Below are 288,358 nucleotides of genomic sequence, written 5' to 3'. Positions count from 1 at the left end.
CTTGACTCACAAGAACCTTGTGAGTTTCATTTTATGAATATCTTCATTTTCTAGACAAAGAAACTGAAGCTCAGGAAGATGCCAAGACATGCCCCTGGTCACACAGTAAATGACAGAGACAAGTCTTCATCCTAAATCCAGTATTTATTCCACAAATCAAAGTATTGAACAGTTCCCAGTGAGCTTCTGCATCCACCAATATGCATTCTTCACCAAAAGCCTTCCTGTCATGGGGCTTCATGAACTTGAACATCATTTGCCTGCAGGCTCCTGTTGGGGCCTTTCTCTTCTGGACTTTAAGATCCCAGGATGACTTCCAGCACACAGCAAGGCAACAGAGTTGGGGCTTCATGGAGAAATCTGATCCCATTTCAACGAAACATAATGTGTTCCTGCTATGGAATTATACTAAGCATTGGTGGTAGCAAGGTGACTCAGCCCTTATGGAGTTTACTGTTTAATAACAGAGCTATCAAAAAATGTCATGGGTGCTTGGTGAGGTAATGAGTTCCTCATAAGTCAAAATATCCAATGAGAGGTTTAATGATGATCTTTCTGGAATTCTGTAGAGGGAATTTCTGCATTGATCAGCCTAGAAAACATCTTTCCAAGTTTAAGATTCTTTCATTCCATAAGCCCATTTCTACGGCTCTATTTTTACAGGACTTAGTCACAAGATGATGCTCTGGATTGTGGTTTGCCCTTCCTTTTTGAACAGGACCAATGACATCACAGCGCTACGTCTTAACTCATATGTGAATTGGAATTAGGTGAGGCAGAGCTGCACAAAGCCTTTAAACTCACTCTCTCTTCCAGAGTCAATGAATTTCAATGGCAAGACAAGTCAGGATGACAGGCCATGGCCCGGGATACGGTGGATTGCCTTGGCATCTTTGGTGTCTGACCACGCTCCAGAGAGCTTTATCATTGGAACATTTGTTCTCATCCACCTATTCCACTGGGCGATGTCTTCGGATGCCTGGAGTAGACACCCTACTAACTCATCGATGGGTCTGTGACCCATCGGTTACCCTCCATCTGGTTTAATCTTTCTGCCCAAATGGCTTGCCAGGGTGTGACTACTACGTATTCTACAGTTTCCTGGAGCCACAGGTGAGAGTTAAGTGCCAGGTGGACACCAAAGGTGGATGAGCAGCCCTGAAAAGGACTTGGCAAGCCCTCACAGCAGAGGAGCTAGTCCTCCTTGAACACAAGAACATGCACTGGATAAGGAATCTTCTGAGATGTTCTGTCCAGCTGAATCAATCAATGAGTCGGTAAATTCGTTAAGTAAGTATTTAATAAACAATAGCTATGAGCCAAACACTCTGCTAAGCCCTGTAGACATAAAGAAAGACAAAAGCAGCTCAAATTTTAATGAAGACAACATGCAAATAATTATGTATATGCAAGATACATACAATACAAATGGAAGGTAACTTCAGAGAGAGGGACTAGCCGGGGGAAAAATGAGGTAAGGCCTCCTGTAGAAAGTAGGGTTTGAGCTGAAAGAAACCAGGAAATCTAGGAGGTGGTGGGAAGGAGGGAGAACATTCTAGGCAAGAGGGAGAGCCAGCACAGAGGTACCCTCAGGGGAAGATGGAGCATCGCATGTGAGGAATGACAAGAGGGCCGGTGTTGCTAGATGTAGACCATGTGGAAATGGCTATGAGGCGTAAAAACCTGGAAAAGTAGACAGCTCTCGCAAAGGGCCTTAACACCAAACAGAAGACAGTAGCAGAATACTAAGAGAGGAAAAAATGCAGATTTTGGATCACTGTATATCATTGTGCATGACGCATGCCCTAGTAATCAGGACCTAATGAGGTCTTGTTGGGGAACTGCCAGTTTTTCCTTCCTCTGCAGTTTTTATCAATAGCAATGGTCCAATGTTATGGCAGAAAAAGTCTTATTTTCCCCAAATCCAATTATCCCTTTTTTCTAAAGCGCGTCTTCCAATCTAAGGCATATATGACAGGACCTAAAAGATTGCTACTATTATGTTCAAAGTCAAGTCTTGTACCAGGGACAGGTATTTTCTAAACTATAGGAGATATTTCAAGCCAAACCTCCATGAAAATTTATGCTCAGTTCTCCTAGGAATGATGACTAGCTTGTGTTGAAGAGGAACACTATGGGTGCAGATCAGTGCTGGCATCTAATGCCTCAGAATACATTTTATTGTTCCAAGTCACATATACTGAAAAGAGAGAAGTGTAAGGAAGGAGTCTAGAGTTCCCAGAAAATGTGGCCTGACAGAAACTCTTCTACTGACATGAGCAGGTCCACCATGTTCCTCTAACAGGTGTATCTGGGCCACTCTCTCATAGTCACATGATTCACTACAATATTTTCCTGGCAGCCGTAAGAGAAGGAACAAAAGAAACCTCTTCTTCCATCCCCAGAGTCCCTTTGGGAAAAGGATCCCGGTGATTTTTTAAAATATTATAACTACATCTAATAGTAAAGGTAAATTAAGGAGAAGTGCAAGTTAGGCATCTCAGCTGGATTTCTCTCTAGCTACTCTCTTTACAGATGTAAACATAGGATTAGTGGTATGAATCCTTCCTAAAGATTAGCTATTATTCTGACATAGCAGTTAGACAAGAAGTTCTTAACCTTTTTTGAGTCATGGACACTGCTGGCAATCCGGTAAAGCCCACAGATCCCTTCTCAGGGTAATATTTGTTAAATAATTGAAGGAAATTATAAATTCATGTTAAAGGCTAGCAAAAATCGAGATGTAATTTTTCAAGTTCATGGATCCAACTGAAATCCATCCATGGACTCCTGTGATAAAGCATCTTATTAGAGGATTATAGGACCCTTCCTTCAGCAGGATAATAGTAGAAAGGAAATACAGTAGGTACCCAGCAAGTTTACTTTGAAATGAAGTAACTGACTGCCTGATTTCCAGAGCTCAAATAAAGTGCAAATATTTATGGGGTAAGATGTTTACATGGCAATAAACAACTGATCATTTTCAGCAGAGCTATACTGGAGCAACCCAGAGAGATGCTACAAGGAGTGGTTGAATTGCATCATGGGATAATGCAGTCATTCTAGTGTGAGGAGGTGGTATATGGTTGACTAAAGGAAGAACAGGGCTGTCACAGATTTAGAGCTATAAGGGACTTCAGAAACTAGCCAGTCCAACTTCCTAAAACTGAGGCCCAGGTAGGTTAAGTGATTTGCCCAAGGCTGTATATAGAATAAATGCAAAAGCAGGATTGACATCCAGGTCAGCTGACTTCAGAGCCTGTATTATTTCCCTTGTACTGTGATGCCTCCCAGCCTCATCCTCATGGGCCTCCCCAATTGACTGTCTCTGCAGCAACAGAAAGACACAATTTTAAGGGCTATTGTAAAACTAAATCATTATAATAACTCATATTGATATACCACTTTATGTTTTACAAAGCATTTGCCTCACAATAACCCTGCAACTAAGCAGTTCAAGAATTATTCAGCACATTACACAGATGAGGGAACTGAGGTTCAGAGAAATTAAATGGTTTTCCCAAGGTCACAGGTCTTGGACAAAGCCAAAACTCAAGTCTACATCTTCTGGTTCCATGTCCAGTAACATGTATTTTTCATACATGTTCAATTAATTGATTAATTAATTAATAAATATTTAGCCAGGCATTATGCTTAGTGCTAGGGATATAAATATAAAAGCAAGATAGTCCCTGCCCTCAGGAAGCTTATATTCTATTAGGAAAGAAAATCTGTATACATGTAATTATGTAAAATGTAAATACAAAATTAAAAAAAGAGATTGGAGGGAGGGTCAAAGTACCAGCTTACAGAAGAATCAAGGAAGACTTCATGTAGGAGGTGATGCCTGCGCTTAACTCTGAAGGAAAGCAGAGATTCTAGGAGGTAGACTTGAGGAAGCATTCAAACTTGACTGCAAAGAGCACAAGTCTGGTGAGCTAGCCGCATAGGCCAAACATCAAATGCACATCTACCTGAAAGACTATTTTACAAAGAACTACACAACCCAAATGCTCACACGGTGGTCAGAAGAAGCAGTACAAAGACATTGTCAAGGTCTCTCTGAAGAACTTTGGTATTGCTTGTGAGACATGAGAGACACAGGCGCAGGACCGTCCAGTGTGATATGTTCACTTTAAAGGAGCTGTATTACATGAGCAAAACAAAATCGCAGTAGCACAAAGAAAACACAAGTCATGCAAATTCAGTCATCTCTGTCCCAAATGATTCATTGAATTACTTGTGTCCAACTTGTAATAGAGTCTTCCAAACTCATATTGAACTGATCAACCACAGCCAGACACACTGTCCCCTGACCCCAACATTGAGATGTCATTGGTTATCTTTGAAAATGAAGGACAAACAACATTCCAGATATGGGTGCGTAGAGACCCAAAGATGGGAGATGGAGTATGAAGAAAAGCATGGAAAAAATGTTTACAGATGAGGAAACTGGCAAAATATCAAAAACCACTCAGACTACAAAAAGAAAGAGGATTTAAGAGATATTAGGAAACATTTTCTGATCACAAATAAGGCCTATCAGACACTGGTTGTTGTGTTCATCCATTTTCGAAGACGGCCATGACATCAGAGACATGATGACATGACTGGCCTTTGACTTTGTTTTGAGTGAGGGAGGGCCGTGCAGGTCACCAGCCTCACTTCTCCTCCTGAGCCATCTGGGTCTATTGACCAGCTATTCATCAGGATGACTGGAGATGGCCGAGGATGCAGTGGAAGATCCCGGCTTTTTTCTGCTAAGGCCTATTCAGGTACTCACTTAGAGTGAGGTAATGCCCATTCAGTGAAGAGGCCTTTTTAAAAAGTAGTCAGGGAATGTCCCCTTTAATGAGCAAAAGAAAAAAATATATAAGTAAATCAACGTGGAAGGCAAAGAGCAACAGTTACTATTGATAATCACTGTTAAGGCCAGAGGGTTCAGAGAACAGTCATTAAGTGGAGTTTGGGCAGGGACCTATTAAGAAACAGAAACAAAAAAAGAAACAAAGATCTAGCCAGTAAACCCCAAGTTAACTGGGCATCCTCTGGTCATCCAAATTTACCTTCCTTTGGAGAGGAGAAGGAAGGGGCCAGACACTGGAATGGGCACCTGAAAAGAGCTGATATTTATTTAATGTTGTGGCAAGAACCATAGACAATGTTCAAAAACCTGGCTTTTCATACCAGCTTCTTTTATGACCTTGGGAAAACCTCTCCTTCCTCCGTGGATCTTAGTTTTCTCACTTGTAAAGTATGAATTAGGAAGGGGGATAGGGAAACAAGATCATTTCTAAAATCCCTACCAGCTCTAAAATTCTAAGATCCCCCACCTAAAAGTACAATCACCCCTTGATAATTCATGGTTTTTAATTCCAAAACAGCCAATTCATTCATCCACTCAAAAAACATCTATAAAGAGCTTACTGTGTACAGAGCAATATCTTAGGTACCATGGGAAATATAAAGTTTGGATGATATGAAAGTCATTTTGCTTCGGTTTTGGAATGTGTTCTACGATAAGTAACTTTTTTCAACAAATTTTTCTTCCAAATTTTGCTTTATCTACAGTAAGTTTTATCTAGCCATATACGCAATGTTAATATCACCTGTGCCTTCCCTTGAGCACACCTCTCAAGAGAAAGAAGTCTTTGGTGATAGGCTGGGGGATAGAAATTATACTGACAAACATTTTCTCCCCAAAAGTTATATTTCTAATCCATACATGGGAAATGAAGAATTGACAGGATAACAGAAAATGGTCAAAACAGATGACCCTCTGGAAGGGCTTAATGACAGACCTTCCAGAAGGCAAGGAATGGATGACTTGATGATCTCTGGAGTTACCTCCAACCTTAAACTTCTATGACCCACCTAGCCAGGCAGTCAGAGGGGTTAGCTGCTTCAAGTCCACATGACCACATCAAGCTTATCTTTGACAGTTACACCTGGAGAAATCTGCCTTGAATACAACTGCCACTGGAAACCCTTTGATGTCACCAGAGTTTGGTTTAGAAACCACTATTTGGGGGCTATGGGGGACTATGGGGAGGTTTTTGTAAAGCTCTGTAGCACTGTGATTGGGGGGATACCCACAGTGTTACATCCTTCATAGAGACCTGTACAAAAAATCAATTCAGGGGAAATGGCGTTTTCATGGAAAATATTCAACCCAACCACAATATCCCAGGAAGCAGTCATACCAGTGAACTTGCTCCCAACTCCATGTGCCAAGGAAGCAACTTCAGGAGAAATTGGAGAGAAAAGGATTCACCATTGCCCTGCTTCTCTGCCTACCACACTGTACTCTGTTCCAATGGGGTTATGTTTCTTCCAAACTGAGGAATAATCTTCCTAAACCCAGAGATTCTTTGTCACATTTGTTGGCTGATGGATCCATGAAAATATCTGTGTCTTTTCTTGTGCCTGCACCTGAGAGAAAACAAGGAGATGTGTCTTTGGAAAGATACCTACAGTTCTTAAGGAAGTAAAACAAAACTACTGAATATTCATTCCATTTCAGGATAGAACCTAATGGACATCTGCTTCTGGGAAACCCCAGAGAAATCCTCTCAGTTTTCACCCTGGAAAGGAGGGGTTGGAGAGAGTTGTTAATCCTACTGGCTTGTTCTAAAATTGGACTTACAACAAAACCTGAGCCATTTTCTGGCCTGGTTGTTCATGGTGTACAGTTATGTGACATTCCTAATGCTTTGGAATCTCAGTGCTGGATAAAAGCAAGTCCCTCTTTCTAAAGCTCTTACTGACTCTTCAAGTTTCCCTGGACAACACTGACTAATCATGACAGGCTTTGGGAGTCAGAGAAAGCAGAGAGAGCAGAATAGAACATTAATATTTTAGAAAGGTTAAAGGAAATGTTGACCTTCTCCTGAGCTAATTCTTAAACCAGCTCTACTATTGGAACTCAGGAGAAACAACTAGGACACAGTGCATGACAAAGACTGACTTCTGCTAAGCCTGGAAGTGTAAGTTTGCCGGGATCTAGGTCCAATAAATGATGGAAAATAGACATTTTTGGAACCCCTTCTACCATAGTGTATGCTGCAGTGAAGCTAACATTTGGAAAGGGAACCCAAGTGACTGTGGAGCCACGTAAGTACTCATTCTTTCTGCTCTCTGCTACCAGTAAGAGGCTTTTCTAAAGCTTTCATTCTACGTATGGTGGGGAAAATGTTGGGGAATTTAAAATAGGACAGGGTAACATGAATATGGAAAGTAGGGAACAGAGTCTGGGAGGGTGGGAAGGGAAGGGGACTTCTTGGCGACAGAACTCTACATCACTAGAAATTTTCAAATTAAGATTGTACAACCATATGTTTGGCATGCTGGGGGAAGAAAGGTTCCTATCCAGGCAGGTGTTGAATTAAGTGATTTCCAAAGTCTTTCCAACTACAAAACTCTGATTCTATTAAGGACCTGATGATCCACAGTTCCAGGTGAGGAGGACTGACCTAAGATCACACCCAGTATATGGGGCTCTGGGAAGACCAGAACAGTTTCAAAAGCAATCTAAAAGGTCAAAAAGAAGCTTGATTCGGTTTTGGAACCTCCTGCTCTAGTCAGTGTACTATACTTTCCAAACCTTGCCTCCCAAAGCAGACAAATTCCAAAACAAAAGACAATGTAATGCAGTGGGTAGGCCACTGGAGTTGTAGTCAGGATGAGTATAAATCCCACCTTAGATACAAGTTCTATGACCCTTACCAGTCATAATCTCTCTAAGACAATATCTGTAAAAAGAAAGAATTTGAATTGATGGTCTCTAAAGTCCCTTCTTCCTCTGAAATCTTTGGTCCATGAATATCCCTCACACCAGAATGACTCAAGGCCAGTCTCTTTCTCCTAAAGATTATTGAGCCCTGAGAGAATCCCAGAATCTATCCTGAGATAGATCTACCCCTCCGGTCAGTCTAGAACTGGATCAGCCTCTAAGGAGACTAGGGCTAATGCTGACTTGCATCCTTTAAAATACTGAACAAGTAATATCTGTCCCACTTCCTAATATCCATATTTGTTTCTAATCAAACTAATGATTCATTGGAGGAAAATGACAGCTCTAGAAAAAAAATGGAATACAGATAGGTATTTCTTCTTTTTCAAGGTGTTAGAAAAAGTATGGTCAAAATTTGAATTGACCTTTCATTTTTCAAAATGGGAGACTAAGTTCCAAGCAGAAGGAATCTAACACTTTTTAATTTAAAGCCTCTATTCTATTCAAGGGCAGTCATTTTATTTTGTTTATCTCTGTCTCCAGTAAGAGATAGTGCAGGCTCTTTAATTAATGGTTGCAAAGCAGAGAATGTTAAAGATCCCATGGTAATTAGGAGGTCATCTTGAGAAGTCATTTGAAAGACATTTAAATAAAAAGTCTTGCTGTTTCAAAAATAATAAGGGGAAGAATCCTTCCCCATTTGGCATAAGCTCACAATTTTTATGGTAGATTTGATCAAACACTAGAGACTAAAGTATCTCCAGTTTTAGAGGCTGGCCATGAGCTCAATGAACTGGGAAAGATACTCTCCTTACTCAGCTTGGCTACCTGTCTGCTCGAAGAATCACTGATAAAATCATGAAACTAAATAAGAAACATGATATATGGATTCTGATGGAGTTAATAATGGCCCTTACCTGCCATGGTTATCATGAGGATGAAATGAAATAATATTGGTAAGGTACTTCACAAACTTTAGAATTTTATATAAATGTTTTCATTGCTGTTACTGCTGTTACAACCATTGGTGAATCTTCCTTAAAGCACCAACTAAAATCCCCCTGTCTAAAGGAAACCTTTCTGATCCCCACTTAGTTCTCGTATCTTTCCTCCGTTAATTACCGCCTATTCATTCTGCATTTATAGCTTGCCTGTATATATTTGTTTGCATGTCGTCTGCCCCAAAAGACTGTGAGCTCATTGAGGGCAGGGACGATCTTTTGCCTCTTTGTGTATGTATCCCCAGTTCTTAGCACAGTCCTGGCACAGAGTAGGTGCTTAATAAATGTTTATTGATTGACTATTGACTAGAGAAGGGCAACCAAGATGATAAAGGGAATCTATACTGTGCTTTACGTGACAGAGTGAAGGAACTTGAAGGAATTATGGATATTTAACCTGGGGAAAACATGGCAGCTGTCTTTACCTGATTGAAGGGTTGTTAAAAAGGAAAGTTATGAGAAGCACTGAGAAGACCTAGGTTCAAATCACACCTCAAATTATTATTACATATGTGAACTTGGGCAAGTCACTTAACCTTCTTAGGCCTCAGTTTCTTCCTCTGTAAAATGTGCCAGATAACTTCTGAGGTCCTTTCCAGACCTAGAGCTATGATCCCATGACCTAGTAAACCTAATGGGTGGACCTAGGGCCCACAGACAAAGGTTACAGAAAGGAAAATTGGGGTGTAATCATAGGAAAAGCTTCCTAAAAATTAGAGTTGTCCAAATATGACATGATTGCCTTGGTGGTAAAAGGAAAGTCCAAAGAGTAAGTTCCCTGTCAATAGAGAACTTCAGACAGAGGCTGAATGACCACTTATCAGCAAAAGGTTGAAGGAATTTCTTTCCCTTTGCCACTGGCCTGCCCCAAATTTGGAGGTGAAAAGGCAGCCGCACCTGAGGAAATTAGCACAGGCTTCATAGAGAATAAGGGTTTTTAATTCAGGATCCACAGGTCTATGGATTGATGTCAGAAAGTCCATGAATTTGGAAAGGAAAAAGTAACATCTTTTGATATAATCTTTCAGAAAGTCATATAATATCCTACAGAAATCCCATATATTAAATTATTTATTCTGTACTATTTCCAGTGTTGATTCTTCCCTGTCCCTTAAATAGCCAAGCAGCTATCATAAAACATACTCAAAATGGAGCAGTAGAAAGAACAGTGGCCTGGGTTCAGGATACCAACCTTGGTTCTAGTCTATACCCTGTAATTAAAGAACTTTTTGTCTTAATCATAAGAAAGCCCCATTGCTTATCTGGGTCTCAGTTTACACATAAATAAAATGAAGATGTTGGACTAAATGATTTCAGAATTCTGTGATTCTAGATGCCTGTTTGAGGGGTCTTCCAACTCCTAGTATTCTATGATCCTGAGAATAGGGTCATTTGGAATAAATTCTTGTTAATTTAAAAGGGACCACATAAATTGAACTTTGAATCAACCAAGCTTTGCTAATATTCTATTTTAATTAAGAAATAGTTTACCAGTTGAAGAAGATGGCAGTCTCCCAGAATTATATAATCTGAATTATATAATAATTATAATATGAACCCAATATCCATGCATTAATTAGCCAATAAATTAATGCACTCATTCATAAAACAATGTTAATTGCATTAGTGATATTATAATCCCAGATCCTTTATCTTTTCCTCTGTAGACCCCTCGCCCAACCCTTTCATCCATCCTCTGAAGCAATTTCCAAGTTCTCATTCATGGAGTTATAAAAACAAATCCCACATATCAAGGTCTTCTCAAGTCATTTCCTATAAGGAGTGAGTGCTCACCATGAGGAGACCCTTTCAGAAAGTTACAATCCCACTTCTGGAGTACCACTAGTACCACACACACACACTCGTATCACCTAGACTCAATTATACAATGGAAAGATCACTGGTCAAGAAGTCAAGTAGTTGGTTTTTAATGCAAGCAAGTGACTTAACCTCTATGAGCCTGAGCTTTCTCACCTACAAAATGGAGATAAAACGGTCATACTCTTATTCATAATGACCTGCAAGACAGGGTATAGTGCTGGACTTGAAGTCAAAGAACTTTGGAGTTCAAATCCCAACTCTGCTACTTAGTATTTGTATTATGTTAAACAAGTCACATAACTTCTCTGGATCTCAGTTTCCTCTTCTGTAAAATAAGAGGTTTGGACTAGATGACTCCCAAAGTCCTTTTCTAAGATTCCATGGATCCCTAGGACACCTTCAACTCCAAACAGATGGACTTATAGCAAGAACAAGAATAAATGTTTTCTGAAAGTCCCTTCCATAAGCAAATTTGTTTTTTTTATAATCCTAAGCATTCATGAAGTTATTGTTGAGAGAATAATAGGGCAAAATAGATTTGATGATCTTCATCAATCTCAAGGACAATGATCAAAATAATTTTCTTTTCTCTGCTTCAAATTCTCTTGGACAAACACATTACAAAGCACAGGATCCAGGCTTATTGAAAAGGGGGCAAATTTTATCTACCATAGGCCCTTTAATCAGGAAAAAGTGTGGAAGACTGAAATGGCAAGCATGACAAAAATCACAAAAGAATGACACGAGTCAGAAATCTGAGATTGTGTTTCTTGGCTGTTCAAAGACTCTTCATGATGGTAAAGGCACCCCCCCAGGGGACATCTAGTCTCAACTCTCATTCCCAGGAGGAAGTGTATCTCAATCATCCCAGAGCAGCAGGTGTCTATTCTTTATTCTTAAAGACCTTCAAAGAGGATTCTTCCACAGCCTCACTCAACAACCTATTTCACTGCCTAAAGCCCCTCACTATTGGAAGCAGTGTGGCTTCTAGTCCCAGCTCTTCCATTCACAAGCTAGATGACCTTGGTCAAGTCAATCCCTCTCTCAGAGCCTCAGTTTCCTCATCTGTAAAATGAGGAGTTTAGACTAAGTGGCATCTAAAGTTGTTCCCAGCTTTATCGATCTATGTGTTCTACTTTTACTCAACTTAAATCTCTCCTACTGCAATTTAAGATCTTTTCCTCTTCAACTTTATTGCACCATATATTACAAAATATCCTTCTATCCTTTTTTTTTTTAATTAAAGGGGCCATCCCTTGATTCACTTCTTAAAGAGGCCTATTCACTGGATGTTACCTCACTGGAAGTGAGAACCAGAAAAGGCCTTAGCTTAAAGAGGCCAAGGTCTCCCAGTGCATCCTGGACCCTCTTCAGCCATACTGATGAATTTCTGGAAACTGGACCCAGATGGCTCAGGAGGAGAAAGTGAGGCTGGTGGCCTTGCACAGTCCTCCCCCACTCAAATCAAAGCCAATTGAAAGTCATGATATCATCTCCCCAGTGTCATGGTCCTCTTCCAAAATGAAGGACAAACACAACAATCCTTCCATGTACTTTGTCATCAATCTTCCCTTAAAACACAACAATCCTTCCATGTACTTTGTCATCAATCTTCCCTTTCAGCCTACTGAACTAACTAGCCCAACTCCAACTCCTTTAACTATTCCACACAGGTCCTATCTCCATAAGGATAGGAGTGTGATGGAATATGAAATGTAGTCCTCCCAGATCTTTGGACTGAATTTGAATGCAAAACAGGGGGAGCCTCCTCAAAGACTGAGGTGAGGTGTCATTACAGGTCAAACTAAGAGGAGGCAGGGCAATGAGCAGGTCAGTGTTGAAGATGAGATAGCCATCTGCCTGGAAGCTCATACCAGGGCAACCTTGCTGACAAAAGGAGAGAGGTTTTTGTGTTAGGAACACCAGTTAGGTGCTCTTCCAGTGGTCTTTGGGAAAGAAACTCATCTGGAGACTGAACCAAGTAAGTCATTGTGGCTTTGTTTTGGTTTGTTTCAAATGCAGGATGGCTGCATTCAAAACTTGGTTTAGTTACTTCTAAATCTTTTTAGAATAACTTTGAAATAAATAGAGAAAAACCTCCCTTCCCTAACCAACCAGATTGATGGCAGAGAAACAAATGAAGGACCAGGTAATGACAGACAAGGACAGAATCTCCTACACTATCCACTACGGATGATATGTTGACTACTGGCCCTCATGATCACCCTTCCTCCCTGAATAGTCTCCATTCACCTCCCTCTCCCATATGTTTAACTTTGACCAACCCATTAGGTTGCAGGTGAGAGGCAGCATGGCCTCGTCATCATCATCATGTCACATACGTAGGTATTTAAGTTTTGCAAAGTGCTTTACAAAAATTATCTTACTTTATCCTCACAACAACCCTGAGAGCGGTGAGCTATCATTTTCCCCATTTTGTAGATGAGAAACTGAGGCAGCAGAGGCTCAATGACTTGCCCAGGGTCATAATCCTAGCTCTCCCAGTAAGTGTCTGAGCCAGGAATTGACCCAGGGTTTTCTGACTCTGGGTCCAGCATTTTGTCTCTTCCACTCAACCACCTAGCTCCCAGTGGAACATAATGCAAAATGTTCTCTACTTAGAGTCAGGGAGCCCTGGGTTCAAACCCTGCCTTTGGTGTTTACTGGTTGTGTGACTATGGGCCAGTCACTTAAACTCACTAAGCCTCAATCTCCTCATATCTAAAATGAGAAGTTGGCCCTCCCAGCTCCAAATCTATTGCATGAATCCTATTACCAAACTGACACCATAATGTAGGTGCGATGAGACGACAGAATGTAGAACAGAGCTGTCCAGCACCTGAGTCACAGGCCACATTTCAGCCACCATTCCACAGTGCAGCAGGAACCAGAATAAAAACGTAATTGGGAAATATTTCACAAAATAAATAAAAATGCAATAGAATGTAGAGAATGTTCATATGTGGATTTCCAAGTCAATGTGCAGCCCACAGGGATCCTTCTGTACTACTGAGAGGACTCTGCTACTTGAATGTGACAGCATTGGTGTAGAGGGGCCCTAAACTGGGAATCGAGATCCCTGAACTCTATTTCCAATTCTACGTCCAGTTCTTACACTAACTAGCTATAGGACTTTGGTCAAATAAGTAGATCACAGATTGTTCCTAACTAGGCCTTCTTTGAGAATGAGGAGTTAAAAATCAGACCAGACAGGACTGAAAAGTTGGGGATGGAAAGCTAAGGACGAGAGAGACTTTCAGCCTAGGTGTTGACGCTAGATCAGAAAAGAAAAAAAGAGCTTTGTGCTGGGAGCATAGGCAATGTTAACATATGCAGCACTGATCTTTGGGAAAGGAATCTAGCTGAAGGTCATGCCAAGTAAGTAACTATGAGTAGGTTCTTTCTGAGACTAAAGATTGGCTTGATCTCTTCTAGGTACATTTCTTGAATTACTTTTGAGAAACTAAAAGATTTCCCCTGTAACACTCACATGTTCACCCCATCTTATCCTGACTGTTCTCTGTCCCTCTCCCTCTGTTTGTCAAACTTTGAAGGTCCAACCCAATTGGCAGTGAATGTGCATGTTCAAGTGTACCTGTAAGCAGCGATATATAAAGGAAAGATCACTGGACTGGGAAACAAGAGGTCTAAGTTCTAATTCTAGTTCTGCCACTAACTACCCAGATGACCTTAAAAAAGGAATTTCTCATCTGTAAAATTAGAAGATTTGTACACTAAGGTTTTCTCCACTTCTGTTGGATTTTTTTTTAGTTAAAAAATTCCCTTTTGCTGCAATTTAAGCCTACTTCTTCTTTAGGAAGATGATAATAATCTTCATCATCATCATCTCCTTTGGAAAATAATAAGAGGTCATATTAACATAAGGCTTTCCTCTAACAACCCTGTGAAGTAAATGGGATAAATACCATTTTCTCTATTTTATAGATGAGGAAACTGAAACTCAGAGAGGCTAAGGGATTTGTCTAGAGTCACATAACCAATGTGATGGAACAAGACTCAAACCCAGGTTTTCTGACCCTAGGAACAGTACTTTTCCACAAAGCTCCTGTGTGCTGAACATGTTGGCATCATCAGTATTGGCAGTGGGAGCTCTTCTCTATATGACAAAATCTTTGGATTCACCTTAGTGCTGTCATTAACCTTCCTTTCAGGCTTCCCTGCTCCAAACCTAACTAAATTCAATTCTTTTAAACATGACTGAAAGCAGAAAAATAGGGGTGGGGATAACGATGAGTGAGTCCAGCTGTCTGGATATGGATGCCAGGACAGTTATGACAAGACAGGTTTTTGTACTGGGAGAGCAGGCAGTGTGATCCACTGATCTTTGGGAGTGGAACGCACCTGGAGGTCGTGCCGGGTAAGTGATGGTGACATTATGTTCTTCTTTGCAACACAACAAGCTGAATTTGTTTCTCCTAAGTATGTCTCCCAATGCATTCCCCTCTAGCATACTCCCTCATGATCATCTATCTTTTCCTTCTCCCCATCTGTTAAACTTTGGGGGTTCAACCCAGCTGGCAGAAAATGTCTATGAGGAGGCAGTGCTTTAGAGGGGAAAAGGCACTAGAAGGGGGAGTCCTGGATTCTAATTCCAATTCTGCCCCTAACTAGCTGTGGGGCTATAGGCTGATCTAGCCTCAACACTTTCATCTCCATGTCTCAGTTTTCTCATCTATAAAATATGAAGTTTGCTAAAGTTATCCCTAATTTCAAGGGTTCTAATTTAATTGCATCAAGTTAAGCCCCCTTTCTCTTACCCTATCCTTTGGAAAACATGAATGGATGAGTGAAGCATTTACTAAGTGTTTACCATGTGCAAAGCTACTATGCTAAGTGCTGTGTATACAAATATGATAATAATTGATAGAAAATAATAGCTCATATCCATATGGGACTTTCCTCACAATAGCCTTGTGAGGTAGTTTACATAAATATTATTATCCCCACTTTACATGTGAGGAAATTAAATGACTTGCCCAGGGTCATACAGCTAATAAATGTTAGATCTTGGACTCAAACCTAGTGTTTCTGACTCCAAGATTAGTAAATCCTCTTCTGCTCTTCCATATCTTCTCTTGTTTCTGAATATGTAGGCACCATCCCAAATATAATATTATATTATTATAATAATAATAACTGTGTATGTCATTCTGATATTGATATAGGGAACTTCTGATTACATCATTATAATAACAATAACTATGTATACCATTCTAATCTTCTATTTCATTGATATAGGGAACTTCTGGTGAGGAAATTCCCTTTGTCAATGCAGATTAACAAATGCTCTGAAATTTACGGTCATAAACTTGTCTGGGGCACTAGGTCATGTCGAGTCAATAAGCACTAGAATTTACTCCCACAGGGAGTATTGATAGTAAGAGTACCCTTCTATATAATAAAGTCTCGAGATTCACCTAAGTGCTGTCATTAACCTTCTTTTGAAGTATTTCCTCTTCCAAGCCTAACTTAATCTATCTCCTTTAAACACATTCAAGAGGCAATATGGCCTTATACAGAAAATACTGAGTTTAGAATTAGGAAGGTGTGGATTCAGATCCTATCTCTAGCCCTTACTAGCTACGTGACTATTTAACCTCTCTGAACCTCAATTTCCCCATCTGTAAAATGGAACAAATAATGCCTGTAGGACCTACGCCTCAAGGTTCTCACAAGGCTCAAATATTATCGTGTATATAAGGTTTTTTACAAAATTTAATGTGTTCTATGTTAAAGAGGCAGTATGGTATATAGTTAGTGGAGGCAGCCTCAGTTGGGAAGAACTAATTTGACATTGGCATCTTATGGATATTAACTATATAACCTTGTTTGATTTCCCCACTCCAATTCATTCTCCACAATTGATCCTCCTAAAGAACGTATCCACATGACACACCTCCCATTCCATAAACTCCAGTGGTACCCTATCACTTCCAGGATTAAAAATAAAATCCCTTCTTTAAAGTGTTTTAAAGCCTGACCCCTTTCTACCTTCCCAGTCTTCTTACTCTGCTCTACATAGTCTACCACACAGTGACACTTGTCTTCCTACAGTTGACTGTGGGCATTTTCAGTGGCTGTCCCCCATGTCTGGAATGCTCTCCTTCCCTATAACTCCATTTCTTGGCTTTGCTGGCTTCCTTCAAGTCCCAGCTAAAATCAAACTTTCTACAAAAAAGCCTTTCCCTATCCCCCTTTATGTTAGTGCCATTGTGGTAATGCTCTGTTTATTATCCTCAATTTCATACATACATACATACATATATATATATATATATATATATATATATACATTGTGCATCGTTGTTTTCCTGTTGTCTTCCAATAAGACTGTGAGCTCTTTGAGAGACTGTTGCTTGCCTTTCTCTATATTCCTAGTACTTTGTAAAGTGTCTGACATACTGGTTGTTGTTGTTCAGTTGTTTTCAGTCATGTCCAACTCTCCATGATCCCACTTGGAGTTTTCTTGGCAAAGATACTAGAGTGGTTTGCCATTTCCTTCTCCAGCTTATTTTACAGATAAGGAAACTGAGGCAAACAGGATAAGGTGACTTGCCTTGTGTCACACAGCTACACCAAGTATCTGAGGTCAGATTTGAACTCATAATGATGAGTCTTCCTGATTCCAAGCTCTGTGCTCTATCTACTGTTCCACTTTGGCTGCCTGTCTGACATATAGTAGATACATAATAAGCGTTTATTGATTGCACATGACTTAGATCCCCAAACAAGTTTATGACTATAAGTTGTAGAGCATTTGGCAATCTGCATTGTGAAAGGAATTTCCTCATTAGAAGTTCCCTATATCAATGAAGTTAAAGATTAGAATGATACACATGGTTAGAACTATTATTATTATTATCATTTTCATTAACCTTTCCACACATATCCTATTCCCTCTAGCATAGAAGAGCTAGAAAATATGGATAAAAATCTTTTCAGATTATATTTGAAATCAAAATAGATTTCCATTTTCTAAGGCTTACTCTTTAAAAGCCCTTCCTTAAGGCTAAGTGTCGAGGTCAAATCAGATAGGACTAAAAACCTGGGGCTAGGAGCTGATAATCCACCTACCTGGTTGTTGATGCCAAGAGCAAAGTTACGTTAATAAGAAAAGAAGAGTTTTCTTCTTGGGACCACAGGCAGTGCTACATATTTAACTGACCCTTAGGTCTTTGGGAAAGGAATCCACTGGAGGGCATTCCAAGTAAGTAATGGTGACTCAGTGTCTAAAAGTTGGCTTTGATTCTGCTAGGCCTCTTTCTCAAGTTAATTTGGGGGGACTGAAAACTTCTCCCTACAACACTCTCCTTATGATCACCCATCTTGCCCTGAATATTCTTTGTTTCTCTTTCTTTTCCTTCCGACAAACTTTGGTTCTTACCCAGTTGGCACCAAATAAATGGATCTTGAATGTATCAGGAATGAGATAGTACTCTATTGTAGAAAGAACAATGGTCAGGGAGACAAGAGGTGTGGACTGAATCTTTCACCACCCCAATAGGCAATGACCACTGGGAAATTCTCCCACAAAGTCAAAAAGATTCTACTTTCCTCTAGTATAATGTTATTGTCTGATCTTAGAAAAGTCACTTCATCACTGTAGGATTTTTTTCCTCATTTTTAAAATAGAGAGATTGGTTTAGATAAGGTAAAATGTCCCTTCTAGCTCTAACAGTCAATGAGAGTATAAGGGCAAAGGCCAGGAAGAAAATTAGGGTTGGCAAGGGACAATCCTCCTTTCATAATATGGTAAAAAATGTCAGGGTAGAGGGGAAACCCTAGGGATTTTATAAAAGTCTTAGCACCCAGATACCAGACTTCAAACAAGATACCAACATATGTGCTTAGATCTCAGAAAGATCCATAGATCTGCAGGTTTCCAGTTAGGCCCCCTAAACAACCAAATTAATGGAGGACAGAGATGGAGCAAGGGTGTTTTTGTACGGCTGGTTTCAGCAGTGACTATGCTGCACAACTCATCTTTGGAACAGGAACTCAGCTTATCGTGGAGCCAAGTAAGTGTCACACTTTTCTATTATTCTAATAGTAAAGATGAGACACTAGTCCCTACACAAGAAAGAGCTTCTTGCAGCCCTGACAACTGAAATTCCTTGGGGAGGATGAAAAACTCTAAAAGGAAAGTCCTTTCCTACAGAGAGAGTTGATTAAATTCTATAGATTGACCTGCTGGGTTTACTTTAAGGAAATGTCATTATATTTGGCAGGCCTATTCCAGAGTTCAGTGTTGGCAGACAGGCCCTATACATCTGTTTAAATAAAACCCATTTCTAGTTAGGGCTTCTGGCTGGGGACATTGTATTCAACATCCAGGGGAAAGGCAGTGCCAGAAGTGATAAGGCTTTCCTTCCTGCTTAGAAAAAGAAGAGCCAAGAACTGAATTAGGAAGCAAAGACAGAAGAAGGCAAGAAAAGAAGTAAGGAAGAAAAAAGGAAAGAGAAAAAGAAAAAGATAGATAGATAGATAGATAGATAGATAGATAGATAGATAGATAGATAGATAGATAGATAGATAGATAGATGGATGGATGGATGGATGGATGGATGGATGGATGGATGGATGGATGGATGGATGGATGGATGGATGGATGGATGGATGGATGGATGATAGATAGATAGACAGATAGATGGATAGATAGATGAATGGATAGATAGATAGCAGAGGGGATGTTTGCTCTTTCAAGTGAGAGGAAGAACATCTTGCTACTATCTCTGTGTTTAGTCACAATCCATATAACTATAGAATGTGAGAACTATAAGAAAAATTTGGAAATATGGAGGGAGTCCAGCTCCCTCATTGTATAGATAAGGAAACAGATCCAAAAAAGAAAGTGACTTGTCCTAAATTATAACAGCAGAACTGATTCTAAAACCCAGGTTTCCGTAAGTCTAGGCCTGTGCTCATTTCTGAGCATTACATAATGCTTCCCTTATGCCAAGGCACCCAGGCTCAGACTCAAAGACCCCACAAAACTGGGAGACCAGACCACCCACCTGCAAAGGGCCCTTTCACCCTAATTAATCTCTGTTCAGATTTTTAGAAAGCAACACAAGAGCACCATGTGCCACAATCAATACTTCAGAGGATTTCTCACCTAGTCCATTACCTCTATGAGTCTAGGGGAGTTAGTCTTACAGTTTGGCAGCAGGCACCCAGTTATTAAACTTATCTTTAGAATGGACCCCAATTTGACTATGCAGGTTAATAGGCACTGATGGTTCCTGGAGGCTCTTGAACCAGAGGGGAAGTATTTGGAGACCTGGGGGAGAGGGAAGGGATGATATTCATTGTGCTAGACAATCCTTGGCAGGAGATTATCCATTACAGTAACCTAACTGTTGGTTCATCTATTGCCTGAGGACCTGTGATTGTACTTTAATGCTAAGTCATTTTCGGAGCATGAAGAGTTCATTGAAGTGGGTCTCCTCACTGATCCATAGGTGGCATATCCCAGGAGGAAATGAAGGCTCATAATGAGGCGCGTTTCTGTGGGCAGACTCACATGGACAGCATTAGATAGATACTTACTTCTTTGCAAAGAGAGTTGATTAAACTTCAGAGATAAACCCATTAGATTTATCTCAAGAAAGTGTCACTGGACTTGTCAGGTTTGTCTCAGAGCATAGTGTTGGCAGACAAATTCTCTTCAGCTGTTAAAAAAAGATCATTCCTGAAATGGAAAGGATTTCTGGCCCAGGACGTTGTAACCAGGAAAACAGAGCCAAAGGGGCTAGGTGCCAAAGGGGTTTGCATAGCCTATCCCCTGAGCTCAGCAAGTTCGTCTTAGTTACCTTCTGTATTGCTGGGTTTCTCAGCCGATACTATGGACTGGGAAGGATGAGGCAACTATTCAGGAAGGTGTCCAATAGCATCTCTACTTTCCCAGTCAATAGTAACTTTTAAGATCAGAGGGTTCTTTCACTGCCTTTGCCTCTATTAACTGAATTTGGTGATCCTCTCTGAAGGAACAGGAGGAAATGCAATACAAAGAAGAAAGGAGAGAGACAGAAAAGAGGTATAGTTAATCGCTATATGAATATCTCAGGCTGGAAAATTGCAGCTGAGAAAAAAGCAAATATTTAGCTATTTTGTTTAATTCATTTCCACTTGGAAATGAGAGTTACTTGCAACAAACATTTAAATCTATTTCTTCAGGGGGTTGGAGAGAGAGGGAAATGATGAAGGCTTCAAGCCCTGCCCGATGGAGCTGATCCACATTACCCAGAGGCACCATCTTCTCCACTTGGTTTTCCACTAGTGGAGACTTATACTTTCTGAAGGAATGGGGTATGAAGTGACAAATGTGAATCTGAAGGAGTGTGAAGGCTGTGCTTCTAACCAAATCTCTCGCCCCAGAGAGATTTGTACAACATATCAACCCCTCATTTAACCACGAACCTCCGCTGTCCAAACACAAATTTTTCAGTAATGAAACGAAATGTGACCTGAGTGGCCTTTGAAGTTCCATTTCCCATATTCACTGAAACCTCACAAGACTTGCATCCAAGTCCAGATGCCATGGAAATTATAAAACAAAATTATTTTTTAAATGCTTTCTAAAAAAAAAGAGTTTTGTCCACAAGGCATCCGTGACACAGAGGCATGGAAAGTACTCCCCAACAGAGCCAGTTTCCTGATTACCTTTCTCAGCTCTGAGTTTTGTGGAAAATACTTTTCTTGACCCAATAAATCATAAAGCAAATTCAAACCCATGGTAAGGCTCTGTCTGAGCAATTGGAAGCAGAAGAGGTGATTTGCAAGGAAAAGGGGATAGAGAACTTGTATCTAATGGAAAAGTCATCTCTATAACCCAAGAGAGAGTCCTACTCACCATGGTAAAAGATAGGGCAGATTTCTAAATCATTCCATCCCTGGTTTTTCAACCATTAAAAAAACCTTCTCTCTTTGTCTGCCTTCCAGCTATATCATCTCTTCTCTAGTATCCATCTCACTGAACTGGCAGAAAAATTTCCTGTCCTGAGAGCCACTCCAGGGCACAATGTCACCCTCATCTTGCCCCTTTTCTCAGCCATGCCTTTGTGATCCTCTCAGTGTGAACTCCATGTTTAGCATCTCTAATGACCTCTGGCACTTAAAGTGGTGATGATTTCAAAGGTAAAAGACAATTCACACAACCAGCCCCTGGCCTCAGTGAGAGTGTTTTGTAGTTCCCTAGCTCGTCTAGTTTCTTGGCTGAGGCTCAAGGCTAGCTGGGGAACCAGCACAGATGGTCTTACCCAGGACCCCAAGTTAGTGGTGAGCTAGTTATGTGCATGGCTGCATAGCAGCGTGCTCGTGGCACAGCAGAGCAGTGTATTTTGGAAGTGGTACGGAGCTATCGGTAGAGCCAGGTGAGTTACAGTTTTTTGTCTATTTCTTAGGTTAAGTTCATCTCTCTCAGTGGTACCATTGTCTTTACTTTGATGGTCACATTCCTTAGAGAATGTCACAAGAAATGATGAGCTGCAGATTTAAAATAGGATAGAGTATGGGACACTAGGTTAGGGGATTAAAGAACCTCCTTCTGTTTTAGAAATCGTCAGAGCAGCCCAAATAGCACATAGACAAAAAGAAGTGAAAGAAGTAAGACACCATTGTTCAGAGGTCAGAACAAAATACGCATGTGCAAACACACACACACACACACTCCTTAGTTCCAGTTCTCCAGAGATTTGCCTCACATGTCCACATCCCTTTGGCCATGCTGATCTAGCCTAAAAATATGTCCTGTGCTTTAAAGATCCTTGGGAAAATGTTAACAAATGTGGTGCATCATATGGAATATATTCAGGATTTGAAGTTGAAGCTACATCCTATACTTTTTGGTAACCTTGAGATCTTCAGGCACAGGGTTATATAAAACACCCTATGTACACTTACTACCATCAGAAATGTTGAGATCTATATAAGCCGTCAGGCAAATAAAGCAAGTTCAAGGTGAAGCGTATGCTTATTTGAGTGTTCTGTCTGAGAGTTTAATCTCAGTCCTTGATTGATTTAAGGAAAAATGGGAAAGATCAAAAGTAGGATTGTAAATTCAAAACAAATTACATTTTCAAATTAGCAAATGTGATTCCATTTGGGGAGAGGGAGGGTGTGGAAGATCAGAAAATTCAAAAGAACTAAATTCGGAGCACGTTTCAATTCAATTTAATTCAATTCAACAAACATTTATTACGTGCCTACTGTATGCAAGGCATTGTAAAGAGCCAGCAATAGTATCAGTGAAAAATAACACAAGTTCTTACCTTTAAAGAATTTATTATTTAAAAGAGGAGAAAAAAGATACAAAAATAAGTGTGTTATAGAGATAAAAGCCCAAAAATTACTTTTATACAACTTCAAATTTCAATTTTTTTTGAGCATTGGACATGAAGGCAACTGAGATATGTGTTCAAATCCAAACTACTGTGACTACCAGCTATTTGACCCTGAGCAAGTCACTGAGTTTCAGTTTTCCCATCTATAAAATGGGATAAATAACATTTGCACTACATAATGGTAAGAAGAAAGTGCTTTGTAAGCTTTAGAACACTATGAAGTGTCGCTACTGTTATTGAAGCCAAGTGTAACATCTTAAGCAGAGGTTCTTAAACTGAGATTAATGAACTTTTTCTTTAATGTAATTTGATAACAGTCTTTAAATGTCATCGGTTTCTTTGGTAATCCTATGCATTTTATTTTATGCATCTAAAACCATTATTCTGAACAGAGTTGATGTCTCCACAAACTGCCAAAAGGGTCCCTATTACCCAAAAAAAGGTGAAAAACATCTATATTGTGTTTACATATTTGTACATGTGAATGATATTTGACCATATTCAAGGTTTTTTGGTTTGGTTTGGTTTTATTTTTATCTAATTAAGCAACCTTTGCTTGATCATGAGGATGTCGTATAACTGATAATAAAGATTTTTTTAACTTTTCAACTAATTATTGGTTAGTTGAAAATTATTGATTAGTCTCAACTATTGACTTGATTAATTCCATATTGATTAGTCCTGACACTAATCAAGACAGGCATCATAACAAAATATTCTAGCAAACCAGTATATTATGATCAAATTCAGCACATCAGCAGTATTCAATAGTAGACTATCATTTCCAGAGTTTATGGTTAAAAATATAAGCCTCTTTTTATATATATTTTAGGGCTGCCATGAAGAAGAGCAATTCCATTTTTTTTGCTTGGCCCCCAAAAGGCAGAATTCAAAACATTGGGTGGAAACTGCAGAGAGGCAGATTTAAACCTGACATTTAAAACCATATCCTAGCCATTACATCAATCTAAAGGTGGAGTGGGCTATGTTGGGAGGTGATGAGTTCCTTCTTACTAGAAATCTTCAAGCAAAGGTTGGGTTTGATGTTAAGAGAATTCTTGTTCAGGTACAGGGTGGACTAGATGACCTAGAGGTCCTTTCCAACTTTGTGATTCTGTGGCTTCTCTCCTGAACTAGGATCAAGAATTTCAGGACAGAATTCCATAGCTCACATCAATAGAATGACCTTTGATTTCCTACCACTATAGAATGTTCAAACTTATGTTGCAACTACTTCATTTTTATAGATGAGGGAAATGAGTCCCCCAGAAATTTGCTGAGGTCACAAAGGTAGTTAGTAGCAGAGACCAGACTAGAACCAGGGTCACCATATGTCCAGTTAGGTCTTTTTCCCTTGGGCCCAGGGAGGTCTCTACTTGGTAGTTCTAGCCCAAAAGAAATCCAGGCATATTCTCACCAGCTTATTTACGACACTGTAGAAAACCTGAGTTCCTTCAGTTTTCCAGCAACCTTTGACAAAAACAAATACAGGAACCTGTATTATTGCAGTGGTGTGGACCTAAGTCTATGATGGTAAAGGATTTTTTTCTTTATTAACTCAATCACCTTCCACACCTCATGAGATCCTTGCTCTGGATCTGAAAAAAAAACCCAGAAATCATCTAATCTAATCCCCCTCAGTCAGGATTGAACTTCTCCGATATGGAATGACAGTAGTCAAGACAGATTATTAAGGACAAGTCAAGAAGCTGCTAGATTTAAAGGAAAATTCATTATAGATTAGGAAACTGAGTGCCCAAAAAACCAACAAAAATACATTTTAGTCCAAGATCAAACTTGGGAGACCAAATTGAAGTATCTCTGCTGAGAATGGGAGAAGGGAGGAGAGGATATGAAAGGGAGAGGGTGGTGAGGGAGGAAGGAAAATGAAAGCCATTCATCATGTGTAGTTTCTAGCCGTTAATACTGGGTTGTCAGTTGGTCTCAACTAAAGCAGGGGAAAGTAAGGGATTTCTCATGTAGTACTGGGGTGTTTGAAAGCAGGTGTTGAGAGAGCACAAAGGGAGGGGTCCTTGCCCTTTAATGATGAGGAACTGATAATAGCAAGAGAGCCTTTTAGGAACCTTCCTACTGTGCTCAGTAAAAATGCACAGCATCGTATCTTTACACAAACATTTTCAGTGGAGAAATCTCAGGACCCATCTAACAGGAGAGATAAGGAGCCTATAGTCAAGACCAGAATACAAGAGTCACCCAGCAGGAACTCCTTCTCTAACTCACTGCTCTGAATAGCTTGTTCTCTAGGAAGAAATTCTATACTCAGCATTTAAATGCATTAAAAATGCTGCCAGCTATATTGGTTCTTTTCTGGTATCCATTACACTGAACTGTCAGATAAATTTCCTATCTTAAGAGTCACTGCAGGGCAAAATGTCATCCTCATTTTGTCCCATTTCTCAGCTGTGCCTTTGTGATCCTCTCAATGTGAACTCTGTGTTCAGCATCCCTAATGGCCCCCCAGCACTTGAAGTGATGGTAGCTTCAAAGGTAAAAGAAAATTTTCCCCCTGATCTTGGGAGGGGGTTGTAGTTCTCTAGCCTGCCTGGTTTCTTGACTGGAACTCTGGACTAGCAGAGGAATAAGCACAGATATTCTTGTCCAGAGCCCTAATTCAGTCAGGGACTGACTTTAACAAAGTCTACTCACTCAGCAGCCCAATGAATCTGAGCCAACCTGACCATAACTTTCCGTCAAACTTATCAGCCATGGTCCAGGCTCAAAATGACACCATCAGCAGAGAGCTTTTATCCATACTATCCAGTATCCTATGGCTAATTGGCTGCTCCCACAGAGAGCACAACTAAAGACTCAGAAGATAATTAGGTATCATCCTGCAAAAGGCAGGATGATGGATGACTTCTGTATCCTGTGTTCTGTGGCAATAAGAATGACAATGCTAAATCAGGATACTGTGAATAACATAATCATTCCTTCATTAGCCATATAAACATGACATTGCTAATGATAATAGCTAATGTTCACGTATCACATCTCTTTCTGCTTCTCCTGCCCATCGTCTCAAGTGCTCAGGAATCAGGAAGCAGACAGCAGAGTAAAAAAAACAAAAAACAGATCATTGGTAAAAAGTTGATCTTTAGAGCTAAAATGACCATTTCTATCATAATGCCTTGCGTGGTCATCTCACAGAGAATGTTGATTATATTTTTCAGAAAACCAAAACCCTTCTACGCCTTCAGTCTTTGTCATGAAAAATGGAACCAACGTTGCATGTCTGGTGAAAGACTTCTACCCCAAGTCTGTGGATATACATCTCCCCCCAGAAGGCAAAGTGATAGAAGGAGTGGTCACCACTGCCAATGGGAAGTTCAGCGCTGTCAAGCTTGGTCAATACAAGCAAGATTTAGAGCAAGTTAAATGTACAGTTAAGCACAACAATAACACCGTGGAGGCTTTTTACAAAATGTCCCATGAGAATTCCACTGAAAAGAGTTCAGGTATGATCTTAGGCAAACTGGGGGTGGGAAGAAAATAAGGGAAGTTGTGGAAGGGAATATTGAACTTATCTCCATCCTCAAAATGGTGCCATACTAGAAATGAGTCATAGCTAGACTAGGACTCTTGGTTCAAACATCTTATGACTGAGTGAAACAGGTAAGTAGCAAAAGGGAAAGTTCAAGTAAGTGGCCCCAGAAAACTCACATCCCATGCATTTCCATATCACTAGTTGGAACATTGGAAGGAAACCTTTGTAAAATATGAAAAAATAGTAGACATGAAGATTCTAGGTTTGAGTCCTAGTTCTGACACTTACTTTGTTAATGTGACTATAAACAATGCACTTAACCTTAATCTTCTCATCTGTAAAAATGGTGGAAATAATACACAGTGTACAGTGGAATATAACCACTGTACAATAATGTACAGTGGAAAGAACCACTGTATGGAAAGTGCTTTTTAAACCATGAATTGTTTTATAAATGTGAGTTATTATTCACATCTCCCCCATGGACCTCCACCAGCCAAGCAGCCCTGTCCACATAGCTTTCTTTTTGTTGTTGAGCAAGACTAATGGTTTACCAGACGCTGTCCAGTCCAGACCGGTGCTGGCCCCAAAAAGGAAGCAGCTTGGCCTATACTAGCTATCAGAGATCCAAAGGAAATTCCTTCCGATGTTATGCATTTAGAGACTCAGCCAAACAACTTCAGATGTTGAAATCATCATGTAATACAAAGCATTGGACTAGAAGTCAGAATAATTAATAACTCACATTTTTAGATTTATAAAGCACTTTCCTCAGAACAATACTGGGAGGTAGATAACAAAATTATTAGGCGCAGAGAGGTAAAGTGACATACCACCTGGCATTCAAACCTAGGTCTTCTTGACTCCAAATCCAATACTATTGTCACTACACCATAGTATACTACGTGACTGTGAGTGAGTTACTTCAAGGTAATTCAGTTCAATAAACATTTATTAAGCACCTGTTGTATACAAGGCACTAAAGGCATAATGTTGAAAAAATGACAATCCATCACCTCAGGGAGCTTACTATGGGGTTAAGCTATGACGATGAATGAATATAATTCAAATAGAATGTGATAGAGTCCAAGAGAACTCCAAAGTACTCTGGAAATTTTAATAAATGAGATCACTTTAAGATGGAGAGAGAGGAAAGCTTCATAGAAAAGATAACACCTGAGTTGTGTCTTGAAAGCAAAAAAAAAAAATGGTATTTCAGAAGACCAAAGGTGAGAAGGCAGTACATTCCAGGCATAGAGAATGCCCTGTGTACATGTAAGAAGAGGGAGATGTGAGAATGATACTGCAAAACAACTAATAATCTATTTTGACTGGAATGTGGAGTACATTAATGGGAGTAATATGAAATAAGTTTGGACAACTAAATTGGAGTTAAAATATATAGGGCCTTAAATGTCAGAGAGAGTTTGTATTTTTATTATAGGTAATAGGGAGCCATTGATGATTCAGAGTCAGAACTTTGCATTAGGAAGATAATATTTAAAGTTGTGGGAAAGATGAACTGGAGGAGATGGAGACTAGGATAAGGAGTTAGTGGGCTAAAATGAATCAAACAAAATGGACCTGAACCAGGATAGTGGCAGTGAGTTGAGAGGAAGGGATAGATATGAAAATCATTGTGGAGGAAAATAAGTAGGACTTCATCACTAATTGAATTTGGCAGGGGCAGAGGGGAAGGAGAGGAAAGAATCAAAGGAGAAATCAGTTTTTGAGCTTAGATTTCTGGAAGGATGACAGTGCTATAAAGAGAAAGGCACAAGTTAAAGGAGGGGTGGATTTATGAAAAGAAGAGAGCAAATTCAGTTTGGGATTTGTTTAATTTTAAGTGTTTGTACAACATCCTATCCATCAAGCAGTTAGAGATGGTGGGACTGGTACTCATCACATAGAAGTAATAATTAAAGCCATGGGAATGGAAGAAATCCCAAAGACAGAAGACAGAGCCTTGCCAGGTACATTGACTTTGGGATCAGTAAGACCATGACCCAACAAATCAGGCTGAGAAAAAGCAATCAGAAAAGTAGAAGAAGCGAGAATGAGAAATATAACAGAAGTCAAAAATGGGTAGGATTTCCAGGAGGAGGAAGAAATCAATGGTAGTCAATTATGCAGAAGAAGGATGAGGAATGGGGGGAAGGATGTTGGTGTTTCACAATTTAAAAGTCACTTTGAAAATCTGAAATACGAAAAAATGATTTCCCAACCTTTCTGTGAGGTTGGAAGCCAATGTACATGGTTCTTCACGCCTTTGTACTGGCTCACCTTCATATCCAGAACACTCTCCCTCCTTACCACCACTTCCTAGAATCCCTGGATTCCTTCAAGACAACTCAAAGAACCTCAGCATGAGGTTCTTTCTGGCGCTCCTTACAAGCTCCTCTAAGATTACCTTCTATCTACTCTCTACATATCTTTTTATGTACCTAGTTCTCTACGTATTGTCCCTCATTGTATGCTTCTCAAGTGCTGTAACTAGGCTTTTTGCTTCTTTTGTAGCCTCAGTGTTTTGCACAATGACTGACACATAGTATCAGATGGCATATGTAAAACTCTTTGCAACTTCAAAGTGATCTATAAATGTTGTTGCTGCTGCCTCTGCTACTATTGCTAAGCAATTAATAAATGCTTTGTTATTGTTTCAGTAGTATCCAACTCTTTATGATCCAATTTGGGGTTTTCTTGGCAAAGATGCAGGAGTGATTTGCCCATTTCCCTCTCCAGCTTATTTTACAGATTAGGAACTGCAGCAAACAGTGCTAAGTGAATTGCCCAAGGTTACACAGCTAGTAAGTGTCTAAGGCCAGATTTGAAGTCAGGTCCCCCTCTATCCATCCATTCTGTCACCCAGCTGCCCCATCTAGCACCAAATGCTTGTCAACTGATAAATGGAAGGTGAGGAAGTGAAGGCAAGGAGCATAAACTTTTTCTAGAAGTTTAGGAGTGTAGGAGAGAAAATAGAAAGGTAACATGGTCAGGGAAAAAACGTAATGGGCTAGGACAGAACTGAGCATATACACAGGATGTGATGAAAGGGCCAGCAGAGAGGGAGCAACTAAAGATGGACGAGAGAATGATTAATAGGACAATCTCCCAGAGGAGATCGAAGTTTCAAGGGTATTCAGCCTCATTAGGTCTTGTTTACCTTGTCTATAAATTTAAGGGGTTGGGTTAGGTGATGCCTGTGTGCTTTGAAATCCTACGATTGCCTTGGCTAGAAGTAGAATACTGAGCCTCTTATTTTTTTTTATTTCATTCTTTCCAGACCTAGAGGCATCCATTGACCAGCAATCATCTTCCCAAAAGTGCCACAAATCCACAGGTAAGTTTAAATAAAGGTTCCAAATGGGGGCAAAGAGAAATTTAAAACCAAATTCTATAACTCCTGCAGGAAGAGAGAGGGGGACCAAAATTAGCCCAAACTGGAAATCAACAAAGAAACTTTACCTAAGAAATACAGGAGCCTATAGAGATCAATCCCCCCACACACTTTGTAATACTTTCTGAAATTACTTTGTGTGTATATTTGTATGAATGTGTGTATATGGATGTATGTATATATATAAAATTATTGACAGCATTTATAGAATGCTTTACAAATATGATTTCATTTGATCCTCACAACAACCCTGAAAAGTAGGTGCTGTTATTAGCCCCATTTAACAGACAAGGAAACTGAGGCAGACACCAGTTAAGTGACTTACCCAGGGCCACATAGCCAGTAAGTGTCTGAGACCAGATTTGAATTCAGATCTTTCTGACTCCAAGTCCAGTGTTTTAATAACTATTCTACCTAACTGCCTCAAGATAAATAGATAGACAGACAGACAGACAGACAGACAGATAGATAGATAGATAGATAGATAGATAGATAGATAGATAGAATTTAATTTTCTGTGTGCATGCTATTTTCCAACATCAGCTCCTTGAGAGAAAGGTCTGTTTATTTTTCTTTATATCCCCAGAACCTGCAATATAGCACTTGGCACTTAGCAGGTACTTAATAAAGGCTTGTTGAAAAAGTAGACAACAATGAAAAGAACACTAGATTTAGAGTCAGATGACCTGGGTTCAAATCCTGACTCATCCTCTTATTGTCTGTATGACTTTAGACTATTCACTTGACCTTTCTGTGCCTCAGTTTCCTCATCTGAAAAACAAGAGGATTGTACTAGACAACCTTTGAAGTCCCTTCTAAACTTACATCCTCTGGCACCCCTTTGCAGAGCTCCTTGGACTTTCTGTGAGTGTAGATCCCAGAGAAGCTCTTGACTGAGGTCACCTCATCAGAGACTTGGATGTCTAGGACATTGCCTAAGACTAAGTTTGACTCCAAGGAGAGAACAAAAGAATGTTTCAGAGTAGAGTAAGGTCACAGTCGCCATTAAGTGCCTTTCTCTGAGCTGGAATCGTCTCTACCACTCTATGCAACTCCACTAATTTTCCTCTCCCATAGTGCAAATTGAGAAAGTGAACTTGCTGTCCATCACGCTGCTGGGGCTCCGTGTGCTGCTCGCCAAGAGCATTGCTGTCAACTTTTTCTTGACTATCAAGTGTTTTTTACTCTAAGGTGAGGATAAAAATCAACCACACTCACTACTCCGTTTCCACCCAAAATGAGGGACCCTCACAGAGGAAGCGACAAGAGAGTCAAGCCATTTCAATTGCTCACTACACATGACACTGGCTAGGGCCATTGGGCTATTGGCTAGTGAACATCTTTAAACTCTATTTCTTTGCCTCCAAGGCTCCCATTCCTTTCTCCTCCACCTTCCTCCTGCCATACAAACACTTGACCAAGTATTCCTTAATCCTAGGGATTAGCTTCTGACAGGGGAGGCTGGGTTAACCCAATACTTTTAAATTTTCCATCAAGCTACAAAGGACAATTTATTGACTGAACCTCCTCCTTTACTTGCAGGCTTGTCTATACCACAAGAAATAAAGAAACCAAGAACCCACTGGGATGTTTTCCCTTGACTTCCCCTTGCTGTGATGTAAATGGCTTTGTGACTATTTTGACTGGCAGATTTTTTTTTGTAATTGTTTTAGCTTTGGAAAAATTAGACCCAATTAGCCAGGTGGAAAAATACCCCTGGGGGAGGAGGTTGACTTCTGATTCTATGAACTGATGTGGGACATGGAATTATTTCATCACTTTGGCCATCAGACTTAAACACTTGAAAAGTGTTCCCCCACCTTTCTGATTTCTGCTGCCTCCAGGATTTGGATCCAGAGGAGAGAGGAGAAGGTTCAGGTTTGGCCCAAACCCCACACCCACTCTTCCCAATCTGCTTATCTTCTCTATGCTCATCTTGATAGCCACAAAAGAGAGAGTGTCAGAAACTCCCTTTGTCTAGAACCTTGGACCTAGAAAAGAAACCAGAGCTCAACTTAACCAATCCCACTTGCAGCATGAATTTAACATCCCTAGGAAATGTCTGTTAACCTCCACTTAAAGAAATCTAGTGATGAGAATCCATACCTCATGAGGCAGTCCATTAGAAGCAACATGGAACAGTATTAGAGCACTGGAGCTAGAATCAGGAAGAGTTGGGTTTGAATTCTGGCTCAGATACTTAACTAGCTTTGTGACTCTGGGTAAAGGTCGTATTTAACTTATCTAGGCTTCAATTTCTTCCAAACATGGCAGTGTTCGACTCAATGACCTCCAAGATCCCTTTCTGCTCTAAATCTATTATTTTCTCAATTATTATTATTTAACATTTATGTAACTACAATTGTTAGCAAGAGTTTCTTTATAATAAACTAAAATCTGCTTCACTTAACCCTTTACTCACTGCTCCCCACAGCTCTTCCTAAAGGAGCTGAAAAAGATTAATCTCTTTTCCACATAACAGCCCTTCAAATATTTTCATATACTTATCGTTCCCCTTGCCTCCAGGTCTTTTCTTCTCCATGCCAAATGTCCCCAATTCCTTCACCTCCTCTTTGTATGGCCTGTTTTACAGACCACTTGTATTTTTTTTGTCTTTATTCTTAGACTTTAGTACAGTGCCTGGTATACAGTAGTCACTTAATAAGTGGCTGTTGACTTGATTCTCATTCTACTGATCACCCTCCTCTGGGAATGTTCCACTTTCTCTATGTCCCTCCAGCGTAGAGTGTAGTGGAATCTTTCATTCTGTACACTGTGTATCTATTAGTATAACCAAGGTCATGTCACACTATTGAATAACATGGAGCCCACAGCCCACCAAAACTCTTCTCTCTCTCCTTGGACCTTTCCATTTACTTAGCTCTTCACAGACAAAATGACATCAAGCCTCCTCCTTGCCACTCTCTGAACATATTACAGATTCATCGAAAAGCTCTGACAGACATTTATCTTGGTGTTTTCAAAGAGAGACTGATACTTAGAGGAGAGAGGACAGTGTCTTACTTCCCAAAGACTAGTTAATTCAGATTAGAAATGAGAACTGAAGGTCAAGGCATGCAGTCCTGGGTTTCTCTCACTAGAAGCACGTTTACTGATACTCTCCCTGACAATATCTGCTCTGGTGACAACAAGACCTAGCGGCTGTTACACAAGCTAGATCTTCAACCAACAAAAGACTCCAAGTACAAGGATGATTTGGGAGAAACTAAGTCCTGATTCCTTTGCCTATGGTGTTAATATCTCTTGTGCTGTTTCTCTAAGATGGTGTCTCTACACAACATACTAACTGGTGTTTTGTGCTTCCTGTCTCCTGAGGTTCTAGTCATTTGCAGACCACAGCAAAAGGTCTGGGTGGGCCTTAAAGCTTGCTCAGCTCCTGCTACTCAGGTTAAATAGGAGTTGAGTGCCCCAAGGTCACACCACAGCTTCCTGAGACCCAGACCCCAGGTTTCCTTCTGGTAGCCGCACAAACAAGATCACTTGATATGACTCACAAGTTTCTGCTTCCCTTGCCTCAGCAAGTTTGCAGATCTTTCCGGGCTTAACCGCTCTGACATCAGAATCTCAGAGATTGGGGACTATGGTAGAGGCTAGTGGGAAAGAAAACTTCTTTTGGCTGTCGATAAGAGAGCAGGTAGGTACCTAGAGGTAGCCATGAAAGCTCATTTTCTCACTGAGGGGCTAGACTCTGGACCAGGTACATACAGCCAAAACAAATTAACCAGGGAAATTCAAAACTGTCTAAAAATAAGGATTCTTAACCTGGGATCCACAAGGGCCAGGTCTGTGAATGTGAGTGGGGGAAAAAAACTACCTTATTTCACTAACCTTTGGGCTGTTTTTTTATCTTGTGTATTTTGTTTTCTTTTATTTATTAAAATCACTAGTCTAAGAAGGACTTCACAGGCTTTGTCAGACTGCTAGAGGAGTCCCTAACACAAGAAAGGTCAAGAACTAGTCTCTGATAGAAATCATCCAGGTCCAGGCAACTCAATGCCCCTGTTACTGTTATGCCTTGCCTGCCTCTTCTAAGGTATCTTTACTTCTGTAACAATTGTTGTGGATAGTTTGGGGTGTGGTCTATAGAGTGCTGGCCCTGGAGTCGGGAAGACTCCTCTTCAGTTCAAATTCAACCTCAGACACGTACTAACCGTGTGACCCTGGGCAAGTCATTTAACCTTATTTGCTTCATCTGTAAAATGAGCTGGAGGAGAAAATGAAAAACCCTCCAGTATTTTTGCCAAGTAAACCCCAAATGGGGTCACAAAGAGTCAGAGGTGACTGAAAATGATTGAACATATAATTGTTGTAGCAGCAACAGCAAGAATCAGCATTTAGATAGCACCTAAAGGTTGATAAACACTTTTCTCACCTTATCTCATTAAATCCTTAACAATAACTATGTGAGGTAGATCTTAGAAGTATCATTATCCCCACTTTCCAGATAAGGACAGCAAGGCTCAGAAAGGAGAAGTGCCAAGCTAACAGTCACTTTCCCAATAGGGCTAGGAGGTAGTCAGAGTATACAGCACCATCTTCCTTTTCATTTGATTGTGGTGAGGGAAAAGCTACGCAATGATGTGAAGAAGGGCTGTATAACTTGCATGAAGTCACAGTAAGGTAAGGGTATTCAAACCCAGATATCGAAAGTCCCAACCTGGAGTTCTTTCCACTAGATCCCTGAAATAAGAATAGAGCCTGACCATCTCAACTGTCCTAAATGGAATAATGAGTTAATTTAATTTAATTTAATTACTATTAATTCATTTAATTGATGCTGATAATTAATATTAATTAATAACAATCAATTTTATCACCCTGAGGTTCATCTCAACTATAAGACCTGGTTTTGAGTTTTCAGAGAAAAGCTCCCTCCTATTTGATGGGCTTATAAATTCTTATAACTTACGAGTATCTTACAAAGTTACAGTAGGGCCCTTCCCAGGTCCAATAGGTAATCCCTCACCCCAAAATCAGTCATTCAACTAGCATTTATTAAGTATTTACAATGTGCCAGGCCCTACACCAAACACTGGAAATGGAAAGAAAGACAACAGATAGTCCTGAGCTTATCATCAAAGGCAATGGTTCTCAGACATTTTGGCCTCAGGACTCCTTTACATTCTTTAACATTATTGATGACCCCAAAGAGCTTTTATTTAGATGGGTTATAGCTACTGATTGTTGCTATGTTAGAAATTAAAACTGATACCATTTTTAAATGTTTATTCATTTTTAAATAACAATACAAACCTATTGCACATTAACATAAATAACATTATTTGTAAAAAGTAATCATATTTCTAAAAAATTTAGTGAGATGAGAGGGCACCGTTTTATATATCTTGACAATCTCCTTAATATCTTGCTTCATGGACGACACCTGAATTTCCATATATGCTTCTGCATTCAACTACTATGATATGCTGTTGTTTGGGTTGAAATACGTATAGAAAATCAGGGCCCACACCTATGTAAATGGGAAAGGATAGGAGTATTTAAAAACTAAATAACACCTTTGTATTATTATGAAAATAGAAAGTCTCAGGGACTCCCAAAGGTCCACGGACCACAATTTGAGGCAATGTGTCATTTCTACACATAAGAACCTATCCTGTGTTAAATGCCCCAAGCAAAAAGAAGTCTTATAATATCTGTCAATAATCCATTCTGGAATCTAGCAAGTTCTTCCAGTAAGCCTTCATGAAATTTTGTTGTCTAGAGCTAAGAAAAATAATAAACAGGTATTTATATAGCACTATAAAATTTACAAAGCACTTTACATGTATTATCTCATTAAAACCTCACAACAATCTTGCAAACTAGGAAGTAGCTACCGGAAGCATGATTATCCCCATTTTACAGATGAGGACATTGAGACTCAGAGACATTAATTAAGGGGCTTAGCTATGGTCATGTTGCTAGTAAGTATCAGGGGCAGAATTAGAATTCAGGTCTTCCTGAAACCAAATTCAGTCTTCTATTACTATATTATCTAGTCTCCTTTAAAAAAAAAAAACCAAAAACTTCTGATTGGAGAGGGTAAGAGGTGGACATGTTATAGTTCCTCACATATCCTCCATTTAAGGAAAGGACCCAGTGCAGTCACTTGATCATTATCCACCCAGCTGCTGGTCAACAGGTCTGCCCTCCACCCCTTACTCCCATTTTTCTGTTTCTTTCTATGTGTTATCTTTCCCTTTAGATTATAAGTTGTTTGAAGGCAGGGGCTTTTTTTTTGCCTTTTTTCTATCCTCAGTGCTTAACATCATCCCTGTCATATACCGAGTACTTAATAAATATTGATCGATTGATTGATCCCCTTTCTAGAAGACAACCTTTAAGGAATTTGAAGGCAGCTACAATGCTCACCTCATTTTCATTTCTCCATACTAAACATTCCCAATTCCTTTGACCAGCTCTCACATGACACTGGTTCAAGTTTCCTTGCCAAATTAACCCGGATACATCAACCTCCCTTGGCTGTACTCCAGTTTTTCAATGTCTATCCTAAAATGGAATGCATAAAGGCTTCTAAATCACCTTGGATGTCAAGAGAAAAGAGAGTGCAGAGAAGCCTGGTGGCCTCCTCACTACCCTCCTTGATCTAGGAGAGGCTTCAGCAGAGAGAGGAAGCATGAACAACTACTATACCACTGGAACATCTAGTCTCCCTAGAGGGTTCCTTTGGTCTGAGCTCCTGTTCTATCCTCAGGCTGTAAGTGATAGATAAAGTTCAGGAAGCATGTCAGTTCTGACATCAGATCATAGAAATGCTGACTCCTTCAAGGTGCACAATTGGCTGTCACCTTAGACCAGAGAACACCAAGGAGACAGCAACTGATCGACGGATATGTTCTACTTTTAGACCCCTTATTTCCAATGCTCCCAAAATCCTTAATAACACTTAAGCAAAAGTCAGGCTGCCAGATAAACCAGCATCAACAGCAAAGAGATCCAAATCTCAAAGTCTGGATATGTCAGGGGGGAAAGTTCTATTTTTATTACAAGACATGACTTGAAAAAGTTGGATGAGCAACAGCATTCCTCTGCTGTCCAAGTAAGCTATCCTAGCAAATTATGATTAACCAGAATATAGAGCCTGTCAGTGAAAAATGAGAAGCTGTAGTCTGTATTACAAACTGTTTGAACTGGCCTTGGGAATTGTAATTTGTTGTGTTTAAGTAGGGAGAACAGGTACTTACATCTGTGCTGGCCTTGGGAACTGGTAGCAGAGCAAGTCTGTTCTTTTGTCTGTGAGCCAAGCTTGCAAAAGAAGGGTGAAGGGAGAAAAATCTAAACCTAAGAAGGAAGATCTGTTTGCTCATTTACACTAAAGTGGAGGCTGGTTTAAAGATGGGGTCACTCAAGTTAAGAGGGAAGATGTAGAGCCACTGCCACTTTGCCTCCCTACCTGCATACATGGAGATTCCCCTGTATTTCAAAGCTTTAGTCTATATTTATCAGCGCTGGTGACACTGACAATAGACACCATGCCTCTCTCCTCTTCTGTCAGTGGTCAGAAGTTTTTCAGTTTCTCCAAACTACTGTTTGGTAGCCACGAGCCAAGAATTCATTAATTTTTTTTAAGCCTGTCTGCACCTCAAGTTGCCTCAGCTGCAAAATGAAAGCGCTGCACTCGATAATCTTTAAGGTCCTTTCTATTTCTGTCATTCAAGGTTAATGAGTATGGGATAGAAGGACCCAAGGTCAAGCCCTATGTCTGCCACTTTCTACCTCTGTGACTTTGCACAAACCTTTTAAACTCTCTGCGTTCGTTTTCTTCTATGCCGAATGGCCAATTGGACTAGATGATCTCCAGGGTTCATTCCAGATCTAACATTCTATAATTCTACTTCTCAATTGTCCCACCAGATCTTCAGGGCAAAGAATGAAAGGATGGTGTCCCCTAGAGGTAGAACATAACTACAAAGGATCGTACCTTTTTCTTCTCTTTTGGGCCATACATTTCATTTTGCAGATAAGGAAACTGAGGACCAAAGAGAAGCCAAAAAAAAGGAATTAATCATGGTAGAATCAAAATCTGAGAGTATTTCTCTGACTCCAAATTCAAAACTCTTGAATCACTGACATTGACTCAATCCCCTCATGGGGAGAGAATGGGAGAGGGCAAAAACTGAGATTTAAAAACTGAGGAAGAATTATGTCAACAAGTAAGTTCAAAAAAAAACTGACTACTTTGTAAGTACAATACCAAAGTTGACCTCAGAGCGCAATTGAGAAAATGTGCCTCCCTTCTTTTACTGCATAGGTAAGGGACCAGGAGTGTGGAATATTTCATACATCCTCATGGTGTATGCTCAATAGGCTAATTTTGCTGAACTGCTTTTTTTTCCTCTTGCTTTTATAAACTCTGTTTCAAGGAATGGCTCATTGGATAAGGGAGGAGAGAGGAATATGTTGGGAAATGACTATGCTGTTAAAACAAAAGATCAATAAAAGTAAGTTTAAGTAAGTTTTAAAGAAATAATTCTAAAAGTTTATCTTGTAACTCAAGGGTCACCTCAGATCAAAAGAATTCAGTCAAGTTTTCTGGTGCTGAGTGTCTCCATGCTTGGCTAGGCTGGTCCTCAGCTATGCAATAAAGTCCACCATCAGGACCAAACTTTCCATTTTGGTAAAATTTCCCAGTATTCCCATCCACTGCTATAGCCTTCAAGAATCCCAGCGCAACTGTTACATTTGTATTTCCAAGATATTAAAATATCCACAGGAAAGCCTCCAGCATTTTAGGTAGAGGATTAACTGAAACACCAGAAAAATCACATGGAATTAAAAGGCATAAAGGGATTGTGCTCTACAGCGGAGAAAGTGTACCCGCTCTAATGAGATTATAGATCTATCAACCTAGGCATGCCCATTTCATTTTTTCTTAAAAAAAAATCCTAATTCCCAATATAGCAAAGTATGGAAAATGTCAATGAGACTGAAATGAAGAGACCAAAGGACTTCAAAAGACTGTTTCTGGGTAATATGGAGCCAACTAGGTGGCACAGTGAATAGGGCGTTGGGTATGGAATAAGAAAGATTCATCTTCCTCAGCTCAAACCTGGCCCCAGGCACTTAAGAGTTGTGTGACCTGGGCAAGTCATTTCACCCTGTTTGCCTCAGTTTCCTCATCTGTAAAATGGTCAGAAGAAGGAACTGGCAAACCACTCCAGTATCTCTCCAAGAAAACCCCAAATGGGGTCATGAAAAGTCAGACATGACTAAACAACAATATGTTGTAGGAGATAATGGTGCATCGGGGAAAACATTGGGCTAGGAATCAGAAGACCTGTCTCTGACACTTCCTATTTGTGTGACCTTGCATAAGCGGCTTGACTTTTCTGAACCTCAGTTGCCTCATCTATACACTTAAGGGTTATGATTCAAGGGGCTTAGTGCCACTTCCTTTGAGGTACTGAGTTCTCCTCATTCACTGTAGGCATGAGTTCCCCACTGAGTGACAGGGAATTCCCCATATGGTTCTGATCATGGTCAACGGGGGTTTTTGTAAAGCTCCCCAGGGCACCTGCAACTCTGTGCCCAAGGCACAGTAATAAGAGGCACTGTCTTCAGGCCCCACCTCAGAGATCACCAAGTTGAAGATTTTCTGAGCACTATTGCGCTGAACAGAAAACTTTCCTGTAGTAAAGGATCTATCTGAAGAGCCATGGCCATTCAGAATAGATTTGATAGAAGAGTCAGATCGCGTTCGAAACCAGTGCAAGTATGGGTTTGTATACTGAGTTTCATATCTGCAGGACAAAGTCACTTTGCTGCCCGATACCACCTCCTGATATGGAGAACTTTGGATCACCTGGTTACACCTGATGATTTTGTCTGTGAATTGACAGAAAAGTTGGGAGAAAAAGATGAATTCTCTGAAGTCTCCAGATACCAGAAAACTTTCTGCTCCAGGTAAAAAAGAAGTCAGTTCAATGAACCGTAAGCCAAATCTAGCCTCAAGAAGGATTCAGGGAAGAAGAGTAAAAAGAGAATTAGGAAAGATAACAATCCATTGATGGAAATTGAGCTGGAAAAGAAGGAGACACATGAGCCAAGCGAGGCTGAGGCAGAGCTGGATAGAAGGGAGGAGGAGGAAGAAGAGGAGGAAGAGAAGGAGAAAGAGGAGAAGGAGGAGAACAAGGAGGAGGAGGACAAGGAGGAGGAGGACAAGGAGAAGGAGAAGGAGGAGGAGGAGAAGGAGAAGAAAACAGCAAGTCAGAGAGAGGCAGGCAGCAGAGAAGAAGAAAAAAAGGCAGAGTTAAGGCTAAGAGGTAAAAGAAATGTGTACAAATAAATTCACTCACAAAATAAAACAAAACTTAAGGCCAGGATCAGAGACATTTCCTTTCCCTGTGTCAGCATTAAAGACGAAGAACAAGAAAGAACTCCTGAAAACCACCACGAGCCCAAATCAGCCTCAGACAGGAAGAGGGAGGGACCTCAGGGGCCCTGACAAGCACTTGGCAGCATCAATAGGTAACTCTGTGAACAAGATGCCCCAAACCAGTAAAAGCTGCTTTCTTCAGAAAAGGAAATAACCATCTGACCTCAGTACAAAGATTCAGAGATCACTTTTCCCCCTAGAGGTACAGAAAAGCAGCAGATTTATCCTGTGATATTGTCTGGTACAGTAAAAAATATATAAATAGATATACAGGTTAAAGTCAGAAGACCTGAACTCAAACTTCAGCTCACTGCCCTTTACTACCTGCATGACTTTGAACATGTCACAAGTTCTACGGACATCAGTTTCCTCAGCAATCAAAACTTTGAGAAACCTGGATGACATGGCCTCTAAAGTCCCTTGCAGCTCTAGGTCTAGGATTCTTATTGTGGTAGATTAAGAAGATATATGTAACAGGCAGAGTAAAGAGTTGGTCTTGGGGTGAAGACCTGAGTTCAAGTCCAGTTCTGATGCAAACTAGTTGAGGATTCCTGGGCAAAGTTACTTAGGCCCTCAGTGCCTCCAGGCAACTCTCTAGAAGACTATGAGATGCAGCGCAGGTAACAGATCTAAATTGGTAGAGAGAATTTCCTCTCTGGGAGCTCTCAGCCACAAAGAAATCACAAGTCTGGCTCCCCAAAATTAAAAAAAAAATAGTAAATGCAGATGGTCATATTAAAAGAAAGGATAGAGATGAAGAATAAAAAGTTAAAAAGCAGAGATAGTAGAAGGAAATGGTAATGGAAGCATGGTGAATGAAAGGAAGAATAGGAAAGAGAGGTCAAGGAAATGGAAGAAAGGAAGAGTACAATGGAAGAAGGCTGAAAGAGTTGGAAGGATGTGGAGAGAGAATCCAGTCCATTTCACTTATGAGGCCAGCTGCAGAAGTTCACCTCTCTGGGCCTCAGTTTCCTCACTTGTAAAATGTTTGGACTAGATGACTCCTGAGGTCCCTTCTACCTCTACATCTACAAACCCAGATTCTTCCCACAGGTTACCCCACCCTGATGAAAGTAATATCCTATGGAAAAGCTGGAATCCAGCCAGAGCTTAGCAGTAGATCCACACCCTTGTTATATAGCTCAGAGGCTTTTAACATTTTGGGGTGTCATGGACTCCACTAGCCATCCGGTGAAGAAAAGTGATGGCAGCACCTCTTCACCTGAAGGAGCACATGAAGAACAGGACCAGCCACACACAAAGAAACACAAAACACAGGCCCATGCTGAACCGAGTATAGCAAATGGAGATTGCTTCTTGTCTACCTTGACCTCCAGTCACTCATCTATTTGCAAACCCTTGTAGCTTAAACTCCAGACCTCATCTCCAAATGGTCTTGATCAGGTTACTCTTCCCAATGTTGACTCCTAATGTGGTCTTTTCAATGGAATTTTTGACTTGTCCCAACCTAGATTCTGACCCCTATCTGCAAAGAAATTCTCGACTGCCACCAGTTTCCCGTTCTTCATCCAGTCCCAATTCCCCAAATCAGAGATAGCGCAGTGTATGCAGTGCTGTGCCTGGAACCAGAAAGACCTGAGTTCAAATGTGGCCTCAAACACATCCTAGATGTATGACTGTGAATGTCATTTAACCTTTGCCTGCCCTAGTTACCTCCTCTGTAAAAGGGGATAGCAACAACACCTACCTTCCAGGGTTGTCCTGAGGATCAAATGAGATAATACTTGTAAAACACGTACCATAACGCCTACACGGCTGCTGTTCAATCATTTGGGCATGGCCAATTCTTTGTGACATTGTTAGGTTTTCTTGGCAAAGATACTGGCGCGGTTTGCCATTTCCCTCTCCAGCTCATTTTACAAATGAGGAAACTGAGGCAAACAGGGCTAAGTGACTTGCCCAAGGTCACATAGCAGCAAGTATCTAAGGTTGGATTTGAACTCAGGTCTTCCTGACTTGCCTATTAGTAAACCCTTGCAGCTTAAAACACAGACCTCATTTCCTAATGGCCCTTTATGGACCTTGCTGTGAATTCTGGTCTTGATCTGGTTTCTCTTTCAGGTCCAGAACTCTATCCACTGAGCCCTCTAGCTACCTCTTTCAAGAACAAATTAAGTGTTTAAAGAATGCTTGATCCTTTTTCTTCCCAAACCAGGATAAGTTGGTAGGCCCACCCACCACCACCACCACTATCTGTGTCCCCCTACACACACACCTCTGACCTGGGCTAATAAAAGACAAGTGTAGGGCAGCTAGAAACTACTCCTTTCTCCTAGTCAGCAGCACTCAGCATTGCTACCACCGCCCAGATCTAACCAACCATTTTCACTGGAGATTGGCACCAAAAGCCCAGATATCTGTTTCTCAGATTCTGTTAGTAGAAGCACACATTTGCCACCCCAGCAACTATGGTTATAGATCAGAAATAAAGAATTTCTTTTCCTATCGGAGGCCACAGGTTCAGAGAAACAAATCAATTAAAGTTAAATGCAATTTCATTTATTGGGTTTTTTTCCCCTCAGACAGCAACATAAAGCGAGTAACTCAACTGCTTTTTAAATGAATAATATAGGGCATAAAATGTTACTCAGTACACAAATACAGGTTGCTTTCTTTGGTGTGGCTTTAAATGAGAGGTAGTGTGGCACAGTGGAAAAAATGTCGTGCATTTGGAGTCAAGACCTAGCTTCAGATCCTGACTCTGACCCTTAATAGCTGTGTGACTGAGGGCAAGACTTCTCTACAGATCATCTGTGAAATGGGGCTAATCACGTTTCCACTACCTACCTTACAGGGTTATTGTGAGGAAAAATGCATCATAAAATTTAAGGCACCGTATAAATGTGAGTTATTACCTGCCTCCCAGGGATTTGGGAGGAAATTGCTTGGTAGGCCTGAAAGCAGTAAATAAATGGGAATCATTATCTAAAACTAAGCTTCATTTTCCTATTGTGACCAGTTAAAGGAGAAAGCGGGGAAAAGGGTTAGTATACACAGAGAAAGAGGGGAAAACTAAGAGAGAGACACACTGTCAGTCAATGATCATCTATTAAGCACCTACTGTCTGCCAGCACTGTGCTAAGCCCTGGTGAGATGCTTAGGAAAGGAAGCTCAATAGGCTTAGACAGGAGTAGGCAAAGTGTTCTTGTCATATCATGGGAAAATGACCAGCTATTGCTCATTCCTTGATTCAGACATATGGTGAACACCCCACAATACTCAAGGTTTTTAAATCGTTCTTATCTTGAATTCTTGAGTGGGGCTGGTGCTGTGGGAACAGTACTGAATTTAGAGTCAGTGGTCCTGGGTTCAAATCCTGGCTCTGGCACTTACTTTGGTATATACCTTGGATAACTTTGAATAAATCACTTCATTTCTCTGGGTCTCAGTTTCTTCGTCTATAAAATAGTTGCATGAAGTGTTTTCTGAGGTCTTTTTTACCTCTAAATTTATGAACCTATGAATTTTTCCCTAGGTTGCCCACCCACATCCAAGTGATGTCATAAGGACAGGATGAACTCCAGCCAGAGTAACACCATTGTTAAGTATAAACTGTGAGACTACTCTAGGAAATTATAGTAGCTAGATTCAGGAAAGACTGTGGAGGCACAAGAATGGAAAAGGAGAATAGGAGACATCCTCCAACCCCACAGAATCTATTCACAAGCATTAGCAGTGATGGTGGTAGTAGTAGTAGTAGTAGTAGTAGTAGTAGTAGTAGTAGTAGTAGTAGTAGTAGTAGTGGTAGTAGTAGTGACAACTCATACTTACATTGTGCTTTAAGTCTATAGGACATCACCCTCACAACAATCCTTTGAGGTAAACAGAACATATGTTTTTAATATTTGTGTATATTCCCCATTTTATCATTAAGGAAACTGAGGCTCAGAGAGGTCAATCATTGTCTCATAGGCCAGACCAGAACCCAGGTTTTCTGATCCTAAGATTTTCACCTTTTCTTATTTATTTATTTTATTCATTACTCACTTTATTTTCCTGAACACAAGGGCTCTCCCTGGACTAGCACTGACGTCTCTCTCCCTTGAATTCCCTTTGTCAAGAAAAAGCCCTCATTTCCATATATAGGTTATGCTAAATTACTGTATTATATATACATATGCACACACATATCTATATGTGCATATACATATATATGTATATATACTCCACAGCTAATTCTTAAAAGTTACCTGATAATGGGTAAGCAAGCATAGTCAGATAGGACTAAATGGCTCCTCATGAGTTAATCCTCAACTTCAACAATGAATAAAAGGTGGAAACCAAGCATCAGCATGAGGAGCAGAAATTAAAGGAAGGCTTTCCTCAGAGTTCCACAAAAACACACCAAGAAAGACCCATTACTGATACATTAGCAACAAGAGGAGGCAGTGTGGTACAGTGGCTGTAGCACTAAACCTAGAATCAGAAGGTGCTGGGTTCTAAGCCTGCTTCAGATACTTATTAGCTGTGTGACCTTGGGCAAGTCACTTAATCTCTGCCTGCCTCTGTTTCTTTATTTGCAAAATGTAGGTAATGATAACCTCAAATGAGATAATAAACATGAAACGCTCTGCGAAACTTAAAGAGTGCTCTACTGGGTTAGCTATTATGACTATCATGGGATTTAGAATTAGACCTTGGAAGTAACATAGTTCAAACTTCCCCATTTCACAAATGAGAAAACTGAGGCCCAGAGAGAGGCAGTGACTCACGCAGCAGCAAGCTCTCCACTGTCAATTTGCCCCGTGTTATGGCAGCTTTCCCATTAGGAGACAAAAGGCAGAGCTCACTCACAACCTTAGCTACTTTCTTCCCCCTACTTGCCTGCATTATAAGATAGCTAGCAAACACAGAAGGCCAATATCTTCTTCCACTGTTAGAATCCTTATGTTCCAGACTCTGCTCAGGTGCCACCACCTGTGGGAAGCCGTTCTTGATTCCTTTCCCCTCCCCCTGCCTCTCTCGTTCCCCCAGTGGCTAATTGCTGTCTAAAATTACTTCAATTATATTTATCTGTGTATGAAAGGCATCTCTTCCATTTGTGCTGTAAATGTTTAGCAGCTGGCCCTGTGGGGTGGAGGAATGTATGGAGGATACAGTTTTAAGCTTAATATATATTATTAACATGTTCTCCATTACTTTTTGAAGTCTAGATAATCAACAGAACAATAGATCAAGTCCTGATATGCAGCATTTGCTGATGGCCAAAGTGCACTCACTGCGCTCGTGCTGAAAATTTGACAATTAGTTCTCATGAGCTCAGACAAGCTGGCTCCAGCATATCCCTATCTCTCCCAGATGCCCACACACCTCATAGCAGATGGAAGCCCCCAGAGGGCAAAGACGATTTCATTTCTCTTTGTATTCTCAGAAGAAAGCACAGAGCCTTCCTCATGGTAGCTGCTTAATCAAAATTGGTTGAATGGAATATAGATTGTGGAGTCACATTTGAACCTATGTTTTCTGACCTCAAATGCAAATGATGCTTCCCACTCAATGAAAGAGGCCAAGAGATGCAACTCAAGCTGTACCAGGAGTAGCAATTGGCACATGAGAGCCAGTTGTTAAATTTTCACAGAAAGCATATACACCTGGGAAATTAACAAATGCTGCAAATGAGAGCCAGTGTTTCCTACAATGACCAGGGAAGTTTAGTGTGGACCAACAGCAAGGAACTAGGAAAAGAAGATGGACTTCTTGGGGAACCAGGAAGAGAAGGCCTTGAACTTTCCAAGAAAGAAGTCCCCACAGACTCATAAGGGCCCTGCTGGACAACTCCCTTTAGATTTTCATTGTTTGGTTTGGTTTTTTCAGGACTACAGCCTGTTTCTGTCATCACTCAAAAGAGACAGACTTGTGAGTGATTTGTTAAATGCAGACCATTGAAATACCCAACTAGAGAATATGGGTTGTCCAGAACCTGAGGAATCCGATCACCCTCTGACCTTACTTATTTTAAATTGTGGGGGCCTATTATGGACTGCATAATGAATTGTCTGGGTCCTTTCCAAACATTATAATCTTTAAAACTTAACTGAGTGAGCTAGATCTTAAATCTTAAGATTGAACTCCTCTCCCCTTTGTCTCTCGTATGAGCTACCATCTGATCTAGGACCTCTGCCACCGTGGCCTCATCAACCCAAGTTAACATTACATCATCAATATAGTCATGGATATCGGTACCATTGGAAAGTGGGGACATTTCAAGTCTCTACTCATTGAATTGCATCAATATGAAGGATAATTCAAGTAACTCTGAAGAGCGATGGTGAAAGTATACTGAACTCCCAGATAAAAGTTGACTGCTCCAACTGGTCCCAGACACAGTAATAGAGAAAAAGGCATCAGCAAAATCAATACTCCCATATTGCTTAGTTACACCCTGAGCTGCCTGGTATAATTCATTAGCAAAGTCAGGAATGGCCATGGCAAAGGGGATAACAGATTAATTCAGCTTCTGGTAATCTACTATTAGTCACCAGGCACCATCCACTATCTTTGTTGGCCACATAGGGTTATTATAAGGGGAGTTTGTAAAGCAAAACTCTCCAGTCTCCTTTATCTCAATTACAAGGGAGGAAAGAGCTTTAATAAGCCATCCCTCCAGGACCCTATATTATTTAATATTAACTACATGAGATTGTTTTAGTAACTCCAAGAGCTTCCATTTAATTCTACCCACAATAACTGGCATAGAAGCTACCATACCTACCCATATAGGTACCAACTTCCAAAGAATTCATAATATCTATGTTGTAATATAACCAATATCTACCAAGATGCCCTCTCTCCCTGTCCTTACATTGATCAGACCAGATCTTCCCTAAAATCCAACAAAACCAAAAGCTGATTAGCCTATGGGATGGAGCAAAGCTCAAACTCTGCCTCTAACAGACCTCTCATGGATTCTGTCTGATTTGATATAGCTTTCTAGTCACTTAAGGGGTGAAAAAGGTGCGGTTGGGGCCCTTCATATTTGATGAATGCCAGGAGACCACTGAGTCACGATAAATAGATGCATTTCCATATGGAAATTGGCTGGGGGTTGCATATCTATAGAAGCTAAGCTAAGCTGGTTGCGTTATTCTTGCTGTGACTGAGCTACATAAGCCTCCATGAGTTAATGTAAAGGTAATTTAAATGGGAAGATCTTTCCCCTTCATTAATAGACCCATGTGACCTGCCTGGGTCACATGGAAGCTGGAATCACATGAAACAAGTCACATAGAACAGGAAGGGGTGGAGCTAGAGCAGAGCTGAGGGGAAATTTGGTCAGAGCAGTCAGAATTGAGGGAGAAACAGGAAGCAGATAGCTAGGCTCTTGAGTGTCTGTGGGAGCGCCCTAGCATGGGGAAGATTGGGGAATGGTGTTGTCTGCTACGCTGTTATTATATATAGTTTTTTGTTAGTATGATGGATTTAGCTTTCTGGTGTTGGGATTTGGCTTTCAGGCATCTGAATAAATGTTTTGGTTCTTCTGTCTTCCATGTGGAGAGTCTGTTGCATTTCACAATTCAGAATTGCCCAGGGATATTCATGGCCACCATAGATGCTGTGAATATCATGCTGGCACTACAGTTAACTGTTCAATGACCAAGAGTGCCTCATTTCATCCCAACTTGGGATCTGAACTAGCAAGGTGTCATGCCTATTCTTAATATATGCCTATCATATACTTCTCCTAATTAGCTATCATGACTAAGGACCTCAGAGTAGGGGGGAGGGTGGCATTTACAGGTCACCTAGTCCAGCTTTTTCCTCTCCAAAATATTCCCCTCCATATTCAGGAACCACTTGAAAACTTTCAGTGTTGAAAAATTTACTATCTTCTGAAGTAACCCAATCCATTTTTGATAGTATCCATTGTTGGGTAGTTATCCCTTGCATCAAGCCTACATCTGTTTCTTTGTAATTTCAATCTATTGTTCCTAGTTTGGGCCTCTAGAGCCAAATCTGACTCTGCAGATAGAGCCTGGACTTCCAACCTTTCTGTACTCCCCAAATATAGTAGCCCAGCCCCCGATCAATGATGAAAGAAAAATCAATGGTTAGCAAAGGGTTGAACTATGGCCAGTGCTAACAGAAGACCCCTCAAGATTAATTCAGCACCAGAAATAAAAATGCCTATCTACATGCTTATAAAAAATGACACCTATTGTAATAGCCTGGAGATGGGGGTAAGGGGAAGGGAGGAGCAAGATGTGCTGGAGCTGAACCTCCAGTCAATTGTTAAATTTTCAGCATAAGCATTTATACCTTAGAAATCATCAAATGCTATAGATTGGGGCTTGATTTATTGTTTGATTGATTTCTATATTTAAGAGAGTGATGGAGAAAATGTTTATAATGCTGATTAAATTGAAAAGTGTTTCCTACTTACGTTTAGGGAGAGGGGAAGATCCAGTTGTAAAATGTTTACCAGGATGAGGGTAGGGTGAGTATGAGACCCTTCTCTCAACCAGTTCTCTCAGTCATCCTTGCCAATTCTCATTTATTTTACAACCACAACATCTCTTCCATACATATCCTTTTCTCCACTCACAAATTCTACCCTAGTTCGGGTTCTCCTCACCTCTTATCAGAATATTGCAAAAAAAAATTTTGATATGTCTCCTTGCTTTCAGCCTTTCCTTTCTCTAATTTATCTACCACCTAGCTGCCAAATTAATATTCCTAAAACATAGATCTATACCCTTAATCAAAAATCTTCAATGACTCTCTAATGTCTCCAAGATAAAATACAAAATCTTAATTTAATCCTATTCTAAAATGTACCATAATTAATGCTTTTGCCTACCTCTCCTTTTTCCTTCATCCTACTCCTGATCATGTTCTCCCTGTTCCAATCTAACTAGACTACTAACCACTATTTGCTATTGCCCATATGCAGCATTCCATCTCCTTCCTCCACACCTTTGCATAGATGGTTTCCCCAAATCTGGAATGTATTCCCTTCTCACATCTACCTCTTCAATGCCCTGACTTCCTTCGATGTACAATCCAGGTATCACTTCGTACACAAAGTCTTTCCTCATTATGCCACCCCCACCAATTCAGCTGTTAATGTTCTTTCCTTCTTTAAAATGCTACATATATATTTTGTGTTTATCTGGGTATATGTTGTATCTACCTAGAACATATGTTCAAAATTAAGTAGGTCCAGCTGTTACAGCTTCACATTTGACTGATTTGCTCATCTAAAAATGACTTGCAATCCCAGATCAAATGCCATCTCCTCCACAGAACCTTCTTGGATTCCCCGCTAGCTGGACATGCCCTCTTCCTCACTCAATCTCAAAGCACTTGTATATTTCCCATATTCTAATTTGTGTTACATTTGCCTGTCTATATGTCATCATCTCTACTAGATTGTGAGTTCACAATCTTACTGCGCCTCTCTCTCCCCATCTCTAAAATGAGGATTTACATGACCACTAAGGTCTCTTCTAATTCTAAATCCTGGGATAGCTGAAAATCACCTACTTTTCATTTCCTACCATCTTACCCTCCCTAGCTCATGTCAGCTACCAGAAACAGCCAATAGAAAACACTTGAAAGATCAACCTACTTGTGCCACCTAGTGGAGAACAAAATAACTTCAGATTTTGAACCAATCATTCTGATAGAAACAAACCTAGGGTTTAGAAAATGATGAATCTCTTCAATGAATCCGTCAACATGACTAATGAGGAAATATGTTTAATATGATTGTACATATATAGCCTATATCAGACGGCTTGCCATCTTGGGGAGGGGCATGGGGGAAAGGGAGAGAGAAAAAATTGGAACTCAAAATTTTATAAAGTGCTGAAAACTATATATGTAAATGGAAAAAATAAAATACTATTAAGTAAGGGGAAAAGAAATTATCAATTGTTTATTATTCAGCCTTCATTTAAATTACAGAATGTCAAAACTAGGAAAGAGAGCTTAACAGTCATCTAATATAACTGTCTCATTATATATTAGGAAAAGAGAAACCCAGAAGAATTTAAGGGACTCAGTTTCCTCATCTGCAAAAAGGAGAGGGTTGAACTAGATGAATCTAAAACCTTTTCCTGCCCTAAATCTATCATGTTATGGAGTGGCCGATCTCATAGGACTTCAATGCTTTTTTCTCCCTCAAATGCTTATCGATATTTTTGATGTCTGAATCTATCATCTATGGAGTGGCAGAGCTTATAGGACTTCACTTTTTCCCCTAGAACACTTATTGATATTTTTATCTTACTGATATTGAGTGGATAACAATACAGTAGAAAAAGTATGTTTGATTCACATACAAATACTGGTGGGAGGAACTGCGTGTGTTTAGAGTCTGGACAAGAGAAGATTTGGTGGTATGTGTTAGCTGCTTCCAAGTATTTGCAGAACTGTCATGTAGATGATGAACAGACTTCTTGAGCTTGGCCCCAGATCAATGGGAAGAAATTACAGGGAGATATCTCAACTTTCTGAAGAAAATGTTTTAAGACCTGGAATTGTCCAAAAAAAGGAATAATGTAACTCCAAAGTTAATGACTTAATGGTCACTGTACCTCTAAGCAAAAACAAGAGAATTCTTTGTCAAGGAAGCCATAGTGGGATTCCTACTTCGTCTGTGGGTTGCACTAGATGACCTCTAAGGCCCTATTCAAATTCTAGATCCTAGGACTCTGAAATTTTGATTTTGTAATTCTCTAAATATAAATATAGCCCTTGCCTCAGAAGCCCCTGGAGCTCAACCCACCTGGTTACCTCACTGGGTAGCAATACTCTCTTGGGTTTGGGTTCCCTTCCAGAAACATGGGGCAGCCTCATAAGCTGATGCTGGCTCCCAGGCTTGAAAGCTGGACATTCTGTATGAGTTAGCTTAGTCATCCAGCCAGGGGAGCAAAGATACAGCAACAGAATCATATCAGGGAAGGAAGTCCATTTCAGACCTATATTTTCACCAGTGTAGGAAATTCTTTCCACTGATGGAAATTAGCAACGTGTTCCCTTGAAGAGTTATCTAAGACCATGGCAGGTTATGTCTTAACCACACTCACATAGCTAGTATATTTAAGAGGTAAGACCAGCTATTACACCATATTACCTCTTCATGGTTTCCTTTCCAGGCTCATGATTTCATTGGTATAAGGAATTTCTATTAAGAAAAATCCTTCTACCAATGTAAATCAGCATTTTTTTTTTGGTAACTTAAAGTTTCATGAATTGGGCTACGCACTGAGAGATAAAGTGATTTTGCCCAGGGTCACCCAGAAATATGTGTCAGAACCCAAACTTTAGACTTCCTGACCCCTGTGCCCAGTTCTCTATCCATTATACCATACTGCCTTTCTTATCATTATCATCCCATTAGCTTACAAAGTGTTGATGCATGTTACCTTTTTTCCTCTCAAAAGGTGCTGCAAGTTTAATTACCCCTATTTTACAGATGAGGAAAGTGAGGCCCAACTAAGTGAAATAACATCCAAGATCACATAGCTAGGACTAACACCCAGGTCTTCTGATTCAACTCCTGGGCTCTTGACTTTCCACATTGCTTTTAAAAATTATTAGGCATTATGCAAACAGGAAACTTGTAGTTGTGTAAAAAGGTCCTCAATGATCAACCCAACATGACTTTCATTCCCTTGGGAAGGACTTGATGCATCACATACTGCAGGCCAGGGCTAAAGACTGTTAATGGCAACCTCAGGGTTGACCTGGACCTCGTGTGGCCAAGCACTGCTTCATCCTGGTGAGAGTCAGTCCTTTGTGGAAGGCCAACTCTTCCTGACCTACTAATGACTGGAGTCTTACCTCTCTTGAACAAAGCTTACAGGCACTGTTGAATACTTACAGAAGGACTTAGGAATCCTTCTCCTTATCTAATGTGTCTCTGACATTAAGGAATCTACTACTTAGTCATTCAAGGTCCTCTACAATCTGATGACACCCTACCTTTCCAGCCTTTTCCCACCTTCACTCTTCTTTCTGCTGAAGTCAGAAAAAACTTATGTCCCAAGTACAGCCCATGCTTTTCTGTTCCCTATATCTCTCTTTGTGCTCAAACAGCTCAGTGGCATAGTGGATACAGTGCTGGGTTTGGAGTTAGGAAAAGCTGAGTTTGAATTCAACCTCAGGTACTTACTTAGCTTTGTGACCTTGGGCAAATCACCAGACCTTTGTCTGTCTCTGTTAGCTCAACTGTAAAAATGTGGATAAAAATTAGCACCATAGTCGGCACCTAATAAATGCATGGTTTCTTCCTTCCTTCCCAATACATGACAGTTCTTTTTCATTGCCCACATCTTAAATCCCAATTCAAAAATACACACCTCCTATGAATCCCCCCTGGTGCCACTTTATGCTCAGACTTGGAAAAGCACCTTGTTTTGTAAGGCACTTATCATATTACATATTCTGTGCATGTTCGTGCCTGCTAGACAGTAAGTTATCTCCGTTAGACTCTAAGTTCTCTAGGGACCGTATTTACACTAGCTCACAACAGCATTATTATGAGAAAAGTACAACATAAATGCGAGTCATTATTATTGGGCAACCTGACTTCCCATCACTCTTTATTTGTCCAAATTCTTCAGGAGAGAGATGCCAAGTAAATCTAATAAACAAAGCTGTGAGATCTGGAAAATGGTGTATCAAACCATAGAAGCATACACTTAGAGATATAGGGGACTTCAGGCATTTTAGTCTAATGCCCTCATTTGGTAGATAAGTAAGCTGAGACCCAGAGAAGTTAAATGACTTGCCCTATGTCATCCAGGTATCAAATGGTGAAGTCAGGATTTGAACCCGTGAATTTAAATCCAAATCTAATACTCTTTATTTCACTACGCTCCTAACTCCTGCATATTTCCAACTATACTTAGCCATGAGTGTGCCATCCCAAATTCCTATATTCTCAAAGATTTGGCTATTCCCTGCTATTCTCCATATGCATAATAATGTAAGAAATGAGTCATTTTGGCCCAGAATTCATCACAGGAGGTCACATTGATTATGAATGATCTGTGATCATACTTATCAGAATTCTAGGTCAAAAGGTTGTTGGAGTGTTGCCACAGTATGACCTTAGAAGGGAAGTGTCCAAGTACTAAATAATTCATTAAGGAATGGTCACCCCAAAAAGAGTAGTCACAGAAGGATGGGTGCCACATAGGACTAAGAATCATTTTATTTTCTTTTCTATGAATTGCCATAACTAAGGAATTCATTCCATCTCCTAGTCATGATCTTCTGTATATTTAGAAAAGTTGGTAGCTAACTGGCTCACTCCATCACTGGAACCATCTTCATAGCCTTTTTAGCACAGTAAAATCTAACAGAGCTTATGCCCCTCCTTCAAACGTAGATTTCAAGAGCCCAGAGCTGCCTCCACATCATGATGAAGCTCTCTAGTAGGAACTTGAATAGGAAAATGAGACTCAGTCTAGTAAAATGGCAGGAAAGTGGATTAAAGGTGCTCAGAATTGCATCATGTTTTTGTATTGTCTATAAATTTTAACCATAAATTGTAGGCAGACATATAGAGAGGCAGGGTGCACCTAAGCACACTCTCAGATCTCCCAGAAATGGTATTTGGGATCTCTTTTTTAAGTAAAATTTACTTGTTAATTTTTTAATTATCTAGTTTTCATTTCTCTAGTTTTCATTTCATTTGTTTGATGAATAAAATGACATTTTTTATAACTGAATGTTTTAATACAAGTTCACTTTTTATTTTTTTTTTAATTTCCTGGATACACACCCTAACGAAATATGTTGCCCATAGCTGGTCTCCAAATATGTGGCCTTTGTCTAGTGGATCAAATGCAATAAAAGTGAAGCATTTTGTGAACTCTGTGAAAGTGTTATATAAATATTAGTTATTACTATTATTACTATTCTGATTGATGGCCAAGGCCTGACAGTCTATTGAAAGAACTGAATCACATCAATGAGACCCTCCCAGACAAAACCAGAAGACAGGGTTTTTAGGATAAATGGAAAGATTCGATCCAATGCAACAATCATGTATCACATACCTATTGTATGCAAGGCAGTATTGGATTCTAAAGATACAAAGACAAAAATTAAACAAATGACTCATAGAGTCTCCTTAAAGAGACAAAGGAATTGACCAAGTTGGTTTCATTGTGTTCCCAAGACCCAAAAGCATTCCTTGGAACATTCAGTCATCTTGTTTTGTGATACTTATGATGACTATAAGCAAAAAAAAAAAAACTCATGAAATTAATCATAGATTACTTGTACGATAAATTAGTCATACATTACAGAGATGAAAAGATAGATAAATTTGACAAAAAACTCTCCAAATCAGATGTCAAGATGCTTCTCACTTGGTAACTTCATTATGAGGGCAGATAGCAAAAAGTAAGTTGAAAAATATTGCTCACGTTTGAGAAATAAAAGCCCAAAGACTTATCAGTCATTTGGAATATTTACTTCCATATACACCAATACTTTCTTTCAAGGGTCAAAAGGTATAGGGCATGGCAAGTGCCAAACAAAATCATTTAAAAATTCAATGTACTATATCTTAAAAGTCAAAAAATTTACCACTTGCTGATGCACAAGTCATCAGAATCAGCTGACTGAGTATAATTAGACCATCAGCTAGTTAAGGCAATGATCAAAATCAATAAACATCAAATTAGAAAGAGTAAAGATAAGAAGACACCATAAACAGTTGCAACAACATCGTTCTACCAATTCAAATGGACTACTAATGCCCCCCCCCAAAAAAAGGAAAAGATATTGACCTTGATTAATAACCTTGCCTACAGAAATTTAACTGGCATAAAACAGTCAGCACAGCAAGGAGGCCAAAAGAGACTAGAAAACACTTTACAAATCTGACAAGTAAAAAGATATGGCAGACAAATGCAATACTACTGAGGATAAAAAATAAAACAACATGTAGGAGGATGGTGGAAGATTACAGACAATTCTTCTTTTATGAAAGTGTGAACAGCAGGGACAGGGAAAACAAGTCTCCTAGAAAGCCTGGCACAAGACCCATCATCCCAAGAGCTTTCATAGATTAAACTGGCAGGAAAACAACAAACAGATGGAAATGGAATGGATTTGTCAACATTTCTGTAACGATCTAATTTCATCACTGAAAACAGAGTAACTATCAGATTTGGACCCTTAGTACTTCTGGCCCCAACATGCGAGATAGGGTAGTAGAAATGGCACCTAGGATGAAGTCAGGAATGGTGAGTATACCAAATATACTCAGAAAATCTGTGCTTCACAAAATATTGAAGGCATTTGGGGAACATTTTAAAAGATAGCTCAGTCAGAGAAAAGTGCCAAAAGAATATCTAAAAATAAAGAGGTCTTTTTTAGTCTGAACCTAGGATTGAATGGATCTCATTATTTCCTCGACAACAAAAACAAAAAGACAAATCAAGAATAATCAATCACTTCTGATCCATATGTCTAGTATCTTAACTTTATAAAATCTCTGTGACGGTAATCTGTACTTATGTTTCAGGGTATACTTGATGAAAATATAAGAAGGGAACAGATAAGAATTTACATACCATATCTTTATGGTATATAGTGAAAGGAAAGTAGCCAATAATCCGAAATCCCACTGCATTGTTTTTAGACTACCAAAAATTTTTTAACTCAGTAGAGTGAAAAGCTCCCTTAAAGACTCTACCCAAAAGGGTTGTTTTATGCATATAGCTAAGAACACACTAGATTCTTTGATCAAGGCAGCAGCAGAGATGACTGCCCAATGATGATGAATATGCATCAAAACATAAAACAGAGAGGTGTATGTTTGCCCAAAATGTTTATTTCCTAACATGAAGGTTGTCTTACACAAGATTCATCATGAAGCTTCCCTAGATGTCTGTTTATGCTAGAACATTACAAAACCTCCTCAATGAGATCCATGATTACTCAAATGAGATCAGTCCAAAAATCCACACAGGAAAAAAATGTTATTTGCCAGACCATGACATTTAGTTGAATGAGCAGCCTGGCACATGAAGTTAGAATTTGTGTGTACATACACATGTATATGTGCATGTATACATGTGTGTATATATTTTCATATATATTTATCTGTGTACATATGGGACAAGCATTACATGAGATGATGACTTGGTTCCAGAACTGATTAAAAGAAAAAGAACAGTTTGGATTTCATTTGGGAAAGCATACAGTACAAAGAAGGAGCTACAGAAAAAATCTACTTCTACTTCATTGACTACATGAAAGCCTTTGACCATGTAGATCACGGCAAACCATGGCAAGTCCTCAAAGAGATGGGAGTACCAGATCATCTTCCTTGCTTCCTGAGGAATCTGTATGAGAGTCAAGAAGCAACAGTTAGAACTGAACATGGAACAACTGATTGGTTCAAGATTGGAAAGGGAATATAAGTATCTTCTTGAGTCTATTTATAATTTCAGTCTGTGAGAACTTATTCGAATAAAGTGCTATGTTTCCTGACCAGTCTGTAAAACAGACCTTTTATTTGTCCTAAGACTACTGCCTTCAAACTCCAAAAGAGATTGCCTCCCTCACTCAAGATCTTCTAGTAGAAACAAGATGACCACTGGTTGGTGATCAAGTGGTAAACAAAAAGAGATTCTTGTTCACATAGGCATTGGAAGAGATGGTCTATGATGTTCCTTTTGATTCTAAGAGCTTTCATTTTTTTTTCATCTTTTGAGTACCTTCTATACACTGAGCACTGAGCTAGGAACTGGAGGAGATATAAAGTGATCCTATAGCTTTTAATCCAGCCCCCATCCTTACCCAAGACTTTCTTCCCAGACTGAAGAGTTCTAATCTCCTCTGAGAGAAGAAGTAGAGACATATCAAGGTGTGATGAAAAGGACACTAGACCTGAAGCAAGGTTATATTGATAAATATTTGACAACTGGCTCTCCAGGGGAAAAAAATGCCCAAATACTTTTCAATTCAGTCTGCATTATTAATGTTTTCTCCATCACTTTCTTTAGTCTAGACAATCCACAAAACAATAATAAATCAAGCCTTGATTTATTGTATACTATATATTGTAGAATATAAATACTCACACTGAAAATCTAACAGTTGGTTCAACACTCCTGAGTCCAGAAATCCAGACTTAGATTTGAATTCAAGTTTTGCTGCCTACTGGTTGTATGGTCTTGGTATTTCACCTCTCACAGCCTCAGTTTCCTCTTCCAGATAACGAGGTTTTTAACACACTGAGCTAAGGGTTTTGGAGGATTAGGAGTTAGACAAACTCCTTGGCCTAAAGGAGTTTGCAGTTAAATGAGGGGATGAGGCCAAAATGAGAGGTACAGATCAGACAAATATACCTCAGTTATACAGATAACATCTAATGTTCTTTCGAGTGCTAAATGCTACAATCTAGTCCCTTGATTAATTGGGTTTCCTTGTTTCAACTCAGTAAAAACTTCTTGAGGTATGGCAGCCAAAAGCAAACACCAATTTCCAGGGGATTCTGGAAAATTCCCTCTGCAGTCTCTTTTCTTATCATGGTTTCTATTCATGTATACAATAGGGAGAGTTTCCAAGTTCCACTTGAGGTTCACAGAATCTCAGGACTGATGTTGATGCTAGAGATCCCATCAGTTATAAGCAAGCATGGCAGGTGTGCTACTTTGGTTTGGGTTGGGGTAGAGGCTGTTTTATTCTAGAGTGCCCTCTATTGCTCGAGCCCTCTCTTTGCAACAGGCATTTTATACTGTGGGTTTCAGCTCAGTTCAATAGCTGCCTATTACCTGCTATCTCTAAGTTATTCACATACAAATCATCCTTCTCGAATGGAAACTCACCGAGATCAAGGGCCAGATTTTATCTATAGCTGTATCTTCCCCAGTAGCTAACATAGTGACTGTTTAATAAACAGTATTTTTTTTTTTTAAAAAGGCAACTTCAACAAGGAAGATACAACAAGGAAGACTCATCTTCGTGATTTCAAATCCAGCCTCAGAATCTTCCTAGCTATGTGACCCTGGGTAAGCCACTTAACCCTATTTGCTTCAGTTTCCTCATCTATAAAATGATCTGGAGAAGGAAATGGCAAACCACTCCTGTATCTTTGTCAAAAAAAACAAAAAACAAAAAACCAAATGAGGTCAGGCACAACTAAAAACAATTGAACAACAACAAAAAATTTTGCTGAATTCACTGTGGCAGGATATGAAGGCTTATCAATCCAACACAATTTTTGCCTTCAGGGAATTTATCATCTAAAGGGATTTGGGGTAAGATGTGACAAGACAAAGACAAAGAGACTGCTAGGATTAAATCCCAGCTCTGCCATGTATTATCTGTGTTACTTTGTGTACATGACCTCATTTCGCTGGGTCTCACTTTTCTCATTTGTAAAATGAAGAGGTTGGAATAGATAATCTTTAAGGTCCTTTCTAGTTTTAAATTCTGTGAATCTGCAGCACAAGGCAGAGTGTGTTAGGTCCATCAGCATACTCTAAGGATTCAGAGGAGGAGAAAAGTCTCATCCTCTTGGGGAAATGCAAGATGGATTCATGTAGAAGGTGCCATATGAGCTCTAAGTTGGTGTACAGAAAGTAGGTCAAAAGGAGGAAAATTCTCTCTGTTCACTACTCAGGTTCAAGTCTATTCTTTCTGCTTCCCTTCACCTTTTCAGTCTCCAGCTGACAGCTGCTTCTCTGCAAAGGCACATGGTCTGTTGACCCCAGTGCAAAGCAATGAAGAAGACAGTGTCTTTAAGGTGATGTAGCAGCACTCTAACAGAGTGGAAGAAAATTATTCTGCAGAAGAAGAACCAGGGGTCATGGGGAACCTTGGAAAGGATGTATGGAGGTCACCATTTCCTCCTTAGGGACAAAGAAAAATTGGGAACAAAAGATGGTTTTTATTCCAAATCAGAAGCAATGAAAAATGAGCCTATACTTAGTGGAAAGAACCTGAAAATTGCATCTTATGTTAATGTGGATGGAGTTAAACAATTACCAGGTGGGTCTACGAATGTTTTATACTGGAAAGAATATTGAACGTGGGGTCAGAGGGGCTGGATTTGAATCCTGACTGTTATGACCTCTGTAACCTTGGGAAAGTTATCTTTTTTTGGCCTCTGTTTCCTTTTCTACAAAATAAGATGATTAGGTGAGATGATCTTTTAGGTCCCTTCCAGTTCTAACATTCTATGATTCTCTACAGATCTAGTCTATGAACATCATTTAGCATCTACCTCCCTTAGTGTGTGATCCCTGGCAAAGGGCAAAAATAGAACTGCTTCATTTGAGGAGCAGAATGATTTCTTGGTCCACAGAATATATGAAACAGACTCATCAGAGTTTGAGGACCTATGTCCAGATGCCAGTTTGGGAGCTGGCTATCATTATATCCAGTGAAAGTTACAGAAACAGCCTTTGAGGAAAGTATCAATTTGACATGCCCCGCCCCTACAAAAAAAAAAAAGCCTCACACAGTGTGATAATATTTCACCATCTTACTCCATCTCCTTCCTGCTTCAAATCCCTCCTCTTCCTCCCCTTCCATACTCTAAAATGGAAGAGAGGAGCACTCCCCTTGGGAGAAGCAAGGAGGGGCTAGGAAGTAGGCATTGCCCCTAGAGGTCAAGGTCAGAACCATCTCTCCTTCTGCTAGGTTAGTGTGTGCAGTTTTTGTAAAGATGTTCAGGCCTGTGGCAATCAGGCAAATACGAAACTGACATTTGGAGCTGGAACGAGAGTCCATGTGATTCTCAGTAAGTAATACCTGACAGAATTATTCTTCTTTCATCCAAAAGGTGTCAGAGAGAGGCTAGAACAGCTCAAAGAATAGGGAAGGAAGATGAGAGTGTGCCCAATTACAGTTTAATATAATACAGTTCTACAGGCATGTCTATCCAGCACCCCAGCATTTTTTCCTAAGTATCCTCGGATCAGTTTCTGAAATCAGCCCCCTGGGGAAAGGCTGTCAGTGCTTAGGATTGAGGAGAAATTTTTTTTGGGGGGGGGGGGGGAGGGTGTTGTTGGGATGTTTTTAAAGCCTAGTGATTGGAACAAAAACATATTTGCCTTTGCTTTTAACCATGAGCTGAGTAGTTCATTTTCAAGACCTCCTCTACCGAGGCACAAATAATCTCCAACAACAGCCAATCCACAAACCAGTTCTGTTTAATTTCAACATTTATTTTAATACTTAAGGGATGGAGGAGGACGATACTTACCTTCCTAACCTAAGGGGATTTTTCTTGCATTGATTTTTTGGTGCCTCCAAAGGTTATAATTTTTGTATGGGTTTATTATTATTTTATTAATTAGTATTATTGCTGTTAGTAATATTAATTAGCATTTGTGTAATGCTCCAGGTTTTTCACAGTGCTTTTCTTGCACTTTGTCATGTGATCTCAAAAGCAACTCTTTATTGCTATCATGCCCACTGTGGACATGATCCGATTTGATCTTCACAGCAACCCCTGAAAGTGAAGAGTATAAATACGTGATCATTCCCCTTCACAGATGAGGAAACTAAGGTTTAACAAGGTAAATCGGCTTGTCCAAGGTCATCCATAGCAGAGTCGGGACGAGAATTCAGGTCATGTGACTGCAAGGGAAAGAAAAACTAATGCTAGTTTAAAAGCATGAATTGGCTGAAATTGGCTTTCCTGGCAGTTGGCGTGGAGGGCAGTTTCCCTCAGGGTCATATCTCTAATATCAAAATGAGGCTGGGGGTAGGGGGGTCCAGTTTCACAGAGAACACATCTCAAAACTTCGAGCCTGGAACTGTCTCTTTGGTTCACTGCAAGTTCTTGCAAAGGATTAGTACAGTGTGTGCAACAAAGCAACAGCCCGGCCACATTTGGAAAAGGAACCTGGCTCTCTGTAAAACCCGGTAAGGTTGGCTCTGCCATCCTCACTACCTAAATCCTTCAGAATACAGGAAACCCCAGATGACTCCTTGGTCACTTCTTGGGCACCAAGCCTGGGTTTCTCCTGTGTCCCTATTTGAGATACAATTGTTCCTATAACACTCACATTCTTATCTTGGGGTCTGTGAGCTTTCTTATATATATTTTGATAACGTTTAATATAATTGGGTTTTTGTAACACTATGTATTATAATTTATGCATTTAAAAATATTATTCTGAGAAGAGGTCCACATGCTTTACCAGACTGAAAAAAGAAAGGTTAAGAGAACATGGTCTAACTTACATAACAGTTTTGGTAAAGGCCCCAGAGACTGTGGAATGAATGACAAGAGGGTCATTTTTGGGAAGGAGACACAGTTGACAGTGGTGCTAGGTAAGGAGCTTGGGACCAGAACTCATGGCTTTAACTACATCTCTTGGTTATATCAATGACCTGAGTGACTGTAAGGGTGGGAACTCTTATCTGGATGTGAATACCACTCACCCATGAGGAGAAACCACCTTCCTTCTGGTTTGTAGGGGGCCTATAGTTTTTGTAAAAAGGTTAACTCTTGTGGGAAGAAGGAAACAGGAAATTTATATTTGGAATTGGAACCGTGGTGAGAATAGCACCTAGTAAGTACAATCTTTAAACCAAAGAGACAAGCTTGTTTATTTGGGGATTTGAATCTTGGAGAAATGGCCAAACATGAGTATTTCTCCATAAGTAATAAGAGGTTCAGAAGCTCTGACTTAATGGTCAAATGTTGAGTCATATCTGAGCTTCTCCTTCTGGAATAGAACAGAGACCTTTTCAAGGCTGAAGGAGACACCACAATGGAATACAAGGTGATATTCAGGAATTGCATTTCTTTTATGGGGTTAGAATATTTTAAGGGTTGAAAAGGACCTTAGGAATCATCTAATCTAATCCTATCCTTTTATAGAGTGAGGAAGTTGGAGTCCAGACAAGAAGAGTGACTTGTCCAAGGTCACACAAATAGGTTAAATAATGGGACGATTTTCCAAAATCCTCCATTGTTCTCACCATATTAATAGTCAAAGATGTGTAGCATCTTAGTTCTCCTCATAAAGAAAGCATGGTTTGGGGCATTCCAAATGCTGTCCACTCAGTGCTGAAAGCTGGGCAACAAAATGTGGATTTGCCAAGGAAACAGAAACAGTTTGCTACATATCTAGTGAGGGAGAAGGGGCAAGGGGAACAGGTTAACCACTTCAGTAAATCCAAGTATACTTGAATTGAAGACAGAAGCAATCTCTAGGCTCATTCAAGGAATGACACAAAGCATCAGAAGATACTGCAGTGACCATGATCATTAGATATTCCTTCATAAGTGCTTGGTTCTATAAGGAATGGGTTAAACAGGCTTGGCCCCTTAACTAGAGGCATTTATGAGAAAATGTAAGTAAAAGCATTTTGTAAATGATAAAGCCACATACATATAGGCAATGTAGTAGACTAGAAAAAGAACTGCTAATTATTATTTGGGTACTCTTGGCCAACTCATTGCATCTCTTAAGTCTGTTTCCTCTGCAAAATTCAATCTAATTCAACAAGTATTTATTAGATGTTTACTGGGTATCAAGCACTGGAGATACAAAGACAAAAACTGAAAGTTGACCCTGCCCTCAAGAAATTTACTTTCTACTTATGGGAAACAACAGTATATACATAGATAGATAGATAGATAGATAGATAGATAGATAGATAGATAGATAGATAGATAGATGGATGGATGGATGGATGGATGGATGGATGGATGGATGGATGGATGGATGGATGGATGGATAGATAGATAGATAGATAGATAGATAGATAGATAGATAGATAGATAGATAGATAGATAGATAGATAGATAGATAGATGATAGATAGATAGATAGATAGACAGACAGACAGACAGATAGAGTTGTTACAAGAACTTTCAGTAGTGGAGGAATACGTTAATCACTGGAAGATTGGAAAATACTTCTTATAGGTGATACAAATTGATTCTTGAATAGAAATAGATTCCAAAAGGGGGATGGGGGGGGTGGATTAAGAGATCGGTCCTTTTTTGCTTTAAATGCTATTACTGTTGCGAAGACCACATCCACACAAACTTTCAGAAGCACTTCATTGCAAGTCATAAATACATACTGTAATAGAGATGATTTTCTCTCTTATTTGGTGGTCTGAGTCTTTGGTAGATTGTACTTAGATCTTGGTAATTTGGAATATGTGCATCAGCTGAAACCTTGGATCACCAGGAAGGTACCTGATGTCCTTTTTCCAGATTGTAACAGGTCAGGAGAAATCTTGGATCTTGGGTTAGAATGTAAAGTTGTGCTAAGTGAAATCGGCCACCATTGGTTTTTGCAAAGTTTCTCAGCACAGTGTTAAACAGGATGCTAATTCCAAGCTGACATTTGGAAAGGGGACATACCTTATAGTGAGTCCTGGTAAGTGGATCAGAAACACAGCCACATATCCTTGAATATAATTTGGTAAGGGAGGCGGGATTTACATATAGGCATATGAATCTAGATGTGGATCCTAGACAAAAATATACCAACATCTTTGGAATTAACTGGCATAATGATGCTCTCAGTATGTAGAGACTGAGTCATGCTGTGGGTTGAGGGTTTGTATTTGTTTCCCTAAATTTCTTCTATCTCAATGAATTACTAAAGGACCTAAGCATTATCCTTTAATGAAGCTTATTGTCCCATACATCCCTGCTAGTTTATCTGCACGAAGGGAAAAGTTCACACATAGCAAGATTTGGAGACCCAACGTGCATCATGAGCAGAGGAATCTCTAGATTCACCCTGGCTCCTTTCAAAAATTAATTGCTCATTGTTTCAAGAAATGCCTTTGGGAAATGAACCAGACAGTAAAACCCAGTCTCGTTCTTGAAATATGAACATCTACTATGCATTGCCCTCTACCATTCTTTCTGGGGAAAATATGCTTGAAGTAACTTGAGCCAAACCCTGGACGTCACGATGTATGAGAGCCAGTCCCACCAACTCAGCAAACAATGAGCACTGATTTTGCATGTTATGTACCTGACACTATTCTAAATGCTGTGAAACATGAAAGTGAGATAGTCCCTACCCTCAAAGAGCTTCTGGGGGGAGAGGTATTCTCAGCTTCTCTGTAGGTAATATGAGGCTTTCAAGATTCAAGGAATGGGCATTATTTAGTTGAGAAAAGAAGAAAAGGGGGAGTAGAAACTCTATGGTCTTCAAGCCAGTGAAGGCACAGAAGGTAGTTAGATGGTGTCCATCTGAACCCAGAATAAGAAGAAATAGACTTAAAATATAGAAAAAGAGATTTAGGTTAGAGAGAAGAAAATCTTCTTAGGAATAGGAACATTAAAAATAAGATGAATGAATGGATGAAAAAGCATTTTAAGTTCTTCCTATGTGCAGGTACTATAATACATGCATATGGCAGTCCATGAAATGTACTCTTATAACTAAAACAGATTTCCTTCTGTTTGAGGTAATTTATAGATTGCTAAAGTCCTCCTCCTGATACTTCAGTGTAGTATGGAGGAGGCCTTGGCTTCCAGAGGGACCAGCAGAAGACCTACTCTCTAACAGATCTTAAAAAACTGAGGAAAGATTCTACAAGTGAGAATTACTTGAGATCAGCCTTCTTAAGTTCAGAGAGAATCATCACCAGAAGTTTGGCAGTGAGGTAATGAAACCATCAACAAAGTCCAGGATGTGGTAGGGAATCTTCAATAGGGGACAGAGTCCTACTCACTCCACTGAAATTGCTGATCTTTGGAAGCACCAAAGTGTAAACTATAGTCTTATGGCTATAATGTATCTCCATCTGTTTGGGACAGTTCTCATTCATTCCTGCCAATGGATAGAGGAATGAGTAATACGAGCCGTTGAGGTCCCTTCTTCTCAATATCATTCTGTATTTCTGTAAGTAAATAACCAAACAGAGGGAAACATTTGGAATTTCAAGCTACATCATTATATTCAAGAAAATTAAGCCTTCCAGTTTCCTCTTTCTTCAGTCATCTGTTTTTACCTGAAGGGTTTCAAGGCCAATGGATATGAATATGCCTGCACATATTCCGTGTGTCTGCTTAAATACTGCTCAGGCAAACATCTGCAAAAGAAATGAAAGCCAGGCATCTAATGAGACTCCAGGCAAAAAACTTAGCCATTAAAAACCATCTTTCTAGCTCTTCCTTTAGCAGGAATAGCCAGGTAATCATTTCATCACATGGATTAATTTTTCTTTCGGCTCCATAACATGGTGCCTTTGGAAATTTGCTGGGAACAGAGAGGAAAGACTGGCTTGGATCTGAGACACAACACCTGGTTGCAGTGCCTTGGCAGTATTTGTAAAGCAGTTTGTGGGGGTGTAGATTCAGTCTGGCTATCAAAGACCTAACTTTGGAAATGGGACAAGACTGATAGTAAGCTCAAGTAAGTTTCAACAATCTGTGTCTCCAAAATCTTCCCTGAAACCCTGATGTCTGAATATCCCACTTTAGTTTACAACATGGCTGTAGATCCCAGAGGCATATTGGGAAAGAAGTTTGTGCTTTTAGGTAGAAGTTGGTCTAGATAACCATTAAGGTCACTTGATCTCTGAGATTTGCTTATTTTATGAATTCCATTAATTTACCAGCCCTTAGAAAGTGGCACTGAGGCCAGGCATTAGAAAATTTATTTTCTACTCAGTGCAACTTTGTGTGTTGCAAATTACTTCACTGGGCCTCTTACCTCCTCTATAAAATGGGATTATCAATTCTACCAAAATGGTTAGCAAAACGGAGATGCTATGAGTGACTGCTGGCATATTTATTATAAAGTAAAGCTGTCCAAAAGTGGAATGAGCTATCTCAGGATATATTTCTATAACTTTAAGGTCTTTAAGCAGAAGGTGGGTGCCCATTTGTTTGCACTGGGATGAAAAGAGTTTGTTCAGAGAAAGTTTTTGCAAAGCTCTGTTTCAAGGTGTAAGAACATGGGCAATCAGCTCACATTCGGGAAAGGTACAACTCTAACTGTTAAACCATGTAAGTTTGAAAAGAGAAATGTCTTTTCTTATCTTTACTCAAGATTCAGTTGCAATGGGTCACGCTCTCCTTTTGTCAAGCTGACTCTGAGTGGCTCACACCTGGAGCTTTTCAATGGCTCCTCACTCAGTGCCATCTAGGAATGCTGAATGTTTGCTAGTCTGTGAAAATGAGAAAAGTCCCAAGAATGGAAGGAATCCTAGGACCAAGAATTGAGAAAGGGATTTGAAGGTGTAGTGAAAAATGCCTTGGACTAGATATCAGGAGACTAGTTCTCATCCCAAATCTGCTACTAATTATGCATGACTTTGGGCCAGTCGCTTCACTGTCCTGGGTTTCAGTTTCCATATCTATAAAATGATGAGTTGTATAAGATAATCTCTCAATTCCCTTTCAAATCTAAATCCTAGGATGAATATCTGTACATCTCTGGGACTCAGTTTCCTTATCTCTAAAATGGTTAGATAGAACTGAGCTGTGAAGCCATTTCCAGCTTCAGATACTATGTGTCTTGGAAAATATGATTTACTTCTTATCATCCCTAAGTATTAGAAGTGGCAATCAGCAAAAAAAAAAAAAAGAAAAGAAAAGAAAAGAAACACTGAATTTCTATTTTTAATTCTCAAAGGAATTTCTATAAAAGTACCTCGTGGGGGTACCATAGTCATTCCTTTCTTTTGTGTGTGTGCAGGTTTTTTCCCTAAGACAGGCACGGAGAGGAAATATGCGTTGAGATTCAAAATAAGCATTCATGAGATTTATCTTAAGCTTTCCTTGTCAGCAAAATGGAAAAAGCCAGAATGATAGGAGGCTGATATTTGGGGACTAGATTAAAAGAAAATCCAAATTAATCCCCAGTAACAATAGTGATGCCCACGATGCCGTAGACATCAACTCCTCAAGGTGGGTTTCACTGAAATGGCCCCACTGGGAGTCAGAGGGGTTGGAAGAGCAAACACACCTACCACAACCCTAGCCTGCTCATATTTGAGTAGGAAGGAATCCAAACATTTTAGACATAAGCCCTCCAAAGTCCTTGCGATATCTTCATTTCAGTTGAGTTTATCATTATACAAAGTGTTCTGGAAGTAATCACAAAATGCATTAAAAACTTCAGCAAATGGAAATGAGATGTAAATTTAGATTGTAAATATGTGATTGCAAGGAAGCCAATAGTAAGAGATTAGAAACTTGGCACCATTTCTCTAACCCTAAAGGAGATGTTTCTATAAATAGCTAGAAAGAGATGGGAGAAAGGCAAACAGATTTTCTCCTAATCCCCTTTACTCTGTAGAGCATTAGAAATTCTTTCTAGATCAGATCATCCTGGGTAGAGGTGAGAAAACCATGTCAGCTTTAAGGCTCAAAGGACATCTGGGTGGGTGGGCTCCTGTAATTGTTTTTTGTAAAGCACCCCATGACAGTGACAGGTGCTGGCAATAAGCTGCTATTTGGGACAGGGAGCAGCCTGAAAATAAAGCCAAGTAAGTGTGAAAGGACAAGCCCATCTCTCACAGCAGGATTTCCCCGGGATTTTCCATATTGCCTTTTAATCTTTATGTCTTACTGTGATGGATGGGGTTCCCCAGTGCGCCTGGCCCTAGAATTCAGGCTGGTGAATTTAGGGAGAATGGAAATTCAACTTCTCTCTGGGAGACCTAGGATCTTTACAGATCCTTTCTGTTTACCAGTTGCCATGATGGGAATAGTTCTACCAATGGTTGGAAGAGGGAGAAGGCATTAAATTCTAGGAGGTAGAAATTCGGGTGTTAAATAGGTAACTGACAGAGAGAGAAAACTTTAGTGCGTATTGGTAACTGCACTGGTCTCCTAATCGGAAGAAAGCAGCATTAAAGAGATATTTTCTCCTGAGGCTCCAACTAGTAGGATTAGGAGCAGTCTCCCCAGAAAGCCTTAAGGTTATCTTGAGATGGAAGAGAGTTTCAGCTTGAAAGGAACATGGGGAAGGGTGTCCGAACCAGTTTTTGTAAAGTTGCCTATGACAGTGTGAAGGAGGCTCTGGTAGAGACAAGCTGGTATTTGGACAAGGGGTGACCTTGACAGTCCATTCAAGTAAGTAGGAATAGATTAACCCATCCGGAGATATCAAATGCTACCTTTCAATTCCTATTTAACTCTTCCTCACCTTCTGGTTGAGGGGTACAGTCCTTTGTCTTGACCCAGGGAATGAGACCAGGGAAGACAAGAAAAATCCACCTCCTCCCCCAAACTACATTCTTTAAGCCTTGGACTGTAAAAATCCCCAGTTTTCCTCCCCTTTCTCAATCAGTTTCCAGTAAACCAGAATCATGTGAGATGATGAGAGTAATTTCAATAAAAAGCCGGGAAATAGCTACCCCCAATGTGTCATAAAGTAGAAAAGATGTGAGTGCCAGCCAGGGAAAGGCAATTAGGGAAAGTAAGAAAATATCAAATGCATTCCCCAAAATGAGGCAGCCGGCTCCCCGTAAAACAAGGTATTGTTCCTTACAGAAACTCAGTTTTCTGCTGCTACTGGCCCAGCCACTTTGGCCCCTGAGTTTTTCTGGGTTGCCAAGCACCTTAGTTAAGAATCAGAGTAAGAATCCAAGACCAAGTTGAATTCTAGGGGTCCTTCTACTGAGAACAGCTACCTTTCCTATTTTTGTAAAGCCCCCTCTAGATGTGGGTATACTGGGGGTTCCAGCTATGCACTGGTATTTGGAAAAGGAACCCTCCTGACTGTAAAAACAGGTAAGTCTGAAATAATGAAGACCTTCCCAAAAATAAATGCCTCCCCCACGCACACATCTACACCACTACTAACTCTAAATACCATAGTTTAGCTTCTAAATCTGATTTTTCTTTTTTGACTTAGGGATCTGCTTCTCTCCCCACTTTTCCCCCTGGGGAATTAGAACTTGGTTGCTACAAAGACTGAATTAGCTTCAGCTGAAAACATTCCTGTCATCCATCTTAAATAAGATTATTGGGAAGAAATTTTGAACACAGACTCCTAAGGGATTTTACTAAACCCAGGAAATGTTTGCCCAAAAGATAGAAAGGAAATTGGCATATTGTAGATATGTAAATTCAGTGGGCTAAATGTAAATCTCCCTGGCACTGATATTAAATTCCTTAAATTCATCCCCTAAAATGATGTAATTAACCAACACTGGGTCTTGAAGATACACTTTTTTTTACCTTCATCCCATATCTGAAGGAATGTATATCAAATCAAAACCCAAAAGGGTCTAATAACAGAAATCTGTCCGCTTTGAGCTCTGACCAGGTCTCCACAGATACAGCTACCTGGCTAATTTAAACAAACACTCTACCTTTGCCTGAGTTACCCAGGTAACTGTGTTTGGTCTCTCCCTTTGAGCTTCATCTGATAGAGAAAGGTGGAGGAGGTATTGAAAATAAATGCAATTTTTTCCTTCAAATACAAAGGATATCACAATGTAATACCTTCAGCCCCTCCTCCTTTTACCCATAAAATGAGATAATAGAGGTAAAAGTGCTTCCAAAAAAAAATTGGTCACAAGTATTTTACAAATGTAAGTGATAATTATCAGTAATTCATGCAAGTGGGAATTGCTGGTTATAAAATGATAGTGGGGAAGCCTAATGATAACTCCAGGTGTAAATGGGAGACAATATGTAAATAGGTAATAGAAAATATCCATAGTATTCCTCATACATTTCCCCCTGAAGCAGGACAGCTGGATGCTAGGTAAGTGGACAAACTGCTCTAATGATCTGGATCCCCTTTCTGGAATTTGGAGAGAGTAAGATGTATTTTTAGGTAGGGTAGAACCAGCTTTGAACACAATGTCTCAGAGAAGTACTGTCCCACCAAGATCTGGGTGACCCTATAACTCCATGCAGGAGAACTGGAGCCAGGGAGGATAAGGAGAAAAGCGGTCACCACAAACTTTGGTCCTTTCTTCTTCAGTCTTGAGCATCCATGTAGTTGAAATGCAAGCGTAGCCTTAAAGGACACAGCATGCGATTAGCTATGAAGTTACAATGCACAGAATTGTCTTTCTCAGCATGGGGTAGGATCAGCACACGTCTGCAGCAAAAATTAAAGCTCCAAGCAGCAATGAATAATACATACTGTTGTTAAGACCCATAAATTCAACAGTCTCCAGGGCTTTGCTAAATTAATTCACCCTGGAGATGTTCATGCCAGCCCCCAGGAATTGAGGACTAGGGTCTGTCCTTCACAGAGGGGAAAAAAACAGGGGCAGAAAAAGGTCAGTTGACATATTCAGAAATACCCTGGTTTGGTGTCAGGACATCTCCAGCCCCTTGAATGGTCTCTGTAATAATACAGTGAAGTAATAGCTACAAGTTGACATCAACGGAGAGAAAGAGTTTGGGCAGTCATTCTAAATATGAAAGGAAAAATACCTATTTACTCCCAGCCAGCACTTTTGACACTAATGGTGCTTCAGGCTTTCTATGCAATCCACTCCTTTCAATATTCAAAAGCTTAAAGGGGAGGAGGAGGGAGAATAGAGAGTCCATCTAATGCATGATTAGATTCAACTTTCCTCCCATCCTTCCACGCAGGCTGAGATTATTGCCACGGCAACAGCTTGGGGCACAATTGTGTGAGGCCTTCAGCTGAGGGCAGGCAATTTGGTCTTTAATTAAGCACTGTAGTGGGTGGGAGAAGGGGGCAGGGGTGCCTGGGCAAGACCGTGTAGATGATAGATAACGTCAAAGGGAAAAGAGATGGGAAGGCTTATTTGAATCATTGCTGTCCAGCCTTAAATTGGATGGACAGCTCCTGCTTTATAAAAATGGCAGAATGCTAGGACGTAACTATGGATAATTCCCTTGGTGGAAGCTATAGATAAGTGAGTTGAGGCTTTGACCTTTTGTTAATGGGTTTGTAGACATAGGCAGAGAAGCCAGGCCCAAATGCAGTCAAAGTAGTTTAATTGGACCCCATTGGAAATAATAATGGTACTGATGATGTAAAAGTTGGATTCAGCCCAGACATCCAGAGTTTGTTTGGCAAGACGATGACAAATAACAAGTCAGCCTATTTTTTTTTCCACACATTGCTTGTTTGGCTGGCATCAGTCTGTTGGGGGAGCTCAGGTTTTTGTAAAGCTTCCAGTGACTGTGGATACTAGCAATGCAGGGAAGTTTGTGTATGGTAGTGGGACCAGAGTGACAGTGACTGCAGGTAAGTCTGAAAGATCAAATCTCAAAGCCTTCTGGCTATGTCACTTTAATTTGACCCTTCTGGGAGGCAGAGACAAGCACTGGCCTATGTCTTTTGATGTCAAGGTACCTGAGATCGGGAGGTACCCCCAAGGTGCTGTGTGTAAAGAAAGCTCTCTGTGATGGTAGTGTAATAAAGGAGACTTGTACTGGTTAAGCTTGGGACCTACTGGTACTAAAAACACATAACCATGAAAGAATTCTTTAAATGTAACCTATCTCCCATCCCTGGCACTGGAGCAGGTGATAAGAGCTGGGGGCAGGGGGCAGTATTAGGGAGAGGACATTGTTTGATACGATGAGAGGATAAGTCTTATCCATTCTGTTCAGACATCACAAAGCCCCCAGATTCCCCTTCTCTTCGCACAGATTCATAGTCATCAGAAACCTGTGACACTTCAGGGTATGGATAGGGGGAAGGGCGCATCTTGCACTGACAGGAGAAATTGTCCTGAAAACGATATTGTAAAATGGAAATGAGACCTTTAGAGAGAGATGCTCAACATGTGAATTCAGTAAACCCCCGGATAGAAGCGAGGGAAGATAGGAGCAGATGGAGGCTCCTCTGCGGGATAAAAGGAAGCACCGTACAGTCAGATGTGACAATGTTCCCCGTGACCCCTTTTGGGGAACTCACCTCATCCTCTGCATCTGAGGGCCCATTAGCAGGGTGTTTTCCTCCTCAGCTATGGGAGGAGAGAGATGACTGTAAGAACCAAATAGTTCCTGAGGAGTTTATGTAAAGGCCTCTATGACAGTGCTACTTCTGGTACCAGTTATGGGAATCTGATATTTGGAGCAGGAACCACCTTGACAATCATGCCAAGTAAGTGCCCCAAGATAGCCCATCAGATACCCTGGAATTTCACCCCCACATTAATTGTGAGGTCAGGCTTCAGATGACTGTGCCCCTCTCTGCTCTGATCCAGAAGGAAGACCTTGGGCTTGTAATTTAACTTTCCTAGGTCTGAGTTTCCTAGTCAATAAAATGAGGGCATTGGACTTGATCTCTAAATTCATTCCAGCTTCAGACCTATGAGCCTATAATACCAAGTTCACCAGAGCAGCTAGGTGGCTTAATGGATAGAGTACTAGACTTAGAGTAAGAAGTCCTGAGTTCAGATCTAGCCTCAGACATTTGCTAACTGTGTCAGTTAACAACTCGCTGCCCCATCTGTAAAATGGAGGTAAGGATAGCAACTACTTCCCAGAGTTGTTGTGAGGATCAATGAGATAGCTTAGAAAATGTTTTAAAAACCTTAAAGCACTTTAAAAATAGTAGCTATTATTATTGGCTGTGAACTGAGGATTCACATCTAATTTGAGGTTAATATAGTTCCTTCAAAGCATTGCCTCTTTATTTCCAACATTCAAAGACTCCTCTGGTTACTCTTCTGACAGTCAACCAATCTATACCCCTGCCACAAAGCGAGGTGTCCCTAAATCAGGAGAGGCATATTCTTGCTATTTTTTAAAAGACTTGCTGAGAAGATTCCTCAACTTCCTTCAGTCATCCCTTTCTAACATCGCCCTGAAATATTCTTGCCCAAATGACAGCATCCATTAGGACCCTGTAAGATTAAGGAGGAAAAAGGAATGAAAGTTAACAGTCTGTTCCCTATTTCTGAAACTAGCAAGCAAAGAAATATATCTCACTTCAAAGACAATCAGGTATGATGGTTAGAGCCTTTCTCCTTGTGGAGACAGTTCTCTGTGCTAATAATGAAAGCAGATAAGGAAAATGTGGGTTTCTTGGGCTCTGGCGTGCCTGCTGCTAGCTCCTTTGGAGGAGCTGGAAACTCTGGCTGGCTGACGACTGGCTTTTAAGATTCATCAAGGCCCCTCTGCCATTTTTTGTAAAGCTCCCTGCTGGGGTGTGAACAATGACTACGGGAAGCTGACATTTGGAATGGGGACGAAATTAACCATAAAACCAAGTAAGTTGGGAGGTTGGGAAGAAGAAAGCCAATTCTCCACTTCTGAATGTTTCACTGCAGTCCTCTGTTGAAATGTTTCTGGCCCACTCACTGGAGCCCTAATGGGGTAAGCTGGAAATGAGCTAGAGGAGAATTTTGAAATCCCATGAGTAGGATAAACAAATGGAATTCATCTGAGGCAAGAAGGGAAAAGGCAAACATCTTTCTTTCACTGGCTGGTAGACAGACTAGAAGAGAGCTGAAGCTGCTTCTCCAGTAAACATTTACGTGGCATATTGTACATTTCTTTTTCCAGGTGTTCAGTTTTAGGGTATGGAGCCCTCCCAAAGTTCCAAAGGGTGGGAATTCAGTTTCAATTGCTTAGGAATCACTATTCTTCCCTGATCTCTTGCCTCCCCACATTCCCAGGGAATTATTGAACAGGCAGATGACATACTGCCTATGCTACAAGAAGGGGAAGGCTTTCAGAAAGTACTGTCCTCATGAGTGTGAGCATACATATACTTGGGAGGGGTGGCTCCTAAACCATGCAATTGGTAAGCCTTATGAGGCTGCATATTGGGGCCATAGGATTTAGAGCTGAGATGGATCATCTCTTTCATGTCCTTCAAGAGAAACTGAGGCTCATTGAGGTTATAAATGAAGAGACATGGATTAGACCATAATGCAGTCAAATGGATTCATAACTGCTTCAGTGGTTAGAATTAAAAAGTCGTTGTTAATGGTTTCATATCATTGTGGTAAGAAGTTGTTAATGGTTTTCATATCATAGTCCAGGGATATGTGCTTGGCCTTGTGATGTTTAGCATTTTTAATAGTGGTGCCTTTAATAATATGCCTAAATAATATACCTTTAATAAAGACATAGGTGGCATGCTCATCAGATTTGCAGATGTATAGCTAACATATTGGATGACAGAATCCAAAAGAACACTGAGCTGAATCTATAAGATTAAAATTCAATAGGTATAAATGCAATCCTGAATATGGATACAAAACATTGTCTTCACAAGAGTAATAGGCGGGAGGCATGGTCAGATGGCAGTAATTCTGAAAAAGATCCTGGGATTTTAGTGGACTTCAAGCTCAATACAAGTTGGCCATGTGATTTAGTTGGTCAAGTTGTCCACCTGTCCAAAAAAAGGCTAAACCTGATGTCCTTATCAGATCTCAGCTGAAGTTCTATGTTCAATCCTGAACACCATGGTTTAAGAAGTGCTTGGATAAGCTAGAAAGTGTCCAGAGGAGGGCAACTAAAATGGTGAGGGTCCTTGAGTCCTTGTCATGAGAAAATTGGTTGAAGGAGCTGAGGAGCTTTAGTTGGGAGAAGAGAAAGCTCAGAAGGATCAATTAAGGATCACTGTCATATGCAAAAACGATTAGGCTTGCTCTATCTGGCCCCAGAGAGCAGGGACAGGAGAAAATAGTGGAAGATGTAAAAAAGGTCACATTAGTTAAACCTGATGTCAAGAGAAACCTAGCAATTAGAACTGTCCAAAAATAAAACTAACTGCTTTCAAAGGTGGTGGATTCCCTTATATAGGTTGGACTAAATAGATATCCTTTCAGGCCCTTTCCAACTCTCAAATATTCTATGACTATTTAATTCTGTAAATGACTGTCCAAGAGCACTCAGGCTGCACCAGTAACCGCTGGGATTAGAACACATAGTCCTCATGAGTTTAAATCCAGAGCTCATAGCAAGCTATGTCTCTACATGATCCCTGGTATGGATGAACTTAGGCCCTGTTGACCTTTTGCAAGTTTCTCTCTTGGGAATTGAAAAAAGACATTTGGTCTACGGAACCTTTGTGACAAAAAACACCTTGGAAATCTGAAAAGAACAAGTTGCCTTCAGTCTTGATCTTTTTTTGCTAGTTTTCCAGTGTTTATTATGTCTGCAAAACGCATCCACCACTGTAGAAAGGTCAGCTCTTCATTAGTCAGACAAATGAGAACAACATATTGACCAGAGATAAAGAACGAGAGGCCGAGGAGTGCAGCCTTTGAGATGCTATTTCCAGTTCTTTAATCACCAAGCATTTCTCTGAACATATGCTGTCTCAGGGAGGGCTGGATCAATGGTGCCTAAGGGACTCAGTGCCATCAAAATGAGAGCTGGGATATGAAAATGAGATGTAGATTGGGATATTGTGAAGATGGGAGGACAATTAAGAAGAGGGGAGGAGAAGACTGAGGCGGAATGATGTTTTTGAAAGCCCGCAGCATGTCTAGGAAGTATAATGAGACCCAAATGCTTTTCCCAAGTTCCTTCACGGAACAGATTATAGGCAGATACCTGGGACACGTGCTTTTAGGTATGAGCTCTTCACCCACTGATCCCATAATATTAAGGAGGCAATGAGATCCAGTGGGAAAAACCTTGGCTCTGGAGATGGAGGACCTGAGTGGAAATCCTGACTCTGACACTTCTATATGCGTGACTTTGGACAAGTCACATAGACTTCCTAAGACTCAGTTTCCCCATCTGTAAAAGGAGAGGCTTGTACTAAATGATCTCTGATATCATTTTTAGCTCTAGAACTACAATTACAACAAATTACTTTTACATAGTACATCATTTTATGGTTAACAGAGCTTTCCTTAAAACATGACTGTGATCATAGAACTGTGGATTCATAAATGGAAGGGACCAATCTTCTCATTTTACAGATAAGTAAATAGAGGTTTAGAGAGCCTATGGCTTGTCATTACTAGTGTCTTCCTCTGTAAGGCCACCTTTCATCACTCTGTATTTATCTTGTGAGTACCGATGTTTGCATATATTGTCTTCCCCTTTAGAATGTAAGCTCCTGGAGGACAGGAAAGGATTTCTTTACCCTTTTGTTATATCCTCTTTGCTTAACACAATGCCTAGCACAGAATGGATGCTAAATAAATGCATGTTGATTGATTCATGTGGGTGTTAGCAATAGTAATTCCCATTTCATAGATGAGGATAAAGTCATTTCCCCATGATCACTCAGCTATTAAGTGTCAGGCATAGAATCAGAGTCCCAGGCTCCAGACGCTAAAGCTAAAGTGCTTTCCATGACACCCAGCTTTCTCTCTATGTAGACCTATATGGGAAAGGGGGTGGCTAGAAGTGATGTCAGGAGCAGTTTGAGGTTTGAGACCCTAGGGGGCTACCGATGTGTCAGTTCACTATCAGTTTTTGCAAAGGATTAGATGACAGTGTGCCTATAATAACCAGAAGGTGACATTTGGGCAAGGGACGAGTTTAACAGTCACTGCAAGTAAGTCAGTCTCCCAAGGGCATCTTCTGAAAGGCTATTTGTAATGATGATGCCAGTCCTCTTGAGATCCTGGAGAAGGGGTGTCTGAAGCATTCTGATTGCTGTGGAGGTGCACAAAGCCAGAGGAATGGAGGGGTTTTATTAATATAGGTTGGGAACATAGGCAAGGAAAAGCTAAAGTAGGTGGAACCTGAAAACAGCAGGAGACGAACAGACAGAACAGAGAGCACAGGGCTTGTTCTGTGACACACACTCGAGTTCCTAGTGTCTGCAGAAGGAAAGGCAGAGAACAAAAGGAAACTGGGGGATGGAAACTTCCCACAATAGGGGAATGCCAGGGATATGAGAAAAGTTAGAAATGAATAAGAAAATCAGAACCCCAAGTTGAGTAATGCTAGGTGGGGAAATGAGGGGCCTGAGTCATTTAGCAGAGAAATGAGAAAGCCTTACTTGGGTCCAAAGATGTAAGAAGGAGACTAGTTTAAAATGGATTTCAGTATCACATGATCACCAGGAGAGAAATAAAATTTTAAAAGAAAAAGGGATTAGAAAGAAACCATGGGCTGACCATAAAACAAATGGTCCTGCAGCTCTGATTAAGCAATAAATGCCTTTCCTTTTAATCCTGCTCCAGGGGAGGAATCAATCCCCATATCAGCATGATGAACACAGCTGTTTCAATCATTGAGGTTCCTTCTTGGGGATGTCCCCATACAGGTGCCAGCGCTAAAGGAAAGAAGTGATCTAGCAGGACCCGACCCTCCCCCCAACTCTAGGTTTTTGTTAAGTTTCCTATCACAGTGTGTCTCTGGAGACAGCAGACTTTTTTGGGGTACTGGAACAAGTCTAATTGTCAATCCAAGTAAGTCAACCAGAAAAAGTCATCTTATCAGTACGCTCCAGAAAAGAGCAGGTGGTGGGTTACCTAATTTAGTTCTCTGCCTCTAGGACCAAATGTACAGAGTCTGGCAAATGATCAGCCATAGGGTGAAATTACACCAAATATCGATTTTGGGTTTACTTATTTCCCTGCTTGAGAATAGCTGGTCGGAGGGCAGGCAGGTGAAAGTAGTAGTGGTAGTGAGATATACACATACTATTTACTACTACAGCCAGGCACTGTACTAAGGATTTCACAGTTATCTCATTTGATTCCCACAATAGTCCTGAGACATATGTGCTATTATTATTTAACAGATGAGGAAACTGAGGCAAATAGAAGTTTAAGCCCAGGGTCACACAACTAGTAAGGATCTGAGGCTGGATTTTGAATTCAGGTCCTCCAGACTCAGGCACTCTATCCACTGCTATAAGATAGCCTTGGACTAAATCCCAACATTTTTGTAGGCTAAGAGAAAAGGGCAAACTCTAGAAATAGACTCTAGAAAGAAGAAATTAGAGGGGAGAGACTAGTCAGAGCAATCAACATTTTTATACTACTTCTTAAATGTACAAGATAGTACTCATTGCTGGAAATATAAAAAATCTCCAGGAGATTACTTGGAGAGAGAAGGGAGAGAAATGCCATGTACTAATACATAAGTATGATACAAGATAATTTGAGGAGAGGGGGATCACTTGGAAGACCAGAGAGGGCTTGGGATTAGCTCTGGAGATGGGGATTTTGAGAGGCAATGATGAAGATGGTTAGTGTTTTAGGCAGAGCGGGCAGTGTGGGCAAATGCATAAAACTAGAAGAATGGTGACTGAGTTCAGGACAAAGCTAGCAGCCCATCTTTCTAGAGTGTAGAATTCATAAAGGGAAATAATACAAAATAAGACTGAAAAAGCAAGCTGAAGTCAGAATATGAAAGATTTTAAATTTGTTGTTGTCATTTTTCAGTCATGTTCAACTCTTCATGACCCCATTTGGGATTTTCTTGGCAAAGATACTGCAGTGGTTTGCCATTTCCTTACAGTTCATTTTACAGATGAGGAAACTGAGGCAAATAGGGTCACACAATTAGTAAGTGGCTGTGGCCAGATTTGAACTGAGCAAGATGAGTCTTCCTGACTCCAGGTACTCCATCCACTTCAACACCTAGTTTCCCTAAAGCCTTAAATGGCAAACTGAAAAGGGAGTCGGGGAAGATTAAGCAGTGAGGTGAGGTGGGTCAGATCTGTGCCTTAGATTATACTGGCAACTGTGTGAAAGATGGATTGGGGAGGGGACCCACTATAGGCAGTCAAGTAGAGACTGGACATTAGTCCAGTGAGGAAATGATGAGGGTCTGAACTAGAGGGGTGTCCATGTGAGTAGAGAAAGGAAAGCTTTGGAAGAAAACATTAGAGCAGGAAATTAAGGTGATTCAGAGAAAAGTGAAAAACTTTGAGGTGTGAGAAGAGAATAAAGATGATGTCAGGTGCTTTCAGAAATTCTATGTTTAGACCCAAGGAACTCACTGATAGCACCTGAAGAGAGAGAATTTCTGTTCTTCCTACTTGTGTCTTGTGGAGAAGTATTTGGCAGAATCAAAATAGATCACACACGTCTGGCATCTCCTAATTAAAGTCTTTAATCTCAGTTTCTCTCTGTTGCTCCAGCAGAGCATGATCCAAAAGGGTCACCTGGAAACTTTGATGATGCAGAAGTAGGAAGGCATATGTTTCTCAAGAAATAGTAGGGAGGGGAAAAGTGGAGAGGGGAAACTTTCTGTTGAAAAAATGAAAGAGTACTTTTTGGGATGACTTAAAATAATGTGTTTGGTAATTTGATAAAAAGGCTCGTTTTTGGAATGATAACTAGATTCACTGTGAAATTCAGTAAGTCCTTTATCATCGGTTAGGAAATCAGGTTACTAATTCCTATTTCATACCACGCAGTCACTTAACTTCCAGGTAATCTGTGTAATGGTCTATGGTCTTACCAGACTGCAAATGGTACAGCTCTTACAGGGTCTGACTCTTAAAAGGGTTCCAGAGCCAAAGACGATAGCTGAAAGTCCAATATCTGAGTTTTTCTAGGAGAAATCCAGTCTTGAAGATTTAAAACCTAAAACTCAAAACATGATTCACCATACTGGTTGTGTTAGACAAAAATATGCTTGGGTGTTGCCTTTTTGTTTTTGCCACTACAATTGTTTGCAAACGTGAAAAGAAAAAATTAAGGTAGAATGACTGCTTCTGCATTTTTATTTTGCATGATAAGTTTACCCCAAATTATCTCAAGCTTTAGGCAGAAATCAAGGGAGATAAAGAGGTATCTAGAAAGCATTCTTTCCCAAAAGAGGCCCTAATTGTTGGTTGTTGGGGTTTTCTTTGTTGGGTTTTTTTTTTCTGTCTTCTAATGGCAAAGGCATTTGCAGAAATATGAGAAATATATACTGTGGACTAGGGAATGTTCCTTATCTCTAGGGAGAAGGTACGATCTCACTGGAAGGGGAAAAATCTCACTTGGAAAGCTTGAGCAGGTTTTTGCAAGGTGAAGTATCATTGTGGGACTACGTCTGGAAATAATGTACTGCACTTTGGGCAGGGTACAAAGTTAACTGTGAAATCAAGTAAGTGAATCTTAGTTATGTTTTGTTTTAATGCCCAGTAGTGCATGCAAAGCTCAGTGGAGGCAGACATAACACACACACAATAAACCCAAATGGAATGGTGTGGAAAGTTTGATTGAACCCATTCCCGTAACCAAAGACAGCTTCAAAATAAGATGGAAAGAAAAGTAGAACCCAAATGGGAAAGAATGGGATGTGGGAAACTTTTCCAACTTCAGATTTCAAATCTGTCTTAACCACAATCATAACCTAGAGGAATATTTTCCCCTCCATTCGAAACTAGAAGGGTAAGGATTGTGAATTTAGAGGATTGAAATCTCTTAACAGGAAAGGTAATGTGATGTCCTTACCAGAAGGCATCTCTCAGGGAAACTGTACAAAGCACTTTTAGGTGTTAGGGTATTTTCCCTCTCTCTGAGTAAATCATCAGAGGGGAAAGTATTTCTCTACCCAGATTATGGATGGTGAAAATGTATCCCAGAGATATGCCCTTAATTATGTGGTAAATCAGTGGCAGAGCTGAGCTGTGGGGCCAGGAGACCAAAGGATGCCCAGGCTTTTTTTTCCACAGCAGGCTCCAAAATCGTCACTGTTCTTCAGGGAACAATGTCTGGATGCAAACTTAGCATAACCAAGGAAAATGTCACGTTTCTCCATGCTGTTGTAAGCTTCTCAAGGTATGAAGTGCATTCACAGCATGCAAAGGGATTCATAAAAATGAAGAAAAAGGAGAGTGATTTCAAATTAATAGTCACAGGGCCAAAATACATGCAATCAATTTGGAAATAGTCTATTCCAAGCTTATTTTTCCAGGTGATATTTCCAGCAGGCTAAGCAGGATTTGTGTTTCCCACGGGTTAAAAACAGACGATGAGAGGAAGTGATTGCTTTGTTCTAAGACCTAAAAGTTGAAGGAAATAACCTAAAGAAAATATGGTTAGTGGCAGTTGGATGAACAGCTCTGGCTAGAAATCTGCAAGCATTTCCTAAAAGGAATGGACATATCAAACTTTGGGGATACTTTGCCAAGCGAAGGGTTATGAAATCTTTACTAGCCAAGGCAGAAAATATGCTATGAGTCCAATCCCACCATGGTCATTAGAGGTTGGTTATACAGCTGGTATTTTTCAATCTTGGCTTTTAGGTGTTTCCACACTCATTGTGTCTTGTGCTTCTTAGCAAAATATCAGCCAGTTCTAATGAGCAAGATGAGGTGATCATGTGTTCACTTTCTAAAGCCTGGGTTATTATGAAAATTAAACTGGAGGCCCCCAGGGTATTTTTGTAGAGAAGTTTGTCACTGTGTGAAAACTGGGAACAACATCGTCTTTGGCTCTGGAACGCTTTTAAGAGTCAGACCCTGTAAGTATGAGACAAATTACAACACAGCCAAGTCCAACTTGAGCTTTCACTACAGACCCAAAGAAACCTTTCTAATTTAAGTTCTAGAGAAAAAAAATTAGTAATGCCACTAAAACGTTCTTCATCGGGTTAAGAACTTGCACGGATAGAATTGTCTTTGAATAGCATTGTTAATTCTACCTGGTAATTGCTTTGCTTAACAACTTTGAAGTAGAATTTGAATTTGAGAATTTGGGTTCTGCTTCCCTGAGTTCTTTAGAAGGTCTGATCCCTGGTATTTGAAGTTAGAGTTACAAAATGGAAGCCTTATCTCATGATTAGCAATTGTTTTATCCTAAAACTCTCTGATTTGGAGAATCCTTATAAACATATATGGGCCCCTTTGGTTTTGAGGATGCTTTCTCTGCCCTGCCCCAGGCAAGCTCACAAGTTCTATCAACACACTTTTTGTAAAGCTATTGATGACTGTGAGGGCTGGTAATGCTGACAAGCTCATTTTCGGGAGTGGGACCTCCCTAACAGTCCAACCAAGTAAGTCTGAAAAGAATTTAAAATCTTCTTTATATTTCTTTTTACTGTAAATGAGGACCCTACCTGGATTTGTTTTCTTTAACACAACATTGGATTCCCAATTGTTCCATGTTCTTTCAATTCAATAATTCAGCAACAACCGCATGAGATCCCATAAAAAACAGGAAATGAGGGCAACTAGACACTCCCTCTCATAAGCTTATTGAGTGCTCTATCATGAGTTAATTTCTCAGAGCTATATTTCATAAATTATGGTAGTAGGGTTGTTTCTTTGGACTTCTAAACACTAATTTATGGGAGCCCTGATCCAACTCATCTCCAATTCATTTTGTGAAATCATAGGATAGGTGGATGAGACCTTAGAGAACCTTAGAGTTATTTTACAGATGAGGAAACTGAGGGTCTCCCCAAATGTCAAGGGGGCTGCAAGACTTTTGTGATCATGTCACAGAATCCTAGACATAAGGCTGGAAGGAATCTTAGAGGCTGACTAGTCTGCTCCTTCTGAGGTCTAGATAAGTAGACTTGTCCAAGGATGCCCAGGTCATAAGTGAAAGATATACAATTAGAACCAAAGGTAGGGTTCATTCCACTGGACCGTACTCCCCAGTCTTTATTTCCAGACCTCTTCCCCCTACTAGTGTTTCACTTTTATTTTGACAGTGAGAGATTTGCAAATGGTCATCTGAACATAGGTGTTAGGAGGATTTTTGGACTCCAGGAGGGGTATTTGGACTCTGATGTACACATACAGCTCCTGAAGGGAGATTTTCAGAGGTTGTTGGTGTGTGTGAATGCAGTTCTTAATGACAAACTCCTGAACATTGAGTCCTGTAAGGCTCTAAATAGGGTCTCATATCACTGAGTCCTAATTTTCCACCTTTCCTTCTGTAAGTCTGTGTATGGTTTGAATTGCCTATTGACTAGGTAAAAGAGAGAATGTTGAGAGAATCTTGGGATATGCTCTTCTCAAGAGACTTATAAGGATTTAACTGAGGAGTTCAGGTCAAGAACCTGCCAAAAACACAGAGCTGTATTATGTAGACACCTGGGTCTCTTGACCAGCCACAGCTCCATTGTCAGATCCGGGCTGGTTCAGGATGTGACTTCCAGAGCAGTTGGTTGATTTCTTTGTTTCTGTCATCATTTGTTCTTCTCAGTCATATTTATAAAGCTAAAATCAGTAAGATAAAATGATACATGCATTGGACCTTTGGCACCCATGAAACTATATAAGGAGAAGTAATAATCATAGTAGCTAATAAGCCTTTAAGATTAACAATGATTGAAGGTTTTCAAATCAAGATTTGCAAGTATTATATCATTTAATCCTCACAATAACCCAGTGAAAGAAGTGCGCTTATCTCTATTTTACTAATGGGGCAACTGTGGTCTAGAGATGCTAAATAGCTTGCTCAGGGTCACACAGTAAAGATCCAAGGGAAGAATTTAATTTAGACCTTCCTCTTTCCAGGTCCTCCACTTTATTTACTCTGCTAGCTAGGAGAACCTCCAAAGCGCTCTGAAACTCCTAATGGCTTCCAGCATGGGTTCCCTAATCATGCAAATCCCAAATCTTGATATCTTACTGCCCCACCCATCAGGTGGGCTAGCCAGGTAGATCATGTTAGCCAGGAACAAACCCATGTGGTGTCCTGTCTGGTGCTCCTCAGGATTGGAGGGGATAGTTCTTAAAAGAAAAAAAAAACATCGCAATAAACATAGCTTGCACGACAATAAACCCTAGTTAGACAGTGAAATTCCATTTTACAAAGGTAGATAGTACAAGGCTTCTCATCTCCATTTTGCAACTGAGGAAACTGAGGCACAGAAATCTGAAGCAAGAAGCCCACAGATGAATGGTTCATAGGTTATTTGCCCAGCTCTTAACAGGACCTTCACTCTAGTGTTCTTTCTGAAATACCTGGATGCCCCTAAATAAAGAGGTGGAGAGTTGAAGATGAGAGGAAAACCTGGCCTGAGGTTTTTGTTATCAAGTTTATCATAGTGTAAATACTGGAAGTGCTAACAGAGTAGTCTTTGGGGCTGGAACCAAACTCAGGGTAACTCCTGGTAAGTAATAGGAATAATCATTTAATTCCGTAGTATTTATTAATGCCTTCTATGTGTAAGTCATTTCATGATAATGTGCATCTTTTTCAAATAGCTTATGAAGCTAAGTAAGAAAACCTAATAGAGTAGAAAGTTTTCCTCTCCTTTCCCTCCTTCCTATGGGAGGTGATCTTAGAACTGTTAGAATAAGAGTTCCTATCAGGTCTCCTTTCTACCAGTGAATACAGCCTTTCACTCTCTCTACAAAATTCTTGAGTCTTGGTAATTATACATATTTCCTTTGGGTTGATTTATCATCAGGACTTTAACTCTGGGCAACAGAATATCTCCCACAAGTTCAGTATACAAAGGATTCTGACATATGCCATGCCTCTTAATAGGAGCATAGAAGCTCTAACGATCCTGGACAGTTTCAGGCTGTGAAATGTATGAATGGGAGGGAACTGAGTGGGTTAGAAATTAATATCTTCTGATGATTATTTTACGGAGACTCTGAAGGACTTAACTCAATGTGGGAGGCAGTGTTACACAGTGAAAAATAGCATTGGATCTGGAATCAGGAAACCTGGGTTCAAGTCTACACTCTGTTGCTTAGTAGTTGTTAGGGGCAAGTAGGGTGTACAGTAGATAGAGTTTGAGACTTGGAGTCAGGAAAACCTGAGTTCAAATCCTGCCTCCAAACATTTACTAGCTGTGTGATCTTGGGCAAGTCACTTAACCTCTGCCTCAGTTTCCTTATCTGTAAAATGAAGATAACACCTACTTCACAGGGTTGTTATGAGGATCAAATGAGATAACATGAAAAATGTTTTGCAAACTTTAAAGTGCTATTCAAATGCTAACTAAAATCATTATTATTATTAACTGTGTTACCTTGAGTAAATATCCAGCCTCAGTCTCCTCATCTGTAAAACAGTCATTATGTACTTCTACCAATATAATTTATGGGGTGGACATCAGCAAAGAATTCTTGAAGTTTACATAAATATGAACTGTGATTATGTGTTCACACAGCTTTTTCTTGCAATAATGAGGGCAACCATTTTACTTTTAATTTTTTATTTTTACATTTTACATTTTACCAGGTGGATTTAAAAAAACCTCTGAATCACTGAGAACAGGACTAGCCCTTCCTGGCTATCATTCCCCCTTCTCCTCACCCACCTCCCAAAAAACCTTAACACATTGCATTATTCAAGAAATAAGAAACATGTCTATAACAATATGTAACTGCAGAGATGATTGAGTGTTTTGCATCAATAGCAAAAACGTCATGTAGGCTCCAGAAAGGGTGGGAGCCATAGGAAAAACACTAGATTTGGAGTAAGAGGATGGACCTACATTCAAATCTTAGCTCTACTACCTAACGAAGTGACCTTAAGCAAGTGATGTCACCTCTCTAGTTCTGTTTCCCCACTTATAAAATAAAGGGCCTAGAGCCCAGGGATAGGGAACCTGAAGCCTGTAGGTCACATGTGCCCCTCTAGGTCCTCAAGAGCAGCTCTTTGACTAATCCAAACTTCACAGAACAAATCCCTTTAATGAACTCAGTCAAAAGGCTGCACCCAAGGACCTAGAGGGCCACATGTGGCCTCAGGTGCTCAGGTTCCCCAGCCTTGGTAGATTAAGGTCCTTTCCATCACTAAACCTTGTGTTCTGATCTCATGTAGCAGCGCCTCACATCCAGTATTCCCAGGGGAAATGGTGTTTCTGTTTCTGTGCCAAATTAAATTAGTCCCACTCCACGCCCTGACGTAGTTATTTATCCTTAGCAATTGGATTCGAGACCTGCTTCAAAGACCTTCATGTCTCTGGGGACCCTCGTTTAGATTCCTTCAGTTTCGCTCCACTGGCTACCAGGTGACCACTTAACCCCATAAATGAGAGAGCCCTGTCCCCAGGAGGCAGACCAGAATGGGAAGATCATTTTTCAAGATACCTGACAGGCATCCTTGCTCCCTGGAATGATGGGGACTCTGCAGAGCGTCCTGAGGAAGCCAGGACGGTTTTTGTTAGGGGATGCACTACTGTGTCAAAACACCAATGTGCTATACTTTGGAGCAGGAACAAGATTGATAGTAAAGCCAAGTAAGTACAGCCCCTGAGATGCTCAGAGTCAGAAGATGTCAGAAACTAAACTGAATTAGAGGGAGGGAAGGGTGCTGCGGCTCCTGGGCTTTTCTTAATTTAATGAGATGTATAAAATGGCATTTTTGTAGATTGATCTCAGGTGGACTGGTGGATTCCCGTTGGCTAAATACTTAGAAATCTTCAGCTGGAAGGTAGTAGGGATTTATTTAATCTCCTGGATTCTCCCTGACTCTAAGCAATACCTGTGGCTAAACAGTCTGTGTGGGCATTGTTAACTGTGCCTCATTCAAAAGCAGAGTCCTGCAGGGTCAGACATAGCTCTGACTCAGGGAAAGCATTCGGCTAGAAGCAGATGACTCTAAAAAAAGCCATTTCTATTAAATATTGTATCTTAGCAGTCAAAGGTCTTGACAAATTCTGATACTAAACTATCCTCAGTGAGCCACACACCTCGATCTAGGTAAGATAAAGCATTCTGTTCTTTAAAGAAAATTCTTGTTAATTTTAAAGTAAATTCTCCTTTCCAGTTAGAGGAACATAGAGGATGAAGCTGGAAGGATGAGTAGAGCCCCTATATAGCCATTCATAAAGCAACTGGACTATAACTGGTCCTCTGAGGAGGTCAGGAAACCCAATAACTTGACACGTCCTGCCCTGTGGATGCCGTCCTTGATATCAGATAAGCAGAGCTCAGGTGTAAGTTGTTCTAATAAAACTTAATGCACCAAGAGTGGCCTGGACAATTTGGGGATTCAGCACAAGTCAGTCTGTGTACCTAGATCTCTTTATCCAAATAAAGCCCCTAGCTGTACGGACCCTGGGCAAGCATCTTACAGAAAAGCCATGTAGAAGGCATTCTGGATGGGGCCAAGAGACCTGGAATTGGATCCCAGTTCTAGACCCTTAGTTTCTCTGAACTTCAGTTTCTTGTTCTATAAACTGGAGACAATATTTGCACTATCTGTATCACAGAGTTGTTCAAAGTACCGTACAAATGTGAGCTATTAGTTTTAATAATTATCTCTACTCACCTTCCCTTGTTCCTTTGTAGAATTCAGTGTCCATGGGTGTGCGTCAGTGTATGTGAGGCGAGCTTTTCTCAGTGTGTTGATTATTTTTACTGGGATCTTTTCTTTTAAAAAAAGCATTTGTTATAAGTGATGGTTCTCATGGAAAGACAGGGGAATAGATATATAGGTGAAGACAAAAGACATCGATAAAAAATCTGTTATGTTCATAATAAGAATCTCATCTGTGAAATGAAGGATTTGAACTAGGTGATCTTCAAGATCCCTTGGAGATCTAAAATTCTGGGTTTCTAAATGAGTTAATAGCATGAAGGAAAATCAGGGGAGCGATGTGTCAAGACTTCCACTAGGGGGAAAGCACCCATTCCCTCTCTCTCTCTATCTCTCTGTGCCCCCACCCAGCTGATATTGTAAGGGTCTGTATGTCTGTGTGAATTATGGAGGAAGCCAAAAGCTCACTTTTGGTCCTGGCACCAAACTATCTGTAATGCCAGGTAAGTAGTGGGGTTTATGGAATATTTATCATAGAAATAATAGAGTTTGTAGATACAGCTATAATAGAAATAATCAAGTTTGTCTAGCCCGGGCTAATAGAAGAATTACCAAACCACTTCTGTTACATTGTCCTGGGCTCCACAGGCCCCTCGACCAGTCATTAGGTGGTCTTTTGGAATTTACACGGCAAAGTAAGGGCCCTTCGCTTTCAGGGACTTCTAGTGAATGATTCTCCCAACCCACCCATGTAAGTAAGGGGTTTTCTCAACAGCCATTGTGATGGATGGATATGGGAAACCCTGGAGAATTCCTGTCATCCCCCAGAAACACTTGGACTTTCCATCAGCTATGGCCCTGTAAGGCCTGTGTAGAATGTTTCCCCACGTATTGTTAATGCTTTCTCCCACCTCAAATTATTTCGTGTTTGCTTCTCTCTTTATGTATTGTATCCACTTCAATTGAGTATAAGCACCTTGAAGGCAGAGATTGGTTTTTAGTTTTATTTCCGTATTTCCAATGCCTAACAAAGTCTCAAAGTAGGTATTTCAATGGTGTTGAATTTGGAGGCAAGGGGAAATATTACTCCCAAGTTAACTGTTATGCATATACCTGGCTTCCTCATGATAGAAATAATAGGTAGATGTAGAATAACTGGGAGGTTTTACTCCAGACTCTGGTGGGAGCTTTTTGTTAAAAGGTGGTACACTGTGTGAAGACAGGAGGCACAAATACTCTTATCTTTGGCAAAGGCACTTCTCTGGCTGTCATACCCAGTGAGTTCTCTTGTTTACTTAATTATCCTTTCTGGAAAGATATCCATTAGGATCTGTTGAAACACAGCTGAAGTTTAATTGCTTCACTTATTGGGTTGTTGTTCACTCTGTCAGATGCGTGAACTAGATATGAATTTATGGCTCTTTGAAGGCTAAGTTGGGTGATCAGGTTTGGGGTCTTCTGATAAACTATACTAATATTGGAGCATCAATATGACATAGCAAAAGGAGAGCCAGCCTCAAAACCCAAGAACATCTTGGATTCAGTACCATCTCTGAAACCATATTGTCTGGGTACCCGCTGGCAAGTCACTTAACTGGATGGATAGATAGGTAGGGTATTTAATAAATGCTTCCTATGTGCCAAGTACTCAGTGTCCCAGTCAACCCACTAAGGCTATAAACCACAGGACAGCACCCACTCCCTCTCTCTCTATGACCCCTCCCAGCTGATATTGTAAAGGCTTGTATGGTTGTGTGAGTTCTGGAGGAGGCGGAGGAAAGCTCACTTTTGGACCTGGCACTAAACTATCTATAATGTCTAGTAAGTAGTGTGACCCTCTAACACTATAAGCCATAGGACAGTACCCACTCCTTCTCTCTCTGTGCCACCTCCCAGCTGATATTGTAAGGGCATCTATGGCTGTGTGAATTTTGGAGGAGGTGGACAAAAGCTCACTTTTGGACCTGGCACTAAACTATCTATAATGCCAAGTAAGTAGTGCAACCTTCTGAGACTATAAACCATAGGACGGCACCCACTCCCTCTCTCTCTATGACCTCTCCCAGCTGATATTGTAAGGACCTGTATGGTTGTGTAAATTCTGGAGGCCGAGAAAAGCTCACTTTTGGACCTGGCACTAAACTATCTATAATGTCTAGTAAGTAGTGTGACCCTCTAACACTATAAGCCATAGGACAGTACCCACTCCTTCTCTCTCTGTGCCACCTCCCAGCTGATATTGTAAGGGCATCTATGGCTGTGTGAATTTTGGAGGAGGTGGACAAAAGCTCACTTTTGGACCTGGCACTAAACTATCTATAATGCCAAGTAAGTAGTGCAACCTTCTGAGACTATAAACCATAGGACGGCACCCACTCCCTCTCTCTCTATGACCTCTCCCAGCTGATATTGTAAGGACCTGTATGGTTGTGTAAATTCTGGAGGCCGAGAAAAGCTCACTTTTGGACCTGGCACTAAACTATCTATAATGTCTAGTAAGTAGTGTGACCCTCTAACACTATAAGCCATAGGACAGTACCCACTCCCTCTCTCTCTGTGCCCCCTCCCAGCTGATATTGTAAGGGCATATATGGCTGTGTGAATTCTGGAGGAGGTGGACAAAAGCTCACTTTTGGACCTGGCACCAAACTATCTATAATGCCAAGTAAGTAGTGCAACCTTCTGAGACTATAAACCATAGGACAGCACCCACTCCCTCTCTCTCTATGACCCCTCCCAGCTGATATTGTAAGGGCCTGTACGGCTGTGTGAGTTTTGGAGGAAGCGGAGGAATACTCACTTTTGGACCAGGCACCAAACTATCTATAATGCCAAGTAAGTAGTGTGACCCTCTGAGACTATAAACCAAAGAACATCACCCACTCCCTCTCTCTCTTTGCTCCCTCCCAGATGATATTGTAAGGGTCTGTATGGTTGTGTAAATTCTGGAGGCCAAGAAAAGCTCATTTTTGGACCTGGCACTAAACTATCTATAATGTCAAGTAAGTAGTGTTACCCTCTAACACTATAAGCCATAGGACAGCACCCAATCCCTCTCTCTCTGTGCCCCCTCCCAGCTGATGTTGTAAAGGCCTTTATGGTTGTGTGAATTCTGGAGGAGGCCAAGGAAAACTCACTTTTGGACCTGGCACCAAATTATCCATAATGCCAAGTAAGTAGTGCGACCCTCTAAGAGTGTAAGCCATAGAACAGGTGCTGAAAACCATCAGTAGAATGCTTTCATGTACAAAGAGTTCCTTATATCAATGAAATTAGAAGTCCAGTTTTCTTTTTATTGTTACTGTATAGTTATTCAGTGTGTAAGATGTGCATTGTAGTTTAAGGAAAGGAAAGTTTTGTGATACATCCTACAGTAAACCAATGAAAAGACAGTACAGGAAAATTAAAGCTTCCCCAAAGGTGCATAACTTGTAAGGACATATCCTTAAGGATGAATAAAAATGATGCATTTGGGCTTATTGGCATCACAGGTGCTGAATTCGGTTTTAGATCCAGAAGGGAACTTAGATTATCTAGTAAAGCCAACTCATTTTGCAAATGGGAAAACTGAGTCACAGAGAGGTGAACTGACTTCCAGAAAGTCATATAGCTGGTTAGTGACAGAGTCAGGATTAGAATCCATTAGAATCTCCCAGCTCCTCATGCAGTTCCCTTTCAAAACCACACAATAGAGTTGAAAAGTAAAAGGCTGTTAATAGGACAGAGTTAATTATAAGTTATATTCCCCATATAGAAAGTCCCTCCCAGAGACAGGGCTTTTTGTAATGGATCAAAAAACTGTGTGACTTTAATACAGGAGGAAATAAGCTCTCTTTTGGTGGTGGGACAAAGCTCATTGTAATACCAAGTAAGTTTGATTCTCATGGAAAGGTAAACCTAATACCTAACTGGGAGAAAATCAAAAGACCATTTTTTTTACATATAGGTCCCATCCTTTCAACTGAGTGAGCTAATCCTATGGGGAAAAGAAAAGGAAGCTCATGTTATGAAGTAGTAAGCCCTTGTTCTCACTAAGATCAAGAGGAATGAATTGTTAAAAATGGGAAATGCCTTAAGGTGTCAGTCAAAAAGACAGATACTGGAGTAGAAAGCAAATGTCATGGCCCTTTCTATATTAGCCAAGATCAGAATATTTATTTTTATTTTTGTATAGACTAGAGGAATATGGTATATTCTGCATCAGCATATCATTAGCAAAAATGACAGGTACGTCCCACAGGTCAGCAGTATTCTTCCAAAAATCAGAGAATCAAAATTAGAAGGGATCTGGGAGTACATCGAATCTAAGCAATACTGGAACAGCCACAAAAGTGCTTATCTAGCCTTTTCTTGGACCTGCAGTAATGGGGAACTCATTAGCTTACTTTCTACCTTGGGGCAGCTTTTAATTGTCAAAAAGTTTCTTTCTTAAGCCAAAATCTACCCAGTGATCTTAGTTTTGTCCTTTGGAGCCAAGACAATCAACTCAGTCTGGTGTAGTGGAAAGAAACTGACTCCAAAATCAGGACCTGGGTTCAGATGCTCTATCTCTTGCCTCATGTAGCCTTAGGCAAGTCATTTGACTTCCCTGGGCCTGTTTCCTCATCTGTAAAAGGAGGATTTAGACAAGACAGTTTCGTGGGTCCCCTCCAATTCTAGATTCATGATTCTATCAGTCTAATCTCTCTCCCATATTATAGCCTTTCAAATATAGCACTTGAATTCATCTACCCTGCTTTAGGATGAGAATTGGGTCTCCTCTGTGCCATATCCCTTGTAAGGCTTATTTTTTCCCCAACAAATGTTTCGAGACTTTTACATCCAGATGAACATTGTTTCCTTCAAAATCCTCCCTTTTCATGCTATTATTGTTCAAAACAACTTTGGAAAACCTTCAGAATCTGCCACATGGTCCTTAAAATAGTCCAAAGATGGTGGCAGATCATGATCTTTGAAAGTGGATTCAATTTTTCAGAAACAACCAAGTTACTCAGAGCTAAGACTAGTGAATAAATAAAATTATCAAATTCTCAACAACCATTTTTGGTTTTAAAATAAAAAGGGAGAGTTATGTAAAGTAATAAAATTAGCTTTCCTGTGTGGTTCTTGATCTAGTTGAGAAAGCAGTCCCCAAAGAAAAGCTCCCCCAGAAAAGTGGTTTCAGCAGAGTGGAGTAAGTGTGCAGCATCACAAGGGAACTACTTTCAAATAATGTTTATTTGGGAGAACATGTTCTGATTGTGGTGTTCGATCATTTTTCAGTTGTGTCTGACCCTTTGTGACTCCATTTTGGGTTTTCTTGGCAAAAATACTAGCTGTGTTACTGCGTATCCCAAATACAGAGAAGATATATTTTGCAAGGTTCTGTAAATAATGCATTTAGCCCACTTCATGGTCACTGTCTTTCTGTACTGATGCTCTATAAAACAGAAGCTTAAGAAAGGCTTTAATATAATGTCCACCCAAAGATAAGTATTATGGAACTTGAAATATATTAATCATTCAGTTCATCGGACATTTACTGGGTGTGTAATGTAGATAAGGCACTATTTCAAGCATTAAATAGCAACTGGACAGAGAAAGTAAACATTTATTAAGTGCCAACTATGTACCAGGCACTGTGCTGAGTGATGAAGACAACGTGAAAACTAGGTACAGACAGGGCAAATTGGAAGTAACAGGGGAAGGCACTAGAATTAAGGCAAATCAGGAAAGCTTTCCTATAAAGGGTGGCATTTTCACTTGGAAGGTGAAATTTTTAGCCATCAGGCTGCTCCAAGCAGTTTTAAGCCTACCTGAGTTGGTTTATGGTAAGAGATATAACACTGTGACAGCTCTGGGAGCTACAACTACATCTTTGGGTCAGGCACCCGAGTGACCGTGCTAACATGTGAGTATTTAAAAAAAAATTAAAAAGCAGACTTCATTTAAAAAGGTAATGAGTCCTACTGGAGAGATGAGAGGGAATCATGAAGGGCAGTCATGAAGTGAAATATTAACGCTGAAATGACCACTCTTTGAACAAAGTATTAGAAAACGTACATGGCAGATACTGCAATGAGGACCACTCATAGTGCTGGAGTGCATTCCGCTGGTCATTACAGCTCTGCCAACTCTTTAAGGAAAAACATACGTACTAGTTAATGATCTTGAGGGTTCCTTTGAAAGTGGCAGAAATGTTCCCTTTTTTTCTCCCCTTATTTCTTCCTACTATGTACAGTGTTCCAAAAGTTCCAGAAGTAGTCATAAGCTTTTAAAGCTTGTATACAGACTTGCTATCTCCATTTCTCTCTTGCCCCAAACTTAACGCCCCCCCAAAAAAAATTCCATGACATCTGAAGATAACCCTTAGCCTGGCATTCAGGAGCCTTCTTTTATAAAGGTTCCACTACTCCTCTATACAAAACCTCAGATGCAGCCGTCTACTCATTGAGCCCTGAACGTACCACATCCATTTCTCATCTCTGTCCCTTTGCTCCTCTCTTGGAATACCTTTTCTGGGCTCATCTAAATCCTGCTGATTTTTAAAGATTCAGCTCAAATACCTTTTCTTCCTTGAAGTCTTCCCAAACCTCCCCAGACTTCAGTAATCACTCACTCCTCTGAACTATATAGCACCAGACAGTGCTACATAGAGCAGTGGAGTTGAAGGGAGGAGAGACTGCAGGAGCCAATCTTGCCTTAGATAACTAGCTAATCACCGGTCTAGCCAATCCCTTAAGTTCCCAGAGCCTCAATTTCCACAATCTATAAGACAGGGAAAATGCTATCCGTCCTACCCATCTCATATAGTGATTGAAAGGACCTAAAGTGCTATGTAAGTGTGAGTTATTATTCACTCTCCTCATTTGGCTCTTAACCTCTGCTACCTCATGTTGTTAATTTACCTTTAAAGGTGTATCCTGTTCCTTCGAGTGAATTCTAAGCAAGTCATGTCAAGGCTTTTATTAGGTGCCTGTGATGTGTCAGGCTTTGTGCTAAGCACTGAGAATACAAAGAGAGGCAAAAATAGTTCCTCTTTTCAAGAAACTCACTGCCTCTAATGTGGTCTATGGAATATGGGACAGACCATGCAAAAAAGATACATGCAGGGTAAGTTGGAGATAATCTCAGAGGGAAGGCATTAGTATTAAGAGCAAAGAGAAAGTCTAGAGCACCCATCACAGCGCTCTACATGCAGTAGTCACTCAATAGATGTATATCATTGATGACTCTTGGATCCAATTAAGAAAAACCAAAACTTTCCTGTTATTTGCTGGAACCTAAAGTGGCTTTTCTCTTGTCTTGTTCCCTATATTTATTTCTATGGGCCTATGGCTTACAGGTCTAATAAGACAGGACCGAAACATTAATTAACTGTGCCTAATGGGCTGTGTATTGCTGCACCTCGTGTTAGAAATTTAAAAATAATGGACCCCCTGTTCACATGCCATTGAGATAGGCTTGGCAGATGGTGGTGGCTTAAAAGTTTCAGTATTGGGTTCAATTTATCTACATCACATAGACCCAATCTAAATGTGTCCATGTCTATTTCTACGCGAAATCAATTCATTGTTATTTGCTCCTTTTCTAGGTTTAAATGGAGGAGGTCTAGGATGTATGTGGTTTAACAAATGATTACAAAACTAGGAAAGAAAACAGGGGAAGGATGGTTTCTGTAAAGGGGGCAACTACTGTGGGAATACAGGAGGTGGCGGCTATGGGAAGCTGCTCTTCGGAAAAGGAACAAAATTGACTGTATATCCAAGTAGGTAATTCTTGGGCTGCCAGTCTCCCTAGACTTCTCTTGGCTTTCCTCTGGGGATATAAAATGTTAAAAGTGTCTATAACCAATAGCCAGAGTGCTAGTCCTGAAAGGAGGCAGAAAGAGGGAAGAGATTATTTCATAGAATGAGAAATATATAACCATGGGGTTTCTGGTGCCAAATTTCAATTTAAGTTGACTCACAAATTAAAACCCGGAAAATTTTTTTCAGAAAAGGGACAAGGCTGTAAAAATCTCCCCTCAAACAAAAATGGACTCCTGAACAAATCATTTAACTTCCTCAGGTTTTGTCTCCTCATCTGTAAAATTAGGGATCAGACTGGATAGTCTCTAAAGTCCCTTAATATTTCTAATTCTATGATCCTAAGAATTCTCATCAACAGTGACCATTTTTATGAGTAAGGATTTGACAAAGGTCTTAAGCCAGAGTAGAATATGAGCTCCTGGTCAGCCCATTATCTATAATTATCTCTATTTCTCTAGGATCAAAAAGTAGTGAAAGCCTTTTAAATAGTCAGGCAGCTGGACAGCAGCTACCTGGACCTGAGCCACTGGGTCACTGAGGTAAGAGAGGGGCTGCAAGAACCCCAGAGAGGAGAACACCATGTGGATTTCTCTGATGTTTTAGACAATGAAGGCTTCCCCCAATCCCTTCTGGTGTGAACAGTCTCACTAGCCATTTCTGCATAGGCAGAAGACACCACTTTGTCCAGATGAAGCTGTGTTTCCAAAACCTCCAAGGGGACTGGGTGGAGGAGTAATTGACCAAAGCGTAAAAGAATATTCCAAAACTTTCAGAGTTAGTTTCAGGATCTGTATAGAAAGCCACCCTCCTAAGATGACTGTTTGCTTTAAGAAAGCAGATCTTTCATTTACCTAGTATAGAAACAGCCCTAAATATCCCCAGTGACACCAGGGTTCGGTGCCAGTAGCGATTGTTTAATATTCTCAATGAGTGCATAGTATCACTCCTTCCAGAAGATTTTTGGGGGAAACTTTAGCCCAGCTTCTGAGGGGGTTTCTACAGAGCTGATGATCACTGTGTGAATAATAAGGCAGGCTACGCACTAACATTTGGAGGGGGAACAAAGTTAATGGTCAAACCGGGTGAGTATCTGGGCTGAATCCATAATGAGGGCTCTAATTTCAAAAGGAAGCTAATGAACTAAGCTTCAATTTGGCCCTTTTTAAAAATCATATTTGTTCAAACTGATTTTTCATAGCATTTCTAATGATTATACACAGAACCATGTGTACATGTGAAAATGGGCACACATGCCGTCTTTTGTCATAGGAAGGGACACAAAAGAGACTCCATCTTTTTTTCTTTCTTTTCCCTTAACCATTTTGCTAAGAATTCAGTCAGTTTATTGTAAAATGCTGAAACGAGTTGCCATGCGAAGCTTGGATATAGATTTTTGGTTATAGAATTGCCTTTCCTGGCGCTTTTTAAATTAGGGCACGTAGGCTCCTGTCTGAGACAGTTAAAGGGCAGCCCAGCCTGGGGAGGTGGAAGAGACTAGATGACCTCAGAAAACCCCTTCCATCCTGATGCCATGCATCTACTTTGGCCAGAGTACAAACTGGAAAAGGCACACTGGCTGTACTGAAGGATTGAAAGGGATTTCCTGCTGCACATTGGCCTCACAGATTTCTAAAAGGCTTTGTGTGGTGGTGTAATGCTGTCAGCAATACTAAATTAATTTGGGAATTGGGATCGAACATGATAGTCAATCCAAGTAAGTTGGCGTGTTAACTCATAACAAACATGTCCCTCCCCTCACCACCCCCAGTAGAGAGATCTCTGAATCTGCTTCTCTCCGTTGCAGACCTGATATCTAAGACTCCCTATTATCTGCAGAATTTGTTTCAAGTACAGCTCTGGCCTATGCTTGGAGGGGGCTTTATGTCAAAAGAGTTAGATCCCAGTACCGGGAAATACATGTGGTTTTCCCCCTCTCATTATTTTCCCCAGGATGGGAGAAGGGGATGTTGCTAGTCTGCTCTGTGTATTGATTTCTCTGACAGTTGGGCAAAAAAACAGACAAGTAGATACAAAACCAAAAAAAGGCTGCAATGCAGCAGGAAGGAGAAAAGAAAAGAAGGTTGAAGCATTGAGCAAGGATCCTGATCTCCCAGAGGCCAGGGACCTAGCATTTGGTGCAGATTGTCCCATGCCAAGCTTACTGAAGCCCACCAGTGAATATTAACCCACAGCATATCCTGCCAGATCTGTGCCAAGCCTGGAGCTCCAAAATGTATGCAGCTAGTTCTTCCTGGGCAAAGCCAAATCAAACACTGCCAGAAATCCATTGAACTCAGGATGGTCCTCACAAATAATTTTTCTGGATAATTAAGGCCAGGAAAGATTTTTTTTGTGCTAACAAAATGGCAGAGAGAGAGGTAATAGCGAGGAAGAGAGGTTTTACTGGCTAGAAACAGTGTTAAATAATAGCACTTAATAGGCTGATCCACTGTAAGGAAACCGGACTCACTGTTCCTCCCCATGAGCCTTTCATCACTTGAGGAAAAAACCTTAATCTGTAATGACTAGCCCTTTGTATCACCATACCTAATGAATTTCTAGATGAGTTTCCCTGAGTCAGTCTGATAAGACTATCCAGGAAGAAGGTCACCCTCATGTTGTGGGAGATGTGGGTCCTGAAAATGTGGAGGAAGGATCATTTAGGACTATCAACTGTACTCCCCAAATGAGAAGAAAGACAGGTATAAATATGGGGCTAATTTTTTTTTCAAATCATCCTCCTCATTGTTATTATTACTTGGATTTATAAAGCTGTGTCCTTTAGAATAAACAACTGCCTCAGAGAACATTCAAGATTTCAAGGCGGCGTGTTGATCTACAAAACACCAGAGGAAACAGAGAGCTGACAGTTATCCCAGCTAATGTGACACAAAGGTCCACAAACAGTCTCTATGACTCAAGCCAAAAAGAAATTCCACATTGGGACCTGAATGATCCCGACTGGGCATCAGATTAACTGGATAACTGCCCAACCTCCATTTTGCTTAGGGCTATGTAGACCTAGTTAAAGAAACACAAAAATACTACTGTTCTGTCTGTGTCCTTTCTACAAAGGAAAATTCCTTTATTTTTAAGCAGTACCTCCAGAACAAAGGAAAGAGACACAGTAAGTCATTTGACTTATTACTGCAGCGTCTATTTTGCATTTATATGACTCCTTTTTATCCTAGGAAAAAATTAAGACACTTTATAAGACATTTTAGCCAAACAGACTGACAATCTAATTAGGAAGAGAAAAACAGATTCTGTATATCTTTTTCCCCCATCCCCCTGCATAGAATTTGGTCAGATACAAGATACAGAAATGAGACAAAGGGCAGGGATCTCTTTGCAATGTACCTGTGACCTTTCTAGAATAATTCCAAGACATCCTACAAGGTAAGAGCAAGAAAGAACTTTAAGACATATCTAGTTCAATCCTTTCAATTACATCTGAAGAAAGAGAGGCCCAGAGCAAATGATTTGCCCAAGGTCACAGAGCCACGTGCTGGAAGATCCAGAACTCCAGATCTCAAGTCTCTTGACTTCCAATTAAGCATTCTTTTTATACCACACTGGCTCTCCTCAGCTTGTAAGATATTGTCACAGAAGGTAAGGGTAAGGAGAATGGTATTCTGCCCAATTCTCTTTCTCTTGAATCTCATGAAGGAAACATTTCTTTTCTGACAGAGTAAAGCTCGCAGTCAAGCTCTGGCACCAATGCTACCACCTAGTCCTAAGGCCTTTTGGTATCTCCCTTTTTCTCCCTGTGTCCTATTTTTTATCTCCCTCTCTTTCCCTTCATCATTCCTTCCTCCCCCTTTCTTTTCTCCCTCTTCTGCTTGTTAACCCTTTTTCTTCTTTTCCTCCCTTTTTTCTCTTCTGCCTCCCCCACACTTCTCTCATACACACACACTTAAACCCGCCCAGTAGCATTTCTAGAGATAACTGAGTTTCAGGGAAGGCCCATAAAGGTGATTGTTTACAGCTACAATGGAGTCCTAGGACTAAAAGGGGCCTTAGGTGATCAAAGGACAGAGCCTAGACAAAGTATTGTATGCTCTAGGCAAGGTTTAAAAATTGTACTCTCAAGTTTCTCTGCATTTGGAGGCCTCAAACCTCTGCTTTAATCTTGGCAAATTAATTTATCCTGAAATAAATACTGATCTATTATAGAGAAAAGTATTTTCTTGCATTGGAAAATATGAACATTTATAAAAAATAATTGTTAAAGGTGCCTTCATTTTATCTTCTTCCTTACTTTCAGCCTAGGCAGCTCCCCTTTCCTGCCCATTCCTAGTTGTTGCTCTGAGAATATTTTTAAGAAGGATCACACAAACAATTTGGTGAAATCATGGACTCAATCAGATTAGTTAATAGCTAGTGTTATGATGGGATCAGATAGGTGGTCAATTATTGTGGACCTCCAATTCAGAATGGTTGGGTTTTCCAATTTTGCTGTGTTGAAGTGTTCCCTTTACCTGCAAAACCCTCTGCTTCCATCTAGGGGAAGAAGATTCAGTTTTTACAGAATGCAAAGTAGACATAGTTTTTGTTGTGAAGTCAGTCAGTGTGTAAATACAGGTTATAGCCAGCTACAGTTTGGATCTGGCACTCAGTTGATGGTTAGACCAAGTAAGTGCATCTTCTCATTTCTACAGGTCAGAGACTGATAGGTTCTTCTGTTGGTGAGTCTGATTCACTGAATCTGTCTGTGAGCTAGTGTGTCTCTAACTTCCAGAGAAATTAATTCATGCCTGCTTTTTTTCATCTCCCAGTGATACTCAAAAGTTTTAACTATTAAGAAGAGTAAGATAATCTAAAAGATGTCTCAATTGACTTAAAAAAAAGCACATTGACATTCATAAAGGAAAATGGAATAAAAGAAAGCTGTTCATTTGGTTCTCAGAAGTAATGAAGGATGTGATTCAATAGAGAAGAAAGGGAGGACATTCTCAGTACAGGACCAGTAAGATGCTGCAGTTACATTCTGAAGCCATGTACCTAACTTGTTTGGAAGTCAGTAGAATAGTGGAAGCCAATGCAGTATAATAGAAACTGAATTTGGAGTTAGAGAACCCAAGTTTGAAACCTGGATTGCCTCTGTGGCCTTGGGCAGATCACTTGACCTCTCTTGGCCTCAGTTTCAGTGGTTTGGATGAAATATCCTCTAAGATCCCTTCCAACTCTAAATCTAGGAACATGGTGTGTAGAAGCAATAGTGCACATGAATATCCTAAAAGCCTTGCCAGTAACAATCTGGGGAGGAAAAAGGGAAGAATGAAATTGAAACAAAGGCTCACTGATTAATTGTGAAAATGTTTAAAATTCTTCCAGAGATTTTCTGCAGCTTGAAGGCTTTTTAGGACCTGGGGGGAGGAGAGGAGAAAGGAAAGCTGCAGGTGAACAAAGAGGAGAGAGCAGGTTTTTTGCGGTTGGTTAGTTTTTGCTTTTTGTAATTGACTGTGTCACTGTGCAAATGATGGATCTGGCACCAAGCTAACTTTTGGGTCTGGTACCAGATTAAAAGTTTTCCCAGGTAAGAGAGAAAAATGAGAAAGTCGTTTTGAAGTGATATTTTTATTCAAACAACTAACATGTAAAAAGCACTTTCTTTAAAAGAAGAGAGAGTCGACTCATCCTAAGCAATGCAGAATCCTTTGGCCTTTCAGGACCCAGGCTTTCTTGGTATCTTTCTCAGAGCTGGAAGCCTTCAATAAACTCAATGTCTTCATCTCAGATCACAATGCTGCTAAAATCCTATCAGCAGTCAGAATGGATCACTAGGGCATCGCAGGTATTTATAACACTAAACAAACGATCTCTTTCTATCTTCCACACTTCCATTTTAAAACAACAGGGAAAGTAAAGCAAGTTCAGTTCCCTCAATTTAAAAATTGTTTATGAATTATGCTTCCCCCATGCACAGAGCGACCTCTCCAGACTTCTGATGTTTAATCATTGGATTTCATCATCTGTGCCTGGAATCTATTATAGGCAGGAGAATCAAATGTAATTAAAGGAGCAAATAATCTTCACTAGTCAATATTCCGACGTTGTTTTATGTGCTCTGCTTCTGGCTCTCTATCTGAGTTTTATCTCTAATGGGCTCCCTCGAAGGACAATGGTGGTTTTTGTTAAGGTTTTCTTGGCTGTGGGGATAGCAATTATCAGTGGAACTGGGGAGCTGGGACAAGGCTAATTGTAAAGCCAGGTAAGTCTCTGGAAAAAAATAGTTGTAAGAGGGAAGAGAACCTGATTAAATAATAGACTAGGTTCCAAGCATGTTTTAAAGAATAATTTGAGCTATCAGAGATAATGCATTAGAAGCAAATGGGGTTTTCCCCTCTTTGCAACACGCTCTGTCCTAGGCATAACCCTAACCCTAACTCTAAATACGCTCTTTCAAATCATTTGCTTGGTTCTATTAGTATAATTGTGAATTACCTAATCAATAAATGGATTGACTCCCATTTTTGCTGGGGAGGCTGGAAAGGAAAGAGGATGGGGAAGGAAATATTTAATTTCCTTCCAAATGATCCATGTCATTTTCCAAGGATGACCCCAGTCTATTTTCCCTTGGAGGAGAAAATTGAAGGAGAAGGAAAAGATACCACTCTAAAAGAGTAAGTGAAAAGTAGCCAGAAATCTATCTTTTTTTAAATCACACTTTGCTGCTGCTTTGTTGCAGCCAATGGAAAGTCAAGATTGTCCAGTTCAGTGCCTCTCAAAGTTTGGTCCAGAGACTCTTGCAGGCCACTAAGATGTTTTCAGCAATCCTCAAGGTCAAAATTATTTTCATAACAATACTAAGACATTTCCATTTCTAATACAGAAAAATATCAATAGATATAACTCACATTTTAGAAAAAGAAAGAAATGTCAGGGGAGAGGGAGTCTTCAATAATTTTTGGTGTGTTAAGGGCTCCTGAGAACAAAAAATTTGAGAATCTTTGGTCTAGTTTATTTGCTATGTATTAACAGAGCCCTAGAATTTAAAAGCTACTCCATGGTAGATCCGTGGGATAAGAGAATGTGACACAAACCTAAAGGGTCTTGGATAAAAGATGACAAGTTTTTGTAACCCCAATGCCTACTCCCCAGGGTTATTGTAAGGCCATGTAGGGCTGTGACTTCACAGAGTGGTTTCAACAAGCTTGTCTTTGGTATTGGAACTCGGCTTTTTGTCCAGCCAAGTAAGTCAGGTTGGTTCTGTGTTTGTAGCACTGATGGGAGGTAATGATTGCTATTTGGTGGAAATGAGGGTTGACCCTGTTGCCCTCAATCCTCATTTGCTGGCAGACTCTGACAGGTTCTCAGGGGCCATTGTCATCTGGGCAGTATCTCTGCAGCAGGGAATGAAAAGCAGAGAACAGGGCTAATTCACTAGATAACCTTTATAGGGACAAAAATAGAGGAAAAAGTTTTCTCATTCTGTCTAAGCGATATAGATTATCTACATGGATCATATGCCCCAGATCATTGTTCAACTCTCTTTGCTTGTATGAATGCAGTCCTTGGGTGTTACAGTACTCATTTACCCTTGTCTTGGAGAGTTAGCTACTCCTTCTACCTCAAAATAATTCTTTTTCATAACAATGGTTCACATGCATAGGGTATATTAGTGTTTAGAAAGAGCTTTCTTCCCCCACCACGCTGTGAGGAAGGTAGCATATACAAATATCTCTATTATATAGAGGAAGACACCAAAGCTTATAGAAGTTAGGTCACTTACCTACCAATGATTCAGCTAGGGCTCCAACTCATGACTTAGGATTCTTTCTACTAGAGTACCTCTTTCTTTCAAGATAGCCTGATAATCTGTTATTCCAAGTTAAATGAACATTTTCTCCATCTTTGGGGGAAAATTTTTGTGACGTTTGCCTGACAGAGCCCATCACTGGTTGACATTGGGTACAATACTGGGAACACCCCTCTGGATTTGGAAATGAATTATCTATTCTATCCCACATTATGAGGTTGAGTTCGAAGCCTCTGTAGCATAACATGAGACAGAAAGTAAAAATCCTTAGCACATCATCTGACCTAGGTTTGGTAGATCAAATTCTATAAATGCATGGTAGAGCTGGATGCCACATACATTGGATCTGAAGTCAGAACAGAACCTAGGTTCAAATTCAGCTGTTAATTATTCATTGGGTGAGATTGCACACTTCAATTAACTCCTCTCTTCTGTTTCCTCATTTATTTGACTAAATAACAGTTTGACTAAATGAACTCTGAGGGGCTGGCTTTAAATCCTATGAAAGGGGAGCTGGTGGCTACTTTTCTTTTTTGAGAGAAGTTAGTGGGAAAAGCCATAAATGTGGCCTTCCAAAATAAAAAGATCATTAACATTATGTAGTAGAAGCAACTTTTTTCTAAGGCCATCTCCCAAAGACAAGGAGAAAAACACCTGTAGCCTCCAGGGCCCTTTGCCCAAATACTGTGCATCTGGGGAAAGGGGAGAGAGGTGAGAATCACGAGTACTACAGCCAGGAGTTTTAGTTGGGGCAAGAAACACTGTGGGTCTAACAATAATGTCAATTTCGTATTTGGAAGAGGAACCTTGCTGCAAGTAAAACCCAGTAAGTGTGCGGTATCCTACTTAAATATGACCGAAAGGATGAAAACATAGAAAATTTGGGATCATGTTGGTTTCTCTCATAAAATTTTAAGGCCAGAATGGACGAGATCTTATAATCTAATCCCCTTATTTTATAGAAAAGGAAAATGAGGTCCAGAGATACTGTGATTTACTAATGGTTATGTAATTAAATTCAAATAGATAAAATGTTTTAGGCTAGGTTCTGAGGATACAAAGATGGCCCCCGCCCCCAACAAAAAAGATCCTGCCCTTGAGAAACTTACCTTTTCCTAGGGAAAAGCACAGAAATAGAGCAAGAATTAGAACTCATATTTCCTGACAACCAGTCAAGTGTCTACTAGACAATGAATTCAATGAAGACTGAAACCTAAATTGTGTTTTTAATTCTACTTTGATAGAATAACTCTATATCTTCTTCCAAAGGGCTTCTGAGCTCGGATATATGAGTGACAGGGGACAATAGTACCGTAAATTAGGATGCTGGAGGGGATTATTTATAGTTATGATTACTTTTCCCATCAGGCCAATCTTCTATTTCACTCAAAGTAGAGAGAATCAGGCTCATTTAAACAATAACCATGTTTATACGGAGGCTTTTATTTCCTCAAAATTACTGCTCACACTTTGTATTCTGAAGGAACCAATAAGAAATGCAGACATCGTCCAATTTTAGCAAATGGCTACACTTTTTCTGTGACTTGTCAAAATTTCACTGAAAAATCTGGTTTGCCACTCAGTTAAAATGGGAAAAACAATCCAAGCATGAATGGATGAGCCCAGATGGTTTTAAAAACATCCAAAAGGAAATTCATGTGAAATGAAATGTGCAGGCAGGATGGCAAGCTTTTTACCTTACAACCAATTCCTGCAAGGGGAAGGGGATAGAAGGGAGGGAGCCTGGATAAATGGCACTTGGGGAGAAGTGACAAGAATGGATTTAGCTGCATTTGTGTGCTTGGGAGTGAGCAAGAACTCCCAACAGCTTTTTCAAGCCATTGTTACAGAAGCAGCGGGTCCTATCCAAATACCAACTGGGAAAAGTGGTTACTGTAGATTCACCTAAGTGATTAGGCAAGGACCTTGCAGAAAGCACAACAAATGTAGGCTTTGCTCAGTCAATAAGCATTTATTAGGTGCCTGTTGGTGTCAGGCACTGTATTATCTGCTGGGAATACGAAGAAAGCAAAAGGTAAATAGTCCCTGCTACCAAGGAACTCACAGTCTAATGAAGGAGACCTTGTGCAAATAACTGTGTACAAAGAATATACATGTGTGTATGTATGATAGACTAGAGATAATTACAGAAGGAAGGTCCTGGCATTAAGGGCAATTGGGAAAAGTTTCTTATAGAAAATAGGATTATTAGTTAGGATTTGAGGGAAGCCAGGGAAGTCCAGGCTAGTTTTACTACTGCCCACATGCCAGAGCCCTAATTAGTAGTGGAGGGATCTGAGATTGAGAATTGAAAAGGTGCACAAAAGTAAGAAATGCAAACTGTCAGGTTTACTAGGCTATTAAACTCTGTAAACTGTTAGAAAGGAGACTGTGAAATGGCCTACCCAAGTGATGCTTCAGGATAAGATTGTCTATCTGGTGGGGTTGGAGTAATTTGCCTATTGTTTCTACAGGATAGAGTTGGATGTACTAGCTGGCTCTCTAAGTCTATGAAGGTCATTGAGGGTGGCTAGTCAAAATGACTGCTGGACCTGACCTGTGCTAAATTGTCACTGAATGACTATATGAAAAGCTGTGTATTGTGGGCTGCTTGGGTTCAGCAGGAGAGAAGGAATAGGCTTTTGTTGTTGGTTTTTCACTGTCCCAGAAGAATACATAGATGCAGAGGTGGCTACACAATGCTACCTTCTTAGGGGTGTTTGATGGGCTTGTGAGCACTGAATCTAGGACCGGTTTCCAGACTTGGCTCTAGAGATATATTAATTGACCACAATCTAAAAGATAAAAAATTTTAAAAATTAAGGGAGGGAGAAAAGTCTTCTCTCAGCCAGGAGGCATGTGAAGGATAATAGTGGGCAGGGTTATGCAGAGTCTAAGAAGTATTGATTATGTCCAAGCTAAGTCTTCTTGTCTTAGTGATGATGACTTTAATGGTGGCTGAAGAGTCATGGTGTCATACACTTAGAGCTAGAAGAATGCATGTAACTAAGAAATACAATCGTCTTGGGTTCAAGAATACCTGACACAGCTCTGCTAACAGGAAATGGAGATGTATATCTTGGAGGAGATGATTCCCATTTCCACCCCTTTCCCACCTTGGCTCTAGAGAAAGTGGATTTCTATCTCAATGGCTGCCTGCCCAGCCACTTTAGTCTGCAGCAACATAATAGAATTTTGTTTGGTGTCGCAAAAGAATTTGTTCAACTGTTGCTTTACTATTCATTCTCCAATGCCAGATGAGGTCATTCAATTTCCCTGCTGTACATTTGCTATAACAACATAAAATTCAAGCACAACAACTGGGAGGTGGAAAGATAAAGATAGCTAGGGAGATAATGAAGCTTGTGCATCATGGGAGAGGAGACCAGGGCGGGCATCTATGTGCCCCAGGAAGGGGAAATCTTCACAGAGGGGTACACTGGTTTCCTGGGGAAGTCTCACTTGACATTTTTTGTAGTAAGTAACATCACTGTGTGAATTATGGAAACAGATATATCTTTGGGAAAGGAACCCATCTTCTAGTTTCTCCCAGTAAGTGATGTTTCTATGCACCCCTCACCCTGATTCCTTATCCCTTTGATTCCAATAAGAAATGTCTGTGCTTTTTTAATTGATTTTTTTCTCTTCTTTTTTAGTTTTTTTATTTTTTTTTAAGTCTTGAGTGCTTTCATTGAGAAGGTTAGGTTGCTTAAAGCCAAACTGGTGAAAAACTCGGTCTCATGCTCAGCCCTCAGAATTTATACAGTTTGGCAACATGGCAAAATTTCACCAAATGGCAAAGCTTGCACTGTGAGGCAAACTGGAAGATGTTTGGTCATTGTATTACCCTCCTTAACTCATTAAGTTATATCTTTGATTAATTATGTAGCACAGGAGAGATTAAAACATTCAGAATTCATTGTTCAGAAAGTTCATCTCTAAAGCTAATCCCCTGGGATCAGCCCTCACCATGTTTTCTCACATATTCCTAAAGCCAGTATAGCTTCTGGCCCTGAATAAGCTGATTTTGGAAATAGTACCAAGTTAACCTTGGCCTCTACCTCATTCTGCATCTCTAAGCAAATTTCCATTTACCACTATTTAACTTCTGCATGGAATCTGCATGGATCCTGGTTCCAATCTCTTTATTTTCCCTCTTCCCCAACTGGGTGGGATATCATGGGAAGGCCACTTTGAGGCCAGAGCCAATAAGGCTAGTAGATCAGCCAAAAACAACTTCTCATGTTGGGCTTTCATAGTCCATTCACACCACTTTTCCACATCCAATTCTCCATTTTGGAAAATCAGCCTCTCCTTATCTCAGAGGTCACACTGGGCAAAGTTCAGTGTGAGGACAGAAACGAGCTTCCTTTAGTATGTTTTCCAGTCCAAGTCAGGCCTTATGAATCCACAGGGTTTCACGAAATGTCATCCAGTTGTTCCTGTCTTAAGGACAGAGTTAATTAGGAAACAGAGCAGTTACCAAGGAAAGATGCCATTACCAAGCACTCTAGGTTTTTGCTGTGGTGAAAATTACTGTGTGACTACAGGCAACTCAAGACTTACCTTTGGAAAGGGAACAAGGCTTGTTGTGTTTCCAAGTAAGTGCCCCTGACCTTCCCTAATGTTACTTCCATAACAGCTTATTTCCTCAGGATGGCAATCCCATGGAAAGGAGTTATTTCTAATATTTTAAAGAATAGTTAGGCTTCCAAGAAGCTCTAGTTGGAAAAGCACATTTTCTTTCAAGCAGGGAGCCTAACATATTGTTTGGAAACAGTTCAAAGCCACTTAACAAACATATGTTGAGTATCTAGGGGGATCAAGTCACTGTGTTAGATATTGACTCTGGCCTCAGACCCTCCATTTTATTTTAATCTTTCAATAATCTCAAAATAATGCCTGCCAATCCCAACCTAGAGGTCCCTTCTCCAAAACCTGTCAGACCCAGAATCTTTAACAGAAGGGAATAGAGTCATTGTTGTTATTTACTAGCCCAGGAACATTAGGACTTGTGGGAGATTTAAGAGCTAACTCCAAGTATGAATATGCATCATACAGAAAAGGCAAACTATGGCCCTCTCTCCACTGAGGACAGAAAGCAAGGATGGAAGGAGATGAACTAAATATAAAATGAGATTCCTAAATAGGCAGAAGGCACGGTATGAGAGGGCAAATGACATCAAAACAAGTTTCTAAAAAGGGACTGTCCTCTACTTCTCGGAAGGTCTGTAAAAAAAAAGAAATAAATAAAGGAAAGACATTTAATTTAGGTGTGGTCTTGCCTAGAGATGTAACATGGTATAGAGAATGAGCAAGGGACTTGGTATCAGATCAAGGTTCAAATCCTATCCTTTACACCCATTAGCATGTTACCGTGGATAAGTCATTTGACCTCTTTGAGTTTCAGATAATTTCCTAAAACTCATCTTGTATAAAAGGCAAGGGAGTAGGTGACCTCTGAAAAGGAAAGAAGGAAGGAAGGAAGGACAGAAGGAAAGAAGAAGAGAGAGAAAGAAAGAAAAAAGAAAGAAAGAGAGAGAGACAGAGAAAGAAGGAAATTGAGGTGAATTACTTGGAAGAGACTTTAGAGGTGATCCCTTCTATTTCTGTGCTGGAAATGCACATTACACTCCAGTCATAAGATCATGGGGTCGTAGATTTAGAGCTGGAAATTACTTTAGAGACCACGTAGCATGGCCCCCTTATTTTACAGAAGAAGCTGAGATCTGGGCCATACAGGTAGCAAGTAGCAGAGACAAGATTCAAACCTAGGTCACCAGCCTCCAAATTCAGCATGCTTTCAGCTGCAATATTCCGTCGCATGCCACTGCACCATTAGCAACATTTTGTCTACAGCCTAGTTATTGCTTCATTGTGACTCTGAGAGCTCTCTCCCTCTGCTCCTGGCCTGGGTATGGGTGGCCAGGTTGGCAGTGCCCCTGCTAGGTTTTTGCAAGGCAAGGAAATGTTGTGCAGGTCTGGCTCTGCAGATTATAAATACACTTTCGGGAAGGGTACCAAACTCACAGTGACACCAAGTAAGTTCTTCTTTCCAGCTAATTATTCTTCCCAAGAAGCCCATCTTCCATCATGCAGAAGCTGTCAAAACACAGGTGGTGTTTTCTTTGCTTGGTTTGTGTTGGGTGGTTCGTGACACCAGTTGGAAAACAAGGTTATTAATGTACGTATCCCCGGGGGCATTAGAGTTGAGCTTTTAATATCTGTGCAATCTAACAAAGAAAAATATATGCAACATGGTGGGGAGGGGGAAGAGAGATGGAGGGGTGGGCCAGCAGACAGGCAGAAATTAAGTAGAAATAGATAGAAATTAGATAAAAATAGCAGGCACCAATGATGAAGTACCACAAACAGATCAGTAACTTCTTTCACCTGATTCTAGGAAGGTTCAGCCTCCACCAAGCCCTATTCTTTCAGAGACAAATATAATCAAGCTAGGAAATTGTTGAGTTATTAGTATTCATTACCCATTCTAACCCAATTAGTAGGAGGTTGTTTTGGCCATGAGCAGTCATTCCAGCTTTTATTTTCTCGCCTCCCGACTGCACCCCCACCTCCAGCTCCACCTCTACCTGTCTCCCCAAAAGGATTCGATCAAGGTTATTGCAATGGCACTGAGTACAGTGTGGTTATGGTGGGGACATGTTAACCTTTGGGGCTGGAACAAAGCTCACCGTGAAAGCAAGTAAGTTGTGTGCTTCTTAAGCTAGGCTGGTCTGGGCAATCAATGAAAGCATTCGCCTGAAAATACTTTAATCCTGTGCATCTGCTTGAGTTCTTTGTTACTGTTCCCTCCAAAGGCCATTCCTGTGTGATTTTCCTTCCCTTTCTTACGGTGAGTCAGATAGACACTCATTCTCGTGTTGTGAGGGCATTGAGATTGTACACACAATCTCCAAAGAAAGACAGGAATAAAGAGGCACCAGGGAAACCATCAAATTGTCAGACTAGAAAGGACTTCCAGAGGTCTTGTTATATACTATCACCATTATTAGTAATAATATCCCGTATTTGTATAATGTCATAAGGTTTTCAAAGCTTTTTCCTTACAACAGTCCTGTGAGGTAGATCTTCCTGCGTCTTTCCCTCCCTGTAGCCAGGCTTCAACTAAATCATCTGAACCAAACAAGGGTCTTCCTGGTTCAGAAAAAGTAGTCCCAGGAAAGAAATTCCCAAGCTTCTCTCCATATTGCATTCTAGCATTTAACAACCCTTCCTATCAGGAAGTGCTTTCTTCTCATTGTAATCTCTCCTTTGGTAATTTAATTCCTTGATTTAAAAGGAGTAAGGAAACTGCATTTAGGTGAGAACCAAATTTCTACCATTAACTGTGAGCTTCAGTATTCTAAGTCTACTTTACCTAGAGATCACAAGGGATCTGGAATCCAAGAACCTGGGTTCAAATCTAGGTAATAAATCTAAGCAAATTACATGACTTTTCTAGGACTCAGTTTTCTAATCTCTAAAATAAAAAGGTTAGATCCATTTCTAAAGGGATTATCTAAATGGGTTCTGAAATCAAATTTTCCATAAATGGAAATTTTCTAACCCTAAATAACTTTAGACTCTTCAACAAAGAGAAGGTCTTTTAAGCTCCTTGAGGACAGGGACTGTCCTTTGCCTCTTTTGATATGCCAGTACTTGGCACAGTGCCTGGAACAGAACAGGCACTTAATACATGTTGACTGATTGATTGATTTTCCCCCTCATGTTCTTTATAGGAAAATTGAGTCAAACATCAGGAAAAGTGTTGGTAAGAGGCGGAGGGAAAATACTTAGTGTCAATCTGTAATATGAAAAATTTCCCATGGCATTTGGAACGAATTCTAAGTAAAGAGAGGTATAATTCTGGCAGATTTGGAGACTGAATCATCCAGGTATCACAAGCCACCAGGTTTTCTATAAAGGCTTTTGTGATTACAGCTCTTCCGACTATAGCTTCAGGTTTGCCTTTGGAGATGGAACCCAAGTCACAATTCCATGGGGAGAGTATCGGGCAAACTTTGTACCCATTGTACTGTCCAGTTAACAGCCTGACCCACACAGTGACTTCTCCCCAAACTTTCTCAGTCCCTTCGAAAGGGAACTGGATTTCTAAGGGTTAAGCAAAGAAAAAGGATGGAGGTACATACTGAAATAGAAAAGGCAGCCTGCCTGAGGAAATAGTGATTATTAATAGGAAGACTTGACAAAGAACACCTCAAAGGACCAAGCTGTATCATTGGATGCATCTGGTCCTCATTGGTAGAATCACATGTTTTATTTCTTCTGTTACTTGAAAAGTCTTTAGAATGCTAAGGAATATTGATAAGGAAGATGTTAGGGGGGAAAAGTCATGAAGTATTTTTAAAATGTGTGTGTATACGTATATGTGTGTATACATACGCACACACATATACACACATCTGCTCCTTGTTGTGTTAAACAGAAAGTGTCAAGACACACATCTCCAACTTTGTGGAGAATCAGAAAAAAGGACCTGGATTCAGTCCAAAGGAAGGGAGTTAAGTGAGTTGCCCTTCTGAAGAGATTTTTAAATATGAAAATATGCTGTCTAGAGAGGCTATAGAAATTCCTTCTCTGAAGGTTTTTAGAAAGACAGCCACCCATCTGTCAAAGATGACTGAAGTGCAGCCCTGCCTTTAGGCAGAAGGGGAAAAAAGAGAACATCTCTTAAGTCTCAATTCAGCCCCAGAAGTCTCTTTCTCTGAAAAGATAAAAGCTCAGTCCCCTGAGACACAGAGGCTTACTTCATTGAATTTTGCAGTTTATCATTACTGTTATTTTGTCCAGTCTCCAACTTGTTTTCAGTTTCTATATCCAAGAACTGACAGGTTGAGTTTTCCTCGTCAAGCCTAAACTGCTAGTTCTGAGCCATGCCCTGAGGAAGCACTATGTGAGTGGTAGTAGATGAAGGCTGATTTTCAAGCCTGTAACCAGATTGTCAGTGACACCCAGTAAGTAGAGTTAAATCCTAGAGGGGAAGAGTAGGGACCTGTGTCATTACCTAGACTTCTGACAAAAGCTTGGAAGGCAAGTGGTTTGAAAGGACCTACTGCTAGCCCAGGGGAGGGAGGTATGGGGGAGATACTGATCAAAGAAAAGAGCACAGAAATCAATTGAGACCAAACGAGAACCAGAGGTAAAGGAAGATGCATTTTGGAGAGGTATTTGTATAGGACAGGAATTCACTGATCCATATGAATAACATGAGAGGAAATAGAGATTCCCCAAGGAAGGTGACCTTGTGAGGGTGAGTAGGTTTATGTGAACTGGAAGTGGGCAGGTTTTTGATGTGAGGATAATCACTGTGTGAGAAATCAAGGGTTCTCTACCTTTGGGAAAGGCACAAAGCTACTCGTTAAATCAAGTAAGTTGCATATAATTTAAATTGTGCACTGAATAATAATGATCCCAGGTATGTACAACACTAGCATCTTTCAGGGTCCTCCCTCCCTCCCCCAGATCTCAAAGAATCAGAGACTCCTCAGACTGGAAGGAGGTCTGAGCAGGCATGCAGACCCAGTCACTGATCTTACCTCTCCCATCTTGGGCATCAGAGAGAGGAAAAAGTAAGTTCTTTCTAAATTCATCCTCAGGGTCTTTGCTACGGAGTTGTCTTATTCATATTACAAAGTCACCACCTTAGAGCAAAGTCTCCCTGGCATTTCAGCACCCAAACTGGCTTAGATTAGCCAAATACCCAATTTATAAAAACCTAGCTAATGATGTTAGAGGGAGATTCCCATACAATTAGATCAATCTTATTCATGAGAAAATCGAGTCAGAAAAGTGAAGGCAGCTAAAGTCTAACTGGGACAGAACCCAGAGGTCCTGAAACTCCTTTTTAAATGGAAATGTAGCAATAAATCAGTTACTGTGTGAGTGTGAATTACTAAAAATCTTCAGACCTAGAACTGGGAATAGAAAAACTATTAGATGGTAGTGAGTTTTCATCATCCCAGAGATGTGATGGGCTTCATAAACTTAAATGGTTTCACTGGTCCTAATGTCAGTGGACTGCATCACCTTGTTCATATCATCCCTAGAATCTTAGAAGAAGAAAAATTGGAATGCAGAGGAAGAGGGAAGGAGAGGGCCAGAGGGAGAGAACCTTTTTAGACTTCATCTCTTCTAGTTACCTCATTTTGCAGCGAGATTGTTTCTCCTGAATAGTTTGTCTTCATTTAGCAAATGTCTTCTCTGGAGAGGCCATTTAGGGGAGGACTTTTGGCACAATGTAAAAGCTGGGGGAAGTTTCTATTTGGGATGGGAATCCAACTTCAAATCCTCTCAGGTATGTCACCTGTCCTTGGATTCTAACCTCAAAATAGCAAATGTTTTGAGCTGAAATCATGAGAATTTGATAGGAAGACAACCATTCACATGGACAGTCACTCAGCTGAAATGTCAGGTTAGGTTAGAAGCTTGACCCAGTGGTAATATCTATGCCCAAGTAGGAATTCTTATTCCTCCCTGTCAGTCCCTCTGTGTATAACTGCTTATTCCCTGGATAAAGGAGAAATCAATCCACAGGAAGGAGTACAGCCATGAGTCACTCTGCAGTGTGGGGGAGAGCAGCAGTGGGTTTTGCATGTGGAAGATTAGAAAGGCATTCAGGCAGCTTGGATGTGTTTTTGACAGGACATGTAGCACAGTGTGAATTATAATTCAGCAAACTCAATTGTCTTTGGAGGAGGAACCAAGTTATCTGTGATTCCCAGTAAGTAGACAAACATCCCTAGATAAAGCAAAGCCAGCGCTGATCCCTACACAATTACACCCTGTAGCTTAAGGATATTAGTTTTGATGAGTGAGTTGCAAACATTATTTCATGAGGTTGGAAGCCCTCTTGGTTAGGTTCTGACATCTTTCAGATCATATTATAAAGGTGTTTCAGAGAACTCTGTGGCTATTTCTCCCAATTTATTTGTTGGAAGACAAAAGGATCTCATAAAGGCTTCTCAATGGGTAGAGTAGGTTTCCTTGTTGTGGTCTAAGCCAAATATTTAATTGTGACAGGAGTAGAGTTTTAAGGTCCTAATACATTCTCTAAGTCATCGTCTCTCTTTGACCAGAGACACAGGGACACAGGCTCTCATTGAAGCAAATATAGTGCATTGTAAATAAATAAGATCCAGGAGACCAGGATACATGTGAAAGAAATGAAAGCATATTCATGAGCACAGGAGGAGCTTTTGAATCCCTGAGGCTTCAAGCACAAATCCTGAGAGTCTCATCATTCATTCTTTCTGACCCAAATGTCAAAACATCTGCTGGTGGTATGTCTGTCCCTCCTAAACCATGAATGCCACCCATGAAGGATTCCTATGTGGCCTCCCAGATCACAGAACATTACAATGTCCATCCCTATACTGTTTCCAGTTGGGGGCTTGCTTTTTATCATCTTTACTGTTCACTGGTGTTGGGGACCATTATAAATTAGTTTCCCTGAACATTTTAAAACTCAGCAGCCAAGCCACCTTAGATGAGGTGAAATGTACAGTCTAAAAGGAACTGGAAATCATCCAACAAAGATTTGATCAGCCAATGACTGTCTTGATCAACACCAAATCAGTCCAACGGGCTTTCATAAATCAAATTAGCTAGAAAATTGCCAACTCTATACTTCATTGTGAGTCATGCAGACTTAGCCCCAAAGACTTGAAGGGTTTCTACACTTTACTAAATCACTGTGCCTTTTGGTGGCCTATCTCAGACCCTGATCTTTGGACTGGGAACTAAGCTGACTGTCCAACCATGTAAGTGATGCCAATGACATTTGAAAACAATTTCCCATCTGGTCCTCTTGGGATCCCATTTTTAAATAAACCACCACTAATGTCTTTTCAACATCTGAATAAGATAGTATGTATTCTGCCTGGCTACCTATATGTATGGAGACATGAAATGGGCTTGTTGTGGGACTCAGTCTTAAGTGGTAGAAGGTAAGAAGCAAAGATATGCTTCCAAGAAATAGAGATTCTATGCTTCACTGGCTAGCTACTTTCATCTTGAATAAAGGCATGGTTTTAGTTCACTGTGGAGTTTACACATGACTGGAACTCTGACCAAGAGATCCACTTCTGAAGATTAAAAAAAATAAATAGAGATTCTAATGCCAGGTCTGTAATGTCTTGGTATTAGGTAAGCTATTAATCTTTAAATTTGAATTTCATAGCCATCCAACTTGTAGTTAACCAGAATTACATCTGGATTATTGGCACCAATATGTCTCAAGCAGAGTAACTGTGGCTACATGGGATGCTAGCCGTGGTCCATCTCTTTGCTATTCCAACCAAGGCTGTATGAGCTAGAGGGTATTGTTGTCATCATAGCGGAAGAATCTGTCTCATGTTAGAAAATCACCTTTAGATCCATGTCCCAATTACTCATGTATCTGGTAGGCCTCTGTAACCAAAAATAATTTTTAAAGGCTCCCCTATAGGAATTACATTCCTCAATGTATATAATATGTCTATTTTCAAGAGTATGGGGGGGAGGAGTGTCACGTATTGTCAGGAAGTATTTGAGAAAAGAAAATGGGAAGAAAAATACCAGGGGAAGGGTCTCATTGAGTTGAGTTGTGGGGAGAAGTAAACCTTCCTGAACTGAAAATTATTGTATAACTATGACAGTACCCTAGAAGAAGTCTCTGCTTCTTGTGCTATTTCCAAAGGAATTACACTAAATGAAACAAGATGGTCTTGTAAGGAAAGAACTTAAAGTCAGCCTAAATGACCAGATATGGTGATTCTTGATTCTCTAGTGTGTTTTAAACAGAAAAGTGTCCGTGTGATGCGTTTTAAATGAGCCTTGTTTCTAAAGGTGTCTGGTACCCTTTGAGCTAAGTATTCCCACAACACATAGCTCATAATTTCTGCAAGTGGGAACAGGTCCTTGGTCCTTCAAAATTGCAGAAAAACTTGCTTAGGCTAAAGTCACCTCTTATTTATTTCTCATAACTTTGCTTATCACTAGAGAGTCCTTTAAATCCTAGTGGCATAACAGCCAATAGTAAAGTTGCTTTTTTCTCTTGAATTGTCAGCAAAATTATTTTATCCATAAATGTTTCCTCTCAAGTTGCAAATCACCTTTGACACCATAGTCTTTGTGGTATATACAGGGAATATGCAAACAGAGAGAGGGAGACAGAGTCATAAACTAACTTTTGTCCCGAGGTCAGTGGCCAGGTTGGGGGACATGGTAAATGGCACATGATACAAGGGCCATGGCAAATAATATGCAATTGTCTTCTTGTGCTGCAAAGATGGGGTGAAAGTCAATATTTAATATATAGTAGGATGTAATTCATGCAACTGATTGGCAGTGGTTACAATTCAATTGTCAAGATACAACATGGAACCAACAGTGGGGATGTGAAGAATTTTACAGATGCCCTGGAAATATGCAGGGTCTTTCTTAACCCTCACAGATCATCATAAGTGTGTCTAATGAGTATTTTCATCTGCAATTAAGGGAAAAAGCCTAAATGAGTTTGCATGCAGTGTCTCATTTCAAATACTCAGTACTTGCAGCACAGAAAAGAGAATTAATCCAAGCAGCAAATAAAGAGAAAAAAATCAATAGAACCACTGAAGAAAATCAGTTGCCCTTATCTCTCTTGTCTGTGATAATGAATGTGTCTTCTTACTTCATCCTTCACTTTGGTTCTCAGGCTTTTCAGGGAAACCGCAAAGAGCTGGTAGGATCAGGTTAGCCTGGACCTGGGAAGTCCTTAACAGCATGACCCCAGGCCTAGGAGGGGGATGTGCCTCTCACTTAGGAAGTTTGATGAGGTTTTTGTAGTGGTGGTAAACATAGTGTATACAAAACACCAGACCCTACTTTGGGTCTGGGACCAAACTCCATGTGAAGCCAAGTAAGTATGCAGAAGAAAACATATTCTTCTATCCTCCTTGCATTCATTTAGATGGGAGTCTTTCTCTTTAATAGTTTCAGATCTATGCTCTCATGGCACCAATATGTCTCAAGCAGAGTAACCAACAGCTTGTAGAAACTACTCAGGCTGCATCCTCAAACTTCCACCCCTTCTTTAGTATGGTGCCCCATGCAAAGAAGCTCTCCCAAATCCCTACCACTACTTGTTTGCGTTCCCAATAGAAGGCTTTGGACTTGATTTGAGCATCTAAAGACTCTTTGGCATTTTAGGGAGGGAAGTTTTCAAGACCAGGCACTTAGACCTGTATATGAAAGGGATAGAAAGGGCTAAATAGGTCTCTTACCCTTCATTGAATTTGTATGGAAAGGTACAATACTGTGGCTTCTAGGACTGCAAGCTTATCCATTGGAGCAGGAACCAGGGTGACAGTAAGAGAAAGTGAGCATTAAAAGAGAAGCCAAAATCACTTTGAACTGAGAGGGGGATTTATGATTGAAGCTGCTAAGGGCTGAGTTCGCCAAGCAAATGAAAAACGGCCAATAACTAAATTTCAGAAATTTTTCATGGTGACTTTTTTTTTCCTTCAGGGTCATAATCATCTTTCTCTGCCTCCCTTTGCCCCCTCCCTCATCTCCTAATTGTTTTCCTGTCCAACCTTACCTTCAGAGTGATGTGTTTGTTGAGGGCATAAATGTTCTTGATTAGATAAAAATTGAACTTTAAAGGCCATTTGGTATTTGACATTATACCAAGCCCTTGTGCTTAGACTAGAGGGAGACATGAATCATAGACCCATAGACGTCTTTCAATTGAAAAGGATCCTAGAGGTCATTATCATCCAATTCCTTCATTCTACAGGTGAGGAAAGGGGGGCTCTGAAAAGTTAAATTAATTGCCCAAGACAACACAGCCAGAAAATGTTTCTCCAGGAGGCAAAACTAGGTCCAGTGGGTGAAAGTTGAAAGGAAACAGATTTTAGCCCAAAATAAAAGGTACTTTCTTACAATCAGAACTATATAGCAATGAAATTGGCTGACTTGTGAGACAGCTCCCAATCACTGAGGGTATTCAAGCAGAAGTTGGATGAACTGTCTGTCAGGGAGACTGCAGATGAGATTTCTGTACTTTATGGGAGGTTAAACTAAAAGACCTCTAAGGACCACTCAAAATGCAATGATTCTGATGATGCAAGTCTAGAGGATAGAAGAGATGAGCACGAACCTGGCTTTTCTGCCTGATAGCCTGCTTTCTATTTTGATTCTCAAAAAAATTGGATTTGTCAAACTAAAGCCTGCTTGATGGGATGTTTAGGCAAGAAGATGACGGTAAATAATTTCACAGTGCAGTAGCATAGGGGAAATAAAAGGAGATGTCAGAAGAAGAGAATTGGAGTGAATTAATGGAAATAAGAATAGGAATAGAATGGGGGAAGAGGGAGGATTCTGCAAAGGATATACCTATTCTATGATATGATTCAACCAGTCAGAGAACAGGCATGGAACAGAGGGGGAGGAGGTGAATTGTTATCAATGACCACTTGATTAATTTTATCTGTTGGTAAATACCCCATTTTGACTCCTCTGGAGTCTCAAGGAGTAAGAACAAAGGAGGGGCTAAATTTTCAACCCTGTACTGCAAAGCAAGAGAGATATGAAAAAGACAAAGTTCATGTAAAGGGACCAAGCACTGTGTTGATAGGGGGACATCCCTTGGGAGGCTGTTCTTTGGAAAAGGAACGCAGTTGGTGGTACGGTCAAGTGAGTTATGTGCTAACCCAAAAACAACATAGGACTGAAAAGCAATTGAAAGAGAAATGTCAATTCAACTACAGATAGGGGTAGGGGGAAAGAGAGAATGAAATATAGAAACAGGTAACCATGGTAATCTATAGAACTCCCTTCCCTAGAAACCCTCTCCCCCATCTAGTTGGAGTAGCCAAGGAGAGAGAGGACAAAGTGATGTGTAGGAGAAGTCAATGGGAATGGTCTGGAGTTAGGAAGTGCACGGAGGTGGCTTCATCCTGCATAACAAGGTGGGAGCAGAGAGGGTGGGGTGGGTGGGAAGGAAACTGGAAACCTACAGGAGCAGAACATTTATTCTGCTCTGCTTGACCCCAGAGGACAGAACCAGGAGCAATTAGAGGAAACTACAGGGAGGCAGCTTTGGGCTTGATCTAAGGGGAAAAGTTCCTAACAATTACTTACAGCAGTGCAAAGTTCAAAGAGTAACCTTGAGACATGGTGAGTTCTCCATTACTAGAAGTCTTCAAGCAAAAGGGTGGATGACCATTTGAGGAGGATAGCATAAAAAAGATTCGTGTTCCAAATTATGGGCCAGACTAGATAACTTCTGTTGCTTCCACCTCTGAAATTCTAGAATGGAGAAAGAGCTTTTCAGATGCCTAGTGAGCAGTAGTGGGGCATATAGTGAAAAGAGTTCTGGACAAATTTGGACCCTGCTTCTGAAACTTACTTTGTGATTTGGGGTAAATAATTTAATCTCTCTGAGCCTAAAATAACTCATCTTTAAAGACAGAGCTAATAATCCCTGGAGGTTTTGCCATACAGAGTCATTATGAGGATTAGGTCGGTGCATTTATTGAGCTCCTACTGCGGAAATGCAAAGAATGGAAACAGGAAAAGAAAACCTTAAGAAGCGAGTAATCTAATGGGGGGAGGGAACAACATGCAAATAACAAGGTACAAAAATACAGGATAAACTGGAAATAATCAACAGAGGGAAGACACTCTCAGTATGGGGGATCAGGTGAGGACTGTTGGGAAAGATGGGACTTTGGCTGAGACTTGAAGGAAACCAGGGAAGCCAGGAAGCAAAGCAGAGGCATGGGGAACAGCCAGGAGAAAAGTTTAAAGTCAGGAAATTGAATATAGTGTGCATGAAACAGCAAGAAGGATGCTGTCACTAGATCAGACAACGTATGTCGAAGCCCTTGATGGGCCTTATAGCAATAACGAAATGCCAACTAGTATTACTCCTGCTGCTTTTAGTATTATTATTATCCATCACAGTTTGTTCAGTAGAAAGCTTCCTTCCACACTGGCCAAATTGCTAAAAGGTAGACCTCAGCCCAACTCTTAAGGCTGGGCAAGATAACACGAGAGAATAATTTTACAAGGTACCTTTTTTTCATCCTTTCCTGGTGTTGGGGGGAAGAACTTTATTTACAAAACAAGTCTGAAATATGAACATAGAAATAAACAGGAGTCCTTGGAATCTTGAGGGATCTGTGCCCCAAGAACCAAATGCAGGGTCCAGGTTAAGTATGAAGATGAGACAGATGTCTTCAAGATTAAAATTTGAATTTTTCATATTTTTTACTCCCTCCATGACTGTCCTGGGGCTGAGTCTTCCATTTCTTTTGCTTCTGCTTGGCAACATGTTTGGCCACCATGTCACTGACATCCTCCTTCTCCACCTGGTCCTGCTGCTCCTACATGGGCTCCTCGTATTTCTGGGTCATAGCCATGGGATCCAGCTCCAACTCTCGACCATTTCCTGCCACTGTTCCTGTGCCAGTAACATAGCTTCCTCTTTGGCCCACTCATCCTGTTGCATCAGCAAAGCTGCCTGCTGCTGGGCCAACTTCAGTAGCTCCTCCTCTGACAGGACCACGGCATGGGCAATTCCCATGGGGAAACCAAGTCCTAGACCTGGTGGCGGCAGAGGCAGTGGTGGCTGCAGTGTGGGCAGCCCCATAGGTGGCTACTGACATTGAGCAGGCTGCATCTTTAGCTTTCCTAGAAGTATTTCGTATTTTAAAGCAATTCTTTGTTTATTAGGAATGCCTCTCAATGTTCTCTTTAAATCCTAGGTCTCCAGGAAGTTTATTCTTTCTTTGTCCAGTAAGCTTCCACACACAGATAGGGCTCTAAGAAAACGAGAGGGTCCACATTCCTGAAGCATGGAGCTGGGGATTATTTGCTGATAATGGACATATCAGGCTAGAACTAAAACATGCATAGTATTTGGGGCTACCATTAATCTGAAAATCACCCCTCCTGTATCACGGCAGCTCACTGCTTGTAAAAGTCTATTCCCAGCATACATTCTTGAAGGTTTTTGTTGGGCCACAAATCACTGTGTCAGTAACGTGGCAAGTGGGCTGATTTTTGGAAAAGGAACCAGAGTAATAATAAAATCCAGTAAGTAAGAGAGGTAAAGTCACAGTTCCCTTCCTAACACAAGATCAGGAGTCAGATTATCAATTTTATGACTATTTTGTTGACCTAGTTTATTCTGTGCTCTTTCCTCAATAATGACATTTAATGTTGTCTTATGAATATATGTGCTTACATAGGATCTATGGGCAAGTATTACTTGAGTGTAGTATTTCTAGACTTTTTTACACTTATTCTTATTAAATTTAGTAGAGATAATAACAGTAATAGAATGTATATAACTTTTAAGTTTGCAAAACATTTTACATATGTTATCTCTGCTGATCCTCCCATCAACCCTGTAAGGTAGGTGCTATTATTATCCCAGTTGTACAGAGGAGAAACCCATCTAATGACATTTCAATGTAATTTCTGGTCTTTGTTGTTAGGGAACAAAAGTGTTTCTGTGTCTCCTATTCTTTTCCTTTGATTGTCCCAGGAGGTATCAGATTGAGTTAAGGGAGGGATCTCTTCATCTCGTAGATGCAAAAAATGATACAGAAGGGTGAAGGAGCTTTATCAAAGTCAGCAGGACCCAAGTTTTCTAACTTTTAAATGATGTTCTTTGTGCCAAGCTGCAGCATCTGTCATCATCACCCTGGTTAATCTTTCCTTGGCCTCATTTTTCCCAATTTATGCAGTGGAAACAATGGTAGCTGCCTGCCTTCTCCCTGCCTCACAGGGATATTGTGAAGATTAATGAGATGCTATCTGTAAAGTTCCTGGAGGTCTCTAGAGAAAGAGGGAGAGAGAGACACACATAGGTGGAAATGTGAGGTGATGTGATCAGTATGAGTATGTGAGTGTATATAAATATGATAGTAACATAGAGAATGCCTTCCACTAAAGTTCTGATTTTATGTTTTATCGTGGCATGGCAAGTTATCTTAGTTTTACGGGGTACATCCCATCATGTTATTTCTTGCTTTCATTGTTGGGGAACAAAAGTACTTCCGTATCTCCTTGTTGTTCTTCTGATTAACTCAGAAGGTATCTGAATGAATTAAAGGAGGGAATCTCTTCATCTCACAGATAACAAAAATTGATTCAGAAGATGGAAGGGACTTGATTACAGTCATACAACAAGACCCAAGATTTTAAGTCTCCCAAGTTAAAAAGGCTTTAAGAATGGCCCTAATAACAGACTATGCCCCACTTGTCCAAGAACCACCCTTGCTTAGTTTAGAGAGCCTAATCACAGAAGTTTAATCAGTAGGTGATTTTTTTTCTCTATGACAGCTCATGGTAACATACATGTACTAAGGCATAGAAGAATTGTAACCTACATTGGTGAAAGGAGTACCCATAACAATGCAATCACAGATCTATCAAAGTATCATGAGATAGAAAATGAGTATGTAAGGAAAGGAATGTCACCAATGATTTGAGAGAATTTCAATTTTTTTTATTTTAAGTCATTTTTAAGTTTATTCAATGAGATGGTGATCAACCTAAAATAGGCATTGACCTCACAAAGAATTTAGCTTAGATAAAAGGAAGAAATTCTAGGAATATGAACTAACACAGATAACCGAGAGAAGTTTTATTATGTTTTTTTTCCTGAGACCCCTAAGAATGTATCTGTCTAAGGTAGTTTAGGAAAAGTGTTATGTGAGGAAGTGTGGGTGAATTGAAACTGACCCCTGGGTCATTTCTTTCATTCCAAGATCTCTGTGAATTCCACATTTTAATGAATCTTCAGAGATAGGTGTCTAATGTTAGATCAGATGCTATCAGCTAGGGAGCTCCTAGGAAAATCCTTGTTTTTGAAAATGACGCAGCCATTGGTTTTTGTTGAGTTATGGATCACTGTGTGAACATGGATGCAAGAAAGCTGATTTTTGGAAGAGGTACCTTTGTAAAAGTTGAGCTGAGTAAGTACTGCAGAGTTTCTTTAGTTACTCCAAGAAGCAGTGAAAGAGTCTTGGTAAACCAAGCAGACTAGACTGAATTCATTTAAACAATATCCAGGATTTGTCACGAAATCTATAATGCTAGTTTCACAAGGAGCAGGACCTCTATCATACCATAGAGAATCTTGTTGGTTCACCGGTTGGTTGACGTATTGGTTGTTGGTAAACTGATTTGCAATAAGCAAAGATTGGGTTCTCCTTAACTCAAGGACAATGTGCCCTGCTTCATCAGAGAAGATTATTCCATCTTGCCAACATATTTGATAGTATCTCTGGTTCAGCATTCCATAAATGGCTTGCCCCACAATCACCAAGTCTACCCACGATCAACATCACAAAATCACTTTTAAAAATACCATTGCCACGCCCCTGGCAAACGTTTCCTCCAGACTTGGCAAGGCTGGTCTTTGGCAAAGAATTCTTCATTTGTATAAATGTGATTAGAAAATATTCAGGCTTTGTTGGAACAGGTTGAAGACAAAGTGTGATTGTTGTTAAAGCTTGAAAGGCAAAGCAGATGGAATGATGTACTCTGTGGAGTATTTGTAGTACCTTGAGTCACTGTGTAAATTCTCAGGGATATAATCTCATCTTTGGGAAAGGAACTACTCTGTCAGTGAGTCCTAGTAAGTATACCCTCTGGTTTATTGGTCATCATAGTGCAGTTGGTACCAATATTATCCTTTGAAATCATACGAGCAACCAGATCTTCTCTCTCTTTTAGCTGGAAGAGTAATAGATGTTAATCTTAAGTAAAAGGACACAAAAAGGAAAAAGAAAAAAAGACTACCTGTTTTCCAGTCCCATCTGCACCAGGGATGCTATAACCACACACACGCATGCATGAGTGCCTCCTTCTACATCAAATTATGAAAAAAATTAGATGATTAAAATAGATCATTAAACTTATTACAGAAGAATATGTGTGTGTAATAGATATACACAAAAATATATATATACTGGTATATTTGAGTAAGTATGTGTGGGTGTATCACATACAGCCAAACTAGTTCATGTAATAATACTAGGAAGAGATTTCATACAGATGTTGGTCTCTACATAAAACAATACGTGAGGATTGTCATCCTGAGAGAGCCTTTTCTGGGGATTTCTCAAGTGTTTCTGGAACAAAGAGTGGCAGAGTTTTCTGAGGAATATTCACCTAGCAAGGCTTCCCTGGGCATCCTTATTATTTTGTCCCCTACAAGCCCACAATTTACTCTGAATTCTAGTAAAGGGTAGTAGTGTGGAGGGGAAGGGGCAGGGTTAATCCTAGCAGAAGCTTCAGTGAGGTGGGAGACAAGAACATAATTTGTTATTAAGGAAGCTCGAGCATTTTTAATAGAGGTGCAGCACTGTGAATTATGTTAGACCATCTTTGGTTATGGAACAAGATTATCAATAAAACCCAATAAGCAGGCAAGAGGTCAGTGGAGTAGGACAGATTAATACGACTACTTAGGCTAACTAAATTTAGTTCAGTGTTTTGTAGGACTCGTGTTAGGAAACTGAGGGCTTGTAGAGACATAAACATTCAGATACAGGAAGAAATAGAAAAATGATAACTATGGATCCCTTGAGAAGGGATGAGATACATGGACTCTGACCATTTTGCCAAGGTAGATAGTGGAGGAGGCAAAGATACCATAGTAGTAAAGAGAAACAATCATGAAAAGAGCCATAAATGGTTCTGAAGTCAGAACACCTACCTGGGTTCGAATCCTGCTCGGCTATTTACCAACTGTATGATCGTGGGCAAGTCTGAATCTCTGAGATTCAGGTCCCTTGTATATAAAATGAGAATATTGACCTAGATGATCTCTTAGAGTCTCTTAGGATTCTACATAAAATAATAGGATTATAACAGATTTGGCCTTGACAGTGGTAGAAAGAATTTGGAGGCCTTCCCACCTTTCACCCTGCTTTGTAGGCAAAGAAATTTTAGTCACTTGAAAAAATGCTAGATTGTGATATTCCTTTGTAGCATGTAGGAAACGTGAGAAGCAAAGTGACAAAATTAGATATATGGGTTTAAAATTCTGAAGAAAATATTGCTAATTGAAACATATAAACTATGTTAATTGAAACATATAACTACATGTTTCAAACTATAATCTATAACCCATAACTGATCCAAACCCATAACTGATCCAAATGAGTTTTGTTTGATGGACCTTTCCTAAAAGCTTTAAGTTACTGATAATGATGAGAGGTTTTTCAACCCTTGTCAGCAGTATGGCAAGGCAAAGGGAAGCCATTTGTCAAAGACTGTATCATGGTGTATATTACACAAACAACAAACTCACATTTGGAACTGGGACAAGACTCCAAATCATCTCGGGTCAGTCCAACTTCCTAAAAGTTATTCCAGTATTTATTTGTTCATTTAATTATTTATTTGAGAGAGAGAGAATGAAATATGTGATCGCTCCTGTTTCCTCCCTTGTAGGACATTTGGGAGATAAATAAAGCTAAAGAGAGGCTAGACAGAGATAGAGCCAGGCTTTGAATTCGGACACTTGGGTATGAATCTCAAATGTGAGCCATATTAGCCAAGTATAGCAGAGCTGGGATCTGAATCCTAGGTTCTGACTCCATATCCAGAGAGCTTTTTCCATCATCTTGTATTATTGCGTGGTCAAATCACTGAAACCCTCTGAGCTCCAGTTTCTTCTCCATAGATTGGTCCTAATAGAATAACAGAATCTTAGAGCTGGAAGGGAGGACAGATCATGTAGCTTACCATATACCCAGAAAGGGGTCTCTACAACATACCCAAAGAGTGGTCATCCTGCCTCTGTTTGAGGACCTCGGATAAAAATAAAGTATTTTTGCTGCCTATACTGGGTTACTGTGAGAGCAGCTTTCCTAGGTTTACAAAGTGCCAAAGAAATGTGAGTTCTTATTATCTGCCCTTTAATGTTCAATGACATTTTATTGTCTGAGTTGTGTTCTCTTTAAATAGAGCAGAAAACCAAAATTCATGCTCATCTCAGAGCCACTGAGGCAACAGGGGAAAAAGAGAAAGGTCTGTGGAGGATGGAACCTAGACAAGCACAAAAGCTGTTCTCATGAACATATATTCACATATACATATATATATATCTACATACATATGTGTGCATGCACATACCTACAGAACAGAAACTATTCTAATACATGTCTGTCTATATGAATGTATTTAGGGGACAAAAACTGTCCTGATATATACCTAAATTTTTGTCTTTAAGTTCTGCTGCCTTCTTTACGCTTGTGTGTATATGTATATATATTTATACACACATACATACACACATATATACATATGTATATACACATGTATGTCTTACCAGCTGAACACTTTTGCCAAAAAGAAATGGGTTTTGGGAACTAAACTTCAGTTATCAATTAGGACCAGTAAGTCACAAACCTATAACTGAGTATAACAAAAAGAGCTGGCTGAAAGGAAAAAGATTTAATACTCACAATGATCTGGAAATGATTTATAGCACAGTTTCAGATTTATTGAAGCTAAAATTAAGTGGGGATTTGGCAGGAACCTTAAGGAGAGACTGAGGACTGGAATACAGTGCAAAGGCTAGCCAGATAAAAATGATGGGACGCAATGGAACCTTTGGTAACAAAGAACGAGATAGATCTAGAGATAGGAGCAAATACAGACAAATATAAATGTTATTTGGTGAATATCCCAATCTTGTCATGAAGCCAAATGAGTATTGTATTATCTGAATAGAAAGCAAAGTCAATGTGTGATCGTTGTAGGCAGAAGAGCTGTATCTCCAGCCATCAAAGGGGAAAAGAGTGTAGGGGAATATGGGTATTTTTGTCAGAGTAAGAAACATTGTGTGAATGATGGAGGCTACAAATGGACTTTTGGGAAAGGAACCAGACTCGTTGTGAGACCAAGTAAGTTGGGTGTCCTTGAAATGATCGTAAAGGATGGTTTTAGGCTAAAATGTCTTCCTATTTTATATACTGGTAAAAAACTTGAGATCTTTAGCACAGTGGTTTAAAGTCTTCCTGTAGCAACTGGTATGAATTTGAATAGAATGGCAGTCTTTCTTTCATCAGGGCAGCATTCTTCTCTCATAACATCTTTTCAATTTTATCCATCCTAATATCTTCAGCCACATAGGTGCCCATTGCTTCACTTGCAGTATTTTGGCTATGTTGTTGTTGTTCAGTCATTTCAATAGTGTCCAACTCTTTGTGACCCCATTTAGGGTTTTCTTGGCAAAGATACTGGAGTGGTTTGCCATTTCCTTCTCCAGCTCATTTTACAGATAAGGAAACTGAGGCAAACAGAGTTAAGCGACTGGATCAGGGTCACACAATAAGTGTCTAAGATCAAATTTGAACTCAGGACTTCCTCACTCCACGGCAGGTACTCTATCCGCTGAGCCATCTAGCTGCCCCTGCCTGTAGCTATTTTGTAGGGGATTGTGTCATGGTGCTAACTCATATAACAACTCATTTTTGGAAAGGGGACCAAGCTTCTAGTATTTCCAGGTAAGTTTTGTACCCCCTCCTCACTTCTCTTGAAAGTTTCTTAGCATACCCTCTAGGGTTGCCTAAATTGATTATTGTCAATGAAAGTGATGCTGACCCAACAGAGGGAGATTTTTTTTTTAAGTAATCAATGGGCCCAACCTCTAGTTTCCCCAGGGAATTTTGTCTTTCTTGTTCTGTGGTGTTCAGAATTTTTAAAGTTTCTTCTGAACTAATGTCTGTGGTCTCTATTACCCTGTGTTAGCAGCTGACCTTCTTTGAAAATGATTCTGAACATTCACAGAATATGTTGAATAGGCCAGTGGAAAAGACAGAAAAGGACCAAGTTTCTATGACCAGAGTATAATGTGGAAGGGGAAACCTGATGCAGTATAATTAAAGTGCCAAACTACCCTCAGCTTAAAAATGTCCAGGAAATTCAAGCAAAGTGGGTTTAACACTTATTATCTAGATTACTGCCTTCCCTCGGTATTGCCTTCTTCCTCCCCACTCTTGCCCTACTTTTATCTGTAAAGATGTGATGGTCTGTTCCATTCTGCTGCAAATTCCCACTTCACGGAGAAAAAGAGTCAGAAGTCCTCAATCCCTACAGGAGTCAGGTCTCCACAGTCAAAGTGAACTAAAGCATAACAGAATTATTCAGTGCATTTGGACGATGTAGGAAGGGAATATGGTTTGTTTACTGGGGAGAAAGAATATTTTTTATTCACCTGAGTAAGTCTGGCCAAAAATAGTTTTGTTAAGTATTGAACACCTTGTAAGTCAAAAGGGTAAAAGTAAGAAACAGTATGAGATAGCAGGTGGGGGAGGGAGTTATAATATAAGCATGAATCACTGTGTAAATTATGGGGGAACAGGAAATAAATTCACCTTTGGGAAAGGGACAGAGCTGAGAGTGAAGCCAAGTAAGTATAAGCGATCGGAAGGTGGTCAACAAGAGGAATGGGAATGGTTTCTTTAATATTTGTCAGGGGTTTCATACAAAAGTGTCTCCCTAATAGCTTCCCTTCTGTCATCATTTTAATTAAGGGTACATTATGACTGTACTGAGTAAGAATGCTAACACCGGAAGAAATGGAACCATAGGAAAGAATGTAAGATCATAGCTTTAGAGCTTAGAATTTGTCAAGTCTAATACTCTTTTTACTCAAATGAGGAAACTGAGCGAGAGGAAAGACGAATAACTCTAGCAGGTGTCTGAGACAGGATTCAAATGTAGGTGTGCACTGAATATTTTTCCTTGAAAAGAAGACATTATCAAACTATAAAATATTTTCCCACAATGTCAAAATGGAAGCCCCATCTCTAGAGACTTGAACTGAACTGAAGCTTAGAGAGAAAAACTAGAGAAATGGACAGATATATGGGAAATCATCCAATAAGCCTTTTCCATTTCTAATTAGCAAAGGGTTCTAGGGCTAAGAGAGAAGAAAAATGTCCTAGATCAGTTCATTCATTCCGAAGCTTCCATGTAAAACAGAACTTAATTCATACCAAATAGATTCGAGGAGGTGAGGGATAGTCTATTCAAGAGGAAGTATTGTGGCAGGAATGTTGTCACTGAATATCCAAAACTAATTGGAGCTGAATAATTTTTGTTTATTCAGGAGAGAAAGGAAAGTCCATATTGCTCATTTCTATGGGCAGAAGGATTAGGTTATGGAAGCAAAAAGTTATAAGGTTATAAGTCATAAGGTTATAAGAGTAAAACACATGGTTCTAGGGAAATGAGAATAGGCGGTCACCTCAAGAAAGCATCTTTGGAATAATGAAATGAATGAACATGGGCTGAAATTCCTTCCTATTAACATGTCACAATGGATTTACTGGGGAGTTTTAAGTGGAAATTTGGTCTGAGTCTAGCATGAGAGTTGTTATTCTGAATGTTATTAATAATCATATTTTGTAGGTGAAAAGATCACAGTTTTCAAGTGCTTTCACATACATGATCTCATGGTAAGAACCACATGATAGGGACCATATCCTTGTGAGGTAGATGGTAAAAGTATGAGAACCTGGGTCTCAGGAAGGTCAGATGTCTTTCCTAAAGCTGCAGGGCTAGTAAATGGCACAGCTGGAACTTGAATCAAGCTTAGTCTTCTGACTCTGAATCCAACACTCTTTCCACTACATCAGGCTTCTTCTCAATGTAGTTCAACTTCCATTTCAGTGGAAACCAGGACAGAATATTTCAGATCTTCCCCAGCTCTTTCTCCTCAAGCTAAATATCTTGAGCCACAGGAATTTCAATGGCTTTGCTTGGCATTCTAAATTCACCATTACACAGTTCAAGAGAATTATAGCAAAACCCCAGGGGTCATGTCTTTTAGGAGATAGTGCCATGCCTGGTGTGAATTTAAGGCTTAACAAATTCATCTTTGGAAAGGAGGGGGCCAAGATCCTAGTTTCTCCAGCAAAGTTCTGCCTATTGTCTGCCTGTCATCCAGATTTTTTTCAAAAGTGCCCTCCACAGACTGGCCTGAATTGGTCTCATTTAGAGTCCTCCGTAGGTTGACTTGTTGAAATAGTTAATGGAAGGAATAGAATGGCAAAGGCAACACAGAGTGGGGAGTCAGATCAATTCGATTAAGGCAAAGTGTGTTCATTACGAACATACAGGATTTCTTTTTACAGAGGGAGGTGATCAGAAGTCAATCCACTTAAACCCACACAGAAGCCAAGTCTCTATAGCCAAAGTGAACTGAAGTGTAACAGAATTATTCCAGCAATAGAGAGAGGAAAGGCAGATTTTTTTTAAGGAGTAGGGAGTATACTTCTCTCTATCTAAGCATGTTGGGGGCGGGCAGAATTTTATTAAATAAGAAATATTAATTCATCAACAGAGCTTAATCAGGAAAGAGGAAAAATGGGTAGGGAGTTTATAATATAGCATAAATCACTGTGTGAAATGGGGTTACATCTAAACTTGCCTTTGGGACAGGGACACAACTCAGTGTGAAGCCATGTAAGTATTGGAGTCAGGTAGAAATTAAGTGATTAGGAGAGAAGAAAATAGAGTATCGCTGTGTTTAACTTGTGGGTACATCATGATCTCACTGAGATTTTAAGAGTAATTTCACTAAAGAAGTGGGATAGAATTAAATAGAAGATGAATAAGCAGACTTTTTTGCAAGGAGACATTAACAAACTTTCTCAAGATGTCCCAAGGGAAAGCCCATCACTAGAGACTTGAACTAAATTGAGACTTAGAGGGAACAATTGTAAGAGCAGATGGGTACAAGGGAAATTAACTATAGGGGTTTTTTTTCCATTTCTAATTAGCAATGGGTTTTAGAAGTAAGAAGGGAGAGGGAAACTTTCAGAGATCATTTCTTCCATTCCAAAACCTCCAGGTAAAACTGGACTTAATCTTTCCCAAACAGATTATGTCGACTCTCCAAGACAGAAATTTTCTACATTGTGGTACGGTGGTATGACTGTTGTTCACTGAATGCTCCAAACTTGTAATTGAGTTAAATGAGCTGTGTGTTAGCCATGAGATAAAGGAAAGTCCCTTTGTGGTCATCTCTATAGGCTGAAGGATTATGCCCCTAGCTCTCAAGAAGAGACAGACTATGAAGTGTTGTGCATACTTTTGTCATGGTGTTAAACACATATTGTAAGTGTGTGTGTGTGTGTGTGTGTGTGTGTGTGTGTGTGTGAGAGAGAGAGAGAGAGAGAGAGAGAGAGAGAGAGAGAGAGAGAGAGAGAGAGAGAGAGAGAGAGAGAAGCCATCTATGGGTCTATGGAAAAGGGGCCAGGCTATTTGCCAGACCATTTAAATTTGGGATGATGGAAGATGTGAATTTAGGCTGGTATCCCTTCCTCATGCATGTAATAGTGAATATACTTGGACCTTTGGTATGGATGATTGAAGTTTGCCTGCAGCACAAGTAATTATTAGTAATCACAATACTTTGCTATTATCTCTTTCGATCTTTGTCACATCTTTGTGAAGTAAAGAATCAAAGCATTATTCCCATTTTATAGATGAGGAAACTGAGGCTCTGAAAGATTGTGACTTACAGATATGGGGTTATGATTTGGTAGGTAGAGCTGACATCTGAACCCACATCTTTTGGCTCCAGCTCTAGTGTTTTTGCTATTATACCATATCCCTATAGCTAAAGTCCTGTCCAGCTTAAGACCTGCAGCAGGATCTTCCTCACTCCCTTTTCTACTTCTATCCCCCTCAGACTAAATGCCTTAAATCATATGGGCTCCCAAGGCCTTCTCTGGAATGGAATTTCAACTTCATTAATTCCTAGGATTTGGAAAGTGACCTTAGAGATCATCTATTCCAGGGGAGGGGAACCTGCTGCCTTGAGGCCACACGTGACTCTCTCAGTCCTCAAAAGCTGCCCTTTGACTGAAACTTCACAAAATAGATTTGTTCCCCAACCCTGGATAATCCAACCACCTCGGTTTCCTGTTGCATCTGTCAGTTGTTACAAACATCCAGGGTCATTTTGTAGAGTGTTGATTCATGGTGCATACTTTGGATTTCGCAAACTCATTTTTGGAAAGGGGGCCAACCTCCTTATCTCTTCAGGTGAGATCTGGACCTCTGTCTGTCTCCAAGCTTGACAGAATTGGTTACCATCTCCCTTAAATGTGACATTGAGGCTTTGAAAGTAGTCATGTTCAGGTACAGAAAAGACAGCAGGACCAGATCTTGAAATAGGGCTGAAATCCTGAACTAGGATAATTAAGGCATCAAGCTATTTTATCTAAAACAGCCAAAAAATTCAAGCAAAGAGTGTTTGATGTTTATTATCTGGATTACTGCCTCCTCCAGTCATTATCTTCTTTCTACCCCTTCCTTGCCTCCTATTAACTGGAAATGTGGATAATCTGTTCCATATAGCCACAGGGTCTCTTTTCACAGAGGAGGATAATCAAAAGTCATTCTATCTAAATCCACCACAGAAGCCAGGTCTCCATAGTCAGTGTGAGCTGAAATTGTAACTGAATTATTCAGGGAACATATAAAGGCAATATAGATTATCTGATTGTAGAAGATCAGGAGGGAGACATTTTTTTCTTCATCTGTGCAAATCAGGTAAATAATTCCAATTTTAAGTCGTTAATATTCCCTAATTCCTGGGGGGAGGGGAGGGGAGAAGAGGAGCAAAACTAAGAAACTGAATGAGATTCAAGATAGAGGGTTTATCTTATAGCATCAATCACTGTGTGGCTTATGGGGGAGGAGAAATCAGACTCATTTTTGGGAAAGGGACACAACTGAGGGTGAAACCAAGTAAGTATCAGAGTCAGAGGGACACAATGGGATTTTGGAGAGAAGAAAGTTGTCGTTATGTTTTAATTAAATAATTACTTTATTATAATAACTCATATTTATATAGCCCTGTCAGGTTTACAGAAAGTTTTCCTTTCGGCTTTACTGAGCTACTAAGAATGGTGACACCAAAAAATATGAGTGGAGGGGAAAAAATAAGATAACTATCCAGAAATTTTTGCGGGGGGAGGAGATAGACATTATCAAATGGCAAAGCTTTTTTTTCCTCAAGAGGTTCTGGGGCAAGTCCCATAACTAGAAACCTGAAAACAGAAATAGAGCTGAGCCCCAAGGGAGATGACTGAAGAAGCTGATTTGTGTGATGGCCATCATCCATTAGATCGTCTGTATTTCTGGGGAGAAAAGAACTGGGGATAAAGGGGGAGACGTAAAATTAGAATGGAGGAAGGGGACAAGACGAAATGTGGTGACATAGCAGAAAGGAAAGTTGATTGGGAAATAGACTTGAGTTTGAGGACCCAGTTCCACTATTAGAAAGTTGTGAGACGTTAGGAAAATTAAGCTCTCTGGGCCTTAGTTTTCTTATTTACAAAGGATAAAATAAGATTAGATGATTGCCAAGCTCTCTTAGAATTATAAATCTTAGGATCATAGATTTTAGAGTTAGAAGAAGCTTTAGAGACTCTCTTGTCCCTCATTTTAAAGATGAACAAACTGCAGCCCAGAGAGGTTAAATGGCTTACCCAAACTCATACAACTAACAGAGGACAGTTGAGTTTATAACCAACAAACAATTTGCCTCAGAGTTTTCCCAGAGTTTCTATCACTCAAGACAAGAAATTTTATAGGTATTTCCTAGGTAAGTGCTTGTCACATCCCAAAGGAAAGGAAATAATTTAATTAAAAAGGATCTCACTGAAGATTTTTGGTTTTATGTTCCCCAGTGCACAATGCCTGGCATATACTAGGTCCCAATTATGACCTTGACAATAGCTGTGTGACCTTGGGTAAATCACGGCGTCACTTTGCCTCTCTTGGTTTCATTTGTAAAATGTGTATAACAATAAATGTATCTTAGAATTATAGATCCAAAAGGGACCTCAGAAGCCATCTAGGCAAGCATCTACTTTACAAATGAAGAAACTGAGGCCCAGAAGTGGAATTTGAACCCAGGGCCTTGGAATCCAACACCAGTGCTTTCTTCCGCTTAGACACCTTGTATTACCTAGCTTGTTATGCAGATGAAATGAGATAAGAACGTCTGCGAAGCCCCTTGCAAATCTTAAATGTATATATTGTACATGAATTATTTTTAGTCTATCTGCAGCTTTTTCATCCATAAGGTCACTGAGAAATGAGGCTAAAGGATCTCTTCAAACCAGGATCTGTCTCCCTTTCTCTGTGTCCCTTTCCTAAAGATCAATCTTTTCTGTGCCCCGAACCTTATAGAACTTGCTTGTGTAATACCTTTATTTGTAGCCTTTATTATTTTTCCATTCAAGTTTTCTCTCCTTGAATCAAAGAAACTCAAATAACTGGCCCTCTTTAGAGCTATACCCAAAAATGCTTGTGCACCTTGAAGGAGTTTCTGTAAGGTCTTATAACACAGTGAGAGCTGGCACGGGAAGTTTGACCTTCGGGAGAGGGACACGGCTCTGGGTGCTATCCAGTGAGTACCTCATATACATGTCATTTCTTTGCATAGACCCAAGGGCAGAGAATATACATAATCTTGGATCCTGACCATCCTGAGGTAGAGCAGTATCTTATTCTGAGGCTGAGAGCCTCCAGCACTGAAAGTTCTAGCCTCTTAGGAGGGAGGGAAGAAGAAAATTTGGAACTCAAAATTTTATTTTTAAAATGAATGTTAAAAATTGTCTTTACATGCAATAGGAAAACATAAAATACTATTTAAAAGAAAAAAGAAAGCTCTAGCCATATAAAAATATAGACTGAGGGTAGATGATATGAGGAATATGACTTTGATAACCAATATAGAGAGAACAAAAAATCCTGCCTAAGAAAAGAGCAAGAAGGGAACAGCAGAGAATATATGTTAATATATTGTGACTTACAGATATAGGGTTATGATTTGGTATATTATTATGTACATCTATTATATTATTCTATGTATTATTAATATAGGATACTGTAGACTTCACCAAAAAACCTAAATATATTTCACAAAGGGAGGGTAAAAATGCTATTTATTTATAGTTTTTTCTTTCAAATCTTACTTCCCATAAAAGGGTCAGCTCCCTAGCTGTGGTGTATAAGCAGAAAGGGAGGGATGAAATTGCCCATTTTGTTGCAGTAAAAATCACTGTGGAAATCTCAGGAAACTTGAAAGTCTACTTAGGAAAAGGAACTAGGCTGATTGTTGAAGCAAGTAAGTTCTGTGAGATAACCTGGCTTGTATTTTGCTTAAGGGGAAACACATTTCCTAATAAAAGATGAGATGTTATTTAAAAGAAGAAATAACTTAGAACTGATAATTTGATATGTTCATAATACTATTGGTCAAGGAATTCAGGTTAAGTGGTGGTGAAATATAGTAAGTCTTCACAGACACTCTGTGAGAGAGAGACTTATTTTCCGGATTTAGTATTACGTGTAACATTGGGTCAGATGATCATAATTACTAAAAAAGAAATGGTGTCTTTCTGTTACTATCTCCAATTGATCTTGTCTCCATCTGGTTTATACATAGGTGTTTGCATGTTGTCTTCCAGGGTACCACTTCCATGTCCACATGAAAGGGACAAGACTTTCCTGGGTTTTATAGCAAATTGTGCAGTTGTGAAGTTATTGTATATTCTTATACTTTTATTTCCTTCAAAGTACTTCTATGTATTTTCTTTTGCCTGTGCATTCTTCCTTGAGCATAGAATGAAAACAGTTCAATTTAATAACTTTCCTAAATAGAACTGAAAGACCCATATCCTCCCCTGAGATGCCCCTCTGGTACAGGGGGTGGGGGCCCCCCTAGTAAATGAGGCAACAAGAAATACATGAATGAGTCACAAATGAGTCACCCCAAAATCTTATTCAGATATGGAAAAGGACACATTGGCTCCAAGTCGTGCTACACTTGTGTTTTTATTTTATGTCTCAGCATAAGATGCTGAAAAGTTCTCACTCTGCCTCAGCCCTGGCAAAGTAAGAAAGTGAAAAGATGGTGCCTTCTGTACCAAAATGGCAGAGATGAGGCAGATCATGAGGCATGTGTCATCCTGAATGAATAAAAAAGTATATGAACCAGGCACTATGCTAAGCCCTGGAAATGAAAATATAAAAAGTGAGACAGTCCTTATCCCCAAGAAGAATACTTTCCAATCAATAAGACAGATTAACATATATTGGGGGCTGAAACCAGGAAGTTAGTATTGATCTGAGAAGTCACAGAAATAGTAGATTTTCTCTGTGATGTTTTGACAAAATTTTGGACTTCCAGGAAATTGTGAGAGATTATATTTATGGGCAGATAGATATCATAATAAAAAAATAATAGCCAGTAATGGCACTGATGGTATAATGGATGAATTTAAAGTCATCATTTCTTCTTCTTGAGATATCACTTATTACAAACATCCTTAGATCTTCAGGATAAGCTTTTTCTGCTTTAGGGGTGTGGCAGAGAGGTAAAACTCTTGATACAGTGCAACACATCCCAGATTATCATATGGTGGGTGGTACGTTAGCCTTTTTGTAAGGCAGTGACCCAGAGTGTGAACTATAGAAACAGCCAATACTTTTTCGGAAAGGGGACCCGAGTGACAGTGCTGCCAAGTAAGTATAGGAGGTCTTGTTCATACTTACCCACACCTTGCACCAACACCAGACCATGCATAAGTAGTTGCCAACTTCTAAAGCTTTTTGCCTGTCCCTTAATTTTTTTTCTATCCCTGCTTTCCCATGTCTTCTTGCAGCATCTCTGATCTCTCATATGAAGTTTATAATTATTTAAAAAGAGATTTCAGAAAATCTCTTGAACTTCTCTGAACGCTAACGTACAAATAGGATGCAGAATCACTAATGTAGAAAAAAGAAATAACTGTCTTGTTCTCTGAATTCCAAGAGGCTTAGGAACAGTTTGAAAGCAGTGACCTTCACATAGCCATTGAAGCAGACAAGATGTTGAGAACACTGTAGTGTAGAGAACAAAGACCTGGGATTCTGTCCAGCTCAGGCGCTCACTGTGACTGTGGACAAATCACACAGGATCAGAGGATTTAGACAGGATTGTACACATCAAGTCCAGCATCCTCATTTTATGGAGGATGCTGAGGCCCAGGGAGGTGAAGCGGCTTTCCCAAAATCACTTCAGCGGGAGATAAGAGAGCCAAGACTCAAACCCAAGTCCTTTGATACCAAATCTAGTGCTGTTTTCACTAACTTCTGCTTGTCTCCCCAAATCAAAAAGAGGTAAGAAAGGGCCAGGAAACTGAGCATTCTCAGAGATGATTGTTGGCAGAATAGGACTTTAAAATACTGGTTCCCATCTCCCTCAACCTATTCAGAGGATGCTTGGATGCTTTTCCTAAATGATTGTGTGTTCTTCTGCATACTAAGGCCCCCAGTCTCTCAGTCCTATGACAGTATGCCATCAAAATATGTTTTACACTCAGGATATTTTCGGTTGTGTTTCTTTTTATTCCTCTGCTCTGGGGAAAGTAGAGGAGTAATGTACCCTATCCAGCCCACCCAGCTCTGCTCCCCAAAAGCCCAGCAAGAAAAATGCTTCTGCAATGAAGCTAGGAGCAGCTGAGACAATTCTAGGTAACATTCTTGAAATCTGAGTGAACTGATAAGCCTAACCCTGTGGGTCATCTTTATTCAGACCATATTGTGATCAGTATGGAAGGGGGACCCAGTTATTGGGAGGACAAAGTTATTGGGGATGGAGAGAAGGATAGAGATAGAGGGGCAAAGGGGGACGGAGACAGAAAGATGGAGAGAAAATATAAAAGAATGAATTTTGTGGTGTGAGATGGCTTATTACAAAGACTGCCTTTAGGGTGTATATCTAGCAGAAGATACATTCTCATACATGAAAGAGAAACTCGACTTCTCATCTATCCATGTGAGTTTTAAAAAAATGATAAAGGAAATTTTTCAGACAAAGAGAGGATTATAAAATGAGCCCACTGAGAGGGATCTATGACAAGGTCTTTTCCGCTGATAAAGGAGTTTTGTGTTGTCTAGGGGCTGTTTACTTGTGTCTTTCATGCTGAGAAGCTGATCTAATGAAATTATTGGGAGTATATTGGAAGGGGTTTTGTCTACTGGTTTCCGAGCATGTCTCCAGGCAATGAGGCCATTTTCCAAGGTTTAGCCTTTGGAAAAGAAACTTCCTTCCTCAAGCTATGAAGTTCAGCATTTGCCACCACACCCCTGTGACCTCCAGACCCCTCAGTTTTCTTCCCCTCAGTTTCATAAGTTATTATCTCCTAGACTATGCCTGTAAAATCCTATATGGACAGATGCTTTGCCTCAGGGGAAAGAGGTCAGGGTTCTAATAGCTTTTCAGAATTAAGAGTTCCTTTTTCCATCCCCACAATGAGCCTCTTTGCCCCTGATGACTGTGGCACTGTTTCTACAGTCTCTGTGGTATCTGGGACACAAATTACCGTTTAGTCATTTAATAAAGTGACAAGGAAAAGATTGGTGTAATAAGGGAGAGGGGATTTAGGAAGCATTGTATTATGATTTAAGTGACATAGGAAACTAAGTTTTATGAACAGAGCAACCAGGCTATTACGTCTGTTTATGAGATGTGATAGTGAACTTGCAAGACGGGCTTAGGCAGCCATCTTGTGATGCAAGGTTATGGGTATTTTGTAATGCTTTGAACCAGAGTGTATACACTGGAGGCAGAAATCTCATTTGGGGGAGTGGGACGAGGCTCCATGTCCATGCAAGTAAGTGTCTCATCAACTACTTTGGTCAAAGGTCCAGGGAATCCTCATTTGTTCTCATAGACTCTGTCTAAGCTTGTGCTTCATAAGCTCATTTTTCATACTTATTCATGAGACTTGAATAGGGGAAGTCTGGCTACTGAGCCACTGGTTTAAAGACCAAATGATGTTCTTTTTTTTTTGCTGTTTTACGAATATCCCTTTCTTCTTCTCTATCACTGTCATTCCTCACAGATTCAGCCTACCCCAGTAGAAACCCCACTTTGTAACAAATAAGCAGAGTCAATGCTTATCTGGCCACTGGCTGCAGCTCAAAAACATACGCCTCATTCCACATCTCTAGTCCTACACACGTCTGACGATTAGGGGCAGAAGGCTTCTTCACCACTGGTCTCCCGAAGTCATGACTCGTCAGTTTGTTGGCAAGAATGTTATTCTTTTTACGACTTGTATCAGTCGTGCAAACTGTTTTCCTGATTCTGCTTATTCCACTTTGCCTCAGAAGGTTGTCTTCTAATAGTAATGTGTAATTATGGTTAGGGGAGAGGGATAGGAGACAAGTAAAAGGTGGTAAAGGAAATCAGCTTCCCTAGCATTTTGATAATATATTGATGACTTGTCATTTATAGCCATTTGAAACACCAGATTTTTTGCAGAGACAAAATAGAACTATGAATCTGAGTTTTAGTTGACACCATCTGGCTGTCATTAAAGGAGATGAGTAAGCTTGTTAAGGTTCCTGAGTTTTTGTCTCACAAGAACACTTAAGTCTGGCTTGGGATTCCACCTCTTGACAGAGATATAGAAATTTTGTTTTAAAAAATATGAGGAGACTGGAAAATGGGACTATGAGTAAATATCCACAAAGAAATGGGATGAGTTCTTAGCCTAAAGAAAAGAAGGCTTGAGGGGCTTTAAAACTGAAGAAAAACATTTTGGAGTTATTTTCCAGTGGGGCCTATGCTAAAATATATTAAAATGGAAGTCTCACTCTGATGCTTGCCTTATTATGATGTCTACATAATGACCCAGATGGTTCTCAAATGACCCAAACAGTTCTCAAAGCTAAATCTGGAGAGGCTTATCACCAGAATGGGTGCCATGTTGATTCATGAAATGAATGACTAAGATGTGGAAGAGTTGTGATCTGAATGGGCAGATGTGGAGAGAAAGAAGGAGACAAGCATTTATTAAGTGCCTACGATATGCTGTGCTAGACACTTTAAAAATATCATAACCATAATGGTGAATTCACAGATCAGAGGACCATGTTTTGAAACATATTGAAATATTTCCTCCACTAATGTCCTGCCCTCGTGTCATCATGGTACTGAAGTGACACTGGATTCTCAAAGACTGTGCTAACACAGCACAAGTTCTAGTGGGTCTTTAGCAAGCAGGAAAGACATTGAGTATGACCTTGAATGACAGATTGTACAGTTGTTGCCCCAAAACCAGCTTGACTAAGTTCAAAGAGATTCATCGCCATGTTGGCCATAGAGTGATGATTTGGAAAAGCATGGCCAGTGGTTGAATCTAGATTAAGATCAAAACAGGAGTTTTTACTACAGCATGAGTAATTTACATTGAACCTTTGAGAGTAATCCATGACAGTGCGTACCCCTTTACCTTAAGATCCTCAAGAACTAGTTGGAAACCTATCTCTCAAAGTACAGTCTTCCTCTGTACTTCTCCCTGTCCCTTTGTTTTCATTGTAGGACTCTCATAATCCAAAAAACATCCTTTTCCTCCCCTTGTTCTAGATTTGTGGTGCTCACTGAAAACCCATTATATTCCTTCAGGATCTTATGAAGTGCAATGGCAAGAGCACTTAAGACCAAAGTCTAATTCTTGGCTCCATCCTTTAGCAGTTGTATCATCCTGGGCAACTCACCTAATCTCTCTGAGCCTCAGTTTCCTTTTCTATAAAATAAGGATAATAACTTGTGCTATCTACATTACAGGATTGTTGTGAGGAAAGGAAAGTCCCAGATAAAGGTGAGCTATTGTGGGTACAATTTGGAAATTCCTCACCATCAGGATTGCAATGGCCATGCTGGCAAAGCAGCAAAGAGTAGGTTCATAACTCTTTAGCCAAAAGGGTTCTGATTCCAACTGTCAGCATCCATCTCTCCCCTCAAGACCAAAAAGAGAAATGGATTATTATCTGATAAGTTTTCCAAAAAACAATGCATATTTTCACATCTTACCAATGGGCCTTTTCTCCTCTTAAAGTTAGAGCTTAAGGGCAGAAGTTTTTGTAGCATATGATTCCACAGTGGGTAACTGGAGGAAACTACAAACTTACTTTTGGGAAAGGCAGCAAAGTGACCATTGTTCCTAGTAAGTAGACCGCAAAGTTGAGTGTCTGTGTTCTGCATGAGCTGCATGTAGTTGTCTGCATCAATATCTGCTTTGAACAATTTTTGGCTACATCGATATCTGCTTGCAAGCAATTACTGAAGATGTGCTCTGCACGCTTGCCACACAGCAGGCTTGAGTGTTCCGTGATTTGATCAAATAGATTGAATAAAATCATAATAGTTAGAAGGAAACACTGACGATCGATTCAATTCAACAAATATTTGTCCCAAGTCAACTACGTGCAAAGCACTACCAGTTTTTTTTAATGTGTCTTAGAATTATAGGCCTTTAGAGGTCATCTAGCCCAACTTTCTTGTCTTCCTGATCCAGTGTTCTAACTATTTCTCCAGGAGTAAGTGGTGAGTTGAAGAGAGGTCCACAAATGCTACATTACACAGAATAAGTGGTTATTAAATGTGTGAATGGATAAATGAAATGCAGCAAGGGATTCTAGAAACTCTGAAAGGGTCCCCCAGAGCCTCCATTCTCCTGTCTCCAGGGATTTATGTAATTCCAGAAGGATGCCTATTTTTATTTTGAAAAGTCTTCTCCAGGGAAATTAATTCAATAATCTCTAAGAATCATTACTGTTTCTTACAATTTATAGCCCTGTAGGGTTTCTAGCAGCTTGAAAGTCCTTCCTGGCATCATATCTGAATTCTCCTTGCTACACAGTCAAACAAAAGACTATTTTTTGAGATCCTAGAGATTGGAGATAGAAAGTGAAGCACAGAATGCCCCTTCCCAGGTCCATCTAGACTAGTAGGGAAAGGCAAACAGTAAATGAAAACTGTTACCTGCTATGTATCTTGAAGGCAGTGATAAACTACCCTCTTGGAGTAGAGACCAGGCTGACCGTACAGTCCTATATGACACAAATGATACCACATAATCTGAATATTCTGGAAATTATCTAAATACCTCAGGGAAAAGAGTTGAATTAATGGGCAAATATAAATTCACTCACTGCAAGAGGGTAGCTAAATTCCCTGGAATTCATTATAAGCATGTTCAGTGCGACTCCTATTTCCAATGTGAGATTCAGGAGTGTTCATAGGATCGTAACTCTAGGGACCTTAGAAGTCATGTCCATTCTAACCCCTTCTTTTTATAGGTAAGGAATGTATAGCTCAGAAAAACTTTACTAACCTGCCCAAGGTCAATAGTAAGCAGTAAAGCCCAGATTGTAGACACTGTAATGGGGATGATTCTGATCCTGGGGAGGGGGGACAGAGGATGCACTACATCTGAATGAGCTTTTCAAGGCTTGATCATTGCTATGATAATACTATTAATGTTCCCCTCCCCTTAGCCTCACTTCCTTAACACTAAACTTCTCAAGGGAAAATAATTTCCTATGGGAAGAAGGCAGCCAGGCAATGAAGGCTCCCAAGGGTTTGAAAGTGGTTGTTGAGACATAACTCCATTAGCAGTGTGTATCATGGTGAAGGTTATTGCAAGGACTTCCCCTGCTGTGAGAAAGCAGGAGTTGGTACCAATCTAATATTTGGATCCGGGACCAGGTTGAGCATCTGCCCAAGTGAGTGAGTAGGCTGAAGCAAGGGAAAAAAATGGTAATTAATCCTTCTATGCCCTAGATGATAATGGTCCTTTCCATAGTACTACAGTATATCCAGGGTAGAAACTGCATTATGTTACAAAAACAGAATTCAGTATTTGGAGTAGAGAAGCTTTATCCTCAGCTTGGATAATAGGATTGTAAATGGTGGAGCCACTCTCTGAATACCTTGGGTAAATGAATTTGAACAACTTGTACTGGGAACGTCTTGGATTTACAAGTATTTCCATGGTATGATACAGGGAGGAGGACAAGCAGCTAATACTTTCAGGAGAGGAAAGTGAAAATGGGATAGTAATCACTTCTTAACCTCTGCTAAGAAATATATGGGACCAGTGGTTTTCTGTAATGCTATCACTGGTGGTGTAAATACTGGAGGAGCCATAGGTAGACTCACATTTGGGAAAGGTACCCAATTGACTGTCATGCTTGGTAAGTCATCCTTCTCAAGGGAATTAGGTTTTTGACCTAGAAGGGATCATAAGATGTCCAATAAAGGCCATCTAGTCCAGTTCACTCATTTTAAAGATAAGGAAATGGCACTGAGAGATCAACTGAAGGAAGAGACCAATTGGTTTGTGGTTTTGGATCTCCAGCAGCTAGCACAGTGGCCCCTAGTCAGCCAACAAGCATTGTTATTGCACTTAATTTATCCCAGGCACTTTGCTTAGTACTGGGAGCACAAAGAAAGACAAAGCATGGGTGCTTGATGCTTATTGATAGGTCAATTGTCAAAGGCCATACATGTGATAAGAAGTTGAGTGAGGATTTGAATCTAGGCACCCGATTCCATTAGATAGTCAAACTGTCAGCATATCCAGTCCCACAAGTCAATATCAATCAGAAAGCACTTATTAATCACCTCTAATATGCCAGACACTATACTAAACGTTGGGGAGAAAAAAAAGAGCATCTCAAAGATGAGATGCTAATAGCTTAGTTTTCAAGGGTAATGACCATTCATGGGTTCAGTGGTGGAGGATATAACGAGTGGGCTAAGCAACTCAAGTATCTGCTGTGAGGATAACCTTTGGAATGGCCAACAACACTGGGAGCAATGCAGACTGCTTAGATTTGCCACGAATTACTCTTCCTCATGCATATAAAAGCAATCTTAATACAGTAGCATCTATTTAGTACCTATTTTTTTGCCCAACCTTATATTAGGGTACTACAGGAGATTTTTTTTAAATCATAAGACATGGTTCCCTCCCTCAAGGAACTTGTAGCTGGGCCAAAACTCTAATACACATAGAGTAGTAAAATTACAATAAATTGTTGAAACATTGTGAGTACAGTAGGAGTTGGGAGGTTAAGGGTGAAGTTTTCTTGGAGGCAGTGTAATTTGAGCTGAGCCATGATAGATGGTGGAAAGAAGAGGCTTTTAGGCTGAACAGCATGAGCATGGGAAGTGGAGGTGGGAACGTCATGATTTTCTTGGTGGGGAGGGGAAGCATGAGTAAGGAATGGTGAAAGTAATATTGAACAGAGAAAAATAATAATAGACTTGGCAAACTAGGCAGAGAAGTTGACTTCCTTAGAAATCCCAAGGGTGGAGAAAATAGGAGCACCAATATCTTGAAGTGAACAGAGGAGTCCAAAGCCAAAACTCTCCAGGCAGAAATAGCAGAAGTAGCCAGTAGCACCAGCCTGAAACAGAGCTCTCCTAGGGTGAGGCCCATTTACAGACACCATTCTCCTTTTTCTTGGAAAGAAGTTGGCCTGTAATTTAATAGAGTGGGTACTGGGGAGTTTCTGTAATGGAGACATGAGAAGTGGTGGATGGGAGATCCAACAACCAACTTAGATTTGGTAAGGGAATTGGAATGACTGTGATGCAAGCTAATCTTCATTCTTCATTTCCTATATATGGATCTACTGACCATTGGTACAGTTGTAATGAGTGTGTCAACATAGTGTAATATAGTGGAAAGAGTTCTACATCTGGAATTGGAAGATAAGTTCAGATCCCATCTTTGCCACTTACTTATTGCCTGCATAAGCAAGTTATTTTGCTAATCCTGGCGTCAGTTTGTCAACCCTATAATATGCAGGAGTTTGACCATCTGATCACTTAAACCCCAACCAGTTCCAAGTCCTATGATCCTATGTGAGCTATAAGACTTCTGCTGAGAAGACAGCTTGGTCTAGGCCTCTGACTGGTGTTGCTAACTCAGATTTCTGGGTTCCTAGGCCTGTATAAACATATGTGTGTATACATATATATTTCCATATGTGTGTGTATGTATATACATATGTATATATATATGTATGTATGCATGTATATGTAGCATGCACTGTGTAAGCTGTAGACCACTCAGGTACCTGCTATATGCCCAAGAAGATCTAAAATAGAGCTTTTTGGTCATTTTCAGTTGGACTAAAATAGTAGATTGGGACTTAGATTAAGGAAACTTCCCTTCTGAGAAATATGTGTGGCCTTGCCAAATCAAACAACTTCGGTACTCACAGTGTTTTTCTAGCTCTTGTGCAAAATCAAATAGTACAAAAATGTGTTTGGATTTTACACTCAACCAGCTGAAAGCATTCCCTCCATCCTCCTGTTTTCTTAGTGCCCTTAATCTAGATCTCTTCTTCCCTTCCTTATATCATATCTATTATATTCTGTATTGCCCATTTTAAGCCATAAGCCACTTGAGGTTCCAGTCAACCAGCATTTACTAAGCATCAAGTATATGCCAAGCCCTGGGGGGGGGGGGGGGGGGGGAAGGACAGAATACTAAGACAAATATAGCCCCAAGCTCAAGGAGCTTGTGATCTAACAGTGGGGGAGAAGAGACAATATGCAGACAACTACATATAAACAATCTTCATCCTTGTAAATCCATCATTTAGTACTATCTGGCATATAGTTGGACTGACTTGGAGTTTGGGAATAAGGTAGAGAGGGGACAGAGGATGTTGGTTTTTTAAGCAAGATGCTAGACTAAAGGAGAATGTGGGTGAAAATGGAATCTATAAAGTGAAAAATTGGAGCTAGTTTGAGGAATGGCACCCAACTTACTGTACTAACCAAAGGAAAGTGGCAACAACTCTGCAGGCCCTACTACTCCCCCAGCCTGGAGCTGAGTCCTCCTCTTACCATATGCCCAAATGAACAGTGGGCAGATGTGGGGAGGCACAGAGAGGTAAAGGGCAGACCCATTAGCCCACATGCTTTCAGCACAGAGAACAAGAAGTAAGGCTAAAACCACTTGACTCAGGCCTGAGCTGGCTGCCACACAGCTCTAGAAGCTTCTGAATTGCTTAGTCTGCTAAGTGGTCACTTAGGGAGCTGCTGAAAGAAGCCTTCCAAGTGACCCCGTTCCGAGGGCCTAAAGAAAATTAGAAATCCAACCAGTAAATCCTGTAATGAGTTCTGCCTCTCTCTGTCTCCTTGATTTGCAGAACCTGAGTATGTTTGTTGCAAGTATAAATGTTCCTTTGCTCACAGTTGAGGAAAGTCTGCCCATCCAGACCATCCCCCATTCTCCAAGCACTAACATCATATAATCATGCTATACAGAGGAGAATCTAGCCTACATTTAAAGACTGCAAGGAAAAGCAGTTGCATAGACGCCTCCATAATCCATTCACATGCTTACCAGTCCTCTCTAATGAATACTCAAAATCTTTCCCATTCTTTTTTCTGTTTCTTTCTTAATCTTTTCGTGCAGATGGAGAGTTTCCTTAAACCCTGTTTAGAAGTGTGTGGCAGGGGGGGAGTGTTTACCTGGAAAAGAGCAGACTTAATAGGTAATGGTAATAAAAACTCACACGGACATCTAAATGCTTTAAGGTTTACAGACTTTCCTCACAATAATTCTTAGGGCAGATAATAAAATGTGAATACATCCTCTTCAAATATCTTAATGGTGTTAATTTGTAGGAGTAAATTTTTCTAACACCTACTCTTTCTCCAAGTAGGGATGGGCACTGAGTATAAAGGTCATCTCTCCACTTTGTTTTTCATTTGACTCAGCTTCCCCCATCTACGCCTAAGACTGGTTTCCGCAGGTCTCAGTTCTGCAGGATGTTTATGTAGCCAAGACCACAATGGCTTAGTGTGTGCAGTATGAGGTCTGAGCAGCAAAAAAGCAGGCAATGCTACTGACCTAGTGGGAGGCTTTTGGGCAGAGGAGAATCGAACCCTAACTCTGTTCCACTCTCTGGGTGGCCTGGATTTGTTAATTTTTCCCTCCAAACATCTACTTCCTCTTCTAAACATAGGAAGTTGTGAAGCACACACACAGTTTGAGAATCCCTTAAAACCGTGAATATCTAAAGAAATGCTGAAGAAGTCCCAGAAATAAATGGAGAGTTCAGCGCTTACTTATTTTGCAGGCGTGTATTGTAAAGAGAAACAGCTACTATTCTTGTTACTTATATATAACAGGTTGTTCAGCTCTCTCTGTTTTATTCTTTCCACATATTGCTGTACTCGTTGCGTTATATCATTTTCCTGGTTTTGCTGATTTCATTTTGCACAGCAGTTCCTATAAGCCATCTTCCCATGCTTCTCTATGTTCATCATATAAATTGTTTCTTCCTCAGGACCTAGCTTGTTGAGTGGCACATAGTAGGCACCTAAACATACACACTGATTGATTCATATTGAGGGAATATTCCATTATATACTACAATTCGTTTAGTCATTCTTCCAATTAATGGACATCTATCTGTTTGAAGTTATTTGTTACTACAAAAAGTGCTGCTATACTTTGGTGTATACAGGACCTTTCTTTCTTTGACCTTGAGAAGTAGTATGTAATGTCTAACCAGAGGATCTCTATTATTTATAATAATTATCTCTAGTTTATAAAGTCTGAAAATAGTATCATCTGAGCAGGTTAGATTGACCTTTTCAAGGTCAATTCCAGCTCAGTGTGGTGAGCTAATAAGGGGTAGAAAGGTGCAAGAAGAGGGCAGCATCTCTTAAACTCCATTTCTTTTCTGTTCACAGATATCCAGAACCCTGAGCCAGCTGTGTACCAACTAAAAAGCCCCAAGTCAAGTAACACTTCAGTCTGCCTCTTCACAGACTTTAATTCTACCATTACAAATACAAGTGGTACCAACCCAACGGTACTGGAAATGATGTCGATGGACTCTAAGAGCTATGGATCACTGCACTGGGGTCACAAAGAAAACTTCGATTGCTCAAAGGCATTCAAACCAGACATCAATAATTTTGAAGACCAGTATAAAGGTCAGTATAAAGGTCAGGTCAGTATAAAGCCTTCCCTAGGAGGATGAGTCTCTCTATACTGTAGGGGTTCTGCTGTGGCTCTTGTCTAGATAAACAGCTTCTAAAATCTATTTCTATTCCATAGTTTCTACTATAGGACATCTCTGCCTTATATCCAAGTAGAGAGGGCATTTATCTTACACCTTTATTACTGAGAGGTCAGGGGATCAGTTAACTTTCCATTCCTACTAGCCCAATGGCAATCCTTTTTGAGCTGTGTCCCTGGGGAAAGGGATGAAGGGGCAGGAGGAGACTGCAGTGTGAAGTGTAGTGGTAGGAGGGAGTCTTGATCTAAAATATGCCAACCATGAGAAGTCAGAGAATACTGGCTGTTGACTACCATGTGTGAGTCTTTCTCTGAGGAGCTAAAGGTGCTATGTCTATTTCCCATGACTTGTGAACTAGGCATTTCTTCCTAGCCTATAGATGATTTGGGATGGTCAGAGGTACCACCCAACTTGAAGAGCCATCAAGGTGATTCTGTTTGTTTCTATTTGCAGGTGCCACATGCAAAGTCCAAGATGTACAGCAAAGCTTTGAAACAGGTATGTACCAGAAGTTATTAACTTGATACCGAATTAGGGAAGACATAAAGGAAAAATAATGCATAATAATCCTAAAAAGAACAAGAGTGGGCTAGAGTCAGGAGACCTATCTCAGACAGGAGTGAGGGAATAGGTCTTTTGTGTTCTTTCCATTGACATGGGACTTAGAGCTAGAAGAGACCTTTGAGGTCATCTAATCCAAGGATTCTTAACCTGGGGTCTACGCAAAGGGTCCATGGATAGATTTCAGAAGGTTGATAAACTTGCATAGAGGGAAAAAAATCTTGATTTTCACCATCTTCTAACTGAAATTTAGCATTTCCTTCAATTATGATTTTTAAAAGCATTATTCTGAGAAGTCTATTGGCTTCATTGTACTGCCAAAGGAGTCCATGACACAAAACAAAAAACCTCTGATCTAGCCCAGCCCTTTCCTTTTACAGATAAGGAAACTGAGAACGAGAGAGAAGAAGTCATTTTTCAAAGGTCACTCTTCTCCCACAGTCTTTATTCTTCTCCCTTCATGGTGCCCACACACTTAAAGGCTCCTAAAATCTCTCAGCTTTGTTGTATGTGTAGCCAAAGGGAATTACTAATTAAGATGAAAAACCTTTGAACGATATGATTGGAATGAGCTAAACGATAACAGACCACTAGACAGCTGAGTCAACACTGAGGTTGTTTCCCCTCAGTAACTAAAGACCATTGTTGGGGGAGTGGGGAACCGGGTGGGCAGTGTTTTGGTTTTTTGTTTGTTTTTTAAGTTGTACTCCTTTCCACTGAGAGGCTCCTAAATCATTCATTACCTACCTAAACCATACATTTGCTTCAGGTTATGTTGCCTCTTTGAATCAACTTATCTTGCAGCATAACCACCAGAAGTCAAATAACCAAAGGGGTATTTCTGAGTCTACAGATGCTTCAGGTCTGTATGGAGAATTAAGGATTTCTTTCACTTTCTTCCACTTACTAGTTGCATGACCTGATGAATATCATTTGATCTCAGTTTCTTCACCTGTAAAATAAGTGTTGGGCTAGAACTAGATGATCTATAAGGTCCCTTCCAGCTCTAACAGCCTATAGTTTAGTTTAGTAGATGAGTGATTGTTGACAAGGTGGGGTCCACAATGAAGAAGAGAGAGGAAAACAAACTGCCAGGTAGACTCAGGCCTTCCTTAGAGAGGAGTGAGGCTTCATCAGGGAGTGGGTGCAGAACCCCGAAAAATGGGCTCTGGTAACTTATGCCAACTTGTTTTTTTTTAGACAAAGATTTGAACTTGATGAACATATCTCTGATTTTTCTTCGTGTTATCTTCTTGAAGACTGTGGGATTTAACGTGCTCATGACACTTCGCCTGTGGTCAAACTAAAGTAAGTAATGCATCTTTTGGGATAGAGGGGACCAGAGATTAAAGAGAAGAGTTCATCTAGAGATTCTTACCAAGTGCTAGGAACAAGTCTGGTTCCACTTAAAGTGGTTTAACTCATCAGACTTGCCCACTTCATATTACAAGATACACATATTAATAAGATTAGCACTAAAAATTTCAATGGCACTTTATGCTTTTTCAATTCACCCTCATATCCATTATTTTATCTGGGCCTTACAAAGTCACATTAAGGTAGGCGGAGAACAAGTAATGCTCATGTTGCAGATGAGGAAACTGAGGCGCTAAGTATCTTACCTAAGGTTGCAGTCCCTATTCCATCAGCTTAATCAAATTATTATATTATCTTATTAACCAGTGTTAATTGTTTGTGCTGTGCTAAGTATAGGTATACTATGAGTAACACTGTCCGTGCCCCTAAGGGGACTGACTCCAAGCTAAACCATTTCTTTCATAGCACCAAAGAATTCTAGGTGTTCTACCTGCCAGTGACCTTACTATTCTAGTGACTTATCTGCCTGTTCTTTTTCTTTTTTCTAGGTCTGACAAGAAGGCAATAGGACTCCACACTTCCAGCTCCTTTTTTTCTTTGAAAACATCTGCCCAGATCCTGATGAATGAGTACACACCTAGACTCTCCAGACTGGCTCCTACCATGTACTTGGGATACCAAAGCAGAAGAACTTCCCCAAATGCCAACCCAACCCTTTCAGTTCCTTCACTGCTGCTTTTAGCATCTGTCATTTAATGGAGAGGGTAAAGGCATGACCAGAGACTTTTGTGACCATGAAGAAATGCTACACCTGCATTTGCTCTCTTGAGAAACTTCCAGAAGAGTAAAGAACAGTGTACATTCCTAAAGGTCCCTTAGAATCTCCAAAACTCTTTAACTCCTTGGAAAAATTGCCCTGTGACTCCTCCTCCTTTCCTTCTCCACCTCCCCTCCCCATATAAGGGAGGACTGTAAGAAGTTTTTATTTTTTTTTAATAGAGTTCATTTAAAAATTCATTTAATTCTTTTTATTGTTGTGGAAGATATTCTATATTTGGGTAAAACCAACTTTACCATGTACCTAAGCTGCATTGTATTCTGCCACCTAGCCAGGTCGATAGGCTTTATTAAAGGTGCTTTGGAAAAGCAAAAATTGTGCTGTTATGTCTCTGGGTTGAGTTGGTATCGCTGACCTGGATGGAGATGACCACCAGCTAAAGGGTAGGGGGAAGAAAAGAAAGCGTCTCTCCCATATGCAGGCTGAAATAGAGCCAGACAGACAGATGGTGGCTTTACAACTTTACCTCATCTTGAAATAACTTTTAGAAAGCACCCACATAGAATGTCATGCTAAGTGCCATTAAAAGCCCAGTTTAGAGTCGTGTTCCCTGTGCTCTAAAGCTTAGGCCATCATCTCCTAAAGCCTCCAATGGTGGGAGGCCAGAAAGAACATCATGGTGAACAGAAGTAGGAGGGTGACAGAGACGAGCTTCAGAGTAAGTTTCATCTTTAAGTTAAACCACAAAATACTGGGCATTCACACCAGATCACTGCCCTCTAGCACCATCTCTCTGCCTTTCTCTCTTCAGATACACCATCTGTTGGGTGGTCTACAAAAATGTTGTACCTCAAGACTGAGGTTGGGTCACTATTCTCCTCTACCACACATATCCTCTCAGGCTCCTAGTGTGTACTGCTAGGATGGGTATACTGTAAGCCTCAGCAAATAGCTGTTTGATTTTTGACAAAGGTTTGAATGACCTCAAGCTCAGCCATACCCTCAGTGATACACAGAAGAAACCTAAGGCTCAAATCTTTTACATTTCCATAAACAATAAACATGCAAGAAACACTTGACTATGTACAAAGCACTATACTGGGTATTTGAGACATTAAGAAATTAAATATTCCCTGCCCTGAAGTAGCATAAGTTCTAATGAATGTAAACTCACCAGTGAGAATGCAGGAAGGGAAGGGAAGTCACTCCTTCAGAGCCTAGTGTCACCATTGGTTTGGAAAAGGTGGATTTCTTTAAGAGACCTGAGTGACACCAGAGGAGCTACATTTCCCACAAAGAAAAGCTGAAAGAAAGATAATACCCCTCTGACTCAGGTCCAATAATCCCAATGCTTTCAAGCCTCAAGGCATTCATTCTTTCCAAAAGATGTTCGTGAAGCAGGTCCTCCCTCTACACCAGAAGTTATTTTTGTATCAGGGACCCCTTTGGCAGTCGAGTAAAGTCTATAGCACTTTCTCAGTGTTTTTAAATAAATAAAATACATGGAATTACAAAGGAAAGAAAATTTAGTGGACTATGATTATAAAAAAACAAGTTTTTTTAGTTCACTGACTCTAGGTTAAGAGGCCCTAATCCAGTCCTTCCCTGGAACATCTCACTGTGGTGTGATCAAAAGTTCTGAACTTGCAGCCAACAGACCTTAGTTCAAATCCCAGTTCTGCCACTTACTACCAGTGTGACTTTTGGCAAAGCACTTACATTTTCTTGGCTTCAGTTTCCTCACTTGGAAAATGAGGGAATTGGACAGACTGACCTCTAAGGTCCCTTTCAACTCTAGATCCATAATCCTACAAACCTATGATCTTCTTATGGGGTCAAAGGAACTCTATCTGAAGAACCATAAAGGTCACTTTATCAGTCATCCTATTTCTCTATGTTTAAACCAATCAAACTCAACCTTTTCATCCAGGTCCCCAGGGAAGGAGGATTCTACCACTTGGCTCTGCAAAACTTAATCTAATCTCTTAAATCGCACTGGGCAGAAATTACCAAAGTTAAAGTTAAATCCTGTTTCCTCTTACCTCATCCTTCATGAAAATGTAGAAGCTCGGGTCTCTATTCCCTAGGTAAAAACCTTACAGACTAAATGCAGATGGGAGGAGAGGGGCATGAGGGTTCACCCCTATGAAGAACATATACTCATCTACAAATGGCAACTTCTGGGGACGTTCAGCATACACTCCATGGTATAAAACTGCACAGGTCCATCCCCATGTGTGTTCCATGAGGCACAACCTCCACTAAACAGTTGCCATCAGCCTTCTCTCCTCAGAGTCCAAATCATTCCTTACCAAATAGCTGCTTTCTATGTAAAAGCTATAGTCCCTGTCTCTGGAATTCATGAGCCACCCTTTCTCAAGGCCTCTAAGGTGGGAGGCCAATCAGATGACTCATGGCAGTCAAAGGTAGAAAGGTGGTTGATGGGCAAGTTTGAAAGGAGAAGGGGGCCTTGGAAAAGATGTCTCCCATCACAACAGGTTGATTTCAAAACGGGCAGTTGCCTATCTGATATGATTTAGGCAGAAGCCAAGAAAACCACACTAACTCCAAAAACATCTCCCCCACAAGCTTGAGATTTTTGTCATTAGTGATTCATTCCTTTGAGTTCTGGAATTACAGCTACCTATGTTAAAGTATAAATCCTCACTTGATAGATAAAGTAATATTATAAATATTATTCCCATTTTATCCATTAAGAAACTGAAAAAAAAATATTGTGTAGTGGAAAGGGAACTAGGTTTGGAGTTCTCTCCCTTCAAATTTAAATTGTGGGTTTAAATCCTGACTGTGCCACTATTTGCATAACCTTGGACAATGCCTTCACCTCACTGAGCCAGTCTCCTCAGCTCAATAATGAGGAGGTTGAACAAGATGTTATCTAAGGTCTCCTCAAGCTTTAACTCTATAACCCCATGCTAACTGGTTAAAGGGATTCCCTTCAAAAGGGCATGAGAAAGGGCTGTGGGTTATGAACTTGGACCCAGAAGCAAATCCTTCAAACAGAGAACCTGACTTAAAGGTAGGAAATTTAGGATTATTATTTCATCTGGAGAAGAAAAGGTAAGAAGATAACAGACCAATGGTCAGAAGGGAGGAATGGCTGCCCCAAGGAGTCACTGTCTAACGCCCTATGGAAACAGGTTTAAGCTGAAACAGGAAGAGTGAAGCCTGAGTATGTCCTGATGGGGAGAGGGTTAAAAGACACATGATGGGACGGGATACAGTCCACCCAAGAAGGAAAAGTTGGAGACAGACTAAACAATCTCTCAAGATCCCAGTCTGAAGACTGAGGATACTTGAAACCTTGCTCAGCTCAGTTTGAGGTCATTGCCACAGTGCCCACACGTGGCTTAAGCTACTGCCCAGCTTTTAAATTAGTTCAGCAAAGTCTGAGAAAGAAAGAGCTATAAGCCAGTGAGGTCACTTTCACTAAAGAGGTATAATTAGCCTTATGAGTCAGTGAAGATGAACATGCTATGATGTGAGAGACCCTGGAAAGAATTCCTTGCCCCATATATCAACCCTATCACTTATCATTCCAATAGTATAGCTTGATGCCTGTGAATCTTGAAGGCTTTTCAGTTTCCCTTGGTCCTTTATTAAAATGCAATTACCCCCTGAATATTAAAGCCCTTATTAGCAAACACCTTCCGCAGCATGGTATTAAAAAGGCTGCCTGTGAGAGTGAAAAAAATGCTGGACTTGAAAAGAGAATAGATGGAGATTTGGATCCTGGTTCTGACACTCACTCAGCCATGTAATGTGGTCAGATTATTTAACTGGTCTCTCTCTGAGCCTCAGTTCCTTCATTTGCAAAAGGGGAATAATAAAACTTGTATATCTGAGTCACAAAGCTGTTGTAAAGGATGTAGTTTGTAAATATTAATATGCATATGGGAACCATTATAGATTTTCACTCAACACACACTTGTTTATTAAACAGGTTCTATGTGACGGTACTGTTCTAGGGACATGGATGTAAAAATGAAACACTCCCTGACCTCAAGGAGCATACCTACGTATATAGGGAGAGGTGACATATACAAGTATATGCAGCACACATGTAAAATTAATACAATGCTGTTAAATATACAATAAATATTTATTTATATATAATAAAAATATTATATGAATATAAAATGGCTAAATACAAGGTAGTTAGGGAGAGAAGGTGAGAATCTGTGGGGATCAGGAAAGGTTTCATGCAGGAGGTGCTTGAGATGTGCCTTGAAGGGAGCGAGGGATTCTATGAGGCAGTAATAAAGAGGGGGTACATTCCAAACAAGTGAACAAAGGTATGGAGATGGGAGGTGGAGTTCTACACGTACCGAACAAAGAAAAACCTACTTTTGCTGAACTGCTGAGTGAGGAAAGGGGAGCCATGTACAGTAAGGCTAGAAATACAGGGTGAGGCTCGGTTAGGAAGGGTTTTGAAAGCCCAACAGAGGAGCTGACATCCTCAAGGCAAGAGGGAGCCACTGGAATTTATCTGAATAGGGGAGTGACATGGTCCAAAGTGGGGCAAAAGCGGTGCTGAGAGCTGGTCTGGAAACAGAAAATCGACTCTTCCTGGTCCCAAATAGCTGCTCGGTTTTGCTTCACTTCCATAACAGCTCTTAAATCCATCTGGTTCTCTCCACTTACATAGCAAGGACACTGGTTCAGGCTCCTCGCTACCTCTCCGTAAGACTAAGCAGTCTTCTAGTAGACCCTCTTCTTCTAGTCCTCCCTTCTAGTCTTTCCCTGCTCCAATCAATCCTCCAAATTAAGCTGCCAAATTAAGGCAAGTCAGATCATGTCACTGAACCTACTCAAAAACTGTCAGGAGCTCCATATTGCCAGGAGGACTTGAGTTCTTCACTTGGGGTTCATGAATAGATTCAGGGTATCTGTAGGCTTGGATGGAAAAAAATTACATTTTATCTTCAGTAACCACTAGCTGAAACTCAGCATTTTCTGCTATTCTTTCAAAGCCGTATTCGGACAGGGCATCTAGATGCCAAAGAAGTCCATGACGCACACGTTTAAGAGTCTCTGCTCTGGGAAAAATTGCACATTACTCCAAGCCTTCTCGGAATCTGCCCTTCCTTTCCAGGCTCATTCCACGTCCCTCCTCTCCCCACAAGGCTGTGTTCCAGGCTGGCTGGTCTGCGTTTCCAGAACTCCTCACCCCCTCTCTGCCTCCAGGGCTGTCCGCAGGCTGCCCCCAAGCCTGGGACTTACCCCCTCCTCACTCCTCTACATGTCACAATCCCTCGTTTGGGTACCCCCTTGGCAGGAAGCCTTCTCTGCTATCTATCACCTGCTAACTACAGTTATCAGTTCCCTTTTTCAGCTCTGACCATGGCCCTCCAAAAGAATCCAGCTCCAGGGTAAGAGCCAAGCGCATGAAGAAGGATTCTTGCCCCTTGTATCCCATGCAGCTGGGCGGGCCATGAAGCAGACCCATCAGTCCATAGGGTGTAGACACCACTGTAGACGCCTAAGGGACTGGGTCTAGAATCCCATAGAAGGAAAGGGAGCTGGACTGACTTTGGGAAACTGGGCAGTGTGGTTAATGACCCCTGGCTTTTCCCAGAAGAAAGGCATCTTGTAGACATCCATGTTCTACTCCTGACACATGGCAGGCGCTCATGTCATAAGGTTCTGGTCACCCCCAGGACAACTGAGAGGCACATGGTGGACATGGGCAGTGAAAAACTGCCAGGAAAGGCAGCATGAAGGACGTCATCAGAGCCGTACCCCTGAAAAAGGAGAGAAGGTGGAAGGATGACAGAGGGACAGACCAAGAAGCTGAGGGAGGCACCCGCCTCCCGGCACGTTGGGCGGCCACTCTGCAGGGCACCCAACTGGAGGAGGTAACAGAGGCAGCCAACTCTATGTGCTGTAAGCCCTCAGCAGGGCAGGGACTGGTGATTTGGGCACGTTAGCTGGGCCAATCAAACCAAGATAAGGGGAGTGGGCAGCGGGGAGGGTCGGCCAGCCTTGGCATCCAGAGGCCTGGTCCAACTTGTGCCTCTGGGTCTCTCAGCATCCCCAGCATCTCATCAGCCCGGACCCCAACAAAGGGACAAAACTGGGTCCGAGCGCCAAGTCAAGGGTGGCACGGGCGGGGATCACCCAGGGCAACTCTGCCCTCCAGACAAACACTGCCCAGCCCCGCTCGTGCGGGCATCTGACCTCGGGGCAGAGGCCTGGGGCCGTCGCCTCCATCTGCCGCGTCGTTATTGATAAGTGATCGATACCCGGAACAGGAACGGCCGATTCCACGAGGATCGCTCCGCGCACCAAGGGGAGCACAGCAGGGGGTCCTGCCCCTCCCCCACCCGCTCCCCTCCCCCCCAAGGTGGGGCTTCCTCCCGGCAGCACACTTTGAGTCTAAATTAACTCTCGGGCCAGACGCAGACGCAGGAAGTCAAAGCGGGGCAGGAAGTGGGGGCCGCCGCCGCTTCCTCCCAGGTGCTGGGGGGGAGGGGCCACGACCCCTCCCGGGGGGGGGGCCCAGAGAGAGGCCTCGCCCCATTTCCGTGACGTCACCGCGGCGGAGCGGGGACAAGTGGGGCACCCTTTGAAGCTCCCCCGCAGGAGCCACTTCCTATGGAAAGCCGAGTTAAAAATACCGAGGCGGCCCGGGCGGCTCGCGCTGCGGGCCTGGGCCGAGATACCATCTCCCGAGGCCACGTGGCAGGGAGAGGCGCGCAGGGCCGTTACACCGCGGGCCGCAGGTGCGCAGCCGCGAGGGCCGCGCTAGCCCAGCCCCCACCCGAGCCCAGCCCCGCCGCGCTGCGGCCTCTGGGAGGGGGTGGGGAAGGGAGAAGCCTGGACCGAGGGCCGCAGGTGCGCAGCCGCGAGGGCCACGCTAGCCCAGCCCCCACCCGAGCCCAGCCCCCCTGCGCTGCAGCCCCCGGGAGGGGGTGGCGAAGGGAGAAGCCTGGGCCGCGGGCCGCAGATGCGCAGCCGCGAGGTTCGCGCTGGCGCCCCCTCCCCCGCCCGCGCCCAGCCCCACAGTCCCACCCCCCCACCCTCCCCGCGCTGCGGCCTCTGGGAGGGGGTGGGGAAGGGAGAAGCCCGGGCCGCAGCCCGTGACGTCATGACAGGGGTCGCGCTCCGCCTCTCACCCTCTGGGGCCGAGGCTTGAGGGGAAGCAGGGTTGCGGCCCGGGCCACTGAAGCCCCCCGATACCCCACCTGACAGCCACAGTGTCCGCATCCCAAGGGTGCCCCATGGACACCCTCAAGGGTAGCCATTGGCGGGCCCGCCTGGCCCGGCTCGAGCTCTTAGTCCCCCTGTAACCGCCGGGCCTCGGGGGTCCGGGAGCCCCTCGCAGTTCACCCCGGGCCCCACCGGGGGGCGCCCGCGCTCCACGTTAGCGCCCCCGCCGCCGCCACGGCCCGCGGGGCAGAAGGGGGAGGCCCCCGGAGCTGCGGGGCGGCCCGGGCCTGTCCCGCGTCCGGCCGCGGGGCCTGGCGCCATGCGGGCAGCAGGGGGCGCCGCGGGCTCGGGCTAGCCCGGGGCCCTGAGGGGTCATCTCAGGCCCGGCCTGTGCAGTGCCTCCGTCAGGCCGTCTGTCAGGAAGCGCGGATTATAAAGTACCCGCTGGGGCCAGTGCCCGCGTGCCAACGCCGTGCCAAGGGCTGGGGGTGCAGTCTAACAATAAGTGCCCAAACGTTAGGGGGCATCAGAACGGGCTTCCTGCACGAGATGGGACTTCCGCCAGAGGAGACTAGGAGGGAGAGACCCTGCCATGGGGGCCAAGGCCGGTGCCCGGGCGGGCTCTCAGGGGGTGCTGTAAGGGGCATCAGGGCTCGTATCATCCCGGGGGTGAGGGGGAGACAAGGCCTGGGCCACTGTAGAGTTCAGCGGTGCTCCGGGCACTGGGCTGGGTGTTGGGCATGCAGACGGCCTGCCCCCAAGGAGGGCACGTCCTGGCAGAGTGGCAGGGGACGTGTACATGCATGCGTGGCTCTAAGGGTTACAGAGCGTGTCCTTTGATCTACAGGAGTGTTTGTGCGTGTGTCCATGCACGTGTGCGTGTGTCCATGCACATGTATGTCCGTGCACGTGTATGTGTGTCCATGCACATGTATGTCCGTGCACGTGTATGTGTGTCCGTGCACGTGTAGTATGCCTGTCAATGCACGTGTGCGTGTGTCCATGCACGTGTGCGTGTGTCCATGCACGTGTATGTCCGTGCACGTGTATGTGTGTCCGTGCACGTGTAGTATGCATGTCCATGCACGTGTGCGTGTGTCCATGCACATGCATGTGTGTCCGTGCACATGCATGTCCGTGCACACGTTTCACGCGCTCCCACCGGTCCTGAGGCAGGGCCATCGCTAACATGACATGCCATGACCCTCCCCGGGGCCAGGGGAGGGGGAGGGGCAGAGGATACCTGTTTGTGTAACACTGTATCTATTCAGTGTCTGTGCACAAAGACAAGTGACGTGGCCCCTGCCCACCAGGACTTCACCGTGTAGCGGAATGACAGAAGGATTGGGCCATACAAGAGCCATGCCGGTGCCAGGGACGTCAGGGAAGGCTTCTCCTCCTGTGCAAGGTGTTCCTGGAGCTGAGCCTTGGAAGGAAAGGGGGGATTCTGAAAGGAGGGGCACACTCCAAACATGGGGGGAGAGGGGGCCTGTGGGCAAAGGGCATGCGGGGCAAGGGTAGGTTGGTAGCGGTGGCCACAGGGCCTGAAGTATCAGGAAACAGAGGGAGGCCTCAGCAAGGACCTCCTCCATAACTTGTTAACCTTTGAGATTTAAAATTGAGCTCTGGAGGAAATAGAGGAGTCTCAAGGGGCAGAGGGAAGGAGAGAGGGCATCGCTAGGCCTGGAGGAAAGCTGCACAAAGGCAAGGAGGTAGCGTCTGAGCCAAGATTCACATCCAGATCCTCTGATTTAACGATAAAATGCCACCGGGCTATATATAATCTATTGTCAAATTGCCTCTGAGAGCCCCCAGAACACATCCCCAGAAGAGCGTAAGCTCTCAGAGAGGGAAGGGCCTTGTTAGTTTTAGTCTCCTACCTGATGCCTAACAGAGAGCCTCATCTATGGGAAGGAGAGGGACATGTGTTGGGCTGACTCTCCAATCTCCAGTTCCCTCAGCTCCTCCATATCACACAGAGTTGGACTAGGATCTGCCCACAGTGAGCTGAACCTGAGGCCTGTTTCGAGCAACTCCATTAAATGCCAGTGATTGCTATACAAGGAAGTATATATTAACCAACTGACTTCACTCATTATGCAATGGTTACTGAATCAATAAGTATTTTATTAAGCACCTGCTATGTGCCAAACACTGTGCTAGGCGCTGAGGAATACAAGTATGGTACAACGAAGCCTTATAAGGATCTTAGATTCTAATGGGGTAAGACAGTACATAAATACAGAATACATATGAAGAGACTATAAATTTATAGCAAGTAGTTAAATACAAGGTAGTTTGAGTGGGATGTTATTGGCATTGGTGGGACCAAGAAAGACTTCATACAGAAGATGGTGCTTGAGTTTTGACTTAAAAGAAAGAGGGACTCTATGAGGCCAAAAAAGATAATTTCAGGAATGCAGGACAGCCAGTAAAAAGGCATGGTACTTGGAGATGGAGTGTCCTGAGAGGCCAGTTTGGATGAGACACGGTGTGTGAAAAGGGGAGAAGAGGGGCGTAATGTCTAATGAGACTGGAAAGAAGAGGTCAGAGCCAAGTTAAGAAGAGATTTAAAGGCTGGAGAGTTTATATTTTATTCTGGAGGCAATAGAAAGCCACAAGTTGATTGAGTAGGGGTCAAATCTGCCTTTAAGGAAAATTACTTTGGCAGCTGGGAGATGGACAGGCTGGTAGACAAATTAGACTTGCACTACTCTAGGTTAGAAATGATGAGAAGCCTGAACTCAGATGGGAGCTATGTGAGTGGGGAGAAGGGTCTGGAGGTCAGATGTTGTGGAGGTAGAAATAGTGAGGTTTGACAACTAACTGGCTGTGGGAAGAAAGAGATGATTTGAGAAAAATATCAAAGTTATGAGTCTGGGAAGCTGAAAGGTTTGATGGTGCCTTGAACAGGAACAGGGACATTTGGAAGAGGGGAGGTTTGTGGAGGAAGATAAGTCTAGTTTCAAGCATACTGCGTTTGAGATAACTAGGATGTCCAGTTTGAAATGTTCACTAGATAAGTGGAACTGAAGCTCACAGCTAAAGAGGCTGAGCATCTGTATCTTCCATATGGCAAATGTGATAGTTAAACTCATGGGAGCTGATGAGGGGAAAGGGGGAAAGGAGGGCCTAGGAAAGAATCTTGGAGAATGGGTAAGGGGTGTGACAAGGCACTCAGACATGTAGAAATGAACCAGGAGTGGTCATAAAAACCCAGAGATGAAAGAATATATGGAAATGGAAGATGATTAACTGACAAATGCAGCAAGGATGAGGACTGAGAAAAGGCATTCAGATTTAGCAAGCTTGATGAGGTTAGCAGCCATATTGCAAAGGATTTCAGTGATCAAAGAGAAAGAGGAAGTTGAGTGTGGCTAACCACTTCTTCAAGGAGTTTGTCTGAGAAGGGAAGGAGATATAAGACGGTAGAGTGGTTGAGTCTATTAAGTTTGTTTTGTTTTGTTTTGTCTTAGGATGGAGATTGGGCATTTTTTAAGGCAGCAGGGATAGCTCTAATAGAGGTTAAAGATTCAAGAGTGGGAAATCTGATGGAGAAGAGAGGAGGGGATGAGATCAACTGTGTATATAAGAGTTGGCCTTTGACAATAGAAAGGTCACCTCTTGTTCAGAGCCAGGGGAAAGGAGGAGAGAGTGGGAGATGATGTTAATGAAGGCTTTAAACAGAGAAATGACATGCAAATACTACTTCCTATTTTACTTTTTTCATCATGACCTGAATACCCATTCCATCACACTTGCTGAAACCAGAATCTCAGAAGTGGGACTTTAGAAGCCATTTAATCTAATGCACATCTGAATAATAACGTTTAGTCATTTCAGTTCTGTCCGACTCTTTGTGACCCCTTGGCACCCCTTGGTTATCTTGGAAAGATACTGGAGTGGTTTGCCATTTCCTTCTCCAGGCTCATTTTACAGATGAGAAAACTGAGGTAAATGGGGTTAAGTGACTTGGGTCACAGTTAGTACTTGTCAGAGGCCAGATCTGAACTCAGGAAGATGGGTCTTCTTGACTCCAGACCAGACACTCTATCCACCACAGCACTTAGCTGCCTTGAATAATATTAAAACGTGCTAAACACATTGCTGCATGGGGTCCCCCACAACATTGTCCTATGGCCAGAATCAGTAAATGTAAATGGGAAGTATTTAACAAAATAAAGTAAAATACAATAGAACATATCTGATATTAATATGTGGTTTTCTAAGTCAATGTGCAGTGGCAGGGATCCTTATGTAGTTTAGTGGCCCTGTTTCTATCTGAGTTCGATGCCACTGCTCTACAACATACCCTTCAAGTGTTGACCAAGGCTTGTTTGAAGGCCTTTTATGGAAGGGACTCACTCTGTCCTGAAGTATCTCACACCACTTTCGGATAGTTCTCATGCTAAGAAGCTTTTCCTTATGTCAAGCTTTATATTAAATGTAATAGAAGTTTCCCAGGCTTTTCCCCTTTTGAGTTTAGGGTTCCTTTGAGCACAATTTGTCCATAACATCAATATTCTAAAGTTATAAATTTGAGTGATAAAATATAGATGCAGTTTCTTTCAAGGTGTTTTTGTCATTCCTTCCCATGATCGTTTTAAAGAGTCGTTTGCAATAATGAGGCTCCATCGTATTCAGTGTAAGGATTTTGTAATACAGTGGAGTTTGACCTGTGTAATTGCTGGCTCTATCACTTATTAGCCAGGTGACCTTGAGCAAAACACTCCTCATTTCTAGACTATAGAGCTAGTAATACTTGAATTATGTACACCAATCTTCTAGTAAAGATATACTTCAATCTACCAATAGATCCATGATCCCAGACATGGACAATCCCTTCAAAAGAAATGTAGTGTAGTAGGAAAAATGTTGCATTCAGAGTCAAACGACCTGTGTTCAAATCCTGATTCTGCCACTTACTACCCATATGACCCTGGGTAAGTCATTAAAAACTTCTCTGGGCCCATTTTCTCATCTGTATGTATGGGACATAGACTTTAGAACAATTTTCCTGAGCTAAACTCAGGATATTTTAGGGTATGTTTTCAAATTAAAACAAATATGTCACATTAGCAATGTAACAGTCATAGCTACATGGATCTAAACTTAAGGTTTGATTTTAAATTCCAATATATTTTAAATTCCAATATTAAACCACACACTGTGCCCTTCCAGTGAATTCCATCATATCTCTATCAATGCTTCAAGCAATCCTGTTTTTCTCATAAAGCCCTCTTCTCTTCTAATTCCCACCCAGACTTTCTCTGTTTCTGAAAGCTCTCCCATATGCCATGAATAAGTTCTCCTGGAGTAGAACCAGTAGTGAGGAAGCCCCAGACCTTTGGTACCAACTTTCCAGAGAAAAATTATAAAGCCAAAGAATCCTCCAGTTGGTAGGTCATCTGGGATTAAACCCTGCCTCACCTACTCCCTACTCCCACTCCAAATATAAATCAATCCATCAAAGGTTAATGACAATCAATCTTCAATCTTGTCTTTACCCCAGTATCCTTGGACAATTTAAACTCCCTCTTTGGAAGTTTTTTTTACACTAACCTAATTCCGTCTTTCTACAGTTCCAGTCCATTTCTTTTTGCTTCCAGGGAAGATGGAAAACATCTGGTCACCACTCTTTGTAGAATAGTTTTTCAGAGATTAGGAAAGTTAAATGCTCTCCTTTGTCTCCAAATCCATGAAGGAATACTGTACGCAGATGAATCCCAATTCCTTTAACTTCATATGCCTCATATTCCAAAAGTCCTTTTATTTCTGTTCTCCTGATTTGTTTACATTCAACTTTTCCCCAAATTCAGTTGAGAGAGCAACTGTAATCCCACGTTAGCATATTTTATCCACACTAAATGTTTATAGCAACTCAATATATCTTGAATAACAAAGACTTTTTGCTTTCCCTTCCTCTCGAGGAAGATCTCTGAATTGTGCCCACTCAATCCCCTAAAGAATATTCTTTGCAGATACTGAGCACAAAGGTACAACCAACATTTTTTGAGGCCATCAGGATTAAGTAACTTACCCAGGGTCACACAGCCAGTAAGTGTCTAAGGTCAGAGTTGAACTCATGTCTTCTTGACTCCAGGGATCCTCCACTGTGCCCTATCTACTGTGCCACCTAGCTGCCCCCCACATTCTTTACAAGGACAAAAACAGAGAATTCATATTTGGTCACTCCGGGACACAATCTCTTAACAGTATTAAGTCACAATCTAAGCTTCTTAAGGGCAGGGACTGTTTTCCATTTCATCTTTCTATCCCTAGCACCTAGCACAGTGCCTAGCACATGATAAGTGCTTCATAAATGTTTATTGGATTAGATCAGATAACAAATTAATAGCCTTGTTTGGGGCTTCCATTCAGGATAGCATTTTTTGTTGCAACAGACCAAGGCAAGAAAGATCATTTCACCAATGGGTGATCCTGGTGGAATTTCACCTGTGTAAAAATGATCATTGAACCCATGGAAGCCAAAATCTCCTTGTGACTTGCCCAAGGGTACACATTGAATTAATACCAGTCATGACCATATTTCTGTACAGTACAGTAACTGTACAGAAGCTGCAGCAAGGTAGTATAGTCCTATTTTCGGGTGGGGGTGGAGGAAGGACAGGGTCAATCCAGCTAGTTAGTAGCTAATTCTGAACTCTTAGACCATGTCCCCCATGCCCTTTTCCTTTCTCTCTGCCTCAATTTCCACATCTGAACTCCATCCCTGATCACTGGATGAGTAGTAGCACAGTGTCATACTTAATAGTCACATATAAAGGTTTCATGATGGCAATAAAGGGACTGGTATTTGTCCTAAATAAATATCTCACTTCCTAAGTACAATTCTAAGGATTAACGAATAGGAACACCAGCTGCTCCCCTTCTCGTTACCAATTAAAAACTAGGTACCGTAAAGGTTGAAGAGGAACAAAAGACTCCTGAATCTTTAATATCTTAAGATTAAAAAGGTTGTTGGTCTATTTAACTGAAAATCGTTCACTCAGTAATTCAGTGAGAGATGTCAGTCTCATTCTCCCAGACCTACCAATAAATGTGCTCCACTGATCCTTCTATAAAAACTAGGGGCACTAGATGTACAGTTGGGTGCGCAGCATCATTTCTCTTAAGACAGCTAGGTATCACAGTAGATACAGCACTGGCCTTGGAGTCAGAAAGACCTGAGTTTGAATTGAGCTTCACTTACCGTGTGACCCTAGGTGAAGCATCTCATTTCTTTGCCTGTCTCTTCATCTCTAAAAAGAGGACAATAATAGCACCTACTTTGCAGGGTATAATCTATGTGATACGCTATACAAATGGTAGCTAATATGGAAAACTTTTTCTCAACTTAGATCAGATGGCTGGTATTTTAGAAACATTCCCATTCCTTGTCATCTTTATGTTCAGTATGTACAAGTTCTGACCCGCCTATACTTCAGTTTAGACAAAACTAATCATTTCTTGAATTTGGGAAATGATTCCTTCTTCCCTCTCCTCAGTATCACCCAAGGGTCAGGTAGCTTCCAAAGTATCATTTTACCCTCAATGGGGAGAGAATTTATTTTTTTTTAATGTGACAGAGCATTTAGGAGACTGCAGTGGCCCAGGACAAAATCCAAAAGACATTGATCTCCACAGTTTAAAGCAATATTAAATCCAGACTGGAAAGCAACAAGGTCACTTGGGGTAAAATTGCTTTAGGTTTTAGAAAGAAAGTTACTAGCCTAAGATATAACCTGTCTGAAGAAGTTTGCTAAGGTTCCGAAGGCAAGAAAACAGGCTTTCGTGACCTCCCTACTTTTTCACTCATTTTAAAAACATGTTTTGAAGCTTGAAATAAAAGAGGTTGATCAGCAAGGAGACCATGGGTGTCAGCTGTTAAAAGAAAAAAACAAGCGATGGTTTCCATGTGATAGGGGACAGGAAATGTGTGGGCTGGAGTTGTTTGGTGCTGGGCTTCCTGCCATTTCAGAGAATAGCAGGGAATAGGTTTGTGTATAGGGGTTGCGGTAAATACTTCCGGCTCTACACAGAGCATGCTAAACAAAAATAAACCACCCTACAGAGGTGTTGGGCAGCAGAAGAAAACAAGGAAAACAGCAAATGCAAGGTCATAGCCCACTGCCAAGATAGAATTTTAAAAATCAATTCTCTCAACATTCAATGCAGCATTGACATACCCATGTACAAAGCACCATAGAAATGCACACAAAGATCGTAGAATTTGGAAGTGAAAGGGACCTGAACATGAAGTCCAGCCTCTCACTTACAGATAAGCAAACGAAAGCCCAATAAAGATGAAGTGATGTCTCCCCAGTGCCCCAGAAGAGGCAGGATCTGAAACTAATCCAGTCCTACAAACATTTAAGCACCTACTATGTGCTCGGCAGTCCTGACTCAAAATACTTTCCAATAAACCAGGTTGCGAATGCCGCTGAATTTGAAGCAATATAAGGTATCTGAATTCATGTGACATGTTTCAGGAAAAGAAACAAACTTTAGCATTATGTTGATGTATATTAAGTCAAAACCAAAGAACTAATTGTGGTGAAATTCCCACTCACTGAAGTGGAAAAGACTTGCTTCCTTTTAAGTGAGAGTTCTGTTAACCTTTTAAATCAGACACCACCCACCACCCACATGCTGTTACTTCCAGAAATTAATCTAATTAGAAAGACCCAAGTAAATACCCTAAGTTGTCACCTATATCCACAGATGACTTTATTTCAGTCACCTCCTCAGGCTCAAGAGTCTCAGAAGACAGTCCTCCTTACATCCCCCACATTATTTTTCCCCAGTTCAGTTCCAAAGCAAGTGATTGCTGTAAAAATGTGAAAAGTTAATTCAACAAACATCTCAGTATTTTATTTTGTGTTAAGTGCTTTATTCAAATTAGGCACGAGCACCTGCCTTCAAGGACCTTACACACTATGGTAATAACATTGAAGTAACTATTGTACATAAGGTAATTTGAGATGGACAAAAACACCAACAGGTGTGGAGATCAGGAAAGGCTGATACCTGAGCCAAGCCTTGAAGAAAGCTGGAGAGGCCGTAGGAGGCAGAGGGGGAGAGTGCATTTTAGGCATGAAGGGCAGCCTGCACAAAAAAAGAGGTGAAATGAAACACTGTTTGAGAAACAGCAAGTCAGGCAATTTAAGTAGAATACAGAATGCAATGAAAGGGAGGGATATGAAAAGTCTGGAAAAGTTGAAGACAGATTGTGCGAGGGCTCTAAATGCTAGCTAAAGAGCTCACATTTCATCCCAGAGGAAATAAGGATCCATTAACAATTTCTGAGCAAGGAGTAATATGGTCAGGCCCATCTGGGTCTCTGGGCCTTGGCAGCTGTGTGGAGAAAGGCAGACTGGATTAGGAGGCTGTTGCAATAGCCCACTGAAAAGTAATAATGGTTTGAACAAGATTAGGGACTTTGAGAGGACAGGAGACAGATACCAGACATGCTGCAGGGTAAGGTGACTCCCACATTAACAATAATTAACCTGTGATCCTAGGATGGTGGTGCCCAGCAGAAATGGGGAAGTTTAGAGAGGTGACTTTAGGGAGCAGACAAGCTCTGTTTGGAGTACATAGATTCTGATATGCTTGGGGGACACTCAGGTAAAGATGTGGCAGTTTGGTGTGCTGACAAGATCACTGGATTTGGAATCAGTTGAGATTTAATTCCAACTCTACCATTTAACTACCTGTGTGAGTTACCTCCCTGGGCATCAGTTTCCTCATCTGTAAAATAGATGGATTCAATGACATAAAAAGTCCCATTCAGCCTTAAATCCTATAATCTTATGTACAGAAGGCAATTGATGATGTTGGTCCCAAAGTTTCAGAGATCATAGCTGAATATACAGATTAGGAGTCATCTGCACAGACACTTAAACCCAAGGATAAGTGAAGACAGAAAAGAGCCCAGGACAATCTTCCATATTTTGGAATAATGGGCACTAAATTTTCAACCCACTCATCTCAGGTTTCAATAGGAATATACTGTAGTACTAAATACTATTTCTATCCAACACATCTACTTTTTCCTATTTAGCCTTTATAAACAAGCCAAAGACACATGAAAGCTATTTAACTACCCCATGAGCTTGTCAATCTTTTTTCTCAACACAGCCTCCCTGGCTAAAACATCCAAGTTTTAAATGTGGCGCCTTCAGTACAATTTTGCATTTTTCTGCAAAGAGACAACTTAATATGATTTGTTCAGCATGGTGCAGGGGGAATATCCCTAAAGAAGAATCAGGGGTCTTAAGTCATTTAACCCTATGCCTCCACTTTCCTCATTTATCAAAATGTGATATCCCTCCCTTTACCTCAGAATCATGAGAGTCACATAGTGTATGGAAGCACTTTTGAAAAGTGTGAAGCACCACAGAAACAATCCATACTTCTCCAATTTATATTTCGCCACTCTCTTTCAGCACTGTACTTAGACCTGCATTTTACTTCCTACCACTTTTACCCACTCCTTTAGGGGAAGAACACGGCTATTTAGCCAGTTCAATTTATGACAGACAGCTTAATGATCGGGCTTCCTGGGATGCATTTTGTCACAAAATCAGGGACTGCCTGTACAAACTCTAAGGAATTATTAAGGGACTGTCTTCTCAAAGATGACAAAAGATTTCAGTTTTCCAAGGACGCCAGTACAGACTTTTACCAATTTCAATTGCATTTAATGAAAACCAGAAGATTACGATTGGCTCATTATGCACTGCATATTGTCAGCCTCTACAGGCTTTGCTTGCCATGGGGATCATCTAAAGCAAAGGATTCCAATACCAGATTAAAATAAAATCCAAACACAAAGCCCAGGGAGGACGAACAAGAAGCACTTTATTAGAAGGCAAACAGGTTATTACAGTGAGGAGAGGGCAGAGGTCATGGTGTTAGATGCTCATTACAAAGAACTTCAGAGGAAGAATGGCACAGAATCTTCCCTGCATTTCCCACCTCGAACTTCAAAATAAAATGATGTCTGCAGTATGCAAATCTGCTTGTCCTCAAGCTGATGGCATTTCTATCCCGAGAAACCATGAAGTGAAAACCTGAAAAACAGTAACAGAAAGAATGGAGATAAATAGACATCCAATGTGCTTTTTAAAAAATCTATTAGGGGCTACCGATAATCTACCAAATTCCAACCCTAAATTCAAAATCCGCAAAAGATGGAAGGCAAGCCCTATCATCTGAATTATGGGCAATAGATATAATTCAACATTGGTGTGCAAAGTGTGTCCGTGGGCACATGGAAGCAGATGTGCAAGAAAGGAAGGGAGGTACCAGAAAGAATGTCTAAGACATGAATCCTAAAAGCAAGGAATCCCTCCTTACAGCAGGGGAAGCCACAGATTACCAGTCAGGAGACAGGCCTCAATACTGGCTTTACCAGTGACTAGCTATGCAAGCCTGCTCAAAGTGATTTACCATAAATATATTATCTAATCTGATCCTTAACAACCCTGAGTTCTAGATTTGGGATTAGCGAAAAAAATAAGGTGAAGCAACAAACCCAAGAGAGGAGTTCACAAAGGAGTCAGTATGTACAAAGAAAGGACATGTGTGTGTCTCTCTGTGTGTATGTGTGTGTGTGTCTCTGTGTGTGTATGTGTGTGTGTGTATCTGCGTGTGTTTTCCAGGGGGATAAAAATGATGCAAAGAAAGAGAATGTGCCTGACATGAAAAGGTTAACCATTAAGGGAGCGATGGGACCAAGAGGGATCTGAAGGCTAATAGGTTGCTGGGGGTCTCACATGTCCTTCAGAGCTCTGCTTTCCTGAGTAAAGAGCTAGGAGTCACAGAAGGAAAAATAAGACCATCTGATCTCACACATGGGGCTGGCACATCTGCAGAGCTTACAGATAAGATTTTATCATTTTCCTGATTGTGTGTTTCTTTTTAATCATTCCCAATAATGGTCTTTTATTACAATCCAAGAGTACAGACACTCCTGTGACAGTAGAGGGGCGAGAATTATACCCAGACAGCCTTTGCATGAGATGGTGCCATCCACATCCTAACTTAAACACATGATCATCTCAACAACCAGCCCCATTCAACTTTTCAAAGTTGTGTCCTGTCCAATGCAAACTGAAGTCTAATAAATGTTTATTGAATGTAAATTCACTAACGTTGGCCACTTCCCAGTTCCCCAGAAGTGCTCGTTAATAGGACTAGACTGATGAGAGTATTTCAGTCAAATGAAAAAAAAATCAACAAATTTAGAGGAATGATACAAATACAGTTTAGAACACATGGTGAATTTCTCATTCATCAGAATGAAGTTTTATAAAATACCCCACATGCAGGGACAGAATGTGATGAGAAATGTCCTTTGCTGAAAGTATGCTTCAAACGTGGCCCACAAAGGCAAAACTGACTTCAGGGGACAAAGAATCTCCTTGATGATAATTTTCTGAGAACTGAATAAAAGCTCCTACCATTTCCTTTTTTAGGTAAAACATCATTTTCCAGGGTGATGCCATGAAAGCAGAGGTGGTGACAACCCTTGAAAACTTAAACCAATAAAAACGAACTCAGCTCAATAGCACAAGAGAAAAATGACAAGGTGGGAGCCTGACTGATACAATTTCCCTCCTCTAATGCTGAGAATACAAAATAGAAGAGTTACCTGTACAGGAAAAAAGCAGTGATTAGATCAGTCTTTTAATAAGCTTAGAACAATATGACAATGTAGAAGGAATTAATCTCTGCACACACATAACATAAGGCTTCACAAACTCATTTCTATTTGGAACTTTTATTTTTCTGAATAGTGAGCTCTGGATGGAGACTATTAGCAAACATATTCTCACAAAGCTGAATCTCCTTTGAAATTTGCCAGAATGAGATTTTCATCCTGGATCCAATCAATTAAAATAAATTGCCAAAATAAAAGAAAAACTGGTCAATATGAAAAATTTAAGCTCTCTGAGCCTTCAGTTACTCAAATGTAAAATGAAGGAGTTGGGCAGCATGATCTACGTTCCCTGCCATCCTAAATCATGACTCTATGACCTTAGTTTTGCCATTTATAAAAGTAACAGGCCTAACATTTGCCATCTACCTTCTAGGACTAAATGAATGATTATAGTTTTTCATTAGCCTTTTAGGAAAGGAATCCTCAAAATTAATATGAATATTCTTTGTCACAAAGAATCAACAATGCATCATACTACATGCATTACATGTTAGACACTATACCATACTGCAAAACTGCTCCCTTATTTTTGTCCAGTTCTCAATAAGTGAGTCACTGGGACATAGAAATTTAAGTAAAAAGTATGAATGAGACCAAATAACAATTAAAAAAGCAAACATCCTTCAAACAATGAGAAACATAATAGAGAAACCAAACCTCAAACACAATGGAAAACTTATATTAGAAAAAGAATGTTTAGCTAAAGCTAATTTGGAGATCACCTGTCTAGTCCTCCTCATTTTAGAGATGAAGAAATGGAGATCCAGAGAAATCAAGTGAACCCATTCAAGGTCAACAGTGGCAAGTGCTCTTTACAGCAGGTCACTGCCTCTCACATCAATGGGTCTAACATCATGTAATTCTTTTCACCCAAAGCATTTTGCACCTGACCCCATAGACCCTGACACATCACAAAATAGCACCAACTCTACTTGACAGGGAGCGAAATGGACACAGGAAGTCAAAATAATAATCAGAAGCAGAGAGCTGAAAGGAACCTCTGGTGATCTGATTCAACTCTTTCATTTCAGAGACGAGGAAACTGAGACCCAGAGAGGTCAAGATCACATTCTTGTTGTAACATTCAAGTTCATACACACATACATATAAATAAATGTGTGACAAATTTTTACAAATCTCTGATGCAAAAGCTTTATGTTAAACTACACGCAGAGAACAGGATTCTCAACAGGAAAGAGGAGAAAATGTTTTCTTAGTAATTATTCTAAATTATTTCAAGAATATTTAGTCATGAAGACAAGTAAGGAATTAACTTCATCTCATAAATAGACAGAAGCCATGTGGGGAAAGGAATACTCCTAAATGTCATTTTACAAAACACAGGTAATCTGTAGTCAGAATGCTGGGCTTGCAATCTGGGAGGGATGAGTTCAAACCCTACCACTGCTACTTACTTGTTACATCACTAACTACACTAGTCACTGATCAATTTCCTCATCATCTAAAAAAACAGAGATAAGAAAACCTGTAGAACCAACTTCTTCACAGGACTGTTGTCAAACTCAGATGGGAAAACATGCAAGATGCTCTGTATGTGTTGGGGGACTGTTTGATACATTAAATATGAACGTACACTCCAGGAGGACGCAGGGTATTTCATTCTAATACCGTATTTTCAGTGTCTACTACCGAGCTGACACTTAATGCCCAATTTATGGGTGGTAGAAGGAAAAGGTTACGGCAATTAAGTCCAGAACACAAAAGGTGCTCTTGGATCTCATGACAGAAATAAAGGAAAGAGCTACACTACCAGAGGCTGGACTGGACAATCTCTGAGGCACCACTCAAGGTGGACCCTAGGTCCTGGAATTTTGATGCTTTTTTAATCTGGCTACTCTATAAATTTCTGCATTAAAAAAAGCCTAATTCGGTTGACATGCAAAAAAAAAGTTCAGAAACTCTGTGGTCTAGATATGCTTCTAATGAAGTATGAAGCTGAACTGTTCCTTTGAAAAATGACCTTCCTTGGTCTTTGCTCTACATTGCCCCCGTGTGGATAAGGTAACTGTGTTTTTTCCCTCAGAGACTCTCGCACCTCTGCTGCCCTCCCACGACTAGAAGGAAACAGTTTTGCGGACCCAAATGGCTGGCTTCATGGCCCACACTGCCAAGCTCTTGCACATCAGCAATACAAAATGAAAATGCCGCTAGATGGCAGGAGCGTATAAAGAATAACAGCCTGTCCCCACTCACGGAATTTCTAGATCACTGTATCTCACCGGTGAACCCAAAATCTGGCCCAGTAGGTGTTCGGCTCATTCTCTGCAGCCAGCCCTTCTGGGCAGCAGTTACGCAGTATAAATTCAAAAATATCTTTTAAAAATACGTACTTACACATGGTGAGAAGAGGGAGGTAAAGAGCGAATTCCTGAAAAGCTGACATTCAGTATGTTTTTATTATTAAAGTGATCCAACTTAAAAGGGAAGATATAGAGGAATACACTCGAGGGTTGCTCCTAGCGGCACAGTCACAGGAGCATAAGAACACAGACTGAGATTCTAAGGGATCTCAGAGCTCACATAATAGCACACCCTCATTACTAAAGAGATGAGGAAGCTGAGGCCCAAGGAAGTTCATGCCCTGATCAAAGTCAGTCTGCTTGGGACTATGACCCTAAGGCCTTTTCCACTTCAAGGCCCTCGTTACTTGTGTCCGTCCTTCAGGACATCAGAGACATGAGGACACAACTTGCACTTGACTTTGTTGTGAGGGAGGGAGGGCTATGCAGGTCACCAGCCTCACTTCTCCTCCCGAGCCACCTGAACCCAGTGACCAGATATTCATCAGGATGACTGCAGATGGCCCAGGATGCACTGGGAGACCTTGGCCTTTTAGGCTAGTGCCTTTTCAGGGACTCACTTAGGGTGAGGTAATGCCCTTTCAGAGAATAGGCCTCTTTAAAAAGTAGTCAGGGGAATGGTCCCTTTAATAGAAAAGAAAAATAAATAAACAGACAAATCACACTGGGAGGGGCAAGAGCTTCAGGGCTGCTCTTTCCAGAAGAGAAAGTGTTACTCGGGACATTCACCTTGCAAGTCCTTTGTAGTGAAAGAGGAAGGAAAAAAGCCAATGGAGTTAAGAATCAGAAGATTTAGATTTGAATTCAGGCACTTGTTACTTATGTGATCCAAGTTAAGCCATGCCGAAGGTGAGATGGCGTAACACATCCACGTGACGCCCTGGGCTGGATGATAAACCAAATCTCAGAAGCTGAAATACGCAAGGAATAAATGGGAACTCTGAGAACTGGGTTCCCGGGCTTCCCCCTCCTCTCTAGCCAAAGGGCAGAAAGCTGATGCCAAAGTTTATTCTGCTCCGTCTAATCTGTTTACTTTGCCAGATAAATATCAATCCAACAGGCCAATTTCTGAATAATTCTGGGAGCTCCTTGAGGCCAAGGACCACATTTTACTTCTGCTTCTACCCCAACACTTGGCGCGATGCCTGGTACGCAGTAGACAGCTGATAAACTTGTTTCCCTCATTTAACTTACAGCATTTGGGTGCTGGTACAGAGACAGGGGAAGAATCGGGGTTTAAACCCTGGATGCAGCAAGCTTCCTTCTGGCTGGAAGCTGAGCCGAACTGAGAGAAAAAATCCTACTGTTTTGCTTTATTAGCAATTTTCAAATAAATTTCCCAAAAGGAAAATAATATATATCAAGTATCAGATAGAGGAAATCTGGCCAGATAGTACTTCACACAAGAAAGACTGAGGTTTTTGGTGGACTGCCATTCAGGCACAACAGCCAGAAGAAAAGCCAATGTTCTCTTAGGCTACTATTAAAAGGGGGAGAGTCAGTCCTCACCTTGAGTCAGACCATGCCTATGTGTACTTTTAGTGGACACCAAAGAACTGAAGCTACAACACCAGCCAGGATGGCGAGGCCTCCCCTTTCGCCAACCCCAGGATAGCGCATAAGTTTCCTGAGGTCAAGGACTTCCTTTTGCCTTGGTATCCTCAGTACCAAACACATAGCAGGTACTTGATAAATGTTTACTGAACTAAAATTAACTTGAGACCTCGTCCTATGAGGATCAGTTTAAGGAACTAGGGATATTTAGTCTGAAGAAGGGAACAGGTAAGACATGACAGACATCTAAAAGTATTTAAAGGGCTGTTAGGCGGAAAAAAGATTAGACTCATTTTTCTTAGCCAGGAGGGCAGACCCAGGGCAAATTTTGACAGGATCTAAGAAAGAACTGTTCAGAAATGGACAGCCAGACCTCAGGCAGTTGTGGCTTCTACATGCCTAGAGGTCAGCAAAAGCGAAAGATGAATGAACATTTGTTAGGAATTTCTTGAGACAGGATTCTTATTCAGGTACAGGTGAGACTAAATGGACTCAGAAATCCTTCCAGTGCAGATTTATAATTTTTCTAAATATTTTCTTATCAGTAAATGAAAATAATATCTACACTCCCTTCTCCTCATCTCCCCCCCACTCCCACAGAGTTATTATATAAATTAAATAAGGCAATACAGGTGAAGAATTTTCTAAACCTCTTATGTAAGCTCCCACATTGCTGTTAGCTCCAATTCTCCTTTAACTGAAAAAAATGCTTTTGGCTCCCTACCTCCCAGAATCACTACAGTGTGTAGTGAACTGTAGAGTAGGATGCAAATGTAAGCTATCACAATTAGAACTACTATTAATATTTCAATCCCCCTACTAGAATAAACTCCATGTAGACAGGGAAGACTTCTAATGGAGGGATAAAATGTCTAGCAACTGAATTCTACAATTAAAATTTCATGATGCATCCTGAAAAAGAATCACTGTATCAACAGTATCTAAATGCAGGTACCTCCCATAGTATTTAAAAGTCAGTATATCTAACTCACAGGGTTGTCACCCACTGCTACTTCTATGGCTAGCAAGCTCCCACCCCCACCCCCCCATTTTATCTCTGTATTACTTAATTACTAGTTATCTGGGAGTCAACTATACCCAATTCCTACCTCCAGTTATCATTCCCATCTTTCTCCTCAACAATATGCTGTCCACATCTCACACCAGCTCTTCTGACCATTTCTAGGCCCCCTGGAATGCTCTTTCCTTAACTTCCTTTGTGTCTGGATGTTGTTTTTTCATAAGCCTTCCATCTACCTACTCCGAATCCTGGCTATTCCCAGGTGACACTGCGTTCCAAGTCATCCATTCCAGGCCTAACACACTGGGCTTGGAGAGGACACTAAAATATTCATTACTTGCCACTGTCACTATCACTTTGCACGTCACTTTCTGTTATATTTTTCGCATATACAGATCATGATGGCTATTATCTGCTCACCTCCAGATGATTCTCCCTCTTTTCTATCAGAGCTCAACACTCAGCTCACTGTCTTCTCCCCCTGCCATCTCTTACCCTTATTTTAGGGCACTTCACTATCCACACCGACGCTGTGCTGCCCCTCCCCCCACTCCTCAAACTCCTTAAATCCCACAGCCCACTTCTCCACTCCCGTCTGGATCTCACCATCGGCCGCAGTGTTACATCCACAACTTCCAATGTCCCTCTGATCGTAATCCATCATTTTATCTCACTTTACACCTCCTCTCTCCTAAATCTATTCTTTGCCTTCATGACTTCACAGCGCTCTGAATTCACTTTTCTATCTTCCCAAGGTGGAACTGATACTTCTAAACAATCCAAGTCCACATTCCCAATCCCTTCTCATTCCCCTGCCAGACCTTAGCTCTAGATCACTCCTACATCTCCATCTTCTGCTTCTGCTCATATACTGTTGAATAAAGCTAGAAAAAGCCTCAAGTTCAACAGGGTTCTCCCGACAGCAAGACAATCCTTTTACTTCCCTAACAGATTCCCTATTTCACTCTCCACAGAAGATATTCCCAATCTCCTCTTCTCTCCATAAGCTATCCACTTTCCCTTTCACCAGAGGACCTCACCTCTTGCTTTACTAAGAAAGCTGAGGCCATTCACTTCCTCTTCACCCCTTTGGCCCCCCTTTCTTTCTATTTCTAATAATGAGATACCCCTTCTCCTTGCCAGGACTTAGACATGTGCTCTTGGATCCTGATCACTTCAGTCTTCTCTGGCAACTGAACCTTTAATCACTCCTTTCCTCTAATCTTCAACTGTCTTTTCCATTGCCTTTAAGTGTGCCCAAGCCTCCTGCATCCTTAAAAATATATATATCGCTAGCTTGTTTCCCCACAACTTTCCCTCAAGATAGAGTCTTATATCTCACCTCCCTTTCTCAGTCAAACAACTAGAAACTGTCTATCCCCACTGCCTCCACTCACTCCTCAATTCTATGTGATATATTCCTTTTTTCATTACATCAACCAACCGAAACTGCTCTCTTCAAAGTTGTCAATGGTCTCAATTTGATGGTCATTTCTTGACCTATGTACTGCACTGATGTAACTGGTACTTTCTACTCCTGGATATTCTCTCTTCTCTACGTTTTCAGGACACTCCTCTATCAAGGTTTGCATTCTACAGGTCTAACTGCTGCATTCTGGCCTCCTTAACTGATTCATCACCCATACCAGGCCCTTTAAGTGTAGGTGTTCCCCAAGGTTCTATCCTAAACGTCGCCATGCCAACCTTACTCCTCTCTCACCTGGTGATCCCTTCAGCTCCCATCATCTCTCCACACACTAACCATACACCCAGCCTCAGACTCTCCCCTGAGCTTTAGATCCACACTACCCAATTACCTATGGGACACTTCAAACTAGATATCCCAGGGATATATCAAATTCAACATAACTAAAACTGGATTATTTATCTTTTCTTCCAAACTTCCCTATCCCTAATATCTCAAGTTCCTATTCTGACATAATCCTCAACTGCTTACTAGCTTCCACATAAACAAGCAACTAAAACTGGATTATTTATCTTTTCTTCCAAACTTCCCTATCCCTAATATCTCAAGTTCCTATTCTGACATAATCCTCAACTGCTTACTAGCTTCCACATAATCAATCGCTTGTTAAATCCACTGTTTCTCTCTCAACGTCTCTCATCCGACACTTTGTTCTCTGTTCATTTTCATTCAGGCTCTCATCGCTCCTCACCTAAACTTCTGCAATGGCCTGCTGGCTGGTCTTCCTGCTGAGTCTCTTCCCATTACAATCCATCCTCCGTACAATTGCCAAAACAATTTTCCTTGAGCCCACAGTCTGTATCTGACCAGTTCACTCCTCTACTTAATAAATTCCAACTGCTCCATATTACAGCTAAGAGAAAACATAATCTGCTTGGCTTTAAAAGCCCTTCCCAATTTGACCCCAACTATTTTTCCAGCCTCATTATATACTGCCCCCTTTTACAAAATCTCTAAAAGAGAATTCTCTGTTCTGTGCATGCAAAAAATTGTATCTCCCATCTCCATTACTGGCCATTCCTTAAGCCGAGAATAAACTCTCTCCACATTTCCCTGTCATAGAAGAGATTTTATACAAAGTCATTCCTGAACCCATTCACTGCAAGTGTTCTTCCTCCCCATCTTGCATTAATATGCCAACATGGTGCCTCCTTCCACAGAACATAAACTTAAGATGAGGACTGACTCGTTCTTTGTATCTGTATCTGTCACACCCAGGAGGTGCCTGGCACACACACTGGTGCTTACAAATCGACTGCTGTTCAAAATAATGTAGTAAAAGTACTTTGAAACACCATAGAAATCTAAGCTTTTATTATCATTCTTGTTTTGTTACATAGTTGCATCTGTCCTTTGACTTTTCCCATCCAAACTAGACTGTGGTTTGGAGGTGATTCCAAGACCTGGCAAAGTGAGAATGTCCCAGGTACACAAGTGTTCACCACTGCTCCCACACATCTGTGAAGGCTGCCCAAACTTTGCGTCGTCTACTTCCCAGGCCAGTACAAATTACACACACTCCCTTGGAAGCTGTATTATGGATGTGTTTGAACCCAGACCTCAGTTATGGTATGTCTAGGCTCTTTTTTTGATCGTGGCTTTCAGGTAGTCCCATAATTTTTAAATTGTCTCTCCTGGATCTATTTTCCAGGTCACTTGTTTTTCCAATGAGATATTTCACATTATCTTACATTTTTTCATTCTTTGGTTTTGTTTTGTGATTTCTTGGTTTCTCATAATATCATTAGCCTCCATCTGTTCCATTCTAATTTTGAAAGAACTATTTTCTTCAGTGAGCTTTTGAACCTCCTTTTCCATTTGGCTAATTCTGCTTTATAAGCATTCTTCTCCTCATTGGCTTTTTGGACCTCTTTTGCCAATTGGGCTAGCTTATTTTTCAATTTTTTTTTCTTTACTTCAGCATTTTTTTGGGTCTCCTTTAGCAAGGTGTTGACCTGCTTTTCATGCTTTTCTTGCATCTGTCTCATTTCTCTTCCCAGTTTTTCCTCCACCTCTCTAACTTGATTTTCAAAATCCTTTTTGAGCTCTTCCATGGCCTGAGCCCATGGTATATTTATTTTGGATGTTTGGGATACAGAAGCCTTGATTTCTGTGTCTTTCCCTGATGGTAAGCATTGTTCTTCCTCATCTGAAAGGATGAGAGGAGATATCTGTTCACCAAAAAAGTAGCCTTCTATGGTCTTACTTTTTTTCCCTTTTTTGGGCATTTTCCCAACCTGTTACAAGACTTTTGGGTCCTTTGTCTGGGAATCTGTGAGATCTCAGTTCCTCCAAGGTGGCACAATCAAGCGTGTGCTGGTCTGGATGCAGAGAGGGATTTTTGTGCCCAGAATCTTAGCAGACACCTCTCCACAGCCACTTGGCCTCCAGTTCCCAAGTCAGCACTGGGGGCTGATTTTCAGATAAGCTGGATGGGCAGGGCCGCTGTTCAGTGTGAGACAAAGACCAACTCTCCCAGGGCCTCCACCCAGGGCTGAGGTAAGATTCAGCTTTTCAATGCTCCCAGGGGTTTTTACGCTCCAACAGTGGAGCTTCCGTAAGGGCTGTTGTGCAGGCTCTGTGGCTGCTGCCTGCTGCTGGAGCTATGGGAAAGCCCTTCTTCCTTCCTGGCCTGCTGATTAAACCCCGTCACTGACCTTTGGGGCCTGTGGGCTGAGGGATCTGAGGACCTGCTACTGCGACTGGAGATTCCGCCCCCGAGGTCCTCCTCCCAGAGTCTCGTAGCACCCTCGGCCAAGGCTGGGCTGGGCTTGGTGCTCGGCTCCATGTCCAGCACGACCAGTGTTTCCGTGGGCCTTTCAGGTCACCATACTCTGGAAATCTCCTCCATTCTGTTGTTCTCCACTTCTGTTGCTCCAAAATTTGTTGGGAGTCCCTCTCTACAGGTATTTTATGGGCTGTGGGGAGGACCCTGCATAAGTGTGTCTTTCTAGTCCGCCATCTTGGCTCCGCCCCTCAGTTATGGTATTAGAAACATCAAAGTAAGCAGGGTAGAAATGGAAGGGGAGCAGTACAGAAGGTGAAATGAGAACCCCTTGTGAAAAATCCCTGGGTAATTTCTGAAAGGTTTTCAACAAACAGCTTACCCTCTCTATGGAATGATTTTATAGACCAGTCTAGAGTTGATGGACTCTGCTGTATCACAGACCGATGACTTCAAACAAAACAGGTGGCCCCAAGTTGTCAATTTGGTCTGCTGGATGCAGTTCCTACTGAGCCTGCTTTTTTGTCTCCTGTTGTCCTAATTTTGAAATATTAAGTTCCCTGCAGCAGATCCCTCCTCCAATAAAGACAGTCCTAAGAATAATTTCCCTTGAGTCTGTTTCTTGGGCTTTGAGAGTATTTCTGCCATGCTTTCCCCACCTTTGTCTTGATCATACACCATGACAGCTACAAAGAGGATCTGATTCAGGTCAGTTATCTCCAAATAACATGGGCCATCCAGCAGAGCTTACGTCAGGGCTCCCAACCGCTGTCACAGTTGTTTGCTAGTATAAAGACGTCAATATTATTCTGCCCCTTTTAAATGTATTCAAAGAAGCTTCCCCATCTGATAGTACTCTGGGGTCTTGTATGCTGTCCAGGGCCCAAACTATGGTTACATATGTGAATAACAGAAATTTACATTGGTGTGGGGGGAGCAGTATTAGATAAAAGAGTACAGAACTGCGCTAAACAGCGTTGTCTCAAACAGCCTTAAGGCCACGAGAGAGATAAAAAGGAAGGGGGAAACAAAAGCTCTCCCCAAAATTAGAAAAATGAACCCATTAACAAGTATTTATTAAACTCCTACTATGTGTCATGCATATCATTATTTTTATAAGACAATGTCCTATTTTTGTTAATATATAAGTTTGTCATATAAGCAACAGTATGGCTAATGATATGCATATTAAGACAATATTATCTATGCTTGCACAGAGTAGGTAATTAATTAGCAGAGTGATTTATTCTTGACTTAAAAAGCTATAAAGACTGTGGAACATCTGGAAAATCCTCACAGATCAGAAATTCTGCATCAAAATCACCACACTAAAGTGAAAGAAATACCATTTTAAAACTAAATCAAAATGATTTTAAAAACTTGAGACTTCATGTATGTAAGTTCTACACATCAAATTACAAGAGTCTAAACTTCACATTAAATTGAGCAAAACTTTTAATTTTCAGTCTATGGCAGTAAACCAATTTTACTCTTTAGGCAAAGCCAGAAAGCAAAAAAAGAAAATCTATGGAAGCATCCATATTTTAAGGAAGTTTGTTAAAACAAAATTAAGTTTGTTTTTTAAAACAAAATCAGAAAAGCAAAAGAGCTGGGGGCAGAGCCAAGATGGCAGAGTAGAAAGACACACATACTCTAGCTCTTCCCCTACAGTCCATAAAATACCTGTAAAAAAAGACTCTAAACAAATTCTAGAGCAGCAGAAGCCACAAAACAACAAAGTGAAAGAGATTTCCAGCTCAAGGTAGCCTGGAAAGCCAACAGGAAAGGTTTATCACCTGGGGCACGGAGTGAAAGTTCAGCCCACTGAGCCCAACTCAGTCCTGGCTGCAGGGCACTGGCAGGAACAGGACCTGAACAGGCCTCGGAGGTGGAATCCCCCGCAGCAGCAGTGGTTCTCAGATCCCTCAACCCACAGACGCCAAAGAAAACTCCAAAGGTCAGTGAGAAAGCTTTTTCATCTGAATGAGAAGGGAACATGGTCTGGCTGCAGTGGCAGCATTCATTTTTGGAGCCCTCCACTCAAAGGCCCTAACTAAGTAGCTGATCTGAATCCCAGCCCTGAGCCAGACCCTGGGGTGAGGAGAACCCCTGGCGTGGTGGAGCTGGAGGCAGTTGTGGAGAGAGAATTCTACTACTTCCAGATTCTGGGCAGAAAAGTTTTTGGTTAATCCCAGACCAGTGCGCAGGCCAGGAGAGGAGTTTACCCCCTTGACTGTGCCACCATGGAGGAACTGAGGAACTTACAAGTCCCCAGAGTATACCTTCCTCTTGACAAAGGACTCAAAAGTCAAGTCACTGGCTGGGAAAATGCCCAAAAAAGGGAAAAAAAAAAATAAGACTATAGAAGGTTACTTTCTTGGTGAACAGGTATTTTCTTCCATCCTTCTGGAAGAGGAAGAACGATGCATCTCTTCAGAGGAAGTCAAGGCTTCTAAAACCTCCAAAATAAATATTCAATGGGCTCAGGCCATGGAAGAGCTCAAAAAAGATTTTGAAAATCAAGTAAGAGAAGTGGAGGAAAAATTGGGAAGAGAAAGGAGAGAAATGCAAGAAAATCACGAAAAACAAGTCAACAGCTTGCTAAAGGAGACCCCAAAAAAATGCTGAAGAAATAACACCTTGAAAAATAGGCTAACCCAAATGGCAAAAAAGGTCCAAAAAGTCAATGAGGAGAAGAATGCTTTCAAAAGCAGAATTAGCCAAGTAGAAAAGGAGGCTCAAAAGCTCACTGAAGAAAATAGTTCTTTCAAAACTAGAATGGAGAATGGGAGGGCAGAGCCAAGATGGCGGAGTAGAAAGACGCAGATACACATAGCTCCAAACCCACAACCCACAGATCGGCTACAGGGGAACAACTCACGGTGAATTCTGCACCCAGAGGCCACGGAATATTGGAGCGAGGGAGATTTCTGTTCCAGAGGGACCTGCAAACCTCTTGCGGGGGGTCCTTCGCGCTGCGGACTGGGCACCGGGACTGGGAGCAGAGGGCAGCCCTGCAGCGGCCGCGGCACCGTGAGGAAAAGATCCGAGCAGGCTACGGGGACAGGATCTCCAGCGGCCACACGGGTCCCTCCACCCACAGAGGGACCTGCAAACCTCTCGCAAAAGGTCCATCGCCGCAGACGCGGAGCCCAGCCCAGCCCAGACCTGCTGCGGCCACAGCACCAAGAGAAACAGACCCGAGCAGGCTTCAGGGACGGGATCTCCAGCGGCCGCACAAGTCCCTCCGCCCACAGATGACGGGGGTCGGTGAGAGAGTCTCTTTAGCGGGTTGAGAGGGGAGTGGGGTGCCCCCATGATTCGGGGCCCCCCCGGGAGGTAGAAGCTGAGAAGCGGCTGCAGACAGGGGCTCCCCAAGCAGGCGGGAGCCTGGATACATTGTGGAAGGTCTGTGCATAAACCCCCTGAGGGAACTGAGCCTGAGAGGCAGCCCTGCCCCAACCTGACCACCTGAACTTAATCTCACACTGAATAGCAGCCCTGCCCCCGCCAAAAGCCCTAAGGCGGGAAGCAGCATTTGAATCTCAGTCCCCAAACGCTGGCTGGGAGGACCAGGAGGCAAGGTGGGTGTGAGGAGAATATTCAGAGGTCAAGTCACTGGCTGGGGAAAATGCCCAGAAAAGGGAAAAAAAATAAGACTATTGAAGGCTACTTTCTTGGAGAACAGACATTTCCTCCCTTCCTTTCTGATGAGGAAGAACAATGTTTACCATCAGGCAAAGACACAGAAATCAAGGCTTCTGTGTCCCAGCCCACCCAATGGGCTCAGGCCATGGAAGAGCTCAAAAAGAATTTTGAAAATCAAGTTAGAGAGGTGGAGGAAAAACTGGGAAGAGAAATGAGACAGATGAAAGAAAAGCATGAAAAGCAGATCAGCTCCCTGCTAAAGGAGAACCAAAAAAATGTTGAAGAAATTAACACCTTGAAAACTAGCCTAACTCAATTGGCAAAAGAGGCTCAAAAAGCCAATGAGGAGAAGAATGCTTTCAAAAGCAGAATTAGCCAAATGGAAAAGGAGATTCAAAAGCTCACTGAAGAAAATAGTTCTTTCAAAACTAGAATGGCACAGATGGATGCTAAGGACTTTGTGAGAAAGACAGATATCACAGAACATAGCGAGAAGATTGGAAAAATGGAAGACAATGTGAAATATCTCATTGGAAAAACAACTGACCTGGAAAATAGATTCAGGAGAGACAATGTAAAAATTTTGGGACTACCTGAAAACCATGATCAAAAGAAGAGCCTAGACATCATCTTCCATGAAATTATCAAGGAAAACTGCCCTGAGATTCTAGAACCAGAGGGCAAAATAAATATTCAAGGAATCTGCAGAATACCGCATGAAAGAGATCCAAAAAGAGAAACTCCTAGGAACACTGTGGCCAAATTCCAGAATTCCCAGGTGAAGGAGAAAATATTGCAAGCAGCTAGAAAGAAACAATTCAAGTATTGTGGAAATACAATCAGGATAACACAAGATCTAGCAGCCTCTACATTAAGGGATCGAAGGGCATGGAATAGGATATTCCAGAAGTCAAAGGAACTAGGACTAAAACCAAGAATCACCTACCCAGCAAAACTGAGTATAATACTTCAGGAGAAAAAATGGTCTTTCAACGAAATAGAGGATTTCAAATTTTCTTGATGAAAAGACCAGAGCTGAAAAGAAAATTTGACTTTCAAACACAAGAATGAAGAGAACCATGAAAAGGTGAACAGCAAAGAGAAGTCATAAGGGACTTACTAAAGTTGAACTGTTTACATTCCTACATGGAAAGACAATATTTGTAACTCTTGAAACATTTCAGTATCTGGGTGCTGGGTGGGAGTACACACACACACATGCACACACACACACACATACATAGAGACAGAGTGCACAGAGTGAATTGAAGAGGATGGGATCATATCTTAAAAAAAAAATGAAATCAAGCAGTGAGAGAGAAATATTGGGAGGAGAAAGGGAGAAATTGAATGGGGCAAATTATCTCTCATAAAAGAGGCAAGCAAAAGACTCATTAGTGGAGGGATAAAGAGGGGAGGCAAGAGAAAAACATGAGGTCTACTCTCATCACATTCCACTAAAGGAAAGAATAAAATGCACACTCATTTTGATAGGAAAACCTATCTCACAATACAGGAGAGTGGGGGACAAGGGCACAAGCAGGGTGGGGGGGATGATAGAGGGGAGGGCATGGGGAGGAGAATGTAATCCGAGGTCGACACTCATGGGGAGGGAAAGGATCATAAGAGAATAGAAGTAATGGGGGACAGGATAGGATGGAGGGAAATATAGTTAGTCCTATACAACACAACTATTATGGAAGTCATTTGCAAAACTACACAGATTTGGCCTATATTGAATTGCTTGCTTTCCAAAGGGAAGGGGTGGAGAGGGAGGGAGCTAAAGAAGTTGGAACTCAAAGTGTTAGGATCAACTGTAATGTTCTTACCACTAGGAAATAAGAAATACAGGTTAAAGGGTAAAGAAAGCTATCTGGCCCTACAGGACAAAAGGGAAGACGGAGACAAGGGCAGAGAGGGAGGATAGAAGAGAGAGCAGATTGGTCACAGGGGCAATTAGAATGCTTGGGTCTGGGGGGGGAGGGGATAAAAGGGGAGAAAATTTGTAACCCAAAATGTTGTGAAAATAAATGTTAAAAGTTAAATAAAAATAAAAAAAAAATTAGAATGGAACAGATGGAGGCTAATGACTTTATGAGAAACCAAGAAATCACAAAACAAAACCAAAAGAAGGAAAAAATGGAAGATAATGTGAAATATCTCATTGGAAAAACAACTGACCTGGAAAATAGATCCAGGAGAGACAATGTAAAAATTATGGGACTACCTGAAAGCCATGATCAAAAAAAGAGCCTAGACATCATCTTTCATGAAATTATCAAGGAAAACTGCCTTGATATTCTAGAATGAGAGGGCAAAATAAATATTGAAAGAATCCACTAATCACCTCCTGAAACAGATACAAAACCAGAAACTCCTAGGAATATTGTAGCCAAATTCCAGACTTCCCAGGTCAAGGAGAAAATATTGCAAGCAGCTAGAAAGAAACAATTCAAGTATTGTGGAAATACAATCAGGATAACACAAGATCTAGCAGCTTCTACATTAAGGGATCGAAGGGCGTGGAATAGGATATTCCAGAAGTCAAAGGAACTAGGACTAAAACCAAGAATCACCTGCCCAGCAAAACTGAGTATAATACTTCAGGGGAAAAATTGGTCTTTCAATGAAATAGAGGACTTTCAAGCATTCTTGATGAAAAGACCAGAACTGAATAGACAATTTGATTTTCAAACACAAGAATCAAGAGAAGCATGAAAAGGTAAACAGCAAAGACAAGTCATAAGGGATTCTCTAAAGTTGAACTGTTTACATTTCTACATGAAAAGATAATATTTGTAACTCTTGAAACTTTTCTCAATATCTGGGTAGCTGGAGGGATTATACGCACACACACATATATAGACAGAGAGCACGGGGTAAACTGAATAAGAAGGGATGATATCTAAAAAAATAAAATTGAGGGGTGAGAGAGGAATATATTGGGAGGAGAAAGGGAGAAATGGAATGGGGCAAATTATTTTTCATGAGAGGCAAGAAAAAGCTTTATCAATGGAGGAGAAAACTGAGGAGGTAAGAGGGAAAAAGTGAAGCTTAGCTTCTAACATGTGGCTTAAGGAGGGAATAACATGTTCACTAAATTTGGTATGAAAATCCCTTACACTACAGGAAAGTAGGGGAGAAGGGGACAAGTGTGGGGGAGGATAGGAGGGAGGGCAAAGGGGAGGAGGGAGTAATCAGAAGTAAACACTTTTGGAAAGGGACAAGGTCAAAAGAGAGAGCAGAATAAATGGGGGGCAGGACAAGATAGAGGGAAATACAGTTAGGTCTTACATAACAGCACTATTATGGAAGGCTTTTGAAAAACTACACCTATATAGCCTATATTGAATTACTTGCCTTCTCAGTGGGGATAGGTGGAGAGGGAGCAAGGGAATTTAGTTGGAATTCAAAGTTTTAGGAACAAATGTTGAGAACTGTTACCGCATACAACTGGGAAATAAGAAATACAGTAATGGGGTACAGAAATCCATCTTGTCCTACAAGAAAAGAGAGAAGATGGGGATAAGGGAAGGGTGGGGTATGACAGAAGGGAGGGCACATTGAGGGAAGGGGTAATCAGAATGCAAGGTGTTACAGGGTGGGAGGAGGGGAGAGATGGGGAGAAAATTTGGAACTCAAAACTCTGTGGAAATGAATGTTGAAAATGAAAAATAAATAAACACTAAAAAAAGGAAACAAAAAAAAGAAAAGCAAAAGAGCCAATCATTCACGTATCACTGTAAGTCATCCGTTTTCTGCATTCTCCAATTTCTTCAAATATAATAAACAATTCCAAATGAAAAAGTTTGTTAATTTATCTACTTATAGAATTAAGTTAACTTTAAAACTCCATCTTGCTCTAAGGTCATCCATTATAAACATTCCCAGAAGCCTGCCTCAAAAACTTATCGACTTAGAAACAAAAAGATTCTGTTCTTCTCCAGATCTTATTGCCCAAATAGTTAAGATTTCAGGTTAATCCCCAGCTCATCAATTTACTTCAGAACTCTTCTTTTCTCCTTCAATTAAACAAATTTCAACTAAGATACCAGGCCCTACAGTGTCCCAAAAGTTTTAGCACATTTAAAGCTACTAAAATTAAACTACGCAAAAGACTTTTGGGATACCTTGTATTCTAAGCCATACATAAACTAAGGTACCTATGCAGTTGGAGGAGAGGATTATTTTTCCAAAAAGATAAAAATGACAATGATAATAATAACATGTAAATAAAACGGAGACTGCGCTATTACTCTTTCCTGGGATGACCCTGTGACAATTCTCAGGAAACATCAGGGTCTACATATTAAAGAAATTCAATGTTTTGTAATACAGTCGTGCAAAATATTTTTCTACACTCCCATCTGCCCAATGCTTCTCCAGTTTCCAGCTTTGGGGTATAAACATATTCTCATTTTATGCTGACTTCATTAAGTTCCAATTAGGAATAAATCTCTGTGAAATAAATAGGTGTGGACAATTATCCGATCCACTGAGATGAACTATGTTCTAGCTGTAAAATGAAGGGGGTCAGACTAGTGATGTCTAAAGTCTCTTATGGCTTTAAAACACTGTGTTTCTCTATGATCCCACCATGGGTCAGTCATATCCACCTTCCACCCAAATTCTAGGGCACTCATAAACATTACACCACATGGTCATATGCCAAGAACCTCCAAGGAATCAGGTCAAAATCAAAGAACTTGGGGAGCAAACTTAAAGGACATCTCTGTATTATATTTGCATTGAAAATATATGTTTTATTTATAAGCAAATAATTTTCTATTACCTTTATAGAAACCTTTCTATTACCTTAATAGAAAGCATAGAAAAGGATGGAGGTTAACAGTAGCAGGACTCTAGGACTGATAGCCAGAAGTGATCCTGGATTCAATCTTGTCCAACCCGACCGTACTACAGCAAAGGTAAAAGCCCAACCAGGTATTTTACAAGCCAGTGAAAACTTCCAAAGACAAGCATGTTATCAACTAGTCTCAGGACTTGAAAAGGCCCTCACAATGCTTACTTACGTTGTGTTTACTCAAAAGAGAAGGACTCAACCAACAAAGTTCATGACAACAAGGTGCAGGATGGTGCTAGCAAAGAGGAAGTCAGCAAAAGCTCGTTCTGGAGAGATGCCCTGGAAATCGCCCTTGTTCTGTGGGTTGATCTGTATCCTCAGACAGACTGTAAAGGAGACAAAATGAGATGGTATTGTCAAAATACATGAAGATAATTGGACTAAATAGAGTTAGAGATGCATAAAAACTGTAGTGTAGAATTCTCATTTTTCCTAATGTAAGTTTCTAATAACTAAAAGATAGGACAAAGAAAACAAAACAAGAAAAACAATTTATATCAAACCAATGTAGCTAAAATTAGAAGAGAAACAGTAAAGAAAAAAATTAAAGCAAATTTCTCTGATAAAGGTATTATTTCCAAGATGCAAAGAATGAAATCAAATACATAAGAGTAAGACTTTTTCTCCTGCTGATAAATGGTCAAAGTATAGGTATTTTCATAGAAAGAAGTCAAAGCTATCAACAACCATATAAAAATGGTCCAAATCACTAATATCAGAGAAATGCAAATTAAAACAACTCTTCAGGTCCTATCTCACACAAAGAGACAAAAAGAAAATGATAAATGCTTAAAGGGCTTATGGGGAAACAGGCGTATTAATGAATGGTTGGGGTAGCCATAAAATGGTCCAGCCACTCTGGAAAACAATACGGAACCATGCTCAAAGTCACTAAACTGTGCATACCCAGGGATACCACTACTAGGCCTGTACCCTAAAGAGACCAAAGAAAGAGGAAGAAGCACCTTCATATACAAAAGCATTTACAGCAGCTTTTCATAGCACAATGAACTGGAAACTAAGGGAGTAGTCATCAGTTGGGGAATGACTGAGCAAGTTATGGTATGTGGATGTAATGGGATACTGTCAAGGTAAGAAACGATGAAATGGATGGCTTCAAACATCTGTACGGACTGGCGCATTATGAAGGGAGCCTAAGCAGAAGAGTAACTGACAGTAGGACAACAACAGATTTGTGAGCTCTGATCGATGAAACCACAAAAACAACTTCAGAGGGCCAATGATGAAACGAGCTGCCCAAACTCTTGACAGAGAGGGGATGTACTTAGGGTGCCACCTGAGACATACGTTTGTGGACACAATCAACGAAGGAACTGACTATAAATCTGCTACAAGGGTTTTGTTCTGTTTTAAAACAAGGGCAGGGGAAAGGGGTGGGAGAGAAAGCAAGACTTTTGTTCCTTAAAAAAATAAATTGAATTAAAATAAATTTTAGAGGTACTAGTGAAGTTGGAAATCATAAAGCTCGAGTTCCAGTCCTGTCCCTTCCATGATACTATTTGTGTGATGTTGGCTAAGCTGCTTGACCTTCTTCATCTATCAAAATCAGGAGCCTGAACTAAATCTCAAAGGCATTTTCCAGTTCTGTAAATCAGAAGTATAAAAAGTCATAGTGAAGACCTGAATTCAAACCTCAGTTCTGCTAATTATATGACTAAGTCACAACCTCTCTGGACCTCAGTTTCCTAAACTGTAAAATGAGGAGACTAGACTGGACAACTCCTAAAACCCCTACTAGCTCTAAATCTATAATCCTAAAAATATCAGTGTTCATGAAATTAAGTGTATACCAAGCTAGCTTCACAAGTCCCTCTCATAAAACTCAGTCAATCAAGTGTTAGTGTCTGTTTTGTGCCTGGAATTGTGCTGGAACTTAGGGATACAAAATCAGAATGGAATCTGTCCCTCTGTCGTCAAGGAGGCACATATATAAATATACCAAACAAATGAAGGTAAGGTGATTTCTTGGGAGAGGCACTTAAAATCAGAGGTCAGAAAAGACCTCACATAAGAGGCAATACTTATTCTGGGCTTGGAAGGAAAGTAGGGATTCTAAGGAACAAAGGGAAGGAGATGGAGCATTCCATTCTTAAGAGATAGCTAGTGAATGAGGGTGGAATTTCATGTGTGAGCAACAGAAAAAGGTCAATATGACTGAACTGAAGAATGTTCAATAAGTCTTGGAAGGCAGATTGGTTAAAGACAGTGTGAGGACTTTTAAATTCCCATCCAACAGAGCATCCCTGAGGAGGAAGGCCGCTCCTTCTAGGGAGAACAAAGCAGGATCAAACATACAGCTCTTCCTGAAAAGGCCTGGAAATAATCTGGAGGCTCTTTGCTCTCCTCACTGAGGAAAAGGGACTAGAGATGAGAAATGAACTACACATTTTCAGACATGGCCAAAGCATTGGTTTCTTTTTGCTGAACTGTTCCTATACTATCTGTGAAGAAGGAAGACTCCTGTGGGGACTGGGGTGGGAGAGAAAGGGGAAAGGAGGCACTGGGAAATGACAGTGAAGGAAAAAACTAGAGTTCAATAAAGACAGTGTAGCCTAATGGATAGGCTGCTAGATTTGGTGACAGAAAGACCTTATTTGTGAAGTCCCACCCAAAACTAACAGTGCAACTGGGAAAGTCACTTCACCCCCACGGGTCTCATGTCACACGTCTGACACCAGTTATGTGACCAGCAGCTACCTCCCTTGGGACTATGATCCTATGATCCAAGTTTCTATCTCTCTGTCTCATACGCACACACTCGCACACTCACACAAAAACACCAAAAACATCGTAAAAACGTCTGCAGATACGTCAGACCACATCAAATTTGACAGCCTTTGATTAAGAGTTACCTATGTACAAGGGACTACTCTACAGGATTATGAGGAAATGTTCCTCTGTAGGTTTGCTGCCTCTATGTACCACCATTATCACAACTCCCCTGGCCATTCTGCTGAGCCCCTCCAATTTCTCCCGGGATGCTGCTTACCAGAATGGAGATAAAGGACTAAGCAAGGCCCTTCCTTCAGTAAATAAAGCCAAGAAAACAATGTAAATGGAAGAATAACCACAAAACAATCCCAAGTAAATGTCACAAAGCACAAAGAACAGCCAAGCCCCTAAAGCAGAGACACCTTCCCCTCGCCCTGGCAAAGGCAGGGTGCTCCAACACAGGGCACAGTGCATCCATTTTCAAACTTCTGATGGACTGATCAGCTTCACTGTTTCTTTCTTCTCTTTCCTTTTTATAAGAAATACCCTTTGTTAAATGAGATGGCTCCCCAGAAGAGAACAGAGACACTGGGAGAAATTTAAGCTAAGTAAAACAAGCGTCAATAAGAACGTATTTTTAACAAGTCACTTCCCTCAAGGGTTTCACAATCTAGCAGGGGCTGAGTCGTCACAAATAACTCTAATACAGTAAGCTACGAAGGACAGCTCAAAAAGAGCAGGAGACACCGAAGGAGGAAAGGGTCACTTAACTGGGGGTGAAGGAGTAATAAAATGGGGTCAGACTGTCTTCCTTGAGGGGAAAGCTAGATCTCAAAGGAGCTCAACAGGTAGAGTTGTACGGGTAAAAGGGGAAAACATCTGAGGTCTAAGAGAAGGCACAGAAGCAGAGAAAGGGGGGGCAACAAGGTACAAAGCATGGCTGTAGAGCTGTCTAGCTCGAGCACAGCACAAAGGGAAGTGCCATGACGCAAGGCTGCAAAGGTAAACTACTGCCACTTTACATGCCAGATGTGTCCATTTTATTCCACAGGCAATGGGAAAGCATTTAAGATTTTTAAACAGCACAGATCACACCTGCGCATGAGATTAGCAGTGTGAAGAAGCGACTGGACAGGGAGAAAACGCAGACAGGGAGACTAACTAGAAGGTAATTATAATAATTCAAGCAATCAATCAGCAAGTATTAAGTGCCTACTAGGTGCAAGGCATGGTGAGAACACAAGTAGAAATAAAGACGTAATGATCTGAATTAGGGCAGCAGCAGGAGATTAAACCAAACTGAAAGAGCTGGACATAGCTGCTCAAAGGTTAAAATCTGCAACAAATAAGAGGAAAATAAAAATGTGAAAAAAAGATACTGAGTAGTTGGAAGTTCTACCTAGCCCTATTCAAATGAGTCCGATGCTTGGGTAAATAAGGGGAAATGGGGAAAAGGCACTGTCTTTAACTGTGACTATTTCCTGCAAAGTTTAACCAATGGTAGTTAATCAGTTACCACCAGCAGGAAGTAAATGAGCACACGAGCACCTTAAGCAGCCAACACCTGAACTACTTGCCAAACAGAGAGAAATGGAAGACAGAGGCAAAGGCAGCTTAGAATATAAATTTATTTGTAGTGCTTCCCCCACGGAGCATGAGGGCAAAAAATAACCATCCTGCCTCCTAAAATAGCAGGATAAAAGTGGAAGTGAAAACAAATCTACAGAAAGACTGGCAAGAGACCCAAACAAATCATCCTAAGGACATTCATGGAAGAAACTGGCAAGAAGACAACAAATGGAAGATGGAAAATGAATTCATCAGCATTTCTACACCAAGGGCAATGGGAACCCCACTGCATTTGGATCCCAACACACAGAGAAGCTGAAATGGAACTTTAAAAATATGAATATACTGTAGTATATGGATGTAACAGAATACTACTGTGCCATAAGGAGTGACGGATAGCATTTTTTATTGCCACAAGAGATGGCACTCTGAAGGGAGAGGGAGGATATACCTGAAAATAAATATAAAAACAAAGATCATATTTTTAAAAAGACAAAATGTTAAAGGAATTCACAGAAACGTGGAAAGATCTGCATGAATGTAGAATGAAGTAAGCCTTACCAGGAGTACAATGTGCACAATGATTACGAGAATGTAAATGAAAAGGACGCTAAATGGAGGCCGAACTAAGTATAATGACCAATTTCGATCCCAAAGAACAGAGGATGGAATATTCCTCCCTCCTCTCAGCAGAAGGTGGGGGCCCATGGGGCACTGTACTGGAAGCCTTTGCTAAAGTTCTTTCTTTGGTGCAGGGAGCAGTGTTGGGACTGGAGGAGAAGAGGAGGAAGTTCTATCCAGAAATGAGAGGACATAAAAAAATAATTGATCTATTAAAGTTGGGGAAAGTAAATAGATCAGACATCAAGTACATCCTGAAGGGGCACAATCTTGAAAGCACTGAGGCCTGATCATTTTGCACGCAGTATCTGGGAGCAGGGCCTGTCTTGCCTTTCTCTGTATCCTCAGGGCTTAGCACAGTGCCTGGCACACAGCAGGCACTTAATAAATGCTTGCTCATGACTGCACAAGTATAACCTGTATCAGATTGCTTGCTGTCTTGGGGAGGGGGAAGGGAAGGGAGAGAAGAGAGAAAAACTGGAACTCAAAATCTTATAAAAAATACAGGTTGAAAATTATTTTTACATGTAATTGGAAAATATGAACTATTTACAATAAGTAAATTTTAAAATGCTGGCTGTACTGGAAAAAGGAGACACTGAAAGCAGTTAAGAGCAGCTGGGAGGCAATTATAATACCTACTGTTCCAAAAGTGAGAACGATGTGAATTAAGGTGGTGGCATTATGAGCGAAGTCTAAGGGCAAGGCGTATCAAAAAGGCATCCCTTGCAGCAGCCAGCAATTGGTTGAATATGGTGAGTTGAGGAAGGAAGACAAGTCAAGGATGACTTTAAAGCCTAGGTACCGTGAAGGACAGTGGTATCAACAATAAAAATTAGGAAGTTGGGAGAAGGGGCTGAATGTGCATGGGGAAAGGAGATAATGTGTCCAGTCTGGGGCAGGCCTGTTTCATTCTTTGTACTTGTACCCCAGGATCTGGCACGTAGTAGGCACTTAATAAAAACCTGCTTAATGACATGTTGACTTGGAAGTCTTCAAGTGCAGATATGTCCAGGACACATTTGCAGATGTGCAGGAAGTTTAAGGGAGAAACTAGTGTTGTTCACATAGGTTTGGAAGTCATTTGTACAGAAATGAAACCATGGGAATAAAAGAGATTATACCAGGACAAAGCACAGAGGAAACCACAGGAGGTCTGACAGGAGAATGATGAGCTAGGGAATCAGAACCCCCCCAAAAATCCAATCAGATGAAGAAGAACCAGAAGAGCTAAGTGTCCCAGAAGAACATGCGCAAGGGGGTAAAGTCTGAAATGTTACAGAAGGATCAAAAAGAATGAAAAAAAACCTATGGAACAGAGGTTTTATATATAAGTGTGAGGCCTAATTAGTTAGTCACATCTGCTGTCACGGGCAAGGAGAGAACAGGAATTAAAGCTACCTAGCTTCCACCTTCCTCCCACTCTAAAAGCATGGAGTAAAGAATTGTCCAGCATGAAAGTTTCCAGCAAAGGCTTAGGTAGAACGTAAAAGATAGAGCAGATGAAGCCTGCCACAAGAAAGGGCAGAGCCAAAAAACCACAGAAGCTTTTGTAGTAAAGGGCTAGCTAGCTTCTGTAGAATACAAAGACAAAAATAAAAATCTCTCCTTCAAGCATCCATAAGTTTGATAATCTTTCAAACATCTGTTTATTGAACTAGGTTGAAAATTCAGCTACAATGATGACCTGTACATACAATAATTTATCTTGATTCTCAAGGAAAAAGCTGGTTTTCTTCCACAATGTAACAGAGGGAGTAGACTGCCATATTCTACACTGTGACTCTTGACATCAGCATCGAAGCATCAAAAGCCATCAGCAATGATGAAACGTACCAAGATAAGATACTTCCACAGATCTGTAAACTTAATGAAGATGGCATTCTTTCATGGTAGAGACAGCAATACATCCATGCCCTCTCATTTCATGCAATTATTATCCAAGTCATCACCTACCCAACACACTGAAGGTTTTCTTTTAGTTCTTCTAATAGCACAAAAGTGCCAGAACAACCTTCAGCTGTCCATGTCATCCCTTACTTTTGCTATGCAAATCAACTGCCCCGTTTTATTATTACGTGAAGGATATCTTATCACATTTTTCATACAACAGAGATCACTGGTAATACAATGCAGCCATGACTATCTCCATTACCCTTTGGGTCACTCACAAGTTTGTTTCTTTGGCAATCATGATACTTCATCACACAGAGTGACTGGGAGAAGAAACATGAATGAAATGAGTTTTTGTGTCAGAAAATACCCTGGGATCGCTGAAAGGTGCTGCACAATGTCTCCAATGCAATCCAAACCGCTCTTTTTCAGTTCTGCACCCAGCTTGATGTTCATTAACAATGCTTATTGGAGATACACATACTGTACTGAAATGGTAATTAAAAAGGCTGCCTATCTAACTGTATATCATAGTCTCAGCAATAAGTCTTTTTCAACCATCTGCTATCCAATCATCTGAGTGGCTATGCTCTTACTGAGGTGGACTGTAACATTCTTGGGCTCAATGCAATGATCAAAATTTCATGTACAAACAGAAGCTGCGTTGAGGCCATCCTCCATGACAGTGGTAAATAACTCTACTGAATGTATATACATCTACGTAACATATGCCTTCTTCGATATTTAATAAACAGTTGGATAAACCAAAAGGCACTTACTCTGCGTGTAAAACACTGTCGTAGGTGCTAGGGATACAAACAGAAAAGACTCCCTGCTTTCAAGGAGCTCACGTTCTAATAGAAAAGACAGAACATCTAGGAAGTTTCAACAGCAGCAAAGCAGACTGCAATGGACCTTCTTTACTGTAATTTCCACCAACAAAACCTCATCTGTTTGTGATGCTGTACTTGACAGCACAAAGACTTCAATGGCGAGAACTCTCTTTCTGAGTCAGTAGTAGCTAGGACTGCAAAGCCTGCAGAAGCTCTCCAGGATGATGGCTCTGGGAGCTGGGATGGGATGGAAAAAAGGACCAGTGGTCCAGGGGCTGCTGAAACTCTGAGGGCTGTTGGGCTCACTTACTGGTCAGCACCTGGGTACCAGTGGGAGCAAACAAGGTGGGTCCTTTCTCCACAGTACCTGCCTCCCTAATTAGCCAGTCAATAGTTTAAGAAGAACTACTCTTTCCAAGACTCTTGAGTTCAGGGTCCTGGGTTGTCTCCAATGAGGACTGATACAAGGAGGTAGTTGAGGTATCTGTGGTGGTTTGGCCTGCCCGGCACAATGCCACCTTCTGTCTCTCCTCCAGGGTGTCCCGCTACTTCAACTAGGCTGGCTTGCCCACCCAGCATTATCTCTGCAGTTGCATATACTGAGAATGTTTATATTCCCTTAATGTTTGTGTGGGAGACAAGTGAAGAGGGGCAAGCCTTAAAGGCCACACTTGGTTTTACTGACTAAATGCTTTTCTGTCAAAATTATAATCACAGTAAGACTTCCTATTCTCTATACCTTTCAGGCAAGTAACTATGACTGTGAAGATTTGATGGAATCTAGAATAATGTTCATAAAATTCTCCCTGTTCCCTTTCAGTATTTTGATCAAGGATCCTTTACATATATATATAGAGAGAGAGAGAAAGAGAGTATTTTCATAAAGATTTCACAGACATGAGAAAATAGGAATAAATGTCAGTACTTGACTTTTTTATTTTTGCCTTGTCCCCCCCTTTAGTATTAATAGCACCAGGAATTTTTTCTCATTCTTCTGTCTTCCTCTGAATATAATTAAAAATCAATCTCTTACTGCTTTCAAAATTGCATCAACTCAAGCATGGATATAAGGTCTCTTCACAGCTTCATCTTCCTTTGAGTGGCATTTTCACTGTACCATGAAGGTATGCTTTCCCAAAATATCCTTGTAATGAGAAAAAATAATTGCATTACTCAAAAAAGAAAGTTTGCCTAAGGCCAAAAGGACTCTCATTGACACTCTCGCTGACAACTTTAGAAAATAGCAACCTACCAACATCTAACCCAAAAGTCAGGGAACTGCAATTATTGTTTCTACAAAGTCTATTATGATGAAAACCAGTTTTCCATGATCTTTTTAGTGACCTACCCAAATTTATTACTAAGAGATCAGAGTTGGCTAACTTCTTAAGGGAAGCCAACTAAAAAACACACTGTAGTTCAAAGAACAAATGAGAAAAGAGACTGATATCCACAATCTGACCACCTGACCTAAAAAGTATTGGGTCACTAACATTGACTTTACTGTAGCCATAGAAATCACCCCTGGGTGATCTAGGCATTCCCACTCTGAGCTCTGGGAGCAACTGAGGAGGAAGAGCCCTAGACACAGATTCAGTCTGCTCAGCCGATGATAGCAGCCTGGCGTAACGTCCTTGGCCCTTTCCCTGAACATCAGCATCTGATGTGGCACTGGAATCAGTGACATGAAAACATCAATCTGTTCTTTTGTAACTTTTTTCCTTACAATGAATTTATGGAGCTTGTTTTAATTAAGGGAAATTTCTGCAAGGCTGCATAGGAACTGTTCTCCACTGCCTAGTTTTCTTCCCCTTCCCTCCCAGATGGAACAAAATAAATGTTTGCATAGATTTCAAAAAAAGAAAGAAAGAAAGAAATCACCCGTAGGTATCACAAATCTGATTAATGACACTAAAGGACACACTGTACTTCATATCACAAGAACCTCCACAAAGTTTTCAGTCAACAGCCCATCCAGCTCTTCAGATTCAAATGGAGCTGCCTGGTGGTTCTCTTACTCACCAGTTAGAAAAGAAGAGGAAAGAATGAGATTATCTTGTCAAGTACAGTAGTACCCAAACTTGTTTGAACAGGTATCCCAATATTTAAGTACATTTACATATTTTTAATTCTATACTCATATCATACTTTACTAATAACTACATTATAAAACTCAAGTAAAAAACAGAAATTAAAAAGGATGAGGTAAAGATGGAAAATATTTGATCCCAGAGTCACAGTTACTCTGACTTCTATATGAGAAAGTAGAACCCACAAATGAGAGGTGCTTTGGGCATCTGAGTTCGAAAAGGCTGTTAACTGCTCTGGAGGTCAGTGGGAAAGGGATCAGAGTGAGGGAAGCAATTAGAAGGGGTGGCTTTGTGTTCAATACAAATGCACTGAGAGTAGGGCAAAATGCAACCTATCCTCCCACCCTCCAATGGCCCCCCGTTGTATTATTTCATGGTCCCTACTTTGAAGGCTATAAAAAAACAATGGCTTCAGACTGTCTTATTATTATAACACAGACTTACTATAAGGAAAGGATTAATAAATGCCTCCATCTGTCTTTAAGATCATGCTAGCTAAGGAATCGCTGGAACTAATTCCTTTCATATATAAATGAGGGGAATGTATTAGAGATTTCAGAGACCTCCAGCTCTAGATTTATGATCCTATGAAATAAAACGTTGGATTCTAGTTAGATAAGAACTGTAAACTCCATCTAGTGCTAAACTAGGTTACTTTGGAAAAGAAATGGATGCTTTCCTCTATATCAAAGAATGGGGATAATACTCATTTACTCCAAATGGTTTAGCTGCAGTCCTGTCTGGAAGCATGAAAATAAACTACCTCTGAGGTGTCTTCAAGCTCAAGATCCTAGAACAACACTGGACACTGATGATCTGTTGATGCAAAGAAATAAGTGAATGAACCACACACCAAAGGAATCATTCTATGAAAATACTCTGCCTTTGACATATTGGGGATTCAATCAAATCCAGCAGGAAATACTTATCTGTTCTAGCTGTCATGAAGGTATTAAAACAACTTATTTTTGACAACAGGCCCAAACACAACAATATTTGTGGAACTGATACCATTGTTACCTAGATGAAAAGCTACAGATTAATTTCCAAAATATTCATGCTAATCAGTTCATAAAAAAACAAGAATATATGTTGGTTAATAGAACACAGAAAATTACATACTCCTTTAAGTTTGACATATTACTACCACATCTTTACCCCACTTAAAAACATCTAGTGACTTCCCATCAATTATAAAATCAAGTCGAACCTGCCTAGATTCTGAATAAAGATCCTCTACAACATAGCTCCAATTTCCCTCTCCGGTCCTAAATCTTCAAACATTCCATTACACACCAGTGGAAACTCCAACTAAATGGATGTACTTCCTCTTCTTCAAACACTGTGTGTGCATTTCTAATGGCGTTCTCTCAACCAAGAATGCTCGCCTCCTTCTACTTCTCCTTTAATGTTCCCAAGCTTTCTAATTTAGGTCCTTTTTACTTTGTACTATCTGGCTTTGAGATTTCCTTGACCCTTAAGGTGTCACATTATACAGCTGATTCCCAAATTTTCATCCTCCTTCCCTAATTTCTCCACAGAACTCCAGTCCTTATTTGTTGGATGTTTCTACCTAGAGGTCCTTCAAACACATCTAAAACAGAACTTTTCCCCATAGCACAACCTGTCCATCAATGTTGTTGAGTTCATGAGACCACCAATTCTCCTAGACACCAGTCTTCAGAGTTAATCCTAGCCTCTTTCCCTGCCTTCATCTCTTCCCTTAAACTACTACAATGATCTAATTGGTCTTCTGGTCATGTTTCCTTGAGGAAAGACTCCTTTTCAAAACATTCTTTTTTCAATAGTTCTGACACTTTCTTTGTATTCTGAACTTAAACACCAAATAGAAAGGGTATTTTCATATACACAGAATAAGTGAAGACATCTGTACATCAAACTAAGGATTCTCTTGTATTCTGCCTACTTTTTCTTTTAAATATTAAAAAATATGTAAGATTTAATTTTCCAGGCTAGACTACTTATCTGTGAGTCTTTCTGGCCTTTCCACTTTTCTGTGACTTTTTAAATAATGCTTCAATAACTCTTTTTCTTTTTTTGCTATCCTACCCTACCCCTCTCTTCTTCCTTCCACTCTATCTCTAAATAGAAACAAATAAAAAAGGCCTTCTAACACATGCGGTCAAATAAAACAAATTCCCACACTAACCATGTCCAAAAATATGTCTTATTCTCTATCTTAGATCCATTACCTTTGTATCAGAAAAAAACAACATGTTTCATCACTGGTCCTCTAGATTCACAATTGCTTATTGCACTGATAAGAATTCTTAAATTCTTCAAAGTTGTTTGTCTTGATAATGCTATTATATAAATATTATTCCAGTCTTGCTCACTTTACTCTGCATCAAGTCATACAGTCTTTCCAGGTTTTTCTCCGAAACCAGCCATTTCATCATTTCTTGCAGCATATTTCATTGCACTCATATACCATAATTTGTTCAATAATTCTCCAATAATGGGTACTCCCTTAGTTTCCAGTTCTCTACCACCATAAAAAGAGCTGCTATAAATATTTTTGTACGTATAAGTCCTTTTCTTATTTCTTTGATCTCTTTGTTGTATAACCTAGAGGGGTATCATTGGGTCAAAGGGTAGCGACTTTCTGAGTCTGTTTCCAGAACAGCTGGACAAACTCATGGTTACACCAATAGTGAAAACTATTATTAAATACTATCATCTCTATATATTATCTTAAAACTATTATCTCAACTATTATCTAATCTCCTGAAGTCCTTCCAACTGTCACTTTCCTTTATTGTCAACTTGACCAACAGACTCACCATGACAGGTGAGACCTCAGAGACGTTTCATTGGCATTTCTCTAATTATTAGTGATTCGGAGCATTTTTTACATGGTTGTTTATCGCCTGAATTTCTTCCTTCAATCCTGGTAGATGACTTTTGTTCTTATGAATTTGTTCCTTCGAGGAGGAGATCTTTTTCAGATAAACTTGCTACAAAGATTTTTTTTCAATTACCTGTTTCCTTTCTAATTTTAGATGCATTCCTAATATATTCCCCAAATAATCTTCCTAATATATTATGATCAACTCATTCCACTACTAAAAAATCTTCACTAGTTCTCAACTGACTGACTATTAAATAAGTAAACTCCCAATCCTTTAAAAGCCTACTACATAACCAGGTCTCATTCTACTTGTCCAACCTCACCTCACACTACTCCATTGGATTTTCAATAGTCTAGCAAAATCAAATTAGTCTTCACTCCTCACACTATTTTTTTCCATTCTTGCTCTATCTTCTGCCACCTTTATAATTTTGCTCATATAACTCCTAAGTGAAGAAAACTACTTTTCTTCATCTCTAAGTACCTCCAATTTCCTCAAGGCCCAATTCAAATTTCAATTATTCAATGAACCCTTTCCTGAACTACCTAAGCATACCTCCCCACCCCACCCACTCTAAACTCTCTTAAAGAGATCTATCCTCCTCCTCCTCCAGTTTTTCATAAGACTGCCAGTTTCTCCTCCAATTTTTCACAGGACTTTGCCAGTTTCTCCTCCAATTTCTTCCAGGACTTTGCCAGTTTCTCCTCCAATTTTTCATAGGATTTTTGCCAGTTTCTCCTCCAATTTTTCACAGGACTTTGCCAGTTTCTCCTCCAATTTTTCACAGGACTTTTTCCAGTTTCTCCTCCAATTTTTCACAGGACTTTGCCAGTTTCTCCTCCAATTTCTTCCAGGACTTTGCCAGTTTCTCCTCCTCCAATTTTTCACAAGACTTTGCCAGTTTCTCCTCCTCCAATTTTTCACAGGACTTTGCCAATTTCTCCTCCTCCAATTTCTCATAGGACTTTGCCAGTTTCTCCTCCTCCAGTTTTTCACAGGACTTTGCCAGTTTCTCCTCCAATTTTTCACAGGACTTTGCCAGTTTCTCCTCCAATTTTTCACAGGACTTTTTCCAGTTTCTCCTCCAATTTTTCACAGGACTTTGCCAGTTTCTCCTCCAATTTCTTCCAGGACTTTGCCAGTTTCTCCTCCTCCAATTTTTCACAAGACTTTGCCAGTTTCTCCTCCTCCAATTTTTCACAGGACTTTGCCAATTTCTCCTCCTCCAATTTCTCATAGGACTTTGCCAGTTTCTCCTCCTCCAGTTTTTCACAGGACTTTGCCAGTTTCTCCTCCAATTTTTCACAGGACTTTGCCAGTTTCTCCTCCAATTTTTCACAGGACTTTTTCCAGTTTCTCCTCCAATTTTTCACAGGACTTTGCCAGTTTCTCCTCCAATTTCTTCCAGGACTTTGCCAGTTTCTCCTCCTCCAATTTTTCACAAGACTTTGCCAGTTTCTCCTCCTCCAATTTCTCATAGGACTTTGCCAGTTTCTCCTCCTCCAGTTTTTCACAGGACTTTGCCAGTTTCTCTTATGCTACTATCACATTCTACTTTGCAACACAGTAATTATTTGAACCTGGGTCCTCCTGACTTCCATTCTAACATATTACACAGCTTCCTAGATGAAGCAGGCCACCCTACACATACACACTCCTTGTTGTTTCTTTGTGACCCCATCTTGGGGTTTTCTTGGCAAGGATACTGGAATGGTTTGCCATTTCCAGCTCATTTTACAAATGAGGAAACTGAGAAAACAGGGTTACCAGGGTCACACAGCTAGTTAAGTGTCTGCAGCCTAATATGAACTTGGGAAGATGAGTCTTCCTGACTCCAGTTCCACCACTCTTTTCACTGAGCCACCAAACTATCTACACATGTTCTTAAATGACTATAAACTCACTGAGGACAAAGTGTGCCATTTTTCATCTTGGAGTTCCTAACTACTTAGTATAAATGTTTGTTCCCCATCCTCCACGAGTCAGTTCAAATCTCACCTTCTCTCGGAGTTTCTTACCCTCACCATTCTATAGATTCAGTGATTTTTCACCTACCTCTGAATTCCACCTGTATACCCCACTTAATATTTATCATCCATTATTGTGTATAGATTATCTATTTGAGGGAGCTGTTGTCTTTTCCATCTTTATATCTTCCATAACACCTTCATACAGATGAACTGCTTTAAGTGCTGGTGGGACGGAAAATTGGACAAAGGGAAGTACGTGTGTGTTTGCTCTTCGTTGCCAAAGAAGACCATGCCATCAGAGAAATAATGACATGACTTGCACTTGACTTTGTTTTGAGTGAGGGAGGGCTGTGCAGGTCACCAACCTGACTTCTCCTCCAGAGCCATCGGAATCCAGTGACCAGATATTCATCAGGATGACTGGAGATAACCCAGGATGAGGCAATTGGGGTTAAGTGACTTGCCCAAGGTCACACAGCTAGTGAGTGTCAAGTGTCTGAGGTGAGATTTGAATTTGGGTCCTCCTGACTCCTGCACTGGTGCTCTATCCACTGCACCACCTAGCTGCCCTACAAAGGGAAGTATGAGATTCCAGAGACCCTAATCTCCTTATAAAGGTACCAATCAAAAAAAAAAAAAAAAAAAAGGATGATCAGTACGAGTGTGATATGGTCAAAAATGGCAGTCTTGGAATTAGAACATCTTGATTCAAGTCCTGACTCTGACCTTGGTAAAGTCACATAACATCTCCGAGGTTTAGTTTCTTCTCTGTCAAATGTTAATACTTGGACAACCTTCCACAGAGTGTTGTGAGAAAAGCACTTATAAACCTTAAGGTGATAGGTACTTAAGGGTGAAATACTAAGTCCCTAGGTTCATGTCTCAATTCTTCACCTGTGGGATCGGGGGTCAAGTCACTTAACTAGTGGCCTCAGTTTCTCCATCTATAAAATGAGAAAAGGTTCATTCTGGCTCTGACTCTTTAAGATCTGTTGAAAACAACAAAGTACCCACTATTCAGTCACCTGAGGCCCTATATGATCTGGGCAGCAAGTATTATATATAACATGGCTGCTGAGAAAACTCAGATTATCAGGGATGCATTAAACGGGACTTGATAATTATTCAAAGATGTTAACTAAAATGTCTGTAACCTTTAACCCAAGATTCCACTTAATAAGCATGGAACCCAAGGAAGTCAATATGAAAGAGGCCCACCATACACGAAAATACTTATAGCAGCATATTTTGTCTTTAAAAAAGAAACTGTAAACAAAGTGTGTGCACCTTAACTGGGGAATGGTTAGCCCATACAAGTGGGAGTACATGAACATAAAGGAATATTACCCTGCTCTAAGAAACAAAGAATAACAGAGAAACAGGGGCAAGCTGATATGAACTCATGCAAAGTAAAGCAAGTGGAACCAGAAAAACTGTATAGACAGTGATGAAAATCGTGTAAATGAAAAATAAAAAAGAATCCAAACTGAATGGAGGTACAATGACCCAAGACGAGCTCAAAGAATAAAATGTCCCCCCTCCTCTTTGCAGAGCTGGGAGAACATGGGGATGGAACACTGCCGATGGTGGGCTTTGACTATGTTGATTTGTTTTGCTAAACTGTGTTGTTTTTTTTCTCCTTCATTATGAAGAATGCCTCTTGGGGAAGTGGGAAGGAGGGCTACACTAGGAAACTAAGTAAAATAAAAACAGAAGATTAACAAAACCTACCTTTTAGAAAAGTAAAAGGCCAAACAAAATGGGACCTCATTTGAACGAAGCCTTCTGTGGCAGGCTGGCTTCCACCCATTCCTAGGTTCCTCACTACAAGTATGGCCTCTTAGACACATTCCTTTTCAAACTCAATAGAAACAGAGGTCATGAATCCAGCCATTATAAGGAGCTCTGCAGCAGCACACTGACTGGGTTTTAAAACATAATATTACCTATGTTTTATTGTATATTTGTCAAGTATTTCTCAACATTTTAATCCTGTCTCATGCGCCCCTAGTAGGACATCTGGCACCTTGTTCCCGGCTCACTTCCACTCACTAGGTCTCTTCTTCACTGGAGACAGATACTGAACTCCCAAGAAATAAAAATCCTGGCTGCCATCTTTCTTTTGAGCCTCTGAAGACTCCTCTAATCTCCTCTAATCAGAAAGCATGTGCTGAGAGACTCTTGGCTTCAAAACAGAGAAACAGAATCAGACTCCTAGAGATGGAAAGAACAACTTTAAGTCTAATCTCTATCCCTTCTAAAACGTAGCCTCCAATTTAGCTTTTCAAGCACAGGACAGTGAACACCAGTGGATCTTGTCTTCTCCTCTTTCTCCCTCTCACTCCTTTTTTTCTACAGTCTTCCAAGAATACGGCATCTTCCAGCTACATAGACCTATGACTACTAAGGCCTTAGAGCAGACTGGAATGTTTTGGCCCCTCATTTTCACTTCTTAATTTCCCTGTTTTCCCTCAAGATTCAACTCAAATTCCACTTTCTAAAAAGGAAGCATTTCTCCTAATCCCTTTCCATTTCAGATGACCCTAATTTGCCCCCAAATAGCTCCTTTTATTTAGTTATTACAGATTGTCTCTTGTATTAATTAACATGTAAGCTCCTAGAGGGCAGAGACCAATTGTTTTTTGTCTTTCTCCCAATCCCCAGCTCTTAGCACAAAGCCTGCCACTTAGTAAGCACTTCATAAATGTTCCACCTTTCTTGATTCCCTCAGCTAAGATTCTCCCTCCTCAAATTTCTCACCACACTTTTACTTTTCACCTTTTACACTTATTAGTCTATCTTCTCTTTATGAGCATTCCATTCTCTCCATTAGACTCTAAACTCCTTGAAGACAGGAGTCATGTCCCTTTTTACCTTTCTCTCCAGCACCTAGCAGTGCCCCACTCATATCTGATCAGCTGCTCTACTAGTACTAAGTATGTGCCATAAATGAACAGTATCACTGGCTTCCAATTAGTCTCATTCATGAGATTATGAAATTAATCTTAATTCCAGGAGACTCAGAGAGCTTACCCCTCTGGTGGAGGAGGAATATGTATGCAAATATTTATACAAAACATGTAGAGTAAAAATAAGCTTGTTTAAAAAAAAAAATGTTCCAAGCCAAACCCTACATCCTACCCCCTCTGGAAGCTGAGGGCATCAGAGTTCACCAGAAATCCACGTGGTGGCCTTGCTGTAGTCAACTAACAAGCTCTCAGACCAACCACAGACTTGGGGAACAAAGTAAAGAGATCCAACTGCATGGAAATGCTGGAGTTATTCAACACCTATGACTGTGAACAAGTCCTTCCTTGGGGATTCCAGCTTCCAGATCTTTTTACCCCTAAAAGTCCTAAAAATGGAATTAGTATCTGTAAAGTATCATAAAGCACCTTTGAAAACTTTTAGTTCCAGGATCTCGATCCTAGCTGAGACAAATCTCAGAAAAGGCAAAGGAGTAACACAAAGACTCTCTCTATACATTTCTAACTTTAAACACAGAATTACAATCAAGCTTCCTGACAAGATTCTTATTTGAACCACTTTGGCATACTTGTCTTTTCCTCCTATAAATAGGCAACAAGATCTAGTGGAAAGACTAATTAAATTGAGTCAAAAGATTTTAATATGGAATTCTGCCTCAAACACAGACTAGCTATATAATCTAACCTCTCGGAGCCACAGTTATTTCACCTGTAAAATTTGCAACATTGAACTCAAAAAATCATGAGGAAAGCACTTTGTCAGTTAACAAAGATTTAAGTGCTTACTATGGGGCAGGCACTGTGCCAAGAGCTAAGGATACAAAAAAGGGCAAAAACATGACCCCTGTCCTCAGAAAGCTTACCTTCTAATGGGGAGACAACATGTAGACCATACACAAAGCAAATGAAGGTAATACGAAAGACAGAAGCATTAGAAACAGGAGGGGAGGGGAGGGGAGGGAAATGCTGAGAAAGGTCTCTAGTGGAAGGCAGAATTTGAGCTGAGTCTTGAAGAAAGTCAGAGAAATGAAGACAAAGAAGGAAACATTCATGAGCCAAGAGAGGAGAACATTTAGAAGAAGGTGATCTTCAATGTCGGGGGCTGGAGAGAGGCCAAGCAGGATCAGGATTGGAAAAAAGGCCATTAGATTTAGCAATTAAGAGCTCCTAGGTAACTTTGCAGAGGGCAGTTTTGGTAGAATGATGAAATCAGGAGTCAGATTACAGAGGGTTTAAAACAAAGGAAAGGAAATAAATGCGACAAATGTAAACAGGCAAAACCTGAGAAAGGGAAGAGACACAGGATAGGGTAGAGTAAGTCTCCATTTCCCTAGAGGAAGTGCTCCCCTAGGCTTCAACTCCCCCACATGCAGAACCCTCCAGTGGCCTCCCCTTCTCAGCTTCCTTTTGTGCACTGTCTTCAACAATTAGATAGACTGCAATTCCTCGAAGGCAAAGACTCAGTCATTTTCTTATATTCTCAGAGGAGCCTGGAGCATAATAGATGCTTAATAAATGTTTACTGAGTACTCACTATAGGGACTAGTGTAGGCTTTTTTGAGGATGAGAGACTTGGACATGTTTTAAGTCTGCAGGGGAAAACTAGAGAGAATTTGAAAAGGGTGGGGAAGAAACCCGCTGAAGATGGAAGTGGTTCACAGGGGCTTGTCCTGGCAAAGAAAAGGGACAGCTCTTAATGTGAGATCTGAATGGAGGAAGATGCCTGAGTGATGTGAGAAATGAGGGGAGAAGACGGGGCTCTTGGTAAATGGCTTCAGTTTTTTCAGTCAAGTATGAGAAACAAGGTTTTCACAGCTGAGCAGGTGGGGAACAAGGGTTATAGTAGAACTTTGAAGAGGTCTGAATAGCTGCTGGAAAATGGAACAATATATCAATTAAACTAACATATATAAATGTGGCCACATGATATAGTGAATAGAAAGCTGGCCTTAGTCAGGAAGATCTGGTTCAAATCCCGACCTCTGACACATAATGCTTGTGACACCCAGCAAAAGTTGTTTAAATACCGCTTCCACTCCTCTGATGCTGCTACCACCCTGGTGCAAACCCTCATCACCTCATACCTGTAATTACTATAACAGACTTCTGGTTGGCTTCCCCATTCTGGTTCATACAACCCTCTCCTGCCAAAGTGGGCTTTCTCTACTACTGAATAAAGTTTCCTATTACCTTCAGAATCAAAGATAAAATACTATTTGGCTTATAAAGCCCTTCATAACTTAGCCCCTGCCTACTTTTCCTTGATTCTCACATTTTACTCCCCTCCATGTACAGTGACACTGGCCTTGTTGTTTCTCAAAAGAGAAACCTCCCCATGCTGCACTTTCACTGGCTATCACAGATGCTGAATATGCTCTCCCTCAGACGTGAAGCCAAGATGGCGGAATACAGGCAGCAATCCAGTTGAACTCTTAAAAAAGGCCCCTCCAGATAACTTTGAAGTAACTCCTCAAATCAAATTTTAGAATAGCAGAGGCAACCAAAGGTCAGAGAAAGAAATCTGTCCAGGCTAAGACAACTTAGGAGGCTGGCATGATGACCCCAGGGTGGGGGCCAGCACAGAGCACACACAACAGCAGGAAGAACCAGCAACACTGACAGGTCTTGAAGCTGGTTGCAAAAGCAGTAGCAGTGGCAGTAGTAGCTTTCAGGGCTCTTAGCCCAGAGATGACAGTAAAGAGGGGTGGAGTGTCAGACAACTGGTCAGAAAGCAATTACAGGGGACCCTCTGCTGGCGCTGGCACTGGGTGCACCTGGAACTGACTGTCAACTCCATCGCCAAAGATAGCTCTGCGTCACAGTTCCAGGGCACAGAAGAGTGCTTATGTCACAAGGAAACTGGGGTCCAAGTTCCAAAGCAGAGACGATCACTAAGCATTTGTGGCTAGAGGGGAGCAGGGGCCCTTCCTGGTAAAATCAGAGCACAGAACAGGAAAACAACGACCACACATCTCCCCACATCCCCCCACCTGGAAAGAACTGAAAACCTGCAGACCCCAGAATTATCTCTGAAAACAGCAGCACAAAAAAAGCCTGAAGTTTGGGACAATGCTTCCCCACCTCCTGGGTAAGTAGAGTCCAACTTGAACAAAAAGTTCAAAGTCAAGAAAAAAAGAACTTGTCCATAAGAAGTTACTATGGTGGCAGGGAAGACTAAGACTCAGAAGAAGACAATAGTGTGAAAGCAGCTACTAATAGACCTCAAAGGAGTGGGGGGGGGGGGGAGTGGGGCAGAAGGGAAGTACAGGAGGATGGTAATTGGACACAAGCCTAATAAGAATTACTGAAAGAGTAAAAGAAAGAGATAAACGTAGTAGAGGAAAAAGTGGGAAAAGAAATGAGTAATGCAAAAAAATATGAAAGAATTAACAGGTTGGTAAAAGAGGCACAAAAATTCTCTGAAAAGAACTCCTTAAAATGCAGAATTGAACAAACGGAAAAAAGTATAAAAGTTAAAAAATAATTCCTTAAAATTAGAATTGGCCAAGTGGAAGCTAAAGACTCTACCAGATATCAAGAAAAAATGAAAAAAGGTCTAAAAAAATGAAAAAAAAATGTAAATTATCTCATTGGAAAAACAACTGACCTGGAAAACAGATTAAGAAGAAATAATTTAAGAATTATTGGACTATCTGAAAACCATGATCAAAAAAAGAGCCTAGACATCATATTTCAAGAAATTATAAAGGAAAACTGTCCTGAAACCAAAAGAAGCCACTGATCACCATCAGAAAGAGATCCCAAAATGAAAACTCTCAGGAATATTATAGCCAAATTCCGAGCTCCTAGGTCAAGGAGAAAATACTACAAGCATCCAGAAAGAAAAAATTCAAATATCCTGGAGCCATAGACAGGATCACACAACATTTAGCAGTTTCTGAGTTAAAGGAACAGGGTTTGGAATACACTATTAAAGAAGGCAAAGGACCTAAGATTACAACCTAGAATAACCTGCTCAGCCAAACTGAGTATCATCTTTCAGGGGAAAAAAATGGGCATGTAATGAAATAAAGGACTTTCCAGCATTCTTGATAAAAAGATGAAAGCTAAATAGAAAATCTGATATCCAAATACAGGACTCAAGGGAAGCACAAAAAGGTAAACATGAATGAGTAAGTACAAGGAACTCAATGAAGTTAAACTCTCTACATTCCTATACGGGATGATGATTATGTAAGTCCTAATAACTTTATTGTTACCAGGGCAGTAAGAAGACTATACAGACAGAGGAGACAGATGTGAATCATGTTGGGATGAGTCCCCCAAAAAAGTGAAGGAGTGAGAAAAAGGGATACCCTGGGAAAAGGGGTGAGGGAGAGGCAGAATGAGGTAGACTTCCTCACATAAGAGGCAGGCAAGGAAGAGCTTCTGGGGGGGAAATGGGGGAGTGATGAGTAATAACTTGAACCTCACTCATCAAAACTGGTCCAATTAGGGAAGACTATACACACTAAATTGGGTATAGAAATCTCTCTTATCCAATAGAGAAATAGGAAAGGAAGGAGATAAGAGATATGGGCTTAGGAAGTACGTGATGGGGATGGGTTGGAGGGGAGAGAATGATGAAAGGGAGGGCAGATTAAGGGCGGCAGTGGTCAGAAGCAAAACAGACTTTTGAGGAGAGACAAGATCAAAAAGAAAAAGAGTTGAGGATAAACAGAAGAAAATAGGATGAAGGAAAATATACAATAATCATAACTGTGAATGTAAATGGAATGAACTCACCCATAAAATGGAAGCAGACAGCAGAATGGATTAGGAATCAGAATGGAATATGTTGTTTGTAAGAAACAAACATGAAACACACAGTTAAAATAAAGAGTTACAGCAGAAACTACTACACTTCACTGAAAGTAAAAAAAGGCAAGAGTAGGAATCATGATCTCAGACAAGTAAAAGCAAAAATTGATCAAGAGATAATCAAGGAAACAACATTTTGCTAAAATATACCACTAAGACAATGAGTATCAAAAATTTTTACATCAAGTTTTTCTGATAAAGGTCTCATTTCTCAAACATATAGGGAATTGAATCAAATTTAAAAAAATATGAGCCAAAGGATATGAATGGTCAAAGGATATGAATAGGCAGTTTTCAGAGTAAATCATCACAACTATCTATATTCATATGAAAAAATGCTTTAAATCACTGTTGATTAGAGAAAGGCAAATTAAAACAACTCTGAGTTACCACTTCACATCTATCAGAAATGATGGATGTGGGAGTGGATGAGATAAATAAGTACATTAATAAACCATTAGTGGTGTTGTGAACTAGTCCAATCATTCTGGAGAACAATTTGGAACTACACCAAAAAAGACTATAAAAACTGTACATGGCCTTTGAAAAAGCTACTAGGTCAGTATCCCAGAGATCAAAGGAAAAGGCAATATTTGTACAAAAGTATTTATAGCAGCTCTTTTTGTGGCGGCAAAGAACTAAAGAGATGCTCATCAATTAGGGGATGGCTGAACAAGTTGTAGCACATGTTTGTGATGGAGTATTATCGTGCTATAAAAAATGATGAGGGGGTGGTTTCAGAAAAAAACACGGGAAGACCTATATGAACTGATGGTGCAGCTACATAACAAAACAGAGTGCTGGGCCTGGAATCAAGAAGACATCTTTCTGAGTTCAAATTCGGCTTCAGACACTGACTAGCTACGTGACCCTAAGCAAGTCACTTAACTCTGTCTACTTCAGTTTTCTCATCTGTAAAATGAGCTACCGAAGGAAATGGAATACCAGTCCAGTGTCTTCACCAAGAAAAACTCAATGGGTTAAGAAGAACTGGACATGCCTGAATAACATAGGAACTGATGTAAAATGAAGTGAGATCACTGTGCACAGTAACAGTAATGCCATAAAATGATGATCAACTGTGAAAGACTTGGTTACTCTGTTCAATAAAATGATCCAACATAATTCCAAAGGACTCATGATGAAAAAAATACTATCCCTCTCCAGAGAGAACTGATGAATTGAGTGAAAATTTAAGCATAATTTTTTCAGTTTTCCGCTTTTTCATGTGTGGTATTGTGTGTATGTGATATACAGCCATAGCGAATATGAAAATGTTTTGCAAAATCTCCTATGTATAACAGTTATCATTTTGCTTGTATTCACAGTGGGGCGGGAATTAAAAACTCAAAATTTTAAAAGAAAAAAGCATTTAAATAATTAATTTTCAGGGGAAGAATTGAGCCCCTCATAATTTGAGAGAGGAAAAAAATGCTTTCTCTCCTCATCTCTTGGGCTCCCTGAAGTCACAGTTAAAATTCCATATTTTTCAAGAAGTCTTTCCAGTACCCCTTAATGCTAGTACTTCCCCTGTTTTACCTCCAACTTACTCCATGTATGTATAGTACATATACACAATATATATAATATATACATGCACACACCCATATATGTGCACATAAATGCATATACATATTTGTACACACTCTATGTATATATGCACACTCATGTATATGTGTGTATGCATTATGTACACATATCTTGTTATGTACATAACTGCTTCCATGTTGTGTCTCCCACTGGAGTGTGAGCTCCTTAAGGGCAAGGGCGGGTTTTGTCTTTCTTTGTATCCTCAGCACTTGGCATAAAGTCTTGCAGAGACAAGAAATGCTTGCAGACTCCTCACTGACAACTTCTCAATGCCCCAGGTAACTCTCTAAGACTATAAACTGCACTGGTGGTAGAGTTCTGCACTGGTAGAAGGAGTTTCTGCACCCGGCATCTCCTATAACAAAGAAGTCAGAGGTCCACACAATAAAATGTAACATAAAGTCTTTGTCCAATGCCTCATTGTGGCATGGAAGTGATGCTGGATTGTGCAGTTATGACAGTCAAGTTCAATTCTGGATGTTTCTAAGCTCAAACCTGTGTCTGGTCTAAGGTCCAGCCTGGCTAAAATACAAAACACTCATTGCCAGGGTAACCACAGGGTAGTAAACTGGACAGCCTTAGGAGTTCTCAAAGACCCAGAAAACTATGGATGAGCTGCAACCTGCATCCCTGGAAAAAGTACCCGTAATAATTAAGTTACAGATTCTAAGTCTTGGAATAGGTATCGTCGGCTTTTATGTTTAAACGTCCCATATTCCCAAGACTGTAACGTTATCAATGAACAAGCACTTATTAAGCACCTAGGAGGTGTATGTATATATGCATGTGTGTAAACACAGATACACACATAAGGAGCTAAGCTCAGCTCTGGGGACGAAAGATGGCAGTGAACATCTAGCTCCCGCCCTCAAGCAGGATACTTCTATTCATGACGCTTGTAACAATAGTTACATTGTCACTATATCATTACATATTAATGAAGAGTGGTTACATTATTAGCATTATCCACTAAAGTTATGACTGATTTTGACATAAGCTCCCAGTGAGGGGGCTGGACTAGATGACCTGGAAAGTCCCTTCTGCCTCCAAGATTTCATGTTCTATGTTCAAATTTTAAGACCAATCACTCAGGTGGAACCAACTTAGAATGAGTTCTAGACTGGCTTGTATAGCGCTGGCCAGAAAGTCAGGGGATGTCCGTCTACGGATCTTCCCAGGCGCTGAAGCGACCAGCGAGCTATGAGCACGTGCAGGAAACCATCAAGTAGCCATCTACTTATTACACACAAGTTCTGTGTGGACTGGACAAAAGGAGCTTCCGCTTTAAAGGTAAAAGAAGCATACAGAGAAAAAAGTGGCCATTAAAAGCGGTTTAAGAGGCGCAAGACGGTGCCTTGGGATGAGTTCCTGTAAGTCAAGTCCCAGGCTTTGAGATTCAAAGGAAAGACATCAAAAGGGTCATTGGGGGTAGGTCTGAACGTTTAGTAAGTATTCCCAGACCACACCGACAGTTCAGTGTCAGGAGGGAGGAAACAAGCATTTAACAGACGCCTCCTGCCCGGCCAGCTCTCTCACCAAAGGCACACCGGCTCTTTACAGCGCCCTCGGAGGTAGTACCACCACTGTGCCCGTTTTACAGCTGAGGAAACCGAGTCCTCCCCGGCTTCCTTAGCCCTGCTCATTACTTCCTACGTATCCCAGACGGAGCTTGGCTTTCCGGACATCTGTTTGCAGGCAGCGCCCCCCCCTTAGACGGCAAGGTCCCTGAGGGCAGGGCTGCCTAACGCTCCTTTTCGGACCTCCAGCTTAGCACAGAGCCCAGCACAGTAGGAGCTTACTAAACGGCCCGGGGTCACAGAACTCAAGCCTTCCAGACTCGCCGCTCGGCCCGATCCGAGCACGAGACTCGGGGCAGGGAATGAACGACAGCCATGCGCTGTCGGTGGGGGAGGGGGCGGGTCTCCCCAGCAGGGGGCCGCCCCGGCCGCCGCAGGGGGTCGCCGTTACCCGCCAGGATGAAGCTCCCCACGCACGAGATGAAGCCGGACAGGAAGGAGTTGAAGGGGAAGGTCCCCACCAGCAGGCAGTAACCGAACTGCAGCGCCCCGGTCAGCAGGATGTACAGCAGGTAGGCGTCCAGCAGCTTCAGGCGCTGCGGCGTGCTGCTCATGTACTCCTCCAGGAAGCGCGAGATCACCGAGGCCACCGACGCCGGCATGGCTGCGCCGTCCTGCCCTCGGCCCGCTCCGCCCGCTCCGCGTCCCGACCCCACCACCATCCGAGCGCCGCCGTGCCCACGCATGCGCGCTGCCGACCCCCGGCCCCGCCACGCCGACACCGGGACCCGCGAGTCTGCGCAGCGGCCCAGCGCGGCCCCGCCCTCCCCGCCACGTGACGCCCGCCGCGCAGGCGCAGCAGCGTCCCCCGCCCACCGCCTCCGGGCGGAACGAGAAGCGCGGAGGAGCCGCCCGCTTAGGGAGACGTGTCCCTGCTGTCCTATCTCGGGAAGCCCGGGACGTGACGCAAGCAGTTGCTCCGGCGAGAGAATAACAGGAAGCGGGGACGAGAAAGAAAACGGACCGGGCTGCAGCCTAAGAGTTCCGGATCTCTTCGTTCCTCCCGCCTTCCCGGGCAGGCGCCACAGGGGTAATGGGGACGGTTCCGACTCCGCGTCCGGTGGGGCCGGCTCCGGTCAGGGCCCGGTGCTTACTGACACCTTCGCGCACAGCCGAAACGACCGTAGTTCTACGGCGGGGTGCCCTCACTGCGCAGGCGCGGCGTAGAGGCGGGGGTCAGGGAGGAAGAGAGGGGGGAGGGGGGCAGGAGGAGGAGGGAGGGGAGGGGGGCAGGAGGAGGAGGGGGAGGGGAGGGGGGCAGGAGGAGGAGGGGGGAGGGGAGGGGGCAGGGAGGAGGAGGAGAGAGGGGAGGGGGGCAGGGAGGACGTGGAGAGAAGGGAGGGGGTCTGGAGGAGGAGAGAGGGGAGGGGGGCAGGAGGAGGAGAGAGGGGAGGGGGGCAGGAGGAGGAGGAGGGAGGGGAGGGGGGCAGGGAGGAGGAGGAGGAGAGAGGGGAGGGGGCAGGGAGGAGGAGGAGGAGAGAGGGGAGGGGGGCAGGGACGAGGGGGGAAAGAGGGGAGGGGGCAGGGAGGAGGAGGAGGAGAGAGGGGAGGGGGGCAGGAGGAGGAGGAGAGATGGGAGGAGGTCTGGAGGAGGAAAGAGGGGAGGGGGGCAGGAGGAGGAGAGAGGGGAGGGGGGCAGGAGGAGGAGGAGGGAGGGGAGGAGGTCTGGAGGAGGAGGAGGGAGGGGAGGGGGGCAGGGAGGAGGAGGAGGAGAGAGGGGAGGGGGCAGGGAGGAGGAGGAGGAGAGAGGGGAGGGGGGCAGGGACGAGGGGGGAAAGAGGGGAGGGGGGCAGGGAGGAGGAGGAGGAGAGAGGGGAGGGGGGCAGGGGGGAGGGGGGAGAGGGGAGGGGAGGACACTGCTGAGGAAGGGGAAAAGGCGGAGGAGGAGCGGGAGGGAGGACGGTGTTTCCCTATCGAATTTAAAGCCAGGTATCCATCCAAAGCCTCTGCTTGACAGTAGCTTGCTGTGTGGTCTTGGGTAAGTCACTTCCCTCTCTGGGCACTAGCTGCCATCTCCGAAAATGCAGGGTAGTTGGAGATGATTGCTAAGGACCTCTGCCAGCCTTAGCTAATGTTCAGTAAATGTGTAAATCTGTATTCGTTTTCACCACTGGATGTTTCCAGGTCATATAAGTTGACAATTGTTTGCTAAGTGATTTGCATATTTTTGCTCCTTGTCACCCTGTAAGGTAATATAAATAATGTGGTAATGTTATTGTTTCTCATTAATATGGATATTAGGTTAATAGTATTAGTATGGGTGTTATTATCATAATGCATAGTATTACTATTGGCCCTATCAATATGGACATTGTTGATACTATCGATAATAGATATTAATGCTATCCATGTTAATATGGAAATTTATATGACCTGTAATAATCATAAGCTAGTATTTATGTAACTCCTAAAGGTTTGCTAATCGTTTGCTAAGACCTCATTTTACCCTTGCAACAAGCCTAGGAAGTAGGTGCCCTTATCATTCCTCATTGTGCAGGTGAGGGAGAGAGTGGTTAAGTGATTTGCCCAGGGTCATGCTGCTGGTTAGCTGGCGTGGATTTGAACTGGGTTGGTCCTGACTCCTGGTCTGCTGGCCATAGTTGCCTCTAGATATTGAAATTATTATCCTCATTTTAAAGAAGAGGAAACTGGGGTTCAGAGAAGTTAACTTGAATAAAGTCTGTAGTTACACAGTCACAGAAGAGGGTTTGAACGCTGGTTTCTAATCAGTCATTGCGCTGCATCCTCCAAATATAAATTTCTTTTACACTTAACTTTTTTGAATTTGATCACGTTTTTAATTTTAATTTTTTTTTTTAGTCCCTCTGATTGAAAATGGCAAACATTGAAGAAAAAGTCAACTGTGTTCTCTGGTTAGCTGAACTCAAGTCAGCAACAGCTGTGAGAAGAAAATTTGCTTCCCATTATAAGAAAGAGGCTCCCCACAGAAATTTAATTAACAACTGGATGAAAAAATTCAAGGAAACTGGCTCAATTCATGACAAGCCTAGATCTGGGAGACCCCGAGCAAGTGAAGAGACTGTGGCTGAAATTGCAAATGAAGTATTTATAGCACAAGATGGTGGCTACGTTGAATTTTAATAAGAAACATATCAGTATTTTAAATAATTTTTAAGTGTAATTTGTTTGTAGCATTTATACTTTGAATGTTATTAAAGCTTAAAACTACACTAATACTTTTGGGACACACTGTATTTGAAGTTCAAGGGGCTGGGTTCCAATCATGGTTCTGTTACTTTCTACACATGTGACTTTGGGTAAGCCATTTAACCTCTCTGGACTTCAACTTTCTAAATAATAAAATAAGGGGATTGAATTAAATGATCCCTAAGGTCTCTTCCGGCTCTAAATTCTATGATCCAAATTGAAATTTTTTTATTACCAGGATCTAGCGTTTCCTAATTTCCTTGTGTCCTCCTTTTCTGGTATCCCTGACCTGTTAATTTTATGATATTTCATAACCAGGTTAACAACTTCAGAACTTTAAAAGCCATGCCATAAAGCTGTCCAAGTAGCACCCATTGACTTCTCTGGTCAGTTATGAAATTATGGCACCCATAAGAGAGTTTGGAGCCCAACAGCCTCAGTGCCATTCACCTTTCATCTGCAGCCCATATATGCTCATCTTCTGACTGATTTCAGTCAGTCCACAAACTCGTGCCAAGCAAAGGTAGAGGAAGGGCTTAAACTAACAGGAAACTATTGACTATCTTATAGCCCAAAGGAAACCTCTAAACCTTACTACGTTGTTGCTCAGTCATGTGCAGTTCTTTGTGACCCCATGGACCATCCTATCTCGCATGTGCCTAATGCTGGATTTGCACTCAGGTCTTCTGACTCCAAGCTCAGTGCTCTCTCCACTGAGTCGTCTAGCTGCCCTTGCATCACTGTATATGTGATTATCGCTTTCAGCTCTGGCAGGGCTCTAGGTTGAAGCTGAACATCATTGGCCCACATGGGCTTATGTGCAGGCTAAGTACTTTGATCTCTGATTCAGTCAGTGTAGGGCAAGGGCCATGTGTAACAACACATCTCTTGCGTTTCTAGTTTGCAGAACATTTCTTATTGATGACGTGGTTCCTAGTATACCTTTGACTTTAGTCACTTCATTCAGCTGACTTCCAATAAAATGTGGTTCACTCAGCTGGCTTCCAATAAAATTTGGGGGCTTCCAATAAAATGTGGGTACAGGACTATTTGGAGACTAGTTCATGAGCTGTTAAGAGAATTTGAAAATCTCTGACTGATGGGGATGGGCTGGGTATGGTACAGTCAATTTCCTTGCTGGCTTGAACCCTCCTCCACCTCCCTGTCTCATCAGCACCAAAATCAATCTGTATGTATGTTCCAAGAAGACAGTTTTTGGACAGAGGCAAATTATTCAAAGTAGTGATATTATTCTTGGGACTTCATCCAGACCCCTCCTGATGTGTCCCCTGTGTTGATTTATCTGCCTTCCATTTCTTTCCCCCATCATTATTTGCTACCCCACAGGAGGGATACAAGAGAAAACATGATATCCAGGGTCTTGCAGTCACACCAACACACAGTTACTATGTTTTTAATGAACTATTATTTAAGCAGTACAGCAAGAAGAGGGCCTGTGTCCTCTGTAAAGGCTGCAGTATTTCTTACTCCAGTGAACAACTTCTTATGCTATTCATACAAATGACAGTTTAAGTGGATTTGAGGATGATTTATGCCAAGGTTTTTTCATATTTCACTGAATAATCAAGTTACCTGTAATACAGAGCCCTTGATTGTGGTGAGCCTGGCAGTAAACCAGTCTTAACAATAATAATTTATAGGACTTGAACTTGGGCCTTCTGGTCCAGTGCTTTTCCACTACCTTGTACTTTCTCTCTAGCAGCTACAGAACTGGCCTATCCCTTTAATTAAAAGGTAAATTAATTTTGAGTTGATGTGGCAAAGTAAGTGGACTTTGAAAGGTTTTATGATCATGACATGAGAACTTCCAAATAATGTTGGGTGGAAGTTATCAAAAAATTCCTTCCTTATCTGGAAATGAGCTGGAAGAGGAAATGCCAAACCATTAATATGTTTGCCAAGAAAACCTCAAAAGGGATCCCAGAGGGTCAGACATGTCTAAGAGAACAGCACAACAACATAGCGGGAGAAGAGAAAGAACACTTGGCCTTTCACTCTGAGAGACCCAGCTTATGGACACTAGGATTCCTTTCCACTTTGTAGTGATTTCAGAAAGCCCATTACAGTTCCAGGTTAGCCCAAGCTCTAGAAATAGCAGACCTAAGGGTTCTAGTCAGCTTTTTTGTTTGATTGGTTTTGTGGGAGGGGGCTGTATTTGGTTTTTTATGTGGTGTGTTAGAGGCATGGCTTTAACACTAGCACCTTCATAGTTCAAGATCAATGTTGGGACAAAATGAAAGTCACTGAACATTTCACAAAATAGATACTTCTCAGCAGGCCAAGATCATGCAACAAGGATACAGTGGCATTTAGCTTTTCTGCATGTATCCCTCTGTCCCTTCCTCCCACCTCTCTCTCCATCTGGGAAATGCATCTGGTCAATAAGTTATTATCAGTCTAGCAACTTGTGTGGTCTTAGGCACCCACCAAGTCTGACAGGCCCCAGACTTTTTATGCCACTAGATGACCAGGAAGAGCAGCTTTGTCTTCTTTCTGGTAAAGCCTCCTCAAGTTGTGGGGTAGGAGGAAAGAAGTTGCATCTGGGCAAGTTGGTCTTATCACTTGGTGTTATATAATAAAGACTAAAAATGCTCTACCTCCAATTAACCTGCTGTAAAACTGATCAAATACAGACATAAAGTTCTCCTGCCCTACCCCGAGAAGTGATCTAGAGACCTGAGACCAATTCCAAACCCTCCTTCCCCTGCCTCGGAAAGATCAGTGTCTGCCAAAGGTTTGGGCTAGTTCCCCTAGGTAAGAGGTAGATGGCTACTGTCCAAGATCCCTTCCAGTTCTAGACCACACACTCACAAGTATCTGAGACACCTACTCTCTACAAGTTCCCCTTCTCACAAGTGTAAATCCCTTAGGATTCCCTGCAACCTGACAACCTCCCACTCCTAAAAGGGCTCCCTCTGAGCAGTGTCTTAATTCCCATTCCCAGTGACTTTTGGTTAGTCTTTCCCCTCATCCGTTCTATAGGATGTGAACTCCCTATGGACCAGCCCTGTCCTTCTTCAGTCTTCTTCCCTCAGCTTCCATGCTCCTCCTTGATCTCCTTTGATTCACTTTCCCTCTCTCAATGCCTCAGTATCCCCGAAGGCTCTATCCTCAATCCTCTTTTTGCTTTTTCTTTCCTTTGGCGACCTTATACCCAGAGCTTCATTTACCACCTCTATGCAGATAACTCCCAAATTCCTTTTTCTTTCTTGTGCTCTGGTCCTCCTGAATTATCTCTCCTTGAATGTCCAGCCAGACCCTCCAACTCATTATGTCTAAAACAACCCTTGTTCTCTTCCAAACCTACCTCTGCCAACTTTCCTATTTCTGATAATAGCACCAGCACTGCCATAATCCCAGACTGGTAACCTCAGTAGTTAGGTGGCACAGTGGATAGAGTGCTTGGCCATGTTGGGGCCAGGAAGACCTATCTTTCTGAGTTCAGATCTGGCCTCAGACAGTTACTAGCTGGATGACTCCTAGACAAGTTATTTAACCCTGTTTGCCTCAGTTTCCTCATCTGTAAAAAAAATGATCTGGAGAAGGAAATGGCCAACTACTCCAGTATCTTTGCCAAGAAAACGCCAAATGGGGTTCCAAAGAGTCAGACAAGACTGAAGATGACTGAACAACATCTTCTCTCTCTGGACTTCTTACTTGGAACACAGGCCCTCTGCACCTCTAACCTTTTAAAAGCTTTCTGTCCTCTTAAGGAGACAAGCTGTTCTGGAACTCACCAGCTGAAAGTGATCACTTTCCCTTTTTCAGTTTCCTATAAATATTTTGATTGGATCCTCTTTGCCCTTATCATATTTGTGTTAATGAGCTATTCCTCCACTCCAATCAGATTGTAAATCCTTGAGGGCCAGAGCCCTCATTTTTCAGCTTCATAGGCTATGCTTTGGTGTCTTTTAGTGGAACTGAATTGAACGTTTGTACTGGCTAAAATGAACATCAAGGTCAAGGAAGTCACAGAAGATTAGCTTGAAGGTCACAGGTAGGAGAGGCTCTGCTTCTCAGGGCTAGTACAATAGACGTTAAGAGGCATGAATAGTTTAGGACTTCTTGAGGATGTCACTGGAGCCATTGTCCCCTCCCTACTTCTCCACTTCCCCCACTCCTACCTGAACCCCACCCACTCCATTCATAATCCCCTTCGCCCCACCCACTTTTCTGCCTATCCCGCCCGTCCCCTAAGCCCCTCTGGCCACGCCCCACCTTGTTAGCCAATGCTTTCCGAGGTCAGCTGGTGCCGCCGTCAGGAGGAGGGATAGGCTGGCTCCCTTCTTTACCCGGCCAGGCTTGTTTACTATGGCTGACGATCTGGAGCAGCAGTGAGTTTATTTCCCTGTCTCTCTCTTTCTATTTCTCTCTGTGGTCATAAATTTAGGACCCTGTGATGTAGAGACCTGCTTTTAGACATTCCCCACCTTCTTTTTTTTCAGTTTTCCTCCACGGGGAGGGAGGAAGGTTCTTGCCCTAGCTAAGAGAAGGAAGGGATGTAGGGGTAAGTCAGCACAGAGAGGCTTTGCTGAAAGTTATGTTTCTGACATTAGCCTGTATTTCTTTCTCTTCCTGCTTTCCATCCTGTTGTTGCTAAGATCCCTGCTGCTGAGGGGTTTACTTGAATGCCTGTAGTTTTTTTGAAGATGCGTGGATGTGATATATTGGTTGGGCTGGAGTTGGGAGGAAGAGCTTGGAAGCTAATTTTTCACTTGCCCCTGGAATGATCTCCCACATGCCTTTGGAACCCTGGTAGTGAAGAGTTTTGGAGAGAAAGGACATCTTTCACTTGAATAGGTTAGAAAGAGCTTTGGAAGGAATGGAGTATTTTTCTGTGCCAGAAAGAGTAGGATATGGGGATCCATTTGGTTCTTCCCCAAGCCAAATCCTAGCTACTTCATATAAATGGGTAATAATTATCCTCACAATATAGCATTTTGGATTTAGAGTTGCAGTGGTCTCACTTCATCTAGTCAAGTTTGGGGTCTCTGTGTTGTTATCTGAGCCATCTCCCCTCAGATGAAGTGCAACTACTTTTTGAAGAATGACTCAGCACCTAGCCATGCCTCCCTTACATGGGTACAGAGCCTACCCTCGTTCTGGTGCATGTGTAGTTGCCTCATTTTCAGAACTAAAGAGCTCGCATCTCCTAAAGCAAAATGTCCTTTAAAAAAGAGAAAGGAAAAGACTTGCCTTCCTTCAGCTCTTAAGAAATCCCAAAGAGCATAGCTTTCTCAGCAGAAAGCTTCTGGAGACTCATAGTACTCCAGGGCTAACATCAGAAGTCCTGAGTTTGAGACCCAGCTCTGCCACTTAGTAGTTGGACAAGTCACTTAACCTCCCGGAGCCTCACTTTCCACACCTGTAAAATGGGATGATAACAATTGTGCTCCTGGCTGTATGGTGTTGTGAGAATGTCTCAGATGAGACAGTCTATTTGGAATGCTCTGTAAATCCTCATACACGTCAGCTAGTACAGTGGTACAATAGTAAACTTATCTCGTCTAGCCCTCTGCTTTTACAGGTGAGGAAATAAAAACCCAAATAGGCTAAGCAATGGACAACATATGTAACCTCTCCCATCCCATTCAGGAATCTCCTTTATGAAATCTCTAACAGTCTTGGCTACATCTAATGACAGGGAAATCCTTATCACTAGGGTTACCTCATGAGGTCACCCATGCCAATTTTTTTGGGGGGGTGATCTGATTGTTAGAAGTAGAGAGGCAACTAGGTGGCATAGTGAGCAGAGCACCGCACTTGGAGTCAGGAGGACCAGAATTCAAATCTGGCCTGGACACTTAACTAGCTGTGTGATAGTGGACAAGTGACTCAACCTCAGGGTTGTTGTGAGGATCAAATGAGATGGTATTTGTGAAATGCTTAGTACACAGCTCCTGGAACATAGTGACTGCTTAATAAAATGATGGATTATTATTTGGTGACTTTTTAAACACTTTTAAATTTAAACAGTATTCATTGAATACTGAATATGATGTTCAAGGCTTTCGGGTTTAGAGAGTGTAAGCTACGGTCCCTATCCTCAAGGATTTACAGGGTGCAATTAAAAGACAACCTATGTTCTAATCACAGGCCAGTCTTATTAAGTAGCAAAAAAAGACCGAAATTGCCGTCTCGGAGACATGGAATACATAAAAAAATATTTCATAGCCAGTAAGTGATACAGTTGGTGAGTGCCATAGGAGAAAAAGATAACTGTGGACAGGGGTATTTACACAGGAAGCTTCTCCAAGGAGATAGGAGTAGTCCTCGCTTCCCATGCTTAGTACCCATGTGACCCTGAGCAAGTCATTAACCTCCCTGACCCTTTGTTTCCTCATCTGTAAAATGAGAGGGTCAGAATAGATCTATGAGTCTAAGATCATCTATGAAGGATGAGTGAAGGACATAGGAGAGGGAAGGATGGAGAAAACTATGAGGAGTAGAAGAAACTCAGCACATGCAAGATACAGCTAGTAGTCTAATTTTGCTGGGCATGGGCTGGCTACACAGAGGGTCACAGTGGTAGAGAACAAGGCTGTTGGGGCTGGATCATGAACTCAACTCCACAGACAAGGAACCACAGATGGCATGAGCACAAAGTGTCTTGCTCTTTGGTTAACAGATTAGGGTTGTATAGAAGAGATGTTAAGGGTATATTTAAAAGACAACCTGTGTTCTAGTCCCAGGCCAGTCTCAGGTAGCCAAAAGAGCACAGAACTAGCAGGGTCAGAAGTTCTGAACCCAGAAGTGGCTTCACAATGCGACTTTAGGCAGATTATTTAACCTCTCTGAGCTTTCCTTCATCTGTAAAATGGAGATGATCATATTTGCATTATGGCCTTCACTAGGTTGTTGTGCTGCAGCATCTTGGAACCGCCAGACACACACAACAACCATGCCAAAGTAAAGGACAGCCCTCTTTGGGGTATTATCTCTCAAGGTGCTTAGATCTCAGAGTTGGATAGGGACTTGAGAGGATCTCAAATCTAACTTGTATCTGAACGTGATCTCTTCTGTAACATCCCTGACAAGTGGTCCTCTGACTTCCACATGATTACCCCCAAGTGATAACTTGCAAGACAACTTATTCCACTCTGGGAGAAATCAGATTATTCAAGGTTTCTTCCGTACATTGAACCAAAATCTACCTCTTTGCAACAGCCTTCTGTTGGACCTAGTTATACTCCCTAAAAGGAGGAAATGGGGGATAGGGAATAGGAATATAATTTCACTAATAAAGGGAACTCTGGTGAAGAAACTCTCTCTCTCCAAATGCAGGTAGGCACAGCCTGTGCCGCTTACAGTCTTGGAGGGTTTCCCAGGGCTCTGAGCGGTTGAGTGTCTTGTGTACAGTCACACAGCCATTATGATGTCCCTCCTTCTATCTACTCATCAGGTCTTCTCTCAGTTCCAATATTCTTCCTTCTCCTAGAGTCATAGAATCTTAGAAGGGGACTTCAAGATCATCTTTTCCAATACTATCATTCATAAATAAGAAAACTAGGCCTATAGATTTGAAATGGTATGTCCAACATTGCCCAAGAAATTGGGAGGAACCCTCGGACTAGAATCCAGGGCTCATGGCTGTTAGTCTGTGCTTTTTTGTCCACGCTTGATAGCTTTGTAAGAACAATGATTTTTATCAGTTGGTGCCTGCTCCACGGTTACAGGTTGCGGTCACTCCATAATGCCTTAGGTAATGAGTTATGAACAAAGGAAGGTCTTCATCTGATGGCTTCTAGTGATGAGTCTTTCTGTATTTTGCTAGGCTGACCACAGACAACACAGGGTCATCTCCATGTCACAGTGAGCATCAGAGAATTTTCTCTGTGCTACTGTCCTGAGTTTATATGTTGTCTACTATATTGCCTTAAAAGATGGAGGGTAGACCAAATGACCTTTTGCGATCCTTGCTGGTGCCAGGAAAAGTGTTCCCATCTTGGAAGATAATGATTAGGATAGCCCTACTGCAGGGGGGAATCCCTGCCAATGGCTCACATTGAAAAAAGGGAATTCTCTTCTACTTACCTGGGATTTTTTCCCTCTAGACCAGAGTTCTGGAAAGTTTAAGAAAACACAGGAGGGAAAAGGAATGACTCTGTTGCACATGAAGGAGAAATAAGGTTGATTATTTCAGTTGTCTCCATTGCACCTATGAGAAGTAGAGGCTTATCCTCCTCAGTTTCATAATTTGAAAACTGAGGCACAGAGGGTAGTGACTTACCTACACCCCATGAGCCTGAGCCAAAACTTGGACCCAGTTCTCCCAACACCGATCCTCTGCTCCTTTGTGTTCCCCACTGCTTCATTCAGGGTTGAACTACCCCCAGAAGGAAATTGGACATCTGCTCGTAACCTTTGGGGGTCATATTTTTAGGAGCAGAAAGGGCAAGAGAAAGCCAGGCCTACTACTCTGGAAAAGCTGGCAGACCTCATGGTAATTTAGCCTGCTTAGTGAAGGTCATCCTCAAGGATCACGAAAAAAAAAGTGTTCGGTTCTTGATCTCTTTGAATATAGGTGAGTGACATTTTCTGCATGTAAATAGGTAATATTAGTAGTGTGTGTTGTTGTAAATAAGCCACTAACCCAAGGAAAAGAACGGTTTTAACAGTTATATAGAAAAGAGTGCTGGTTGTGAAGATTTGGCACAAAGGAGTGGGGAGGGCAGGCAGGGAGACAACCTTTGTTGCTTGATAAATATTATGTGGTTATCAACAAGGCTGAGTGAATCTGTCTTCCCCTTCTAATATGATCTCTATGCATCTATGTCTCTCCCTGATCCCAGGCCTCAAGGCTGGCTGAGTAGCTGGCTACCTACTTGGTGTCCGACTTCGATGTCACAGCTGAAGAATGTGGAAGCGAGGATCCTACAGTGTAAGTAGGCAAGATCAGCTTGTTCTGTTCAGGGCTCTTCCCAAGGATGTGTGACAGGCCCATGGTCTAGATTAGCTGGGCAAACCAGAGGAAAGGGGAGGTAGCTGAGGAAGGGATAGATCCTTAGAATAATGGTTCTTCAACTTTCACTCCTTTTACTTTAACCGTTCAATAAATCTACAGTCGCAAGGCGCACCCCTCCATGCCTAACTCATTTTATTCAATTCTTTTTTTTGTCTTTCCATAAAATTGTTTTCATAAAGTATCTACCCAGTACACTGGAGGCTTTCTTCTGGTTCCTTCAGCATTCTCTGGTTACCGGTCCATCCCCCTCTCTTGCTAGATGACTGGCCCGCTTCCCTTTTTGATCATTTTTTTGGATGATTTTTTTTAACACCGGGGCCAGAGTTCCTCTTCCAGACATAATGCATCCCACCTTAACTCCTCCAGCACATTCACTGTCACACGCACAGCTATTCATCATCTCACTTTTTTGATATTCTCCCCTATCATACACCAGCACTTATCTGGCTACTACAGCTGTTTTGGGAGAGAGTTAACCCCATTAGCTCCACATAATCGCATTTCCCAGCTCCTACCATCTTGGCTCTTTCCTGTGCCACTAAATCACAAAATCATCCTCATTTGCCAGATGTCATCTCCCAAGGCTATCCTAGGTGTAATTTCTACATCCTTTATTACCCTAAGCAAGCCATACGATTATCAGTTCATCCCTCAACATTTATTAAGTACCTGCTGTGTGCTAAGTGCTAGGGGATACCAAAGAGGCAAAAGATAGTCCCTGATCACAATGTTAACATTATAATGCCCTGGCCTCATCCTAAAGATCAGGCTGTTCCCAGCCACCAACCCTACTACCCCAAGTCCCATCCTCTGCTTCACATCTCTTAGGGTAGTGAAATCAAGTCCACTTTCCAGACAAGCGTTCTTCAAAATAAACACATGACAAAAAAATCTACTCCTTCATTGCTAGGCTGTGTTCCAGAATTAGTAAGCAACCCCCCTTCCCCCCATAGTTGTTAAGGGAGCTGGGATTCTCAGCCAGCAGGACCCAAGGAAACATAGGCACAGAAGTAAAAAATATCTACCTCACAGCTAGTGAGAGGCTGCCCTGAGCTGTCTTAGACTATATTCTAAGCCAGACATGCAGATTAGCCACTGGCCAAAGTGCTAGCCCAAAGGAAACCATGCAGTCAGTTCTGAGAAGGAATTGAAATAAAGAGCCTCTTCTCTTATACTTCCTGGTTACAGGGCAAACTAAGAAATAGGGTATGAGACAGAGGGAAAATTTCAGTTTATACTGGGGACAAGAAGTTGTTGAATTTTACTCTGTAGAGACACAGGAGAGCATAGAAAAGAATGCTGGGAAGTCGCCAGTGTCAAAGGTTCGGTATTGAAGGTGGTTAAGAGTCTATGGTGAAAGTCTAGCCAATGCTGTAATATCATCAATGGAAAGACTATTCATTTTCCATGGACTCCCCCTCTCCTTAGGTCTCCAGAATAAGTTCTTGGCCCGCTATGTGTCCCTCCCAAATCATAACAAGATCTGGACCGTTACAGTGAGCCCAGAGTTGGAGGACCGCACGCCCTTGGTGATGGTGCATGGCTTTGGGGGTGGCGTGGGTCTCTGGATCTTAAACATGGATTCACTGAGTACTCGGCGTACAGTGCACACCTTCGACCTGCTGGGCTTTGGGAGAAGCTCCAGGCCAATATTTCCCCGTGATGCCCAGGGTGCCGAGGAGGAATTTGTGACCTCTATAGAGACCTGGAGGGAGACCATGGGTATCCCCAACATGATTCTCCTGGGGCACAGCTTAGGAGGATTCCTCGCCACATCTTACTCTATCAAGTATCCTGAAAGGTAAGGGATGAGCCTCCTCCTTTTGCCTCAACAGAAAGCCCACTCCACTCATCAACCAATCAATAAACATATTAAAAGCCTATCATATGCCAAGTGCTGGGGATAGAAAGACAAAAAAAAAGTCCCTATTCTAAGGGAGCTTCGGATCTATAAGGGGAGACATATAAGTAGATATAGCATATATACAAGATAAACGTAAAGCTGCTTTGTTTTTGGTTTTTTGGTGGGGGTGAGGGAAAGCCTTGCGTAGGAGGTAGGATTTGAGCTGAGCTTTGGAGGAGTCAAGGAATTGAGAGGAAGAGGTTGAGGGAGGAGGAGGTCTGTGGAGTAAGGCTCAGCCTGTACTCCAGCAAAGACTGGAGATGGAATTCAGTGTCTGAAGAGAAGCAAGTAGTCTAGTTTGTCTGGACTATGGAGTCACCGTGAGCTTCCCAGTCAAAGCCATTGTCTTAGTCCAACAGTCCTTCTTCCTTCTGAGAAGACTAAAGGATTATCATTGCCAAACACATTTATCTTCATCTTTTCTCTGTCTTAATGTAGAGTCAAACACCTGATCTTGGTGGACCCATGGGGTTTCCCCCTTCGACCTACTGACCCCAGTGAAATCCGGACACCCCCAACCTGGGTCAAGGCTGTTATCTCTGTCCTGGGCCGTTCCAATCCTTTAGCTGTCTTAAGGGTGGCAGGACCCTGGGGTAAGTAACTTAGGAGGGAAAACATCACCATCTTCCTAAACGTAGCCCATCCTATTCTGGAAGCCCCGTGCCACCACGCTTTATTTATTTACACTTTATTCTTGAAAAGTAGAGACGCAAACATGAACGTTCAAAGGTAGCATCGTCATCTTTCACTGTTGAGCTAAATCTGGCATCTCTTATCAGAGGTTTCAGAGTCCTATGGTCTCCATCTTCAGGGGAGATGCCTTCACCTGCAAGGAACACAGAAAGCAGAATTAGTTGTATACTATATATAGTACACTACACTGTGTATGAGACAGCTGGATTTCTAATAGGATCGTAGATGTCCTCCAGGAAGTGACCTCAGAGGGCATCCAGTCCAACCCTCTCATTTTACAAATGAGGGAATTGAGGCCCAGCAAAGTGAAATGACTTGCCCCAAGTCACACAGGAAGTCACAACAGAGCCAGGATTTGAGCCTTCATCATTTGGGTGTAAATGCAGTGTTTTCTGCATGGTTACCAACTTGCTGTCCACCTTCCAACAGCTCTTCTCCATTCCTGGGTATCTTTTCACTTTGAAGAAATAAAACGTAAATTATCCTCCATGTTAATGGATAAACACACAAGCTGTGTCTTCCAGATTTCTCTTGAGCTGGAGACTCACGAGATCATTATTTCTTTGGTGGAGGGAAAACCCAGATAAGGAAACGCCCTCCAAACATGCAGCTTCTCAACAATTTAGTCTTCTCTAAGGGTTGCCTAGTACACAAATGTCAAATGCCCCCATGGATTACATGTGGCCTATAGCACTCCCAGATGTAGTTTGAATCAAATTAAAATTAATTGGGAAATAGTTAGCAAAAAGAAATACAATAAAATAGATATTATGTTTTAAAAACTAAGTCAATAGTATGTAGCTAGCAGGGATTCTTATGTATGAATTAGTGATCCCTGTTTCTACTTGAACTTGACACCACTGGCTCAGAGCGCTGAGAGGTAGGTTAATCATCTTGCTCAAGGTCACATAGGCAGATCTTCCTGGCCCAAAGGCCAGCTCTGTATGCACTAAGCTAAGCTACCTCTCAGAGGAACAAAATATTTCTGGATCCCATTAAAAGATAGCTTAAAGGAGAACTTAAGCATCTGAAAACCAGGAGCCAGGAAAGGCAAAAGACAGAGAGAAAAGAATAGGCAGAGACTAGAGTCCTTCTGTAGTTCTCAGCATCACTGAGGTATGGTGAATAATTAATAATAGCCGAGGAAATAATCCGAGCTATGCAATTTATCAGCAAACAAGCATAATAACGGGTCAGTGGACTCTACAGTCAATGCAAAGCCCCGGAATATGGTGTAAGACCTATTTTTATGTGTTAATAAGACCAATTAATTAAAAGAAAATATTTAGCAGAATGAAAAATTAGATAATCCAATTTCTAATTGGAGGAAAGAGTAGGAACTTTCCATTTTGGAAGAGGGAGAGCTAACAGGTACAGTTCCCTGAAATCAGAAAAAGAGTGTCCCACTCCCCTTCAGTGTCTTAATTCAATCAAAGGAACATGGAAAGAATACCAGTATGGGCCAGTTTTCAGGTAAAACATGGATAGCTTGAGACGTATAATTGTGAGAAAAATCCTTGCATCAATTTTCAGATCTGACCAGGTCTCTGGTCAGCATAACCTGAGTCAGGGATGGGAATCTGCTGCCTCGAAGCCACATGTGGCCCTTTGACTGAATCCAAACTTCCCAGAACAATCCCCTTCATAAAAGGAATTGTTCTGTAAAAGACCACACACAAGGGACCTAGAAGGCCAAACCAAGAAGGTTCCCCACTCCTGACCTCTAGATCCTTAGTTAAGGGTCTGTGAGTAACAGGTAGAGGTGGTCCAGCCTTCTAGCCACACAGGACTAGGTTCAAACAGTACAATAAAGTTTTTTCACAATTTCTGTAATTGAATAAAAAAAGGAACTGAGCTAGATCCAGAATTGAGTCACAAGATTAGTCAATGTGGTTCACTCAATTCCCACAGAAGCAAGCTCTTTCCTTCCTTTCCTAGCCACCACACCTCTGCTAGCCCTTCTGTGTTTGGCCAGGGGTACAAGTAAGTCTGAGGGATACTCTAGCAAAGATGGTTTCAAAGACTAGAGGTGAAGGGTCAGTAAGTGGCCTTTGATCACCTCCTCTTTTCATTTAAAGAGGGGAAAAGAAAAAGTAGGATCACAGAATCATAGGAGGGAAGGGAAGAGGGCGAGAAGGAGACAGAGGGAGGGAGGAGAGAGAGAAAGAATGAAACAGGGCAAGAGGAGAGACTGACAAGTTGACTGTTGGGTCTAATTTTTGCAGTTTATCATTTGGGGAATCCAATAGCTTTCATCCTCAGAATAAAGGAGAGTGAAAGCAGCAGAATCTTCTAAAATAGATACTGGACCTGAGAGGACGAGCCCAGCTTCCCGTTGGTCCTTCTGGTAGATTGGAAAGGCCACTGAATTTGGTGATTTGTGCGACCTCACTGAACAAGACGTTTAAAGCTTCCAGGACTCTAGACCAACAGTTCTCAAAGTGTGGTCCAGGAACCTCTGGGGATCCCTGCGGCACCTTCGAGGGTCTGCAAAACCAAAAGTATTTTTATAATATTACTAAGATGCTTTAACTTCTAATATAATAAAGATAAAGTTTCTTGGGGGACCTCAATAATTTTTTAGAAACGTTCAAGAACTTTTGTTTCTTCAGGCAGCTCTCTAAGACCTTACGTTGCAAAATAACTGCATTTGTAGAGAGTTTCCGCATCTAAGATTTCCTTCTACTCCTGGAATCAGAGGTCCATTTTTCATCCCGAGAGAAACCAGAGAGACACTGCTGCTTCTTTTATCTACTATCAAGGAGGATAATTTTTAAAAATTTCTTCTAAATGAAAAGGAGTTGAGAAGAGATGTTGGAAGTGGCGAGTCTGCTTACTGTATGACCTTGGATATATCACATACTTTCTTTGGTTTTCAATTGTCTTATCTTTAAAAAGGAGGGCCTTGGATTACATAGTCAGTCTTAGGACTAATTTTAATTTTGAAAGCCCATGCTTTTTCAGAGATCTCAAGAATCAGAAAGATAGTAAAATCAGCTAGTTCCATGCCTTGCTTCAGACAAATAAAAAAAAAATTAAACCATGTGCGTGGGAAATTGTCAAAGCAAGAGTTGATTGTGGGGAAAGAAGAGTAATATATTGTGTAACATTGAGAAACACTTCATTTCCAAGCATGGAATGTTTAGAGATTTAAAACTTTTGGAAAGAATAACGTCCTGGGAACCTTGCATTTTTGCTGAATACACTGCGGCTGCTCTAGTGATATCAAGGCAACTCCATGTGCTTTGGCCGTCAGCTATTCCACTTCCAATTAAGGGACGTTTTGTGTGTCGCTCTCTTGTAAGTTTGTGGCTGAATGCCAAAAATGAACAACTTAGAGGAACAGCACTGAGAAGATACATTGTGGTAGGAAGGAGAAGGCTGGGGGAGGAGAGCAGGCGGAGGAGCCTGGGAGTCAGGAGGACGTGGGGGTCGGTCCCACCTCTGATACCTACTGCCTTCTTGATTCTGGGTGAGCCTCTTAAAGTCTCTTTAGGTTTGATGTTTCCATATGTAAAATGGGGATCATATTTGTATCTTCCTCACAAGATTGTTCGGAGACCCAAATAAGATAATACATGGAAGGTACTTTGCCAATCTGCTAATATAAACAGGAGAGCACCTAAAAAAGTGTCTGGTTGGAATCAGAGGACCTGGTTTGAGTCCTGGCTTTGACACGTAGTACCATGGTGTATTCTCGGGCAAACAGTCTCCATTCAAGTCAGCAAGCATTTATTAAGCACCTCCTATATATATGCCATGTTGGGGGTGTAAGCTCAGTTCCATGTGGACAGTCTCGGGCAGGTAAAGGTGAGGACTTCTAAACCTTAGAGTTCTCATGAGGCCCCCCAGGGAACAGCTGGGAAGGTGTGAGACCCGGGCTATCTCGTGCATTTCCACCTCTTCCCCGTGGGAAACTTGCTGGGGAGAGCATCCTGCCCTCGAGATTAATCCATGGTCTGAGCACACCTATTGTTGTCTAAAGGCTGAGAACAGGCACGGTATTCAGGTGCAAACTATGCGACAGGAGAGCTTAAGTAGGGTCAGGAAAGCCTGAAGGCGCTCAGCGCTGAGGGGCCCTTAGAGGACAGAAGGCCCCTCTCCCCTCTCCCACTCCCACTTCCATTCTCTTACTGTAAGATCTTTGCCTTCTTGGGAAGAGGATTCCTCTCTCCTGAGGAAGAATTCCCCCTGCACATGTAACCAAGACCCTGAATAAAGCCTAACCCTTGTTCGACTCTGGAAAGTCTCTTCTCTCATACGTTTATCCAGTTTGGCCAGCCGAAGACCTGCGATAGGTAAGGTAAGACTCGGGTAGCCCTTAGGCCTCTAGGCCTGACAATGCCAGGTGCTGTGCTAAGTGCCTCAGTTTTCTCATCTGTAAAATGAAAAAAAGGAGGGAGGAAGGAAGGATTGCATACTTATTATGTGCAGGCAGCTGTGGGAGGTAGGTGCAAATATTAACCTCATTTTACACTTGAGGAAACTGAGGCAGACAGAAGTTAGGTAAATTGCCTCAGATCGCACAGCTCGGACATATCTGGGGTCAGATTGACTTTATTGGAATGTGAGCCATCAGTAATAGTGGTGACGATATTATGGAAATCATTCTTCAGAATGGCACAGGAGCGGTCATAGCCTTACCCCACTCACTTATCTGTTATTTTCATTTTCCTCATACCTCTTCATAATCTGTTTGATGAATGTCCCTGCTTGTTTGCAGTTTATTGGTTAATAATTCCATAGTTTGTGGCATTTTAAAGTTTGCAAATGACTTTTCACTGTCTTGTGAGATATGTATTCTCCTTATTTTTAGAGATGAGAAAACTGAGGCGCAGCAGGGTCAAGTGACTTGGCCAGGATCATGCCACTAGTACTAGCAGAGCCTGGCTTTGTATTCTGCCCTTTTCACTCCCGAGCACTGTCCTGTCCATTACACCACACTGCCTCTGACAACAGCCTGAGCCCGGTGCTTGTGATATCTGTAATCCATTTTTGTGTTGGGCACTGAAAAGACTCTTTGCTCCTACTCCTCTCTCCTAGGGCCTGGCCTGGTGCAGCGATTCCGGCCTGATTTTAAGCAAAAATTTGCTGATTTCTTTGATGATGACACAATATCAGAGTATATCTACCACTGCAATGCCCAGCATCCCAGGTAAGTCAACCCAAGGGAACAGCGGATGGGGGCGGGCCAGTGTAGAAACTGCAGAAAGGTCAGGCTGGAAGTCTCAAGTCCCAGCTCTGCCATACGGCTTGGGAAGCACTGCCTGCCTCCCTAGATTGGTTTTCTCGGCTATAAAGAATTCCTTATTCCTTTCCCTCTCTCCTCAAGAAGAGATATCATGGAGACCAAGTAAAGGGCGGAAAGGAAAGGATGTCACAAAGTGACAGAGAAATTATTTCTTCTGGGACACATCTTTTTAAAAGTAACTCTATACTAGGGTGCCAGCCCACCCAGAAGAAAGATGTTTCCCTGTTCCCCAATTCAGGCAGATACCTCAGCAGGCCAGACTTTGGTAGTGCATTTAACTTACTTATCCTTAGAACATGCAGTCAGTGCCTTGTACTGAAATTGGGATAAGCAGGGCTTTTCCTAACCTTGTGGAAAACTTGGTGAGCATTATGGGAGAATCCTGGAGTCTGAGTGAATGCATTTCTATGTATGGCTTCTCCCAAATGACTCGGAGTCTTTCCTGCTTTGAAATTCTTAGCTCATTTATGAAACCATGAAGTCTTAAGGTTTAAAAGGGGCCTTGGAAGGCAGATAGTCTGCTCTCATCACACAGCACACCATATGGCCTCAGCTGCATGAACTAGCCCAGTCAACAGAACAGCGAGAGACTGCTAAACAGGAAAAAAATAGGACTTCATGTTCCCAGCTTTCCCCAAAGTCCTGCTTCTGACCTCCCTCATCAGGCCCCATGCCCTGACCATGCGCTGCCCTGCCCAGCTAGCTTTCCTCCCAAACCCTATTGTGGCTTTATACGTAATGGAGAAAAGAAAGGGTGGTTTTGTTTTGTATGGGTGAACACTCGTGGAAGACTACTCCATGCACCATAAAATCCTTCTCTGTCGCAGGTCCCTTATTGAGGCTACAAAATACTTTCCCTGTTCCCAGTGGGGCATGTGATTAAGACAAAGATAGTAAGTAACTTCATGTAATAACTAGCTCCTGAAGGTATCAGATAGAAGGCTCTTAGAATTCTTGGTTCTATGACAAAGATAGTAAGTAACCATGTACTAATCAGTTCCTAAGGGTATCAGAATGCTCATAGAGCTCTTGCTGTTGAAATTGGGGTTCTGGGGACCCCAAAATACCGACACACTCAAATGAATTCAACGCAAGCCTTCTTAAAGCCCCGAAAAACAGTTTATTAAAGATTCGCCCTACTGGGTTGACTCTTAAGGAGCCTAACCTTTTGTAACGCTTGTATTAACAAGGGGGCCAGAAAGAATCTCAGCTAGACAGAGTCTGAGCTGGATTGAATCTGAATCTGAATCTGAATCGCTTTCATGGAGGCAAGATGGAACTTAAATAGGGAAAAAGACTGAGGAAAGAATCCAAGTGTCTCCAAGTAGTCTGGGGGCCCCAGGAATGGTCATGATGTAGGAGGTCAGCCTGGAACGTAGATCAAGTCCAGGGAGGATCCCGATGGGATGGCCGGTAGTCCAGACAATAGGACCCTGATGCGATCAAGTATCAAAGGCAGGGAGCGCCAGGCTGAGCGATCTGGACCCAAGAGAATGCTAAATCAAATTAGGGGGATCCAAGGAGCCCCCCAAGGCCAGGCTTTCCAGGGGCCCTTCAGACAAATGGGTCCCAAACCCTCCCGGTCCAAGGGACAAAGGTCTCTGGTTGGGCTCATACCCCATCATTGCTTCTCCCCCATCAAAGGGACAGTAAAGACCCATAGGTTACTAGGGTAGAACCCACATATATATAGACTGAGGGAGGGGGGGTTAACAACTGGTTGACCACTGAGCCCTCTTGACATTCTGAAGTCCTAGGATCCTATGTCTTGGCAACCTAGCCTCAAGTTAGCCTCCCAAAGTGCAACCTCACTTCTTCTCTCCAGAAATCCCATCCATTCTCCTGACTTTTAAACAAGACTTATTTAAACTAGCCCAAAGGGCACCTTCCCAACCTTGCAGATACCTATATGAGATGGTTACCAGTTAGCCCTTTTGAGGAGACATTCAAGTAGTAAAATAAGTTCTGTATTTCTCTCTCAGTACCAATTGCTCACTCAAATTGGGTAAGTGGTTTGTTTATTTTAAATCTTAGTCTCACTTGGTCCTTGTTTGAACCCTGATGACTCAGAGTGAATGTAAATAGCAGTTGTTTATGTTTTGGCCAGAAACCCTAAGGGTCTTCCCCTCCCAGATTGATATTTTTTTTTTAAGCAGGTAAAAGAGACTATTCTTTGCCTCATTTCTTGCCTAGCCTTAATCACTGAATGGACCTTGCCTCAGTCAAACTAAGACCTGGGAAAGACCTTGAAAAGGCCAAGGTCTCCCACTGTATTGGGCCATCTCCAATTGTCTGGAGGAGGCTCTGGAGGAGAGATTGAGGCTGGTGAGTTTTAACAGTCACTTAAATCCAGTTCACTTGGTAGTACCTTCCTGATGCCGGGTCCTCTTTGAGAATGAAGGACAAACAATTACACCGTGGCTTTTTTTTTTGTTATTCTTAAGTGTGTGGGATGGCTCAGGTCCCTACATAAATCAATTACTCAGAGGCCTCTCAAAGTGATGACAGAAAAGAGATTTATTCGATTCTCGAGAAGTGGGGCTCACCTGTAGAAGTAGGAAAGCTGAAGACAAAGAAAAGGACAGTGATTTATATAGACCCTAACGCAAGTCCCTCCTCCCCCACTGACCCATTATCCTCATTAGCTGAGAATATGGTCTTACATTCTAGACACGAAATCTAACCAATCCCTTTTGAAATGAAGACATCGAGGAATTATGTAGGTTTTGTCCAATCATTGAGACCCTAATACACTACACAGTTTTATATCCTTATATGGAACTATTCTGTTCTAAAAATATTGTAACCTTGAGCCTTTAGGCCTTACCTTACCCCTGGGAGAAAAATTACAATCTGAGGAGTCTTCATGAAGACTATCCCACTCATTAAGGTTTCACCTCTCTCAGCAATCTCTCCCAATATTTTACTGTCAGGAAGTTTTTCATTACATCCAAACTAATCTCTTATAACAAGGAACCTCGATAATTATCTCCACACATCTGAGTGCTCATTATGGGTAAGGAACTATGTATCATATGGAATACAAAGATGTTCCCGGCAGACCTCTTCAGTTCTTGGCCTCTAATGACTAAAGAAACCATTAATTCATAATTTTTTGATGGGCAGATGAAGGTCTAGGTCTTTAATATCTTTCTGTTGCCAGTGGTGAGACGGCATTCAAGGCTATGATGGAGTCCTTTGGCTGGGCCCGGCGCCCCATGCTGGAGCGAATCCACCTCATTCGCAAAGATATGCCAATCACTATGATCTATGGAGCCAATACCTGGATAGATACCAGTACTGGAGAGAAAGTGAAACTGAGGAGGCCAGGCTCCTATGTCCGAGATGTGGTAAGTTAGGGTAGAATGGGGAATGATGATAGAGCTGAAAAAAGTATTGCAGGCTGAAAATCAGTGTTAATATGATTCTATCTAGGTGGATGAGGACATGTGAAGTAGAAGAGGAAAAAAATGTCTGACTTAGCTGGTGAGGGACAGTAGAACAAGTGGGGTAGCCTATGAAGTTTTTTCTCGGTATCAGAGTTAAGAATTTAGTTAGTTAACAAGCATTTATAGATGGCCTACAGTGTGCAAGATACCATGCAAAGTTCTGAGAACAAAAAGAAGGGCAAAAGTCCCTGCTCTCAAGGAACTCACAGGCTAACATAGGAGACAAGATGCAATAGCTACGGACAAAGATAAATGAGAGATAATCAACAGAGAGAATGCACTGGCATTAAGAAATTGAGATTTTAACTGAGATGTCAAAGAAGAAACAGATGAGCAGACAGATGGAGCCCAAAGCCCAGGCCAGGGATAGGCAACCTGAGGCCTCAAAGCGATACGTGACCCTCTAGGTCCTCGGGTGCTACCCTTTGACTGAATCACCATCTGTGAAGTTTGGTTTCCTTTGGGCTAGCACTTGGCTCAGCCCTGCCTGGCCCATATTATTGCATAGCTAAATATAGATGTATCCAAAACAAGCACTGAATAATTCCCAACTAGGACTATGTTTATACCATCTGCAGAAGGTATTAAATAAATACTTCCCCACTGTTTCATACTGTGGTTTTTACCAAAGGTGAGGACGGTGGTGGGGAAGATGATGGTGACTGACCACTGAAATTCTACCTTTTCTTTTTTCTCAGTGATCTTTCCTATTAACCTAAGTTAGTATTTTTGAATGGACAAAGGTCAGTGTGGGCTCTAGGTCATTCGCTCCGTGGTTAGAGGGCCAGGCCAAAGGTGGGATTAATGTGGACTTGGTGCACGGAACTTGGGGAAACTTGATGCCTTAAGTTCTGGTAGCCCTCTAAGTTCTTGTGAGCAGTATAGTTGGAGGAGTAGTGGATTGGAAATTGAAAGAATTTAATTGTAGTAGAATTTTTTAGTCTCTGGGAAGATTTCCCCCATCCCACTCCTGTTTATTTCTCCTTCCTCCTGTAGGCAATTGAGGGTGCCTCACACCATGTCTATGCAGACCAACCACACATCTTCAATTCTGTGGTGGAACAGATCTGTGAGTCAGTTGACTGAGCTGCCATCCTTGGGAAAGAAAAAAGAGCACAGAGACTCATCCCTCATCTCCCTCTTTGCTTCCTTCTCGCCTTACCCTCACTAACTAATATGTCGCCTAGGCAGAATCACATATTCTTCACAGGGGTGGTGCAAGACAATGGTGATATTGGAACAGCCCCTCCTGCCTACATCCTGGAGATGAGACGCACTAGTGGCCTGGAGCTCCTCACCTTAGGGATTTCCATAAAGGATCTTAGATCCCATCCCATTCTCTGATGCCAAAGTGTTAACAATGAGTTGGCTTTAAGTGTTGCATAAATCTAGAGATCTCTTTATGTATTTCTATTCTCCTTATATGTAATGTGCCAAAGGGTAGGAGGTTAGAACTATCAAACCTTTCCCAGATTGGGAAGATTGGGGATTTCCCATGACTGTTGCTGGGAATAGACTTGCCCTCTGGGAAAACATCTCATATTTTCCCACCTTTTTTTTCTGGGCTATAGCACAGAACCATTTTTATTACATTGAATCTATCCTAAGGCCTGAAATCCTTATTCCTTTGGATGAGTTTAAAATTTAAATCCTTTTCAATTTAATCCTTAGAATGATTTTTTAACAAATCTTAGAGGTAGGAGAGACCTTAGAGATGATCTCCTCTGTTCTCTTTATCTTACATAAGAGGCAGTGGAAGCCTAAATAAAAAAGTGACTTATCTAAGGGCATAAGGTTAGTCAGTGGTAAAGCTGGGACTAGATCCCAGGTCTCCTGAGGTGTCCAGCATCTCCTCTACATGACACTGCATCTCCAAATTTTGTATTATTGGAGAATGAAGCTCTATCTAGCTGCCATATATATATGCATATATATGGGTTACTAACTCCAGAGCAGTCAGCCTATTATGTCTCAGTATTCCACTCCCACCTAGGATGGAACAGCAGTCCCCATCAGCTTGGGCTGGCATTAAACCATTGACTAAGCCCATGTTCTGCTGCCCCCTCCTGACTATTCACTAGGAGGCTTTGGAGTCTCCCTCTGTGCCTTGGGCATTGAAGCCCCTTATGGATTAAGAGGGATCCCTGGTAGGGAGATGAGGACAATGACTTCAACTCCTCCCCCGTTGCTGAACTCCCCTAGTATTAACAAAACCTTGCTAAAGCTTGCTATTGGCTATCAGCCCCAACCCAGAGCCCCTGGTCCTATTGGAGAACCTCATGCCAACTTGTCCTCAGTGCGAAGATTGCTATCGTTGTGTGACCAGTTTAGTCCTGCTACTGGTCTATCAACCTCCTATGTCTCAATGGGGCATTGCTGTAGGCTCTGCCCTGGGGTGCTAGGTAGTGTCAGTGAGACTAGCCACCTAATGCAGAGGATTTTCCATCTACTCCTCTTTACTAATTTTTTAAACAAGTATTTCAACAATATTTGTACCAGCCCACTCATGTTGGGGCCCTTTTTTCTATATTAATAAAGAAATGAGGAAAATGCTTAAACTATTGATAATTAATATTTTGTCCAGGGCTCTGGGGATGGTATCAAATACAGATTGTTATTGTTCATTCATATCTGACTTTTCATTACCCCGTGGACCATAACATACCAATACTGCCCATGAAGTTTTCTTGGCAGATATTGGAGTGGTTTGCTATTTCCTTCTCCAGTGGATTAAGTCAAACAGGTTAAATGACTTACCCAGGTTCACGTACCTAGTAACTGTCTGAGAGCTGGATTTGAACTCGGCTCTTCCTGACTCCTGGCCCATCACTCTAAACAATGAGCCATCTAGCTGCCTCATCAAACACAGAACAGCCAAGTAAAATAATGGAATTGAAGAGCTGGAAGGGACTGTGTCCTGATTTTATAGAGCAAAAAGAAAGAGGAAGTGAGCTGTGCCAGTGAGTTCAAATTAACCTCATCTTTAAGGGTATATTGAGTGATTGTCCTGTGCTTGTAAATGGGCCCTGCCTATGAACTGGAACTCCATTTTCTGCCAACTCCCACATCACATTCCTGGTTATGTAGTCTTGGAAATAGAGCTCCACACCTCCAAAATCCCTTTTGTGGAACCAGAAAGATGTTGAGGTCTGACCACCAATATGGTTCTATAGAAAAGAGCAAAATATTATGTTTACTTCCGCCTCCTAAGGGAACAGGGCCTAGGATTCAGGATAATCTCTGAGACTATGCTAGAGGAGCTCATGTGGGAAAATGTGAGTCCATATTGCTGTCTCCAGAGTTATGTGTTGGTATGGAATCTTCCCATTGAGTTCCTCAGATATCACTTGGGGACAGCTCCCAGAAGAGTCACCTAATTTGTACTAATACCCATATGTTCGAAACTCGACAGTTCACCTGTCTGAATAAAACCCTGCTCAAGATGGAAACTGAGATCACATTAAACATAATCATAAGTTCCCATATGGGCAGCTAGGTGGTACAGTGGATAGAGAGTACCTGACCTAGAGTCAGGAAGACTCATCTTCCTGACTTCAAATCTGACCCCAGGCACTTACCTGTGTGACCCTGGGCAAGTCACTTAACCCCCTTTGCCTCATTTTCTTCATCTATAAAATGAGCTGCAAAAGGTAATGGCAAACCACTCCAGAATCTCTGCTAAGACAAATCTAAATGGGGCCATGAAGCGTCAAACGCTACCAAAACAATGGATCGACAAGAACAAATGTCCTCTGGAAAAATTAATAACCAAGACATAGATCATTTGAAGGAGTTCCTAGGGCTAGTCACAGAGTATAGGAGTTGAACTTGACCTCTTTAAAGGTATAGTTGGAAAGTGAAAAGGCTCCCAGTGACTTGCAGAAGTACCTACTGTATTTTTCTTCTCACCTGAGGCAGTCACCAGTTGTGTGCTGTCATTGTAAGCTCTGTTCCCAACTAGAGGAAAAGACAAAGAGTTTGAACAATACCTTCCTTTGCTTCATCTTGACAGAGAGGATGAAGGGGTCCACAAAAAGGATGGAAGAAATAATCCAAGAATGCAGCTAGAAAGAAGTATTCTGTGGCAATGGAGCTATGAGGCTGAGTTCTTTGAAAGCAGTTCCAGATTTCTAAAGGCTTCACATCTTATTTGCCACTGAACAGTAAAGGAAATTAAAGATGTCAGTAAAGGTGATGCTTTGGAGTTATTTACAGCAAGAAGAGACACATACTGATGATTAGTGACTGACTCCCTATTTAGGGTATATAAGTACACCCAGATTGGTCAGTCTATCAGTGTGTTCTCTTCCTGAATTGTGGAATGGACACATGACAAGAGCTGGCCAAGGCTCCTTAGATCTACCTCCTTCTAAGTCCTGAGTAGGACAGTGAAGGATTTTAAGACAAGGATAGCTATTTCATCTTTCTATTTGAAGATTATGACTTTGGAATAGAAAGAAGGAAAAGGGAAGTAAAAAGCAGGTTATATAGTTAATATCCCCAAAAAGACAGAGTTTGGCTTTCTGGCCTATGATTTAGTACATTATTGACAAAAACAATAAGCATTTATTAAGTGTCTACTAGCCTCCATGACAGCTGCTGGAGATACAAAGACAAAAATAGAACAGTCCTCACATTGTCTTGAATGATAGACTCTTGGCAAGGAATGTAATAAATCCAGTGACACTGAGAAGAATATGTTTGACAGCAGTTTCACTAACTTGGTCAAAAAGATTTTAGGGAAGGATTAAAAATGCCCAGATAAAGGATGTTGTTCAAGTTGTTTTTAGTCATGTCTGACTTTCCATTTGGGGTTTATTTTGTTGTTGTTTTGGTAGAGATACTGTTTGCCATTTCCTTCTCTAGCTCATTTTACAGATAAGGAAACTGAGGGAAATTACTTACTATTACTATTTACTGAGGGTTAAGCGACTTGCCCAGGATCCCAGAGCTAGTAACTGTCCAAGGTCAGATTTGAACTCTGGAAGACGAATCTTCCTGACTTCAGGCCCAGCACTCTATCCACTGTGCCACCTGGCTGCCTCAGATAAAAGATGCAAAACTGTATAATCATTTGGAGAATGACAAGTACAACTTAAAACAACACTAGAAGAGGAGACACCCAGGAATTTTCAGAAGAGAAAAGGATCACGTAAAAAAATTAATATGACCTCAAATATCTATGCCAATGTATAGAGTGCAGGTGATAAAGGGAACCTGGAATTCTAAAATAAAGATGTTAATATGATTTCATAGGGTTCACTAAGACTTGGTGGGAAGACTTATGACTGAAATATGATCAAAGAAAGAAGCTTGAAGGAAATAAATATAATGGAAGGAATTGAAGATTAGCGTTCTGTCAAGAAATTATATATCTGTATGGGTGGCATAGTGCATAGAACACAACTTGAAGTCAGGAACATCTGATTTCCAATCCAGTCTCACTAGCTGCACTACCCTGAGCATGTCATTTAACCTTCTGTGCCTCAGTTTCTCCATATCCGAAGTGGCAGTAGAAATAGTACTCACTCTCCCAGGATGTTTTATAAGAATTGAATAACATCTCCAAAGTGCTTTGCAAACCATAAAGCACCATATTAGCATTAGCTATTGTTATAATCACCTGAGCCTTGAAGCACGGTGGAAAGAGAAAAAACTGAAGACATAAAATTGTGGAAATGGGTCACAGAACATCAAATAAGGGGGAGGCTATAAATGATGTGGTCAAAATATTATCAGAAAAGTAATATATAATTATAAGGAGCCCTTCAACTATGCAGATATCTGCAAAAGTCTCAACGTGCAAATAATAAAGCATCTATTAAAAGCTTGCCTTCCCCATTTCTTCTTAAGTTTGAGGAAACAGTAAAAGCCATTGTTACTTTGGATTCCATTTTGTCCTACAAGAAAAATGATGGTGGTGTTGATTCAACAGCTACATTGGGAGAAAGTGACCAGGGCATCAGAGAGTTCATAAAACTAAAGGAAAGGAATCCAGGATAGTCAGACATATATGCAAGGCAAGAATGCAAATATGCAGTAAAACAGGAAATTGAAGGAGAGATCATTCCAAATGGGAGGATCCAGTTAAGCAATAGTCTTAATATACTCTACCCTGATCAAACTACTTCTAGAATATTCTGTTAAGTTCTGGGTCCTACGTTTTAAGGACATAGACAAAAGAAACTTGTCTGTCTTGTGCCTTTTCAAAATTATTTCCTATATATTTGCATATATCTGTTTGCTTCTTGTCTCCCCTGTTAGATTGTGAGGTCTTGAGGTCAGGGATTGTCTTTTGCCTCTTTGTATCCCTAGCACTTAGCACATAGTAGGTATCTAGATGTTTGTTGACTGACTACCATTCTCTTGGGCCCTTCTTATGTGCGGGCTACTCTGACAAGCTAATTAGATTTCCTGTATTAATTAGCCTAATGTGTTATTAGCCTCCATTCCATTTTCATTTTAACAAAACCTTTAGTATTTCAGGAATGATGGGAATAGAAATTGTAATAAGAGAAATATTTTTTAAAAAAAGATTTATAAGGCGTCTGCTTTCAAATGTGCAAAGGATGATTGTGCGGCATAAATCATTTTGCTTTGCTCCAGAAGATCCTGGAACAGAAGTGACAGGAAAGCATCTTTGAACCTCTCTTTATGGTATGTAGTCCTCTCCTGAATTGTGTTGGGACGTTTCTGGATCTACAATAAATTTCTACAGTGGTTGGCATATCACTGGGTTTGCTTACCACAATACTCTTAGCTCCTCCTCTAGGACTTTGTACCAGGAATGGGCTCTTCCTTCTCCTGCACCTTTAGGTGGAGTGATTGGCTTGCTTGTCCTTGACCTAAGTGATCTGGTTTCCCTCCATCTTGTAGACTTAGCCTCCCCCTATCCTGGATCTTTAAAGTTCAGATTGCTGGGTTTTCAAGGCCCTTTCTATTGGTCTCAGGACAGAGTGGTAGAGGCCTGGAGTGGCCTCCCAAATGCTGGTCTCTCTCAGAGGCTCCCATAGGGGCAGCTCATAGGGGTTCTCAAAGAGCTGACTGTTAACTCTTCAGTGTAAGCATTTATTCACAAGAAACTAACAGCTACAAATCAGGGTTTGATTTGTTGTGTTGTCTGAACTTAAAAGTGATGGAGAAAATGTTCATTATGCAAATTGATCTTAAAAGTATGTCATGGGCACCAGAGAGCTAACATCTACCACCACACCCCTCTCTGATGCTCCTCATTCATGGTTTTCAAGGTCCCAGTTGAAAACGTCCACTTTTGTTTCCTCCAAATACAGAGTCCTTCAGGCTACATGTGTTTCTGGCTGAGTTGAGGTTACAGGCCTTTACTGGAGCCCCCCTTTCCTACTGCCCGTGGACTTCTGGCTGACTTTTTGTACAGTTTTAGGACAACAAAAGTTACTTACTGTAGTTGCTCATTGATTTCCTGCTCATAATTCGGTCTAGTTCAATTTTTAGGTTTTTGCTGCAGTACGTACGGAGTTGATCTGCCTGCCTCATTCAGTTCAGAAATCCTCTCCCTCCGATTTTAAGATCTTCCTGTTCTGTGATATGGATACATGTGAATGACAGATTAAACATGGAAGATAGAGGAAGGGTATTTGCAAGAGCAGGTGGGTTTTAGGCATGAGAGGTAGTGTAAATGCAGAATTGGAATAAGGAGAGGCTTCGTTTCAGACCAGGAAGGGTGACAGGTATCTTTTAGCTCTTATCTCATCATTTCAAGATGGCATCACTGAGAAGGAGCATCTCTAAAATTACTTTTCCACTTTGCTTACACTACTCATCTCTTGCCTCTCCAAGCACTACTCCATCTTCCTATCAGGCCCAGCCAGGAGGCTCAACTGCCTCCTGTATCCATGGCTACAAATGAAGTCACAAATAGTTCCTTCTTCTAACTCCTTTCCAACTACTCTTTCCTGAGACATCTTGACCTCTTTAACCCAGGGAAGATCCAGAGGGGTTACCAGAGCACAAAATGGGAAATCTCCACTCCAGAAACCAAAAGTCAGAGAAAACAGCCAAGGGACCAGTCCCAGTCTTGGAAGAGGCAAAATGGAGAAAGAGATTCCTCCATTACTTCCGAAGGAGAAATGGGGCTGTAAGTGTTGGGCAGGGGAGGGCACTGGGGAGGGGTTATATGGTACTGTCTTGGGATGCACCTGTCAACACTCACCCCAATTCCATCACCCAGCATCATTCAACATGGAGACATTGATCATACATGGCATAGCGCCATAGCCTACAAGTCACTCCCCCTACAAACATATACAAAATCAGGAGTAGCTCTGGCTAAAGTTGTGAAGCAGCACTTTACTGCATACCTCTTCTCTTTCTTTAGAACCCCTTCCCCTCCCCTCAGAGGACAGGAGTCCCCAAAATATCTCACTGTGGTGATCCAGAGGCTCTAGACCTGCAATAAAATATATTTCTTAACATTCCTTTTTTTTTTTTTTGAGAAGGTAGGGGCTACGTCCAAATCTTCGATTAAATAATTCCTTATCTACAGCTTAAATTCTTAAAGTTGTTGGGACAATTTAAGCAGGAGTTTAAGTGCTTTGTTTATAATCAGACTGCCCATCAAAGTCACTTGAGGGTGTTCATTTAAATTTTTTTGTACCTGAAAAAGGAAATAAAGCTAAACCAAGAAACAGTCTGCTGTAGTGGGAGAAAAATCCTGAATTTGGAGCCAGAGGAGCCGACTTCCAATACCAGCCTTGCCTACCAGTCATTTAACCTCCGGAGCTTCAACTTCCCTGTTTGCAAAATGGGGGTCGTCATAATGTTCCCACTTCATCAGGTCATTGTGGCAAAGACATGATGTAATGTATGTAAGTTTTTGTTGGGCACTGATATGCTTCAAATTGCCACAATAAAAAACAAACTCATTAGGATCACAGGCTCAAAGATGAGGGAGAAGTCTTTCTCTAATCCCTCAAACTGGGCCACATAAACACAAGCCTTGCCAGAATGTACAGATTTTATTTCCCACTAACACACATGGACGAACACATACATCCCACTTGATCATTTTCTTCCAGGTAGGGGATGAGCAGTACATAAGAGGTCCAGGCATCTCCTAACATCTCATTCATTGTCCTATAGCTTCTGATGGGACCTGAGGCATTCTTCCTTGTGTTACTGAACTAGATTAAAACACAGTTAGGAAAAATTGAACAAAATAAATAGAATACAATAAAACATAGATAATATTGCATTTTAAAACCTAGTGGCCTGCAGAGATCTTTGTGTATAAATTAGTGATTCATGTTTCTACTGGAGTTTATACCATGGTGCTACTCCTCTGTAGCCAGTTGCCCTCAGTAATTGGCTCTTTATGTTCTCTTCTAGCAAAACAAGGATTCCTTCATCCCTCAGAAGACTCTGGGTCCAAGAATAAAGATGTTTCCCCCTGACACACCACCATCCAGAAATGAGAGCAGGGTCTGGCAGAGCCAGTCAACCACAGGAGCCATGATGCCTGCACCCCCATACTCCAAGCTATGGGAGGCTGGAGATGGGGGAGAGAAGGAGGAGAACCACAGGTACCACCAGATAAGGAAGACTCAGGTGTCCTTGATACTGATGGAATCTGAGCTGCTCCCAGAGTAGCTGGTAAAGCCCACGACTTCCTGGGTATGAGGAACTTTGACCATCATGTGAATTTAGGGCATACCTAGCTGTCAGGGTCTGATTCCTTAATACACTCAGCCTTCCCTGGTCACACGGGGAGGCAAGAATCAGAGAAGAAGGAATAAGAGACTGGAGTATATCACTTGGCTGGGACTAGAACAGACTCCCAGAGCTGAGTACTGTTTGAGCCCTAGGCTGAGGGACCTTAGCACTGAACTAGAAAAGAGTCTCACTTTTGCATATGTTGTTCCCCTGCTCCCAACACCACCACAAGCCCCCCCAACTTTCCACCCAGGAAAGAAAAAAGATCTCTCCATTGACTGGTCAAGGTTCCACCATTAAATTTTAATTTTTTGGTTCTTTAAAGTTTTTTGGTCCTAAAAGATCCTTTAATATACATACATATATATGTAGTTCTGGGAAGGGTAAGTTATAATTATCTAACACCTTGTCTATCTCAGATCAATCACTGAAAGTAAAGAAGGTAACAAGAATGGGGAGAAGGGAGAAAGAAAAACAAACTTCCAAGGGGTTAAAGTTTTGTCTTTTTAAGAAAAAGAATGAACTTTACCCACTGGAATTCCCATTAAGATGAACCTTTCATCTGCAGGTGACATGCCAACATAATTTGAAGTAGGATAATTTGTGATGCCAATGTGGAGACGTTTGCCTTGAAATAACGAGATTAACCAAACTAGGAAACAAACCCATTACCTAAGTACAGTAACACCTTACATACAGATCATCCATTGAGCAGCATCAAATAATGTCAGTGTTCATATCAAAGTCAAAAAAGAAGTAAGGAAAAAAGGTTTCCTCTGAATAGCCAAAGTCCATTCCCAGAAGTCCCATAATTTATTCACAGAACTGCTCCCATTAACTCTTACGTTGCAAAGAATTCTGGTACACTTTAAAGACTGATTTCCCAGCTCTCAACAAAATACAATCAGCAGTTACATCGTAAAGATGACCGCTGGGGCAAACTTGCTATGTCAGCAGCAAAAAGTGGCCGCACGCAGAAGGATATCAAGGGAGGTAGCAGAAGTCCCGGGAACTCAAAAAGCATCATAGTCTAGGGCCATTGAATGTAGGGGAAAACAGCCCTACAAGTCATCTCAATAGTTCCTGAGCACATTACACTATTATAGACTATAATATAATTATGACTCTGTCATCCATAAGAAATTGAATTATATTTAACATATTCTGTTTAAGTGAGCTAGGGACTGTGTAATACATTTTAGAAAGTTCTTTCCCAAACTGGTACAAAGGTAAAAAATGGACTAGTGCTTACAGGTGGTTAAGTTTCAGTGATCTAAGAAAATTCACCTATGGGAAATGTCTCAGTCTCGATGATACTGAATAAAAGAGGTTGTTATTTGTACTTAAGAGTAAATAGGACTTTGAGGTATTTATAGAGACAAGGAAGATGGCAGCACTGATCATTCCCATTTAGGAATGGAGGTATTTTGCTTGTGTTAAGATACAGACAAGCATCCAGTTGGTTTCCCATGCTCCTAAATGTGTAATCTAGTTTTTCTAGAACCTATTTATTCATTTACAGATATGTGCCTTAATATCACTCTGTATGTATATAATCTTCCCCCATAAAGTTTCCTTCCTCTATATCGATTCGTTCTTCCTTCCCTTCTTTCTTTCTTTCCTTTCCCTTCCAAGGTCAACCAGATATACTGACTTTTCAGATAAAGCTGCCGTTTTGCACCTTTTTCTGGAGTAAATTCAGCAGAAAATAGCACCAAGACAGTGCTGTCCTATTTACAGCAGGACAATACTGTTGTCTTCGACTAGCTAAAGTGGTAACAGACCTCACTTTATAGGCCATGTTGACACCTCTATATAGGTATTCCTCAGCTCATTCTTCTATGCTAGTCGATGACAGAAAAAGTGAGGGTTCAATTGTCATTTACCCTGTTGCCTTCTTCATCAAAAAAACACCTAGTAACCTCCCTCTCTCCATCCTTCAATGCTGATCTGTACCATGTGCTCAATCCCTTTTTGAGGAAAAAGGTAGTAATGTTGCCCAGATCCCCTACGGAGACTCCAATTATTAGCTTGACATCATGGGAATGTTCAGTCTGAGGAATGGATGGCTTTGGGGAGCCAATCTGGCCCATGCCTCTCCTTTTCTGAAGAAAGAGGACAGACCCCAAGCTGACATGGTAAAGAGAAAGAATAGAAATCACAGAATAAGAGCTTTTAGAGTAACTGAGGGATTATAGAAATGGTTGAGTCCTGCCTTTGCTTTACAGAAAAGAGGAAGAAGGCCCATCGAAGTGATGTCCTTTGTCCAAGGTCACATATAATAGTAACAGAGCTGGGTCCAGAACTCAGGCCTTCTGACTTCTGTCTAGTGCAGTATTTTTGGTGTGAATTCCACATGAGTCCTGTCAAATGTCCCATGTCCACCTTTTCCTCCACACTAGTATAGAAAGGCAGGCTCACAAAAACTCCCTATGCTAATATGTCCTTTATTATATATTCTATCTCTTTTAATATTACTGATTTTTGCTTCATTTCTTCCAGATTGTTCTTTACTTCCATGTATTTGCATTTCCAGTCAGTTGTCTTCTCTTTTGTTTCTTTGGGGAAACTTGTCTCTACAGATTCAAGTTCTATTCTGAAATTATTTCTGCTATATAAGCCATAAATTCTGTTCTCACAGTTCTCATTTCCCTTCTAAACCACTATGAAATAGCATGTTGTAATGACAAATGTGAAAATGTGTTTAATAGGAATATATGTGTAGAGCCCATAGAAGATTGCATTCCGTCTTGAGGAGCCAGAGGGGAGGGAGGGGGATAAAAATCTAAAACTTTTTTTTTAATTTATTTATTTAACTTTTAACATTCATTTTCACAAAATTTTGGGTTCCAAATTTTCTCCCCTTCTGTCCCCTCCCCCCACCCCAAAACACCAAGCGTTCTAATTGCCCCTATCACCAATCTGCCCTCTCTTCTATCATCCCTCCCTTCCCTTGTCCCCATCTTCTCTTTTGTCCTGTAGGGCCAAATAACTTTCTATACCCCATTACCTGTATTTCTTATTTCGTAGTAGCAAGAACAGTACTCGACAGTTGTTCCTAAAGCTTTTGAGTTCCAACTTCTCTTCCTCCCTCCCACCCGACCCATTCCCTTTGGGAAGGCAAGCAATTCAATATAGGCCATATCTGTGTAGTTTTGCAAATGACTTCCATAATAGTCGTGTTGTATAAGATTAACTATATTTCCCTCCATCCTATCCTGTCCCCCATTACTTCTGTTCTCTCTTTTGATCCTGTCCCTCCCCATGAGTGTTGACCTCAAATTGCTCCCTCCTCCCCATGCCCTCCCTTCCATCATCCCCCCCACCCTGCTTGTCCCCTTCTTCCCCACTTTCCTGTATTGTAAGATAGGTTTTCATACCAAAATGAGTGTGCATTTTATTCCTTCCTTTAGTGGGATGTGATGAGAGTAAACTTCATGTTTTTCTCTCACCTCTCCTCTTTTTCCCTCCACTAAAAAGTCTTTTGCTTGCCTCTTTTATGAGAGATAATTTGCCCCATTCCATTTCTCCCTTTTTCCTCCCAATGTATTTCTCTCTCACTGCTTAATTTCATTTTTTTAAGATATGATCCCATCCTCTTCAATTCACTCTGTGCTGTGTGTGTGTGTGTGTGTGTGTGTGTGTGTGTGTGTGTGTGTGTGTAATCCCACCAACTACCCAGATACTGAAAAATTTCAAGAGTTACAAATATTATCTTTCCATGTAGGAATGTAAGCAGTTCAAATTTAGTAAGTCCCTTTTGACTTCTCTTTGCTGTTTACCTTTTCATGCTTCTCTTCATTCTTGTGTTTGAAAGTCAAATTTTCTTTTCAGCTCTGGTCTTTTCATCAAGAATGCTTGAAAGTCCTCTATTTCATTGAAAGACCAATTTTTCCCCTGAAGTATTATACTCAGTTTTGCTGGGTAGGTGATTCTTGGTTTTAGTCCCAGTTCCTTTGACTTCTGGAATATCCTGTTCCACGCCCTTCAATCCTTAATGTAGAAGCTGCTAGATCTTGTATTATCCTGATTGTATTTCCACAATACTTGAATTGTTTCTTTCTAGCTGCTTACAATATTTTCTCCTTGACCAGGGAACTCTGGAATTTGGCCACAATGTTCCTAGGAGTTTCTCTTTTTGTATCTCTTTCAGGAGGTGATCTGTGGATTCCTTGAATACTTATTTTGCCCTCTGGTTCTAGAATCTCAGGGCAGTTTTCCTTGATAATTTCATGAAAGATGATGTCTAGGCTCTTTTTTTGATCATGGCTTTCAGGTAGTCCCATAATTTTTAAATTGTCTCTCTTGGATCTATTTTCCAGGTCAGTTGTTTTTCCAATGAGATATTTCACATTGTCTTCCATTTTTTCATTATTTTGGTTTTGTTTTGTGATTTCTTGGTTTCTCATAAAGTCATTGGCCTCCATCTGTTCCATTCTAATTTTGAAAGAACTATTTTCTTCAGTGAGCTTTTGAACCTTCTTTTCCATTTGGCTAATTCTGCTTTTGAAAGCATTCTTCTCCTCATTGGCTTTTTGAACCTCCTCTGCCAATTGAGTTAGCCTATTTTTCAAGGTGTTATTTTCTTCAGCATTTTTTTGGGTCTCCTTTAGCAAGGTATTGACCTGCTTTTCATGCTTTTCTTTCATCTCTCTCATTTCTCTTCCCAGTTTTTCCTCCACCTTTCTAACTTGATTTTCAAAATCCTTTTTGAGCTCTTCCATGGCCTGAGCCCATTGAATATTTATTTTGGATGTTTGGGATACAGAAGCCTTGACTTCTATGTCTTTCCCTGATGGCAAGCGTTGTTCTTCCTTGTCTGAAAGGATGGGAGGAGATATCTGTTCTCCAAGAAAGTAACCTTCTATGGTCTTATATTTTTTACCTTTTCTGGGCATTTTCCCAACCGGTTGCTTGACTTCTGAGTTTTCTCTCCACACTCACCTCACCTCCAGATCCGCCCAGCTAGTGCTTGGGGGCTGAGATTCAAATGCTGCTTCCCAGCCTCAGGGCTTTTGGCAGGGGGGTAGGGCTGCTATTCAGTGTGAGATTAAGTTCAGGTGCTCAGGTGGGGGCAGGGCTGCCACACGGGGCTTAGTTCCCTCAGGGGGTTTATGGGGAGACCTTCAACAATGGATCTGAGCTCCTGCCTGCTTTGGGAGCCCTTGTCTGCTGCTGCCTCCACTGCTGCCTCCTGAGGGGGCCTGAGTTATGGTGGCACCCCACTCCCCTCTCGGAGAGCTGAAAAGACCCTCTCACTGACCTGTGGCACCTGTGGGTGGAGGGACCTGCGCTGCTGCTGGAGATTCTGTCCCTGAAGCCTGCTCAGATCTGCTTCTCTCGGTGCCCCGTGGCCAAGGCAGGGCTGGGTTCTGCTCCGGTTCCAGTGCGCGACGGACCTTTTGTGTCAATTTTTCAGGTCTCTCTGGAACAGAAATCTCCTCCACTCTGTTGTTCTGTGGCTTCTGCTGCTCCAGAATTTTTGGGAGTTCTTCTTTACAGGTATTTTATAGGCTGTGGTATAGGAGCTAGCATATGTGTATCTTTCTACTCCACCATCTTGTCTCCTCCCCTAAAATCTAAAACTTAATGGAAGTGAATGTTGAAAATTAAAAAAAAATTAATAAACTTGAGGAAAAAAAACAAATAGCATGTTGTAGTTTCAGTTTCTCATGGAGTCCTTTTTCCTATCAAGCGATGAATCATTTTCCTTTGTTCTGCAGTATTTATTTGTAGATACTGAAACTAATTTACTAGACCCAAAAGCCCATATTGCTTTCTGATGTTAAGTTTTTCCCTTGTGTTTTATGTGCTTATGCTTAAGGTCTTTGAGTTCTCTTCTTACTGAGATCTTTGGTAATTTAAATCCTTTTTTCCCTTATTTTCCCCCATTGCTCACTTTCTGACTCCTGATGATTATTTCCCTGGGTTGCTAGATATCAAAACATCTCAGCTTCCTCTCATGCTGGGTATTCACAGTTCATCAGCCTATGTCTCTGCCTCAGGTAACTTTTAGGGAGATAGACCTGGCCCCAGTTGGATGCTGGGCTTTTTCCCTCTAGCTTAGTGGAGTGCCATATGGCCTCATATACAGTGTCCTGTCCTGTTGCCTCTGTCTATCAGCTAGCTCTCTGGACCAGTGATACAGCGCACTTGCCATGCAGGTACAGCTGTGGCATGGATAGATTTCTTGGCACTTTGAGTATGGATCTCCAAGGCTCTGGGAGGACTGAAAGGTAGGGGAAAGTCAAGGGTAGAGGTTGAACTCTATTTCAAACCTAGATATGCATCCTGTCCTATTCCTTTAGTTCCTCCACTCTCTTGAAAAGCTTTTTTGCATCACAGAATAGTGCTATGGCACTGACTATTAAGGTCTCAGCAAGTTTCTACAGTTTGGAGTTTAGATCTCTATGGTACCAGAGAAAGGAGAGCAGGGTCAAGGTATGTTTGTGATGGGGTACAGGTTCTGGGAACTCCCTTGAACTCTCCTTGAATTTTCCCACTTGATCTGATGCTCACCTGAGGCCATAAGCTTTTCATTATCACTATGCCCAATTCTCTGTTACCCTCAACCTAGCCTAGCCCTCCATTGTCTGTTATTTCCAACCAGACTTTGTCCACTTTCCACCCTTGATCCTATAAAAACTCCATTGTCTTGATTCCCAGCCTCCACCCCAATCTACTGGCCACTCACATCCTCCCTAGATCTTCTCCTGCCTTCACCCTAGACTACTTGGTCAACCCTAAATCCCTCCCACAGTGTTTCTGTACATACAAGATCCATCTTGTTTCCATGAAGGTGCTCAGATTCAATCTGACCTGCTTGTCAACAGAAGCATCATAAATGCTCAGATTCCTTAAGAGTCTACCCAATGTGGCAGATTTTTAATAAATTCTCTTTTTTTCTTTGGCTGAAAGAAGGCTTGAGTCTAATTCATTCAGCAAGGACCCACGTATTGCTAACTATTTTTAACATTCCTTCTTTTTAAATTTGGAGTTCCAAATTCTCTCCCTTTCTCCTTCCTTCCTTTCTTATACCCACTGAGAAGGCAAGCGATATGATACCAACTATACATGTGAAATCACGCAAAACATTTCCATATTATTCATTTTTCTAAAAAAAGCAAGAAAAATAAAGAAAGTGAGAGAATCACATTTCTATTTGCACTCAGAATTCATCAGTTCTCTCTCTGGAGGTGGATGGCAATTTTCATCATCAGTTCTTTGGAATTGTCTTGGATCATTGTCTTCATCAGAGTAGCCAAGTCTTTTGCAGTTGATTTTGCTGTGTACGGCAATCACTGAGTTCTTCTCACTTCCCTTTGCATCAGTTCATATAAGTCTTGCCATGTTTTTATGTAAGCTCCCTTGTCGTTTCTAACAGCACAATAATGCTCCATTGCAATCATATGCCACCATTTGTTCAGTAATTCCCCAACTGATGAACGTCCTTCAATTTCCAATTCTTTGCTGCCATAAAAATAGCCACTATAAATATTTTTTGTACATATAGGTTCTATTTTTCCCTCATCCTCTTCAGCATTTATCATTTCTGATAGATATAATGTGGTACCTCAGAGTTGTTTTAATTTCCCTTTCTCTAATCAATGGTGATTTATCTTCGCCCTGCCCCTTCCTATTTTCTTAGCACCTTCTTTCTTTCTGAATTTAGAAGACTTAGATTCTTATATATGTGTGTGTGTGTGTGTGTGTGTGTGTGTAGTCTTCCCTCTTGATAATCCAATAATTCTCAAATTATCTCTCCTTGATTTATTTTTACAAGTCAGTTATTTTTCCAATGAGAAAATTCACCTTTTCTATCTTTTTCATTCTTTTGACTTTGTTTTATTGTTTCTTGATGTCTCATGGGGTCATTAGTTTCAATTCAGACAATTCTAATTTTTAAGGAAATACTTTCTTCAGCAACTTTTGTTCCTTTTTTCCATCTGGCCCATTCTTCTTTTTAAGGAGATCTTTTCTTCTGAAAAATTCTTATGAATTTTTACACCTCTTTTATCATTGGGCCAATTCTGTTTTTTAAGGTGTAATTTTATTTAGTATTTTTGGTGCCTCTTTTTCTCAAGCCATTAATTCTCTTTTCACAGTTTTCTTCACTCTCGTTTCTTTTCCAATTTTTCCTTCACCATTTTTATCTCTTTCTTTAACTCTTCCAGCCATTCTTGTTGGCTTGGGTCCAATAAATATTTTTCTTCGAGGTTTTGTTTGTGGTTGTTTTCACATTGTTGTCTTCTTCTGAGTTTATGTCTTGGTCTTTCCTGTCGATATAGTATCTTTTTATAGTCAAATTTTTTCCTTGTTATTTCCTTATTTTCTCAGCCTATTTCTTGACTTTGAACTTTATGTTAATGTTGGACTCTGCTTACCAGGGATTGAGAAAGCACTATTCCAAGCTTTAGGATTTTTCGTGTTGCTGTTTTCAAAGGTTGTTCTAGGGGTCTTCAGATTTTTGTTGTTTCCAAGATGGTGTGATATGGGGAGAGATGTGGTCAGTGCCCCCCTGGTCAGTGCTATGGTCTTTATGCAGGAAGGGTGCCTGCTTTTCTGTAACCTCAAAAGCTAGAACTCCTCTTGGACCTAGAACTGAGAACAGGGTCCTTACTCCTTTGTGACCAATTCTCAGTGTTCCTCTCTGCCCTGGAACTTTGACACAGAACTGTGTACAAGCAATAGAATTCCTATCAGTACCAGGTCTACCCAGGACCAGCAAAGGGTCCCCTGTAACCTCTTTCTAAGCAGTTGTCTGACCCCCCTCCCTCACCTCCATCTCTGGGCAGACAGATTTCAAAGCTGCTGCTGCTGCATGCAACCACTGTTGTGGTCACTATGTATGTAGGGCCCTGACAGATTTCTACCCCAGTGTCACAAACTCCTCCTACCAACCTCCTAAGTTTTCTTAGGCCAGAAAAATGTCCTACTCTCACTTTTTGTTGCTCTGGTGTTCTAAAATTTGATTTGAAGCATTATTTTAAAGTTGTTTGGAGGGCAATATTGAGAAAGTTCAGCTGGTTTGCCTCTAATTCATCATCTTGGCTCCACCCCCTCCTTGTCCTCTCAATAAACCACATTATTAACAAGAACAATTTCAAATTGCAATTCAATAGACACACTATGACAAACTAAATGGCAAAAGGCAATAATTATTTTTGTTTATAACACTATAAAACATAAGAATCAAAAGACCTTTCCTCAATAAGGTCACATATGTCTATATAAAACCAAGAGCTAGCATTATTTGTAATACAAGTTTCCCAGTATGATCAGAATAAAGCACGAGATAATATTTCCACTATTAATTGAAAAGAGTTCTGGAAAAACCAGCTATAACAATAAGATATGAAAATAGAATGGAAAACATAAACAAACAAGAGAGAATTTTTATTTGAAAAAACATAATTTAATTTTAAAACTCTAAAAGTTCAATAAAATAATTAACTGAAACAATTAAAAGCATCAGTAAAATAGCAGAATGTAAAATAAATCCACAGAAATGATTAGCATTTCAGTACATTGCTAAAATAATCCAAAAGGAAAATTCTAATCAAAATAACCTAAAATGCATAGAATATTCATATGTTAACTCACTAAGACACACAGGACTTAAATGCATGGAACCGAACCACAAAACTCTCTTTACAGGAACAGGGGAAGACAAATAACTGAAGATGCATCCTGGTTGTTGGTTGGGCTACACTAATGTAGTAAAAATGACAATACTATCTAAATTAAATTATAGATATAGTGCTATAACAAACTGCCACCAGATGACTTTAAAGAACTAGTAAGGTAGTAACAAAATTCATTTAGAGGAACAGAGGCCAAGCATGACAAGGGAAATAATAAAAGTTAAATGGAGGAATGAACTTGACCTAATAGTAACAGAATGATATTACTAAAGCAATAATGATGAAAACTATTTGATATAGATTAAAAATAGAAAAGTAGACCAAGGGAACAAGGCTAGATAAAGAAAACCCAAAAGTAATTGAATGCAGTAGCCAGTATAAACCCAAGAACACAAAATACTATGAGAATGACTCCCAATTCAACAAAAACTTCTGAAAAAATTGGAAAGCAGTTTGTCAGAAATTATGCTATATACTATAATAAATTCCAAATTGACCTTTATATAATGTCACATCATTTTAAGAAATTAGAGGATAACAAATGAGAATAGTTTTCATAGCTATGGTCTGGGAAAGAATTTTTTAAAAAAGATATAGAGGTAATCATAAATCAAACAATTTTGATTACATGAAACTTAAAAGGTTTTTCATAGACAAAATCAATGAAGTCAGAATATGAAATTGGGAATATCCAATGAGAAAAATATCTTTGTATTCGATTATCTGATACAAACTTAAAAATAGAGATACATAAGAAACTCAAACAAATAGATATGAACAAGATTCATGAAATAATAGATAAGTGGCCAAAGCATAAGAACAAATATTTTTCAAAAGAAGAAATGTAAGTTATAAACAATCATATGAAAAATTCTCCAATTCATTTGTAATGAGAGAAATGCAATTAAAAAAATTGTATCAAACTGGTAAAAATGATCAGTGACAGAAGGAAGTCAATGCTGATGGAGCTGTGGGAAGACAGACACACTAGTATAGCACTAGTGAAACTGTGAATTCATTCAAAAGTTCTAGAACATAAGCCGCAATCTTGCAAGAAAAGTCAAAAAACTTCCTACTCTTTGATCCAGTGCTTCCATTATTTGACTTGAACCCCAAAGTTGTCAAAGATAGAAAGATCCCATATATACAAAATATTGGTAGCAGGACTTTTTGTGGCAGCAAAAAAAAAGTAGAAACAGAATAGATGACCATAGATTGGAAAACTGCTGAATAAACTGTGATACATAAATAAGGTACGAAACTGTGATTTCATTGGTATAGGAAACTCCTAGGTCAGGAGATTCCATATGTGTGTATGTAAACACCTGCATATATATGTCAATTACTGCCCTATAAGAAATGTCAAATGAGAGAAATTCATAGAAACAAGGGAAGACTTGTGTGAACTGACATGGAGTTAAGAAAGCAGATCAAAAATAATATACATAATGACCTTAAAAATATAACAACACTAAAAGGCAACTGAACTCAGATGAATTACAATGACCAATCTTGGTCCCAGAGAACAGATGATGAAATATACTTATTTTTGTCCCTTCAGTGGAGAGGTGGAGGACTGGAATATGTCTTATCTTGTCCGAAGTGCTCACTTTCCCATTCAGTTTTGCTTGAATATTTTTCTTTTTTATAAAAGATGTTCCAGGAATATTGGGGGCAAGGAAAAGGTAGGGAAGGGAGAAGCAGAATAGAAAATTGTGATGTTTTTAAAAAGATATCAATAAAATATAAAAAGGAAGGAAAAGATTTCAACAGATAAAGATGGGAGAAGAGAAGCCCTTCCCAGGCTCCTGCTTGATCCAATGATGAATGCTGTCTTCATGGCAGGTGGGGAGCTTCCAAACAGGGTTAAGAAGCAAATCAGAGATAAAGAGAACTGGATCCCTCCATGAGCAGAAGACCAGGGCTAGAAACATATAATCAGGGCCCTTCCTCATGCCCTGTAACTCCAGGCTCTCCAAGTCAAGACAACAACAGGACTTCCCTCTCTCTGGGATTCTATTTTCCAACAAGGTAATCTTCCTGCCATTTGGCCTTTGAAAAGAGGACAGGACCAAGTCTAGACAAAATTTTGAAATAGGCAAAATTTTTTTGGTACCCTTCCACATTCCTATTTATATCCCTCTCCTATTTCTTGATATCGCCACCTCTCTAACTCCACACCTAGGTGTCAAGGGCCCTCATCCTTTCTAGTGGCTATCCAAGTCCCTCCCTATGATATCCAAAAGCCTATACCACTATTTCCTTCATTCTTGCCTCTTCCAAGTGGCTCATGTTCCCAAACTACCACTCCTTCTTCTCTGTCAATATTCCAAATCACTTATTAGAGTTAAATAACTTACTAAGGAATGACTACCTCCCCATCCCCACCACCACCCCCAATACCAACAATTTCCCAGAGTTTTCTGTACTTTGAGAGGATATTTGTTTAATTTTTTAAAATTTAGAATAATTTTCTCTCCCATGCTCCACCCCTTTATTTAAAAAAGAAGAAAAAAAATTCTCGTAACAAATATGCGTGGTCAAGCAAAACAAATTTTCACAATTGTCATGTCCAAAATGTACGTCTTATTCTGCACAATCATGTCTGTGTCTGGAGGTGGGTATCAATGAATCCTTTGAAATCATGGTGAGTCATCATTCGGATCAGAGTTCTCAAGTCTTTCCAAGTTGTTTGAAAAAAGGAACTCATTACAACAAAGGAATCCTAATTGGTATTTCAGTAAGCACTGATATATCTCATTGACAATGGGACATTCCAGCAGTTTTATGGAGGAAGCAGAACATTACTGAGTTTCACTGGGTTATCACAATTGGGAATTTTTTCGGAACTTCAAACCAATTTGTTCCCAGTTTCACCCCTTTCTTTTCTTCTCCTCTCCTCAGATAAGCCCAGAAATGTTTAACCTGTTATATTTTACCTGGGCTAGGCTGTGGCTACTTGCCAATAAAGTTATCTCCAACCTCAGCCTTGCTTTTTCTGGGACCTATCCAGCCAAGGAGTAAGCACATATTAGCAGCTACCTAGTGATAAAAGGAGCTGAGAAGTCAGCATAACTGTCTCCTCCTCTAAGCCACTAACTAAGGCTTTAGCACCTTAGTCTATTCACAATTTCTAAAAAATAAAAATTACTGGAGGTGGTTGGCAGGTCATTCAAATTGACTTGCTGAGAGATAGGGCCCGAGGAAGCTGAGGGAAAGAGTTCCACATACTTTTGATACCACAAGAAGGAGCTAGGTCAGGTAGTCAATCACTTGCCCCTTGCCTATCACTTAAGAAATGTCAGTCCTTCCATTCTGGGTCATTAAAGGTGAGAGAAGACTGTACAGGAGTATGACTGCACAGAGTTCCAATCAGGCTGGGAGATTACTCATCTCATCTTCCTCTACCTTTGGTACCAGGAGCATCTTTCTCCATTGTGAATCATTGCTGTAAACTGGGGAACCTTAGGGTGGGAACTGATCATAAGTGCTTCAAAGAGGTAAAAGCTTGGTGAGACTGAAGGAGGCAGTAGGAAGTTAGTAATGGTAATTTAAGTTTAATGGTGTGTGTCCTGCCCATTAATAGACTTCAATACCTTTTGTTAATTTCTGTTCAGGCACTGGGTCAGAGATCATGTCCTCTGGCTCTGAACAGTGTGTAAAAATACTCTGAGGTGAGGTTTTACTTTGGGGCTTACTCATTGGAAGTGTTTGTTTGGCCAGATGAGACTCTGGGTAGCTGCTGAGGAGCCCTCTGGCTTTAAAAACTCAGATAGTGCTTCTCTCTCGTAACTATGTATTATGGTAAGACTGTTGGATCTGTCCATTGATCTGTGATGTATGTATTGCTTATGGTCAGATAGTTGGAAGCCAAGTCTATTGGGGTTTTTTCTCTGTTGTCTTAAGTTCAGGGTGCTGACTTTTCCCCCTAAAGTAAGTGAATGATATATATGCTTAATTAAAGTAGATTGTTGACACTTCAAAAGTTGCTTTCCTTTTAGAAAAGCGGATCTAAGAACCTGTATAGCAGACCATCCTGTGTATGCTGGGGTCCTTGCTGTTAGAGCAGTCTAGCTTTTTCTCAAGAGATTGGGGTAGGAGGAAAGTCATCCTGAAGAAATGGGAAATAAAGAATTATAGGGATTTTGGTTCAGATTCTTGATCAAATTGACGCAAGGAACTCCTTTCACTCATGCATGCAGGCAACTTATCTATAACTTAATCTTACAAAGTGGTCTGGGTCACTGGGAAGTTGTGACCTGCCCATGGTCACAGAACTCAGGTCATTTTAACTACAAGGCTCGACCTCTATCCATTTTACCAAACTGGGTTATCTCTAGGGTAAGGGCAGTTAGTAACTCATATTTCATTTGCACTTTAAACTTTATAAAACATTTTCTTCAAATAAATCCAAAGGCTGTAAGAACTATAATCTTCATTTTACAGATGGAGAAAACGGATTCTCAGAGGTTAATTCATCTAAGGTCATAGAATTTGTAAGTTTCAGATCCTGAATTTGAAGTCATCTTCTGACTTCAAATTAAATTTTTCCTACACACTATACAGAAATAATATGCAAATCCCCACAGATTATTGGGAGGGTTTTTTAAATGGTATTTAGGCCTTTGTTGTTTCAGAATTTTGTCAGTTTTTAGGGGCTCTATCCAAATTCCCTTCATGGAAAGAATATGATCCCCAAAATTGCCGGTTTACAATCATACTCATCATTCTCCAGCCAAGGTTATAACTGGTCTTGTTGTAGACATACCAGGTCTATTCAAATGTGACTATTGTGGTGAAATGGTTACCAAAAACATATGAGAATGCCACATATTTTTTGGTCTAACAGTTCCTTAAATGTGTTGTTCATAATCCACTAGAAGACCATGAACTTATAGAGTTCAAATAGCATCTTGGCACTCCAGTACTATCCAAATCAGGTTTAGAATATGGTTTATCACTCAATTAATTAGCTACGAACTAAATTGTATGACCACTAGAGGTCCAATTTGCTGTAAACTGTGGTCCCATCAAGTCTGGTTTAAAAGGTTGAGGATCAGTGGGAACATGTACCAAATGCAAATAGTAACTGGTTCAAGAACCCTACAGTCATTTTAATAATGATAATTCATGGTCTTCTTGTTTATGAAGAGTATAGGAACCCTGTGAGGAAAAATAAGCAGACAGATTAATCTCAAAAGAAAATTCATTTTGATGAATTCCCAAAGGACCTTTTGCCCTTATTCCAGGAAAAATAAATTCACCCTACCAAACCCTGGGATGAAGGTAGAAAAATGTAGATCTCAGAAGGGGCTAAACATATTATTATGAACCTTTAACTTAGAGAAGAATGAATGATAAACATTTGATGAATAAGGTCTTGATCTATTGTTTCCCCCAACTGATTGAATCTACCATTCTATTCAATTTAATAAACATTAAAAATGCAAGCACTTTAAAGGGCAGGGAATGCTGCTTTTTTGTCTTTGGAACCTCAGAGCCTGACAAAATGACTGACACATAGTAGGTGCTTAGGAAATGCTTCTTGTTAGAAGCCTGACCGCCTACTCGGTGATGGGGATGCAAAGGGGAAAGAAAAGCCCCCGACCTCAAGGAAAGTCCATCCTTTTTTTGTTTTTGCTTTATTTTGTTGTTGTTTTGCTCAACTTTCTTTTTTTAAAAAAATTAATTAATATCTAGTTTTCAACATTCTTTTCCATAAGCTTTTGAGTTTAAATTTTTCTCTACCTCCCCCCCTTCCATGCTCCCCAAGATGGTGTGCAATCTGATATAGGCTCTACATAAACCTTCTTATTAAACATATTTTCACATTAGTCAAGCTGTTAAAAAGAATTAGATTCAATGGGAGGAACCACAAGAAAGAAAAAGTCAAACAAAACAAATGAAAAAAAAAGAGAGAGCAAACAGTACTCTTCAGGCTACGTTCAGTCTCCGTAGTTCTTTCTCTGGATTTGGACAGCATTTTCCATCATGTGTCTCTTGGAGTTGAGGAGATCTATCTTCTTGGGTAAATACAATGCTGTACGCAGAAGTTGGTCCTTCCAGTTTTATACATATGATTTTATGATCCCAAGAAATTCAAGGTAGTGCAAAGGAAAGCATACTAGTGGTGGTAGGAATCAGGAAAAACTTGACAGAGAAGGTGGCACACTTGAACATTCAAGGATTATAAAACAATGTCAAGGTCTCAGAGGATATTCTGGTCTGGAAGGTGGAACATGATAAGGCAGGTATAGATATAGATAGCTGGATAGGACTCATGGCTACCCTGCTGGCCACACCTCACAAGAAGACCCAACAAGCTTCCCTTCCCCAGAAGGCAGTTCGACATTTAACAGGGAACATACCCACAGAGTACCCCTCTTGGTCACAACATATAGGTTGGGGTGGAGTTCATGCTCTCTTTCATTCAGAGAAAGCCAGGATAAGACTGTTCTGACCTACAATTACATAGAGTCTATGGAGGGGGACAAAAAGTCTCACCTCCTTGGTGAAGGCTCCTAGTCAAGAATTCAACCATCCACATTCCAGAATAAATTCAAAATGACAATATGACCTGAATATTAAACTTCATGCAAAAAAAATTAAAAGAGAAGCAGATTGCATACCATTCATAGCTATGGATAGGGAATGAATTTGTAACCAAGCAAGGGATAGACAAAATTATAAAAGTTAAGATAGAGAATATTGATTATATAAATTTGGAAAGGTTTTACACAAAATAAAATACATCTTGGTAGGATAAGAGAAGCAGACATCCGGGATGAAATATATCAAATAACTCTGATAAGGTCTTGATATCCATGAGATACATATAACCAGCAAAAGTATAACCAAAAGTCATTCCTCAAAGGAGAAGTGGTCAATGGACAATCACCAAAAGAAGTACAAACTATTAACAACCCCTATGAAAGAATGCTCCACATTGCTAATAAGACAAATATCAAAACAAGTATCTCACACTCAGCAACTGGGAAAGATGGTATGAGAAGTACAGTTTAAGGATCACAGGACTTCCCAGGCAGGGTCAGGGAGTTAAACTGGGTGAGGTGCTGCTGCCCATTGCTTCCCTGATAGCGTGCCATCTAGAAGACCCATATGATAGACCCATTCTCATTGAAAGAACTCAAAAACAGGGTGGGCAGAGGAAGTCATTTATTACGCTGTTACAGAAGCAGGAGTAAGGTTACCCAGTTCTGTCCTTCCCGTTGCAGTTAGGGTTAGTTCAGATTCCTCAGGGTTACATTCTTTATTACTCTATATTCCCTCTTTACAAATTACACAGGTGTGGTAGTGAGGATACTTGTGACCAGGGCATGACCTCTAGAGTCCTGAGCTGTTTGTCACACCCTCACCTTTCTAGTTCAACCGGAAGTCAGGATGTGCTTGATCATTGTCCTTGCAAAATAGGTTATTCATGCTTATCTCATCACAAGCTCCTCTCAGCCTAGGAGTTTTACTATTTTTCTAGAACATTTGTGGCAGCAAAACAAGATACAATAATATTCATTCTTACCATTGAAATGGTCAATACTGGAGGTGTTATGAGAAGACAAGAAAACTAACGCGTCATTGGTGGAGATGTGAATTGGCACATCCATACTGAAAAGTAATTTGGAATTTTGAAAATAAAATTATTAAAATATCTATTCCCTTTGAAAATATTTTTCCCTTTAACATAACTATTCCCTATACGTACGCTAAGCCTCTACCAGCAGGGTTCTGAAGCTAGCTCAGGCCAGGTTGCAAAAACAATTGTTAAATTTTCAATGGGAGCACTTTAAGCATTGAAAATTGGCAGATGCTACTAATCAGGTTTGGATTTATTGTTTCGTTGATTGTCTAAACTTAAGAAAGTGATGGAGAAAATGTTAATAATGCAGATTAAATTTGAAAGTTTCATGCATTCATTTTTTTTCCTGGAGAGTTGGTTGTTAAACATTTACCAGAACGACCTTGTATTTACCCCCAAGGAAATCAAGGACAAAAGAAAGCCTTAATCTACACTTAAAAATTTGTAGTAGGACTTTCTGTGGTGGCAAAGAACTTTAAACAATTGGATTCTCATTGAATAGGGAATATTAGCTAAACAATTGTGGCACATGAATATAATAGAGTATCTCTACATAAGAAAAAAAAGGTTTGACGAGTACAAAGAAGCATGGAAAGGCACGTGAACTGATACAAGGTACATTAAGCAGAACCTGGGAAACAGTACACACGATGATTATAACAGTGAAAATGGAAAGAACAGCAACCATAAGATAATCAAAACTGAAAGTTTCAAAATTATAAAGAGCCAGCTTGGCCCCAAAGAAGAGATAGGAGAGGACACTTTTCCCTTCCCCTTCTCCTTTGCAGAAGTCGGGGGTCCACAGAAGTGGAACATTGCATGTTAGTCTTTGCTGTTGTTGAACGGTTTTGCTGCTTCTTCCTCTTTTAGAAAAATGATGTTATAAAGCATTGCTTTCTGAGAGGGAGTAGGGGATATTCTTGGGATGGTTTCACATCTGTTACAATCAATCACTCAGATCCTAAGGGTTCAGAAAAGCAATCCCTTTAATAAAAACATCCAACAACCCCCAGGTAAAAGGTAATCCAGAAGACAGTAAAAAACAGTCCAGGAAAGTAAAAGCCAGAGGCAAGAAATTAAAAGCAGTCAGCAAAGAAGTTCCCTGGGATATCAGAACCTCTGCTCAAAATCCTGAAACTTTTTGTGTTCTCCATAGCTATATATAAGAGCCCACAGCTATGCCACGAATCGATCTGCCTCGGGTCATAATTCAGCTATGCCAGACCTTCTCCACAGTCAGGGCCGATGGTAGAGGTGGGATTAATTTAAGCTTCCCCTATTCCAACAGTGTCTGAGACCAGAACAAAAGGATACTTGGGGGTGGAGGTGGGGAGGGAAGAGGAAAGGTGAAGTTAAAAAACAAGACATCAATAAAAATCTATTTTAAAATTTTTTCTTAGCAAAAACAGTAATCCTTTAAATCAGAGGCTCTAAGAGATTGGGACAGGCAAAATGAGGGACATCTCACAATAAGATTCACCATGGTAGCCTTATGTGAATTTGCATCCTGGGCCAATTATTATAAGGAACTCCTATAGGACCTGTATAGATCTCATAAATTCATTTATAACCTTTCATTTGAAAACCCGTAAGTCTTTAAACAACAGTTGGAGTTTAGTGATGGAATTTTCATAGCAACTGAGTAGTCATTCCACAAAACTTCTTCTCAAATACATAAAATGTTGTCTAATAGGTGGGTCAGTCCACCCAAGCGAATAGTCAGAAAGCCTGCTTTTGTGTAACGAGCTAGGAAGCTTGGCAGTACCTCTAAAGCCTGCTTACCTTGTTCAGCTTGGGAGAGAGCACCAGCTTTCCTTGGTCGTCAAGCAAATCTGTCCTTGTGGTGCCTCTTTCTCTTCTCATAGTGGTAGAAATTCACCAAGTTGGGTTTATGTATTGCAGCAGTGGAATTAGAAGAAGCTGCTTGTGACAAGCTCAATACAAGGGAGATGAAGTAGTTCCCATGTGCTTCTGGTTGCAAGGCCTCTGAATCACCTCAGAGATTGGGGCAGAACTGAGATGTGGTGGCAGCTATTTGTGACTTGACAGTGGGAAACACTTATCCAGGCTAATTTCAGTGACCAGGCTAAGCAGTCATGATATGGATACAAACAGCACCCTAAGGGTTAATATTAAGGGTTGCTTTTTCTGTACCTTGTGAGGTCCCTCCTGAGCCTGACGGCATCCTAAAGTCTCTTCCCCTTATCTTGGAAAAACATAAAACTTCCCCCTTATCCTGGACCATAAAATTCCTTGTCTCTCTCATCCTGAGTCATAAAATTTCCCCCTCTTCCTTATCCTGTCCTTATAAAAACAAGCCCCTGTCCCTCTGTAAATTGCTAGTGTTTCTTCCAGGGCTAGTCCATTGTTTTTGTATCAATAAGGCTCCCCTTGGTCAGGAGAAAATCATCTAAGTGAATTCTTTCACACCTGAACCAGTTCTCCCAACTCTAAACCTCAGCAGTCAGACATATAACAGAGAGCCATAATGCAAAGAGAAGTTACCAAGAGTATGATCCACGACAGTACAGAACAAAAAATATGGAGAGTCATGGAGTGAAGGAACAGAGAAGAGTACAGTCCATAGCTGAACAGATCAGAGAGCCAGGACATGGCAGGATAGTGCTGTGCCATAGCAGATATTCTGCAAAGTGGGCAAATTGCTTCCAACAGCGTTTGGACAATGTGGATATTTGATAGGACACATACAGAAAAAAACCCAAAACAGAGGATAGAAAATGGAAGAGTAAGTAGTATGGTCCTGTAAGTATGTCAGGAACCCTAAATCCCAGAATAAACTGATGCTGGTGATAAATGATAAAGGTAAAAACAAACAAACCTATATTGGACATAAAAGGAAAATCAAAGAAGCCATAGGACCACACTTAGGATCTATGGGATGATCTTAACAGTGAAAACGAAAAAGCTGAATATTCAACTTTTATTTTACTCATTTTCTCTTAGATTCTGTGATTCTTTCAAGTCTTTTGGACAGGGTAGACTAGGAGAGAGACTAGACAGAGACAGAGACAGAGACAGACAGAAACAGGAGGAATACAGAATGGTAGGGTCCAACACTATACAATCAGAGCCAAGAAACAGTAAGATTGAGCTTGGCCAAGGCTGAGAGTTCTGCCAGGCAAGCAGATTGTACCAGCCACATCTCCCTGGGAAATGTGGGAATTTAACAGTACATGTGGGTATGGAAACATCTAAGGGGGGTTAGCTATTAAGGATTTGTGGGAAGCTCATGGGATACATTTTGCAACTAACAAGTCTTTGGATCTAGAGATCCAGAATTTCTCCCCTTGGAGAAATAACAGAAAGGATTCCACAGTATGGAACAGAGTGGATCAACTCTAAAATGTGTTCCCAGTTCTTAAGAACCTTGGAATTTATTTAGGGAAGTATGAGAAAAGAATATGAAATGCTTATTTTTTAATGTATGCTTACCAAAATAAAAATGTATTAAGGGAAAACAATGTACCATACATGAGTTGAGCTGGTGGGTTCTAATAATAGCTAGTGGAAATAATAACCCATATTTAGGAGACCTATAAGTGTCTTGCCAGTAGGGATTTCCCCCCATTCATTTTATTCATATCCCTAGTGTCTAGTAAAGTTAGAGGCTTGCTGATTGACATGATGTTTTATGTCTCAGAAAGGGCTGCCTTTAAAACAACACAGTGGGATAATTAATGTGTCATCATCCCCGCGTAAGAGATGAGAAAGTTGAGATTCAGAGAGTTGATAAGTTTCAGAGCCTGAATTTATCCCAGGACTTCTGATACAGAGCCCACCTTTCTATTGTGTCACATTAAACAAAGCTATCAGTCCTATCAGATGTATGGTGAGCTCAAGGAACAAATCTGTTCCCTGCAAATAAGGTCTACATGTCTGGTTTTTGCTTGTTTTTCTTTGTTATAAAGGGTAGGAGTCATTAGGAAGTGAATAGGAGGTTTGGTTACAGCGAAAAGAGGGCTACCTCCAGGGAAAGATCTGGATTCAAATCCCATCCCTGACACTTAACTCTGTGTGACCTTTGTCAAGTCACTTAAACTTTATGGGTCTCAGTTTCCTTGGCTTAAAAGAGGAAAGGGGTTAGTTTAGAACAGGAATCCCTTTCAGTTCTATATCCACAAGTCCTATGACTGGCATTTTAAAAAAAGAACTTTTAAAATGTTAAAAAAACAAATCAATTTTGTTCCATAAGAGGGATGGTACATTTTTTTCAAAATGTTGTTCCCTAACTGGAGAGCCAGCTCAAGAATTGCCTCTGGGACAGGAGCAGATCAAAGTGGGACAGAGATCACACAACCCTCCAGTGGCACAAACTTAGCACCTGCTCTTGCCAAAAGTGGAGTATCTTCAGTTCTAGACTTCTAGGTGCCTTCCATTCATTTTCATGGGATTAGAAAATGATCTTTATTAAAGAGGTCACAACTCTCTTTGTCAGTGACCTTTGTGGGACAATACTCTTAGGAGTGACCTCTCCTCTTGACTGACGAAGCTCGGACACCAATCCAAACTTCCCTGAGGATCCCCAGCACGGTATCATTGCGCAAGGTGTAGATGAAGGGGTTGAGGAAAGGCGCCACCACACTGCTCAATACTGAGGGTATTTTGTTGATCTCCAGGGTTTCTTTCTGGGAGGGAGTCACATAGATAAAGACTGTGATCCCACCAGCTATCCCAACAATGGTCAAGTGAGAAGCACAGGTGTTAAAGGCCTTCTTCCTCCCACTGGCTGATGGGATGTGTAAGATGGTCATGATGATGTAGGTGTAGGAGTATCCAATGAGAATTAAGGAGATGAGGATGACAGTGGATGACAGCAGAAAATCCATCAGCTCAAGGTATGTCGTGTCTGTACAAGCCAGGGCCAAAAGAGGCCCACTGTCACAGAAAAAGTGGTTTATGATATTGGAGCCACAGAAGGGTAACCTAGAGATGAGTATGGTGGGGAAAAGAACAGACAAGAAACCACCTACCCATGAGAAAAGAACCAGTCCAATGCACACGAAAGGACTCATGATGGTGCTATACCTCAGTGGGTTACAGATGGCAGCGTACCGGTCATAGGACATGCACGTTAATAGAAGAAATTCCACTGTCCCCAGGAAGAAGTAGAAATAGCACTGGGTAATACACCCAGCAAAGGAGATGGTCTTAGCCCCAGTGGCCAAATTGGCCAGAACCCTTGGGGAAATGACAGAGGTGAAGAGGATATCCAAAATGGAGAGATGGCAGAGGAAGAAGTACATGGGTGTGTAGAGACGTGAGTAGGACACAACAATGCAGATGATGAGGATGTTCCCCAGGAGTGTCAGGAGGTATGTGGGCAGAAGGAGTGTAAAGAATAGTAGCTCCACCTCTCTGCTGATGGGAAAACCGAGCAGAATGAACTCAGTCACTGTGGTGTTCTGATTCCTCATGGACAAGGTCATTCTGGATCTCTTCCACTGAAGAAACAATAGGAAAGAATTCTACGGGATGGATCTGAATGGATGAAGTTGACAACTAGTCACTAGGTAACTAGGAAAGGAAGGAAACTTATCTGGGCATCCCAACTCTAGGACATACCAGCAAGTTAAGAAATAATACTAGAATTTTTAAGGTCTAAGCTAGGGATATGATCATGGTGTGTGACCAGGCAGAAGAAAAATGTTGAAAATAGAAGCTTTGAATCTTCTTAAACTTTTGGAAATATCCCCAGACATCTATTTTAAAAACCCAAAGTTCTAGTATCTCCCACAAGAAATCTGAAAGTGATAGATGAATCATGTTGCAGTGGAAACAGTACTAGGATGGGTCTTCGGTGACCTATGTTTAAATTCCAGCTCTGCCACTAATTAGTTGTATGATCTTGAATAAGTCACCTCACCTCTTTGGGCCTCATTTGCCTCAAAAATTGATGTCGGACAATTTCGAAGTTCAATATTCACTTCTGAAATTTTCTGTTTCAATGAAATTACAAGACAAGTTTAAATAATGAGCATGCCTAATTACCATTTTAAGCCTGAAAACTTTATACTAAAAACTTAGAGAAAAGGAAATCATTTGCTTTTGGTCTTAGGGTAACTCCCTCATATTTTGTAGGGACATTTGGATCTCTGTTATTTTCCAGCTCTTTGATTATATCCAGAAACCTAGACCTTATGGATAAAATGAAGAAAAAGATCTAGCCAGCTGCTAAAACTGAACTGCTTAAGCAAGTTAGACTCTTCCCCTCTTTTCTCTGAGATGGCTTTATCATCAGTATCTGCTTTTTCTATTGTGTGGGCTCCATATGTTAGAGATGCTGTTGCTTAATGATTCATGGTCTCATGTTGTCTCTAGCATCTTAGAGAACCTCTGTCTGCAGCTGAGTTTGTCAAATGGCACCTTCTGTGCCAAAACCATTGTTCTTCCTAACTCACTGCCTGGGATACAGGAGCATGAAAAGAAAAATATTTGGCAGAATTGGGACCATTGTATTTTGCTGCAATTGAAGAGTGTTCCATGTGGACACTCAATATCCACAAGGAACAAAAGGATGATGGACTTCTAAACCCTTCCCTGGTAGTATAAGGTAACCCTTGCCTATCTGGGAGCAGTCATTCAAATGTGCACAACTAGGCTTTCAAATATGGATGGAGATAGGGGAAAGGAACCAAAAAAAAAAAGCTTTTAGAGCAAGGGAGAATAGGAAGATGAGGAAGGATTAAAGGAAAGACACCTTTCTTCAACATTTGCTCCTAGTTGCATAAAGCCTAGACCAGAGATGGTCTATAAGAGAAAGAGAAAAAAACAACACTTGGGGGTTTGACCAAGAAACAAGGGAACAAGGCTAAGAACCAGTAGAAAAAGGACTTGGCTTCCTTTGTATTAAGAAGAGTTCTAGTTTGGACTGAGAATAAAAGTAAGTGAATTAGGAAAAGCAGGAAGGGTTGTTAAGAGTATAACTTTTCTATTAACTTGTGAGTAGCATGGCTGTCCCTAGAATTACTTTTATATAGATATTCTACCTTGAGATTGTCCACCACTGAAGCCAGGTAGCTTCTGTCTTCTCATCACTGTACCTATACTATACACCACAGAAGACACTGTATAGGGGGAATACTGTAGGAGAATTAAAGGGGGAAGTGATGGTACCAAGAACATGAGAAGATTGAACCTGGTTTGGGCAAATGGGAAACTGACCAGTGGGACTGAGGAACCTTTTCTTGTGGATATTTGTTATAGGGCTTACAAGAAAAGCCCTTTAAAAGACAAAGACTGAGATAGAATGAAATCAGCTTCAAATCAACAGAGTAAGGATGAATTTATTTACCAAAAATACTGGAAAGTTAGAATTTAGGCACACTGTTGGATGCTTGAAAGAAATAGTTGTAAATTTAAAAAAAAAAGAATTACTATTTTATGATAGTAAATTCAGGGAACTCACCACTCTGGATTACAGAAGCTAAAAACAAATGAAATCAAGGTTTTAAATATATTTGTAAATGATACTTAACTCTGATGGGACCTCTACATTCCCACCTCTGGAAAACTGTAAACCATGGGGCTAATGACCAGTTGGCCCCTTGGATCACCCTCCCAAATTCTTTACCCCTGGTTACTTCCTAGAAACTCTACAGAAATTCTGTAGAAATTTGCCATCCTGACTAATCTTTTACAGAAATCATTTTAAACCACATCTCCTTAAAAGGAGTGATCTACACATTTATAAGGGTGAAGTTTTACAAACAAAAACTGTCTCTTCTCAGTTCAATTCCTATCATTGGATTCATTCGATGGAATTTCATTGTTTGGCTTCTTCCCTTAAAAATATGTGAGCACTGCTATCTAAAGGATCTTTGCTTTTTGATTGCTACGTATCTCAAGAGTTTGATGTCTGTCATATAAAGTCACAATTGTTGAATCTCTGAGTTAGGAAGGATCTCAGAGGTCATCTTGTCCATTGCATACCTACAAAAATTTTCTTTACAAAAACACCCAACAGTCATCCAAATCTTTGCTTAAAGACTTTGAATGCAGGGAGCTCCTATGCGAGTTTCAGTTCAAGGAGTTATACCAAGGTCTGCTGGGCTTTCTTGACCCTAGCTAATGGGGAGATGGGGAAAGAAAATTAGGGGGGGCAGGGAGAGGCCAACAAGAGGTGGATTATAAATCCAGATGCCTGGAAATGATTGACAACCCAAGAACAACTTGCAAGTCTTCTTCCAATTCAACTACTCCTCTTGCCTACTTATCTCTAGACTATGCGATGGAGACCAAAAGTAGTAAGCCAGTTACAAGCTATTGGGAATACTCAATTTTCTAGCATCTTTTTTTTTCTCTCATCTCTCATAAAATCCGAAGATCACAGGATCATGGGATTAAAAACAAAATGAAACTCTGTCCTTGTCATTGACCCTCAGCTGTGAGGCAATAGATTCAGAATCTAAAGGCTTAGCTACAAATTCTGGTTCTGCTGCTTACTACATTTTTTACTTTGGATAAATAATGTGAATTTTTTGAGTTATAAAGTGAAAAAGTTGGGTTACATCAGTAATTCTCAAAGGGTGGTCCAAAGATCCTTAGGGGTCCCCAAGATAAAACTATTTCCATAATAATCTAAGGTATTGTTTGCCTAATAAAATACTCCTCCTTTCCAACTACCTATCTGTGTGAGACTGGATTTCTTCAGATACTTCATATTCTTCAGATACTTCAACAAAACATACTGCAATAGGTTGAATGCAAAAGCAGTTAAACTTGAGGATCTATCTTCTATTAAACCAGATATTAAAGAGATTCACAAAATTTGTAAAACAATGCCACTCTCACTAAAATATCATTACATTTTGTAAAAAAAATATGCTATTTATGTTAACATCATGAATTTATTATTGCTATCTTTAAATGAATTAATAACCATTTTTAAAATGTATCAGTTTTAACATCTAACATGGTAAATATCGATGCAGAATTGACCAAGCTATCCAAGTTCATAACAGACACGTTAAAATTACATGTTGATTTACTAACTGATTAAAGTTATCGCCCTACTTGGGGATTCTCAGTGGTACGGTGGATAGAGTGCTTCTGCTTAGAGTCAGCAAGACTCATCTTCCTGAGTTCAAATCTGGCCTCAGACACTTACTAGTTATGTGACTGAGCAAATCACTTAACCCTGTTTGCCTCAGTTTCTTCATCTGTGAAATGAGCCGGGGAAGGAAATGGCAAACCACTCAAGTGTCTTTGCCAAGAAAATCCCAAATGAAGTCAAGAAGAGTTGGACATGACTAAAACGATTCAACAACATCGACCTACTTCTTTGTTACCCCTTTCTCCAACCATAGCATCCCACCCACATCACCAGAGTGTTTCAGAGGCTGACAAGCCATAACACCATGCATATTTCTAAAATATAGTAAAGAAGCTCTACTCCTTGAACCCTTGAATTCTGAATCCTTCAAAATCTCAAATCCTTCCTGATTCTGTCTATTGAGTATCAAATCTCAACCCCCATTTATATCAATATGCAAGAATCATCTTTCCCACTAAAGCCTTGGAAGCCTTCCTTTCCCTTTACTGTGGTTAAGCTTGTCCCTCAACAGTGTTCTACCATGGCACTGGTGTTTTGAAAATTTCTATTCCAGCAATTTGACAATCTCCATTTTGAAAGTTCTCTACCTATTTCTTACATTCTTCTCTAGAAAAGCCAAGTTTGGAGCAGCAAAATACTTACATTACCCTGAGAAAGGAATACGACCACAAGAGCAGCTGGATAGAGCTGCTGCTACTTTCTTTGTGCTGTGAGATCTCTGAATTCTGGGACATTCAATGCTCTTATACTGAAGGCTTCTATACTGAGACTTCTATACTGAGACTTCCCCTGCTCAGGCTTGCTGGGTCTTAGGCCTAGATACATTCTGATCTGAGAGGACAGCGGAGGGCAGGCCACAGAGAAGCTATGGGCTTGGATTGGGTTAAGAGAAGTGGCAGGATCATCTCTGATTGAGATCAGGGCACTCTCTACCCATGCAGACTACTGTGATTCAGCAAAGGCACCTCTAGGACCCAATCAATGTGGATTTCTCAAGGGACACAATTTACAAACCTATCCCTGGGCACAAAATTCAATGCTCCTGAGGATTACTTAGGAGAATGGGCCAAAACATGTCTATACTAGAAGGAGCTGGGGCCAGCTTATCAGCCAAGATGAACAATACCTATACTGTTGTAAACAAGTCCTAGCCATTCTTCTTTTGAAAGGTTTATTTAACCTAAAGGTTAATAACTGGGGTCCAGAAATAGATTTCAGGGAATTCATGAATTTGGGTGGTGAAATAAAATTACATTTTTGTTTTCACTAAACTCCAACTGAAATTTAGCATTTCCTTTAATTGTGAATGTAAGCAACAAACATTATTCTGAGAGAGGTCTATAGGCTTTATCAGACTGTCAAAGGGATCCATGACACTACATAAGGTGAAGAAACTGTATAATCTGTAATCTAATTTTTAAAAGCTATCTATCATAAATTATCTCACATAAAAAATACAAGAAAAAGGTTTTACAAGGAGGGGAAGAGGGGGGAGGTGTGAGGGAACAAGTAAACCTTACTCTCATTGGATTTGGCTTAAGGAGGAAATAACATACACACTCCATTGGGCATCTTACCCTACAGGAAAGTCATGGAGAAGGGCATATTGGGAGTGCAGATTAGGGGAGGGGGTAGTCAGAAGCAAACATTTTTAAAGAGGGAGAGGGTCAAAAGAGAAAATAGAATAAGTAGGGGGTGGGATAGGATGGAGGGAAATATAGTTAGTCTTTCACAACATAACAATTATGAAGATGTTTTGTATAAGTACACATGTACTTATACATGTGTTGTATAAGTTGTTGTACATAACCTGTGTTGAATTTCTTGCCAATGAGAATGGGTGATGAGGGAAGAAAAGAGAGAATTTGGAACTCAAAGTTTTAAAAACAAATATTAAAAATTGTTTTTACGTGCAACTGGGAAATAAGACATACAGGCAATGGGGTATAGAAATCTATCATGCCCTACAAGAAAGTAAGAGACAAGGGGATAAGATTGTGGGGGGAGGGTGATAGAAGGGAAGGCAGACTGGGGGAAAGGGTAATCAGAATGTATGCCATCTGGGGTGGGGGGGAGGATGAGGAGAAATTTGGAACTCAAAATCTTGTGGAAATGAATGTTGACAACTAAAAATAAATAAAATGATTTTAAAAAATGAATAAAATAATCTGTCATTTTGCTTCCATTCTATTTCCTTAGCACTAAGTATCTAGGCTACAGATAAAATCTCCTAACTTGTCTTCCTGCCTTTGGGCTCTCTCTCCTTCAATCCATTCTGTACCCCTTTTACAAGATTAATCTTCCTAAAATGTCACCTTAAAATACATGCATACATACATATACATGCACATGTGTGTACGCATATATTGCCATGTGCCTATTAAAACAAAACAAAAAAACCCTGTAATGACTAATCATTATCAAAAAAGTAAAGTTCAGATTGATTAGTCTATGATCCAGTGCTTTCCACAACCTTGACCCAGCCTTATTTTCTACACCTCAAAGTCCTTAGAGTTCAAGAAAACTTTGGTGATCATTTAGTCCACCAGCCTCATTTTATAGATGAGATAACCGAGGGCAAGGCCTAAAGTGACTTATCCAAGATCTCATGAGTAGTAAGTGTCAGAGTCAGGATTTTCAGAATGTCATAGGACCATTGACTTAGAGCTAGAAATTAATTTAGTCCAATCACCTCATTTTACAGATGAGGAAACTGAGGCCCAGGATAAGGCAGTGACCATACAAGGAGTCAGTAGCAGAGGTCCTCTAAATTCAAATTTAGAAATCTTTCCACTATACTATGCTATCTCTTAACTCTCCATTCCGGCCAAATTGGTCTATTAATTGTCTTTCAAATCTTTGTGCCTTCATATTGCCGTTTTTTTGCTCACTCTCTTCCCTCTCTTGGGAACTCTTATTTCAGTGCATGGCTAGTGGCAACACCCCAGTAAAACTGTCTTGGCAGATATGGATGGGTTAAGCCAGGTTGAGGGCAGCCAACGTGCCTCAAATCCATGGAAGAGTAGGGAGATGTCTATCCCAAGCATGTAAAGACTTCCCGGCAGAATGGGCAGAGGAGAATATCTTATTTCAACAGCCATGAAGGCAGCTGAAGCAGGTGCTGTGGAATTCTCAGGGGTTGGTCAGAAATCCAAGATGCCAGGATCACCCACTGCATCCCAGCCAGAGCCAATTGACCTTAATGTTTGCCCTGCCACTGGACTTTGATTCTTTGGAAGAGAGAGTGAGGCTGACAACTTTGTGCAACTCTGACTCACTTAAATCAAATTCACACAAAAATAAGAGACATCACCTGGTATGTTACTTGTCCTCAGCAACTATATATGTTCTCCTTTCTTCCTGCCTAAAACTCTTACTCATTGTTCAAAGTCCAGTTCAGATCTATCTCCTCAATGAAACCTTTTCCGATGACCAGTTCACTGCTCTGGGCCTCACTTGCATCATATGTAAAATGATGGGATGAACTAGATCATCTTGAAGGTCCTATCAGGAAAATAGGGAATATGGAGCACTGCAGAGTGTCAAGGCCAATCAAGGCACAGATGGTGCCTTAGAGAACAGACAAGAGACATTGTCTGTTACCCTGTGACTGCAGAAGACAAATCAACTGGCGATTGGAGGCCAATTGTAGCAGTACTTCTGCTGGTATTTAGGGCCACCAAGTAGTGGGAAGAGTCCTGGCATATACTGAATCAGGTGAGCCTCCGAGTAGAGGATGTGGTAATGGTCAGAACACTAGACTCAGTTTCAAATTCTACCTCTGAGGCTTAAGCTCTATGACCATGGGAAAGTCACACCCTCTCTGAGCTTGAGTTTCCTCTTCTACAAAATGGAGATAGTATCTTCCTCACAGGATTGTGGGGAGGTTCAAATAAAATGGTATCTATGAAGTACTGTGAAAGTCTTAATGTCCTGTGTAAATGTCAGTTATTATCACAAAATTAACTATGGGGGTGCAAGCAGATTAACTGAGGCTAGGGAGAGTGGTACAAGATGACAAATATGGAGGCCATCTAAGTCTCTTTCCTTTTATTATGATGACTGGGGAGAGTTCAGGGATTTCTCTGTTGGTCCAGGGTTGGGTACCATGCTGCTCCAGAGAGTATCATGATGCACCAATATAGTAGGATCCAGTAGTGATAAAGCTGTATCTCAAATGCAACTTAGAGCCACACTAAATGGGACTAGATTTAGATACATAAGAGTCATTCCACTATTGACGTGGTGAAAAGATACAAAGTTTCAAAAGGAAAATTGCAAACTATAAATTGACCACGTGAAAATATGCTCTAACTCACTACTATTACAAGAAATTCCAAGTAAAATAGCCTAAGTTTTACCTCTTAGCATGAAAGCTGGAAAAGATAGGAAAAGCCAATTTTAGAGGGGCTGTGGAAAGACAAGCACCCTGGTGCCCTCACTGTTAGTGGATCTGTGAAATAGTGCCACTGGTCTGGAATGATGGGAGAAAAATGACCTAGCTGTCTGTATTCTTTGACCCACTAATCTCATTAGTTGGCATATAATAGAAGAAAGTAAAATACAGAAACAAAGGTCCATTATGTGCCAAAATATTCATAATAGTACTCTTTGTAGTAGCAAAGAACTGGAAACAATGTAGGTGACCTTTGGGAAATGATTGAGACATTGTGGTGTATTAATGTAATGGAATATTATTGTGGTAATAAATGACATGAAAAATTGAGAGATAATCCTTATGAACTGATGCATAAATACATAGAAATAAGAAAACAATGTATACAATGATGATAACAACGAAGGTGAAACAATCACTACAAAGGAAGTTAAATTCTAAGTAATGCAAAAAAAAAAAATCCCCCAATGATAGCCCTAGAAGAGAAATGAGTGAAATCATGATGTAGTTATTCAGTTATAGAGTTATAATTTAACAGAAATTTCTTTAACCAAGTGACCAGATCAAGGAATTCACAAATTCAGCTTATGAATCATCGCCTTGAACTGGAGTAGTTTTTCTCCCTTATTGTCACTGGCTAATAGGGATTAGGACTTTGTCAGTCTTGACCAATACTATTTTGAGGTGCTATCAGCTCCTAATGAGTCTGTTGGCTATAGGATATTTTTTTTAAAGTTTCAGAACAGTAAAGATAAGTGTAATCAATAGGGTTCAAACAGGGAAATCATTTCAGAAAATAGGCATTTCTTTAAATGCTCACATTTGGCAAAACTAGCTTTTCCTTCTTTCCCTTTATTCCAAAAATGATTCTTATGTTTCATACCATAAACCTCAGCAAAATATCCCCAAGAAATGCTTGTTTCCCATTCCCACCGATCAATGTACTTCTGGGCATATGCTTCTCTGGACCAGATGTGCTCTTTCTTTCACATAGTGGTGGTAGAGAGATGGGATGAACTCATAGAATAGTGAGACTCTCTTTTTTCTCCTCATTTCTACAGCAGAAATTGCAAGACATCTTGGCTAAACTTGGCTCATATTCTATAAGTCCCTTCAGTCATCCAGCTAATCCTGCGGCTATACAGTATGAGTTTTAACACAAAGTTACCAAGCCATATTCCTCCTCTAGCCAGGTTTGATAAACTTTATCAAAAGTAGAGTTCTAGTCACATCTCATTACGGAGAAAAGTTTCAGTTCCAGACTTAGAGTAAGAGCCAAGGAGTATGTGAAATGCCTGGGGTCTTCTTATCACAGAGCTATAAGGACTCCCAGGAGAAACTCTTCTGGTTCAACCGAGAAGGTTGTGGATCACTTTAGAGCAAGTATGCTCTGGTCTCCCCCTCTCACAGTGAGACTTGCTACATCTTCCTCTCAGGATTCTAGGAATATCTTGAGGATCTGGGGGTGTCTCTTATCTAATGCTATCAGTTAAGGTCCCCACCAATTGTATTCTCCCTACTGTTGCCTGAAAGTAACTAGCACCCCAGTTTGGGTTAACTACTTAACCTCTAATAGCATTTACAAAGCGACATTTACTTAAAGATACAGCAAAACCAAACGTATATACATTTTTCCCTAGGACCCCCATGACTCTCCTATACCATCTGATCTCTGGGGAAAGTGGGTTCAGACTTAGTATAGTTTTTACAGAGAATTGGTTCCACCAGTTTTACGTCTAAAAAGGACATCATTGCAGGACGAATTCTAGTCTCAGTTATCACTGAACTGGTTTCTCAGTCATTCCCATAGGTCACTCCTTGCACCCCAGGGCATTGATGCTGAGCTGGCTGGAAAACCTGGCCTGACACTCAGACTCCTGGATTTCAAGACTCTCAGAATCCCAGAGTTTCATCTTCAGATCTTTCAAAATTCATGAGTTTGAAAGCTTCAGATTGATAATAATTTAATATCATTTTTAGATTTTAATAAAAGCCAGAGCCTGAATTAATCAATCAGAAGAAGAGCCTGGACCTACCTAACAGCCTCTTTCTTCTCTGAAGTAAACTCAGAGAATATTCTTCCTATGTCAACAAAACTAGATGGGGCTGACTTAGCATTCTTGATGAGACCCTTAACCCAAGACACTATTTTGAATAATGGGACTTTGCTATATCTTAATATTTTGTGGACATATAATAGGTTATGGCATGTTAATGAAAAAGAAAACAGATATCCTGGGGCACTTGGTCAACTCTCATATCTTATTGTACTTACAACTTATTCAATTAAAAAAATTCCTTTCTCATGGTATAGTTAAACACATATAGAGACCATAAATCTGAGGGATACAGACATCCTGAGATTGTCCTAAAACAAATTTAAGCCTGGTCATCCTTGTATCAGACAGTCAGAAGTTTCCTTCTGGCTCCATGATCATGGATCTGCTAGCTTTAAGGGAGCAAATAATATGAATTTAGCCTGTTTGCCTCTTTTAACCAAATTTTCAGGTCGACAAGATTAATCTCTTTCACCAAAAACAAAAGAACTAATGGTAAAGTGGTTCAGTGGATAGAGGACTAGACCTAGAATAAAGAAGACCTGAGTTCAAATCCAGTCTCAGACACTAGCTGTATGACCCTACAAAGTCACTTAACCTCTGTCTGCATCAGTTTCCTCACTTGTAAAATGAGGGTAATAACACCTATTTCCCAAGACTGTTGAGCTTTGCAAACCTTAAAGTGTTCTATAAATGCTAGTTGCTCTAGTTTTTAACTTTGATACATAAGTGTTTTGGCAAAGAACTAGAAACAAAGGGCATGCCCATCAAATGGCTGAAAAATTTTGACTGTATGAATGCAATGGAATGTTATTATGCTGTAAGAAAACACAAAAGGGACAATTTCAGGCAAACCTGAGAAGATGTGTATCATTTCTATGTAGATGATTCTCAGAACTATTTACCCAATCTCTCTGGCTTTCCAGTCTCATTCTCAAAATACCAACTGGACATCTTAAACTCAATGTTCCGTACATACCGTAAACTCAACATGTCTAAATCTGAACTCATTATCTCCTCCACCTCACCCCAAACATTCATTCTTTCAAATTTCCCCATTTCTGTTTCTTCCCAGTCACTGTGGCTCCTGCCCTTGGGGTCATCCTGGACATCTCATTCTTACTCCTCCCACCTATCCAGTCTGTTTCCAAGTCCTGAAAGTTCTGCCCTTATAAAATCTCTCATATTATAGGCTTTCATGATCTCATGCTGGGTTTTTGTAATAGGCTTCTGGGGGGTCATCCAAACTCGTCTCTCACCACTGAAGGTCCATCTGACACTCAGCTGCCAAAGTAATCTTCCTAAAGTACAAAAGTGTTAGGGGCAGGCCGGAAACCAACATCCTGTTAATTCAGATTCAATGTGGAGATGAAACAGGGCACTTACAAGTCGTTCACAGTTAATCAAAGGAGGTTTGCTTTGCCCTAACATAGCAAATGGGGTGGCTAGGTGGCACAGTGGATAGAATGTTGAATCTGGAGTTAAGAAGACTCATTTTCCTGAGTTAAAATCTGGCCTCAGATATTTACAAGCTGTGTGATCTTGGGCAAGTCACTTAATCCTGTTTACCTCAGTTTCCTCATCTGTAAAATGAACTGAAGAAGGAAATAGAAAAATACTCCATTATCTTTGCCTAGAAAATCCAAATGGGATCGTGACGCTACTGAAACAGTTGAACAAAATCACAGCAAATACGTGTATCAAACATACAATGGCAGTTAGCTCCTCCCATCTCCATATAGAATCACGTCTATTCAGCAGGGCAGGGTATAGTGACTCTGATGGTCCTCAGATGTCTACCAAATTAGATGGGCCCTAACTCCACACGGGGGGAGTTTTTATGCTTGTAGGGGACCAGGAGGCTTGTATCTTTTGATCTCATTTTCCTTGTTGATTACTATTCTTATATTATATTCCATAAATGTGCTTAAAATTCTGAACTTACCTATATCCTAGAAATAATTTACCTTTATACCTTAGAATATTTTCAGTTTTGTGAATATTCTATATAATAAATGCAAACTCTCTACTTTTTTCAGTCATTTTCCCCCTGTAGAGATCAAATTCAGTTTCCTTCCTGATCTATTGAAATATGTAACTCTTCTTGTTTATTTTGCTAAAAATGCATGCTGAGTCTAGGGGACATCTTTGTTGCCTTTTAGGGAAAACTAATCCCTATTATAGAAAACCAGGGTGCAGGGACGCTACTCCTACCACAGCTTCCCGGGTACCCAAGGGCATGTCAAGCCTACATGAAGAGAGCAGGGAATTCACAGCAAGAGGACCTGGGTGAAATCCTGTTCTGCCTCTTACTGCGCCTATGATCTATAAGAAGTCACCACTTCTCCAGGGTCTTTGTTTCTTACAAAATATTGGAGCTGAAGTAGCTGACCACCAAGGTCTCTTTCCAGCCCTAAATAAGTGATCCTAAAAAAACTGAAAATTCATTTATCTCTAACACTTCATTGAAAAATAAATTATTAAACATTAACAGACCATATAGCAAGTATAACAACACAACAAAGTAAAATTTTTCAAATGCAGTCAAAATAATGCTGAAGGATAAATCTCTGAAAACATACTAACACAAGAGGAAAAAGAAAAATTAATAAGTTATGCTTTTAGTGAAAAATTTAGAAAATTGATAAATATATCCAAAATAAGCATCAAATTATTACAATTAAATGAGAAATGAATAGATTCAAGAGAAAAAACAATTGAACTGATAAAACAAGACGGTGTTTTTTAAAAAATACAACCAAATTTATTTTTAAAATAAAAAGAGACAAATCAAATGACTAAAATCTAAAGAGGAAAGGAAGACAATAAGTTTAAAACATTTTAGTGACAAAACTATCCAAGACTATTATTAGTCAAGCTGTTTTCAATAATAGAGGGGCAACATTTTAAATAATTCTTTCTTCAAGACAAATATGGTTCTGCCCACCAAAGTGGGAAAAATAAAGCAAAAAAGGGAACGACAGGCTAGTATAATGAATAAGCAGGAATAGAAAAAAATAAAGATAATATTAGCCATTATATTATACATATCTAAAAATATCAGTATTAGTGTCTTATTTTAATAGTTCAATAGCTCTGTAATCTCAATGGTGTGGAGAATCCCTCCAAGAGCGCAGATCATACTGTACATGCCCTCTCATTCTGAGAGATTCTTGTCTATGGGCTCTCCAAAATCTTCCATAGGGTGTCTATGCAATATTCTAGGGGTCTTTCTATAGATTTCTAAATATTGTATGGATAGTAATGGAGAGTACAAACTGTCTGTTGGTTATTCCTTCCTCTCACTACATGATTCACCTGGCCAATCTCAGCTCCTGAGGACTCCCTCTACCTTTTTCGTAGCACCTCTTCAAGACTGTAGAAAGGAAACTGCAGAAGAATGCTGGAGCCTGTGGCTATAAGGATTGCCAAATTTCCAGTGTAAGCATTTTTTGTGGTTCAGTCATTTCAGTTGTGTCCAACTCTTCAGGACTCCATTTGGAATTTTCTTGGCAAAGATATAGGAGTGGTTTGGCACTCATTTTACAGAAGAGGAAACTGAACCTAATAGGGTTAAGCGGCTTGCCCAGGGTCACACAGCTAGCAAGTGTCTGAGGTCACTTTTGAACTCAGGTCTTCCTGAATCCAGGGTTGGCGCTATCCACTGCAGTACTCAGTGCCCTTAAGAGCATTTATACCTCCGGAATCCGCAAAGGTTCCAAATCCACACTTCATTCATTGTTTCGTTGATTGTCCAAGTTTCAGTGAGGAGAAAACATTAATAAAGCAGACCTAAAGCTGCCTCCTACCTATTGCTGATTTTTTTCTCCCGAAAACCAATTGTTAAACATTTACCAGCACATTTTTGGTTGGGGGGTGGAAAAGGGTAAGATTGGGGCCAGATTTCTTTTTACAAGCCACAAGGAATGTCATACTCCATTATGTTATCAGATGCTTTAGGAAATTTTCTATTTGATTAAGGACTTCCTTGGATCATCTCTTTTATATTCTTTAATCAGGTGGTTTAGGAAAACTCATATCTTAATGCAGATTAAGGAAGATTTGGAATACCAAATTCCCATGTAAGGAAATGGAGCTGGCAACAGGACAGTAAAGTAAGCAGTCTTTATTGAGGGGAGATGTTTGCAAAATGAAAAGTAGTTAGGGGGAGTGGTGGAGATATAGAGGTCCTCTCAGCCTCCAAATGCAAATGGGAACAATGAGGGAACCTGGGAGGGACAGGGTCACCCTCTCTCAAACCAGAAAAGTCCGGTGAGTTTTTACAGGGTTCTTAGCTAGGTCTAGCAGGAGCAGGAACTGAAGGAAGGAGTGAGGACCCTAAAGAGGAGACTGGCATTGATTATTTGGGATGGGGGAGAAGGGAAAGGTCTTACTCTGACAGCGTGACTCAGGGCATTTTAAACTTCCCTGGGTTTTCATTTAGTGGGTTAGAGAAACTTCTCTCTGCCTTACACCTTTGGTCAGAGACTCTCCTGATAAGAGGAAGAATACATAAGAACACAGAAATAATACATTATAATAAGATCATTAGAAAAAGAAACAAAAAGAAAACCACTTATTATCAGACTATGAAGCACTTAGCTTCTAAGTGTCCTATCTAACTATAATTCTCCAGGCTTATCCATTGAATCAGCATTTTATGGTTGGTCAGTCACTTTCCGGTCCTGTCCCATTCTTCATGACTCCATCTGGGGTTTTCTTGACAAAGACACTGGAATGGTTTGCCACTTCCTTCTCTAGATCATTTTACAAATGAGGAAACTGAGGCAAACAGGATTAAGTGACTTGACCAGGATCATACAGCCAGTAGATATCTGAGGTCATAGTTGAATTCAGGAAGATGAGTCTTCCTGACTTCAGGCCCAGCAATCTATCCACTGTACCACCTAGTTGCACTAAGTACATACTACGTGCATTATTCCAGGAGGTGGACACACACACACGCACACACACTGAAACTGTTCATGCCCTTAAGGAACTTAAAGCTTATTAGAGGAAACAACATGCACATTAACAAATAATTACAAAAAATACCAAGTACTTGCAAAATAATTGGGGTGTGGGAGGTATTATGATAGATTTCTTGTGGGAGCTAGCACAGGCTGAGCTGTTACAGAATCTAGGGAATATATAAGGCAAAGGTGAGGAGGGAGCCACATTCTAGGCATAGGGACAGCCTGTTCAGACAAGAAGCAGGAAGCATGTACATGAAAGAGCAAGATTACGATTTGGCTGGAAATTGTGAGGGCTTGAAGGAGAACAACGTGTCTTAAGCCTGGAAAGGTTAATTGGAGACAAATTGTAAAAAGCTTTAAAAGTCATTACAGAGGAATGTATATCTTTGTCCAAGAGTCAAGATGAAGCCATTGGTGTATTTGAGCATGGATGGATGGATCTGTCCTTTACAAATGGCAGTTTGGAAGCTCTGTGTAGGATGCGCTGGAAAGGGGGTAGAGAGACTGCAGCCAGACCAAGAGGAGGCTGTTGCAGTAGGGATGGCTGAGTGAGTTCAGAGAACGGGACGGATTCAATGACATATTATGGACCGAGGATGAACAAGACTTGGCAATTTATTGACTGTGAGGGAGAATGAAGAGTTGAGAGTGACCCTGAGGTTGTGAACCTGGGTCACAAATGGAAGGATGGTAGGACTTAAAAAAGAACTAGGGAAATAGGGAAGAGAGAAGAGTTTAAAGGGAAAGATAAAAATTTTTGTCTTATGAACTCATTTTAGAATCTAAACCTCAAGGAAGCATATTTTTTTAAAAACCTGCTTTTTAGTTTTTTTGGAAATAGTGAAAATCATATTTTTCTCTAAAGCTTTTGCCACACTCCTAGGAAAAGCCCTTTAGAAAAGCGGGTAAGTAGTCAGGACAAAAGGGGAGAAGGCATCTTCTTTAGGTGAGCCGTTTAAGATAAGTTTAAATAGATGAATTTCACTCTGGTACTATTCACAGAGGCAAGCTAAGTGGCACAGTGGAGAGAGTGCTGAGATCTGGAGTCAGTAAGAGTAATCTTCAGGATTTCAAATTCGGCCAGACGCATAGCTGACATAGTATGACCCTGGGCTAGTCACTTAACCCTGTTTGCCTCAGTGCCTCATCGGTAAAGTAAGCTGGAGAAGGAATGGTAAGTCACTCCAATATCTTTGTCAAGAAACCTCCAAATGAGGTCACAAAGAATCAGACAAGACTGAAACAACTGAACAGCTATTCACGGCATGACCTCCTCGTCTACCTGAAGTCATGGGTAGCACCCACTCTTCTCCACTGAGAAAGGAATAACACATTAGTGGAAGAGTAAGGGGAGTGAAAAAGGAATATAATAGTGACTGGGTTACTCTTTTCTAAAATGTTAACGCAGATTGTATTTTAAGATATGGTTTCCTTGTTCAAGATTCCTATAAATGCTTCCTAAAAACTTCTTGGAGGATCGTATCAGAGGGCATGCAAGACTGTGCCCGTTTGGACATCTCTCTCTCCCTCTACAAGCTAGAACTTGTTTGGGTGGATTAATGTTAAAATTGAATAAAATTGCTTCTAGTAAACCAGTGCTTAAAAATATTGAGTATACTAGCGATATGAACATTTTTGTTTGATATCCCTGTACAAGATATAATTGTACTCTAATGTGAAAGAGATCTGGAAAAGGGGCCAGAGAGTGGGTGCTTTGAGAAGATATCAATATAAATACTGAATTCCCCAAATATGCTAGCAGGAGTTAGGATGGACAGGATGACTATGAATCAGATGTTTTACTCCTTGAGAAAGGAGGAAGAGTGACCTAGGGAAAGTGAACTATTCCGAGTAGAATGGCAACAAGAATCTAGCCACTGGAGGGGCCACGGGAAGACAGACACAATAATGACAGTGGTGATGTGATACAACCATTCTGGAAAGCAAGTTGGAAGTACATCCAACAAATGACTAAACTGTGCATACCATTTGACTTTAACACAACTAAGTTTATATCCCAGAGAGTTCCAAGGAAAAGGAAAGGATTTGTAGGTACAAAAATATCTGTAGCAGCCCTTTTTGTGTGACAGCAAAGATCTAGAAACAAAGTAGGTATCCATCAATTGCTGAGTGGCTAAAAACATTATCATGTATGAATGTAGTGAACTGTTATTTTACTCTAGGAAATGACAAAAGGGATAGATTCACTGAAACATAGAATTTGCATAAATTTTTACAGAGTGAAGACAGCAAGACAAGGAAAACAATTTATATGTTTACAATATGGAGGATGAAACAAGAACCACAATCATTTTGCAACTTCTGGTTGAACTAACAATGTAGAAATTCCCCAACCACCAAAATCCCCAACCTTTATGCGAGGTCATAGTAAAGTAGATGGTCTCCATCATCATTGTTATAACTATTTGCTGTCCTCAGATAAGAAACTATAGGTTTGTCTAAAATGTATTTCTTTCACAATTGTAAATATATTTAGTCTCATCACCTTTGTCTCCTGCACTTGCATAAGGAATGTTTTCTTATTCTGATAATAAACGATGCCAGTTACATTCCAAATACTCCCCTTCTCTCCCTTGGCTGAGCCCCATTTTTCTCTACCCCTCCCTGTCCTATGAAATGTTTTCCTTCTTTATCCTAAATTGCCATAGAAAGCTGCTGATTGTGTGCTCTGTGAAGGTCTGAAAGGTTGCACAAACCAAATCTGTAAACCTAGATAGCTGAAGGTGCTATCAGCAAGACACATTCTTCCTCAGCAAGCTATTTTTTGCTCTTTGTTTTGAGTTAAGCCTCATATCTTTGATCGATAGTCATCTGATTTGCTGGCAGCTATGCCTCTTTCAAGAGGTCAAAAGAATTTGGGGACTCCAAGACTGCACTGGAAAATAACTGAAAAATTTAAGATCTGTGAGCAGTGCAATAACCAGTCATGACTCCAGAACACTAATTTTCCTCCTCTTGGCAGAAGGGTAATGCAATAAAGTTGCCCTAAGTGCCTTGTTTCCTAGCTGCTCACATGCTTCCTACATGTGTACCCCATACCATGGTACTTGAAAATTTTGCCCACTCTTTCCATAGATGCTGTATACGTTGATCAAAGGATGATCCTGAGGTTTATGTGTAGAATGCAATGTAATCATTATTCTTGCTTTGTCCTTTGAATAAAAATAATAAAAACTCTTTATTAAGAGTTGACTTAGCTGGTTGATTTGTTTATGGGAAACACATCACTTGAACTTAGGAACCACGGGAGTAGGAGTGTACCCCCAAAGGATAATCCCCTTAGAACTCTAAAAGAAGTTGTAGTAGCCAGCTCCTTTGGGGAGCCCCAATCTGTAGGTTAAGTACAAGGTGGAAGAATCAAAGGGCAAAAAGGGAAGTAGGGGGATGGAGGGCAGGGTGGCACATATTACAGAAGAAGGGAGGGAAAGGAATGTCAGTGAATTGTTTAAAAATACAAAGAAGAGAGCAGAAAGAAAGTTAGAGGCACACAGACAAGCAGAGCAGTGTTAGATCAATTTTGTTGAGTTGGAAAGGGCAACTAGGTGGTGCCATAGTTCACAGAGTGCTGGCCCTGGATTCAGAAAGGCTCATCTTCCTGAGTTCAAATGTAGCCTCAGACACTTACTAGCTGTGGGACCCTGGACAAGTCACTTTTCCCTCTTTGCCTCCATTTCCTCATCTGTAAAATGAGAGTGAAGGAAATGGCAAACCACTAGTATCTTTGCCAAAAAAACCCAAAAACAAAACCCAAATGGGGTCACAAAGAGTCAGACATCATGAAGAGTTGGATTAAAACAACCCAACAAGCAACAAGATTTGAAATATACAAGAAAAAGTCAAAGAAAGAAACCAAGCTGTATGAAATGAAGATTCATGGTTTCATTTGAAGTCTCTATTTGTTGTTCTTTGTATAGGAAAATGTTCATGTTTGTCCAGTCATAATAATATGGGGGGAGGGGGAATTTAAAAGCAAATAAAACAGAATATAGTTACTATTTGCTCAGGGCAGAAAAATCTGGAAATTTTTTAGGAGAAATCCACAGGGTTCCTAGCTTATTAAC

The 288,358-nt window shown here is 40.9% G+C and overlaps 3 protein-coding genes, 2 long non-coding RNA genes and 2 gene segments (V, D, J or C); 4 read left to right on the top strand and 3 right to left on the bottom strand.

Moving 5' to 3' along the window:
* The first annotated feature begins 16,925 nt into the window (after positions 1-16,925).
* Positions 16,926-32,499, top strand: LOC140513442 (T cell receptor delta constant-like). The segment is given in 5 exon segments: positions 16,926-18,593; positions 26,108-26,392; positions 29,705-29,761; positions 30,896-31,009; positions 31,361-32,499. Coding segments are annotated over 4 exon segments (549 nt in total).
* A 37,243-nt stretch (positions 32,500-69,742) lies between these two features.
* LOC140513441 (T-cell receptor alpha chain constant-like) lies at positions 69,743-150,695 on the top strand. The segment is given in 5 exon segments: positions 69,743-69,894; positions 147,333-147,578; positions 148,118-148,162; positions 149,426-149,533; positions 150,091-150,695. Coding segments are annotated over 4 exon segments (405 nt in total).
* A 17,644-nt stretch (positions 150,696-168,339) lies between these two features.
* On the bottom strand, positions 168,340-214,164 carry DAD1 (defender against cell death 1). 2 transcript variants are annotated; one of them, XM_072623324.1, is made up of 3 exons: positions 213,791-214,164; positions 188,012-188,168; positions 168,340-168,571 (listed from the first exon to the last, which is right to left on the bottom strand). In XM_072623324.1, the coding sequence occupies exons 1-2, from the start codon at positions 214,083-214,085 to the stop codon at positions 188,038-188,040; spliced, it is 426 nt and encodes a 141-aa protein (XP_072479425.1). In that variant the 5' UTR covers positions 214,086-214,164; the 3' UTR covers positions 168,340-168,571; positions 188,012-188,037. The 2 variants fall into 2 exon arrangements, with proteins under 2 accessions (XP_072479425.1, XP_072479424.1); XM_072623323.1 differs by lacking the exon at positions 188,012-188,168 and having other exon boundaries at positions 213,791-214,155.
* Positions 214,165-220,814: 6,650 nt separating this feature from the next.
* On the top strand, positions 220,815-239,407 carry ABHD4 (abhydrolase domain containing 4, N-acyl phospholipase B). 3 transcript variants are annotated; one of them, XM_072623648.1, is made up of 8 exons: positions 220,822-220,922; positions 224,908-225,112; positions 225,381-225,469; positions 226,982-227,354; positions 227,895-228,049; positions 233,193-233,304; positions 236,564-236,750; positions 237,846-239,407. In XM_072623648.1, exons 3-8 carry the CDS (start codon positions 225,430-225,432, stop codon positions 237,933-237,935), a joined length of 957 nt encoding a protein of 318 aa, XP_072479749.1. In that variant the 5' UTR covers positions 220,822-220,922; positions 224,908-225,112; positions 225,381-225,429; the 3' UTR covers positions 237,936-239,407. The 3 variants fall into 3 exon arrangements, with proteins under 3 accessions (XP_072479748.1, XP_072479749.1, XP_072479750.1); XM_072623649.1 differs by having other exon boundaries at positions 220,904-220,922; positions 224,972-225,112; XM_072623647.1 differs by lacking the exon at positions 224,908-225,112 and having other exon boundaries at positions 220,815-220,922.
* On the bottom strand, positions 228,129-244,723 carry LOC140513734 (uncharacterized). 2 transcript variants are annotated; one of them, XR_011970295.1, is made up of 4 exons: positions 244,640-244,723; positions 244,268-244,405; positions 230,460-230,636; positions 228,129-228,282 (listed from the first exon to the last, which is right to left on the bottom strand). It is a non-coding gene; the product is annotated as an uncharacterized lncRNA (long non-coding RNA). The 2 variants fall into 2 exon arrangements; XR_011970294.1 differs by having other exon boundaries at positions 244,268-244,709.
* A 975-nt stretch (positions 244,724-245,698) lies between these two features.
* LOC140513735 (uncharacterized) lies at positions 245,699-246,860 on the top strand. The gene is made up of 2 exons (XR_011970296.1): positions 245,699-245,902; positions 246,213-246,860. It is a non-coding gene; the product is annotated as an uncharacterized lncRNA (long non-coding RNA).
* Positions 246,861-268,235: 21,375 nt separating this feature from the next.
* Positions 268,236-269,221, bottom strand: LOC140513747 (olfactory receptor 6J1-like). Its single transcript, XM_072623674.1, has one exon. It carries the CDS (start codon positions 269,219-269,221, stop codon positions 268,253-268,255), a length of 969 nt encoding a protein of 322 aa, XP_072479775.1. The 3' UTR covers positions 268,236-268,252.
* Positions 269,222-288,358: the final 19,137 nt, after the last annotated feature.

The sequence above is a fragment of the Notamacropus eugenii genome, chromosome 7 (genome assembly GCF_028372415.1).
Source record: "Notamacropus eugenii isolate mMacEug1 chromosome 7, mMacEug1.pri_v2, whole genome shotgun sequence".
NCBI lineage: Eukaryota > Metazoa > Chordata > Mammalia > Diprotodontia > Macropodidae > Notamacropus > Notamacropus eugenii.
This window is presented reverse-complemented; position numbering and strand designations above follow the sequence as displayed.

Excerpts from the sequence above, each read along its gene's own strand:
- DAD1 (XM_072623323.1), bottom strand. The coding sequence starts at position 214,085 with ATGCGTGGGCACGGCGGCGCTCGGATGGTGGTGGGGTCGGGACGCGGA. Across the intron at positions 168,572-213,790 it reads GGGGAGCTTCATCCTGGCGG|GTTTTCACTTCATGGTTTCT; the intron begins GTAACGGCGACC and ends ACTGTTTTTCAG.
- ABHD4 (XM_072623647.1), top strand. The coding sequence starts at position 220,900 with ATGGCTGACGATCTGGAGCAGCA. Across the intron at positions 225,470-226,981 it reads GGAAGCGAGGATCCTACAGT|GTCTCCAGAATAAGTTCTTG; the intron begins GTAAGTAGGCAA and ends CCCTCTCCTTAG. Across the intron at positions 227,355-227,894 it reads TCTATCAAGTATCCTGAAAG|AGTCAAACACCTGATCTTGG; the intron begins GTAAGGGATGAG and ends GTCTTAATGTAG.
- LOC140513747 (XM_072623674.1), bottom strand. The coding sequence starts at position 269,221 with ATGACCTTGTCCATGAGGAATCAGAACACCACAGTGACTGAGTTCATT.